The following is a 225,594-nucleotide window of genomic DNA, read 5'->3' as shown; positions in this document are numbered from 1 at the left end:
GTAGTTACTGTCATAAAGTGCAGCTCTAACAGAAGGTGTGCCTGAGACGCCCCTTCCAGTAATACACAGAATTTTGATTGAGGGCCCAGCCGATGGGTTGGTGGATTTCTCCTCACATGCCACAGCAGCTTCCAAAGATAGTGGTGTGAGGAGCTGGCTCTGCAAGCAGAGCAAGATTTAAGGGAAGAAAATACACCTGTCAGAAGAGGGATTTGAACCCACGCCTCCATGAAGAGACCAGAAGGCTCAGCTTCACTGAAGATCAAGCTCTCTAAAGTCTGGCGCCTTAGACCACTTGGCCATCCTGACAGCCAAAACAGTGTGCAGGTCGGACTCTTCAGTCTGCACTTGTTGATTTTGCCGCTTGCAATGTTCCTATCAAAGTCACAGCTTTAAAGGCCCCACAATATAACATGGCCAAGAAAAAAAAAAAAAACAGAACAAGAAACAATGCACATGCACGACCACCGAGGGATGCAGATAACTTTTTAGCGTCCTGCAATAGTAAAGCACGTTTTACACAGGTCACAAGTTTTTAAAGGTCATTTCTGTCTAAGTGTGCATTGAGAGAGACTGAGGTTTTAGGGAGCAAACACAAAAGCTGCTGCTGCCAAGTGTTTCTGCCCGGTCTCGAACTGGGGACCTTTCGCGTGTGAGGCGAACGTGATAACCACTACAATACAGAAACAAGCTTGCAGGTTTGACTGAAGGAGCACAGTTCCCCTCATATGTTTGCACGATTTCCTGTATACTTTATCAGCAGTTGCTTGGAATGCGAGGGGTAAGTGTGAAAATTGCAGCGGTGTCAGCCAGCATGCATACACTCAGACGTCCTGAACAATCCCACAGCTGCGGGCAGAGACAGACAAATATCTGATGCCTAAATGCCAGGAAGGAGAGCCTGTGAAATCATCACACAGGGCGCACTGAGAGCAAGCAGGAAGGAAGCCAAGGCATTGTAATCCATTTTTCGCCTGAGGCAAAAAATATGTTTTGCGCAACAATGCTTCGAGTGGAATGAGAAATGTTGAGGGGTTGTGTATTTTGAGCAGGATTTGATTGTTTTCCGCTAAAATGGGCTCGTCCGAGATTTGAACTTGGGACCTCTCGCACCCTAAGCGAGAATCATACCCCTAGACCAACGAGCCTGGGAACAGAAATGCAACGGCTCCGACCCTGATCGGAGGGTTGGTGACAGAGAGTGGGAGACTACATCCCAAAGCAAGAAACTGCACATGGTGCTCTCTTCTGCAGTATGACTAGAGTCATTTGCATGGTCTTCATCGAACATGACATAAAAAGCCTCTATCCTTTAGACATTTTGGCCCAGATTTACAAGAAAATGACTAAGCGCGACGCTGTGCCAAATTTGCAAGCCCCACGCGCCATAATTTTCAAAATTCAGGGAAGCGCCGTATTTAGTAGAATACAGCGCACCCCTGTGCTTCCCCCTGCGCCAGCTCTAAATTAGCTGCTGAGCGCCAACGCAGCCGTTCTTGCACCATGGTACAAGGATGACTGCGTTGAGGGGGAAATTGTTTTTGTGCAGGAAGGGACACCTTCCTGCCCAAAAAAAAAATCTTCAATGGTGATTTGCTCTTACTTCTATGTGTGCTGCAGAATGCATCACACATAGAAAGAGCAAAAACAAGGAGAAATGAAAACATTTCTCCTCAGTGCGCCACTCTAACGACACCCCTGGGATGGCGTTGGATTTTGGTGCTGACGCAGATTTACGCCAACTCCTAAATCTGGAGCAGCATCAAAATGCTATGGTGTTGCTGTGGCACACTCCCAACAACACCCATTGCACGCCCCTTCCAGGGAACGCGCTGCGTGCTAAGGGGCCGTATTTACAAGGTGGTGTTAAGCCACAAAAAGTGGCTGAACGCCATCTTGTAAATACCGCGCAGTGCATAGTGCCACCGGGGCGTCACTAAAAGTGATGCTCCGGTGGCGATAGGGCCTTGTAAGTCTGGCACTTTATTTGCTCAAGGTGTGTGTTCTTGGTGAGGGCAGGAAAGCTATTTTCGCTCTCGTACCTTGCTTCCTTGGCTGGCTTGAATGCTGTAGGCTCAGGCTTCATTGCAAAGGTCAAACAGTGAGCAACTGACTGCCGTAAGCTGGCGCAACTCCTCTTGGTGAGCTGTGACAGATGCCCCAGGAGCGTAGTACCTCACGATGGTGAGGGATAGACAAAGTCTCTTTTATCTCAGCTTGCCTGTCAGGTGAGGCAGGAAATGCAAATACTGTGAAAAAGCCCAGCAACTCGAACCAGGGACCTTTCGCATGTGAGGTGCGCATGATAACCAGTACACTACACAAACAGACACACTTGCCGGCTTGCTTCATGTGGCTATGCATTGTACTGGAACCACCACACTATGGAAACAGACACACCTGCTTGCTTTATGTGGCTATGCATTGGACTGGGATGCAAGGATGAGGGCCAATGTTCATGACGCTCAAAGCTGAGCCTTCCGGAACACGATCTCTTCCCTTGGAAGAAAGGAACTGGGATCACTTTCATTCCAAGAGGTGATTTCAGAACTGGACCCGAAATTACCATGGAGAAGCACTGTGCATTTAATGTTCCTACGAGCACTGCTGCTCCAGCACAGAAAAGCAGTTGCAAAGAAATCTCGCATACCTTCATGATGCTGAACCGTCTCGACGCCAGTATAAAGCATGTATTGAATTGCAACATGACATCTTACAAGAGTGAAAAGCATAAATACTCCTGTTTAAAACACAGACTGAACCTATAAAGGTAGGGGTTTGTCTGGGATTTGAACCGAGGTCCTCTCACACCCGAAGCGAGAATCATACCCCTATACCAACTAGACTGCCGCTGCATAGTCATTTGAAACATCTTCTGAAGCGTCTTTCCGAAAAGCAGGGCCATTTGGAGGCTCTCTCTCTCTAAGCGTGCCATAGCAATTGATGTTTTCTGTCAAGGATTTTTTGTTTGTCTCTAGCAAGGCAAGAGGTAGTCAAAATGCCCTGTGCCAGTGAGCTGAACTAGGGCACTGATGTGAAAAGCAGACCCTTTCTGGTAGTTGTAACCTGCTGCAAGTCATGGACCCTTGCACCTTAGACTTCCCAACCAGAAGCACTGAAGGGCCTGCTAGCTCTTGAGCCAGAGGAGCATGCCTCTTGGATTCAAGCACACTTGCTCGATCAGCGCTTGATCAGGCGAGATTTATATTAGTGGCTCATAGGCCTGAAACACTCACCTGGGAGACGCAGGGTGGCTGATTTCCCGGAATGGCCCTTGATGGGGAAATCACCTCCTTTCCCCCGCCTCATTTCAGAATTGTGTGCTAGTCGCAAGACAGTGTTCAGGGGTTCATGGGTACTGCCTACTCCCAGCTGCCTCTCTGTCTTCTTCATGTAAATTGCAAGTCACGAGGAGGCACCATTGCCAATATGCTCCGCCCACCTAACCAAGAAACCTAGTTTGAGCTTGTCTGCCTGTGTTGTTGCAGGGGCAGTGTCTTCTTTGCCCAAAAGGTGGCAGGAGAGCCTCACTTCAAACGATAGAATCAACTGCTTAAGTAGAAACCAGCATGGTAGTTACTGTCATAAAGTGCAGCTCTAACAGAAGGTGTGCCTGAGACGCCCCTTCCAGTAATACACAGAATTTTGATTGAGGGCCCAGCCGATGGGTTGGTGGATTTCTCCTCACATGCCACAGCAGCTTCCAAAGATAGTGGTGTGAGGAGCTGGCTCTGCAAGCAGAGCAAGATTTAAGGGAAGAAAATACACCTGTCAGAAGAGGGATTTGAACCCACGCCTCCATGAAGAGACCAGAAGGCTCAGCTTCACTGAAGATCAAGCTCTCTAAAGTCTGGCGCCTTAGACCACTCGGCCATCCTGACAGCCAAAACAGTGTGCAGGTCGGACTCTTCAGTCTGCACTTGTTGATTTTGCCGCTTGCAATGTTCCTATCAAAGTCACAGCTTTAAAGGCCCCACAATATAACATGGCCAAGAAAAAAAAAAAAAACAGAACAAGAAACAATGCACATGCACGACCACCGAGGGATGCAGATAACTTTTTAGCGTCCTGCAATAGTAAAGCACGTTTTACACAGGTCACAAGTTTTTAAAGGTCATTTCTGTCTAAGTGTGCATTGAGAGAGACTGAGGTTTTAGGGAGCAAACACAAAAGCTGCTGCTGCCAAGTGTTTCTGCCCGGTCTCGAACTGGGGACCTTTCGCGTGTGAGGCGAACGTGATAACCACTACAATACAGAAACAAGCTTGCAGGTTTGACTGAAGGAGCACAGTTCCCCTCATATGTTTGCACGATTTCCTGTATACTTTATCAGCAGTTGCTTGGAATGCGAGGGGTAAGTGTGAAAATTGCAGCGGTGTCAGCCAGCATGCATACACTCAGACGTCCTGAACAATCCCACAGCTGCGGGCAGAGACAGACAAATATCTGATGCCTAAATGCCAGGAAGGAGAGCCTGTGAAATCATCACACAGGGCGCACTGAGAGCAAGCAGGAAGGAAGCCAAGGCATTGTAATCCATTTTTCGCCTGAGGCAAAAAATATGTTTTGCGCAACAATGCTTCGAGTGGAATGAGAAATGTTGAGGGGTTGTGTATTTTGAGCAGGATTTGATTGTTTTCCGCTAAAATGGGCTCGTCCGAGATTTGAACTTGGGACCTCTCGCACCCTAAGCGAGAATCATACCCCTAGACCAACGAGCCTGGGAACAGAAATGCAACGGCTCCGACCCTGATCGGAGGGTTGGTGACAGAGAGTGGGAGACTACATCCCAAAGCAAGAAACTGCACATGGTGCTCTCTTCTGCAGTATGACTAGAGTCATTTGCATGGTCTTCATCGAACATGACATAAAAAGCCTCTATCCTTTAGACATTTTGGCCCAGATTTACAAGAAAATGACTAAGCGCGACGCTGTGCCAAATTTGCAAGCCCCACGCGCCATAATTTTCAAAATTCAGGGAAGCGCCGTATTTAGTAGAATACAGCGCACCCCTGTGCTTCCCCCTGCGCCAGCTCTAAATTAGCTGCTGAGCGCCAACGCAGCCGTTCTTGCACCATGGTACAAGGATGACTGCGTTGAGGGGGAAATTGTTTTTGTGCAGGAAGGGACACCTTCCTGCCCAAAAAAAAAATCTTCAATGGTGATTTGCTCTTACTTCTATGTGTGCTGCAGAATGCATCACACATAGAAAGAGCAAAAACAAGGAGAAATGAAAACATTTCTCCTCAGTGCGCCACTCTAACGACACCCCTGGGATGGCGTTGGATTTTGGTGCTGACGCAGATTTACGCCAACTCCTAAATCTGGAGCAGCATCAAAATGCTATGGTGTTGCTGTGGCACACTCCCAACAACACCCATTGCACGCCCCTTCCAGGGAACGCGCTGCGTGCTAAGGGGCCGTATTTACAAGGTGGTGTTAAGCCACAAAAAGTGGCTGAACGCCATCTTGTAAATACCGCGCAGTGCATAGTGCCACCGGGGCGTCACTAAAAGTGATGCTCCGGTGGCGATAGGGCCTTGTAAGTCTGGCACTTTATTTGCTCAAGGTGTGTGTTCTTGGTGAGGGCAGGAAAGCTATTTTCGCTCTCGTACCTTGCTTCCTTGGCTGGCTTGAATGCTGTAGGCTCAGGCTTCATTGCAAAGGTCAAACAGTGAGCAACTGACTGCCGTAAGCTGGCGCAACTCCTCTTGGTGAGCTGTGACAGATGCCCCAGGAGCGTAGTACCTCACGATGGTGAGGGATAGACAAAGTCTCTTTTATCTCAGCTTGCCTGTCAGGTGAGGCAGGAAATGCAAATACTGTGAAAAAGCCCAGCAACTCGAACCAGGGACCTTTCGCATGTGAGGTGCGCATGATAACCACTACACTACACAAACAGACACACTTGCCGGCTTGCTTCATGTGGCTATGCATTGTACTGGAACCACCACACTATGGAAACAGACACACCTGCTTGCTTTATGTGGCTATGCATTGGACTGGGATGCAAGGATTAGGGCCAATGTTCATGACGCTCAAAGCTGAGCCTTCCGGAACACGATCTCTTCCCTTGGAAGAAAGGAACTGGGATCACTTTCATTCCAAGAGGTGATTTCAGAACTGGACCCGAAATTACCATGGAGAAGCACTGTGCATTTAATGTTCCTACGAGCACTGCTGCTCCAGCACAGAAAAGCAGTTGCAAAGAAATCTCGCATACCTTCATGATGCTGAACCGTCTCGACGCCAGTATAAAGCATGTATTGCATTGCAACATGACATCTTACAAGAGTGAAAAGCATAAATACTCCTGTTTAAAACACAGACTGAACCTATAAAGGTAGGGGTTTGTCTGGGATTTGAACCGAGGTCCTCTCACACCCGAAGCGAGAATCATACCCCTATGCCAACTAGACTGCCGCTGCATTGTCATTTGAAACATCTTCTGAAGCGTCTTTCCGAAAAGCAGAGCCATTTGGAGGCTCTCTCTCTCTAAGCGTGACATAGCAATTGATGTTTTCTGTCAAGGATTTTTTGTTTGTCTCTAGCAAGGCAAGAGGTAGTCAAAATGCCCTGTGCCAGTGAGCTGAACTAGGGCACTGATGTGAAAAGCAGACCCTTTCTGGTAGTTGTAACCCGCTGCAAGTCATGGACCCTTGCACCTTAGACTTCCCAACCAGAAGCACTGAAGGGCCTGCTAGCTCTTGAGCCAGAGGAGCATGCCTCTTGGATTCAAGCACACTTGCTCGATCAGCGCTCAATCAGGCGAGATTTATATTAGTGGCTCATAGGCCTGAAACACTCACCTGGGAGACGCAGGGTGGCTGATTTCCCGGAATGGCCCTTGATGGGGAAATCACCTCCTTTCCCCCGCCTCATTTCAGAATTGTGTGCTAGTCGCAAGACAGTGTTCAGGGGTTCATGGGTACTGCCTACTCCCAGCTGCCTCTCTGTCTTCTTCATGTAAATTGCAAGTCACGAGGAGGCACCATTGCCAATATGCTCCGCCCACCTAACCAAGAAACCTAGTTTGAGCTTGTCTGCCGGTGTTGTTGCAGGGGCAGTGTCTTCTTTGCCCAAAAGGTGGCAGGAGAGCCTCACTTCAAACGATAGAATCAACTGCTTAAGTAGAAACCAGCATGGTAGTTACCGTCATAAAGTGCAGCTCTAACAGAAGGTGTGCCTGAGACGCCCCTTCCAGTAATACACAGAATTTTGATTGAGGGCCCAGCCGATGGGTTGGTGGATTTCTCCTCACATGCCACAGCAGCTTCCAAAGATAGTGGTGTGAGGAGCTGGCTCTGCAAGCAGAGCAAGATTTAAGGGAAGAAAATACACCTGTCAGAAGAGGGATTTGAACCCACGCCTCCATGAAGAGACCAGAAGGCTCAGCTTCACTGAAGATCAAGCTCTCTAAAGTCTGGCGCCTTAGACCACTCGGCCATCCTGACAGCCAAAACAGTGTGCAGGTCGGACTCTTCAGTCTGCACTTGTTGATTTTGCCGCTTGCAATGTTCCTATCAAAGTCACAGCTTTAAAGGCCCCACAATATAACATGGCCAAGAAAAAAAAAAAAAAACAGAACAAGAAACAATGCACATGCACGACCACCGAGGGATGCAGATAACTTTTTAGCGTCCTGCAATAGTAAAGCACGTTTTACACAGGTCACAAGTTTTTAAAGGTCATTTCTGTCTAAGTGTGCATTGAGAGAGACTGAGGTTTTAGGGAGCAAACACAAAAGCTGCTGCTGCCAAGTGTTTCTGCCCGGTCTCGAACTGGGGACCTTTCGCGTGTGAGGCGAACGTGATAACCACTACAATACAGAAACAAGCTTGCAGGTTTGACTGAAGGAGCACAGTTCCCCTCATATGTTTGCACGATTTCCTGTATACTTTATCAGCAGTTGCTTGGAATGCGAGGGGTAAGTGTGAAAATTGCAGCGGTGTCAGCCAGCATGCATACACTCAGACGTCCTGAAAAATCCCACAGCTGCGGGCAGAGACAGAAAAATATCTGATGCCTAAATGCCAGGAAGGAGAGCCTGTGAAATCATCACACAGGGCGCACTGAGAGCAAGCAGGAAGGAAGCCAAGGCATTGTAATCCATTTTTCGCCTGAGGCAAAAAATATGTTTTGCGCAACAATGCTTCGAGTGGAATGAGAAATGTTGAGGGGTTGTGTATTTTGAGCAGGATTTGATCGTTTTCCGCTAAAATGGGCTCGTCCGAGATTTGAACTTGGGACCTCTCGCACCCTAAGCGAGAATCATACCCCTAGACCAACGAGCCTGGGAACAGAAATGCAACGGCTCCGACCCTGATCGGAGGGTTGGTGACAGAGAGTGGGAGACTACATCCCAAAGCAAGAAACTGCACATGGTGCTCTCTTCTGCAGTATGACTAGAGTCATTTGCATGGTCTTCATCGAACATGACATAAAAAGCCTCTATCCTTTAGACATTTTGGCCCAGATTTACAAGAAAATGACTAAGCGCGACGCTGTGCCAAATTTGCAAGCCCCACGCGCCATCATTTTCAAAATGCAGGGAAGCGCCGTATTTAGTAGAATACAGCGCACCCCTGTGCTTCCCCCTGCGCCAGCTCTAAATTTGCTGCTGAGCGCCAACGCAGCCGTTCTTGCACCATGGTACAAGGATGACTGCGTTGAGGGGGAAATTGTTTTTGTGCAGGAAGGGACACCTTCCTGCCCAAAAAAAAAATCTTCAATGGTGATTTGCTCTTACTTCTATGTGTGCTGCAGAATGCATCACACATAGAAAGAGCAAAAACAAGGAGAAATGAAAACATTTCTCCTCAGTGCGCCACTCTAACGACACCCCTGGGATGGCGTTGGATTTTGGTGCTGACGCAGATGTACGCCAACTCCTAAATCTGGAGCAGCATCAAAATGCTATGGTGTTGCTGTGGCACACTCCCAACAACACCCATTGCACGCCCCTTCCAGGGAACGCGCTGCGTGCTAAGGGGCCGTATTTACAAGGTGGTGTTAAGCCACAAAAAGTGGCTGAACGCCATCTTGTAAATACCGCGCAGTGCATAGTGCCACCGGGGCGTCACTAAAAGTGATGCTCCGGTGGCGATAGGGCCTTGTAAGTCTGGCACTTTATTTGCTCAAGGTGTGTGTTCTTGGTGAGGGCAGGAAAGCTATTTTCGCTCTCGTACCTTGCTTCCTTGGCTGGCTTGAATGCTGTAGGCTCAGGCTTCATTGCAAAGGTCAAACAGTGAGCAACTGACTGCCGTAAGCTGGCGCAACTCCTCTTGGTGAGCTGTGACAGATGCCCCAGGAGCGTAGTACCTCACGATGGTGAGGGATAGACAAAGTCTCTTTTATCTCAGCTTGCCTGTCAGGTGAGGCAGGAAATGCAAATACTGTGAAAAAGCCCAGCAACTCGAACCAGGGACCTTTCGCATGTGAGGTGCGCATGATAACCACTACACTACACAAACAGACACACTTGCCGGCTTGCTTCATGTGGCTATGCATTGTACTGGAACCACCACACTATGGAAACAGACACACCTGCTTGCTTTATGTGGCTATGCATTGGACTGGGATGCAAGGATTAGGGCCAATGTTCATGACGCTCAAAGCTGAGCCTTCCGGAACACGATCTCTTCCCTTGGAAGAAAGGAACTGGGATCACTTTCATTCCAAGAGGTGATTTCAGAACTGGACCCGAAATTACCATGGAGAAGCACTGTGCATTTAATGTTCCTACGAGCACTGCTGCTCCAGCACAGAAAAGCAGTTGCAAAGAAATCTCGCATACCTTCATGATGCTGAACCGTCTCGACGCCAGTATAAAGCATGTATTGCATTGCAACATGACATCTTACAAGAGTGAAAAGCATAAATACTCCTGTTTAAAACACAGACTGAACCTATAAAGGTAGGGGTTTGTCTGGGATTTGAACCGAGGTCCTCTCACACCCGAAGCGAGAATCATACCCCTATGCCAACTAGACTGCCGCTGCATTGTCATTTGAAACATCTTCTGAAGCGTCTTTCCGAAAAGCAGAGCCATTTGGAGGCTCTCTCTCTCTAAGCGTGACATAGCAATTGATGTTTTCTGTCAAGGATTTTTTGTTTGTCTCTAGCAAGGCAAGAGGTAGTCAAAATGCCCTGTGCCAGTGAGCTGAACTAGGGCACTGATGTGAAAAGCAGACCCTTTCTGGTAGTTGTAACCCGCTGCAAGTCATGGACCCTTGCACCTTAGACTTCCCAACCAGAAGCACTGAAGGGCCTGCTAGCTCTTGAGCCAGAGGAGCATGCCTCTTGGATTCAAGCACACTTGCTCGATCAGCGCTCAATCAGGCGAGATTTATATTAGTGGCTCATAGGCCTGAAACACTCACCTGGGAGACGCAGGGTGGCTGATTTCCCGGAATGGCCCTTGATGGGGAAATCACCTCCTTTCCCCCGCCTCATTTCAGAATTGTGTGCTAGTCGCAAGACAGTGTTCAGGGGTTCATGGGTACTGCCTACTCCCAGCTGCCTCTCTGTCTTCTTCATGTAAATTGCAAGTCACGAGGAGGCACCATTGCCAATATGCTCCGCCCACCTAACCAAGAAACCTAGTTTGAGCTTGTCTGCCGGTGTTGTTGCAGGGGCAGTGTCTTCTTTGCCCAAAAGGTGGCAGGAGAGCCTCACTTCAAACGATAGAATCAACTGCTTAAGTAGAAACCAGCATGGCAGTTACTGTCATAAAGTGCAGCTCTAACAGAAGGTGTGCCTGAGACGCCCCTTCCAGTAATACACAGAATTTTGATTGAGGGCCCAGCCGATGGGTTGGTGGATTTCTCCTCACATGCCACAGCAGCTTCCAAAGATAGTGGTGTGAGGAGCTGGCTCTGCAAGCAGAGCAAGATTTAAGGGAAGAAAATACACCTGTCAGAAGTGGGATTTGAACCCACTCCTCCATGAAGAGACCAGAAGGCTCAGCTTCACTGAAGATCAAGCTCTCTTGAGTCTGGTGCCTTAGAACACTCGGCCATCCTGACAGCCAAAACAGTGTGCAGGTCGGACTCTTCAGTCTGCACTTGTTGATTTTGCCGCTTGCAATGTTCCTATCAAAGTCACAGCTTTAAAGGCACCACAATATAACATGGCCAAGAAAAAAAAAAAAAAACAGAACAAGAAACAATGCATATGCACGACCAGCGAGGGATTAAGATTACTTTTTAGCGTCCTGCAATAGTAAAGCACGTTTTACACAGGTCACAAGTTTTTAAAGGTCATTTCTGTCTAAGTGTGCATTGAGAGAGACTGAGGTTTTAGGGAGCAAACACAAAAGCTGCTGCTGCCAAGTGTTTCTGCCCGGTCTCGAACCGGGGACCTTTCGCATGTGAGGCGAACGTGATAACCACTACACTACAGAAACAAGCTTGCTGGTTTGACTGAAGGAGCACGGTTCCCCTCATATGTTTGCACGATTTCCTCTATACTTTATCAGCAGTTGCTCGGAATGCGAGGGGTAAGTGTGAAAATTGCAGCGGTGTCAGCCAGCATGCATACACTCAGACGTCCTGAAAAATCCCACAGCTGCGGGCAGAGACAGACAAATATCTGATGCCTAAATGCCAGGAAGGAGAGCCTGTGAAATCATCACACAGGGCGCACTGAGAGCAAGCAGGAAGGAAGCCAAGGCATTGTAATCCATTTTTCGCCTGAGGCAAAAAATATGTTTTGCGCAACAATGCTTCGAGTGGAATGAGAAATGTTGAGGGGTTGTGTATTTTGAGCAGGATTTGATTGTTTTCCGCTAAAATGGGCTCGTCCGGGATTTGAACCTGGGACCTCTCGCACACTAAGCGAGAATCATACCCCTAGACCAACGAGCCTAGGCACAGAAATGCAACGGCTCCGACCCTGCTCGGAGGGTTGGTGACAGAGAGTGGGAGACTACATCCCAAAGCAAGAAACTGCACATGGTGCTCTCTTCTGCAGTACGACTAGAGTCATTTGCATGGTCTTCATCGAACATGACATAAAAAGCCTCTATCCTTTAGACATTTTGGCCCAGATTTACAAGAAAATTACTAAGCGCGACGCTGTGCCAAATTTGCAAGCCCCACGCGCCGTCATTTTCAAAATGCAGGGAAGCGCCGTATTTAGTAGAATACAGCGCACCCCTGTGCTTCCCCCTGCGCCAGCTCTAAATTAGCTGCTGAGCGCCAACGCAGCCGTTCTTGCACCATGGTACAAGGATGACTGCGTTGAGGGGGAAATTGTTTTTGTGCAGGAAGGGACACCTTCCTGCCCAAAAAAAAAATCTTCAATGTTGATTTGCTCTTACTTCTATGTGTGCTGCAGAATGCATCACACATAGAAAGAGCAAAAACAAGGAGAAATGAAAACATTTCTCCTCAGTGCGCCACTCTAACGACACCCCTGGGATGGCGTTGGATTTTGGTGCTGACGCAGATTTACGCCAACTCCTAAATCTGGAGCAGCATCAAAATGCTATGGTGTTGCTGTGGCACACTCCCAACAACACCCATTGCACGCCCCTTCCAGGGAACGCGCTGCGTGCTAAGGGGCTGTATTTACAAGGTGGTGTTAAGCCACAAAAAGTGGCTGAACGCCATCTTGTAAATACCGCGCAGTGCATAGTGCCACCGGGGCGTCACTAAAAGTGATGCTCCGGTGGCGATAGGGCCTTGTAAGTCTGGCACTTTATTTGCTCAAGGTGTGTGTTCTTGGTGAGGGCAGGAAAGCTATTTTCGCTCTCGTACCTTCCTTCCTTGGCTGGCTTGAATGCTGTAGGCTCAGGCTTCATTGCAAAGGTCAAACAGTGAGCAACTGACTGCCGTAAGCTGGCGCAACTCCTCTTGGTGAGCTGTGACAGATGCCCCAGGAGCGTAGTACCTCACGATGGTGAGGGATAGACACAGTCTCTTTTATCTCAGCTTGCCTGTCAGGTGAGGCAGGAAATGCAAATACTGTGAAAAAGCCCAGCGACTCGAACCAGGGACCTTTCGCATGTGAGGTGCGCATGATAACCACTACACTAGACAAACAGACACACTTGCCGGTTTGCTTCATGTGGCTATGCATTGTACTGGAACCACCACACTATGGAAACAGACACACCTGCTTGCTTTATGTGGCTATGCATTGGACTGGGATGCAAGGATGAGGGCCAATGTTCATGACGCTCAAAGCTGAGCCTTCCGGAACACGATCTCTTCCCTTGGAAGAAAGGAACTGGGATCACTTTCATTCCAAGAGGTGATTTCAGAACTGGACCCGAAATTACCATGGAGAAGCACTGTGCATTTAATGTTCCTACGAGCACTGCTGCTCCAGCACAGAAAAGCAGTTGCAAAGAAATCTCGCATACCTTCATGATGCTGAACCGTCTCGACGCTAGTATAAAGCATGTAATGCATTGCAACATGACATCTTACAAGAGTGAAAAGCAGAAATACTCCTGTTTAAAACACAGACTGAACCTATAGAGGTAGGGGTTTGTCTGGGATTTGAACCGAGGTCCTCTCACACCCGAAGCGAGAATCATACCCCTATACCAACTAGACTGCCGCTGCATAGTCATTTGAAACATCTTCTGAAGCGTCTTTCCGAAAAGCAGGGCCATTTGGAGGCTCTCTCTCTCTAAGCGTGCCATAGCAATTCATGTTTTCTGTCAAGGATTTTTTGTTTGTCTCTAGCAAGGCAAGAGGTAGTCAAAATGCCCTGTGCCAGTGAGCTGAACTAGGGCACTGATGTGAAAAGCAGACCCTTTCTGGTAGTTGTAATCCGCTGCAAGTCATGGACCCTTGCACCTTAGACTTCCCAACCAGAAGCACTGAAGGGCCTGCTAGCTCTTGAGCCAGAGGAGCATGCCTCTTGGATTCAAGCACACTTGCTCGATCAGCGCTCGATCAGGCGAGATTTATATTAGTGGCTCATAGGCCTGAAACACTCACCTGGGAGACGCAGGGTGGCTGATTTCCCGGAATGGCCCTTGATGGGGAAATCACCTCCTTTCCCCCGCCTCATTTCAGAATTGTGTGCTAGTCGCAAGACAGTGTTCAGGGGTTCATGGGTACTGCCTACTCCCAGCTGCCTCTCTGTCTTCTTCATGTAAATTGCAAGTCACGAGGAGGCACCATTGCCAATATGCTCCGCCCACCTAACCAAGAAACCTAGTTTGAGCTTGTCTGCCTGTGTTGTTGCAGGGGCAGTGTCTTCTTTGCCCAAAAGGTGGCAGGAGAGCCTCACTTCAAACGATAGAATCAACTGCTTAAGTAGAAACCAGCATGGTAGTTACTGTCTAAAAGTGCAGCTCTAACAGAAGGTGTGCCTGAGACGCCCCTTCCAGTAATACACAGAATTTAGATTGAGGGCCCAGCCGATGGGTTGGTGGATTTCTCCTCACATGCCACAGCAGCTTCCAAAGATAGTGGTGTGAGGAGCTGGCTCTGCAAGCAGAGCAAGATTTAAGGGATGAAAATACACCTGTCAGAAGAGGGATTTGAACCCACGCCTCCATGAAGAGACCAGAAGGCTCAGCTTCACTGAAGATCAAGCTCTCTTGAGTCTGGCGCCTTAGACCACTCGGCCATCCTGACAGCCGAAACAGTGTGCAGGTCGGACTCTTCAGTCTGCACTTGTTGATTTTGCCGCTTGCAATGTTCCTATCAAAGTCACAGCTTTAAAGGCCCCACAATATAACATGGCCAAGAAAAAAAAAAAAAAACAGAACAAGAAACAATGCATATGCACGACCACCGAGGGATTAAGATTACTTTTTAGCGTCCTGCAATAGTAAAGCACGTTTTACACAGGTCACAAGTTTTTAAAGGTCATTTCTGTCTAAGTGTGCATTGAGAGAGACTGAGGTTTTAGGGAGCAAACACAAAAGCTGCTGCTGCCAAGTGTTTCTGCCCGGTCTCGAACCGGGGACCTTTCGCATGTGAGGCGAACGTGATAACCACTACACTACAGAAACAAGCTTGCTGGTTTGACTGAAGGAGCACGGTTCCCCTCATATGTTTGCACGATTTCCTCTATACTTTATCAGCAGTTGCTCGGAATGCGAGGGGTAAGTGTGAAAATTGCAGCGGTGTCAGCCAGCATGCATACACTCAGACGTCCTGAAAAATCCCACAGCTGCGGGCAGAGACAGACAAATATCTGATGCCTAAATGCCAGGAAGGAGAGCCTGTGAAATCATCACACAGGGCGCACTGAGAGCAAGCAGGAAGGAAGCCAAGGCATTGAAATCCATTTTTCGCCTGAGGCAAAAAATATGTTTTGCGCAACAATGCTTCGAGTGGAATGAGAAATGTTGAGGGGTTGTGTATTTTGAGCAGGATTTGATTGTTTTCCGCTAAAATGGGCTCGTCCGGGATTTGAACCTGGGACCTCTCGCACACTAAGCGAGAATCATACCCCTAGACCAACGAGCCTAGGCACAGAAATGCAACGGCTCCGACCCTGCTCGGAGGGTTGGTGACAGAGAGTGGGAGACTACATCCCAAAGCAAGAAACTGCACATGGTGCTCTCTTCTGCAGTACGACTAGAGTCATTTGCATGGTCTTCATTGAACATGACATAAAAAGCCTCTATCCTTTAGACATTTTGGCCCAGATTTACAAGAAAATGACTAAGCGCGACGCTGTGCCAAATTTGCAAGCCCCACGCGCCGTCATTTTCAAAATGCAGGGAAGCGCCGTATTTAGTAGAATACAGCGCACCCCTGTGCTTCCCCCTGCGCCAGCTCTAAATTAGCTGCTGAGCGCCAACGCAGCCGTTCTTGCACCATGGTACAAGGATGACTGCGTTGAGGGGGAAATTGTTTTTGTGCAGGAAGGGACACCTTCCTGCCCAAAAAAAAAATCTTCAATGTTGATTTGCTCTTACTTCTATGTGTGCTGCAGAATGCATCACACATAGAAAGAGCAAAAACAAGGAGAAATGAAAACATTTCTCCTCAGTGCGCCACTCTAACGACACCCCTGGGATGGCGTTGGATTTTGGTGCTGACGCAGATTTACGCCAACTCCTAAATCTGGAGCAGCATCAAAATGCTATGGTGTTGCTGTGGCACACTCCCAACAACACCCATTGCACGCCCCTTCCAGGGAACGCGCTGCGTGCTAAGGGGCTGTATTTACAAGGTGGTGTTAAGCCACAAAAAGTGGCTGAACGCCATCTTGTAAATACCGCGCAGTGCATAGTGCCACCGGGGCGTCACTAAAAGTGATGCTCCGGTGGCGATAGGGCCTTGTAAGTCTGGCACTTTATTTGCTCAAGGTGTGTGTTCTTGGTGAGGGCAGGAAAGCTATTTTCGCTCTCGTACCTTCCTTCCTTGGCTGGCTTGAATGCTGTAGGCTCAGGCTTCATTGCAAAGGTCAAACAGTGAGCAACTGACTGCCGTAAGCTGGCGCAACTCCTCTTGGTGAGCTGTGACAGATGCCCCAGGAGCGTAGTACCTCACGATGGTGAGGGATAGACACAGTCTCTTTTATCTCAGCTTGCCTGTCAGGTGAGGCAGGAAATGCAAATACTGTGAAAAAGCCCAGCGACTCGAACCAGGGACGTTTCGCATGTGAGGTGCGCATGATAACCACTACACTACACAAACAGACACACTTGCCGGTTTGCTTCATGTGGCTATGCATTGTACTGGAACCACCACACTATGGAAACAGACACACCTGCTTGCTTTATGTGGCTATGCATTGGACTGGGATGCAAGGATGAGGGCCAATGTTCATGACGCTCAAAGCTGAGCCTTCCGGAACACGATCTCTTCCCTTGGAAGAAAGGAACTGGGATCACTTTCATTCCAAGAGGTGATTTCAGAACTGGACCCGAAATTACCATGGAGAAGCACTGTGCATTTAATGTTCCTACGAGCACTGCTGCTCCAGCACAGAAAAGCAGTTGCAAAGAAATCTCGCATACCTTCATGATGCTGAACCGTCTCGACGCCAGTATAAAGCATGTAATGCATTGCAACATGACATCTTACAAGAGTGAAAAGCAGAAATACTCATGTTTAAAACACAGACTGAACCTATAGAGGTAGGGGTTTGTCTGGGATTTGAACCGAGGTCCTCTCACACCTGAAGCGAGAATCATACCCCTATACCAACTAGACTGCCGCTGCATAGTCATTTGAAACATCTTCTGAAGCGTCTTTCCGAAAAGCAGGGCCATTTGGAGGCTCTCTCTCTCTAAGCGTGCCATAGCAATTCATGTTATCTGTCAAGGATTTTTTGTTTGTCTCTAGCAAGGCAAGAGGTAGTCAAAATGCCCTGTGCCAGTGAGCTGAACTAGGGCACTGATGTGAAAAGCAGACCCTTTCTGGTAGTTGTAATCCGCTGCAAGTCATGGACCCTTGCACGTTAGACTTCCCAACCAGAAGCACTGAAGGGCCTGCTAGCTCTTGAGCCAGAGGAGCATGCCTCTTGGATTCAAGCACACTTGCTCGATCAGCGCTCGATCAGGCGAGATTTATATTAGTGGCTCATAGGCCTGAAACACTCACCTGGGAGACGCAGGGTGGCTGATTTCCCGGAATGGCCCTTGATGGGGAAATCACCTCCTTTCCCCCGCCTCATTTCAGAATTGTGTGCTAGTCGCAAGACAGTGTTCAGGGGTTCATGGGTACTGCCTACTCCCAGCTGCCTCTCTGTCTTCTTCATGTAAATTGCAAGTCACGAGGAGGCACCATTGCCAATATGCTCCGCCCACCTAACCAAGAAACCTAGTTTGAGCTTGTCTGCCTGTGTTGTTGCAGGGGCAGTGTCTTCTTTGCCCAAAAGGTGGCAGGAGAGCCTCACTTCAAACGATAGAATCAACTGCTTAAGTAGAAACCAGTATGGTAGTTACTGTCTAAAAGTGCAGCTCTAACAGAAGGTGTGCCTGAGACGCCCCTTCCAGTAATACACAGAATTTTGATTGAGGGCCCAGCCGATGGGTTGGTGGATTTCTCCTCACATGCCACAGCAGCTTCCAAAGATAGTGGTGTGAGGAGCTGGCTCTGCAAGCAGAGCAAGATTTAAGGGAAGAAAATACACCTGTCAGAAGTGGGATTTGGACACACGCCTCCATGAAGAGACCAGAAGGCTCAGCTTCACTGAAGATCAAGCTCTCTTAAGTCTGGCGCCTTAGACCACTCAGCCATCCTGACAGCCAAAACAGTGTGCAGGTCGGACTCTTCAGTCTGCACTTGTTGATTTTGCCGCTTGCAATGTTCCTATCAAAGTCACAGCTTTAAAGGCCCCACAATATAACATGGCCAAGAAAAAAAAAAAAAAACAGAACAAGAAACAATGCACATGCACGACCACCGAGGGATGCAGATAACTTTTTAGCGTCCTGCAATAGTAAAGCACGTTTTACACAGGTCACAAGTTTTTAAAGGTCATTTCGGTCTAAGTGTGCATTGAGAGAGACTGAGGTTTTAGAGAGCAAACACAAAAGCTGCTGCTGCCAAGTGTTTCTGCCCGGTCTCGAACTGGGGACCTTTCGCGTGTGAGGCAAACGTGATAACCACTACACTACAGAAACAAGCTTGCTGGTTTGACTGAAGGAGCACAGTTCCCCTCATATGTTTGCACGATTTCCTCTATACTTTATCAGCAGTTGCTCGGAATGCGAGGGGTAAGTGTGAAAATTGCAGCGGTGTCAGCCAGCATGCATACACTCAGACGTCCTGAAAAATCCCACAGCTGCGGGCAGAGACAGACAAATATCTGATGCCTAAATGCCAGGAAGGAGAGCCTGTGAAATCATCACACAGGGCGCACTGAGAGCAAGCAGGAAGGAAGCCAAGGCATTGTAATCCATTTTTCGCCTGAGGCAAAAAATATGTTTTGCGCAACAATGCTTCGAGTGGAATGAGAAATGTTGAGGGGTTGTGTATTTTGAGCAGGATTTGATTGTTTTCCGCTAAAATGGGCTCGTCCGGGATTTGAACCTGGGACCTCTCGCACCCTAAGCGAGAATCATACCCCTAGACCAACGAGCCTGGGCACAGAAATGCAATGGCTCCGACCCTGCTCGGAGGGTTGGTGACAGAGAGTGGGAGACTACATCCCAAAGCAAGAAACTGCACATGGTGCTCTCTTCTGCAGTATGACTAGAGTCATTTGCATGGTCTTCATCGAACATGACATAAAAAGCCTCTATCCTTTAGACATTTTGGCCCAGATTTACAAGAAAAAGACTAAGCGCGACGCTGTGCCAAATTTGCAAGCCCCACGCGCCGTCATTTTCAAAATGCAGGGAAGCGCCGTATTTAGTAGAATACAGCGCACCCCTGTGCTTCCCCCTGCGCCAGCTCTAAATTAGCTGCTGAGCGCCAACGCAGCCGTTCTTGCACCATGGTACAAGGATGACTGCGTTGAGGGGGAAATTGTTTTTGTGCAGGAAGGGACACCTTCCTGCCCAAAAAAAAAATCTTCAATGGTGATTTGCTCTTACTTCTATGTGTGCTGCAGAATGCATCACACATAGAAAGAGCAAAAACAAGGAGAAATGAAAACATTTCTCCTCAGTGCGCCACTCTAACGACACCCCTGGGATGGCGTTGGATTTTGGTGCTGACGCAGATTTACGCCAACTCCTAAATCTGGAGCAGCATCAAAATGTTATGGTGTTGCTGTGGCACACTCCCAACAACACCCATTGCACGCTTCTTCCAGGGAACGCGCTGCGTGCTAAGGGGCCGTATTTACAAGGTGGTGTTAAGCCACAAAAAGTGGCTGAACGCCATCTTGTAAATACCGCGCAGTGCATAGTGCCACCGGGGCGTCACTAAAAGTGATGCTCCGGTGGCGATAGGGCCTTGTAAGTCTGGCACTTTATTTGCTCAAGGTGTGTGTTCTTGGTGAGGGCAGGAAAGCTATTTTCGCTCTCGTACCTTCCTTCCTTGGCTGGCTTGAATGCTGTAGGCTCAGGCTTCATTGCAAAGGTCAAACAGTGAGCAACTGACTGCCGTAAGCTGGCGCAACTCCTCTTGGTGAGCTGTGACAGATGCCCCAGGAGCGTAGTACCTCACAATGGTGAGGGATAGACACAGTCTCTTTTATCTCAGGATGCCTGTCAGGTGAGGCAGGAAATGCAAATACTGTGAAAAAGCCCAGCGACTCGAACCAGGGACCTTTCGCATGTGAGGTGCGCATGATAACCACTACACTACACAAACAGACACACTTGCCGGCTTGCTTCATGTGGCTATGCATTGTACTGGAACCACCACACTATGGAAAAAGACACACCTGCTTGCTTTATGTGGCTATGCATTGGACTGGGATGCAAGGATGAGGGCCAATGTTCATGACGCTCAAAGCTGAGCCTTCCGGAACACAATCTCTTCCCTTGGAAGAAAGGAACTGGGATCACTTTCATTCCAAGAGGTGATTTCAGAAGTGGACCCGAAATTACCATGGAGAAGCATTGTGCATTTAATGTTCCTATGAGCACTGCTGCTCCAGCACAGAAAAGCAGTTGCAAAGAAATCTCGCATACCTTCATGATGCTGAACCGTCTCGACGCCAGTATAAAGCATGTATTGCATTGCAACATGACATCTTACAAGAGTGAAAAGCATAAATACTGCTGTTTAAAACACAGACTGAACCTATAAAGGTAGGGGTTTGTCTGGGATTTGAACCGAGGTCCTCTCACACCCGAAGCGAGAATCATACCCCTATACCAACTAGACTGCCGCTGCATAGTCATTTGAAACATCTTCTGAAGCGTCTTTCTGAAAAGCAGGGCCATTTGGAGGCTCTCTCTCTCTAAGCGTGCCATAGCAATTGATGTTTTCTGTCAAGGATTTTTTGTTTGTCTCTAGCAAGGCAAGAGGTAGTCAAAATGCCCTGTGCCAGTGAGCTGAACTAGGGCACTGATGTGAAAAGCAGACCCTTTCTGGTAGTTGTAACCCGCTGCAAGTCATGGACCCTTGCACCTTAGACTTCCCAACCAGAAGCACTGAAGGGCCTGCTAGCTCTTGAGCCAGAGGAGCATGCCTCTTGGATTCAAGCACACTTGCTCGATCAGCGCTCAATCAGGCGAGATTTATATTAGTGGCTCATAGGCCTGAAACACTCACCTGGGAGACGCAGGGTGGCTGATTTCCCGGAATGGCCCTTGATGGGGAAATCACCTCCTTTCCCCCGCCTCATTTCAGAATTGTGTGCTAGTCGCAAGACAGTGTTCAGGGGTTCATGGGTACTGCCTACTCCCAGCTGCCTCTCTGTCTTCTTCATGTAAATTGCAAGTCACGAGGAGGCACCATTGCCAATATGCTCCGCCCACCTAACCAAGAAACCTAGTTTGAGCTTGTGTGCCGGTGTTGTTGCAGGGGCAGTGTCTTCTTTGCCCAAAAGGTGGCAGGAGAGCCTCACTTCAAACGATAGAATCAACTGCTTAAGTAGAAACCAGCATGGTAGTTACTGTCATAAAGTGCAGCTCTAACAGAAGGTGTGCCTGAGACGCCCCTTCCAGTAATACACAGAATTTTGATTGAGGGCCCAGCCGATGGGTTGGTGGATTTCTCCTCACATGCCACAGCAGCTTCCAAAGATAGTGGTTTGAGGAGCTGGCTCTGCAAGCAGAGCAAGATTTAAGGGAAGAAAATACACCTGTCAGAAGTGGGATTTGAACCCACGCCTCCATGAAGAGACCAGAAGGCTCAGCTTCACTGAAGATCAAGCTCTCTTGAGCCTGGCGCCTTAGACCACTTGGCCATAGTGACAGCCAAAACAGTGTGCAGGTCGGACTCTTCAGTCTGCACTTGTTGATTTTGCCGCTTGCAATGTTCCTATCAAAGTCACAGCTTTAAAGGCCCCACAATATAACATGGCCAAGAAAAAAAAAAAAAAACAGAACAAGAAACAATGCACATGCACGACCACCGAGGGATGCAGATAACTTTTTAGCGTCCTGCAATAGTAAAGCACGTTTTACACAGGTCACAAGTTTTTAAAGGTCATTTCTGTCTAAGTGTGCATTGAGAGAGACTGAGGTTTTAGGGAGCAAACACAAAAGCTGCTGCTGCCAAGTGTTTCTGCCCGGTCTCGAACCGGGGACCTTTCGCGTGTGAGGCGAACGTGATAACCACTACACTACAGAAACAAGCTTGCTGGTTTGACTGAAGGAGCACAGTTCCCCTCATATGTTTGCACAATTTCCTCTATACTTTATCAGCAGTTGCTCGGAATGCGAGGGGTAAGTGTGAAAATTGCAGCGGTGTCAGCCAGCATGCATACACTCAGACGTCCTGAAAAATCCCACAGCTGCGGGCAGAGACAGACAAATATCTGATGCCTAAATGCCAGGAAGGAGAGCCTGTGAAATCATCACACAGGGCGCACTGAGAGCAAGCAGGAAGGAAGCCAAGGCATTGCAATCCATTTTTCGCCTGAGGCAAAAAATATGTTTTGCGCAACAATGCTTCGAGTGGAATGAGAAATGTTGAGGGGTTGTGTATTTTGAGCAGGATTTGATTGTTTTCCGCTAAAATGGGCTCGTCCGGGATTTGAACCTGGGACCTCTCGCACCCTAAGCGAGAATCATACCCCTAGACCAACGAGCCTGGGCACAGAAATGCAATGGCTCCGACCCTGCTCGGAGGGTTGGTGACAGAGAGTGGGAGACTACATCCCAAAGCAAGAAACTGCACATGGTGCTCTCTTCTGCAGTATGACTAGAGTCATTTGCATGGTCTTCATCGAACATGACATAAAAAGCCTCTATCCTTTAGACATTTTGGCCCAGATTTACAAGAAAATGACTAAGCGCGACGCTGTGCCAAATTTGCAAGCCCCACGTGCCGTCATTTTCAAAATGCAGGGAAGCGCCGTATTTAGTAGAATACAGCGCACCCCTGTGCTTCCCCCTGCGCCAGCTCTAAATTAGCTGCTGAGCGCCAACGCAGCCGTTCTTGCACCATGGTACAAGGATGACTGCGTTGAGGGGGAAATTGTTTTTGTGCAGGAAGGGACACCTTCCTGCCCAAAAAAAAAATCTTCAATGGTGATTTGCTCTTACTTCCATGTGTGCTGCAGAATGCACCACACATAGAAAGAGCAAAAACAAGGAGAAATGAAAACATTTCTCCTCAGTGCGCCACTCTAACGACACCCCTGGGATGGCGTTGGATTTTGGTGCTGACGCAGATTTACGCCAACTCCTAAATCTGGAGCAGCATCAAAATGCTATGGTGTTGCTGTGGCACACTCCCAACAACACCCATTGCACGCCCCTTCCAGGGAACGCGCTGCGTGCTAAGGGGCCGTATTTACAAGGTGGTGTTAAGCCACAAAAAGTGGCTGAACGCCATCTTGTAAATACCGCGCAGTGCATAGTGCCACCGGGGCGTCACTAAAAGTGATGCTCCGGTGGCGATAGGGCCTTGTAAGTCTGGCACTTTATTTGCTCAAGGTGTGTGTTCTTGGTGAGGGCAGGAAAGCTATTTTCGCTCTCGTACCTTCCTTCCTTGGCTGGCTTGAATGCTGTAGGCTCAGGCTTCATTGCAAAGGTCAAACAGTGAGCAACTGACTGCCGTAAGCTGGCGCAACTCCTCTTGGTGAGCTGTGACAGATGCCCCAGGAGCGTAGTACCTCACGATGGTGAGGGATAGACACAGTCTCTTTTATCTCAGCTTGCCTGTCAGGTGAGGCAGGAAATGCAAATACTGTGAAAAAGCCCAGCGACTCGAACCAGGGACCTTTCGCATGTGAGGTGCGCATGATAACCAGTACACTACACAAACAGACACACTTGCCGGCTTGCTTCATGTGGCTATGCATTGTACTGGAACCACCACACTATGGAAACAGACACACCTGCTTGCTTTATGTGGCTATGCATTGGACTGGGATGCAAGGATGAGGGCCAATGTTCATGACGCTCAAAGCTGAGCCTTCCGGAACACGATCTCTTCCCTTGGAAGAAAGGAACTGGGATCACTTTCATTCCAAGAGGTGATTTCAGAACTGGACCCGAAATTACCATGGAGAAGCACTGTGCATTTAATGTTCCTACGAGCACTGCTGCTCCAGCACAGAAAAGCAGTTGCAAAGAAATCTCGCATACCTTCATGATGCTGAACCGTCTCGACGCCAGTATAAAGCATGTATTGCATTGCAACATGACATCTTACAAGAGTGAAAAGCATAAATACTCCTGTTTAAAACACAGACTGAACCTATAAAGGTAGGGGTTTGTCTGGGATTTGAACCGAGGTCCTCTCATACCCGAAGCAAGAATCATACCCCTATACCAACTAGACTGCTGCTGCATAGTCATTTGAAACATCTTCTGAAGCGTCTTTCCGAAAAGCAGGGCCATTTGGAGGCTCTCTCTCTCTAAGCGTGCCATAGCAATTGATGTTTTCTGTCAAGGATTTTTTGTTTGTCTCTAGCAAGGCAAGAGGTAGTCAAAATGCCCTGTGCCAGTGAGCTGAACTAGGGCACTGATGTGAAAAGCAGACCCTTTCTGGAAGTTGTAACCCGCTGTAAGTCATGGACCCTTGCACCTTAGACTTCCCAACCAGAAGCACTGAAGGGCCTGCTAGCTCTTGAGCCAGAGGAGCATGCCTCTTGGATTCAAGCACACTTGCTCGATCAGCGCTCGATCAGGCGAGATTTATATTAGTGGCTCATAGGCCTGAAACACTCACCTGGGAGACGCAGGGTGGCTGATTTCCCGGAATGGCCCTTGATGGGGAAATCACCTCCTTTCCCCCGCCTCATTTCAGAATTGTGTGCTAGTCGCAAGACAGTGTTCAGGGGTTCATGGGTACTGCCTACTCCCAGCTGCCTCTCTGTCTTCTTCATGTAAATTGCAAGTCACGAGGAGGCACCATTGCCAATATGCTCCGCCCACCTAACCAAGAAACCTAGTTTGAGCTTGTCTGCCTGTGTTGTTGCAGGGGCAGTGTCTTCTTTGCCCAAAAGGTGGCAGGAGAGCCTCACTTCAAACGATAGAATCAACTGCTTAAGTAGAAACCAGCATGGTAGTTACTGTCATAAAGTGCAGTTCTAACAGAAGGTGTGCCTGAGACGCCCCTTCCAGTAATACACAGAATTTTGATTGAGGGCCCAGCCGATGGGTTGGTGGATTTCTCCTCACATGCCACAGCAGCTTCCAAAGATAGTGGTTTGAGGAGCTGGCTCTGCAAGCAGAGCAAGATTTAAGGGAAGAAAATACACCTGTCAGAAGTGGGATTTGAACCCACGCCTCCATGAAGAGACCAGAAGGCTCAGCTTCACTGAAGATCAAGCTCTCTTGAGCCTGGCGCCTTAGACCACTCGGCCATAGTGACAGCCAAAACAGTGTGCAGGTCGGACTCTTCAGTCTGCACTTGTTGATTTTGCCGCTTGCAATGTTCCTATCAAAGTCACAGCTTTAAAGGCCCCACAATATAACATGGCCAAGAAAAAAAAAAAAAAACAGAACAAGAAACAATGCACATGCACGACCACCGAGGGATGCAGATAACTTTTTAGCGTCCTGCAATAGTAAAGCACGTTTTACACAGGTCACAAGTTTTTAAAGGTCATTTCTGTCTAAGTGTGCATTGAGAGAGACTGAGGTTTTAGGGAGCAAACACAAAAGCTGCTGCTGCCAAGTGTTTCTGCCCGGTCTCGAACCGGGGACCTTTCGCGTGTGAGGCGAACGTGATAACCACTACACTACAGAAACAAGCTTGCTGGTTTGACTGAAGGAGCACAGTTCCCCTCATATGTTTGCACAATTTCCTCTATACTTTATCAGCAGTTGCTCGGAATGCGAGGGGTAAGTGTGAAAATTGCAGCGGTGTCAGCCAGCATGCATACACTCAGACGTCCTGAAAAATCCCACAGCTGCGGGCAGAGACAGACAAATATCTGATGCCTAAATGCCAGGAAGGAGAGCCTGTGAAATCATCACACAGGGCGCACTGAGAGCAAGCAGGAAGGAAGCCAAGGCATTGCAATCCATTTTTCGCCTGAGGCAAAAAATATGTTTTGCGCAACAATGCTTCGAGTGGAATGAGAAATGTTGAGGGGTTGTGTATTTTGAGCAGGATTTGATTGTTTTCCGCTAAAATGGTCTCGTCCGGGATTTGAACCCGGGACCTCTCGCACCCTAAGCGAGAATCATACCCCTAGACCAACGAGCCTGGGCACAGAAACGCAACGGCTCCGACCCTGCTCGGAGGGTTGGTGACAGAGAGTGGGAGACTACATCCCAAAGCAAGAAACTGCACATGGTGCTCTCTTCTGCAGTACGACTAGAGTCATTTGCATGGTCTTCATCGAACATGACATAAAAAGCCTCTATCCTTTAGACATTTTGGCCCAGATTTACAAGAAAATGACTAAGCGCGACGCTGTGCCAAATTTGCAAGCCCCACGCGCCGTCATTTTCAAAATGCAGGGAAGCGCCGTATTTAGTAGAATACAGCGCACCCCTGTGCTTCCCCCTGCGCCAGCTCTAAATTAGCTGCTGAGCGCCAACGCAGCCGTTCTTGCACCATGGTACAAGGATGACTGCGTTGAGGGGGAAATTGTTTTTGTGCAGGAAGGGACACCTTCCTGCCCAAAAAAAAAATCTTCAATGGTGATTTGCTCTTACTTCTATGTGTGCTGCAGAATGCATCACACATAGAAAGAGCAAAAACAAGGAGAAATGAAAACATTTCTCCTCAGTGTGCCACTCTAACGACACCCCTGGGATGGCGTTGGATTTTGGCGCTGACGCAGATTTACGCCAACTCCTAAATCTGGAGCAGCATCAAAATGCTATGGTGTTGCTGTGGCACACTCCCAACAACACCCATTGCACGCCCCTTCCAGGGAACGCGCTGCGTGCTAAGGGGCCGTATTTACAAGGTGGTGTTAAGCCACAAAAAGTGGCTGAACGCCATCTTGTAAATACCGCGCAGTGCATAGTGCCACCGGGGCGTCACTAAAAGTGATGCTCCGGTGGCGATAGGGCCTTGTAAGTCTGGCACTTTATTTGCTCAAGGTGTGTGTTCTTGGTGAGGGCAGGAAAGCTATTTTCGCTCTCGTACCTTCCTTCCTTGGCTGGTTTGAATGCTGTAGGCTCAGGCTTCATTGCAAAGGTCAAACAGTGAGCAACTGACTGCCGTAAGCTGGCGCAACTCCTCTTGGTGAGCTGTGACAGATGCCCCAGGAGCGTAGTACCTCACGATGGTGAGGGATAGACACAGTCTCTTTTATCTCAGCTTGCCTGTCAGGTGAGGCAGGAAATGCAAATACAGTGAAAAAGCCCAGCGACTCGAACCAGGGACCTTTCGCATGTGAGGTGCGCATGATAACCACTACACTAGACAAACAGACACACTTGCCGGCTTGCTTCATGTGGCTATGCATTGTACTGGAACCACCACACTATGGAAACAGACACACCTGTTTGCTTTATGTGGCTATGCATTGGACTGGGATGCAAGGATGAGGGCCAATGTTCATGACGCTCAAAGCTGAGCCTTCCGGAACACGATCTCTTCCCTTGGAAGAAAGGAACTGGGATCACTTTCATTCCAAGAGGTGATTTCAGAATTGGACCCGAAATTACCATGGAGAAGCACTGTGCATTTAATGTTCCTACGAGCACTGCTGCTCCAGCACAGAAAAGCAGTTGCAAAGAAATCTCGCATACCTTCATGATGCTGAACCGTCTCGACGCCAGTATAAAGCATGTATTGCATTGCAACATGACATCTTACAAGAGTGAAAAGCATAAATACTCCTGTTTAAAACACAGACTGAACCTATAAAGGTAGGGGTTTGTCTGGGATTTGAACCGAGGTCCTCTCACACCCGAAGCGAGAATCATACCCCTATACCAACTAGACTGCCGCTGCATAGTAATTTGAAACATCTTCTGAAGCGTCTTTCCGAAAAGCAGGGCCATTTGGAGGCTCTCTCTCTCTAAGCGTGCCATAGCAATTGATGTTTTCTGTCAAGGATTTTTTGTTTGTCTCTAGCAAGGCAAGAGGTAGTCAAAATGCCCTGTGCCAGTGAGCTGAACTAGGGCACTGTTGTGAAAAGCAGACCCTTTCTGGTAGTTGTAACCCGCTGCAAGTCATGGACCCTTGCACCTTAGACTTCCCAACCAGAAGCACTGAAGGGCCTGCTAACTCTTGAGCCAGAGGAACATGCCTCTTGGATTCAAGCACACTTGCTCGATCAGCGCTCGATCAGGCGAGATTTATATTAGTGGCTCATAGGCCTGAAACAGTCACCTGGGAGACGCAGGGTGGCTGATTTCCCGGAATGGCGCTTGATGGGGAAATCACCTCCTTTCCCCCGCCTCATTTCAGAATTGTGTGCTAGTCGCAAGACAGTGTTCAGGGGTTCATGGGTACTTCCTACTCCCAGCTGCCTCTCTGTCTTCTTCATGTAAATTGCAAGTCACGAGGAGGCACCATTGCCAATATGCTCCGCCCACCTAACCAAGAAACCTAGTTTGAGCTTGTCTGCCTGTGTTGTTGCAGGGGCAGTGTCTTCTTTGCCCAAAAGGTGGCAGGAGAGCCTCACTTCAAACGATAGAATCAACTGCTTAAGTAGAAACCAGCATGGTAGTTACTGTCATAAAGTGCAGCTCTAACAGAAGGTGTGCCTGAGACGCCCCTTCCAGTAATACACAGAATTTTGATTGAGGGCCCAGCCAATGGGTTGGTGGATTTCTCCTCACATGCCACAGCAGCTTCCAAAGATAGTGGTGTGAGGTGCTGGCTCTGCAAGCAGAGCAAGATTTAAGGGAAGAAAATACACCTGTCAGAAGTGGGATTTGAACCTACGCCTCCATGAAGAGACCAGAAGGCTCAGCTTCACTGAAGATCAAGCTCTCTTGAGTCTGGCGCCTTAGACCACTCGGCCATCCTGACAGCCAAAACAGTGTGCAGGTCGGACTCTTCAGTCTGCACTTGTTGATTTTGCCGCTTGCAATGTTCCTATCACAGTCACAGCTTTAAAGGCCCCACAATATAACATGGCCAAGAAAAAAAAAAAAAAACAGAACAAGAAACAATGCACATGCACGACCACCGAGGGATGCAGATAACTTTTTAGCGTCCTGCAATAGTAAAGCACGTTTTACACAGGTCACAAGTTTTTAAAGGTCATTTCTGTCTAAGTGTGCATTGAGAGAGACTGAGGTTTTAGGGAGCAAACACAAAAGCTGCTGCTGCCAAGTGTTTCTGCCCGGTCTCGAAACGGGGACCTTGCGCGTGTGAGGCGAACGTGATAACCACTACACTACAGAAACAAGCTTGCTGGTTTGACTGAAGGAGCACAGTTCCCCTCATATGTTTGCACGATTTCCTCTATACTTTATCAGCAGTTGCTCGGAATGCGAGGGGTAAGTGTGAAAATTGCAGCGGTGTCAGCCAGCATGCATACACTCAGACGTCATGAAAAATCCCACAGCTGCGGGCAGAGACAGACAAATATCTGATGCCTAAATGCCAGGAAGGAGAGCCTGTGAAATCATCACACAGGGCGCACTGAGAGCAAGCAGGAAGGAAGCCAAGGCATTGTAATCCATTTTTCGCCTGAGGCAAAAAATATGTTTTGCGCAACAATGCTTCGAGTGGAATGAGAAATGTTGAGGGGTTGTGTATTTTTAGCAGGATTTGATTGTTTTCCGCTAAAATGGGCTCGTCCGGGATTTGAACCTGGGACCTCTCGCACCCTAAGCGAGAATCATACCCCTAGACCAACGAGCCTGGGCACAGAAATGCAACGGCTCCGACCCTGCTCGGAGGGTTGGTGACAGAGAGTGGGAGACTACATCCCAAAGCAAGAAACTGCACATGGTGCTCTCTTCTGCAGTACGACTAGAGTCATTTGCATGGTCTTCATCGAACATGACGTAAAAAGCCTCTATCCTTTAGACATTTTGGCCCAGATTTACAAGAAAATGACTAAGCGCGACGCTGTGCCAAATTTGCAAGCCCCACGTGCCGTCATTTTCAAAATGCAGGGAAGCGCCGTATTTAGTAGAATACAGCGCACCCCTGTGCTTCCCCCTGCGCCAGCTCTAAATTAGCTGCTGAGCGCCAACGCAGCCGTTCTTGCACCATGGTAGAAGGATGACTGCGTTGAGGGGGAAATTGTTTTTGTGCAGGAAGGGACACCTTCCTGCCCAAAAAAAAAATCTTCAATGGTGATTTGCTCTTACTTCTATGTGTGCTGCAGAATGCATCACACATAGAAAGAGCAAAAACAAGGAGAAATGAAAACATTTCTCCTCAGTGCGCCACTCTAACGACACCCCTGGGATGGCGTTGGATTTTGGTGCTGACGCAGATTTACGCCAACTCCTAAATCTGGAGCAGCATCAAAATGCTATGGTGTTGCTGTGGCACACTCCCAACAACACCCATTGCACGCCCCTTCCAGGGAACGCGCTGCGTGCTAAGGGGCCGTATTTACAAGGTGGTGTTAAGCCACAAAAAGTGGCTGAACGCCATCTTGTAAATACCGCGCAGTGCATAGTGCCACCGGGGCGTCACTAAAAGTGATGCTCCGGTGGCGATAGGGCCTTGTAAGTCTGGCACTTTATTTGCTCAAGGTGTGTGTTCTTGGTGAGGGCAGGAAAGCTATTTTCGCTCTCGTACCTTCCTTCCTTGGCTGGCTTGAATGCTGTAGGCTCAGGCTTCATTGCAAAGGTCAAACAGTGAGCAACTGACTGCCGTAAGCTGGGGCAACTCCTCTTGGTGAGCTGTGACAGATGCCCCAGGAGCGTAGTACCTCACGATGGTGAGGGATAGACACAGTCTCTTTTATCTCAGCTTGCCTGTCAGGTGAGGCAGGAAATGCAAATACTGTGAAAAAGCCCAGCGACTCGAACCAGGGACCTTTCGCATGTGAGGTGCGCATGATAACCACTACACTACACAAACAGACACACTTGCCGGCTTGCTTCATGTGGCTATGCATTGTACTGGAACCACCACACTATGGAAACAGACACACCTGCTTGCTTTATGTGGCTATGCATTGGACTGGGATGCAAGGATGAGGGCCAATGTTCATGACGCTCAAAGCTGAGCCTTCCGGAACACGATCTCTTCCCTTGGAAGAAAGGAACTGGGATCACTTTCATTCCAAGAGGTGATTTCAGAACTGGACCCGAAATTACCATGGAGAAGCACTGTGCATTTAATGTTCCTACGAGCACTGCTGCTCCAGCACAGAAAAGCAGTTGCAAAGAAATCTCGCATACCTTCATGATGCTGAACCGTCTCGACGCCAGTATAAAGCATGTATTGCATTGCAACATGACATCTTACAAGAGTGAAAAGCAGAAATACTCCTGTTTAAAACACAGACTGAACCTATAAAGGTAGGGGTTTGTCTGGGATTTGAACCGAGGTCCTCTCACACTCGAAGCGAGAATCATACCCCTATACCAACTAGACTGCCGCTGCATAGTCATTTGAAACATCTTCTGAAGCGTCTTTCCGAAAAGCAGGGCCATTTGGAGTCTCTCTCTCTCTAAGCGTGACATAGCAATTGATGTTTTCTGTCAAGGATTTTTTGTTTGTCTCTAGCAAGGCAAGAGGTAGTCAAAATGCCCTGTGCCAGTGAGCTGAACTAGGGCACTGATGTGAAAAGCAGACCCTTTCTGGTAGTTGTAACCCGCTGCAAGTCATGGACCCTTGCACCTTAGACTTCCCAACCAGAAGCACTGAAGGGCCTGCTAGCTCTTGAACCAGAGGAGCATGCCTCTTGGATTCAAGCACACTTGCTCGATCAGCGCTCGATCAGGCGAGATTTATATTAGTGGCTCTTAGGCCTGAAACACTCACCTGGGAGATGCAGGGTGGCTGATTTCCCGGAATGGCCCTTGATGGTGAAATCACCTCCTTTCCCCCGCCTCATTTCAGAATTGTGTGCTAGTCGCAAGACAGTGTTCAGGGGTTCATGGGTACTGCCTACTCCCAGCTGCCTCTCTGTCTTGTTCATGTAAATTGCAAGTCACGAGGAGGCACCATTGCCAATATCCTCCGCCCACCTAACCAAGAAACCCAGTTTGAGCTTGTCTGCCTGTGTTGTTGCAGGGGCAGTGTCTTCTTTGCCCAAAAGGTGGCAGGAGAGCCTCACTTCAAACGATAGAATCAACTGCTTAAGTAGAAACCAGCATGGTAGTTACTGTCATAAAGGGCAGCTCTAACAGAAGGTGTGCCTGAGACGCCCCTTCCAGTAATATACAGAATTTTTATTGAGGGCCCAGCCGATGGGTTGGTGAATTTCTCCTCACATGCCACAGCAGCTTCCAAAGATAGTGGTGTGAGGAGCTGGCTCTGCAAGCAGAGCAACATTTAAGGGAAGAAAATACACCTGTCAGAAGTGGGATTTGAACCCACGCCTCCATGAATAGACCAGAAGGCTCAGCTTCACTGAAGATCAAGCTCTCTTGAGTCTGGCGCCTTAGACCACACAGCCATCCTGACAGCCAAAACAGTGTGTTTTGTCGGACTCTTCAGTCTGCACTTGTTGATTTTGCCGCTTGCAATGTTCCTATCAAAGTCACAGCTTTAAAGCCCCACAATATAACATGGCCAAGAAAAAAAAAAAAAAACAGAACAAGAAACAATGCACATGCACCACCACCGAGGGATGCAGATAACTTTTTAGCGTCCTGCAATAGTAAAGCAAGTTTTACACGGGTCACAAGTTTTTAAAGGTCATTTCTGTCTAAGTGTGCATTGAGAGAGACTGAGGTTTTAGGGAGCAAACACAAAAGCTGCTGCTGCAAAGTGTTTCTGCCCGGTCTCGAACCGGGGACCTTTCGCGTGTGAGGCAAACGTGATAACCACTACACTACAGAAACAAGCTTGCTGGTCTGACTGAAGGAGCACAGTTCCCCTCATATGTTTGCACGATTTCCTCTATACTTTATCAGCAGTTGCTCGGAATGCGAGGGGTAAGTGTGAAAATTGCAGCGGTGTCAGCCAGCATGCATACACTCAGACGTCCTGAAAAATCCCACAGCTGCGGGCAGAGACAGACAAATATCTGATGCCTAAATGCCAGGAAGGAGAGCCTATGAAATCATCACACAGGGCGCACTGAGAGCAAGCAGGAAGGAAGCCAAGGCATTGTAATCCATTTTTCGCCTGAGGCAAAAAATATGTTTTGCGCAACAATGCTTCGAGTGGAATGAGAAATGTTGAGGGGTTTTGTATTTTGAGCAGGATTTGATTGTTTTCCGCTAAAATGGGCTCGTTCGAGATTTGAACCCGGGACCTCTCGCACCCTAAGCGAGAATCATACCCCTAGACCAACAAGCCTGGGCACAGAAATGTAACGGCTCCGACCCTGCTCAGAGGGTTGGTGACAGAGAGTGGGAGACTACATCCCAAAGCAAGAAACTGCACATGGTGCTCTCTTCTGCAGTACGACTAGAGTCATTTGCATGGTCTTCATCGAACATGACATAAAAAGCCTCTATCCTTTAGACATTTTGGCCCAGATTTACAAGAAAATGACTAAGCGTGACGCTGTGCCAAATTTGCAAGCCCCACGCGCCGTCATTTCCAAAATGCAGGGATGCGCCGTATTTAGTAGAATACAGCGCACCCCTGTGCTTCCCCCTGCGCCAGCTCTAAATTAGCTGCTGAGCGCCAACGCAGCCGTTCTTGCACCATGGTACAAGGATGACTGCGTTGAGGGGGAAATTGTTTTTGTGCAGGAAGGGACACCTTCCTGCCCAAAAAAAAAATCTTCAATGGTGATTTGCTCTTACTTCTATGTGTGCTGCAGAATGCATCACACATAGAAAGAGCAAAAACAAGGAGAAATGAAAACATTTCTCCTCAGTGCGCCACTCTAACGACACCCCTGGGATGGCGTTGGATTTTGGTGCTGACGCAGATTTACGCCAACTCCTAAATCTGGAGCAGCATCAAAATGCTATGGTGTTGCTGTGGCACACTCCCAACAACACCCATTGCACGCCCCTTCCAGGGAACGCGCTGCGTGCTAAGGGGCCGTATTTACAAGGTGGTGTTAAGCCACAAAAAGTGGCTGAACGCCATCTTGTAAATACCGCGCAGTGCATAGTGCCACCGGGGCGTCACTAAAAGTGATGCTCCGGTGGCGATAGGGCCTTGTAAGTCTGGCACTTTATTTGCTCAAGGTGTGTGTTCTTGGTGAGGGCAGGAAAGCTATTTTCGCTCTCGTACCTTCCTTCCTTGGCTGGCTTGAATGCTGTAGGCTCAGGCTTCATTGCAAAGGTCAAACAGTGAGCAACTGACTGCCGTAAGCTGGCGCAACTCCTCTTGGTGAGCTGTGACAGATGCCCCAGGAGCGTAGTACCTCACGATGGTGAGGGATAGACACAGTCTCTTTTATCTCAGCTTGCCTGTCAGGTGAGGCAGGAAATGCAAATACTGTGAAAAAGCCCAGCGACTCGAACCAGGGACCTTTCGCATGTGAGGTGCGCATGATAACCACTACACTACACAAACAGACACACTTGCCGGCTTGCTTCATGTGGCTATGCATTGTACTGGAACCACCACACTATGGAAACAGACACACCTGCTTGCTTTATGTGGCTATGCATTGGACTGGGATGCAAGGATGAGGGCCAATGTTCATGACGCTCAAAGCTGAGCCTTCCGGAACACGATCTCTTCCCTTGGAAGAAAGGAACTGGGATCACTTTCATTCCAAGAGGTGATTTCAGAACTGGACCCGAAATTACCATGGAGAAGCACTGTGCATTTAATGTTCCTACGAGCACTGCTGCTCCAGCACAGAAAAGCAGTTGCAAAGAAATCTCGCATACCTTCATGATGCTGAACCGTCTCGACGCCAGTATAAAGCATGTATTGCATTGCAACATGACATCTTACAAGAGTGAAAAGCAGAAATACTCCTGTTTAAAACACAGACTGAACCTATAAAGGTAGGGGTTTGTCTGGGATTTGAACCGAGGTCCTCTCACACCCGAAGCGAGAATCATACCCCTATACCAACTAGACTGCCGCTGCATAGTCATTTGAAACATCTTCTGAAGCGTATTTCCGAAAAGCAGGGCCATTTGGAGTCTCTCTCTCTCTAAGCGTGACATAGCAATTGATGTTTTCTGTCAAGGATTTTTTGTTTGTCTCTAGCAAGGCAAGAGGTAGTCAAAATGCCCTGTGCCAGTGAGCTGAACTAGGGCACTGATGTGAAAAGCAGACCCTTTCTGGTAGTTGTAACCCGCTGCAAGTCATGGACCCTTGCACCTTAGACTTCCCAACCAGAAGCACTGAAGGGCCTTCTAGCTCTTGAACCAGAGGAGCATGCCTCTTGGATTCAAGCACACTTGCTCGATCAGCGCTCGATCAGGCGAGATTTATATTAGTGGCTCTTAGGCCTGAAACACTCACCTGGGAGATGCAGGGTGGCTGATTTCCCGGAATGGCCCTTGATGGTGAAATCACCTCCTTTCCCCCGCCTCATTTCAGAATTGTGTGCTAGTCGCAAGACAGTGTTCAGGGGTTCATGGGTACTGCCTACTCCCAGCTGCCTCTCTGTCTTCTTCATGTAAATTGCAAGTCACGAGGAGGCACCATTGCCAATATGCTCCGCCCACCTAACCAAGAAACCCAGTTTGAGCTTGTCTGCCTGTGTTGTTGCAGGGGCAGTGTCTTCTTTGCCCAAAAGGTGGCAGGAGAGCCTCACTTCAAACGATAGAATCAACTGCTTAAGTAGAAACCAGCATGGTAGTTACTGTCATAAAGTGCAGCTCTAACAGAAGGTGTGCCTGAGACGCCCCTTCCAGTAATATACAGAATTTTTATTGAGGGCCCAGCCGATGGGTTGGTGAATTTCTCCTCACATGCCACAGCAGCTTCCAAAGATAGTGGTGTGAGGAGCTGGCTCTGCAAGCAGAGCAACATTTAAGGGAAGAAAATACACCTGTCAGAAGTGGGATTTGAACCCACGCCTCCATGAATAGACCAGAAGGCTCAGCTTCACTGAAGATCAAGCTCTCTTGAGTCTGGCGCCTTAGACCACACAGCCATCCTGACAGCCAAAACAGTGTGTTTTGTCGGACTCTTCAGTCTGCACTTGTTGATTTTGCCGCTTGCAATGTTCCTATCAAAGTCACAGCTTTAAAGCCCCACAATATAACATGGCCAAGAAAAAAAAAAAAAAACAGAACAAGAAACAATGCACATGCACCACCACCGAGGGATGCAGATAACTTTTTAGCGTCCTGCAATAGTAAAGCAAGTTTTACACGGGTCACAAGTTTTTAAAGGTCATTTCTGTCTAAGTGTGCATTGAGAGAGACTGAGGTTTTAGGGAGCAAACACAAAAGCTGCTGCTGCAAAGTGTTTCTGCCCGGTCTCGAACCGGGGACCTGTCGCGTGTGAGGCAAACGTGATAATCACTACACTACAGAAACAAGCTTGCTGGTCTGACTGAAGGAGCACAGTTCCCCTCATATGTTTGCACGATTTCCTCTATACTTTATCAGCAGTTGCTCGGAATGCGAGGGGTAAGTGTGAAAATTGCAGCGGTGTCAGCCAGCATGCATACACTCAGACGTCCTGAAAAATCCCACAGCTGCGGGCAGAGACAGACAAATATCTGATGCCTAAATGCCAGGAAGGAGAGCCTATGAAATCATCACACAGGGCGCACTGAGAGCAAGCAGGAAGGAAGCCAAGGCATTGTAATCCATTTTTCGCCTGAGGCAAAAAATATGTTTTCCGCAACAATGCTTCGAGTGGAATGAGAAATGTTGAGGGGTTTTGTATTTTGAGCAGGATTTGATTGTTTTCCGCTAAAATGGGCTCGTCCGAGATTTGAACCCGGGACCTCTCGCACCCTAAGCGAGAATCATACCCCTAGACCAACAAGCCTGGGCACAGAAATGTAACGGCTCCGACCCTGCTCAGAGGGTTGGTGACAGAGAGTGGGAGACTACATCCCAAAGCAAGAAACTGCACATGGTGCTCTCTTCTGCAGTACGACTAGAGTCATTTGCATGGTCTTCATCGAACATGACATAAAAAGCCTCTATCCTTTAGACATTTTGGCCCAGATTTACAAGAAAATGACTAAGCGCGACGCTGTGCCAAATTTGCAAGCCCCACGCGCCGTCATTTCCAAAATGCAGGGATGCGCCGTATTTAGTAGAATACAGCGCACCCCTGTGCTTCCCCCTGCGCCAGCTCTAAATTAGCTGCTGAGCGCCAACGCAGCCGTTCTTGCACCATGGTACAAGGATGACTGCGTTGAGGGGGAAATTGTTTTTGTGCAGGAAGGGACACCTTCCTGCCCAAAAAAAAAATCTTCAATGGTGATTTGCTCTTACTTCTATGTGTGCTGCAGAATGCATCACACATAGAAAGAGCAAAAACAAGGAGAAATGAAAACATTTCTCCTCAGTGCGCCACTCTAACGACACCCCTGGGATGGCGTTGGATTTTGGTGCTGACGCAGATTTACGCCAACTCCTAAATCTGGAGCAGCATCAAAATGCTATGGTGTTGCTGTGGCACACTCCCAACAACACCCATTGCACGCCCCTTCCAGGGAACGCGCTGCGTGCTAAGGGGCCGTATTTACAAGGTGGTGTTAAGCCACAAAAAGTGGCTGAACGCCATCTTGTAAATACCGCGCAGTGCATAGTGCCACCGGGGCGTCACTAAAAGTGATGCTCCGGTGGCGATAGGGCCTTGTAAGTCTGGCACTTTATTTGCTCAAGGTGTGTGTTCTTGGTGAGGGCAGAAAGCTATTTTCGCTCTCGTACCTTCCTTCCTTGGCTGGCTTGAATGCTGTAGGCTCAGGCTTCATTGCAAAGGTCAAACAGTGAGCAACTGACTGCCGTAAGCTGGCGCAACTCCTCTTGGTGAGCTGTGACAGATGCCCCAGGAGCGTAGTACCTCACGATGGTGAGGGATAGACACAGTCTCTTTTATCTCAGCTTGCCTGTCAGGTGAGGCAGGAAATGCAAATACTGTGAAAAAGCCCAGCGACTCGAACCAGGGACTTTTCGCATGTGAGGTGCGCATGATAACCACTACACTACACAAACAGACACACTTGCCGGCTTGCTTCATGTGGCTATGCATTGTACTGGAACCACCACACTATGGAAACAGACACACCTGCTTGCTTTATGTGGCTATGCATTGGACTGGGATGCAAGGATGAGGGCCAATGTTCATGACGCTCAAAGCTGAGCCTTCCGGAACAAGATCTCTTCCCTTGGAAGAAAGGAACTGGGATCACTTTCATTCCAAGAGGTGATTTCAGAACTGGACCCGAAATTACCATGGAGAAGCACTGTGCATTTAATGTTCCTACGAGCACTGCTGCTCCAGCACAGAAAAGCAGTTGCAAAGAAATCTCGCATACCTTCATGATGCTGAACCGTCTCGACGCCAGTATAAAGCATGTATTGCATTGCAACATGACATCTTACAAGAGTGAAAAGCAGAAATACTCCTGTTTAAAACACAGACTGAACCTATAAAGGTAGGGGTTTGTCTGGGATTTGAACCGAGGTCCTCTCACACCCGAAGCGAGAATCATACCCCTATACCAACTAGACTGCCGCTGCATAGTCATTTGAAACATCTTCTGAAGCGTCTTTCCGAAAAGCAGGGCCATTTGGAGGCTCTCTCTCTCTAAGCGTGCCATAGCAATTGATGTTTTCTGTCAAGGATTTTTTGTTTGTCTCTAGCAAGGCAACAGGTAGTCAAAATGCCCTGTGCCAGTGAGCTGAACTAGGGCACTGATGTGAAAAGCAGACCCTTTCTGGTAGTTGTAACCCGCTGCAAGTCATGGACCCTTGCACCTTAGACTTCCCAACCAGAAGCACTGAAGGGCCTGCTAGCTCTTGAGCCAGAGGAGCATGCCTCTTGGATTCAAGCACACTTGCTCGATCAGCGCTCGATCAGGCGAGATTTATATTAGTGGCTCATAGGCCTGAAACACTCACCTGGGAGACGCAGGGTGGCTGATTTCCCGGAATGGCCCTTGATGGGGAAATCACCTCCTTTCCCCCGCCTCATTTCAGAATTGTGTGCTAGTCGCATGACAGTGTTCAGGGGTTCATGGGTACTGCCTACTCCCAGCTGCCTCTCTGTCTTCTTCATGTAAATTGCAAGTCACGAGGAGGCACCATTGCCAATATGCTCCGCCCACCTAACCAAGAAACCCAGTTTGAGCTTGTCTGCCTGTGTTGTTGCAGGGGCAGTGTCTTCTTTTCCCAAAAGGTGGCAGGAGAACCTCACTTCAAACGATAGAATCAACTGCTTAAGTAGAAACCAGCATGGTAGTTACTGTCATAAAGTGCAGCTCTAACAGAAGGTGTGCCTGAGACGCCCCTTCCAGTAATACACGGAATTTTGATTGAGGGCCCAGCCGATGGGTTGGTGGATTTCTCCTCACATGCCACAGCAGCTTCCAAAGATAGTGGTGTGAGGAGCTGGCTCTGCAAGCAGAGCAAGATTTAAGGGAAGAAAATACACCTGTCAGAATTGGGATTTGAACCCACGCCTCCATGAAGAGACCAGAAGGCTCAGCTTCACTGAAGATCAATCTCTCTTGAGTCTGGCGCCTTAGACCACTCGGCCATCCTGACAGCCAAAACAGTGTGCAGGTCGGACTCTTCAGTCTGCACTTGTTGATTTTGCCGCTTGCAATGTTCCTATCAAAGTCACAGCTTTAAAGGCCCCACAATATAACATGGCCAAGAAAAAAAAAAAAAAACAGAACAAGAAACAATGCACATGCACGACCACCGAGGGATGCAGATAACTTTTTAGCGTCCTGCAATAGTAAAGCACGTTTTACACAGGTCACAAGTTTTTAAAGGTAATTTCTGTCTAAGTGTGCATTGAGAGAGACTGAGGTTTTAGGGAGCAAACACAAAAGCTGCTGCTGCCAAGTGTTTCCGCCCGGTCTCGAACCGGGGACCTTTCGCGTGTGAGGCGAACGTGATAACCACTACACTACAGAAACAAGCTTGCTGGTTTGACTGAAGGAGCACAGTTCCCCTCATATGTTTGCACGATTTCCTCTATACTTTATCAACAGTTGCTCGGAATGCGAGGGGTAAGTGTGAAAATTGCAGCGGTGTCAGCCAGCATGCATACACTCAGACGTCCTGAAAAATCCCACAGCTGCGGGCAGAGACAGACAAATATCTGATGCCTAAATGCCAGGAAGGAGAGCCTGTGAAATCATCACACAGGGCGCACTGAGAGCAAGCAGGAAGGAAGCCAAGGCATTGTAATCCATTTTTCGCCTGAGGCAAAAAATATGTTTTGCGCAACAATGCTTCGAGTGGAATGAGAAATGTTGAGGGGTTGTGTATTTTGAGCAGGATTTGATTGTTTTCCGCTAAAATGGGCTCGTCCGGGATTTGAACCCGGGACCTCTCGCACCCTAAGCGAGAATCATACCCCTAGACCAACGAGCCTGGGCACAGAAATGCAACGGCTCCGACCCTGCTCGGAGGGTTGTGACAGAGAGTGGGAGACTACATCCCAAAGCAAGAAACTGCACATGGTGCTCTCTTCTGCAGTACGACTAGAGTCATTTGCATGGTCTTCATCGAACATGACATAAAAAGCCTCTATCCTTTAGACATTTTGGCCCAGATTTACAAGAAAATGACTAAGCGCGACGCTGTGCCAAATTTGCAAGCCCCACGCGCCGTCATTTTCAAAATGCAGGGAAGCGCCGTATTTAGTAGAATACAGCGCACCCCTGTGCTTCCCCCTGCGCCAGCTCTAAATTAGCTGCTGAGCGCCAACGCAGCCGTTCTTGCACCATGGTACAAGGATGACTGCGTTGAGGAGGAAATTGTTTTTGTGCAGGAAGGGACACCTTCCTGCCCAAAAAAAAAATCTTCAATGGTGATTTGCTCTTACTTCTATGTGTGCTGCAGAATGCATCACACATAGAAAGAGCAAAAACAAGGAGAAATGAAAACATTTCTCCTCAGTGCGCCACTCTAACGACACCCCTGGGATGGCGTTGGATTTTGGTGCTGACGCAGATTTACGCCAACTCCTAAATCTGGAGCAGCATCAAAATGCTATGGTGTTGCTGTGGCACACTCCCAACAACACCCATTGCACGCCCCTTCCAGGGAACGCGCTGCGTGCTAAGGGGCCGTATTTACAAGGTGGTGTTAAGCCACAAAAAGTGGCTGAACCCCATCTTGTAAATACCGCGCAGTGCATAGTGCCACCGGGGCGTCACTAAAAGTGATGCTCCGGTGGCGATAGGGCCTTGTAAGTCTGGCACTTTATTTGCTCAAGGTGTGTGTTCTTGGTGAGGGCAGGAAAGCTATTTTCGCTCTCGTACCTTCCTTCCTTGGCTGGCTTGAATGCTGTAGGCTCAGGCTTCATTGCAAAGGTCAAACAGTGAGCAACTGACTGCCGTAAGCTGGCGCAACTCCTCTTGGTGAGCTGTGACAGATGCCCCAGGAGCGTAGTACCTCACGATGGTGAGGGATAGACACAGTCTCTTTTATCTCAGCTTGCCTGTCAGGTGAGGCAGGAAATGCAAATACTGTGAAAAAGCCCAGCGACTCGAACCAGGGACTTTTCGCATGTGAGGTGCGCATGATAACCACTACACTACACAAACATACACACTTGTCAGCTTGCTTCATGTGGCTATGCATTTTACTGGAACCACCACACTATGGAAACAGACACACCTGCTTGCTTTATGTGGCTATGCATTGGACTGGGATGCAAGGATGAGGGCCAATGTTCATGACGCTCAAAGCTGAGCCTTCCGGAACACGATCTCTTCCCTTGGAAGAAAGGAACTGGGATCACTTTCATTCCAAGAGGTGATTTCAGAACTGGACCCGAAATTACCATGGAGAAGCACTGTGCATTTAATGTTCCTACGAGCACTGCTGCTCCAGCACAGAAAAGCAGTTGCAAAGAAATCTCGCATACCTTCATGATGCTGAACCGTCTCGACGCCAGTATAAAGCATGTATTGCATTGCAACATGACATCTTACAAGAGTGAAAAGCAGAAATACTCCTGTTTAAAACACAGACTGAACCTATAAAGGTAGGGGTTTGTCTGGGATTTGAACCGAGGTCCTCTCACACCCGAAGCGAGAATCATACCCCTATACCAACTAGACTGCCGCTGCATAGTCATTTGAAACATCTTCTGAAGCGTCTTTCCGAAAAGCAGGGCCATTTGGAGGCTCTCTCTCTCTAAGCGTGCCATAGCAATTGATGTTTTCTGTCAAGGATTTTTTGTTTGTCTCTAGCAAGGCAAGAGGTAGTCAAAATGCCCTGTGCCAGTGAGCTGAACTAGGGCACTGATGTGAAAAGCAGACCCTTTCTGGTAGTTTTAACCCGCTGCAAGTCATGGACCCTTGCACCTTAGACTTCCCAACCAGAAGCACTGAAGGGCCTGCTAGCTCTTGAGCCAGAGGAGCATGCCTCTTGGATTCAAGCACACTTGCTCGATCAGCGCTCGATCAGGCGAGATTTATATTAGTGGCTCATAGGCCTGAAACACTCACCTGGGAGACGCAGGGTGGCTGATTTCCCGGAATGGCCCTTGATGGGGAAATCACCTCCTTTCCCCCGCCTCATTTCAGAATTGTGTGCTAGTCGCAAGACAGTGTTCAGGGGTTCATGGGTACTGCCTACTCCCAGCTGCCTCTCTGTCTTCTTCATGTAAATTGCAAGTCACGAGGAGGCACCATTGCCAATATGCTCCGCCCACCTAACCAAGAAACCTAGTTTGAGCTTGTCTGCCTGTGTTGTTGCAGGGGCAGTGTCTTCTTTGCCCAAAAGGTGGCAGGAGAGCCTCACTTCAAACGATAGAATCAACTGCTTAAGTAGAAACCAGCATGGTAGTTACTGTCATAAAGTGCAGTTCTAACAGAAGGTGTGCCTGAGACGCCCCTTCCAGTAATACACAGAATTTTGATTGAGGGCCCAGCCGATGGGTTGGTGGATTTCTCCTCACATGCCACAGCAGCTTCCAAAGATAGTGGTGTGAGGAACTGGCTCTGCAAGCAGAGCAAGATTTAAGGGAAGAAAATACACCTGTCAGAAGTGGGATTTGAACCCACGCCTCCATGAAGAGACCAGAAGGCTCAGCTTCATTGAAGATCAAGCTCTCTTGAGTCTGGCGCCTTAGACCACTCGGCCATCCTGACAGCCAAAACAGTGTGCAGGTCGGACTCTTCAGTCTGCACTTGTTGATTTTGCCGCTTGCAATGTTCCTATCAAAGTCACAGCTTTAAAGGCCCCACAATATAACATGGCCAAGAAAAAAAAAAGAAAACAGAACAAGAAACAATGCACATGCACGACCACCGAGGGATGCAGATAACTTTTTAGCGTCCTGCAATAGTAAAGCACGTTTTACACAGGTCACAAGTTTTTAAAGGTCATTTCTGTCTAAGTGTGCATTGAGAGAGACTGAGGTATTAGGGAGCAAACACAAAAGCTGCTGCTGCCAAATGTTTCTGCCCGGTCTCGAACCAGGGACCTTTCGCGTGTGAGGCGAACGTGATAACCACTACACTACAGAAACAAGCTTGCTGGTTTGACTGAAGGAGCACAGTTCCCCTCATATGTTTGCACAATTTCCTCTATACTTTATCAGCAGTTGCTCGGAATGCGAGGGGTAAGTGTGAAAATTGCAGCGGTGTCAGCCAGCATGCATACACTCAGACGTCCTGAAAAATCCCACAGCTGCGGGCAGAGACAGACAAATATCTGATGCCTAATTGCCAGGAAGGAGAGCCTGTGAAATCATCACACAGGGCGCACTGAGAGCAAGCAGGAAGGAAGCCAAGGCATTGTAATCCATTTTTCGCCTGAGGCAAAAAATATGTTTTGCGCAACAATGCTTCGAGTGGAATGAGAAATGTTGAGGGGTTTTGTATTTTGAGCAGGATTTTATTGTTTTCCGCTAAAATGGGCTCGTCCGGGATTTGAACCCGGGACCTCTCGCACCCTAAGCGAGAATCATACCCCTAAACCAACGAGCCTGGGCACAGAAATGCAACGGCTCCGACCCTGCTCGGAGGGTTGGTGACAGAGAGTGGGAGACTACATCCCAAAGCAAGAAACTGCACATGGTGCTCTCTTCTGCAGTACGACTAGAGTCATTTGCATGGTCTTCATCGAACATGACATAAAAAGCCTCTATCCTTTAGACATTTTGGCCCAGATTTACAAGAAAATGACTAAGCGCGACGCTGTGCCAAATTTGCAAGCCCCACGCGCCGTCATTTCCAAAATGCAGGGATGCGCCGTATTTAGTAGAATACAGCGCACCCCTGTGCTTCCCCCTGCGCCAGCTCTAAATTAGCTGCTGAGCGCCAACGCAGCCATTCTTGCACCATGGTACAAGGATGACTGCGTTGAGGGGGAAATTGTTTTTGTGCAGGAAGGGACACCTTCCTGCCCAAAAAAAAAATCTTCAATGGTGATTTGCTCTTACTTCTATGTGTGCTGCAGAATGCATCACACATAGAAAGAGCAAAAACAAGGAGAAATGGAAACATTTCTCCTCAGTGCGCCACTCTAACGACACCCCTGGGATGGCGTTGGATTTTGGCGCTGACGCAGATTTACGCCAACTCCTAAATCTGGAGCAGCATCAAAATGCTATGGTGTTGCTGTGGCACACTCCCAACAACACCCATTGCACGCCCCTTCCAGGGAATGCGCTGCGTGCTAAGGGGCCGTATTTACAAGGTGGTGTTAAGCCACAAAAAGTGGCTGGACGCCATCTTGTAAATACCGCGCAGTGCATAGTGCCACCGGGGCGTCACTAAAAGTGATGCTCCGGTGGCGATAGGGCCTTGTAAGTCTGGCACTTTATTTGCTCAAGGTGTGTGTTCTTGGTGAGGGCTGGAAAGCTATTTTCGCTCTCGTACCTTCCTTCCTTGGCTGGCATGAATGCTGTAGGCTCAGGCTTCATTGCAAAGGTCAAACAGTGAGCAACTGACTGCCGTAAGCTGGCGCAACTCCTCTTGGTGAGCTGTGACAGATGCCCCAGGAGCGTAGTACCTCACGATGGTGAGGGATAGACACAGTCTCTTTTATCTCAGCTTGCCTGTCAGGTGAGGCAGGAAATGCAAATACTGTGAAAAAGCCCAGCGACTCGAACCATGGACCTTTCGCATGTGAGGTGCGCATGATAACCACTACACTACACAAACAGACACACTTGCCGGCTTGCTTCATGTGGCTATGCATTGTACTGGAACCACCACACTATGGAAACAGACACACCTGCTTGCTTTATGTGGCTATGCATTGGACTGGGATGCAAGGATGAGGGCCAATGTTCATGACGCTCAAAGCTGAGCCTTCCGGAACACGATCCCTTCCCTTGGAAGAAAGGAACTGGGATCACTTTCATTCCAAGAGGTGATTTCAGAACTGGACCCGAAATTACCATGGAGAAGCACTGTGCATTTAATGTTCCTACGAGCACTGCTGCTCCAGCACAGAAAAGCAGTTGCAAAGAAATCTCGCATACCTTCATGATGCTGAACCGTCTCGACGCCAGTATAAAGCATGCATTGCATTGCAACATGACATCTTACAAGAGTGAAAAGCAGAAATACTCCTGTTTAAAACACAGACTGAACCTATAAAGGTAGGGGTTTGTCTGGGATTTGAACCGAGGTCCTCTCACACCCGAAGCGAGAATCATACCCCTATACCAACTAGACTGCCGCTGCATAGTCATTTGAAACATCTTCTGAAGCGTCTTTCCGAAAAGCAGGGCCATTTGGAGGCTCTCTCTCTCTAAGCGTGCCATAGCAATTGATGTTTTCTGTCAAGGATTTTTTGTTTGTCTCTAGCAAGGCAAGAGGTAGTCAAAATGCCCTGTGCCAGTGAGCTGAACTAGGGCACTGATGTGAAAAGCAGACTCTTTCTGGTAGTTGTAACCCGCTGCAAGTCATGGACCCTTGCACCTTAGACTTCCCAACCAGAAGCACTGAAGGGCCTGCTAGCTCTTGAGCCAGAGGAGCATGCCTCTTGGATTCAAGCACACTTGCTCGATCAGCGCTCGATCAGGCGAGATTTATATTAGTGGCTCATAGGCCTGAAACACTCACCTGGGAGACGCAGGGTGGCTGATTTCCCGGAATGGCCCTTGATGGGGAAATCACCTCCTTTCCCCCGCCTCATTTCAGAATTGTGTGCTAGTCGCAAGACAGTGTTCAGGGGTTCATGGGTACTGCCTACTCCCAGCTGCCTCTCTGTCTTCTTCATGTAAATTGCAAGTCACGAGGAGGCACCATTGCCAATATGCTCCGCCCACCTAACCAAGAAACCTAGTTTGAGCTTGTCTGCCTGTGTTGTTGCAGGGGCAGTGTCTTCTTTGCCCAAAAGGTGGCAGGAGAGCCTCACTTCAAACGATAGAATCAACTGCTTAAGTAGAAACCAGCATGGTAGTTACTGTCATAAAGTGCAGCTCTAACAGAAGGTGTGCCTGAGACGCCCCTTCCAGTAATACACAGAATTTTGATTGAGGGCCCAGCCGATGGGTTGGTGGATTTCTCCTCACATGCCACAGCAGCTTCCAAAGATAGTGGTGTGAGGAGCTGGCTCTGCAAGCAGAGCAATATTTAAGGGAAGAAAATACACCTGTCAGAAGTGGGATTTGAACCCACGCCTCCATGAAGAGACCAGAAGGCTCAGCTTCACTGAAGATCAAGCTCTCTTGAGTCAGGCGCCTTAGACCACTCGGCCATCCTGACAGCCAAAAGAGTGTGCAGGTCGGACTCTTCAGTCTGCACTTGTTGATTTTGCCGCTTGCAATGTTCCTATCAAAGTCACAGCTTTAAAGGCCCCACAATATAACATGGCCAAGAAAAAAAAAAAAAAACAGAACAAGAAACAATGCACATGCACGACCACCGAGGGATGCAGATAACTTTTTAGCGTCCTGCAATAGTAAAGCACGTTTTACACAGGTCACAAGTTTTTAAAGGTCATTTCTGTCTAAGTGTGCATTGAGAGAGACTGAGGTTTTAGGGAGCAAACACAAAAGCTGCTGCTGCCAAGTGTTTCTGCCCGGTCTCGAACCGGGGATCTTTCGCGTGTGAGGCGAATGTGATAACCACTACACTACAGAAACAAGCTTGCTGGTTTGACTGAAGGAGCACAGTTCCCCTCATATGTTTGCACGATTTCCTCTATACTTTATCAGCAGTTGCTCGGAATGCGAGGGGTAAGTGTGAAAATTGCAGCGGTGTCAGCCAGCATGCATACACTCAGACGTCCTGAAAAATCCCACAGCTGCGGGCAGAGACAGACAAATATCTGATGCCTAAATGCCAGGAAGGAGAGCCTGTGAAATCATCACACAGGGCGCACTGAGAGCAAGCAGGAAGGAAGCCAAGGCATTGTAATCCATTTTTCGCCTGAGGCAAAAAATATGTTTTGCGCAACAATGCTTCGAGTGGAATGAGAAATGTTGAGGGGTTGTGTATTTTGAGCAGGATTTGATTGTTTTCCGCTAAAATGGGCTCGTCCAGGATTTGAACCCGGGACCTCTCGCACCCTAAGCTAGAATCATACCCCTAGACCAACGAGCCTGGGCACAGAAAAGCAACGGCTCCGACCCTGCTCGGAGGGTTGGTGACAGAGAGTGGGAGACTACATCCCAAAGCAAGAAACTGCACATGGTGCTCTCTTCTGCAGTACGACTAGAGTCATTTGCATGGTCTTCATCGAACATGACATAAAAAGCCTCTATCCTTTAGACATTTTGGCCCAGATTTACAAGAAAATGACTAAGCGCGACGCTGTGCCAAATTTGCAAGCCCCACGCGCCGTCATTTTCAAAATGCAGGGAAGCGCCGTATTTATTAGAATACAGCGCACCCCTGTACTTCCCCCTGCATCAGCTCTAAATTAGCTGCTGAGCGCCAACGCAGCCGTTCTTGCACCATGGTACAAGGATGACTGCGTTGAGGGGGAAATTGTTTTTGTGCAGGAAGGGACACCTTCCTGCCCAAAAAAAAAATCTTCAATGGTGATTTGCTCTTACTTTTATGTGTGCTGCAGAATGCATCACACATAGAAAGAGCAAAAACAAGGAGAAATGAAAACATTTCTCCTCAGTGCGCCACTCTAACGACACCCCTGGGATGGCGTTGGATTTTGGTGCTGACGCAGATTTACGCCAACTCCTAAATCTGGAGCAGCATCAAAATGCTATGGTGTTGCTGTGGCACACTCCCAACAACACCCATTGCACGCCCCTTCCAGGGAACGCGCTGCGTGCTAAGGGGCCGTATTTACAAGGTGGTGTTAAGCCACAAAAAGTGGCTGAACGCCATCTTGTAAATACCGCGCAGTGCATAGTGCCACCGGGGCGTCACTAAAAGTGATGCTCCGGTGGCGATAGGGCCTTGTAAGTCTGGCACTTTATTTGCTCAAGGTGTGTGTTCTTGGTGAGGGCAGGAAAGCTATTTTCGCTCTCGTACCTTCCTTCCTTGGCTGGCTTGAATGCTGTAGGCTCAGGCTTCATTGCAAAGGTCAAACAGTGAGCAACTGACTGCCGTAAGCTGGCGCAACTCCTCTTGGTGAGCTGTGACAGATGCCCCAGGAGCGTAGTACCTCACGATGGTGAGGGATAGACACAGTCTCTTTTATCTCAGCTTGCCTGTCAGGTGAGGCAGGAAATGCAAATACTGTGAAAAAGCCCAGCGACTCGAACCAGGGACCTTTCGCATGTGAGGTGCGCATGATAACCACTACACTACACAAACAGACACACTTGCCGGCTTGCTTCATGTGGCTATGCATTGTACTGGAACCACCACACTATGGAAACAGACACACCTGCTTGCTTTATGTGGCTATGCATTGGACTGGGATGCAAGGATGAGGGCCAATGTTCATGACGCTCAAAGCTGAGCCTTCTGGAACACGATCTCTTCCCTTGGAAGAAAGGAACTGGGATCACTTTCATTCCAAGAGGTGATTTCAGAACTGGACCCGAAATTACCATGGAGAAGCACTGTGCATTTAATGTTCCTACGAGCACTGCTGCTCCAGCACAGAAAAGCAGTTGCAAAGAAATCTCGCATACCTTCATGATGCTGAACCGTCTCGACGCCAGTATAAAGCATGTATTGCATTGCAACATGACATCTTACAAGAGTGAAAAGCAGAAATACTCCTGTTTAAAACACAGACTGAACCTATAAAGGTAGGGGTTTGTCTGGGATTTGAACCGAGGTCCTCTCACACCCGAAGCGAGAATCATACCCCTATACCAACTAGACTGCCGCTGCATATTCATTTGAAACATCTTCTGAAGCGTCTTTCCGAAAAGCAGGGCCATTTGGAGGCTCTCTCTCTCTAAGCGTGCCATAGCAATTGATATTTTCTGTCAAGGATTTTTTGTTTGTCTCTAGCAAGGCAAGAGGTAGTCAAAATGCCCTGTGCCAGTGAGCTGAACTAGGTCACTGATGTGAAAAGCAGACCCTTTCTGGTAGTTGTAACCCGCTTCAAGTCATGGACCCTTGCACCTTAGACTTCCCAACCAGAAGCACTGAGGGGCCTGCTAGCTCTTGAGCCAGAGGAGCATGCCTCTTGGATTCAAGAACACTTGCTCGATCAGCGCTCGATCAGGCTTGATCAGGCGAGATTTATATTAGTGGCTCATAGGCCTGAAACACTCACCTGGGAGACGCAGGGTGGCTGATTTCCCGGAATGGCCCTTGATGGGGAAATCACCTCCTTTCCCCCGCCTCATTTCAGAATTGTGTGCTAGTCGCAAGACAGTGTTCAGGGGTTCATGGGTACTGCCTACTCCCAGCTGCCTCTCTGTCTTCTTCATGTAAATTGCAAGTCACGAGGAGGCACCATTGCCAATATGCTCCGCCCACCTAACCAAGAAACCTAGTTTGAGCTTGTCTGCCTGTGTTGTTGCAGGGGCAGTGTCTTCTTTGCCCAAAAGGTGGCAGGAGAGCCTCACTTCAAACGATAGAATCAACTGCTTAAGTAGAAACCAGCATGGTAGTTACTGTCATAAAGTGCAGCTCTAACAGAAGGTGTGCCTGAGACGCCCCTTCCAGTAATACACAGAATTTTGATTGAGGGCCCAGCCGATGGGTTGGTGGATTTCTCCTCAAATGCCACAGCAGCTTCCAAAGATAGTGGTGTGAGGAGCTGGCTCTGCAAGCAGAGCAAGATTTAAGGGAAGAAAATACACCTGTCAGAAGTGGGATTTGAACCCACGCCTCCATGAAGAGACCAGAAGGCTCAGCTTCACTGAAGATCAAGCTCTCTTGAGTCTGGCGCCTTAGACCACTCGGCCATCCTGACAGCCAAAACAGTGTGCAGGTCGGACTCTTCAGTCTGCACTTGTTGATTTTGCCGCTTGCAATGTTCCTATCAAAGTCACAGCTTTAAAGGCCCCACAATATAACATGGCCAAGAAAAAAAAAAAAAAACAGAACAAGAAACAATGCACATGCACGACCACCGAGGGATGCAGATAACTTTTTAGCGTCCTGCAATAGTAAAGCACGTTTTACACAGGTCACAAGTTTTTAAAGGTCATTTCTGTCTAAGTGTGCATTGAGAGAGACTGAGGTTTTAGGGAGCAAACACAAAAGCTGCAGCTGCCAAGTGTTTCTGCCCGGTCTCGAACCTGGGACCTTTCGCGTGTGAGGCAAACGTGATAACCACTACACTACAGTTGCTCGGAATGCGAGGGGTAAGTGTGAAAATTGCAGCGGTGTCAGCCAGCATGCATACACTCAGACGTCCTGAAAAATCCCACAGCTGCGGGCAGAGACAGACAAATATCTGATGCCTAATTGCCAGGAAGGAGAGCCTGTGAAATCATCACACAGGGCGCACTGAGAGCAAGCAGGAAGGAAGCCAAGGCATTGTAATCCATTTTTCGCCTGAGGCAAAAAATATGTTTTGCGCAACAATGCTTCGAGTGGAATGAGAAATGCTGAGGGGTTTTGAATTTTGAGCAGGATTTGATTGTTTTCCGCTAAAATGGGCTCGTCCGGAATTTGAACCCGGGACCTCTCGCACCCTAAGCAAGAATCATACCCCTAAACCAACGAGCCTGGGCACAGAAATGCAACGGCTCCGACCCTGCTCGGAGGGTTGGTGACAGAGAGTGGGAGACTACATCCCAAAGCAAGAAACTGCACATGGTGCTCTCTTCTGCAGTACGACTAGAGTCATTTGCATGGTCTTCATCGAACATGACATAAAAAGCCTCTATCCTTTAGACATTTTGGCCCAGATTTACAAGAAAATGACTAAGCGCGACGCTGTGCCAAATTTGCAAGCCCCACGCGCCGTCATTTTCAAAATGCAGGGAAGCGCCGTATTTAGTAGAATACAGCGCACCCCTGTGCTTCCCCCTGCGCCAGCTCTAAATTAGCTGCTGAGCGCCAACGCAGCCGTTCTTGCACCATGGTACAAGGATGACTGCGTTGAGGGGGAAATTGTTTTTGTGCAGGAAGGGACACCTTCCTGCCCAAAAAAAAAATCTTCAATGGTGATTTGCTCTTACTTCTATGTGTGCTGCAGAATGCATCACACATAGAAAGAGCAAAAACAAGGAGAAATGAAAACATTTCTCCTCAGTGCGCCACTCTAACGACACCCCTGGGATGGCGTTGGATTTTGGTGCTGACGCAGATTTACGCCAACTCCTAAATCTGGAGCAGCATCAAAATGCTATGGTGTTGCTGTGGCACACTCCCAACAACACCCATTGCACGCCCCTTCCAGGGAACGCGCTGCGTGCTAAGAGGCCGTATTTACAAGGTGGTGTTAAGCCACAAAAAGTGGCTGAACGCCATCTTGTAAATACCGCGCAGTGCATAGTGCCACCGGGGCGTCACTAAAAGTGATGCTCTGGTGGCGATAGGGCCTTGTAAGTCTGGCACTTTATTTGCTCAAGGTGTGTGTTCTTGGTGAGGGCAGGAAAGCTATTTTCGCTCTCGTACCTTCCTTCCTTGGCTGGCTTGAATGCTGTAGGCTCAGGCTTCATTGCAAAGGTCAAACAGTGAGCAACTGACTGCCGTAAGCTGGCACAACTCCTCTTGGTGAGCTGTGACAGATGCCCCAGGAGCGTAGTACCTCACGATGGTGAGGGATAGACACAGTCTCTTTTATCTCAGCTTGCCTGTCAGGTGAGGCAGGAAATGCAAATACTGTGAAAAAGCCCAGCGACTCGAACCAGGGACTTTTCGCATGTGAGGTGCGCATGATAACCACTACACTACACAAACAGACACACTTGCCGGCTTGCTTCATGTGGCTATGCATTGTACTGGAACCACCACACTATGGAAACAGACACACCTGCTTGCTTTATGTGGCTATGCATTGGACTGGGATGCAAGGATGAGGGCCAATGTTCATGACGCTCAAAGCTGAGCCTTCCGGAACACGATCTCTTCCCTTGGAAGAAAGGAACTGGGATCACTTTCATTCCAAGAGGTGATTTCAGAACTGGACCCGAAATTACCATGGAGAAGCACTGTGCATTTAATGTTCCTACGAGCACTGCTGCTCCAGCACAGAAAAGCAGTTGCAAAGAAATCTCGCATACCTTCATGATGCTGAACCGTCTCGACGCCAGTATAAAGCATGTATTGCATTGCAACATGACATCTTACAAGAGTGAAAAGCAGAAATACTCCTGTTTAAAACACAGACTTAACCTTTAAAGGTAGGGGTTTGTCTGGGATTTGAACCGAGGTCCTCTCACACCCGAAGCGAGAATCATACCCCTATACCAACTAGACTGCCGCTGCAGAGTCATTTGAAACATCTTCTGAAGCGTCTTTCCGAAAAGCAGGGCCATTTGGAGGCTCTCTCTCTCTAAGCGTGCCATAGCAATTGATGTTTTCTGTCAAGGATTTTTTGTTTGTCTCTAGCAAGGCAAGAGGTAGTCAAACTGCCCTGTGCCAGTGAGCTGAACTAGGGCACTGATGTGAAAAGCAGACCCTTTCTGGTAGTTGTAACCCGCTGCAAGTCATGGACCCTTGCACCTTAGACTTCCCAACCAGAAGCACTGAAGGGCCTGCTAGCTCTTGAGCCAGAGGAGCATGCCTCTTGGATTCAAGCACACTTGCTCGATCAGCGCTCGATCAGGCGAGATTTATATTAGTGGCTCATAGGCCTGAAACACTCACCTGGGAGACGCAGGGTGGCTGATTTCCCGGAATGACCCTTGATGGGGAAATCACCTCCTTTCCCCCGCCTCATTTCAGAATTGTGTGCTAGTCGCAAGACAGTGTTCAGGGGTTCATGGGTACTGCCTACTCCCAGCTGCCTCTCTGTCTTCTTCATGTAAATTGCAAGTCACGAGGAGGCACCATTGCCAATATGCTCCGCCCACCTAACCAAGAAACCTAGTTTGAGCTTGTCTGCCTGTGTTGTTGCAGGGGCAGTGTCTTCTTTGCCCAAAAGGTGGCAGGAGAGCCTCACTTCAAACGATAGAATCAACTGCTTAAGTAGAAACCAGCATGGTAGTTACTGTCATAAAGTCCAGCTCTAACAGAAGGTCTGCCTGAGACGCCCCTTCCAGTAATACACAGAATTTTGATTGAGGGCCCAGCCGATGGGTTGGTGGATTTCTCCTCACATGCCACAGCAGCTTCCAAAGATAGTGGTGTGAGGAGCTGGCTCTGCAAGCAGAGCAAGATTTAAGGGAAGAAAATACACCTGTCAGAAGTGGGATTTGAACCCACGCCTCCATGAAGAGACCAGAAGGCTCAGCTTCACTGAAGATCAAGCTCTCTTGAGTCTGGCGCCTTAGACCACTCGGCCATCCTGACAGCCAAAACAGTGTGCAGGTCGGACTCTTCAGTCTGCACTTGTTGATTTTGCCGCTTGCAATGTTCCTATCAAAGTCACAGCTTTAAAGGCCCCACAATATAACATGGCCAAGAAAAAAAAAAAAAAACAGAACAAGAAACAATGCACATGCACGACCACCGAGGGATGCAGATAACTTTTTAGCGTCCTGCAATAGTAAAGCACGTTTTACACAGGTCACAAGTTTTTAAAGGTCATTTCTGTCTAAGTGTGCATTGAGAGAGACTGAGGTTTTAGGGAGCAAACACAAAAGCTGCTGCTGCCAAGTGTTTCTGCCCGGTCTCGAACCGGGGACCTTTCGCGTGTGAGGCAAACATGATAACCACTACACTACAGAAACAAGCTTGCTGGTTTGACTGAAGGAGCACAGTTCCCCTCATATGTTTGCACGATTTCCTCTATACTTTATCAGCAGTTGCTCGGAATGCGAGGGGTAAGTGTGAAAATTGCAGCGGTGTCAGCCAGCATGCATACACTCAGACGTCCTGAAAAATCCCACAGCTGCGGGCAGAGACAGACAAATATCTGATGCCTAATTGCCAGGAAGGAAAGCCTGTGAAATCATCACACAGGGCGCACTGAGAGCAAGCAGGAAGGAAGCCAAGGCATTGTAATCCATTTTTCGCCTGAGGCAAAAAATATGTTTTGCGCAACAATGCTTCGAGTAGAATGAGAAATGTTGAGGGGTTTTGTATTTTGAGCAGGATTTGATTGTTTTCCGCTAAAATGGGCTCGTCCGGGATTTGAACATGGGACCTCTCGCACCCTAAGCGAGAATCATACCCCTAGACCAACAAGCCTGGGCACAGAAATGCAACGGCTCCGACCCTGCTCGGAGGGTTGGTGACAGAGAGTGGGAGACTACATCCCAAAGCAAGAAACTGCACATGGTGCTCTCTTCTGCAGTACGACTAGAGTCATTTGCATGGCCTTCATCGAACATGACATAAAAAGCCTCTATCCTTTAGACATTTTGGCCCAGATTTACAAGAAAATGACTAAGCGCGACGCTGTGCCAAATTTGCAAGCCCCACGCGCCGTCATTTTCAAAATGCAGGGAAGCGCCGTATTTAGTAGAATACAGCGCACCCCTGTGCTTCCCCCTGCGCCAGCTCTAAATTAGCTGCTGAGCGCCAACGCAGCCGTTCTTGCACCATGGTACAAGGATGACTGCATTGAGGGGGAAATTGTTTTTGTGCAGGAAGGGACACCTTCCTGCCCAAAAAAAAAATCTTCAATGGTGATTTGCTCTTACTTCTATGTGTGCTGCAGAATGCATCACACATAGAAAGAGCAAAAACAAGGAGAAATTAAAACATTTCTCCTCAGTGCGCCACTCTAACGACACCCCTGGGATGGCGTTGGATTTTGGTGCTGACGCAGATTTACGCCAACTCCTAAATCTGGAGCAGCATCAAAATGCTATGGTGTTGCTGTGGCACACTCCCAACAACACCCATTGCACGCACCCTTCCAGGGAACGCGCTGCGTGCTAAGAGGCCGTATTTACAAGGTGGTGTTAAGCCACAAAAAGTGGCTGAACGCCATCTTGTAAATACCGCGCAGTGCATAGTGCCACCGGGGCGTCACTAAAAGTGATGCTCCGGTGGCGATAGGGCCTTGTAAGTCTGGCACTTTATTTGCTCAAGGTGTGTGTTCTTGGTGAGGGCAGGAAAGCTATTTTCGCTCTCGTACCTTCCTTCCTTGGCTGGCTTGAATGCTGTAGGCTCAGGCTTCATTGCAAAGGTCAAACAGTGAGCAACTGACTGCCGTAAGCTGGCACAACTCCTCTTGGTGAGCTGTGACAGATGCCCCAGGAGCGTAGTACCTCACGATGGTGAGGGATAGACACAGTCTCTTTTATCTCAGCTTGCCTGTCAGGTGAGGCAGGAAATGCAAATACTGTGAAAAAGCCCAGCGACTCGAACCAGGGACTTTTCGCATGTGAGGTGCGCATGATAACCACTACACTACACAAACAGACACACTTGCCGGCTTGCTTCATGTGGCTATGCATTGTACTGGAACCACCACACTATGGAAACAGACACACCTGCTTGCTTTATGTGGCTATGCATTGGACTGGGATGCAAGGATGAGGGCCAATGTTCATGACGCTCAAAGCTGAGCCTTCCGGAACACGATCTCTTCCCTTGGAAGAAAGGAACTGGGATCACTTTCATTCCAAGAGGTGATTTCAGAACTGGACCCGAAATTACCATGGAGAAGCACTGTGCATTTAATGTTCCTACGAGCACTGCTGCTCCAGCACAGAAAAGCAGTTGCAAAGAAATCTCGCATACCTTCATGATGCTGAACCGTCTCGACGCCAGTATAAAGCATGTATTGCATTGCAACATGACATCTTACAAGAGTGAAAAGCAGAAATACTCCTGTTTAAAACACAGACTGAACCTATAAAGGTAGGGGTTTGTCTGGGATTTGAACCGAGGTCCTCTCACACCCGAAGCTAGAATCATACCCCTATACCAACTAGACTGCCGCTGCATAGTCATTTGAAACATCTTCTGAAGCGTCTTTCCGAAAAACAGGGCCATTTGGAGGCTCTCTCTCTCTAAGCGTGCCATAGCAATTGATGTTTTCTGTCAAGGATTTTTTGTTTGTCTCTAGCAAGGCAAGAGGTAGTCAAAATGCCCTGTGCCAGTGAGCTGAACTAGAGCACTGATGTGAAAAGCAGACCCTTTCTGGTAGTTGTAACCCGCTGCAAGTCATGGACCCTTGCACCTTAGACTTCCCAACCAGAAGCACGGAAGGGCCTGCTAGCTCTTGAGCCAGAGGAGCATGCCTCTTGGATTCAAGCACACTTGCTCGATCAGCGCTCGATCAGGCGAGATTTATATTAGTGGCTCATAGGCCTGAAACACTCACCTGGGAGACGCAGGGTGGCTGATTTCCCGGAATGGCCCTTGATGGGGAAATCACCTCCTTTCCCCCGCCTCATTTCAGAATTGTGTGCTAGTCGCAAGACAGTGTTCAGGGGTTCATGGGTACTGCCTACTCCCAGCTGCCTCTCTGTCTTCTCCATGTAAATTGCAAGTCACGAGGAGGCACCATTGCCAATATGCTCCGCCCACCTAACCAAGAAACCTAGTTTGAGCTTGTCTGCCTGTGTTGTTGCAGGGGCAGTGCCTTCTTTGCCCAAAAGGTGGCAGGAGAGCCTCACTTCAAACGATAGAATCAACTGCTTAAGTAGAAACCAGCATGGTAGTTACTGTCATAAAGTGCAGCTCTAACAGAAGGTGTGCCTGAGACGCCCCTTCCAGTAATACACAGAATTTTGATTGAGGGCCCAGCCGATGGGTTGGTGGATTTCTCCTCACATGCCACAGCAGCTTCCAAAGATAGTGGTGTGAGGAGCTGGCTCTGCAAGCAGAGCAAGATTTAAGGGAAGAAAATACACCTGTCAGAAGTGGGATTTGAACCCACGCCTCCATGAAGAGACCAGAAGGCTCAGCTTCACTGAAGATCAAGCTCTCTTGAGTCTGGCGCCTTAGACCACTCGGCCATCCTGACAGCCAAAACAGTGTGCAGGTCGGACTCTTCAGTCTGCACTTGTTGATTTTGCCGCTTGCAATGTTCCTATCAAAGTCACAGCTTTAAAGGCCCCACAATATAACATGGCCAAGAAAAAAAAAAAAAAACAGAACAAGAAACAATGCACATGCACGACCACCGAGGAATGCAGATAACTTTTTAGCGTCCTGCAATAGTAAAGCACGTTTTACACAGGTCACAAGTTTTTAAAGGTCATTTCTGTCTAAGTGTGCATTGAGAGAGACTGAGGTTTTAGGGAGCAAACACAAAAGCTGCTGCTGCCAAGTGTTTCTGCCCGGTCTCGAACCTGGGACCTTTCGCGTGTGAGGCGAACGTGATAACCACTACACTACAGAAACAAGCTTGCTGGTTTGACTGAAGGAGCACAGTTCCCCTCATATGTTTGCACGATTTCCTCTATACTTTATCAGCAGTTGCTCGGAATGCGAGGGGTAAGTGTGAAAATTGCAGCGGTGTCAGCCAGCATGCATACACTCAGACGTCCTGAAAAATCCCACAGCTGCGGGCAGAGACAGACAAATATCTGATGCCTAATTGCCAGGAAGGAGAGCCTGTGAAATCATCACACAGGGCGCACTGAGAGCAAGCAGGAAGGAAGCCAAGGCATTGTAATCCATTTTTCGCCTGAGGCAAAAAATATGTTTTGCGCAACAATGCTTCGAGTGGAATGAGAAATGTTGAGGGGTTTTGTATTTTGAGCAGGATTTGATTGTTTTCCGCTAAAATGGGCTCGTCCGGGATTTGAACCTGGGACCTCTCGCACCCTAAGCGAGAATCATACCCCTAGACCAACGAGCCTGGGCACAGAAATGCAACGACTCCGACCCTGCTCGGAGGGTTGGTGACAGAGAGTGGGAGACTACATCCCAAAGCAAGAAACTGCACATGGTGCTCTCTTCTGCAGTACGACTAGAGTCATTTGCATGGTCTTCATCGAACATGACATAAAAAGCCTCTATCCTTTAGACATTTTGGCCCAGATTTACAAGAAAATGACTAAGCGCGACGCTGTGCCAAATTTGCAAGCCCCACGCGCCGTCATTTTCAAAATGCAGGGAAGCGCCGTATTTAGTAGAATACAGCGCACCCCTGTGCTTCCCCCTGCGCCAGCTCTAAATTAGCTGCTGAGCGCCAACGCAGCCGTTCTTGCACCATGGTACAAGGATGACTGCGTTGAGGGGGAAATTGTTTTTGTGCAGGAAGGGACACCTTCCTGCCCAAAAAAAAAATCTTCAATGGTGATTTGCTCTTACTTCTATGTGTGCTGCAGAATGCATCACACATAGAAAGAGCAAAAACAAGGAGAAATGAAAACATTTCTCCTCAGTGCGCCACTCTAACGACACCCCTGGGATGGCGTTGGATTTTGGTGCTGATGCAGATTTACGCCAACTCCTAAATCTGGAGCAGCATCAAAATGCTATGGTGTTGCTGTGGCACACTCCCAACAACACCCATTGCACGCACCCTTCCAGGGAACGCGCTGCGTGCTAAGAGGCCGTATTTACAAGGTGGTGTTAAGCCACAAAAAGTGGCTGAACGCCATCTTGTAAATACCGCGCAGTGCATAGTGCCACCGGGGCGTCACTAAAAGTGATGCTCCGGTGGCGATAGGGCCTTGTAAGTCTGGCACTTTATTTGCTCAAGGTGTGTGTTCTTGGTGAGGGCAGGAAAGCTATTTTCGCTCTCGTACCTTCCTTCCTTGGCTGGCTTGAATGCTGTAGGCTCAGGCTTCATTGCAAAGGTCAAACAGTGAGCAACTGACTGCCGTAAGCTGGCACAACTCCTCTTGGTGAGCTGTGACAGATGCCCCAGGAGCGTAGTACCTCACGATGGTGAGGGATAGACACAGTCTCTTTTATCTCAGCTTGCCTGTCAGGTGAGGCAGGAAATGCAAATACTGTGAAAAAGCCCAGCGACTCGAACCAGGGACTTTTCGCATGTGAGGTGCGCATGATAACCACTACACTACACAAACAGACACACTTGCCGGCTTGCTTCATGTGGCTATGCATTGTACTGGAACCACCACACTATGGAAACAGACACACCTGCTTGCTTTATGTGGCTATGCATTGGACTGGGATGCAAGGATGAGGGCCAATGTTCATGACGCTCAAAGCTGAGCCTTCCGGAACACGATCTCTTCCCTTGGAAGAAAGGAACTGGGATCACTTTCATTCCAAGAGGTGATTTCAGAACTGGACCCGAAATTACCATGGAGAAGCACTGTGCATTTAATGTTCCTACGAGCACTGCTGCTCCAGCACAGAAAAGCAGTTGCAAAGAAATCTCGCATACCTTCATGATGCTGAACCGTCTCGACGCCAGTATAAAGCATGTATTGCATTGCAACATGACATCTTACAAGAGTGAAAAGCAGAAATACTCCTGTTTAAAACACAGACTGAACCTTTAAAGGTAGGGGTTTGTCTGGGATTTGAACCGAGGTCCTCTCACACCCGAAGCGAGAATCATACCCCTATACCAACTAGACTGCCGCTGCAGAGTCATTTGAAACATCTTCTGAAGCGTCTTTCCGAAAAGCAGGGCCATTTGGAGGCTCTCTCTCTCTAAGCGTGCCATAGCAATTGATGTTTTCTGTCAAGGATTTTTTGTTTGTCTCTAGCAAGGCAAGAGGTAGTCAAACTGCCCTGTGCCAGTGAGCTGAACTAGGGCACTGATGTGAAAAGCAGACCCTTTCTGGTAGTTGTAACCCGCTGCAAGTCATGGACCCTTGCACCTTAGACTTCCCAACCAGAAGCACTGAAGGGCCTGCTAGCTCTTGAGCCAGAGGAGCATGCCTCTTGGATTCAAGCACACTTGCTCGATCAGCGCTCGATCAGGCGAGATTTATATTAGTGGCTCATAGGCCTGAAACACTCACCTGGGAGACGCAGGGTGGCTGATTTCCCGGAATGACCCTTGATGGGGAAATCACCTCCTTTCCCCCGTCTCATTTCAGAATTGTGTGCTAGGCGCAAGACAGTGTTCAGGGGTTCATGGGTACTGCCTACTCCCAGCTGCCTCTCTGTCTTCTTCATGTAAATTGCAAGTCACGAGGAGGCACCATTGCCAATATGCTCCGCCCACCTAACCAAGAAACCTAGTTTGAGCTTGTCTGCCTGTGTTGTTGCAGGGGCAGTGTCTTCTTTGCCCAAAAGGTGGCAGGAGAGCCTCACTTCAAACGATAGAATCAACTGCTTAAGTAGAAACCAGCATGGTAGTTACTGTCATAAAGTCCAGCTCTAACAGAAGGTGTGCCTGAGACGCCCCTTCCAGTAATACACAGAATTTTGATTGAGGGCCCAGCCGATGGGTTGGTGGATTTCTCCTCACATGCCACAGCAGCTTCCAAAGATAGTGGTGTGAGGAGCTGGCTCTGCAAGCAGAGCAAGATCTAAGGGAAGAAAATACACCTGTCAGAAGGGGGATTTGAACCCACGCCTCCATGAAGAGACCAGAAGGCTCAACTTCACTGAAGATCAAGCTCTCTTGAGTCAGGCGCCTTAGACCACTCGGCCATCCTGACAGCCAAAACAGTGTGCAGGTCGGACTCTTCAGTCTGCACTTGTTGATTTTGCCGCTTGCAATGTTCCTATCAAAGTCACAGCTTTAAAGGCCCCACAATATAACATGGCCAAGAAAAAAAAAAAAAAACAGAACAAGAAACAATGCACATGCACGACCACCGAGGGATGCAGATAACTTTTTAGCGTCCTGCAATAGTAAAGCACGTTTTACACAGGTCACAAGTTTTTAAAGGTCATTTCTGTCTAAGTGTGCATTGAGAGAGACTGAGGTTTTAGGGAACAAACACAAAAGCTGCTGCTGCCAAGTGTTTCTGCCCGGTCTCGAACCGGGGACCTTTCGCGTGTGAGGCTAACGTGATAACCACTACACTACAGAAACAAGCTTGCTGGTTTGACTGAAGGAGCACAGTTCCCCTCATATGTTTGCACAATTTCCTCTATACTTTATCAGCAGTTGCTCGGAATGCGAGGGGTAAGTGTGAAAATTGCAGCGGTGTCAGCCAGCATGCATACACTCAGACGTCCTGAAAAATCCCACAGCTGCGGGCAGAGACAGACAAATATCTGATGCCTAATTGCCAGGAAGGAAAGCCTGTGAAATCATCACACAGGGCGCACTGAGAGCAAGCAGGAAGGAAGCCAAGGCATTGTAATCCATTTTTCGCCCGAGGCAAAAAATATGTTTTGCGCAACAATGCTTCGAGTAGAATGAGAAATGTTGAGGGGTTTTGTATTTTGAGCAGGATTTGATTGTTTTCCGCTAAAATGGGCTCGTCCGGGATTTGAACCCGGGACCTCTCGCACCCTAAGCGAGAATCATACCCCTAGACCAACAAGCCTGGGCACAGAAATGCAACGGCTCCAACCCTGCTCGGAGGGTTGGTGACAGAGAGTGGGAGACTACATCCCAAAGCAAGAAACTGCACATGGTGCTCTCTTCTGCAGTACGACTAGAGTCATTTGCATGGTCTTCATCGAACATGACATAAAAAGCCTCTATCCTTTAGACATTTTGGCCCAGATTTACAAGAAAATGAGTAAGCGCGACGCTGTGCCAAATTTGCAAGCCCCACGCGCCGTCATTTTCAAAATGCAGGGAAGCGCCGTATTTAGTAGAATACAGCGCACCCCTGTGCTTCCCCCTGCGCCAGCTCTAAATTAGCTGCTGAGCGCCAACGCAGCCGTTCTTGCACCATGGTACAAGGATGACTGCGTTGAGGGGGAAATTGTTTTTGTGCAGGAAGGGACACCTTCCTGCCCCAAAAAAAAATCTTCAATGGTGATTTGCTCTTACTTCTATGTGTGCTGCAGAATGCATCACACATAGAAAGAGCAAAAACAAGGAGAAATGAAAACATTTCTCCTCAGTGTGCCACTCTAACGACACCCCTGGGATGGCGTTGGATTTTGGCGCTGACGCAGATTTACGCCAACTCCTAAATCTGGAGCAGCATCAAAATGCTATGGTGTTGCTGTGGCACACTCCCAACAACACCCATTGCACGCCCCTTCCAGGGAACGCGCTGCGTGCTAAGGGGCCGTATTTACAAGGTGGTGTTAAGCCACAAAAAGTGGCTGAACGCCATCTTGTAAATACCGCGCAGTGCATAGTGCCACCGGGGCGTCACTAAAAGTGATGCTCCGGTGGCGATAGGGCCTTGTAAGTCTGGCACTTTATTTGCTCAAGGTGTGTGTTCTTGGTGAGGGCAGGAAAGCTATTTTCGCTCTCGTACCTTCCTTCCTTGGCTGGTTTGAATGCTGTAGGCTCAGGCTTCATTGCAAAGGTCAAACAGTGAGCAACTGACTGCCGTAAGCTGGCGCAACTCCTCTTGGTGAGCTGTGACAGATGCCCCAGGAGCGTAGTACCTCACGATGGTGAGGGATAGACACAGTCTCTTTTATCTCAGCTTGCCTGTCAGGTGAGGCAGGAAATGCAAATACTGTGAAAAAGCCCAGCGACTCGAACCAGGGACCTTTCGCATGTGAGGTGCGCATGATAACCACTACACTACACAAACAGACACACTTGCCGGCTTGCTTCATGTGGCTATGCATTGTACTGGAACCACCACACTATGGAAACAGACACACCTGCTTGCTTTATGTGGCTATGCATTGGACTGGGATGCAAGGATGAGGGCCAATGTTCATGACGCTCAAAGCTGAGCCTTCCGGAACACGATCTCTTCCCTTGGAAGAAAGGAACTGGGATCACTTTCATTCCAAGAGGTGATTTCAGAACTGGACCCGAAATTACCATGGAGAAGCACTGTGCATTTAATGTTCCTACGAGCACTGCTGCTCCAGCACAGAAAAGCAGTTGCAAAGAAATCTCGCATACCTTCATGATGCTGAACCGTCTCGACGCCAGTATAAAGCATGTATTGCATTGCAACATGACATCTTACAAGAGTGAAAAGCATAAATACTCCTGTTTAAAACACAGACTGAACCTATAAAGGTAGGGGTTTGTCTGGGATTTGAACCGAGGTCCTCTCACACCCGAAGCGAGAATCATACCCCTATACCAACTAGACTGCCGCTGCATAGTCATTTGAAACATCTTCTGAAGCGTCTTTCCGAAAAGCAGGGCCATTTGGAGGCTCTCTCTCTCTAAGCGTGCCATAGCAATTGATGTTTTCTGTCAAGGATTTTTTGTTTGTCTCTAGCAAGGCAAGAGGTAGTCAAAATGCCCTGTGCCAGTGAGCTGAACTAGGGCACTGATGTGAAAAGCAGACCCTTTCTGGTAGTTGTAACCCGCTGCAAGTCATGGACCCTTGCACCTTAGACTTCCCAACCAGAAGCACTGAAGGGCCTGCTAGCTCTTGAGCCAGAGGAGCATGCCTCTTGGATTCAAGCACACTTGCTCGATCAGCGCTCGATCAGGCGAGATTTATATTAGTGGCTCATAGGCCTGAAACACTCACCTGGGAGACGCAGGGTGGCTGATTTCCCGGAATGGCCCTTGATGGGGAAATCACCTCCTTTCCCCCGCCTCATTTCAGAATTGTGTGCTAGTCGCAAGACAGTGTTCAGGGGTTCATGGGTACTGCCTACTCCCAGCTGCCTCTCTGTCTTCTTCATGTAAATTGCAAGTCACGAGGAGGCAGCATTGCCAATATGCTCCGCCCACCTAACCAAGAAACCTAGTTTGAGCTTGTCTGCCTGTGTTGTTGCAGGGGCAGTGTCTTCTTTGCCCAAAAGGTGGCAGGAGAGCCTCACTTCAAACGATAGAATCAACTGCTTAAGTAGAAACCAGCATGGTAGTTACTGTCTAAAAGTGCAGCTCTAACAGAAGGTGTGCCTGAGACGCCCCTTCCAGTAATACACAGAATTTTGATTGAGGGCCCAGCCGATGGGTTGGTGGATTTCTCCTCACATGCCACAGCAGCTTCCAAAGATAGTGGTGTGAGGAGCTGGCTCTGCAAGCAGAGGAAGATTTAAGGGAAGAAAATACACCTGTCAGAAGTGGGATTTGAACCCACGCCTCCATGAAGAGACCAGAAGGCTCAGCTTCACTAAAGACCAAGCTCTCTTGAGTCTGGCGCCTTAGACCACTCGGCCATCCTGACAGCCAAAACAGTGTGCAGGTCAGACTCTTCAGTCTGCACTTGTTGATTTTGCCGCTTGCAATGTTCCTATCAAAGTCACAGCTTTAAAGGCCCCACAATATAACATGGCCAAGAAAAAGAAAAAAAAAACAGAACAAGAAACAATGCACATGCACGACCACCGAGGGATGCAGATAACTTTTTAGCGTCCTGCAATAGTAAAGCACGTTTTACACAGGTCACAAGTTTTTAAAGGTCATTTCTGTCTAAGTGTGCATTGAGAGAGACTGAGGTTTTAGGGAGCAAACACAAAAGCTGCTGCTGCCAAGTGTTTCTGCCCGGTCTCGAACCGAGGACCTTTCGCGTGTGAGGCGAACGTGATAACCACTACACTACAGAAACAAGCTTGCTGGTTTGACTGAAGGAGCACAGTTCCCCTCATATGTTTGCACGATTTCCTCTATACTTTATCAGCAGTTGCTCGGAATGCGAGGGGTAAGTGTGAAAATTGCAGCGGTGTCAGCCAGCATGCATACACTCAGACGTCCTGAAAAATCCCACAGCTGCGGGCAGAGACAGACAAATATCTGATGCCTAAATGCCAGGAAGGAGAGCCTGTGAAATCATCACACAGGGCGCACTGAGAGCAAGCAGGAAGGAAGCCAAGGCATTGTAATCCATTTTTCGCCTGAGGCAAAAAATATGTTTTGCGCAACAATGCTTCGAGTGGAATGAGAAATGTTGAGGGGTTGTGTATTTTGAGCAGGATTTGATTGTTTTCCGCTAAAATGGGCTCGTCCGGGATTTGAACCCTGGACCTCTCGCACCCTAAGCGAGAATCATACCCCAAGACCAACGAGCCTGGGCACAGAAACGCAACGGCTCCGACCCTGCTCGGAGGGTTGGTGACAGAGAGTGGGAGACTACATCCCAAAGCAAGAAACTGCACATGGTGCTCTCTTCTGCAGTACGACTAGAGTCATTTGCATGGTCTTCATCGAACATGACATAAAAAGCCTCTATCCTTTAGACATTTTGGCCCAGATTTACAAGAAAATGACTAAGCGCGACGCTGTGCCAAATTTGCAAGCCCCACGCGCCGTCATTTTCAAAATGCAGGGAAGCGCCGTATTTAGTAGAATACAGCGCACCCCTGTGCTTCCCCCTGCGCCAGCTCTAAATTAGCTGCTGAGCGCCAACGCAGCTGTTCTTGCACCATGGTACAAGGATGACTGCGTTGAGGGGGAAATTGTTTTTGTGCAGGAAGGGACACCTTCCTGCCCAAAAAAAAAATCTTCAATGGTGATTTGCTCTTACTTCTATGTGTGCTGCAGAATGCATCACACATAGAAAGAGCAAAAACAAGGAGAAATGAAAACATTTCTCCTCAGTGTGCCACTCTAACGACACCCCTGGGATGGCGTTGGATTTTAGCGCTGACGCAGATTTACGCCAACTCCTAAATCTGGAGCAGCATCAAAATGCTATGGTGTTGCTGTGGCACACTCCCAACAACACCCATTGCACGCCCCTTCCAGGGAACGCGCTGCGTGCTAAGGGGCCGTATTTACAAGGTGGTGTTAAGCCACAAAAAGTGGCTGAACGCCATCTTGTAAATACCGCGCAGTGCATAGTGCCACCGGGGCGTCACTAAAAGTGATGCTCCGGTGGCGATAGGGCCTTGTAAGTCTGGCACTTTATTTGCTCAAGGTGTGTGTTCTTGGTGAGGGCAGGAAAGCTATTTTCGCTCTCGTACCTTCCTTCCTTGGCTGGTTTGAATGCTGTAGGCTCAGGCTTCATTGCAAAGGTCAAACAGTGAGCAACTGACTGCCGTAAGCTGGCGCAACTCCTCTTGGTGAGCTGTGACAGATGCCCCAGGAGCGTAGTACCTCACGATGGTGAGGGATAGACACAGTCTCTTTTATCTCAGCTTGCCTGTCAGGTGAGGCAGGAAATGCAAATACTGTGAAAAAGCCCAGCGACTCGAACCAGGGACCTTTCGCATGTGAGGTGCACATGATAACCACTACACTAGACAAACAGACACACTTGCCGGCTTGCTTCATGTGGCTATGCATTGTACTGGAACCACCACTATGGAAACAGACACACCTGCTTGCTTTATGTGGCTATGCATTGGACTGGGATGCAAGGATGAGGGCCAATGTTCATGACGCTCAAAGCTGAGCCTTCCGGAACACGATCTCTTCCCTTGGAAGAAAGGAACTGGGATCACTTTCATTCCAAGAGGTGATTTCAGAACTGGACCCGAAATTACCATGGAGAAGCACTGTGAATTTAATGTTCCTACGAGCACTGCTGCTCCAGCACAGAAAAGCAGTTGCAAAGAAATCTCGCATACCTTCATGATGCTGAACCGTCTCGACGCCAGTATAAAGCATGTATTGCATTGCAACATGACATCTTACAAGAGTGAAAAGCATAAATACTCCTGTTTAAAACACAGACTGAACCTATAAACGTAGGGGTTTGTCTGGGATTTGAACCGAGGTCCTCTCACACCCGAAGCGAGAATCATACCCCTATACCAACTAGACTGCCGCTGCATAGTCATTTGAAACATCTTCTGAAGCGTCTTTCCGAAAAGCAGGGCCATTTGGAGGCTCTCTCTCTCTAAGCGTGCCATAGCAATTGATGTTTTCTGTCAAGGATTTTTTGTTTGTCTCTAGCAAGGCAAGAGGTAGTCAAAATGCCCTGTGCCAGTGAGCTGAACTAGGGCACTAATGTGAAAAGCAGACCCTTTCTGGTAGTTGTAACCCGCTGCAAGTCATGGACCCTTGCACCTTAGACTTCCCAACCAGAAGCACTGAAGGGCCTGCTAGCTCTTGAGCCAGAGGAGCATGCCTCTTGGATTCAAGCACACTTGCTCGATCAGCGCTCGATCAGGCGAGATTTATATTAGTGGCTCATAGGCCTGAAACACTCACCTGGGAGACGCAGGGTGGCTGATTTCCCGGAATGGCCCTTGATGGGGAAATCACCTCCTTTCCCCCGCCTCATTTCAGAATTGTGTGCTAGTCGCAAGACAGTGTTCAGGGGTTCATGGGTACTGCCTACTCCCAGCTGCCTCTCTGTCTTCTTCATGTAAATTGCAAGTCACGAGGATGCACCATTGCCAATATGCTCCGCCCACCTAACCAAGAAACCTAGTTTGAGCTTGTCTGCCTGTGTTGTTGCAGGGGCAGTGTCTTCTTTGCCCAAAAGGTGGCAGGAGAGCCTCACTTCAAACGATAGAATCAACTGCTTAAGTAGAAACCAGCATGGTAGTTACTGTCATAAAGTGCAGCTCTAACAGAAGGTGTGTCTGAGACGCCCCTTCCAGTAATACACAGAATTTTGATTGAGGGCCCAGCCGATGGGTTGGTGGATTTCTCCTCACATGCCACAGCAGCTTCCAAAGATAGTGGTGTGAGGAGCTGGCTCTGCAAGCAGAGCAAGATTTAAGGGAAGAAAATACACCTGTCAGAAGTGGGATTTGAACCCACGCCTCCATGAAGAGACCAGAAGGCTCAGCTTCACTGAAGATCAAGCTCTCTTGAGTCTGGCGCCTTAGACCACTCGGCCATCCTGACAGCCAAAACAGTGTGCAGGTCAGACTCTTCAGTCTGCACTTGTTGATTTTGCCGCTTGCAATGTTCCTATCAAAGTCACAGCTTTAAAGGCCCCACAATATAACATGGCCAAGAAAAAAAAAAAAAAACAGAACAAGAAACAATGCACATGCACGACCACCGAGGGATGCAGATAACTTTTTAGCGTCCTGCAATAGTAAAGCACGTTTTACACAGGTCACAAGTTTTTAAAGGTCATTTCTGTCTAAGTGTGCATTGAGAGAGACTGAGGTTTTAGGGAGCAAACACAAAAGCTGCTGCTGCCAAGTGTTTCTGCCCGGTCTCGAACCAGGGACCTTTCGCGTGTGAGGCGAACGTGATAACCACTACACTACAGAAACAAGCTTGCTGGTTTGACTGAAGGAGCACAGTTCCCCTCATATGTTTGCACGATTTCCTCTATACTTTATCAGCAGATGCTCGGAATGCGAGGGGTAAGTGTGAAAATTGCAGCGGTGTCAGCCAGCATGCATACACTCAGACGTCCTGAAAAATCCCACAGCTGCGGGCAGAGACAGACAAATATCTGATGCCTAAATGCCAGGAAGGAGAGCCTGTGAAATCATCACACAGGGCGCACTGAGAGCAAGCAGGAAGGAAGCCAAGGCATTGTAATCCATTTTTCGCCTGAGGCAAAAAATATGTTTTGCGCAACAATGCTTCGAGTGGAATGAGAAATGTTGAGGGGTTGTGTATTTTGAGCAGGATTTGATTGTTTTCCGCTAAAATGGGCTCGTCCGGGATTTGAACCCGGGACCTCTCGCACCCTAAGCGAGAATCATACCCCTAGACCAACGACCCTGGGCACAGAAACGCAACGGCTCCGACCCTGCTCGGAGGGTTGGTGACAGAGAGTGGGAGACTACACCCCAAAGCAAGAAACTGCACATGGTGCTCTCTTCTGCAGTACGACTAGAGTCATTTGCATGTTCTTCATCGAACATGACATAAAAAGCCTCTATCCTTTAGACATTTTGGCCCAGATTTACAAGAAAATGACTAAGCGCGACGCTGTGCCAAATTTGCAAGCCCCACGCGCCGTCATTTTCAAAATGCAGGGAAGCGCCGTATTTAGTAGAATACAGTGCACCCCTGTGCTTCCGCCTGCGCCAGCTCTAAATTAGCTGCTGAGCGCCAACGCAGCCGTTCTTGCACCATGGTACAAGGATGACTGCGTTGAGGGGGAAATTGTTTTTGTGCAGGAAGGGACACCTTCCTGCCCAAAAAAAAAATTTTCAATGGTGATTTGCTCTTACTTCTATGTGTGCTGCAGAATGCATCACACATAGAAAGAGCAAAAACAAGGAGAAATGAAAACATTTCTCCTCAGTGTGCCACTCTAACGACACCCCTGGGATGGCGTTGGATTTTGGCGCTGACGCAGATTTACGCCAACTCCTAAATCTGGAGCAGCATCAAAATGCTATGGTGTTGCTGTGGCACACTCCCAACAACACCCATTGCACGCCCCTTCCAGGGAACGCGCTGCGTGCTAAGGGGCCGTATTTACAAGGTGGTGTTAAGCCACAAAAAGTGGCTGAACGCCATCTTGTAAATACCACGCAGTGCATAGTGCCACCGGGGCGTCACTAAAAGTGATGCTCCGGTGGCGATAGGGCCTTGTAAGTCTGGCACTTTATTTGCTCAAGGTGTGTGTTCTTGGTGAGGGCAGGAAAGCTATTTTCGCTCTCGTATCTTCCTTCCTTGGCTGGTTTGAATGCTGTAGGCTCAGGCTTCATTGCAAAGGTCAAACAGTGAGCAACTGACTGCCGTAAGCTGGCGCAACTCCTCTTGGTGAACTGTGACAGATGCCCCAGGAGCGTAGTACCTCACGATGGTGAGGGATAGACACAGTCTCTTTTATCTCAGCTTGCCTGTCAGGTGAGGCAGGAAACGCAAATACTGTGAAAAAGACCAGCGACTCGAACCAGGGACCTTTCGCATGTGAGGTGCGCATGATAACCACTACACTACACAAACAGACACACTTGCCGGCTTGCTTCATGTGGCTATGCATTGTACTGGAACCACCACACTATGGAAACAGACACACCTGCTTGCTTTATGTGGCTATGCATTGGACTGGGATGCAAGGATGAGGGCCAATGTTCATGACGCTCAAAGCTGAGCCTTCCGGAACACGATCTCTTCCCTTGGAAGAAAGGAACTGGGATCACTTTCATTCCAAGAGGTGATTTCAGAACTGGACCCGAAATTACCATGGAGAAGCACTGTGCATTTAATGTTCCTACGAGCACTGCTGCTCCAGCACAGAAAAGCAGTTGCAAAGAAATCTTGCATACCTTCATGATGCTGAACCGTCTCGACGCCAGTATAAAGCATGTATTGCATTGCAACATGACATCTTACAAGAGTGAAAAGCAGAAATACTCCTGTTTAAAACACAGACTGAACCTATAAAGGTAGGGGTTTGTCTGGGATTTGAACCGAGGTCCTCTCACACCCGAAGCGAGAATCATACCCCTATACCAACTAGACTGCCGCTGCACAGTCATTTGAAACATCTTCTGAAGCGTCTTTCCGAAAAGCAGGACCATTTGGAGGCTCTCTCTCTCTAAGCGTGCCATAGCAATTGATGTTTTCTGTCAAGGATTTTTTGTTTGTCTCTAGCAAGGCAAGAGGTAGTCAAAATGCCCTGTGCCAGTGAGCTGAACTAGGGGACTGATGTGAAAAGCAGACCCTTTCTGGTAGTTGTAACCCGCTGCTAGTCATGGACCCTTGCACCTTAGATTTCCCAACCAGAAGCACTGAAGGGCCTGCTAGCTCTTGAGCCAGAGGAGCATGCCTCTTGGATTCAAGCACACTTGCTCGGTCAGCGCTCGATCAGGCTCGATCAGGCGAGATTTATATTAGTGGCTCATAGGCCTGAAACACTCACCTGGGAGACGCAGGGTGGCTGATTTCCCGGAATAGCCCTTGATGGGGAAATCACCTCCTTTCCCCCGCCTCATTTCAGAATTGTGTGCTAGTCGCAAGACAGTGTTCAGGGGTTCATGGGTACTGCCTACTCCCAGCTGCCTCTCTGTCTTCTTCATGTAAATTGCAAGTCACGAGGAGGCACCATTGCCAATATGCTCCGCCCACCTAACCAAGAAACCTAGTTTGAGCTTGTCTGCCTGTGTTGTTGCAGGGGCAGAGTCTTCTTTGCCCAAAAGGTGGCAGGAGAGCCTCACTTCAAACGATAGAATCAACTGCTTAAGTAGAAACCAGCATGGTAGTTACTGTCATAAAGTGCAGCTCTAACAGAAGGTGTGCCTGAGACGCCCCTTCCAGTAATACACAGAATTTTGATTGAGGGCCCAGCCGATGGGTTGGTGGATTTCTCCTCACATGCCACAGCAGCTTCCAAAGATAGTGGTGTGAGGAGCTGGCTCTGCAAGCAGAGCAAGATTTAAGGGAAGAAAATACACCTGTCAGAAGTGGGATTTGAACCCACGCCTCCATGAAGAGACCAGAAGGCTCAGCTTCACTGAAGATCAAGCTCTCTTGAGTCTGGCGCCTTAGACCACTCGGCCATCCTGACAGCCAAAACAGTGTGCAGGTCGGACTCTTCAGTCTGCACTTGTTGATTTTGCCGCTTGCAATGTTCCTATCAAAGTCACAGCTTTAAAGGCCCCACAATATAACATGGCCAAGAAAAAAAAAAAACAGAACAAGAAACAATGCACATGCACGACCACCGAGGGATGCAGATAACTTTTTAGCGTCCTGCAATAGTAAAGCACGTTTTACACAGGTCACATGTTTTTAAAGGTCATTTCTGTCTAAGTGTGCATTGAGAGAGACTGAGGTTTTAGGGAGCAAACACAAAAGCTGCTGCTGCCAAGTGTTTCTGCCCGGTCTCGAACCGGGGACCTTTCGCGTGTGAGGCAAACGTGATAACCACTACACTACAGAAACAAGCTTGCTGGTTTGACTGAAGGAGCACAGTTCCCCTCATATGTTTGCACGATTTCCTCTATACTTTATCAGCAGTTGCTCGGAATGCGAGGGGTAAGTGTGAAAATTGCAGCGGTGTCAGCCAGCATGCATACACTCAGACGTCCTGAAAAATCCCACAGCTGCGGGCAGAGACAGACAAATATCTGATGCCTAAATGCCAGGAAGGAGAGCCTGTGAAATCATCACACAGGGCGCACTGAGAGCAAGCAGGAAGGAAGCCAAGGCATTGTAATCCATTTTTCGCCTGAGGCAAAAAATATGTTTTGCGCAACAATGCTTCGAGTGGAATGAGAAATGTTGAGGGGTTGTGTATTTTGAGCAGGATTTGATTGTTTTCCGCTAAAATGGGCTCGTCCGGGATTTGAACCTGGGACCTCTCGCACCCTAAGGGAGAATCATACCCCTAGACCAACGAGCCTGGGCACAGAAATGCAACGGCTCCGACCCTGCTCGGAGGGTTGGTGACAGAGAGTGGGAGACTACATCCCAAAGCAAGAAACTGCACATGGTGCTCTCTTCTGCAGTACGACTATAGTCATTTGCATGGTCTTCATCGAACATGACATAAAAAGCCTCTATCCTTTAGACATTTTGGCCCAGATTTACAAGAAAATGACTAAGCGCGACGCTGTGCCAAATTTGCAAGCCCCACGCGCCGTCATTTTCAAAATGCAGGGAAGCGCCGTATTTAGTAGAATACAGCGCACCCCTGTGCTTCCCCCTGCGCCAGCTCTAAATTAGCTGCTGAGCGCCAACGCAGCCGTTCTTGCACCATGGTACAAGGATGACTGCGTTGAGGGGGAAATTGTTTTTGTGCAGGAAGGGACACCTTCCTGCCCAAAAAAAAAATCTTCAATGGTGATTTGCTTTTACTTCTATGTGTGCTGCAGAATGCATCACACATAGAAAGAGCAAAAACAAGGAGAAATGAAAACATTTCTCCTCAGTGCGCCACTCTAACGACACCCCTGGGATGGCGTTGGATTTTGGTGCTGACGCAGATTTACGCCAACTCCTAAATCTGGAGCAGCATCAAAATGCTATGGTGTTGCTGTGGCACACTCCCAACAACACCCATTGCACGCCCCTTCCAGGGAACGCGCTGCGTGCTAAGGGGCTGTATTTACAAGGTGGTGTTAAGCCACAAAAAGTGGCTGAACGCCATCTTGTAAATACCGCGCAGTGCATAGTGCCACCGGGGCGTCACTAAAAGTGATGCTCCGGTGGCGATAGGGCCTTGTAAGTCTGGCACTTTATTTGCTCAAGGTGTGTGTTCTTGGTGAGGGCAGGAAAGCTATTTTCGCTCTCGTACCTTCCTTCCTTGGCTGGCTTGAATGCTGTAGGCTCAGGCTTCATTGCAAAGGTCAAACAGTGAGCAACTGACTGCCGTAAGCTGGCGCAACTCCTCTTGGTGAGCTGTGACAGATGCCCCAGGAGCGTAGTACCTCACGATGGTGAGGGATAGACACAGTCTCTTTTATCTCAGCTTGCCTGTCAGGTGAGGCAGGAAATGCAAATACTGTGAAAAAGCCCAGCGACTCGAACCAGGGACCTTTCGCATGTGAGGTGCGCATGATAACCACTACACTACACAAACAGACACACTTGCCGGCTTGCTTCATGTGGCTATGCATTGTACTGGAACCACCACACTATGGAAACAGACACACCTGCTTGCTTTATGTGGCTATGCATTGGACTGGGATGCAAGGATGAGGGCCAATGTTCATGACGCTCAAAGCTGAGCCTTCCGGAACACGATCTCTTCCCTTGGAAGAAAGGAACTGGGATCACTTTCATTCCAAGAGGTGATTTCAGAACTGGACCCGAAATTACCATGGAGAAGCACTGTGCATTTAATGTTCCTACAAGCACTGCTGCTCCAGCACAGAAAAGCAGTTGCAAAGAAATCTCGCATACCTTCATGATGCTGAACCGTCTCGACGCCAGTATAAAGCATGTATTGCATTGCAACATGACATCTTACAAGAGTGAAAAGCAGAAATACTCCTGTTTAAAACACAGACTGAACCTATAAAGGTAGGGGTTTGTCTGGGATTTGAACCGAGGTTCTCTCACACCCGAAGCGAGAATCATACCCCTATACCAACTAGACTGCCGCTGCATAGTCATTTGAAACATCTTCTGAAGCGTCTTTCCGAAAAGCAGGGCCATTTGGAGGCTCTCTCTCTCTCTAAGCGTGCCATAGCAATTGATGTTTTCTGTCAAGGATTTTTTGTTTGTCTCTAGCAAGGCAAGAGGTAGTCAAAATGCCCTGTGCCAGTGAGCTGAACTAGGGCACTGATGTGAAAAGCAGACCCTTTCTGGTAGTTGTAACCCGCTGCAAGTCATGGACCCTTGCACCTTAGACTTCCCAACCAGAAGCACTGAAGGGGCTGCTAGCTCTTGAGCCAGAGGAGCATGCCTCTTGGATTCAAGCACACTTGCTCGATCAGCGCTCGATCAGGCTTGATCAGGCGAGATTTATATTAGTGGCTCATAGGCCTGAAACACTCACCTGGGAGACGCAGGGTGGCTGATTTCCCGGAATGGCCCTTGATGGGGAAATCACCTCCTTTCCCCCGCCTCATTTCAGAATTGTGTGCTAGTCGCAAGACAGTGTTCAGGGGTTCATGGGTACTGCCTACTCCCAGCTGCCTCTCTGTCTTCTTCATGTAAATTGCAAGTCACGAGGAGGCACCATTGCCAATATGCTCCGCCCACCTAACCAAGAAACCTAGTTTGAGCTTGTCTGCCTATGTTGTTGCTGGGGCAGTGTCTTCTTTGCCCAAAAGGTGGCAGGAGAGCCTCACTTCAAACGATAGAATCAACTGCTTAAGTAGAAACCAGCATGGTAGTTACTGTCATAAAGTGCAGCTCTAACAGAAGGTGTGCCTGAGACGCCCCTTCCAGTAATACACAGAATTTTGATTGAGGGCCCAGCCGATGGGTTGGTGGATTTCTCCTCACATGCCACAGCAGCTTCCAAAGATAGTGGTGTGAGGAGCTGGCTCTGCAAGCAGAGCAAGATTTAAGGGAAGAAAATACACCTGTCAGAAGTGGGATTTGAACCCACGCCTCCATGAAGAGACCAGAAGGCTCAGCTTCACTGAAGATCAAGCTCTCTTGAGTCTGGCGCCTTAGACCACTCGGCCATCCTGACAGCCAAAACAGTGTGCAGGTCGGACTCTTCAGTCTGCACTTGTTGATTTTGCCGCTTGCAATGTTCCTATCAAAGTCACAGCTTTAAAGGCCCCACAATATAACATGGCCAAGAAAAAAAAAAAACAGAACAAGAAACAATGCACATGCACGACCACCGAGGGATGCAGATAACTTTTTAGCGTCCTGCAATAGTAAAGCACGTTTTACACAGGTCACAAGTTTTTAAAGGTCATTTCTGTCTAAGTGTGCATTGAGAGAGACTGAGGTTTTAGGGAGCAAACACAAAAGCTGCTCCTGCCAAGTGTTTCTGCCCGGTCTCGAACCGGGGACCTTTCGCGTGTGAGGCAAACGTGATAACCACTACACTACAGAAACAAGCTTGCTGGTTTGACTGAAGGAGCACAGTTCCCCTCATATGTTTGCCCGATTTCCTCTATACTTTATCAGCAGTTGCTCGGAATGCGAGGGGTAAGTGTGAAAATTGCAGCGGTGTCAGCCAGCATGCATACACTCAGACGTCCTGAAAAATCCCACAGCTGCGGGCAGAGACAGACAAATATCTGATGCCTAAATGCCAGGAAGGAGAGCCTGTGAAATCATCACACAGGGCGCACTGAGAGCAAGCAGGAAGGAAGCCAAGGCATTGTAATCCATTTTTCGCATGAGGCACAAAATATGTTTTGCGCAACAATGCTTCGAGTGGAATGAGAAATGTTGAGGGGTTGTGTATTTTGAGCAGGATTTGATTGTTTTCCGCTAAAATGGGCTCGTCCGGGATTTGAACCTGGGACCTCTCGCACCCTAAGCGAGAATCATACCCCTAGACCAACGAGCCTGGGCACAGAAATGCAACGGCTCCGACCCTGCTCGGAGGGTTGGTGACAGAGAGTGGGAGACTACATCCCAAAGCAAGAAACTGCACATGGTGCTCTCTTCTGCAGTACGACTAGAGTCATTTGCATGGTCTTCATCGAACATGACATAAAAAGCCTCTATCCTTTAGACATTTTGGCCCAGATTTACAAGAAAATGACTAAGCGCGACGCTGTGCCAAATTTGCAAGCCCCACGCGCCGTCATTTTCAAAATGCAGGGAAGCGCCGTATTTAGTAGAATACAGCGCACCCCTGTGCTTCCCCCTGCGCCAGCTCTAAATTAGCTGCTGAGCGCCAACGCAGCCGTTCTTGCACCATGGTACAAGGATGACTGCGTTGAGGGGGAAATTGTTTTTGTGCAGGAAGGGACACCTTCCTGCCCAAAAAAAAAATCTTCAATGGTGATTTGCTCATACTTCTATGTGTGCTGCAGAATGCATCACACATAGAAAGAGCAAAAACAAGGAGAAATGAAAACATTTCTCCTCAGTGCGCCACTCTAACGACACCCCTGGGATGGCGTTGGATTTTGGTGCTGACGCAGATTTACGCCAACTCCTAAATCTGGAGCAGCATCAAAATGCTATGGTGTTGCTGTGGCACACTCCCAACAACACCCATTGCACGCCCCTTCCAGGGAACGCGCTGCGTGCTAAGGGGCCGTATTTACAAGGTGGTGTTAAGCCACAAAAAGTGGCTGAACGCCATCTTGTAAATACCGCGCAGTGCATAGTGCCACCGGGGCGTCACTAAAAGTGATGCTCCGGTGGCGATAGGGCCTTGTAAGTCTGGCACTTTATTTGCTCAAGGTGTGTGTTCTTGGTGAGGGCAGGAAAGCTATTTTCGCTCTCGTACCTTCCTTCCTTGGCTGGCTTGAATGCTGTAGGCTCAGGCTTCATTGCAAAGGTCAAACAGTGAGCAACTGACTGCCGTAAGCTGGCGCAACTCCTCTTGGTGAGCTGTGACAGATGCCCCAGGAGCGTAGTACCTCACGATGGTGAGGGATAGATACAGACTCTTTTATCTCAGCTTGCCTGTCAGGTGAGGCAGGAAATGCAAATACTGTGAAAAAGCCCAGCGACTCGAACCAGGGACCTTTCGCATGTGAGGTGCGCATGATAACCACTACACTACACAAACAGACACACTTGCCGGCTTGCTTCATGTGGCTATGCATTGTACTGGAACCACCACACTATGGAAACAGACACTCCTGCTTGCTTTATGTGGCTATGCATTGGACTGGGATGCAAGGATGAGGGCCAATGTTCATGACGCTCAAAGCTGAGCCTTCCGGAACACGATCTCTTCCCTTGGAAGAAAGGAACTGGGATCACTTTCATTCCAAGAGGTGATTTCAGAACTGGACCCGAAATTACCATGGAGAAGCACTGTGCATTTAATGTTCCTACGAGCACTGCTGCTCCAGCACAGAAAAGCAGTTGCAAAGAAATCTCGCATACCTTCATGATGCTGAACCGTCTCGACGCCAGTATAAAGCATGTATTGCATTGCAACATGACATCTTACAAGAGTGAAAAGCATAAATACTCCTGTTTAAAACACAGACTGAACCTATAAAGGTAGGGGTTTATCTGGGATTTGAACCGAGGTCCTCTCACACCCAAAGCGAGAATCATACCCCTATACCAACTAGACTGCCGCTGCATAGTCATTTGAAACATCTTCTGAAGCGTCTTTCCGAAAAGCAGAGCCATTTGGAGGCTCTCTCTCTCTAAGCGTGCCATAGCAATTGATGTTTTCTGTCAAGGATTTTTTGTTTGTCTCTAGCAAGGCAAGAGGTAGTCAAAATGCCCTGTGCCAGTGAGCTGAACTAGGGCACTGATGTGAAAAGCAGACCCTTTCTGGTAGTTGTAACCCGCTGCAAGTCATGGACTCTTGCACCTTAGACTTCCCAACCAGAAGCACTGAAGGGCCTGCTAGCTCTTGAACCAGAGGAGCATGCCTCTTGGATTCAAGCACACTTGCTCGATCAGCGCTCGATCAGGCGAGATTTATATTAGTGGCTCATAGGCTTGAAACACTCACCTGGGAGACGCAGGGTGGCTGATTTCCCGGAATGGCCCTTGATGGTGAAATCACCTCCTTTCCCCCGCCTCATTTCAGAATTGTGTGCTAGTCGCAAGACAGTGTTCAGGGGTTCATGGGTACTGCCTACTCCCAGCTGCCTCTCTGTCTTCTTCATGTAAATTGCAAGTCACGAGGAGGCACCATTGCCAATATGCTCCGCCCACCTAACCAAGAAACCTAGTTTGAGCTTGTCTGCCTGTGTTGTTGCAGGGGCAGTGTCTTCTTTGCCCAAAAGGTGGCAGGAGAGCCTCACTTCAAACGATAGAATCAACTGCTTAAGTAGAAACCAGCATGGTAGTTACTGTCATAAAGTGCAGCTCTAACAGAAGGTGTGCCTGAGACGCCCCTTCCTGTAATACACAGAATTTTGATTGAGGGTCCAGCCGATGGGTTGGTGGATTTCTCCTCACATGCCACAGCAGCTTCCAAAGATAGTGGTGTGAGGAGCTGGCTCTGCAAGCAGAGCAAGATTTAAGGGAAGAAAATACACCTGTCAGAAGTGGGATTTGAACCCACACCTCCATGAAGAGACCAGAAGGCTCAGCTTCACTGAAGATCAAGCTCTCTTGAGTCTGGGGCCTTAGACCACTCGGCCATCCTGACAGCCAAAACAGGGTGCAGGTCGGACTCTTCAGTCTGCACTTGTTGATTTTGCCGCTTGCAATGTTCCTATCAAAGTCACAGCTTTAAAGGCCCCACAATATAACATGGCCAAGAAAAAAAAAAAAAAACAGAACAAGAAACAATGCACATGCACGACCACCGAGGGATGCAGATAACTTTTTAGCGTCCTGCAATAGTAAAGCACGTTTTACACAGGTCACAAGTTTTTAAAGGTCATTTCTGTCTAAGTGTGCATTGAGAGAGACTGAGGTTTTAGGGAGCAAACACAAAAGCTGCTGCTGCCAAGTGTTTCTGCCCGGTCTCAAACCGGGGACCTTTCGCGTGTGAGGCGAACGTGATAACCACTACACTACAGAAACAAGCTTGCTGGTTTGACTGAAGGAGCACAGTTCCCCTCATATGTTTGCATGATTTCCTCTATACTTTACCAGCAGTTGCTCGGAATGCGAGGGGTAAGTGTGAAAATTGCAGCGGTGTCAGCCAGCATGCATACACTCAGACGTCCTGAAAAATCCCACAGCTGCGGGCAGAGACAGACAAATATCTGATGCCTAAATGCCAGGAAGGAGAGCCTGTGAAATCATCACACAGGGCGCACTGAGAGCAAGCAGGAAGGAAGCCAAGGCATTGTAATCCATTTTTCGCCTGAGGCAAAAAATATGTTTTGCGCAACAATGCTTCGAGTGGAATGAGAAATGTTGAGGGGTTGTGTATTTTGAGCAGGATTTGATTGTTTTCCGCTAAAATGGGCTCGTTCGGGATTTGAACCCGGAACCTCTCGCACCCTAAGCGAGAATCATACCCCTAGACCAACGAGCCTGGGCACAGAAATGCAACGGCTCCGACCCTGCTCGGAGGGTTGGTGACAGAGAGTGGGAGACTACATCCCAAAGCAAGAAACTGCACATGGTGCTCTCTTCTGCAGTACGACTAGAGTCATTTGCATGGTCTTCATCGAACATGACATAAAAAGCCTCTATCCTTTAGACATTTTGGCCCAGATTTACAAGAAAATGACTAAACGCGACGCTGTGCCAAATTTGCAAGCCCCAAGCGCCGTCATTTTCAAAATGCAGGGAAGCGCCGTATTTAGTAGAATACAGCGCACCCCTGTGCTTCCCCCTGCGCCAGCTCTAAATTAGCTGCTGAGCGCCAACTCAGCCGTTCTTGCACCATGGTACAAGGATGACTGCGTTGAGGGGGAAATTGTTTTTGTGCAGGAAGGGACAACTTCCTGCCCAAAAAAAAAATCTTCAATGGTGATTTGCTCTTACTTCTATGTGTGCTGCAGAATGCATCACACATAGAAAGAGCAAAAACAAGGAGAAATGAAAACATTTCTCCTCAGTGCGCCACTCTAACGACACCCCTGGGATGGCGTTGGATTTTGGCGCTGACGCAGATTTACGCCAACTCCTAAATCTGGAGCAGCATCAAAATGCTATGGTGTTGCTGTGGCACACTCCCAACAACACCCATTGCACGCCCCTTCCAGGGAACGCGCTGCGTGCTAAGGGGCCGTATTTACAAGGTGGTGTTAAGCCACAAAAAGTGGCTGAACGCCATCTTGTAAATACCGCGCAGTGCATAGTGCCACCGGGGCGTCACTAAAAGTGATGCTCCGGTGGCGATAGGGCCTTGTAAGTCTGGCACTTTATTTGCTCAAGGTGTGTGTTCTTGGTGAGGGCAGGAAATCTATTTTCGCTCTCGTACCTTCCTTCCTTGGCTGGCTTGAATGCTGTAGGCTCAGGCTTCATTGCAAAGGTCAAACAGTGAGCAACTGACTGCCGTAAGCTGGCGCAACTCCTCTTGGTGAGCTGTGACAGATGCCCCAGGAGCGTAGTACCTCACGATGGTGAGGGATAGACACAGTCTCTTTTATCTCAGCTTGCCTGTCAGGTGAGGCAGGAAATGCAAATAATGTGAAAAAGCCCAGCGACTCGAACCAGGGACCTTTCGCATGTGAGGTGCGCATGATAACCACTACACTACACAAACAGACACACTTGCCGGCTTGCTTCATGTGGCTATGCATTGTACTGGAACCACCACACTATGGAAACAGACACACCTGCTTGCTTTATGTGGCTATGCATTGTACAGGAAACCACCACACTATGGAAACAGACACACCTGCTTGCTTTATGTGGCTATGCATTGGACTGGGATGCAAGGATGAGGGCCAATGTTCATGACGCTCAAAGCTGAGCCTTCCGGAACACGATCTCTTCCCTTGGAAGAAAGGAACTGGGATCACTTTCATTCCAAGAGGTGATTTCAGAACTGGACACGAAATTACCATGGAGAAGCACTGTGCATTTAATGTTCCTATGAGCACTGCTGCTCCAGCACAGAAAAGCAGTTGCAAAGAAATCTCGCATACCTTCATGATGCTGAACCGTCTCGACGCCAGTATAAAGCATGTATTGCATTGCAACATGACATCTTACAAGAGTGAAAAGCATAAATACTCCTGTTTAAAACACAGACTGAACCTATAAAGGTAGGGGTTTGTCTGGGATTTGAACCGAGGTCCTCTCACACCCGAAGCAAGAATCATACCCCTATACCAACTAGACTGCCGCTGCATAGTCATTTGAAACATCTTCTGAAGCGTCTTTCCGAAAAGCAGGGCCATTTGGAGGCTCTCTCTCTCTAAGCGTGCCATAGCAATTGATGTTTTCTGTCAAGGATTTTTTGTTTGTCTCTAGCAAGGCAAGAGGTAGTCAAAATGCCCTGTGCCAGTGAGCTGAACTAGGGCACTGATGTGAAAAGCAGACCCTTTCTGGTAGTTGTAACCCGCTGCAAGTCATGGACCCTTGCACCTTAGACTTCCCAACCAGAAGCACTGAAGGGCCTGCTAGCTCTTGAACCAGAGGAGCATGCCTCTTGGATTCAAGCACACTTGCTCGATCAGCGCTCGATCAGGCGAGATTTATATTAGTGGCTCATAGGCCTGAAACACTCACCTGGGAGACGCAGGGTGGCTGATTTCCCGGAATGGCCCTTGATGGTGAAATCACCTCCTTTCCCCCACCTCATTTCAGAATTGTGTGCTAGTCGCAAGACAGTGTTCAGGGGTTCATGGGTACTGCCTACTCCCAGCTGCCTCTCTGTCTTCTTCATGTAAATTGCAAGTCACGAGGAGGCACCATTGCCAATATGCTCCGCCCACCTAACCAAGAAACCCAGTTTGAGCTTGTCTGCCTGAGTTGTTGCAGGGGCAGTGTCTTCTTTGCCCAAAAGGTGGCAGGAGAGCCTCACTTCAAACGATAGAATCAACTGCTTAAGTAGAAACCAGCATCGTAGTTACTGTCATAAAGTGCAGCTCTAACAGAAGGTGTGCCTGAGACGCCCCTTCCAGTAATATACAGAATTTTGATTGAGGGCCCAGCCGATGGGTTGGTGAATTTCTCCTCACATGCCACAGCAGCTTCCAAAGATAGTGGTGTGAGGAGCTGGCTCTGCAAGCAGAGCAAGATTTAAGGGAAGAAAATACACCTGTCAGAAGTGGGATTTGAACCCACGCCTCCATGAAGAGACCAGAAGGCTCAGCTTCACTGAAGATCAAGCTCTCTTGAGTCTGGCACCTTAGACCACACGGCCATCCTGACAGCCAAAACAGTGTGCAGGTCGGACTCTTCAGTCTGCACTTGTTGATTTTGCCGCTTGCAATGTTCCTATCAAAGTCACAGCTTTAAAGGCCCCACAATATAACATGGCCAAGAAAAAAAAAAAAATACAGAACAAGAAACAATGCACATGCACGACCACCGAGGGATGCAGGTAACTTTTTAGCGTCCTGCAATAGTAAAGCAAGTTTTACACAGGTCACAAGTTTTTAAAGGTCATTTCTGTCTAAGTGTGCATTGAGAGAGACTGAGGTTTTAGGGAGCAAACACAAAAGCTGCTGCTGCAAAGTGTTTCTGCCCGGTCTCGAACCGGGGACCTTTCGCGTGTGAGGCAAACATGATAACCACTACACTACAGAAACAAGCTTGCTGGTTTGACTGAAGGAGCACAGTTCCCCTCATATGTTTGCACGATTTCCTCTATACTTTATCAGCAGTTGCTCGGAATGCGAGGGGTAAGTGTGAAAATTGCAGCGGTGTCAGCCAGCATGCATACACTCAGACGTCCTGAAAAATCCCACAGCTGCGGGCAGAGACAGACAAATATCTGATGCCTAAATGCCAGGAAGGAGAGCCTGTGAAATCATCACACAGGGCGCACTGAGAGCAAGCAGGAAGGAAGCCAAGGCATTGTAATCCATTTTTCGCCTGAGGCAAAAAATATGTTTTGCGCAACAATGCTTCGAGTGGAATGAGAAATGTTGAGGGGTTGTGTATTTTGAGCAGGATTTGATTGTTTTCCGCTAAAATGGGCTCGTCCGGGATTTGAACCTGGGACCTCTCGCACCCTAAGCGAGAATCATACCCCTAGACCAACGAGCCTGGGCACAGAAATGCAACGGCTCCGACCCTGCTCGGAGGGTTGGTGACAGAGAGTGGGAGACTACATCCCAAAGCAAGAAACTGCACATGGTGCTCTCTTCTGCAGTACGACTAGAGTCATTTGCATGGTCTTCATCGAACATGACATAAAAAGCCTCTATCCTTTAGACATTTTGGCCCAGATTTACAAGAAAATGACTAAGCGCGACGCTGTGCCAAATTTGCAAGCCCCACGCGCCGTCATTTTCAAAATGCAGGAAAGCGCCGTATTTAGTAGAATACAGCGCACCCCTGTGCTTCCCCCTGCGCCATCTCTAAATTAGCTGCTGAGCGCCAACGCAGCCGTTCTTGCACCATGGTACAAGGATGACTGCGTTGAGGGGGAAATTGTTTTTGTGCAGGAAGGGACACCTTCCTGCCCAAAAAAAAAATCTTCAATGGTGATTTGCTCTTACTTCTATGTGTGCTGCAGAATGCATCACACATAGAAAGAGCAAAAACAAGGAGAAATGAAAACATTTCTCCTCAGTGCGCCACTCTAACGACACCCCTGGGATGGCGTTGGATTTTGGCGCTGACGCAGATTTACGCCAACTCCTAAATCTGGAGCAGCATCAAAATGCTATGGTGTTGCTGTGGCACAATCCCAACAACACCCATTCACGCCCCTTCCAGGGAACGCGCTGCGTGCTAAGGGGCCGTATTTACAAGGTGGTGTTAAGCCACAAAAAGTGGCAGAACGCCATCTTGTAAATACCGCGCAGTGCATAGTGCCACCGGGGCGTCACTAAAAGTGATGCTCCGGTGGCGATAGGGCCTTGTAAGTCTGGCACTTTATTTTCTCAAGGTGTGTGTTCTTGGTGAGGGCAGGAAAGCTATTTTCGCTCTCGTACCTTCCTTCCTTGGCTGCCTTGAATGCTGTAGGCTCAGGCTTCATTGCAAAGGTCAAACAGTGAGCAACTGACTGCCGTAAGCTGGCGCAACTCCTCTTGGTGAGCTGTGACAGATGCCCCAGGAGCGTAGTACCTCACGATGGTGAGGGATAGACACAGTCTCTTTTATCTCAGCTTGTCTGTCAGGTGAGGCAGGAAATGCAAATACTGTGAAAAAGCCCAGCGACTCGAACCAGGGACCTTTCGCATGTGAGGTGCGCATGATAACCACTACACTACACAAACAGACACACTTGCCGGCTTGCTTCATGTGGCTATGCATTGTACTGGAACCACCACACTATGGAAACAGACACACCTGCTTGCTTTATGTGGCTATGCATTGGACTGGGATGCAAGGATGAGGGCCAATGTTCATGACGCTCAAAGCTGAGCCTTCCGGAACACGATCTCTTCCCTTGGAAGAAAGGAACTGGGATCACTTTCATTCCAAGAGGTGATTTCAGAACTGGACCCGAAATTACCATGGAGAAGCACTGTGCATTTAATGTTCCTACGAGCACTGCTGCTCCAGCACAGAAAAGCAGTTGCAAAGAAATCTCGCATACCTTCATGATGCTGAACCGTCTCGACGCCAGTATAAAGCATGTATTGCATTGCAACATGACATCTTACAAGAGTGAAAAGCAGAAATACTCCTGTTTAAAACACAGACTGAACCTATAAAGGTAGGGGTTTGTCTGGGATTTGAACCGAGGTCCTCTCACACCCGAAGCGAGAATCATACCCCTATACCAACTACGCTGCCGCTGCATAGTCATTTGAAACATCTTCTGAAGCGTCTTTCCGAAAAGCAGGGCCATTTGGAGGCTCTCTCTCTCTAAGCGTGCCATAGCAATTGATGTTTTCAATCAAGAATTTTTTGTTTGTCTCTAGCAAGGCAAGAGGTAGTCAAAATGCCCTGTGCCAGTGAGCTGAACTAGGGCACTGATGTGAAAAGCAGACCCTTTCTGGTAGTTGTAACCCGCTGCAAGTCATGGACCCTTGCACCTTAGACTTCCCAACCAGAAGCACTGAAGGGCCTGCTAGCTCTTGAGCCAGAGGAGCATGCCTCTTGGATTCAAGCACACTTGCTCGATCAGCGCTCGATCAGGCGAGATTTATATTAGTGCCTCATAGGCCTGAAACACTCACCTGGGAGACGCAGGGTGGCTGATTTCCCGGAATGGCCCTTGATGGGGAAATCACCTCCTTTCCCCCGCCTCATTTCAGAATTGTGTGCTAGTCGCAAGACAGTGTTCAGGGGTTCATGGGTACTGCCTACTCCCAGCTGCCTCTCTGTCTTCTTCATGTAAATTGCAAGTCACGAGGAGGCACCATTGCCAATATGCTCCGCCCACCTAACCAAGAAACCTAGTTTGAGCTTGTCTGCCTATGTTGTTGCTGGGGCAGTGTCTTCTTTGCCCAAAAGGTGGCAGGAGAGCCTCACTTCAAACGATAGAATCAACTGCTTAAGTAGAAACCAGCATGGTAGTTACTGTCATAAAGTGCAGCTCTAACAGAAGGTGTGCCTGAGACGCCCCTTCCAGTAATACACAGAATTTTGATTGAGGGCCCAGCCGATGGGTTGGTGGATTTCTCCTCACATGACACAGCAGCTTCCAAAGATAGTGGTGTGAGGAGCTGGCTCTGCAAGCAGAGCAAGATTTAAGGGAAGAAAATACACCTGACAGAAGTGGGATTTGAACCCACGCCTCCATGAAGAGACCAGAAGGCTCAGCTTCACTGAAAATCAAGCTCTCTTGAGTCTGGCGCCTTAGACCACTCGGCCATCCTGACAGCCAAAACAGTGTGCAGGTCGGACTCTTCAGTCTGCACTTGTTGATTTTGCCGCTTGCAATGTTCCTATCAAAGTCACAGCTTTAAAGGCCCCACAATATAACATGGCCAAGAAAAAAAAAAAACAGAACAAGAAACAATGCACATGCACGACCACCGAGGGATGCAGATAACTTTTAAGCGTCCTGCAATAGTAAAGCACGTTTTACACAGGTCACAAGTTTTTAAAGGTCATTTCTGTCTAAGTGTGCATTGAGAGAGACTGAGGTTTTAGGGAGCAAACACAAAAGCTGCTGCTGCCAAGTGTTTCTGCCCGGTCTCAAACCGGGGACCTTTCGCGTGTGAGGCAAACGTGATAACCACTACACTACAGAAACAAGCTTGCTGGTTTGACTGAAGGAGCACAGTTCCCCTCATATGTTTGCACGATTTCCTCTATACTTTATCAGCAGTTGCTCGGAATGCGAGGGGTAAGTGTGAAAATTGCAGCGGTGTCAGCCAGCATGCATACACTCAGACGTCCTGAAAAATCCCACAGCTGTGGGCAGAGACAGACAAATATCTGATGCCTAAATGCCAGGAAGGAGAGCCTGTGAAATCATCACACAGGGCGCACTGAGAGCAAGCAGGAAGGAAGCCAAGGCATTGTAATCCATTTTTCGTCTGAGGCAAAAAATATGTTTTGCGCAACAATGCTTCGAGTGGAATGAGAAATGTTGAGGGGTTGTGTATTTTGAGCAGGATTTGATTGTTTTCCGCTAAAATGGGCTCGTCCGGGATTTGAACCCGGAACCTCTCGCACCCTAAGCAAGAATCATACCCCTAGACCAACGAGCCTGGGCACAGAAATGCAACGGCTCCGACCCTGCTCGGAGGGTTGGTGACAGAGAGTGGGAGACTACATCCCAAAGCAAGAAACTGCACATGGTGCTCTCTTCTGCAGTACGACTAGAGTCATTTGCATGGTCTTCATCGAACATGACATAAAAAGCCTCTATCCTTTAGACATTTTGGCCCAGATTTACAAGAAAATGACTAAGCGCGACGCTGTGTCAAATTTGCAAGCCCCACGCGCCGTCATTTTCAAAATGCAGGGAAGCGCCGTATTTAGTAGAATACAGCGCACCCCTGTGCTTCCCCCTGCGCCAGCTCTAAATTAGCTGCTGAGCGCCAACGCAGCCGTTCTTGCACCATGGTACAAGGATGACTGCGTTGAGGGGGAAATTGTTTTTGTGCAGGAAGGGACAACTTCCTGCCCAAAAATAAAATCTTCAATGGTGATTTGCTCTTACTTCTATGTGTGCTGCAGAATGCATCACACATAGAAAGAGCAAAAACAAGGAGAAATGAAAACATTTCTCCTCAGTGCGCCACTCTAACGACACCCCTGGGATGGCGTTGGATTTTGGCGCTGACGCAGATTTACGCCAACTCCTAAATCTGGAGCAGCATCAAAATGCTATGGTGTTGCTGTGGCACACTCCCAACAATACCCATTGCACGCCCCTTCCAGGGAACGCGCTGCATGCTAAGGGGCCGTATTTACAAGGTGGTGTTAAGCCACAAAAAGTGGCTGAACGCCATCTTGTAAATACCGCGCAGTGCATAGTGCCACCGGGGCGTCACTAAAAGTGATGCTCCGGTGGCGATAGGGCCTTGTAAGTCTGGCACTTTATTTGCTCAAGGTGTGTGTTCTTGGTGAGGGCAGGAAATCTATTTTCGCTCTCGTACCTTCCTTCCTTGGCTGGCTTGAATGCTGTAGGCTCAGGCTTCATTGCAAAGGTCAAACAGTGAGCAACTGACTGCCGTAAGCTGGCGCAACTCCTCTTGGTGAGCTGTGACAGATGCCCCAGGAGCGTAGTACCTCACGATGGTGAGGGATAGACACAGTCTCTTTTATCTCAGCTTGCCTGTCAGGTGAGGCAGGAAATGCAAATAATGTGAAAAAGCCCAGCGACTTGAACCAGGGACCTTTCGCATGTGAGGTGCGCATGATAACCACTACACTACACAAACAGACACACTTGCGGGCTTGCTTCATGTGGCTATGCATTGTACTGGAACCACCACACTATGGAAACAGACACACCTGCTTGCTTTATGTGGCTATGCATTGTACTGGAACCACCACACTATGGAAACAGACACACCTGCTTGCTTTATGTGGCTATGCATTGGACTGGGATGCAAGGATGAGGGCCAATGTTCATGACGCTCAAAGCTGAGCCTTCCGGAACACGATCTCTTCCCTTGGAAGAAAGGAACTGGGATCACTTTCATTCCAAGATGTGATTTCAGAACTGGACCCGAAATTACCATGGAGAAGCACTGTGCATTTAATGTTCCTACGAGCACTGCTGCTCCAGCACAGAAAAGCAGTTGCAAAGAAATCTCGCATACCTTCATGATGCTGAACCGTCTCGACGCCAGTATAAAGCATGTATTGCATTGCAACATGACATCTTACAAGAGTGAAAAGCAGAAATACTCCTGTTTAAAACACAGACTGAACCTATAAAGGTAGGGGTTTGTCTGGGATTTGAACCGAGGTCCTCTCACACCCGAAGCGAGAATCATACCCCTATACCAACTAGACTGCCGCTGCATAGTCATTTGAAACATCTTCTGAAGCGTCTTTCCGAAAAGCAGGGCCATTTGGAGGCTCTCTCTCTCTAAGCGTGCCATAGCAATTGATGTTTTCAATCAAGAATTTTTTGTTTGTCTCTAGCAAGGCAAGAGGTAGTCAAAATGCCCTGTGCCAGTGAGCTGAACTAGGGCACTGATGTGAAAAGCAGACCCTTTCTGGTAGTTGTAACCCGCTGCAAGTCATGGACCCTTGCACCTTAGACTTCCCAACCAGAAGCACTGAAGGGCCTGCTAGCTCTTGAGCCAGAGGAGCATGCCTCTTGGATTCAAGCACACTTGCTCGATCAGCGCTCGATCAGGCGAGATTTATATTAGTGCCTCATAGGCCTGAAACACTCACCTGGGAGACGCAGGGTGGCTGATTTCCCGGAATGGCCCTTGATGGGGAAATCACCTCCTTTCCCCCGCCTCATTTCAGAATTGTGTGCTAGTCGCAAGACAGTGTTCAGGGGTTCATGGGTACTGCCTACTCCCAGCTGCCTCTCTGTCTTCTTCATGTAAATTGCAAGTCACGAGGAGGCACCATTGCCAATATGCTCCGCCCACCTAACCAAGAAACCTAGTTTGAGCTTGTCTGCCTATGTTGTTGCTGGGGCAGTGTCTTCTTTGCCCAAAAGGTGGCAGGAGAGCCTCACTTCAAACGATAGAATCAACTGCTTAAGTAGAAACCAGCATGGTAGTTACTGTCATAAAGTGCAGCTCTAACAGAAGGTGTGCCTGAGACGCCCCTTCCAGTAATACACAGAATTTTGATTGAGGGCCCAGCCGATGGGTTGGTGGATTTCTCCTCACATGACACAGCAGCTTCCAAAGATAGTGGTGTGAGGAGCTGGCTCTGCAAGCAGAGCAAGATTTAAGGGAAGAAAATACACCTGACAGAAGTGGGATTTGAACCCACGCCTCCATGAAGAGACCAGAAGGCTCAGCTTCACTGAAGATCAAGCTCTCTTGAGTCTGGCGCCTTAGACCACTCGGCCATCCTGACAGCCAAAACAGTGTGCAGGTCGGACTCTTCAGTCTGCACTTGTTGATTTTGCCGCTTGCAATGTTCCTATCAAAGTCACAGCTTTAAAGGCCCCACAATATAACATGGCCAAGAAAAAAAAAAAACAGAACAAGAAACAATGCACATGCACGACCACCGAGGGATGCAGATAACTTTTAAGCGTCCTGCAATAGTAAAGCACGTTTTACACAGGTCACAAGTTTTTAAAGGTCATTTCTGTCTAAGTGTGCATTGAGAGAGACTGAGGTTTTAGGGAGCAAACACAAAAGCTGCTGCTGCCAAGTGTTTCTGCCCGGTCTCAAACCGGGGACCTTTCGCGTGTGAGGCAAACATGATAACCACTACACTACAGAAACAAGCTTGCTGGTTTGACTGAAGGAGCACAGTTCCCCTCATATGTTTGCACGATTTCCTCTATACTTTATCAGCAGTTGCTCGGAATGCGAGGGGTAAGTGTGAAAATTGCAGCGGTGTCAGCCAGCATGCATACACTCAGACGTCCTGAAAAATCCCACAGCTGTGGGCAGAGACAGACAAATATCTGATGCCTAAATGCCAGGAAGGAGAGCCTGTGAAATCATCACACAGGGCGCACTGAGAGCAAGCAGGAAGGAAGCCAAGGCATTGTAATCCATTTTTCGTCTGAGGCAAAAAATATGTTTTGCGCAACAATGCTTCGAGTGGAATGAGAAATGTTGAGGGGTTGTGTATTTTGAGCAGGATTTGATTGTTTTCCGCTAAAATGGGCTCGTCCGGGATTTGAACCCGGAACCTCTCGCACCCTAAGCGAGAATCATACCCCTAGACCAACGAGCCTGGGCACAGAAATGCAACGGCTCCGACCCTGCTCGGAGGGTTGGTGACAGAGAGTGGGAGACTACATCCCAAAGCAAGAAACTGCACATGGTGCTCTCTTCTGCAGTACGACTAGAGTCATTTGCATGGTCTTCATCGAACATGACATAAAAAGCCTCTATCCTTTAGACATTTTGGCCCAGATTTACAAGAAAATGACTAAGCGCGACGCTGTGTCAAATTTGCAAGCCCCACGCGCCGTCATTTTCAAAATGCAGGGAAGCGCCGTATTTAGTAGAATACAGCGCACCCCTGTGCTTCCCCCTGCGCCAGCTCTAAATTAGCTGCTGAGCGCCAACGCAGCCGTTCTTGCACCATGGTACAAGGATGACTGCGTTGAGGGGGAAATTGTTTTTGTGCAGGAAGGGACAACTTCCTGCCCAAAAATAAAATCTTCAATGGTGATTTGCTCTTACTTCTATGTGTGCTGCAGAATGCATCACACATAGAAAGAGCAAAAACAAGGAGAAATGAAAACATTTCTCCTCAGTGCGCCACTCTAACGACACCCCTGGGATGGCGTTGGATTTTGGCGCTGACGCAGATTTACGCCAACTCCTAAATCTGGAGCAGCATCAAAATGCTATGGTGTTGCTGTGGCACACTCCCAACAATACCCATTGCACGCCCCTTCCAGGGAACGCGCTGCATGCTAAGGGGCCGTATTTACAAGGTGGTGTTAAGCCACAAAAAGTGGCTGAACGCCATCTTGTAAATACCGCGCAGTGCATAGTGCCACCGGGGCGTCACTAAAAGTGATGCTCCGGTGGCGATAGGGCCTTGTAAGTCTGGCACTTTATTTGCTCAAGGTGTGTGTTCTTGGTGAGGGCAGGAAATCTATTTTCGCTCTCGTACCTTCCTTCCTTGGCTGGCTTGAATGCTGTAGGCTCAGGCTTCATTGCAAAGGTCAAACAGTGAGCAACTGACTGCCGTAAGCTGGCGCAACTCCTCTTGGTGAGCTGTGACAGATGCCCCAGGAGCGTAGTACCTCACGATGGTGAGGGATAGACACAGTCTCTTTTATCTCAGCTTGCCTGTCAGGTGAGGCAGGAAATGCAAATAATGTGAAAAAGCCCAGCGACTTGAACCAGGGACCTTTCGCATGTGAGGTGCGCATGATAACCACTACACTACACAAACAGACACACTTGCGGGCTTGCTTCATGTGGCTATGCATTGTACTGGAACCACCACACTATGGAAACAGACACACCTGCTTGCTTTATGTGGCTATGCATTGTACTGGAACCACCACACTATGGAAACAGACACACCTGCTTGCTTTATGTGGCTATGCATTGGACTGGGATGCAAGGATGAGGGCCAATGTTCATGACGCTCAAAGCTGAGCCTTCCGGAACACGATCTCTTCCCTTGGAAGAAAGGAACTGGGATCACTTTCATTCCAAGAGGTGATTTCAGAACTGGACCCGAAATTACCATGGAGAAGCACTGTGCATTTAATGTTCCTACGAGCACTGCTGCTCCAGCACAGAAAAGCAGTTGCAAAGAAATCTCGCATACCTTCATGATGCTGAACCGTCTCGACGCCAGTATAAAGCATGTATTGCATTGCAACATGACATCTTACAAGAGTGAAAAGCATAAATACTCCTGTTTAAAACACAGACTGAACCTATAAAGGTAGGGGTTTGTCTGGGATTTGAACCGAGGTCCTCTCACACCCGAAGCGAGAATCATACCCCTATACCAACTAGACTGCCGCTGCATAGTCAGTTGAAACATCTTCTGAAGCGTCTTTCCGAAAAGCAGGGCCATTTGGAGGCTCTCTCTCTCTAAGCGTGCCATAGCAATTGATGTTTTCTGTCAAGGATTTTTTGTTTGTCTCTAGCAAGGCAAGAGGTAGTCAAAATGCCCTGTGCCAGTGAGCTGAACTAGGGCACTGATGTGAAAAGCAGACCCTTTCTGGTAGTTGTAACCCGCTGCAAGTCATGGACCCTTGCACCTTAGACTTCCCAACCAGAAGCACTGAAGGGCCTGCTAGCTCTTGAACCAGAGGAGCATGCCTCTTGGATTCAAGCACACTTGCTCGATCAGCGCTCGATCAGGCGAGATTTATATTAGTGGCTCATAGGCCTGAAACACTCACCTGGGAGACGCAGGGTGGCTGATTTCCCGGAATGGCCCTTGATGGTGAAATCACCTCCTTTCCCCCACCTCATTTCAGAATTGTGTGCTAGTCGCAAGACAGTGTTCAGGGGTTCATGGGTACTGCCTACTCCCAGCTGCCTCTCTGTCTTCTTCATGTAAATTGCAAGTCACGAGGAGGCACCATTGCCAATATGCTCCGCCCACCTAACCAAGAAACCCAGTTTGAGCTTGTCTGCCTGTGTTGTTGCAGGGGCAGTGTCTTCTTTGCCCAAAAGGTGGCAGGAGAGCCTCACTTCAAACGATAGAATCAACTGCTTAAGTAGAAACCAGCATGGTAGTTACTGTCATAAAGTGCAGCTCTAACAGAAGGTGTGCCTGAGACGCCCCTTCCAGTAATATACAGAATTTTGATTGAGGGCCCAGCCGATGGGTTGGTGAATTTCTCCTCACATGCCACAGCAGCTTCCAAAGATAGTGGTGTGAGGAGCTGGCTCTGCAAGCAGAGCAAGATTTAAGGGAAGAAAATACACCTGTCAGAAGTGGGATTTGAACCCACGCCTCCATGAAGAGACCAGAAGGCTCAGCTTCACTGAAGATCAAGCTCTCTTGAGTCTGGCACCTTAGACCACACGGCCATCCTGACAGCCAAAACAGTGTGCAGGTCGGACTCTTCAGTCTGCACTTGTTGATTTTGCCGCTTGCAATGTTCCTATCAAAGTCACACCTTTAAAGGCCCCACAATATAACATGGCCAAGAAAAAAAAAAAAAAACAGAACAAGAAACAATGCACATGCACGACCACCGAGGGATGCAGATAACTTTTTAGCGTCCTGCAATAGTAAAGCAAGTTTTACACAGGTCACAAGTTTTTAAAGGTAATTTCTGTCTAAGTGTGCATTGAGAGAGACTGAGGTTTTAGGGAGCAAACACAAAAGCTGCTGCTGCAAAGTGTTTCTGCCCGGTCTCGAACCAGGGACCTTTCGCGTGTGAGGCAAACATGATAACCACTACACTACAGAAACAAGCTTGCTGGTTTGACTGAAGGAGCACAGTTCCCCTCATATGTTTGCACGATTTCCTCTATACTTTATCAGCAGTTGCTCGGAATGCGAGGGGTAAGTGTGAAAATTGCAGCGGTGTCAGCCAGCATGCATACACTCAGACGTCCTGAAAAATCCCACAGCTGCGGGCAGAGACAGACAAATATCTGATGCCTAAATGCCAGGAAGGAGAGCCTGTGAAATCATCACACAGGGCGCACTGAGAGCAAGCAGGAAGGAAGCCAAGGCATTGTAATCCATTTTTCGCCTGAGGCAAAAAATATTTTTTGCGCAACAATGCTTCGAGTGGAATGAGAAATGTTGAGGGGTTGTGTATTTTGAGCAGGATTTGATTGTTTTCCGCTAAAATGGGCTCGTCCGGGATTTGAACCTGGGACCTCTCGCACCCTAAGCGAGAATCATACCCCTAGACCAACGAGCCTGGGCACAGAAATGCAACGGCTCCGACCCTGCTCGGAGGGTTGGTGACAGAGAGTGGGAGACTACATCCCAAAGCAAGAAACTGCACATGGTGCTCTCTTCTGCAGTACGACTAGAGTCATTTGCATGGTCTTCATCGAACATGACATAAAAAGCCTCTATCCTTTAGACATTTTGGCCCAGATTTACAAGAAAATGACTAAGCGCGACGCTGTGCCAAATTTGCAAGCCCCACGCGCCGTCATTTTCAAAATGCAGGAAAGCGCCGTATTTAGTAGAATACAGCGCACCCCTGTGCTTCCCCCTGCGCCAGCTCTAAATTAGCTGCTGAGCGCCAACGCAGCCGTTCTTGCACCATGGTACAAGGATGACTGCGTTGAGGGGGAAATTGTTTTTGTGCAGGAAGGGACACCTTCCTGCCCAAAAAAAAAATCTTCAATGGTGATTTGCTCTTACTTCTATGTGTGCTGCAGAATGCATCACACATAGAAAGAGCAAAAACAAGGAGAAATGAAAACATTTCTCCTCAGTGCGCCACTCTAACGACACCCCTGGGATGGCGTTGGATTTTGGCGCTGACGCAGATTTACGCCAACTCCTAAATCTGGAGCAGCATCAAAATGCTATGGTGTTGCTGTGGCACACTCCCAACAACACCCATTCACGCCCCTTCCAGGGAACGCGCTGCGTGCTAAGGGGCCGTATTTACAAGGTGGTGTTAAGCCACAAAAAGTGGCTGAACGCCATCTTGTAAATACCGCACAGTGCATAGTGCCACAGGGGCGTCACTAAAAGTGATGCTCCGGTGGCGATAGGGCCTTGTAAGTCTGGCACTTTATTTGCTAAAGGTGTGAGTTCTTGGTGAGGGCAGGAAAGCTATTTTCGCTCTCGTACCTTCCTTCCTTGACTGGCTTGAATGCTGTAGGCTCAGGCTTCATTGCAAAGGTCAAACAGTGAGCAACTGACTGCCGTAAGCTGGCGCAACTCCTCTTGGTGAGCTGTGACAGATGCCCCAGGAGCGTAGTACCTCACGATGGTGAGGGATAGACACAGTCTCTTTTATCTCAGCTTGCCTGTCAGGTGAGGCAGGAAATGCAAATACTGTGAAAAAGCCCAGCGACTCGAACCAGGGACCTTTCGCATGTGAGGTGCGCATGATAACCACTACACTACACAAACAGACACACTTGCCGGCTTGCTTCATGTGGCTATGCATTGTACTGGAACCACCACACTATGGAAACAGACACACCTGCTTGCTTTATGTGGCTATGCATTGGACTGGGATGCAAGGATGAGGGCCAATGTTCATGACGCTCAAAGCTGAGCCTTCCGGAACACGATCTCTTCCCTTGGAAGAAAGGAACTGGGATCACTTTCATTCCAAGAGGTGATTTCAGAACTGGACCCGAAATTACCATGGAGAAGCACTGTGCATTTAATGTTCCTACGAGCACTGCTGCTCCAGCACAGAAAAGCAGTTGCAAAGAAATCTCGCATACCTTCATGATGCTGAACCGTCTCGACGCCAGTATAAAGCATGTATTGCATTGCAACATGACATCTTACAAGAGTGAAAAGCAGAAATACTCCTGTTTAAAACACAGACTGAACCTATAAAGGTAGGGGTTTGTCTGGGATTTGAACCGAGGTCCTCTCACACCCGAAGCGAGAATCATACCCCTATACCAACTAGACTGCCGCTGCATAGTCATTTGAAACATCTTCTGAAGCGTCTTTCCGAAAAGCAGGGCCATTTGGAGGCTCTCTCTCTCTAAGCGTGCCATAGCAATTGATGTTTTCTGTCAAGGATTTTTTGTTTGTCTCTAGCAAGGCAAGAGGTAGTCAAAATGCCCTGTGCCAGTGAGCTGAACTAGGGCACTGATGTGAAAAGCAGACCTTTTCTGGTAGTTGTAACCCGCTGCAAGTCATGGACCCTTGCACCTTAGACTTACCAACCAGAAGCACTGAAGGGCCTGCTAGCTCTTGAGCCAGAGGAGCATGCCTCTTGGATTCAAGCACACTTGCTCGATCAGCGCTCGATCAGGCGAGATTTATATTAGTGGCTCATAGGCCTGAAACACTCACCTGGGAGACGCAGGGTGGCTTATTTCCCGGAATGGCCCTTGATGGGGAAATCACCTCCTTTCCCCCGCCTCATTTCAGAATTGTGTGCTAGTCGCAAGACAGTGTTCAGGGGTTCATGGGTACTGCCTACTCCCAGCTGCCTCTCTGTCTTCTTCATGTAAATTGCAAGTCACGAGGAGGCACCATTGCCAATATGCTCCGCCCACCTAACCAAGAAACCTAGTTTGAGCTTGTCTGCCTGTGTTGTTGCAGGGGCAGTGTCTTCTTTGCCCAAAAGGTGGCAGGAGAGCCTCACTTCAAACGATAGAATCAACTGCTTAAGTAGAAACCAGCATGGTAGTTACTGTCTAAAAGTGCAGCTCTAACAGAAGGTGTGCCTGAGACGCCCCTTCCAGTAATACACAGAATTTTGATTGAGGGCCCAGCCGATGGGTTGGTGGATTTCTCCTCACATGCCACAGCAGCTTCCAAAGATAGTGGTGTGAGGAGCTGGCTCTGCAAGCAGAGCAAGATTTAAGGGAAGAAAATACACCTGTCAGAAGTGGGATTTGAACCCACGCCTCCATGAAGAGACCAGAAGGCTCAGCTTCACTGAAGATCAAGCTCTCTTGAGTCTGGCGCCTTAGACCACTCGGCCATCCTGACAGCCAAAACAGTGTGCAGGTCAGACTCTTCAGTCTGCACTTGTTGATTTTGCCGCTTGCAATGTTCCTATCAAAGTCACAGCTTTAAAGGCCCCACAATATAACATGGCCAAGAAAATAAAAAAAAACAGAACAAGAAACAATGCACATGCACGACCACCGAGGGATGCAGATAACTTTTTAGCGTCCTGCAATAGTAAAGCACGTTTTACACAGGTCACAAGTTTTTAAAGGTCATTTCTGTCTAAGTGTGCATTGAGAGAGACTGAGGTTTTAGGGAGCAAACACAAAAGCTGCTGCTGCCAAGTGTTTCTGCCCGGTCTCGAACCGGGGACCTTTCGCGTGTGAGGCGAACGTGATAACCACTACACTACAGAAACAAGCTTGCTGGTTTGACTGAAGGAGCACAGTTCCCCTCATATGTTTGCACGATTTCCTCTATACTTTATCAGCAGTTGCTCGGAATGCGAGGGGTAAGTGTGAAAATTGCAGCGGTGTCAGCCAGCATGCATACACTCAGACGTCCTGAAAAATCCCACAGCTGCGGGCAGAGATAGACAAATATCTGATGCCTAAATGCCAGGAAGGAGAGCCTGTGAAATCATCACACAGGGCGCACTGAGAGCAAGCAGGAAGGAAGCCAAGGCATTGTAATCCATTTTTCGCCTGAGGCAAAAAATATGTTTTGCGCAACAATGCTTCGAGTGGAATGAGAAATGTTGAGGGGTTGTGTATTTTGAGCAGGATTTGATTGTTTTCCGCTAAAATGGGCTCGTCCGGGATTTGAACCAAGGACTTCTCGCACCCTAAGCGAGAATCATACCCCTAGACCAACGAGCCTGGGCACAGAAATGCAACGGCTCCGACCCTGCTCGGAGGGTTGGTGACAGAGAGTGGGAGACTACATCCCAAAGCAAGAAACTGCACATGGTGCTCTCTTCTGCAGTACGACTAGAGTCATTTGCATGGTCTTCATCGAACATGACATAAAAAGCCTCTATCCTTTAGACATTTTGGCCCAGATTTACAAGAAAATGACTAAGCGCGATGCTGTGCCAAATTTGCAAGCCCCACGCGCCGTCATTTTCAAAATGCAGGGAAGCGCCGTATTTAGTAGAATACAGCGCACCCCTGTGCTTCCCCCTGCGCCAGCTCTAAATTAGCTGCTGAGCGCCAACGCAGCCGTTCTTGCACCATGGTACAAGGATGACTGCGTTGAGGGGGAAATTGTTTTTGTGCAGGAAGGGACACCTTCCTGCCCAAAAAAAAAATCTTCAATGGTGATTTGCTCTTACTTCTATGTGTGCTGCAGAATGCATCACACATAGAAAGAGCAAAAACAAGGGGAAATTAAAACATTTCTCCTCAGTGCGCCACTCTAACGACACCCCTGGGATGGCGTTGGATTTTGGCGCTGACGCAGATTTACGCCAACTCCTAAATCTGGAGCAGCATCAAAATGCTATGGTGTTGCTGTGGCACACTCCCAACAACACCCATTGCACGCCCCTTCCAGGGAACGCGCTTCGCGCTAAGGGGCCGTATTTACAAGGTGGTGTTAAGCCACAAAAAGTGGCTGAACGCCATCTTGTAAATACCGCGCAGTGCATAGTGCCACCGGGGCGTCACTAAAAGTGATGCTCCGGTGGCGATAGGGCCTTGTAAGTCTGGCACTTTATTTGCTCAAGGTGTGTGTTCTTGGTGAGGGCAGGAAAGCTATTTTCGCTTTCGTACCTTCCTTCCTTGGCTGGCTTGAATGCTGTAGGCTCAGGCTTCATTGCAAAGGTCAAACAGTGAGCAACTGACTGCCGTAAGCTGGCGCGACTCCTCTTGGTGAGCTGTGACAGATGCCCCAGGAGCGTAGTACCTCACGATGGTGAGGGATAGACACAGTCTCTTTTATCTCAGCTTGCCTGTCAGGTGAGGCAGGAAATGCAAATACTGTGAAAAAGCCCAGCGACTCGAACCAGGGACCTTTCGCATGTGAAGTGCGCATGATAACCACTACACTACACAAACAGACACACTTGCCGGCTTGCTTCATGTGGCTATGCATTGTACTGGAACCACCACACTATGGAAACAGACACACCTGCTTGCTTTATGTGGCTATGCATTGGACTGGGATGCAAGGATGAGGGCCAATGTTCATGACGCTCAAAGCTGAGCCTTCCGGAACACGATATCTTCCCTTGGAAGAAAGGAACTGGGATCACTTTCATTCCAAGAGGTGATTTCAGAACTGGACCCGAAATTACCATGGAGAAGCACTGTGCATTTAATGTTCCTACGAGCACTGCTGCTCCAGCACAGAAAAGCAGTTGCAAAGAAATCTCGCATACCTTCATGATGCTGAACCGTCTCGACGCCAGTATAAAGCATGTATTGCATTGCAACATGACATCTTACAAGAGTGAAAAGCATAAATGCTCCTGTTTAAAACACAGACTGAACCTATAAAGGTAGGGGTTTGTCTGGCATTTGAACCGAGGTCCTCTCACACCCGAAGCAAGAATCATACCCCTATACCAACTAGACTGCCGCTGCATAGTCATTTGAAACATCTTCTGAAGCGTCTTTCCGAAAAGCAGGGCCATTTGGAGGCTCTCTCTCTCTAAGCGTGCCATAGCAATTGATGTTTTCTGTCAAGGATTTTTTGTTTGTCTCTAGCAAGGCAAGAGGTAGTCAAAATGCCCTGTGCCAGTGAGCTGAACTAGGGCACTGATGTGAAAAGCAGACCCTTTCTGGTAGTTGTAACCCGCTGCAAGTCATGGACCCTTGCACCTTAGACTTCCCAACCAGAAGCACTGAAGGGCCTGCTAGCGCTTGAACCAGAGGAGCATGCCTCTTGGATTCAAGCACACTTGCTCGATCAGCGCTCGATCAGGCGAGATTTATATTAGTGGCTCATAGGCCTGAAACACTCACCTGGGAGACGCAGGGTGGCTGATTTCCCGGAATGGCCCTTGATGATGAAATCACCTCCTTTCCCCCGCCTCATTTCAGAATTGTGTGCTAGTCACAAGACAGTGTTCAGGGGTTCATGGGTACTGCCTACTCCCAGCTGCCTCTCTGTCTTCTTCATGTAAATTGCAAGTCACGAGGAGGCACCATTGCCATTATGCTCCGCCCACCTAACCAAGAAACCCAGTTTGAGCTTGTCTGCCTGTGTTGTTGCAGGGGCAGTGTCTTCTTTGCCCAAAAGGTGGCAGGAGAGCATCACTTCAAACAATAGAATCAACTGCTTAAGTAGAAACCAGCATGGTAGTTAGTCATAAAGTGCAGCTCTAACAGAAGGTGTGCCTGAGACGCCCCTTCCAGTAATACACAGAATTTTGATTGAGGGCCCAGCCGATGGGTTGGTGGATTTCTCCTCACATGCCACAGCAGCTTCCAAAGATAGTGGTGTGAGGAGCTGGCTCTGCAAGCAGAGCAAGATTTAAGGGAAGAAAATACACCTGTCAGAAGTGGGATTTGAACCCACGCCTCCATGAAGAGACCAGAAGGCTCAGCTTCACTGAAGATCAAGCTCTCTTGAGTCTGGCGCCTTAGACCACACGGCCATCCTGACAGCCAAAACAGTGTGCAGGTTGGACTCTTCAGTCTGCACTTGTTGATTTTGCCGCTTGCATTGTTCCTATCAAAGTCACAGCTTTAAAGGCCCCACAATATAACATGGCCAAGAAAAAAAAAAAAAAACAGAACAAGAAACAATGCACATGCACGACCACCGAGGGATGCAGATAACTTTTTAGCGTCCTGCAATAGTAAAGCACGTTTTACACAGGTCACAAGTTTTTAAAGGTCATTTCTGTCTAAGTGTGCATTGAGAGAGACTGAGGTTTTAGGGAGCAAACACAAAAGCTGCTGCTGCCAAGTGTTTCTGCCCGGTCTCGAACCGGGGACCTTTCGCGTGTGAGGCGAACGTGATAACCACTACACTACAGAAACAAGCTTGCTGGTTTGACTGAAGGAGCACAGTTCCCCTCATATGTTTGCACGATTTCCTCTATACTTTATCAGCAGTTGCTCGGAATGCGAGGGGTAAGTGTGAAAATTGCAGCGGTGTCAGCCAGCATGCATACACTCAGACGTCCTGAAAAATCCCACAGCTGCGGGCAGAGATAGACAAATATCTGATGCCTAAATGCCAGGAAGGAGAGCCTGTGAAATCATCACACAGGGCGCACTGAGAGCAAGCAGGAAGGAAGCCAAGGCATTGTAATCCATTTTTCGCCTGAGGCAAAAAATATGTTTTGCGCAACAATGCTTCGAGTGGAATGAGAAATGTTGAGGGGTTGCGTATTTTCAGCAGGATTTGATTGTTTTCCGCTAAAATGGGCTCGTCCGGGATTTGAACCCAGGACTTCTCGCACCCTAAGCGAGAATCATACCCCTAGACCAACGAGCCTGGGCACAGAAATGCAACGGCTCCGACCCTGCTCGGAGGGTTGGTGACAGAGAGTGGGAGACTACATCCCAAAGCAAGAAACTGCACATGGTGCTCTCTTCTGCAGTACGACTAGAGTCATTTGCATGGTCTTCATCGAACATGACATAAAAAGCCTCTATCCTTTAGACATTTTGGCCCAGATTTACAAGAAAATGACTAAGCGCGACGCTGTGTCAAATTTGCAAGCCCCACGCGCCGTCATTTTCAAAATGCAGGGAAGCGCCGTATTTAGTAGAATACAGCGCACCCCTGTGCTTCCCCCTGCGCCAGCTCTAAATTAGCTGCTGAGCGCCAACGCAGCCGTTCTTGCACCATGGTACAAGGATGACTGCGTTGAGGGGGAAATTGTTTTTGTGCAGGAAGGGACACCTTCCTGCCCAAAAAAAAAATCTTCAATGGTGATTTGCTCTTACTTCTATGTGTGCTGCAGAATGCATCACACATAGAAAGAGCAAAAACAAGGAGAAATGAAAACATTTCTCCTCAGTGCGCCACTCTAACGACACCCCTGGGATGGCGTTGGATTTTGGCGCTGACGCAGATTTACGCCAACTCCTAAATCTGGAGCAGCATCAAAATGCTATGGTGTTGCTGTGGCACACTCCCAACAACACCCATTGCACGCCCCTTCCAGGGAACGCGCTGCGTGCTAAGGGGCCGTATTTACAAGGTGGTGTTAAGCCACAAAAAGTGGCTGAACGCCATCTTGTAAATACCGCGCAGTGCATAGTGCCACCGGGGCGTCACTAAAAGTGATGCTCCAGTGGCGATAGGGCCTTGTAAGTCTGCCACTTTATTTGCTCAAGGTGTGTGTTCTTGGTGAGGGCAGGAAAGCTATTTTCGCTCTCGTACCTTCCTTCCTTGGCTGGCTTGAATGCTGTAGGCTCAGGCTTCATTGCAAAGGTCAAACAGTGAGCAACTGACTGCCGTAAGCTGGCGCAACTCCTCTTGGTGAGCTGTGACAGATGCCCCAGGAGCGTAGTACCTCACGATGGTGAGGGATAGACACAGTCTCTTTTATCTCAGCTTGCCTATCAGGTGAGGCAGGAAATGCAAATACTGTGAAAAAGCCCAGCGACTCGAACCAGGGACCTTTCGCATGTGAGGTGCGCATGATAACCACTACACTACACAAACAGACACACTTGCCGGCTTGCTTCATGTGGCTATGCATTGTACTGGAACCACCACACTATGGAAACAGACACACCTGCTTGCTTTATGTGGCTATGCATTGGACTGGGATGCAAGGATGAGGGCCAATGTTCATGACGCTCAAAGCTGAGCCTTCCGGAACACGATCTCTTCCCTTGGAAGAAAGGAACTGGGATCACTTTCATTCCAAGAGGTGATTTCAGAACTGGACCCGAAATTACCATGGAGAAGCACTGTGCATTTAATGTTCCTACGAGCACTGCTGCTCCAGCACAGAAAAGCAGTTGCAAAGAAATCTCGCATACCTTCATGATGCTGAACCGTCTCGACGCCAGTATAAAGCATGTATTGCATTGCAACATGACATCTTACAAGAGTGAAAAGCAGAAATACTCCTGTTTAAAACACAGACTGAACCTATAAAGGTAGGGGTTTGTCTGGGATTTGAATCGAGGTCCTCTCACACCCGAAGCGAGAATCATACCCCTATACCAACTAGACTGCCGCTGCATAGTCATTTGAAACATCTTCTGAAGCGTCTTTCCTAAAAAGCAGGGCCATTTGGAGGCTCTCTCTCTCTAAGCGTGCCATAGCAATTGATGTTTTCTGTCAAGGATTTTTTGTTTGTCTCTAGCAAGGCAAGAGGTAGTCAAAATGCCCTGTGCCAGTGAGCTGAACTAGGGCACTGATGTGAAAAGCAGACCCTTTCTGGTAGTTGTAACCCGCTGCAAGTCATGGACCCTTGCACCTTAGACTTCCCAACCAGAAGCACTGAAGGGCCTGCTAGCTCTTGAGCCAGAGGAGCATGCCTCTTGGATTCAAGCACACTTGCTCGATCAGTGCTCGATCAGGCTTGATCAGGCGAGATTTATATTAGTGGCTCATAGGCCTGAAACACTCACCTGGGAGACGCAGGGTGGCTGATTTCCCAGAATGGCCCTTGATGGGGAAATCACGTCCTTTCCCCCGCCTCATTTCAGAATTGTGTGCTAGTCGCAAGACAGTGTTCAGGGGTTCATGGGTACTGCCTACTCCCAGCTGCCTCTCTGTCTTCTTCATGTAAATTGCAAGTCACAAGGAGGCACCATTGCCAATATGCTCCGCCCACCTAACCAAGAAACCTATTTTGAGCTTGTCTGCCTGTGTTGTTGCAGGGGCAGTGTCTTCTTTGCCCAAAAGGTGGCAGGAGAGCCTCACTTCAAACGATAGAATCAACTGCTTAAGTAGAAACCAGCATGGTAGTTACTGTCATAAAGTGCAGCTCTAACAGAAGGTGTGCCTGAGACGCCCCTTCCAGTAATACACAGAATTTTGATTGAGGGCCCAGCCGATGGGTTGGTGGATTTCTCCTCACATGCCACAGCAGCTTCCAAAGATAGTGGTGTGAGGAGCTGGCTCTGCAAGCAGAGCAAGATTTAAGGGAAGAAAATACACCTGTCAGAAGTGGGATTTGAACCCACGCCTCCATGAAGAGACCAGAAGGCTCAGCTTCACTGAAGATCAAGCTCTCTTGAGTCTGGCGCCTTAGACCACTCGGCCATCCTGACAGCCAAAACAGTGTGCAGGTCGGACTCTTCAGTCTGCACTTGTTGATTTTGCCGCTTGCAATGTTCCTATCAAAGTCACAGCTTTAAAGGCCCCACAATATAACATGGCCAAGAAAAAAAAAAAAAAACAGAACAAGAAACAATGCACATGCACGACCACCGAGGGATGCAGATAACTTTTTAGCGTCCTGCAATAGTAAAGCACGTTTTACACAGGTCACAAGTTTTTAAAGGTCATTTCTGTCTAAGTGTGCATTGAGAGAGACTGAGGTTTTAGGGAGCAAACACAAAAGCTGCTGCTGCCAAGTGTTTCTGCCCGGTCTCGAACCGGGGACCTTTCGCGTGTGAGGCGAACGTGATAACCACTACACTACAGAAACAAGCTTGCTGGTTTGACTGAAGGAGCACAGTTCCCCTCATATGTTTGCACGATTTCCTCTATACTTTATCAGCAGTTGCTCGGAATGCGAGGGGTAAGTGTGAAAATTGCAGCGGTGTCAGCCAGCATGCATACACTCAGACGTCCTGAAAAATCCCACAGCTGCGGGCAGAGACAGACAAATATCTGATGCCTAAATGCCAGGAAGGAGAGCCTGTGAAATCATCACACAGGGCGCACTGAGAGCAAGCAGGAAGGAAGCCAAGGCATTGTAATCCATTTTTCGCCTGAGGCAAAAAATATGTTTTGCGCAACAATGCTTCGAGTGGAATGAGAAATGTTGAGGGGTTGTGTATTTTGAGCAGGATTTGATTGTTTTCCGCTAAAATGGGCTCGTCCAGGATTGGAACCCGGGACCTCTCGCACCCTAAGCGAGAATCATACCCCTAGACCAACGAGCCTGGGCACAGAAATGCAACGGCTCCGACCCTGCTCGGAGGGTTGGTGACAGAGAGTGGGAGACTACATCCCAAAGCAAGAAACTGCACATGGTGCTCTCTTCTGCAGTACGACTAGAGTCATTTGCATGGTCTTCATCGAACATGACATAAAAAGCCTCTATCCTTTAGACATTTTGGCCCGGATTTACAAGAAAATGACTAAGCGCGACGCTGTGCCAAATTTGCAAGCCCCACGCGCCGTCATTTTCAAAATGCAGGGAAGCGCCGTATTTAGTAGAATACAGCGCACCCCTGTGCTTCCCCCTGCGCCAGCTCTAAATTAGCTGCTGAGCGCCAACGCAGCCGTTCTTGCACCATGGTACAAGGATGACTGCGTTGAGGGGGAAATTGTTTTTGTGCAGGAAGGGACAACTTCCTGCCCAAAAAAAAAATCTTCAATGGTGATTTGCTCTTACTTCTATGTGTGCTGCAGAATGCATCACACATAGAAAGAGCAAAAACAAGGAGAAATGAAAACATTTCTCCTCAGTGCGCCACTCTAACGACACCCCTGGGATGGCGTTGGATTTTGGCTCTGACGCAGATTTACGCCAACTCCTAAATCTGGAGCAGCATCAAAATGCTATGGTGTTGCTGTGGCACACTCCCAACAACACCCATTGCACGCCCCTTCCAGGGAACGCGCTGCGTGCTAAGGGGCCGTATTTACAAGGTGGTGTTAAGCCACAAAAAGTGGCTGAACGCCATCTTGTAAATACCGCGCAGTGCATAGTGCCACCGGGGCGTCACTAAAAGTGATGCTAAAGTGGCGATAGGGCCTTGTAAGTCTGGCACTTTATTTGCTCAAGGTGTGTGTTCTTGGTGAGGGCAGGAAAGCTATTTTCGCTCTCGTACCTTCCTTCCTTGGCTGGCTTGAATGCTGTAGGCTCAGGCTTCATTGCAAAGGTCAAACAGTGAGCAACTGACTGCCGTAAGCTGGCGCAACTCCTCTTGGTGAGCTGTGACAGATGCCCCAGGAGCGTAGTACCTCACGATGGTGAGGGATAGACACAGTCTCTTTTATCTCAGCTGGCCTGTCAGGTGAGGCAGGAAATGCAAATACTGTGAAAAAGCCCAGCGACTCGAACCAGGGACCTTTCGCATGTGAGGTGCACATGATAACCACTACACTACACAAACAGACACACTTGCCGGCTTGCTTCATGTGGCTATGCATTGTACTGGAACCACCACACTATGGAAACAGACACACCTGCTTGCTTTATGTGGCTATGCATTGTACTGGAACCACCACACTATGGAAACAGACACACCTGCTTGCTTTATGTGGCTATGCATTGGACTGGGATGCAAGGATGAGGGCCAATGTTCATGACGCTCAAAGCTGAGCCTTCCGGAACACGATCTCTTCCCTTGGAAGAAAGGAACTGGGATCACTTTCATTCCAAGAGGTGATTTCAGAACTGGACCCGAAATTACCATGGAGAAGCACTGTGCATTTAATGTTCCTACGAGCACTGCTGCTCCAGCACAGAAAAGCAGTTGCAAAGAAATCTCGCATACCTTCATGATGCTGAACCGTCTCGACGCCAGTATAAAGCATGTATTGCATTGCAACATGACATCTTACAAGAGTGAAAAGCATAAATACTCCTGTTTAAAACACAGACTGAACCTATAAAGGTAGGGGTTTGTCTGGCATTTGAACAGAGGTCCTCTCACACCCGAAGCAAGAATCATACCCCTATACCAACTAGACTGCCGCTGCATAGTCATTTGAAACATCTTCTGAAGCGTCTTTCCGAAAAGCAGGGCCATTTGGAGGCTCTCTCTCTCTAAGCGTGCCATAGCAATTGATGTTTTCTGTCAAGGATTTTTTGTTTGTCTCTAGCAAGGCAAGAGGTAGTCAAAATGCCCTGTGCCAGTGAGCTGAACTAGGGCACTGATGTGAAAAGCAGACCCTTTCTGGTAGTTGTAACCCGCTGCAAGTCATGGACCCTTGCACCTTAGACTTCCCAACCAGAAGCACTGAAGGGCCTGCTAGCTCTTGAGCCAGAGGAGCATGCCTCTTGGATTCAAGCACACTTGCTCGATCAGCGCTCGATCAGGCTTGATCAGGCGAGATTTATATTAGTGGCTCATAGGCCTGAAACACTCACCTGGGAGACGCAGGGTGGCTGATTTCCCGGAATGGCCCTTGATGGGGAAATAACCTCCTTTCCCCCGCCTCATTTCAGAATTGTGTGCTAGTCACAAGACAGTGTTCAAGGGTTCATGGGTACTGCCTACTCCCAGCTGCCTCTCTGTCTTCTTCATGTAAATTGCAAGTCACGAGGAGGCACCATTGCCAATATGCTCCGCCCACCTAACCAAGAAACCTAGTTTGAGCTTGTCTGCCTGTGTTGTTGCAGGGGCAGTGTCTTCTTTGCCCAAAAGGTGGCAGAAGAGCCTCACTTCAAACGATAGAATCAACTGCTTAAGTAGAAACCAGCATGGTAGTTACTGTCATAAAGTGCAGCTCTAACAGAAGGTGTGCCTGAGACGCCCCTTCCAGTAATACACAGAATTTTGATTGAGGGCCCAGCCGATGGGTTGGTGGATTTCTCCTCACATGCCACAGCAGCTTCCAAAGATAGTGGTGTGAGGAGCTGGCTCTGCAAGCAGAGCAAGATTTAAGGGAAGAAAATACACCTGTCAGAAGTGGGATTTGAACCCACGCCTCCATGAAGAGACCAGAAGGCTCAGCTTCACTGAAGATCAAGCTCTCTTGAGTCTGGCGCCTTAGACCACTCGGCCATCCTGACAGCTAAAACAGTGTGCAGGTCGGACTCTTCAATCTGCACTTGTTGATTTTGCCGCTTGCAATGTTCCTATCAAAGTCACACCTTTAAAGGCCCCACAATATAACATGGGCAAGAAAATAAAAAAAAACAGAACAAGAAACAATGCACATGCACGACCACCAAGGGATGCAGATAACTTTTTAGCGTCCTGCAATAGTAAAGCACGTTTTACACAGGTCACAAGTTTTTAAAGGTCATTTCTGTCTAAGTGTGCATTGAGAGAGACTGAGGTTTTAGGGAGCAAACACAAAAGCTGCTGCTGCCAAGTGTTTCTGCCCAGTCTCGAACTGGGGACCTTTCGCGTGTGAGGCAAACGTGATAACCACTACACTACAGAAACAATCTTGCTGGTTTGACTGAAGGAGCACAGTTCTCCTCATATGTTTGCTCGATTTCCTCTATACTTTATCAGCAGTTGCTCGGAATGCGAGGGGTAAGTGTGAAAATTGCAGCGGTGTCAGCCAGCATGCATACACTCTGACGTCCTGAAAAATCCCACAGCTGCGGGCAGAGACAGACAAATATCTGATGCCTAAATGCCAGGAAGGAGAGCCTGTGAAATCATCACACAGGGCGCACTGAGAGCAAGCAGGAAGGAAGCCAAGGCATTGTAATCCATTTTTCGCCTGAGGCAAAAAATATGTTTTGCGCAACAATGCTTCGAGTGGAATGAGAAATGTTGAGGGGTTGTGTATTTTGAGCAGGATTTGATTGTTTTCCGCTAAAATGGGCTCGTCGGAGATTTGAACCCGGGACCTCTCGCACCCTAAGCGAGAATCATACCCCTAGACCAACGAGCCTGGGCACAGAAATGCAACGGCTCCGACCCTGCTCGGAGGGTTGGTGACAGAGAGTGGGAGACTACATCCCAAAGCAAGAAACTGCACATGGTGCTCTCTTCTGCAGTACGACTAGAGTCATTTGCATGGTCTTCATCGAACATGACATAAAAAGCCTCTATCCTTTAGACATTTTGGCCCAGATTTACAAGAAAATGACTAAGCGCGACGCTGTGCCAAATTTGCAAGCCCCACGCGCCGTCATTTCCAAAATGCAGGGAAGCGCCGTATTCAGTAGAATACAGCGCACCCCTGTGCTTCCCCCTGCGCCAGCTCTAAATTAGCTGCTGAGCGCCAACGCAGCCGTTCTTGCACCATGGTACAAGGATGACTGCGTTGAGGGGGAAATTGTTTTTGTGCAGGAAGGGACACCTTCCTGCCCAAAAAAAAAATCTTCAATGGTGATTTGCTCTTACTTCTATGTGTGCTGCAGAATGCATCACACATAGAAAGAGCAAAAACAAGGAGAAATGAAAACATTTCTCCTCAGTGTGCCACTCTAACGACACCCCTGGGATGGCGTTGGATTTTGGCGCTGACGCAGATTTACGCCAACTCCTAAATCTGGAGCAGCATCAAAATGCTATGGTGTTGCTGTGGCACACTCCCAACAACACCCATTGCACGCCCCTTCCAGGGAACGCGCTGCGTGCTAAGGGGCCGTATTTACAAGGTGGTGTTAAGCCACAAAAAGTGGCTGAACGCCATCTTGTAAATACCGCGCAGTGCATAGTGCCACCGGGGCGTCACTAAAAGTGATGCTCCGGTGGCGATAGGGCCTTGTAAGTCTGGCACTTTATTTGCTCAAGGTGTGTGTTCTTGGTGAGGGCAGGAAAGCTATTTTCGCTCTCGTACCTTCCTTCCTTGGCTGGCTTGAATGCTGTAGGCTCAGGCTTCATTGCAAAGGTCAAACAGTGAGCAACTGACTGCCGTAAGCTGGCGCAACTCCTCTTGGTGAGCTGTGACAGATGCCCCAGGAGCGTAGTACCTCACGATGGTGAGGGATAGACACAGTCTCTTTTATCTCAGCTTGCCTGTCAGGTGAGGCAGGAAATGCAAATACTGTGAAAAAGCCCAGCGACTCGAACCAGGGACCTTTCGCATGTGAGGTGCCCATGATAACCACTACACTACACAAACAGACACACTTGCCGACTTGCTTCATGTGGCTATGCATTGTACTGTAACCACCACACTATGGAAACAGACACACCTGCTTGCTTTATGTGGCTATGCATTGGACTGGGATGCAAGGATGAGGGCCAATGTTCATGACGCTCAAAGCTGAGCCTTCCGGAACACGATCTCTTCCCTTGGAAGAAAGGAACTGGGATCACTTTCATTCCAAGAGGTGATTTCAGAACTGGACCCGAAATTACCATGGAGAAGCACTGTGCATTTAATGTTCCTACGAGCACTGCTGCTCCAGCACAGAAAAGCAGTTGCAAAGAAATCTCGCATACCTTCATGATGCTGAACCGTCTCGACGCCAGTATAAAGCATGTATTGCATTGCAACATGACATCTTACAAGAGTGAAAAGCATAAATACTCCTGTTTAAAACACAGACTGAACCTATAAAGGTAGGGGTTTGTCTGGCATTTGAACCGAGGTCCTCTCACACCTGAAGCAAGAATCATACCCCTATACCAACTAGACTGCCGCTGTATAGTCATTTGAAACATCTTCTGAAGCGTCTTTCCGAAAAGCAGGGCCATTTGGAGGCTCTCTCTCTCTAAGCGTGCCATAGCAATTGATGTTTTCTGTCAAGGATTTTTTGTTTGTCTCTAGCAAGGAAAGAGGTAGTCAAAATGCCCTGTGCCAGTGAGCTAACCTAGGGCACTGATGTGAAAAGCAGACCCTTTCTGGTAGTTGTAACCCGCTGCAAGTCATGGACCCTTGCACCTTAGACTTCCCAACTAGAAGCACTGAAGGGCCTGCTAGCTCTTGAGCCAGAGGAGCATGCCTCTTGGATTCAAGCACACTTGCTCGATCAGCGCTCGATAGGCTCGATCAGGCGAGATTTATATTAGTGGCTCATAGGCCTGAAACACTCACCTGGGAGACGCAGGGTGGCTGATTTCCCGGAATGGCCCTTGATGGGGAAATCACCTCCTTTCCGCCGCCTCATTTCAGAATTGTGTGCTAGTCGCAAGACAGTGTTCAGGGGTTCATGGGTACTGCCTACTCCCAGCTGCCTCTCTGTCTTCTTCATCTAAATTGCAAGTCACGAGGAGGCACCATTGCCAATATGCTCCGCCCACCTAACCAAGAAACCTAGTTTGAGCTTGTCTGCCTGTGTTGTTGCAGGGGCAGTGTCTTCTTTGCCCAAAAGGTGGCAGGAGAGCCTCACTTCAAACGATAGAATCAACTGCTTAAGTAGAAACCAGCATGGTAGTTACTATCATAAAGTGCAGCTCTAACAGAAGGTGTGCCTGAGACGCCCCTTCCAGTAATACACAGAATTTTGATTGAGGGCCCAGCCGATGGGTTGGTGGATTTCTCCTCACATGCCACAGCAGCTTCCAAAGATAGTGGTGTGAGGAGCTGGCTCTGCAAGCAGAGCAAGATTTAAGGGAAGAAAATACACCTGTCAGAAGTGGGATTTGAACCCACGCCTGCATGAAGAGACCAGAAGGCTCAGCTTCACTGAAGATCAAGCTCTCTTGAGTCTGGCGCCTTAGACCACTCGGCCATCCTGACAGCCAAAACAGTGTGCAGGTCGGACTCTTCAGTCTGCACTTGTTGATTTTGCCGCTTGCAATGTTCCTATCAAAGTCACAGCTTTAAAGGCCCCACAATATAACATGGCCAAGAAAAAAAAAAAAAACAGAACAAGAAACAATGCACATGCACGACCACCGAGGGATGCAGATAACTTTTTAGCGTCCTGCAATAGTAAAGCACGTTTTACACAGGTCACAAGTTTTTAAAGGTCATTTCTGTCTAAGTGTGCATTGAGAGAGACTGAGGTTTTAGGGAGCAAACACAAAAGCTGCTGCTGTCAAGTGTTTCTGCCCGGTCTCGAACCGGGGACCTTTCACATGTGAGGCGAACGTGATAACCACTACACTACAGAAACAAGCTTCTTTGCTTGACTGAAGGAGCACAGTTCCCCTCATATGTTTGCACGATTTCCTCTATACTTTATCAGCAGTTGCTCGGAATGCGAGGGGTAAGTGTGAAAATTGCAGCGGTGTCAGCCAGCATGCATACACTCAGACGTCCTGAAAAATCCCACAGCTGCGGGCAGAGACAGACAAATATCTGATGCCTAAATGCCAGGAAGGAGAGCCTGTGAAATCATCACACAGGGCGCACTGAGAGCAAGCAGGAAGGAAGCCAAGGCATTGTAATCCATTTTTCGCCTGAGGCAAAAAATATGTTTTGCGCAACAATGCTTCGAGTGGAATGAGAAATGTTGAGGGGTTGTGTATTTTGAGCAGGATTTGATTGTTTTCGGCTAAAATGGGCTCATCCGGGATTTGAACCCGGGACCTCTTGCACCCTAAGCGAGAATCATACCCCTAGACCAACGAGCCTGGGCACAGAAACGCAAGGGCTCCGACCCTGCTCGGAGGGTTGGTGACAGAGAGTGGGAGACTACATCCCAAAGCAAGAAACTGCACATGGTGCTCTCTTCTGCAGTACGACTAGAGTCATTTGCATGGTCTTCATCGAACATGACATAAAAAGCCTCTATCCTTTAGACATTTTGGCCCAGATTTACAAGAAAATGACTAAGCGCGATGCTGTGCCAAATTTGCAAGCCCCACGCGCCGTCATTTTCAAAATGCAGGGAAGCGCCGTATTTAGTAGAATACAGCGCACCCCTGTGCTTCCCCCTGCGCCAGCTCTAAATTAGCTGCTGAGCGCCAACGCAGCCGTTCTTGCACCATGGTACAATGATGACTGCGTTGAGGGGGAAATTGTTTTTGTGCAGGAAGGGACACCTTCCTGCCCAAAAAAAAAATCTTCAATGGTGATTTGCTCTTACTTCTATGTGTGCTGCAGAATGCATCACACATAGAAAGAGCAAAAACAAGGAGAAATTAAAACATTTCTCCTCAGTGTGCCACTCTAACGACACCCCTGGGATGGCGTTGGATTTTGGCGCTGACGCAGATTTACGCCAACTCCTAAATCTGGAGCAGCATCAAAATGCTATGGTGTTGCTGTGGTACACTCCCAACAACACCCATTGCACGCCCCTTCCAGGGAACGCGCTGCGTGCTAAGGGGCCGTATTTACAAGGTGGTGTTAAGCCACAAAAAGTGGCTGAACGCCATCTTGTAAATACCGCGCAGTGCATAGTGCCACCGGGGCGTCACTAAAAGTGATGCTCCGGTGGCGATAGGGCCTTGTAAGTATGGCACTTTATTTGCTCAAGGTGTGTGTTCTTGGTGAGGGCAGGAAAGCTATTTTCGCTCTCGTACCTTCCTTCATTGGCTGGCTTGAATGCTGTAGGCTCAGGCTTCATTGCAAAGGTCAAACAGTGAGCAACTGACTGCCGTAAGCTGGCGCAACTCCTCTTGGTGAGCTGTGACAGATGCCCCAGGAGCGTAGTACCTCACGATGGTGAGGGATAGACACAGTCTCTTTTATCTCAGCTTGCCTGTCAGGTGAGGCAGGAAATGCAAATACTGTGAAAAAGCCCAGCGACTCGAACCAGGGACCTTTCGCATGTGAGGTGCGCATGATAACCACTACACTACACAAACAGACACACTTGCCGGCTTGCTTCATGTGGCTATGCATTGTACTGGAACCACCACACTATGGAAACAGACACACCTGCTTGCTTTATGTGGCTATGCATTGTACTGGAACCACCACACTATGGAAACAGACACACCTGCTTGCTTTATGTGGCTATGCATTGGACTGGGATGCAAGGATGAGGGCCAATGTTCATGACGCTCAAAGCTGAGCCTTCCGGAACACGATCTCTTCCCTTGGAAGAAAGGAACTGGGATCACTTTCATTCCAAGAGGTGATTTCAGAACTGGACCCGAAATTACCATGGAGAAGCACTGTGCATTTAATGTTCCTACGAGCACTGCTGCTCCAGCACAGAAAAGCAGTTGCAAAGAAATCTCGCATACCTTCATGATGCTGAACCGTCTCGACGCCAGTATAAAGCATGTATTGCATTGCAACATGACATCTTACAAGAGTGAAAAGCATAAATACTCCTGTTTAAAACACAGACTGAACCTATAAAGGTAGGAGTTTGTCTGGGATTTGAACCGAGGTCCTCTCACACCCGAATCGAGAATCATACCCCTATACCAACTAGACTGCCGCTGCATAGTCATTTGAAACATCTTCTGAAGCGTCTTTCCGAAAAGCAGGGCCATTTGGAGGCTCTCTCTCTCTAAGCGTGCCATAGCAATTGATGTTTTCTGTCAAGGATTTTTTGTTTGTCTCTAGCAAGGCAAGAGGTAGTCAAAATGCCCTGTGCCAGTGAGCTGAACTAGGGCACTGATGTGAAAAGCAGACCCTTTCTGGTAGTTGTAACCCACTGCAAGTCATGGACCCTTGCACCTTAGACTTCCCAACCAGAAGCACTGAAGGGCCTGCTATCTCTTGAGCCAGAGGAGCATGCCTCTTGGATTCAAGCACACTTGCTCGATCAGGCTCGATCAGGCGAGATTTATATTAGTGGCTCATAGGCCTGAAACACTCACCTGGGAGACGCAGGGTGGCTGATTTCCCGGAATGGCCCTTGATGGGGAAATCACCTCCTTTCCGCCGCCTCATTTCAGAATTGTGTGCTAGTCGCAAGACAGTGTTCAGGGGTTCATGGGTACTGCCTACTCCCAGCTGCCTCTCTGTCTTCTTCATGTAAATTGCAAGTCACGAGGAGGCACCATTGCCAATATGCTCCGCCCACCTAACCAAGAAACCTAGTTTGAGCTTGTCTGCCTGTGTTGTTGCAGGGGCAGTGTCTTCTTTGCCCAAAAGGTGGCAGGAGAGCCTCACTTCAAACGATAGAATCAACTGCTTAAGTAGAAACCAGCATGGTAGTTACTGTCATAAAGTGCAGCTCTAACAGAAGGTGTGCCTGAGACGCCCCTTCCAGTAATACACAGAATTTTGATTGAGGGCCCAGCCGATGGGTTGGTGGATTTCTCCTCACATGACACAGCAGCTTCCAAAGATAGTGGTGTGAGGAGCTGGCTCTGCAAGCAGAGCAAGATTTAAGGGAAGAAAATACACCTGTCAGAAGTGGGATTTGAACCCACGCCTCCATGAAGAGACCAGAAGGCTCAGCTTCACTGAAGATCAAGCTCTCTTGAGTCTGGCGCCTTAGACCACTCGGCCATCCTGACAGCCAAAACAGTGTGCAGGTCGGACTCTTCAGTCTGCACTTGTTGATTTTGCCACTTGCAATGTTCCTATCAAAGTCACAGCTTTAAAGGCCCCACAATATAACATGGCCAAGAAAAAAAAAAAAAAACAGAACAAGAAACAATGCACATGCACGACCACCGAGGGATGCAGATAACGTTTTAGCGTCCTGCAATAGTAAAGCACGTTTTACACAGGTCACAAGTTTTTAAAGGTCATTTCTGTCTAAGTGTGCATTGAGAGAGACTGAGGTTTTAGGGAGCAAACACAAAAGCTGCTGCTGCCAAGTGTTTTTGCCCAGTCTCGAACCGGGGACTTTTCGCGTGTGAGGCGCATGTGATAACCACTACACTACAGAAACAAGCTTGCTGATTTGACTGAAGGAGCACAGTTCCCCTCATATGTTTGCACGATTTCCTCCATACTTTATCAGCAGTTGCTCGGAATGCGAGGGGTAAGTGTGAAAATTGCAGCGGTGTCGGCCAGCATGCATACACTCAGACGTCCTGAAAAATCCCACAGCTGCGGGCAGAGACAGACAAATATCTGATGCCTAAATGCCAGGAAGGAGAGCCTGTGAAATCATCACACAGGGCGCACTGAGAGCAAGCAGGAAGGAAGCCAAGGCATTGTAATCCATTTTTCGCCTGAGGCAAAAAATATGTTTTGCGCAACAATGCTTCGAGTGGAATGAGAAATGTTGAGGGGTTGTGTATTTTGAGCAGGATTTGATTGTTTTCCGCTAAAATGGGCTCGTCTGGGATTTGAACCCGGGACCTCTCGCACCCTAAGCGAGAATCATACCCCTAGACCAACGAGCCTGGGCACAGAAATGCAACGGCTCCGACCCTGCTCGGAGGGTTGGTGACAGAGAGTGGGAGACTACATCCCAAAGCAAGAAACTGCACATGGTGCTCTCTTCTGCAGTACGACTAGAGTCATTTGCATGGTCTTCATCGAACATGACATAAAAAGCCTCTATCCTTTAGACATTTTGGCCCAGATTTACAAGAAAATGACTAAGCGCGACGCTGTGCCAAATTTGCAAGCCCCACGCGCCGTCATTTTCAAAATGCAGGAAAGCGCCGTATTTAGTAGAATACAGCGCACCCCTGTGCTTCCCCCTGCGCCAGCTCTAAATTAGCTGCTGAGCGCCAACGCAGCCGTTCTTGCACCATGGTACAAGGATGACTGCGTTGAGGGGGAAATTGTTTTTGTGCAGGAAGGGACACCTTCCTGCCCAAAAAAAAAATCTTCAATGGTGATTTGCTCTTACTTCTATGTGTGCTGCAGAATGCATCACACATAGAAAGAGCAAAAACAAGGAGAAATGAAAACATTTCTCCTCAGTGCGCCACTCTAACGACACCCCTGGGATGGCGTTGGATTTTGGCGCTGACGCAGATTTACGCCAACTCCTAAATCTGGAGCAGCATCAAAATGCTATGGTGTTGCTGTGGCACACTCCCAACAACACCCATTGCACGCCCCTTCCAGGGAACGCGCTGCGTGCTAAGGGGCCGTATTTACAAGGTGGTGTTAAGCCACAAAAAGTGGCTGAACGCCATCTTGTAAATACCGCGCAGTGCATAGTGCCACCGTGGGTCACTAAAAGTGATGCTCCGGTGGCTATAGGGCCTTGTAAGTCTGGCACTTTATTTGCTCAAGGTGTGTGTTCTTGGTGAGGGCAGGAAAGCTATTTTCGCTCTCGTACCTTCCTTCCTTGGCTGGCTTGAATGCTGTAGGCTCAGGCTTCATTGCAAAGGTCAAACAGTGAGCAACTGACTGCCGTAAGCTGGCGCAACTCCTCTTGGTGAGCTGTGACAGATGCCCCAGGAGCGTAGTACCTCACGATGGTGAGGGATAGACACAGTCTCTTTTATCTCAGCTTGCCTGTCAGGTGAGGCAGGAAATGCAAATACTGTGAAAAAGCCCAGCGACTCGAACCAGGGACCTTTCGCATGTGAGGTGCGCATGATAACCACTACACTACACAAACAGACACACTTGCCGGCTTGCTTCATGTGGCTATGCATTGTACTGGAACCACCACACTATGGAAACAGACACACCTGCTTGCTTTATGTGGCTATGCATTGTACTGGAACCACCACACTATGGAAACAGACACACCTGCTTGCTTTATGTGGCTATGCATTGGACTGGGATGCAAGGATGAGGGCCAATGTTCATGACGCTCAAAGCTGAGCCTTCCGGAACACGATCTCTTCCCTTGGAAGAAAGGAACTGGGATCACTTTCATTCCAAGAGGTGATTTCAGAACTGGACCCGAAATTACCATGGAGAAGCACTGTGCATTTAATGTTCCTACGAGCACTGCTGCTCCAGCACAGAAAAGCAGTTGCAAAGAAATCTCGCATACCTTCATGATGCTGAACCGTCTCGACGCCAGTATAAAGCATGTATTGCATTGCAACATGACATCTTACAAGAGTGAAAAGCATAAATACTCCTGTTTAAAACACAGACTGAACCTATAAAGGTAGGAGTTTGTCTGGGATTTGAACCGAGGTCCTCTCACACCCGAATCGAGAATCATACCCCTATACCAACTAGACTGCCGCTGCATAGTCATTTGAAACATCTTCTGAAGCGTCTTTCCGAAAAGCAGGGCCATTTGGAGGCTCTCTCTCTCTAAGCGTGCCATAGCAATTGATGTTTTCTGTCAAGGATTTTTTGTTTGTCTCTAGCAAGGCAAGAGGTAGTCAAAATGCCCTGTGCCAGTGAGCTGAACTAGGGCACTGATGTGAAAAGCAGACCCTTTCTGGTAGTTGTAACCCGCTGCAAGTCATGGACCCTTGCACCTTAGACTTCCCAACCAGAAGCACTGAAGGGCCTGCTATCTCTTGAGCCAGAGGAGCATGCCTCTTGGATTCAAGCACACTTGCTCGATCAGGCTCGATCAGGCGAGATTTATATTAGTGGCTCATAGGCCTGAAACACTCACCTGGGAGACGCAGGGTGGCTGATTTCCCGGAATGGCCCTTGATGGGGAAATCACCTCCTTTCCGCCGCCTCATTTCAGAATTGTGTGCTAGTCGCAAGACAGTGTTCAGGGGTTCATGGGTACTGCCTACTCCCAGCTGCCTCTCTGTCTTCTTCATGTAAATTGCAAGTCACGAGGAGGCACCATTGCCAATATGCTCCACCCACCTAACCAAGAAACCTAGTTTGAGCTTGTCTGCCTGTGTTGTTGCAGGGGCAGTGTCTTCTTTGCCCAAAAGGTGGCAGGAGAGCCTCACTTCAAACGATAGAATCAACTGCTTAAGTAGAAACCAGCATGGTAGTTACTGTCATAAAGTGCAGCTCTAACAGAAGGTGTGCCTGAGACGCCCCTTCCAGTAATACACAGAATTTTGATTGAGGGCCCAGCCGATGGGTTGGTGGATTTCTCCTCACATGACACAGCAGCTTCCAAAGATAGTGGTGTGAGGAGCTGGCTCTGCAAGCAGAGCAAGATTTAAGGGAAGAAAATACACCTGTCAGAAGTGGGATTTGAACCCACGCCTCCATGAAGAGACCAGAAGGCTCAGCTTCACTGAAGATCAAGCTCTCTTGAGTCTGGCGCCTTAGACCACTCGGCCATCCTGACAGCCAAAACAGTGTGCAGGTCGGACTCTTCAGTCTGCACTTGTTGATTTTGCCACTTGCAATGTTCCTATCAAAGTCACAGCTTTAAAGGCCCCACAATATAACATGGCCAAGAAAAAAAAAAAAAAACAGAACAAGAAACAATGCACATGCACGACCACCGAGGGATGCAGATAACGTTTTAGCGTCCTGCAATAGTAAAGCACGTTTTACACAGGTCACAAGTTTTTAAAGGTCATTTCTGTCTAAGTGTGCATTGAGAGAGACTGAGGTTTTAGGGAGCAAACACAAAAGCTGCTGCTGCCAAGTGTTTTTGCCCAGTCTCGAACCGGGGACTTTTCGCGTGTGAGGCGCACGTGATAACCACTACACTACAGAAACAAGCTTGCTGATTTGACTGAAGGAGCACAGTTCCCCTCATATGTTTGCACGATTTCCTCCATACTTTATCAGCAGTTGCTCGGAATGCGAGGGGTAAGTGTGAAAATTGCAGCGGTGTCGGCCAGCATGCATACACTCAGACGTCCTGAAAAATCCCACAGCTGCGGGCAGAGACAGACAAATATCTGATGCCTAAATGCCAGGAAGGAGAGCCTGTGAAATCATCACACAGGGCGCACTGAGAGCAAGCAGGAAGGAAGCCAAGGCATTGTAATCCATTTTTCGCCTGAGGCAAAAAATATGTTTTGCGCAACAATGCTTCGAGTGGAATGAGAAATGTTGAGGGGTTGTGTATTTTGAGCAGGATTTGATTGTTTTCCGCTAAAATGGGCTCGTCTGGGATTTGAACCCGGGACCTCTCGCACCCTAAGCGAGAATCATACCCCTAGACCAACGAGCCTGGGCACAGAAATGCAACGGCTCCGACCCTGCTCGGAGGGTTGGTGACAGAGAGTGGGAGACTACATCCCAAAGCAAGAAACTGCACATGGTGCTCTCTTCTGCAGTACGACTAGAGTCATTTGCATGGTCTTCATCGAACATGACATAAAAAGCCTCTATCCTTTAGACATTTTGGCCCAGATTTACAAGAAAATGACTAAGCGCGACGCTGTGCCAAATTTGCAAGCCCCACGCGCCGTCATTTTCAAAATGCAGGAAAGCGCCGTATTTAGTAGAATACAGCGCACCCCTGTGCTTCCCCCTGCGCCAGCTCTAAATTAGCTGCTGAGCGCCAACGCAGCCGTTCTTGCACCATGGTACAAGGATGACTGCGTTGAGGGGGAAATTGTTTTTGTGCAGGAAGGGACACCTTCCTGCCCAAAAAAAAAATCTTCAATGGTGATTTGCTCTTACTTCTATGTGTGCTGCAGAATGCATCACACATAGAAAGAGCAAAAACAAGGAGAAATGAAAACATTTCTCCTCAGTGTGCCACTCTAACGACACCCCTGGGATGGCGTTGGATTTTGGCGCTGACGCAGATTTACGCCAACTCCTAAATCTGGAGCAGCATCAAAATGCTATGGTGTTGCTGTGGCACACTCCCAACAACACCCATTGCACGCCCCTTCCAGGGAACGCGCTGCGTGCTAAGGGGCCGTATTTACAAGGTGGTGTTAAGCCACAAAAAGTGGCTGAACGCCATCTTGTAATTACCGCGCAGTGCATAGTGCCACCGGGGCGTCACTAAAAGTGATGCTCCGGTGGCGATAGGGCCTTGTAAGTCTGGCACTTTATTTGCTCAAGGTGTGTGTTCTTGGTGAGGGCAGGAAAGCTATTTTCGCTCTCGTACCTTCCTTCATTGGCTGGCTTGAATGCTGTAGGCTCAGGCTTCATTGCAAAGGTCAAACAGTGAGCAACTGACTGCCGTAAGCTGGCGCAACTCCTCTTGGTGAGCTGTGACAGATGCCCCAGGAGCGTAGTACCTCACGATGGTGAGGGATAGACACAGTCTCTTTTATCTCAGCTTGCCTGTCAGGTGAGGCAGGAAATGCAAATACTGTGAAAAAGCCCAGCGACTCGAACCAGGGACCTTTCGCATGTGAGGTGCGCATGATAACCACTACACTACACAAACAGACACACTTGCCGGCTTGCTTCATGTGGCTATGCATTGTACTGGAACCACCACACTATGGAAACAGACACACCTGCTTGCTTTATGTGGCTATGCATTGGACTGGGATGCAAGGATGAGGGCCAATGTTCATGACGCTCAAAGCTGAGCCTTCCGGAACACGATCTCTTCCCTTGGAAGAAAGGAACTGGGATCACTTTCATTCCAAGAGGTGATTTCAGAACTGGACCCGAAATTACCATGGAGAAGCACTGTGCATTTAATGTTCCTACGAGCACTGCTGCTCCAGCACAGAAAAGCAGTTGCAAAGAAATCTCGCATACCTTCATGATGCTGAACCGTCTCGACGCCAGTATAAAGCATGTATTGCATTGCAACATGACATCTTAAAAGAGTGAAAAGCAGAAATACTCCTGTTTAAAACACAGACTGAACCTATAAAGGTAGGAGTTTGTCTGGGATTTGAACCGAGGTCCTCTCACACCCGAAGCGAGAATCATACCCCTATACCAACTAGACTGCTGCTGCATAGTCATTTGAAACATCTTCTGAAGCGTCTTTCCGAAAAGCAGGGCCATTTGGAGGCTCTCTCTCTCTAAGCGTGCCATAGCAATTGATGTTTTCTGTCAAGGATTTTTTGTTTGTCTCTAGCAAGGCAAGAGGTAGTCAAAATGCCCTGTGCCAGTGAGCTGAACTAGGGCACTGATGTGAAAAGCAGACCCTTTCTGGTAGTTGTAACCCGCTGCAAGTCATGGACCCTTGCACCTTAGACTTCCCAACCAGAAGCACTGAAGGGCCTGCTAGCTCTTGAGCCAGAGGAGCATGCCTCTTGGATTCAAGCACACTTGCTCGATCAGCGCTTGATCAGGCGAGATTTATATTAGTGGCTCATAGGCCTGAAACACTCACCTGGGAGACGCAGGGTGGCTGATTTCCCGGAATGGCCCTTGATGGGGAAATCACCTCCTTTCCGCCGCCTCATTTCAGAATTGTGTTCTAGTCGCAAGACAGTGTTCAGGGGTTCATGGGTACTGTCTACTCCCAGCTGCCTCTCTGTCTTCTTCATGTAAATTGCAAGTCACGAGGAGGCACCATTGCCAATATGCTCCGCCCACCTAACCAAGAAACCTAGTTTGAGCTTGTCTGCCTGTGTTGTTGCAGGGGCAGTGTCTTCTTTGCCCAAAAGGTGGCAGGAGAGCCTCACTTCAAACGATAGAATCAACTGCTTAAGTAGAAACCAGCATGGTAGTTACTGTCATAAAGTGCAGCTCTAACAGAAGGTGTGCCTGAGACGCCCCTTCCAGTAATACACAGAATTTTGATTGAGGGCCCAGCCGATGGGTTGGTGGATTTCTCCTCACATGCCACAGCAGCTTCCAAAGATAGTGGTGTGAGGAGCTGGCTCTGCAAGCAGAGCAAGATTTAAGGGAAGAAAATACACCTGTCAGAAGTGGGATTTGAACCCACGCCTCCATGAAGAGACCAGAAGGCTCAGCTTCACTGAAGATCAAGCTCTCTTGAGTCTGGCGCCTTAGACCACTCGGCCATCCTGACAGCCAAAACAGTGTGCAGGTCGGACTCTTCAGTCTGCACTTGTTGATTTTGCCGCTTGCAATGTTCCTATCAAAGTCACAGCTTTAAAGGCCCCACAATATAACATGGCCAAGAAAAAAAAAAAAAAACAGAACAAGAAACAATGCACATGCACGACCACCGAGGGATGCAGATAACTTTTTAGCGTCCTGCAATAGTAAAGCACGTTTTACACAGGTCACAAGTTTTTAAAGGTCATTTCTGTCTAAGTGTGCATTGAGAGAGACTGAGGTTTTAGGGAGCAAACACAAAAGCTGCTGCTGCCAAGTGTTTCTGCCCGGTCTCGAACCGGGGACCTTTCGCGTGTGAGGCAAACGTGATAACCACTACACTACAGAAACAAGCTTGCTGGTTTGACTGAAGGAGCACAGTTCCCCTCATATGTTTGCACGATTTCCTCTATACTTTATCAGCAGTTGCTCGGAATGCGAGGGGTAAGTGTGAAAATTGCAGCGGTGTCAGCCAGCATGCATACACTCAGACGTCCTGAAAAATCCCACAGCTGCGGCCAGAGACAGACAAATATCTGATGCCTAAATGCCAGGAAGGAGAGCCTGTGAAATCATCACACAGGGCGCACTGAGAGCAAGCAGGAAGGAAGCCAAGGCATTGTAATCCATTTTTCGCCTGAGGCAAAAAATATGTTTTGCGCAACAATGCTTCGAGTGGAATGAGAAATGTTGAGGGGTTGTGTATTTTGAGCAGGATTTGATTGTTTTCCGCTAAAATGGGCTCATCCGGGATTTGAACCCGGGACCTCTCGCACCCTAAGCGAGAATCATACCCCTAGACCAACGAGCCTGGGCACAGAAACGCAACGGCTCCGACCCTGCTCGGAGGGTTGGTGACAGAGAGTGGGAGACTACATCCCAAAGCAAGAAACTGCACATGGTGCTCTCTTCTGCAGTACGACTAGAGTCATTTGCATGGTCTTCATCGAACATGACATAAAAAGCCTCTATCCTTTAGACATTTTGGCCCAGATTTACAAGAAAATGACTAAGCGCGACGCTGTGCCAAATTTGCAAGCCCCACGCGCCGTCATTTTCAAAATGCAGGGAAGCGCCGTATTTAGTAGAATACAGCGCACCCCTGTGCTTCCCCCTGCGCCAGCTCTAAATTAGCTGCTGAGCGCCAACGCAGCCGTTCTTGCACCATGGTACAATGATAACTGCGTTGAGGGGGAAATTGTTTTTGTGCAGGAAGGGACACCTTCCTGCCCAAAAAAAAAATCTTCAATGGTGATTTGCTCTTACTTCTATGTGTGCTGCAGAATGCATCACACATAGAAAGAGCAAAAACAAGGAGAAATGAAAACATTTCTCCTCAGTGTGCCACTCTAACGACACCCCTGGGATGGCGTTGGATTTTGGCGCTGACGCAGATTTACGCCAACTCCTAAATCTGGAGCAGCATCAAAATGCTATGGTGTTGCTGTGGCACACTCCCAACAACACCCATTGCACGCCCCTTCCAGGGAACGCGCTGCGTGCTAAGGGGCCGTATTTACAAGGTGGTGTTAAGCCACAAAAAGTGGCTGAACGCCATCTTGTAATTACCGCGCAGTGCATAGTGCCACCGGGGCGTCACTAAAAGTGATGCTCCGGTGGCGATAGGGCCTTGTAAGTCTGGCACTTTATTTGCTCAAGGTGTGTGTTCTTGGTGAGGGCAGGAAAGCTATTTTCGCTCTCGTACCTTCCTTCATTGGCTGGCTTGAATGCTGTAGGCTCAGGCTTCATTGCAAAGGTCAAACAGTGAGCAACTGACTGCCGTAAGCTGGCGCAACTCCTCTTGGTGAGCTGTGACAGATGCCCCAGGAGCGTAGTACCTCACGATGGTGAGGGATAGACACAGTCTCTTTTATCTCAGCTTGCCTGTCAGGTGAGGCAGGAAATGCAAATACTGTGAAAAAGCCCAGCGACTCGAACCAGGGACCTTTCGCATGTGAGGTGCGCATGATAACCACTACACTACACAAACAGACACACTTGCCGGCTTGCTTCATGTGGCTATGCATTGTACTGGAACCACCACACTATGGAAACAGACACACCTGCTTGCTTTATGTGGCTATGCATTGTACTGGAACCACCACACTATGGAAACAGACACACCTGCTTGCTTTATGTGGCTATGCATTGGACTGGGATGCAAGGATGAGGGCCAATGTTCATGACGCTCAAAGCTGAGCCTTCCGGAACACGATCTCTTCCCTTGGAAGAAAGGAACTGGGATCACTTTCATTCCAAGAGGTGATTTCAGAACTGGACCCGAAATTACCATGGAGAAGCACTGTGCATTTAATGTTCCTACGAGCACTGCTGCTCCAGCACAGAAAAGCAGTTGCAAAGAAATCTCGCATACCTTCATGATGCTGAACCGTCTCGACGCCAGTATAAAGCATGTATTGCATTGCAACATGACATCTTACAAGAGTGAAAAGCAGAAATACTCCTGTTTAAAACACAGACTGAACCTATAAAGGTAGGAGTTTGTCTGGGATTTGAACCGAGGTCCTCTCACACCCGAAGCGAGAATCATACCCCTATACCAACTAGACTGCCGCTGCATAGTCATTTGAAACATCTTCTGAAGCGTCTTTCCGAAAAGCAGGGCCATTTGGAGGCTCTCTCTCTCTAAGCGTGCCATAGCAATTGATGTTTTCTGTCAAGGATTTTTTGTTTGTCTCTAGCAAGGCAAGAGGTAGTCAAAATGCCCTGTGCCAGTGAGCTGAACTAGGGCACTGATGTGAAAAGCAGACCCTTTCTGGTAGTTGTAACCCGCTGCAAGTCATGGACCCTTGCACCTTAGACTTCCCAACCAGAAGCACTGAAGGACCTGCTAGCTCTTCAGCCAGAGGAGCATGCCTCTTGGATTCAAGCACACTTGCTCGATCAGCGCTCGATCAGGCGAGATTTATATTAGTGGCTCATAGGCCTGAAACACTCACCTGGGAGACGCAGGGTGGCTGATTTCCCAGAATGGCCCTTGATGGGGAAATCACCTCCTTTCCCCCGCCTCATTTCAGAATTGTGTGCTAGTCGCAAGACAGTGTTCAGGGGTTCATGGGTACTGCCTACTCCCAGCTGCCTCTCTGTCTTCTTCATGTAAATTGCAAGTCACGAGGAGGCACCATTGCCAATATGCTCCGCCCACTTAACCAAGAAACCTAGTTTGAGCTTGTCTGCCTGTGTTGTTGCAGGGGCAGTGTCTTCTTTGCCCAAAAGGTGGCAGGAGAGCCTCACTTCAAACGATAGAATCAACTGCTTAAGTAGAAACCAGCATGGTAGTTACTGTCATAAAGTGCAGCTCTAACAGAAGGTGTGCCTGAGACGCCCCTTCCAGTAATACACAGAATTTTGATTGAGGGCCCAGCCGATGGGTTGGTGGATTTCTCCTCACATGCCACAGCAGCTTCCAAAGATAGTGGTGTGAGGAGCTGGCTCTGCAAGCAGAGCAAGATTTAAGGGAAGAAAATACACCTGTCAGAAGTGGGATTTGAACCCACGCCTCCATGAAGAGACCAGAAGGCTCAGCTTCACTGAAGATCAAGCTCTCTTGAGTCTGGCGCCTTAGACCACTCGGCCATCCTGACAGCCAAAACAGTGTGCAGGTCGGACTCTTCAGTCTGCACTTGTTGATTTTGCCGCTTGCAATGTTCCTATCAAAGTCACAGCTTTAAAGGCCCCACAATATAACATGGCCAAGAACAAAAAAAAAAAAACAGAACAAGAAACAATGCACATGCACGACCACCGAGGGATGCAGATTACTTTTTAGCGTCCTGCAATAGTAAAGCACGTTTTACACAGGTCACAAGTTTTTAAAGGTCATTTCTGTCTAAGTGTGCATTGAGAGAGACTGAGGTTTTAGGAAGCAAACACAAAAGCTGCTGCAGCCAAGTGTTTCTGCCCGGTCTCAAACCGGGGACTTTTCGCGTGTGAGGCGAACGTGATAACCACTACACTACAGAAACAAGCTTGCTGATTTGACTGAAGGAGCACAGTTCCCCTCATATGTTTGCACGATTTCCTCTATACTTTATCAGCAGTTGCTCGGAATGCGAGGGGTAAGTGTGAAAATTGCAGCGGTGTCGGCCAGCATGCATACACTCAGACGTCCTGAAAAATCCCACAGCTGCGGGCAGAGACAGACAAATATCTGATGCCTAAATGCCAGGAAGGAGAGCCTGTGAAATCATCACACAGGGCGCACTGAGAGCAAGCAGGAAGGAAGCCAAGGCATTGTAATCCATTTTTCGCCTGAGGCAAAAAATATGTTTTGCGCAACAATGCTTCGAGTGGAATGAGAAATGTTGAGGGGTTGTGTATTTTGAGCAGGATTTGATTGTTTTCCGCTAAAATGGGCTCGTCCGGGATTTGAACCCGGGACCTCTCGCACCCTAAGCGAGAATCATACCCCTAGACCAACGAGCCTGGGCACAGGAATGCAACGGCTCCGACCCTGCTCGGAGGATTGGTGACAGAGAGTGGGAGACTACATCCCAAAGCAAGAAACTGCACATGGTGCTCTCTTCTGCAGTACGACTAGAGTCATTTGCATGGTCTTCATCGAACATGACATAAAAAGCCTCTATCCTTTAGACATTTTGGCCCAGATTTACAAGAAAATGACTAAGCGCGACGCTGTGCCAAATTTGCAAGCCCCACGTGCCGTCATTTTCAAAATGCAGGAAAGCGCCGTATTTAGTAGTATACAGCGCACCCCTGTGCTTCCCCCTGCGCCAGCTCTAAATTAGCTGCTGAGCGCCAACGCAGCCGTTCTTGCACCATGGTACAAGGATGACTGCGTTGAGGGGGACATTGTTTTTGTGCAGGAAGGGACACCTTCCTGCCCAAAAAAAAAATCTTCAATGGTGATTTCCTCTTACTTCTATGTGTGCTGCAGAATGCATCACACATAGAAAGAGCAAAAACAAGGAGAAATTAAAACATTTCTCCTCAGTGCGCCACTCTAACGACACCCCTGGGATGGCGTTGGATTTTGGCGCTGACGCAGATTTACGCCAACTCCTAAATCTGGAGCAGCATCAAAATGCTATGGTGTTGCTGTGGCACACTCCCAACAACACCCATTGCACGCCCCTTCCAGGGAACGCGCTGCGTGCTAAGGGGCCGTATTTACAAGGTGGTGTTAAGCCACAAAAAGTGGCTGAACGCCATCTTGTAAATACCGCGCAGTGCATAGTGCCACCGGGGCGTCACTAAAAGTGATGCTCCGGTGGCGACAGGGCCTTGTAAGTCTGGCACTTTATTTGCTCAAGGTGTGTGTTCTTGGTGAGGGCAGGAAAGCTATTTTCGCTCTCGTACCTTCCTTCCTTGGCTGGCTTGAATGCTGTAGGCTCAGGCTTCATTGCAAAGGTCAAACAGTGAGCAACTGACTGCCGTAAGCTGGCGCAACTCCTCTTGGTGAGCTGTGACAGATGCCCCAGGAGCGTAGTACCTCACGATGGTGAGGGATAGACACAGTCTCTTTTATCTCAGCTTGCCTGTCAGGTGAGGCAGGAAATGCAAATACTGTGAAAAAGCCCAGCGACTCGAACCAGGAACCTTTCGCATGTGAGGTGCGCATGATAACCACTACACTACACAAGCAGACACACTTGCCGGCTTGCTTCATGTGGCTATGCATTGTACTGGAACCACCACACTATGGAAACAGACACACCTGCTTGCTTTATGTGGCTATGCATTGGACTGGGATGCAAGGATGAGGGCCAATGTTCATGACGCTCAAAGCTGAGCCTTCCGGAACACGATCTCTTCCCTTGGAAGAAAGGAACTGGGATCACTTTCATTCCAAGAGGTGATTTCAGAACTGGACCCGAAATTACCATGGAGAAGCACTGTGCATTTAATGTTCCTACGAGCACTGCTGCTCCAGCACAGAAAAGCAGTTGCAAAGAAATCTCGCATACCTTCATGATGCTAAACCGTCTCGACGCCAGTATAAAGCATGTATTGCATTGCAACATGACATCTTACAAGAGTGAAAAGCAGAAATACTCCTGTTTAAAACACAGACTGAACCTATAAAGGTAGGGGTTTGTCTGGGATTTGAACCGAGGTCCTCTCACACCCGAAGCGAGAATCATACCCCTATACCAACTAGACTGCCACTGCATAGTCATTTGAAACATCTTCTGAAGCGTCTTTCAGAAAAGCAGGGCCATTTGGAGGCTCTCTCTCTCTAAGCGTGCCATAGCAATTGATGTTTTCTGTCAAGGATTTTTTGTTTGTCTCTAGCAAGGCAAGAGGTAGTCAAAATGCCCTGTGCCAGTGAGCTGAACTAGGGCACTGATGTGAAAAGCAGACCCTTTCTGGTAGTTGTAACCCGCTGCAAGTCATGGACCCTTGCACCTTAGACTTCCCAACCAGAAGCACTGAAGGGCCTGCTAGCTCTTGAGCCAGAGGAGCATGCCTCTTGGATTCAAGCACACTTGCTCGATCAGCGCTCGATCAGGCTTGATCAGGCAAGATTTATATTAATGGCTCATAGGCCTGAAACACTCACCTGGGAGACGCAGGGTGGCTGATTTCCCGGAATGGCCCTTGATGGGGAAATCACCTCCTTTCCCCCGCCTCATTTCAGAATTGTGTGCTAGTCGCAAGACAGTGTTCAGGGGTTCATGGGTACTGCCTACTCCCAGCTGCCTCTCTGTCTTCTTCATGTAAATTGCAAGTCACGAGGAGGCACCATTGGCAATATGCTCCACCCACTTAACCAAGAAACCTAGTTTGAGCTTGTCTGCCTGTGTTGTTGCAGGGGCAGTGTCTTCTTTGCCCAAAAGGTGGCAGGAGAGCCTCACTTCAAACGATAGAATCAACTGCTTAAGTAGAAACCAGCATGGTAGTTACTGTCATAAAGTGCAGCTCTAACAGAAGGTGTGCCTGAGACGCCCCTTCCAGTAATACACAGAATTTTGATTGAGGGCCCAGCCGATGGGTTGGTGTATTTCTCCTCACATGCCACAGCAGCTTCCAAAGATAGTGGTGTGAGGAGCTGGCTCTGCAAGCAGAGCAAGATTTAAGGGAAGAAAATACACCTGTCAGAAGTGGGATTTGAACCCACGCCTCCATGAAGAGACCAGAAGGCTCAGCTTCACTGAAGATCAAGCTCTCTTGAGTCTGGCGCCTTAGACCACTCGGCCATCCTGACAGCCAAAACTGTGTGCAGGTCGGACTCTTCAGTCTGCACTTGTTGATTTTGCCGCTTGCAATGTTCCTATCAAAGTCACAGCTTTAAAGGCCCCACAATATAACATGGCCAAGAAAAAAAAAAAAAAACAGAACAAGAAACAATGCACATGCACGACCACCGAGGGATGCAGATAACTTTTTAGCGTCCTGCAATAGTAAAGCACGTTTTACACAGGTCACAAGTTTTTAAAGGTCATTTCTGTCTAAGTGTGCATTGAGAGAGACTGAGGTTTTAGGGAGCAAACACAAAAGCTGCTGCTGCCAAGTGTTTCTGCCCGGTCTCAAACCGGGGACTTTTCGCGTGTGAGGCGAACGTGATAACCACTACACTACAGAAACAAGCTTGCTGATTTGACTGAAGGAGCACAGTTCCCCTCATATGTTTGCACGATTTCCTCTATACTTTATCAGCAGTTGCTCGGAATGCGAGGGGTAAGTGTGAAAATTGCAGCGGTGTCGGCCAGCATGCATACACTCAGACGTCCTGAAAAATCCCACAGCTGCGGGCAGAGACAGACAAATATCTGATGCCTAAATGCCAGGAAGGAGAGCCTGTGAAATCATCACACAGGGCGCACTGAGAGCAAGCAGGAAGGAAGCCAAGGCATTGTAATCCATTTTTCGCCTGAGGCAAAAAATATGTTTTGCGCAACAATGCTTCGAGTGGAATGAGAAATGTTGAGGGGTTGTGTATTTTGAGCAGGATTTGATTGTTTTCCGCTAAAATGGGCTCGTACGGGATTTGAACCCGGGACCTCTCGCACCCTAAGCGAGAATCATACCCCTCGACCAACGAGCCTGGGCACAGAAATGCAACGGCTCCGACCCTGCTCGGAGGGTTGGTGACAGAGAGTGGGAGACTACATCCCAAAGCAAGAAACTGCACATGGTGCTCTCTTCTGCAGTACGACTAGAGTCATTTGCATGGTCTTCTTCGAACATGACATAAAAAGCCTCTATCCTTTAGACATTTTGGCCCAGATTTACAAGAAAATGACTAAGAGCGACGCTGTGCCAAATTTGCAAGCCCCACGCGCCGTCATTTTCAAAATGCAGGAAAGCGCCGTATTTAGTAGAATACAGCGCACCCCTGTGCTTCCCCCTGCGCTAGCTCTAAATTAGCTGCTGAGCGCCAACGCAGCCGTTCTTGCACCATGGTACAAGGATGACTGCGTTGAGGGGGAAATTGATTTTGTGCAGGAAGGGACACCTTCCTGCCCAAAAAAAAAATCTTCAATGGTGATTTGCTCTTACTTCTATGTGTGCTGCAGAATGCATCACACATAGAAAGAGCAAAAACAAGGAGAAATTAAAACATTTCTCCTCAGTGCGCCACTCTAACGACACCCCTGGGATGGAGTTGGATTTTGGCGCAGACGCAGATTTACGCCAACTCCTAAATCTGGAGCAGCATCAAAATGCTATGGTGTTGCTGTGGCACACTCCCAACAACACCCATTGCACGCCCCTTCCAGGGAACGCGCTGCGTGCTAAGGGGCCGTATTTACAAGGTGGTGTTAAGCCACAAAAAGTGGCTGAACGCCATCTTGTAAATACCGCGCAGTGCATAGTGCCACCGGGGCGTCAATAAAAGTGATGCTCCGGTGGCGATAGGGCCTTGTAAGTCTGGCACTTTATTTGCTCAAGGTGTGTGTTCTTGGTGAGGGCAGGAAAGCTATTTTCGCTCTCGTACCTTCCTTCCTTGGCTGGCTTGAATGCTGTAGGCTCAGGCTTCATTGCAAAGGTCAAACAGTGAGCAACTGACTGCCGTAAGCTGGCGCAACTCCTCTTGGTGAGCTGTGACAGATGCCCCAGGAGCGTAGTACCTCACGATGGTGAGGGATAGACACAGTCTCTTTTATCTCAGCTTGCCTGTCAGGTGAGGCAGGAAATGCAAATACTGTGAAAAAGCCCAGCGACTCGAATCAGGGACCTTTCGCATGTGAGGTGCGCATGATAACCACTACACTACACAAGCAGACACACTTGCCGGCTTGCTTCATGTGGCTATGCATTGTACTGGAACCACCACACTATGGAAACAGACACACCTGCTTGCTTTATGTGGCTATGCATTGGACTGGGATGCAAGGATGAGGGCCAATGTTCATGACGCTCAAAGCTGAGCCTTCCGGAACACGATCTCTTCCCTTGGAAGAAAGGAACTGGGATCACTTTCATTCCAAGAGGTGATTTCAGAACTGGACCCGAAATTACCATGGAGAAGCACTGTGCATTTAATGTTCCTACGAGCACTGCTGCTCCAGCACAGAAAAGCAGTTGCAAAGAAATCTCGCATACCTTGATGATGCTGAACCGTCTCGACGCCAGTATAAAGCATGTATTGCATTGCAACATGACATCTTACAAGAGTGAAAAGCAGAAATACTCCTGTTTAAAACACAGACTGAACCTATAAAGGTAGGGGTTTGTCTGGGATTTGAACCGAGGTCCTCTCACACCCGAAGCGAGAATCATACCCCTATACCAACTAGACTGCCGCTGCATAGTCATTTGAAACATCTTCTGAAGCGTCTTTCAGAAAAGCAGGGCCATTTGGAGGCTCTCTCTCTCTAAGCGTGCCATAGCAATTGATGTTTTCTGTCAAGGATTTTTTGTTTGTCTCTAGCAAGGCAAGAGGTAGTCAAAATGCCCTGTGCCAGTGAGCTGAACTAGGGGACTGATGTGAAAAGCAGACCCTTTCTGGTAGTTGTAACCCGCTGCAAGTCATGGACCCTTGCACCTTAGACTTCCCAACCAGAAGCACTGAAGGGCCTGCTAGCTCTTGAGCCAGAGGAGCATGCCTCTTGGATTCAAGCACACTTGCTCGATCAGCGCTCGATCAGGCTTGATCAGGCAAGATTTATATTAATGGCTCATAGGCCTGAAACACTCACCTGGGAGACGCAGGGTGGCTGATTTCCCGGAATGGCCCTTGATGGGGAAATCACCTCCTTTCCCCCGCCTCATTTCAGAATTGTGTGCTAGTCGCAAGACAGTGTTCAGGGGTTCATGGGTACTGCCTACTCCCAGCTGCCTCTCTGTCTTCTTCATGTAAATTGCAAGTCACGAGGAGGCACCATTGCCAATATGCTCCGCCCACTTAACCAAGAAACCTAGTTTGAGCTTGTCTGCCTGTGTTGTTGCAGGGGCAGTGTCTTCTTTGCCCAAAAGGTGGCAGGAGAGCCTCACTTCAAACGATAGAATCAACTGCTTAAGTAGAAACCAGCTTGGTAGTTACTGTCATAAAGTGCAGCTCTAACAGAAGGTGTGCCTGAGACTCCCCTTCCAGTAATACACAGAATTTTGATTGAGGGCCCAGCCGATGGGTTGGTGGATTTCTCCTCACATGCCACAGCAGCTTCCAAAGATAGTGGTGTGAGGAGCTGGCTCTGCAAGCAGAGCAAGATTTAAGGGAAGAAAATACACCTGTCAGAAGTGGGATTTGAACCCACGCCTCCATGAAGAGACCAGAAGGCTCAGCTTCACTGAAGATCAAGCTCTCTTGAGTCTGGTGCCTTAGACCACTCGGCCATCCTGACAGCCAAAACAGTGTGCAGGTCGGACTCTTCAGTCTGCACTTGTTGATTTTGCCGCTTGCAATGTTCCTATCAAAGTCACAGCTTTAAAGGCCCCACAATATAACATGGCCAAGAAAAAAAAAAAAAAACAGAACAAGAAACAATGCACATGCACGACCACCGAGGGATGCAGATAACTTTTTAGCGTCCTGCAATAGTAAAGCACGTTTTACACAGGTCACAAGTTTTTAAAGGTCATTTCTGTCTAAGTGTGCATTGAGAGAGACTGAGGTTTTAGGGAGCAAACACAAAAGCTGCTGCTGCCAAGTGTTGCTGCCCGGTCTCAAACCGGGGACTTTTCGCATGTGAGGCGAACGTGATAACCACTACACTACAGATACAAGCTTGCTGATTTGACTGAAGGAGCACAGTTCCCCTCATATGTTTGCCCGATTTCCTCTATACTTTATCAGCAGTTGCTCGGAATGCGAGGGGTAAGTGTGAAATTTGCAGCGGTGTCGGCCAGCATGCATACACTCAGACGTCCTGAAAAATCCCACAGCTGCGGGCAGAGACAGACAAATATCTGATGCCTAAATGCCAGGAAGGAGAGCCTGTGAAATCATCACACAGGGCGCACTGAGAGCAAGCAGGAAGGAAGCCAAGGCATTGTAATCCATTTTTCGCCTGAGGCAAAAAATATGTTTTGCGCAACAATGCTTCGAGTGGAATGAGAAATGTTGAGGGGTTGAGTATTTTGAGCAGGATTTGATTGTTTTCCGCTAAAATGGGCTCGTCCGGGATTTGAACCCGGGACCTCTCGCACCCTAAGCGAGAATCATACCCCTAGACCAACGAGCCTGGGCACAGGAATGCAACGGCTCCGACCCTGCTCGGAGGATTGGTGACAGAGAGTGGGAGACTACATCCCAAAGCAAGAAACTGCACATGGTGCTCTCTTCTGCAGTGCGACTAGAGTCATTTGCATGGTCGTCATCGAACATGACATAAAAAGCCTCTATCCTTTAGACATTTTGGCCCAGATTTACAAGAAAATGACTAAGCGCGACGCTGTGCCAAATTTGCAAGCCCCACGTGCCGTCATTTTCAAAATGCAGGAAAGCGCCGTATTTAGTAGAATACAGCGCACCCCTGTGCTTCCCCCTGCGCCAGCTCTAAATTAGCTGCTGAGCGCCAACGCAGCCGTTCTTGCACCATGGTACAAGGATGACTGCGTTGAGGGGGAAATTGTTTTTGTGCAGGAAGGGACACCTTCCTGCCCAAAAAAAAAATCTTCAATGGTGATTTGCTCTTACTTCTATGTGTGCTGCAGAATGCATCACACATAGAAAGAGCAAAAACAAGGAGAAATGAAAACATTTCTCCTCAGTGCGCCACTCTAACGACACCCCTGGGATGGCGTTGGATTTTGGCGCTGACGCAGATTTACGCCAACTCCTAAATCTGGAGCAGCATCAAAATGCTATGGTGTTGCTGTGGCACACTCCCAACAACACCCATTGCACGCCCCTTCCAGGGAACGCGCTGCGTGCTAAGGGGCCGTATTTACAAGGTGGTGTTAAGCCACAAAAAGTGGCTGAACGCCATCTTGTAAATACCGCGCAGTGCATAGTGCCACCGGGGCGTCACTAAAAGTGATGCTCCGGTGGCGATAGGGCCTTGTAAGTCTGGCACTTTATTTGCTCAAGGTGTGTGTTCTTGGTGAGGGCAGGAAAGCTATTTTCGCTCTCGTACCTTCCTTCCTTGGCTGGCTTGAATGCTGTAGGCTCAGGCTTCATTGCAAAGGTCAAACAGTGAGCAACTGACTGCCGTAAGCTGGCGCAACTCCTCTTGGTGAGCTGTGACAGATGCCCCAGGAGCGTAGTACCTCACGATGGTGAGGGATAGACACAGTCTCTTTTATCTCAGCTTGCCTGTCAGGTGAGGCAGGAAATGCAAATACTGTGAAAAAGCCCAGCGACTCGAACCAGGGACCTTTCGCATGTGAGGTGCGCATGATAACCACTACACTACACAAGCAGACACACTTGGCGGCTTGCTTCATGTGGCTATGCATTGTACTGGAACCACCACACTATGGAAACAGACACACCTGCTTGCTTTATGTGGCTATGCATTGGACTGGGATGCAAGGATGAGGGCCAATGTTCATGACGCTCAAAGCTGAGCCTTCCGGAACACGATCTCTTCCCTTGGAAGAAAGGAACTGGGATCACTTTCATTCCAAGAGGTGATTTCAGAACTGGACCCGAAATTACCATGGAGAAGCACTGTGCATTTAATGTTCCTACGAGCACTGCTGCTCCAGCACAGAAAAGCAGTTGCAAAGAAATCTTGCATACCTTCATGATGCTGAACCGTCTTGACGCCAGTATAAAGCATGTATTGCATTGCAACATGACATCTTACAAGAGTGAAAAGCAGAAATACTCCTGTTTAAAACACAGACTGAACCTATAAAGGTAGGGGTTTGTCTGGGATTTGAACCGAGGTCCTCTCACCCGAAGCGAGAATCATACCCCTATACCAACTAGACTGCCGCTGCATAGTCATTTGAAACATCTTCTGAAGCGTCTTTCAGAAAAGCAGGGCCATTTGGAGGCTCTCTCTCTCTAAGCGTGCCATAGCAATTGATGTTTTCTGTCAAGGATTTTTTGTTTGTCTCTAGCAAGGCAAGAGGTAGTCAAAATGCCCTGTGCCAGTGAGCTGAACTAGGGGACTGATGTGAAAAGCAGACCCTTTCTGGTAGTTGTAACCCGCTGCTAGTCATGGACCCTTGCACCTTAGACTTCCCAACCAGAAGCACTGAAGGGCCTGCTAGCTCTTGAGCCAGAGGAGCATGCCTCTTGGATTCAAGCACACTTGCTCGATCAGCGCTCGATCAGGCGAGATTTATATTAGTGGCTCATAGGCCTGAAACACTCACCTGGGAGACGCAGGGTGGCTGATTTCCCGGAATGGCCCTTGATGGGGAAATCACCTCCTTTCCCCCGCCTCATTTCAGAATTGTGTGCTAGTCGCAAGACAGTGTTCAGGGGTTCATGGGTACTGCCTACTCCCAGCTGCCTCTCTGTCTTCTTCATGTAAATTGCAAGTCACGAGGAGGCACCATTGGCAATATGCTCCACCCACTTAACCAAGAAACCTAGTTTGAGCTTGTCTGCCTGTGTTGTTGCAGGGGCAGTGTCTTCTTTGCCCAAAAGGTGGCAGGAGAGCCTCACTTCAAACGATAGAATCAACTGCTTAAGTAGAAACCGGCATGGTAGTTACTGTCATAAAGTGCAGCTCTAACAGAAGGTGTGCCTGAGACGCCCCTTCCAGTAATACACAGAATTTTGATTGAGGGCCCAGCCGATGGGTTGGTGGATTTCTCCTCACATGCCACAGCAGCTTCCAAAGATAGTGGTGTGAGGAGCTGGCTCTGCAAGCAGAGCAAGATTTAAGGGAAGAAAATACACCTGTCAGAAGTGGGATTTGAACCCACGCCTCCATGAAGACACCAGAAGGCTCAGCTTCACTGAAGATCAAGCTCTCTTGAGTCTGGCGCCTTAGACCACTCGGCCATCCTGACAGCCAAAACAGTGTGCAGGTCGGACTCTTCAGTCTGCACTTGTTGATTTTGCCGCTTGCAATGTTCCTATCAAAGTCACAGCTTTAAAGGCCCCACAATATAACATGGCCAAGAAAAAAAAAAAAAAACAGAACAAGAAACAATGCACATGCACGACCACCGAAGGATGCAGATAACTTTTTAGCGTCCTGCAATAGTAAAGCACGTTTTACACAGGTCACAAGTTTTTAAAGGTCATTTCTGTCTAAGTGTGCATTGAGAGAGACTGAGGTTTTAGGGAGCAAACACAAAAGCTGCTGCTGCCAAGTGTTTCTGCCCGGTCTCAAACCGGGGACTTTTCGCGTGTGAGGCGAACGTGATAACCACTACACTACAGAAACAAGCTTGCTGATTTGACTGAAGGAGCACAGTTCCCCTCATATGTTTGCACGATTTCCTCTATACTTTATCAGCAGTTGCTCGGAATGCGAGGGGTAAGTGTGAAAATTGCAGCGGTGTCGGCCAGCATGCATACACTCAGACGTCCTGAAAAATCCCACAGCTGCGGGCAGAGACAGACAAATATCTGATGCCTAAATGCCAGGAAGGAGAGCCTGTGAAATCATCACACAGGGCGCACTGAGAGCAAGCAGGAAGGAAGCCAAGGCATTGTAATCCATTTTTCGCCTGAGGCAAAAAATATGTTTTGCGCAACAATGCTTCGAGTGGAATGAGAAATGTTGAGGGGTTGTGTATTTTGAGCAGAATTTGATTGTTTTCCGCTAAAATGGGCTCGTCCGGGACTTGAACCCGGGACCTCTCGCACCCTAAGCGAGAATCATACCCCTAGACCAACGAGCCTGGGCACAGAAATGCAACGGCTCCAACCCTGCTCGGAGGGTTGGTGACAGAGAGTGGGAGACTACATCCCAAAGCAAGAAACTGCACATGGTGCTCTCTTCTGCAGTACGACTAGAGTCATTTGCATGGTCTTCATCGAACATGACATAAAAAGCCTCTATCCTTTAGACATTTTGGCCCAGATTTACAAGAAAATGACTAAGCGCGATGCTGTGCTAAATTTGCAAGCCCCACGCGCCGTCATTTTCAAAATGCAGGAAAGCGCCGTATTTAGTAGAATACAGCGCACCCCTGTGCTTCCCCCTGCGCCAGCTCTAAATTAGCTGCTGAGCGCCAACGCAGCCGTTCTTGCACCATGGTACAAGGATGACTGCGTTGAGGGGGAAATTGTTTTTGTGCAGGAAGGGACACCTTCCTGCCCAAAAAAAAAATCTTCAATGGTGATTTGCTCTTACTTCTATGTGTGCTGCAGAATGCATCACACATAGAAAGAGCAAAAACAAGGAGAAATTAAAACATTTCTCCTCAGTGCGCCACTCTAACGACACCCCTGGGATGGCGTTGGATTTTGGCGCTGACGCAGATTTACGCCAACTCCTAAATCTGGAGCAGCATCAAAATGCTATGGTGTTGCTGTGGCACACTCCCAACAACACCCATTGCACGCCCCTTCCAGGGAACGCGCTGGGTGCTAAGGGGCCGTATTTACAAGGTGGTGTTAAGCCACAAAAAGTGGCTGAACGCCATCTTGTAAATACCGCGCAGTGCATAGTGCCACCGGGGCGTCACTAAAAGTGATGCTCCGGTGGCGATAGGGCCTTGTAAGTCTGGCACTTTATTTGCTCAAGGTGTGTGTTCTTGGTGAGGGCAGGAAAGCTATTTTCGCTCTCGTACCTTCCTTCCTTGGCTGGCTTGAATGCTGTAGGCTCAGGCTTCATTGCAAAGGTCAAACAGTGAGCAACTGACTGCCGTAAGCTGGCGCAACTCCTCTTGGTGAGCTGTGACAGATGCCCCAGGAGCGTAGTACCTCACGATGGTGAGGGATAGACACAGTCTCTTTTATCTCAGCTTGCCTGTCAGGTGAGGCAGGAAATGCAAATACTGTGAAAAAGCCCAGCGACTCGAACCAGGAACCTTTCGCATGTGAGGTGCGCATGATAACCACTACACTACACAAGCAGACACACTTGCCGGCTTGCTTCATGTGGCTATGCATTGTACTGGAACCACCACACTATGGAAACAGACACACCTGCTTGCTTTATGTGGCTATGCATTGGACTGGGATGCAAGGATGAGGGCCAATGTTCATGACGCTCAAAGCTGAGCCTTCCGGAACACGATCTCTTCCCTTGGAAGAAAGGAACTGGGATCACTTTCATTCCAAGAGGTGATTTCAGAACTGGACCCGAAATTACCATGGAGAAGCACTGTGCATTTAATGTTCCTACGAGCACTGCTGCTCCAGCACAGAAAAGCAGTTGCAAAGAAATCTCGCATACCTTCATGATGCTGAACCGTCTCGACGCCAGTATAAAGCATGTATTGCATTGCAACATGACATCTTACAAGAGTGAAAAGTAGAAATACTCCTGTTTAAAACACAGACTGAACCTATAAAGGTAGGGGTTTGTCTGGGATTTGAACCGAGGTCCTCTCACACGCGAAGCGAGAATCATACCCCTATACCAACTAGACTGCCGCTGCATAGTCATTTGAAACATCTTCTGAAGCGTCTTTCAGAAAAGCAGGGCCATTTGGAGGCTCTCTCTCTCTAAGCGTGCCATAGCAATTGATGTTTTCTGTCAAGGATTTTTTGTTTGTCTCTAGCAAGGCAAGAGGTAGTCAAAATGCCCTGTGCCAGTGAGCTGAACTAGGGCACTGATGTGAAAAGCAGACCCTTTCTGGTAGTTGTAACCCGCTGCAAGTCATGGACCCTTGCACCTTAGACTTCCCAACCAGAAGCACTGAAGGGCCTGCTAGCTCTTGAGCCAGAGGAGCATGCTTCTTGGATTCAAGCACACTTGCTCGATCAGCGCTCGATCAGGCGAGATTTATATTAGTGGCTCATAGGCCTGAAACACTCACCTGGGAGACGCAGGGTGGCTGATTTCCCGGAATGGCCCTTGATGGGGAAATCACCTCCTTTCCCCCGCCTCATTTCAGAATTGTGTGCTAGTCGCAAGACAGTGTTCAGGGGTTCATGGGTACTGCCTTCTCCCAGCTGCCTCTCTGTCTTCTTCATGTAAATTGCAAGTCACGAGGAGGCACCATTGGCAATATGCTCCACCCACTTAACCAAGAAACCTAGTTTGAGCTTGTCTGCCTGTGTTGTTGCAGGGGCAGTGTCTTCTTTGCCCAAAAGGTGGCAGGAGAGCCTCACTTCAAACGATAGAATCAACTGCTTAAGTAGAAACCAGCATGGTAGTTACTTTCATAAAGTGCAGCTCTAACAGAAGGTGTGCCTGAGACGCCCCTTCCAGTAATACACAGAATTTTGATTGAGGGCCCAGCTGATGGGTTGGTGGATTTCTCCTCACATGCCACAGCAGCTTCCAAAGATAGTGGTGTGAGGAGCTGGCTCTGCAAGCAGAGCAAGATTTAAGGGAAGAAAATACACCTGTCAGAAGTGGGATTTGAACCCACGCCTCCATGAAGAGACCAGAAGGCTCAGCTTCACTGAAGATCAAGCTCTCTTGAGTCTGGCGCCTTAGACCACTCGGCCATCCTGACAGCCAAAACTGTGTGCAGGTCGGACTCTTCAGTCTGCACTTGTTGATTTTGCCGCTTGCAATGTTCCTATCAAAGTCACAGCTTTAAAGGCCCCACAATATAACATGGCCAAGAAAAAAAAAAAAAAACAGAACAAGAAACAATGCACATGCACGACCACCGAGGGATGCAGATAACTTTTTAGCGTCCTGCAATAGTAAAGCACGTTTTACACAGGTCACAAGTTTTTAAAGGTCATTTCTGTCTAAGTGTGCATTGAGAGAGACTGAGGTTTTAGGGAGCAAACACAAAAGCTGCTGCTGCCAAGTGTTTCTGCCCGGTCTCAAACCGGGGACTTTTCGCGTGTGAGGCGAACGTGATAACCACTACACTACAGAAACAAGCTTGCTGATTTGACTGAAGGAGCACAGTTCCCCTCATATGTTTGCACGATTTCCTCTATACTTTATCAGCAGTTGCTCGGAATGCGAGGGGTAAGTGTGAAAATTGCAGCGGTGTCGGCCAGCATGCATACACTCAGACGTCCTGAAAAATCCCACAGCTGCGGGCAGAGACAGACAAATATCTGATGCCTAAATGCCAGGAAGGAGAGCCTGTGAAATCATCACACAGGGCGCACTGAGAGCAAGCAGGAAGGAAGCCAAGGCATTGTAATCCATTTTTCGCCTGAGGCAAAAAATATGTTTTGCGCAACAATGCTTCGAGTGGAATGAGAAATGTTGAGGGGTTGTGTATTTTGAGCAGGATTTGATTGTTTTCCGCTAAAATGGGCTCGTACGGGATTTGAACCCGGGACATCTTGCACCCTAAGCGAGAATCATACCCCTAGACCAACGAGCCTGGGCACAGAAATGCAACGGCTCCGACCCTGCTCGGAGGGTTGGTGACAGAGAGTGGGAGACTACATCCCAAAGCAAGAAACTGCACATGGTGCTCTCTTCTGCAGTACGACTAGAGTCATTTGCATGGTCTTCATCGAACATGACATAAAAAGCCTCTATCCTTTAGACATTTTGGCCCAGATTTACAAGAAAATGACTAAGCGCGACGCTGTGCCAAATTTGCAAGCCCCACGCGCCGTCATTTTCAAAATGCAGGAAAGCGCCGTATTTAGTAGAATACAGCGCACCCCTGTGCTTCCCCCTGCGCCAGCTCTAAATTAGCTGCTGAGCGCCAACGCAGCCGTTCTTGCACCATGGTACAAGGATGACTGCGTTGAGGGGGAAATTGTTTTTGTGCAGGAAGGGACACCTTCCTGCCCAAAAAAAAAAATCTTCAATGGTGATTTGCTCTTACTTCTATGTGTGCTGCAGAATGCATCACACATAGAAAGAGCAAAAACAAGGAGAAATTAAAACATTTCTCCTCAGTGCGCCACTCTAACGACACCCCTGGGATGGCGTTGGATTTTGGCGCTGACGCAGATTTACGCCAACTCCTAAATCTGGAGCAGCATCAAAATGCTATGGTGTTGCTGTGGCACACTCCCAACAACACCCATTGCACGCCCCTTCCAGGGAACGCGCTGCGTGCTAAGGGGCCGTATTTACAAGGTGGTGTTAAGCCACAAAAAGTGGCTGAACGCCATCTTGTAAATACCGCGCAGTGCATAGTGCCACCGGGGCGTCAATAAAAGTGATGCTCCGGTGGCGATAGGGCCTTGTAAGTCTGGCACTTTATTTGCTCAAGGTGTGTGTTCTTGGTGAGGGCAGGAAAGCTATTTTCGCTCTCGTACCTTCCTTCCTTGGCTGGCTTGAATGCTGTAGGCTCAGACTTCATTGCAAAGGTCAAACAGTGAGCAACTGACTGCCGTAAGCTGGCGCAACTCCTCTTGGTGAGCTGTGACAGATGCCCCAGGAGCGTAGTACCTCACGATGGTGAGGGATAGACACAGTCTCTTTTATCTCAGCTTGCCTGTCAGGTGAGGCAGGAAATGCAAATACTGTGAAAAAGCCCAGCGACTCGAATCAGGGACCTTTCGCATGTGAGGTGCGCATGATAACCACTACACCACACAAGCAGACATACTTGCCGGCTTGCTTCATGTGGCTATGCATTGTACTGGAACCACCACACTATGGAAACAGACACACCTGCTTGCTTTATGTGGCTATGCATTGGACTGGGATGCAAGGATGAGGGCCAATGTTCATGACGCTCAAAGCTGAGCCTTCCGGAACACGATCTCTTCCCTTGGAAGAAAGGAACTGGGATCACTTTCATTCCAAGAGGTGATTTCAGAACTGGACCCGAAATTACCATGGAGAAGCACTGTGCATTTAATGTTCCTACGAGCACTGCTGCTCCAGCACAGAAAAGCAGTTGCAAAGAAATCTCGCATACCTTGATGATGCTGAACCGTCTCGATGCCAGTATAAAGCATGTATTGCATTGCAACATGACATCTTACAAGAGTGAAAAGCAGAAATATTCCTGTTTAAAACACAGACTGAACCTATAAAGGTAGGGGTTTGTCTGGGATTTGAACCGAGGTCCTCTCACACCCGAAGCGAGAATCATACCCCTATACCAACTAGACTGCCGCTGCATAGTCATTTGAAACATCTTCTGAAGCGTCTTTCAGAAAAGCAGGGCCATTTGGAGGCTCTCTCTCTCTAAGCGTGCCATAGCAATTGATGTTTTCTGTCAAGGATTTTTTGTTTGTCTCTAGCAAGGCAAGAGGTAGTCAAAATGCCCTGTGCCAGTGAGCTGAACTAGGGGACTGATGTGAAAAGCAGACCCTTTCTGGTAGTTGTAACCCGCTGCAAGTCATGGACCCTTGCACCTTAGACTTCCCAACCAGAAGCACTGAAGGGCCTGCTAGCTCTTGAGCCAGAGGAGCATGCCTCTTGGATTCAAGCACACTTGCTCGATCAGCACTCGATCAGGCTTGATCAGGCGAGATTTATATTAATGGCTCATAGGCCTGAAACACTCACCTGGGAGACGCAGGGTGGCTGATTTCCCGGAATGGCCCTTGATGGGGAAATCACCTCCTTTCCCCCGCCTCATTTCAGAATTGTGTGCTAGTCGCAAGACAGTGTTCAGGGGTTCATGGGTACTGCCTACTCCCAGCTGCCTCTCTGTCTTCTTCATGTAAATTGCAAGTCACGAGGAGGCACCATTGCCAATATGCTCCGCCCACTTAACCAAGAAACCTAGTTTGAGCTTGTCTGCCTGTGTTGTTGCAGGGGCAGTGTCTTCTTTGCCCAAAAGGTGGCAGGAGAGCCTCACTTCAAACGATAGAATCAACTGCTTAAGTAGAAACCAGCATGGTAGTTACTGTCATAAAGTGCAGCTCTAACAGAAGGTGTGCCTGAGACGCCCCTTCCAGTAATACACAGAATTTTGATTGAGGGCCCAGCCGATGGGTTGGTGGATTTCTCCTCACATGCCACAGCAGCTTCCAAAGATAGTGGTGTGAGGAGCTGGCTCTGCAAGCAGAGCAAGATTTAAGGGAAGAAAATACACCTGTCAGAAGTGGGATTTGAACCCACGCCTCCATGAAGAGACCAGAAGGCTCAGCTTCACTGAAGATCAAGCTCTCTTGAGTCTGGCGCCTTAGACCACTCGGCCATCCTGACAGCCAAAACAGTGTGCAGGTCGGACTCTTCAGTCTGCACTTGTTGATTTTGCCGCTTGCAATGTTCCTATCAAAGTCACAGCTTTAAAGGCCCCACAATATAACATGGCCAAGAAAAAAAAAAAAAAAACAGAACAAGATACAATGCACATGCACGACCACCGAGGGATGCAGATAACTTTTTAGCGTCCTGCAATAGTAAAGCACGTTTTACACAGGTCACAAGTTTTTAAAGGTCATTTCTGTCTAAGTGTGCATTGAGAGAGACTGAGGTTTTAGGGAGCAAACACAAAAGCTGCTGCTGCCAAGTGTTTCTGCCCGGTCTCAAACCGGGGACTTTTCGCGTGTGAGGCGAACGTGATAACCACTACACTACAGAAACAAGCTTGCTGATTTGACTGAAGGAGCACAGTTCCCCTCATATGTTTGCACGATTTCCTCTATACTTTATCAGCAGTTGCTCGGAATGCGAGGGGTAAGTGTGAAAATTGCAGCGGTGTCGGCCAGCATGCATACACTCAGACGTCCTGAAAAATCCCACAGCTGCGGGCAGAGACAGACAAATATCTGATGCCTACATGCCAGGAAGGAGAGCCTGTGAAATCATCACACAGGGCGCACTGAGAGCAAGCAGGAAGGAAGCCAAGGCATTGTAATCCATTTTTCGCCTGAGGCAAAAAATATGTTTTGCGCAACAATGCTTCGAGTGGAATGAGAAATGTTGAGGGGTTGTGTATTTTGAGCAGGATTTGATTGTTTTCCGCTAAAATGGGCTCGTCCGGGATTTGAACCCGGGACCTCTCGCACCCTAAGCGAGAATCATACCCCTAGACCAACGAGCCTGGGCACAGGAATGCAACGGCTCCGACCCTGCTCGGAGGATTGGTGACAGAGAGTGGGAGACTACATCCCAAAGCAAGAAACTGCACATGGTGCTCTCTTCTGCAGTACGACTAGAGTCATTTGCATGGTCTTCATCGAACATGACATAAAAAGCCTCTATCCTTTAGACATTTTGGCCCAGATTTACAAGAAAATGACTAAGCGCGACGCTGTGCCAAATTTGCAAGCCCCACGCGCCGTCATTTTCAAAATGCAGGAAAGCGCCGTATTTAGTAGAATACAGCGCACCCCTGTGCTTCCCCCTGCGCCAGCTCTAAATTAGCTGCTGAGCGCCAACGCAGCCGTTCTTGCACCATGGTACAAGGATGACTGCGTTGAGGGGGAAATTGTTTTTGTGCAGGAAGGGACACCTTCCTGCCCAAAAAAAAAATCTTCAATGGTGATTTGCTCTTACTTCTATGTGTGCTGCAGAATGCATCACACATAGAAAGAGCAAAAATAAGGAGAAATTAAAACATTTCTCCTCAGTGCGCCACTCTAACGACACCCCTGGGATGGCGTTGGATTTTGGCGCTGACGCAGATTTACACCAACTCCTAAATCTGGAGCAGCATCAAAATGCTATGGTGTTGCTGTGGCACACTCCCAACAACACCCATTGCACGCCCCTTCCAGGGAACGCGCTGCGTGCTAAGGGGCCGTATTTACAAGGTGGTGTTAAGCCACAAAAAGTGGCTGAACGCCATCTTGTAAATACCGCGCAGTGCATAGTGCCACCGGGGCGTCAATAAAAGTGATGCTCCGGTGGCGATAGGGCCTTGTAAGTCTGGCACTTTATTTGCTCAAGGTGTGTGTTCTTGGTGAGGGCAGGAAAGCTATTTTCGCTCTCGTACCTTCCTTCCTTGGCTGGCTTGAATGCTGTAGGCTCAGACTTCATTGCAAAGGTCAAACAGTGAGCAACTGACTGCCGTAAGCTGGCGCAACTCCTCTTGGTGAGCTGTGACAGATGCCCCAGGAGCGTAGTACCTCACGATGGTGAGGGATAGACACAGTCTCTTTTATCTCAGCTTGCCTGTCAGGTGAGGCAGGAAATGCAAATACTGTGAAAAAGCCCAGCGACTCGAACCAGGAACCTTTCGCATGTGAGGTGCGCATGATAACCACTACACCACACAAGCAGACACACTTGCCGGCTTGCTTCATGTGGCTATGCATTGTACTGGAACCACCACACTATGGAAACAGACACACCTGCTTGCTTTATGTGGCTATGCATTGGACTGGGATGCAAGGATGAGGGCCAATGTTCATGACGCTCAAAGCTGAGCCTTCCGGAACACGATCTCTTCCCTTGGAAGAAAGGAACTGGGATCACTTTCATTCCAAGAGGTGATTTCAGAACTGGACCCGAAATTACCATGGAGAAGCACTGTGCATTTAATGTTCCTACGAGCACTGCTGCTCCAGCACAGAAAAGCAGTTGCAAAGAAATCTCGCATACCTTGATGATGCTGAACCGTCTCGATGCCAGTATAAAGCATGTATTGCATTGCAACATGACATCTTACAAGAGTGAAAAGCAGAAATATTCCTGTTTAAAACACAGACTGAACCTATAAAGGTAGGGGTTTGTCTGGGATTTGAACCGAGGTCCTCTCACACCCGAAGCGAGAATCATACCCCTATACCAACTAGACTGCCGCTGCATAGTCATTTGAAACATCTTCTGAAGCGTCTTTCAGAAAAGCAGGGCCATTTGGAGGCTCTCTCTCTCTAAGCGTGCCATAGCAATTGATGTTTTCTGTCAAGGATTTTTTGTTTGTCTCTAGCAAGGCAAGAGGTAGTCAAAATGCCCTGTGCCAGTGAGCTGAACTAGGGGACTGATGTGAAAAGCAGACCCTTTCTGGTAGTTGTAACCCGCTGCAAGTCATGGACCCTTGCACCTTAGACTTCCCAACCAGAAGCACTGAAGGGCCTGCTAGCTCTTGAGCCAGAGGAGCATGCCTCTTGGATCCAAGCACACTTGCTCGATCAGCGCTCGATCAGGCTTGATCAGGCGAGATTTATATTAATGGCTCATAGGCCTGAAACACTCACCTGGGAGACGCAGGGTGGCTGATTTCCCGGAATGGCCCTTGATGGGGAAATCACCTCCTTTCCCCCGCCTCATTTCAGAATTGTGTGCTAGTCGCAAGACAGTGTTCAGGGGTTCATGGGTACTGCCTACTCCCAGCTGCCTCTCTGTCTTCTTCATGTAAATTGCAAGTCACGAGGAGGCACCATTGCCAATATGCTCCGCCCACTTAACCAAGAAACCTAGTTTGAGCTTGTCTGCCTGTGTTGTTGCAGGGGCAGTGTCTTCTTTGCCCAAAAGGTGGCAGGAGAGCCTCACTTCAAACGATAGAATCAACTGCTTAAGTAGAAACCAGCATGGTAGTTACTGTCATAAAGTGCAGCTCTAACAGAAGGTGTGCCTGAGACGCCCCTTCCAGTAATACACAGAATTTTGATTGAGGGCCCAGCCGATGGGTTGGTGGATTTCTCCTCACATGCCACAGCAGCTTCCAAAGATAGTGGTGTGAGGAGCTGGCTCTGCAAGCAGAGCAAGATTTAAGGGAAGAAAATACACCTGTCAGAAGTGGGATTTGAACCCACGCCTCCATGAAGAGACCAGAAGGCTCAGCTTCACTGAAGATCAAGCTCTCTTGAGTCTGGCGCCTTAGACCACTCGGCCATCCTGACAGCCAAAACAGTGTGCAGGTCGGACTCTTCAGTCTGCACTTGTTGATTTTGCCGCTTGCAATGTTCCTATCAAAGTCACAGCTTTAAAGGCCCCACAATATAACATGGCCAAGAAAAAAAAAAAAAAACAGAACAAGATACAATGCACATGCACGACCACCGAGGGATGCAGATAACTTTTTAGCGTCCTGCAATAGTAAAGCACGTTTTACACAGGTCACAAGTTTTTAAAGGTCATTTCTGTCTAAGTGTGCATTGAGAGAGACTGAGGTTTTAGGGAGCAAACACAAAAGCTGCTGCTGCCAAGTGTTTCTGCCCGGTCTCAAACCGGGGACTTTTCGCGTGTGAGGCAAACGTGATAACCACTACACTACAGAAACAAGCTTGCTCATTTGACTGAAGGAGCACAGTTCCCCTCATATGTTTGCACGATTTCCTCTATACTTTATCAGCAGTTGCTCGGAATGCGAGGGGTAAGTGTGAAAATTGCAGCGGTGTCGGCCAGCATGCATACACTCAGACGTCCTGAAAAATCCCACAGCTGCGGGCAGAGACAGACAAATATCTGATGCCTACATGCCAGGAAGGAGAGCCTGTGAAATCATCACACAGGGCGCACTGAGAGCAAGCAGGAAGGAAGCCAAGGCATTGTAATCCATTTTTCGCCTGAGGCAAAAAATATGTTTTGCGCAACAATGCTTCGAGTGGAATGAGAAATGTTGAGGGGTTGTGTATTTTGAGCAGGATTTGATTGTTTTCCGCTAAAATGGGCTCGTCCGGGATTTGAACCCGGGACCTCTCGCACCCTAAGCGAGAATCATACCCCTAGACCAACGAGCCTGGACACAGAAATGCAACGGCTCCGACCCTGCTCGGAGGGTTGGTGACAGAGAGTGGGAGACTACATCCCAAAGCAAGAAACTGCACATTGTGCTCTCTTCTGCAGTACGACTAGTCATTTGCATGGTCTTCATCGAACATGACATAAAAAGCCTCTATCCTTTAGACATTTTGGCCCAGATTTACAAGAAAATGACTAAGCGCGACGCTGTGCCAAATTTGCAAGCCCCACGCGCCGTCATTTTCAAAATGCAGGAAAGCGCCGTATTTAGTAGAATACAGCGCACCCCTGTGCTTCCCCCTGCGCCAGCTCTAAATTAGCTGCTGAGCGCCAACGCAGCCGTTCTTGCACCATGGTACAAGGATGACTGCGTTGAGGGGGAAATTGTTTTTGTGCAGGAAGGGACACCTTCCTGCCCAAAAAAAAAATCTTCAATGGTGATTTGCTCTTACTTCTATGTGTGCTGCAGAATGCATCACACATAGAAAGAGCAAAAACAAGGAGAAATTAAAACATTTCTCCTCAGTGCGCCACTCTAACGACACCCCTGGGATGGCGTTGGATTTTGGCGCTGACGCAGATTTACACCAACTCCTAAATCTGGAGCAGCATCAAAATGCTATGGTGTTGCTGTGGCACACTGCCAACAACACCCATTGCACGCCCCTTCCAGGGAACGCGCTTCGTGCTAAGGGGCCGTATTTACAAGGTGGTGTTAAGCCACAAAAAGTGGCTGAACGCCATCTTGTAAATACCGCGCAGTGCATAGTGCCACCGGGGCGTCACTAAAAGTGATGCTCCGGTGGCGATAGGGCCTTGTAAGTCTGGCACTTTATTTGCTCAAGGTGTGTGTTCTTGGTGAGGGCAGGAAAGCTATTTTCGCTCTCGTACCTTCCTTCCTTGGCTGGCTTGAATGCTGTAGGCTCAGGCTTCATAGCAAAGGTCAAACAGTGAGCAACTGACTGCCGTAAGCTGGCGCAAATCCTCTTGGTGAGCTGTGACAGATGCCCCAGGTGTGTAGTACCTCACGATGGTGAGGGATAGACACAGTCTCTTTTATCTCAGCTTGCCTGTCAGGTGAGGCAGGAAATGCAAATACTGTGAAAAAGCCCAGCGACTCGAACCAGGAACCTTTCGCATGTGAGGTGCGCATGATAACCACTACACTACACAAGCAGACACACTTGCCGGCTTGCTTCATGTGGCTATGCATTGTACTGGAACCACCACACTATGGAAACAGACACACCTGCTTGCTTTATGTGGCTATGCATTGGACTGGGATGCAAGGATGAGGGCCAATGTTCATGACGCTCAAAGCTGAGCCTTCCGGAACACGATCTCTTCCCTTGGAAGAAAGGAACTGGGATCACTTTCATTCCAAGAGGTGATTTCAGAACTGGACCCGAAATTACCATGGAGAAGCACTGTGCATTTAATGTTCCTACGAGCACTGCTGCTCCAGCACAGAAAAGCAGTTGCAAAGAAATCTCGCATACCTTCATGATGCTGAACCGTCTCGACGCCAGTATAAAGCATGTATTGCATTGCAACATGACATCTTACAAGAGTGAAAAGCAGAAATACTCCTGTTTAAAACACAGACTGAACCTATAAAGGTAGGGGTTTGTCTGGGATTTGAACAGAGGTCCTCTCACACCCGAAGCGAGAATCATACCCCTATACCAACTAGACTGCCGCTGCATAGTCATTTGAAACATCTTCTGAAGCGTCTTTCAGAAAAGCAGGGCCATTTGGATGCTCTCTCTCTCTAAGCGTGCCATAGCAATTGATGTTTTCTGTCAAGGATTTTTTGTTTGTCTCTAGCAAGGCAAGAGGTAGTCAAAATGCCCTGTGCCAGTGAGCTGAACTAGGGCACTTATGTGAAAAGCAGACCCTTTCTGGTAGTTGTAACCCGCTGCAAGTCATGGACCCTTGCACCATAGACTTCCCAACAAGAAGCACTGAAGGGCCTGCTAGCTCTTGAGCCAGAGGAGCATGCCTCTTGGATTCAAGCACACTTGCTCGATCAGCGCTCGATCAGGCGAGATTTATATTAGTGGCTCATAGGCCTGAAACACTCACCTGGGAGACGCAGGGTGGCTGATTTCCCGGAATGGCCCTTGATGGGGAAATCACCTCCTTTCCCCCGCCTCATTTCAGAATTGTGTGCTAGTCGCAAGACAGTGTTCAGGGGTTCATGGGTACTGCCTACTCCCAGCTGCCTCTCTGTCTTCTTCATGTAAATTGCAAGTCACGAGGAGGCACCATTGCCAATATGCTCCGCCCACTTAACCAAGAAACCTAGTTTGAGCTTGTCTGCCTGTGTTGTTGCAGGGGCAGTGTCTTCTTTGCCCAAAAGGTGGCAGGAGAGCCTCACTTCAAACGATAGAATCAACTGCTTAAGTAGAAACCAGCATGGTAGTTACTGTCATAAAGTGCAGCTCTAACAGAAGGTGTGCCTGAGACGCCCCTTCCAGTAATACACAGAATTTTGATTGAGGGCCCAGCCGATGGGTTGGTGGATTTCTCCTCACATGCCACAGCAGCTTCCAAAGATAGTGGTGTGAGGAGCTGGCTCTGCAAGCAGAGCAAGATTTAAGGGAAGAAAATACACCTGTCAGAAGTGGGATTTGAACCCACGCCTCCATGAAGAGACCAGAAGGCTCAGCTTCACTGAAGATCAAGCTCTCTTGAGTCTGGCGCCTTAGACCACTCGGCCATCCTGACAGCCAAAACAGTGTGCAGGTCGGACTCTTCAGTCTGCACTTGTTGATTTTGCCGCTTGCAATGTTCCTATCAAAGTCACACCTTTAAAGGCCCCACAATATAACATGGCCAAGAAAAAAAAAAAAAAACAGAACAAGAAACAATGCACATGCACCACCACCGAGGGATGCAGATAACTTTTTAGCGTCCTGCAATAGTAAAGCACGTTTTACACAGGTCACAAGTTTTTAAAGGTCATTTCTGTCTAAGTGTGCATTGAGAGAGACTGAGGTTTTAGGGAGCAAACACAAAAGCTGCTGCTGCCAAGTGTTTCTGCCCGGTCTCAAACCGGGGACTTTTCGCTTGTGAGGCAAACGTGATAACCACTACACTACAGAAACAAGCTTGTTGATTTGACTGAAGGAGCACAGTTCCCCTCATATGTTTGCACGATTTCCTCTATACTTTATCAGCAGTTGCTCGGAATGCGAGGGGTAAGTGTGAAAATTGCAGCGGTGTCGGCCAGCATGCATACACTCAGACGTCCTGAAAAATCCCACAGCTGCGGGCAGAGACAGACAAATATCTGATGCCTAAATGCCAGGAAGGAGAGCCTGTGAAATCATCACACAGGGCGCACTGAGAGCAAGCAGGAAGGAAGCCAAGGCATTGTAATCCATTTTTCGCCTGAGGCAAAAAATATGTTTTGCGCAACAATGCTTCGAGTGGAATGAGAAATGTTGAGGGGTTGTGTATTCTGAGCAGGATTTGATTGTTTTCCGCTAAAATGGGCTCGTCCGGGATTTGAACCCGGGACCTCTCGCACCCTAAGCGAGAATCATACCCCTAGACCAACGAGCCTGGGCACAGAAATGCAACGGCTCCAACCCTGCTCGGAGGGTTGGTGACAGAGAGTGGGAGACTACATCCCAAAGCAAGAAACTGCACATGGTGCTCTCTTCTGCAGTACGACTAGAGTCATTTGCATGGTCTTCATCGAACATGACATAAAAAGCCTCTATCCTTTAGACATTTTGGCCCAGATTTACAAGAAAATGACTAAGCGCGATGCTGTGCCAAATTTGCAAGCCCCACGCGCCGTCATTTTCAAAATGCAGGAAAGCGCCGTATTTAGTAGAATACAGCGCACCCCTGTGCTTCCCCCTGCACCAGCTCTAAATTAGCTGCTGAGCGCCAACGCAGCCGTTCTTGCACCATGGTACAAGGATGACTGCGTTGAGGGGGAAATTGTTTTTGTGCAGGAAGGGACACCTTCCTGCCCAAAAAAAAAATCTTCAATGGTGATTTGCTCTTACTTCTATGTGTGCTGCAGAATGCATCACACATAGAAAGAGCAAAAACAAGGAGAAATTAAAACATTTCTCCTCAGTGCGCCACTCTAACGACACCCCTGGGATGGCGTTGGATTTTGGCGCTGACGCAGATTTACGCCAACTCCTAAATCTGGAGCAGCATCAAAATGCTATGGTGTTGCTGTGGCACACTCCCAACAACACCCATTGCACGCCCCTTCCAGGGAACGCGCTGCGTGCTAAGGGGCCGTATTTACAAGGTGGTGTTAAGCCACAAAAAGTGGCTGAACGCCATCTTGTAAATACCGCGCAGTGCATAGTGCCACCGGGGCGTCACTAAAAGTGATGCTCCGGTGGCGATAGGGCCTTGTAAGTCTGGCACTTTATTTGCTCAAGGTGTGTGTTCTTGGTAAGGGCAGGAAAGCTATTTTCGCTCTCGTACCTTCCTTCCTTGGCTGGCTTGAATGCTGTAGGCTCAGGCTTCATTGCAAAGGTCAAACAGTGAGCAACTGACTGCCGTAAGCTGGCGCAACTCCTCTTGGTGAGCTGTGACAGATGCCCCAGAAGCGTAGTACCTCACGATGGTGAGGGATAGACACAGTCTCTTTTATCTCAGCTTGCCTGTCAGGTGAGGCAGGAAATGCAAATACTGTGAAAAAGCCCAGCGACTCGAACCAGGAACCTTTCGCATGTGAGGTGCGCATGATAACCACTACACTACACAAGCAGACACACTTGCCGGCTTGCTTCATGTGGCTATGCATTGTACTGGAACCACCACACTATGGAAACAGACACACCTGCTTGCTTTATGTGGCTATGCATTGGACTGGGATGCAAGGATGAGGGCCAATGTTCATGACGCTCAAAGCTGAGCCTTCCGGAACACGATCTCTTCCCTTGGAAGAAAGGAACTGGGATCACTTTCATTCCAAGAGGTGATTTCAGAACTGGACCCGAAATTACCATGGAGAAGCACTGTGCATTTAATGTTCCTACGAGCACTGCTGCTCCAGCACAGAAAAGCAGTTGCAAAGAAATCTCGCATACCTTCATGATGCTGAACCGTCTCGACGCCAGTATAAAGCATGTATTGCATTGCAACATGACATCTTACAAGAGTGAAAAGCAGAAATACTCCTGTTTAAAACACAGACTGAACCTATAAAGGTAGGGGTTTGTCTGGGATTTGAACCGAGGTCCTCTCACACCCGAAGCGAGAATCATACCCCTATACCAACTAGACTGCCGCTGCATAGTCATTTGAAACATCTTCTGAAGCGTCTTTCAGAAAAGCAGGGCCATTTGGAGGCTCTCTCTCTCTAAGCGTGCCATAGCAATTGATGTTTTCTGTCAAGGATTTTTTGTTTGTCTCTAGCAAGGCAAGAGGTAGTCAAAATGCCCTGTGCCAGTGAGCTGAACTAGGGCACTGATGTGAAAAGCAGACCCTTTCTGGTAGTTGTAACCCACTGCAAGTCATGGACCCTTGCACCATAGACTTCCCAACCAGAAGCACTGAAGGGCCTGCTAGCTCTTGAGCCAGAGGAGCATGCCTCTTGGATTCAAGCACACTTGCTCGATCAGCGCTCGATCAGGCGAGATTTATATTAGTGGCTCATAGGCCTGAAACACTCACCTGGGAGACGCAGGGTGGCTGATTTCCCGGAATGGCCCTTGATGGGGAAATCACCTCCTTTCCCCCGCCTCATTTCAGAATTGTGTGCTAGTCGCAAGACAGTGTTCAGGGGTTCATGGGTACTGCCTACTCCCAGCTGCCTCTCTGTCTTCTTCATGTAAATTGCAAGTCACGAGGAGGCACCATTGCCAATATGCTCCACCCACTTAACCAAGAAACCTAGTTTGAGCTTGTCTGCCTGTGTTGTTGCAGGGGCAGTGTCTTCTTTGCCCAAAAGGTGGCAGGAGAGCCTCACTTCAAACGATAGAATCAACTGCTTAAGTAGAAACCAGCATGGTAGTTACTGTCATAAAGTGCAGCTCTAACAGAAGGTGTGCCTGAGACGCCCCTTCCAGTAATACACAGAATTTTGATTGAGGGCACAGCCGATGGGTTGGTGGATTTCTCCTCACATGCCACAGCAGCTTCCAAAGATAGTGGTGTGAGGAGCTGGCTCTGCAAGCAGAGCAAGATTTAAGGGAAGAAAATACACCTGTCAGAAGTGGGATTTGAACCCACGCCTCCATGAAGAGACCAGAAGGCTCAGCTTCACTGAAGATCAAGCTCTCTTGAGTCTGGCGCCTTAGACCACTCGGCCATCCTGACAGCCAAAACAATGTGCAGGTCGGACTCTTCAGTCTGCACTTGTTGATTTTGCCGCTTGCAATGTTCCTATCAAAGTCACAGCTTTAAAGGCCCCACAATATAACATGGCCAAGAAAAAAAAAAAAAAACAGAACAAGAAACAATGCACATGCACGACCACCGAGGGATGCAGATAACTTTTTAGCGTCCTGCAATAGTAAAGCACGTTTTACACAGGTCACAAGTTTTTAAAGGTCATTTCTGTCTAAGTGTGCATTGAGAGAGACTGAGGTTTTAGGGAGCAAACACAAAAGCTGCTGCTGCCAAGTGTTTCTGCCCGGTCTCAAACCGGGGACTTTTCGCGTGTGAGGCGAACGTGATAACCACTACACTACAGAAACAAGCTTGCTGATTTGACTGAAGGAGCACAGTTCCCCTCATATGTTTGCACGATTTCCTCTATACTTTATCAGCAGTTGCTCGGAATGCGAGGGGTAAGTGTGAAAATTGCAGCGGTGTCGGCCAGCATGCATACACTCAGACGTCCTGAAAAATCCCACAGCTGCGGGCAGAGACAGACACATATCTGATGCCTACATGCCAGGAAGGAGAGCCTGTGAAATCATCACACAGGGCGCACTGAGAGCAAGCAGGAAGGAAGCCAAGGCATTGTAATCCATTTTTCGCCTGAGGCAAAAAATATGTTTTGCGCAACAATGCTTCGAGTGGAATGAGAAATGTTGAGGGGTTGTGTATTTTGAGCAGGATTTGATTGTTTTCCGCTAAAATGGGCTCGTCCGGGATTTGAACCCGGGACCTCTTGCACCCTAAGCGAGAATCATACCCCTAGACCAACGAGCCTGGGCACAGAAATGCAACGGCTCCGACCCTGCTCGGAGGGTTGGTGACAGAGAGTGGGAGACTACATCCCAAAGCAAGAAACTGCACATGGTGCTCTCTTCTGCAGTACGACTAGAGTCATTTGCATGGTCTTCATCGAACATGACATAAAAAGCCTCTATCCTTTAGACATTTTGGCCCAGATTTACAAGAAAATGACTAAGCGCGATGCTGTGCCAAATTTGCAAGCCCCACGCGCCGTCATTTTCAAAATGCAGGAAAGCGCCGTATTTAGTAGAATACAGCGCACCCCTGTGCTTCCCCCTGCGCCAGCTCTAAATTAGCTGCTGAGCGCCAACGCAGCCGTTCTTGCACCATGGTACAAGGATGACTGCGTTGAGGGGGAAATTGTTTTTGTGCAGGAAGGGACACCTTCCTGCCCAAAAAAAAAATCTTCAATGGTGATTTGCTCTTACTTCTATGTGTGCTGCAGAATGCATCACACATAGAAAGAGAAAAAACAAGGAGAAATGAACACATTTCTCCTCAGTGCGCCACTCTAACGACACCCCTGGGATGGCGTTGGATTTTGGCGCTGACGCAGATTTACGCCAACTCCTAAATCTGGAGCAGCATCAAAATGCTATGGTGTTGCTGTGGCACACTCCCAACAACACCCATTGCACGCCCCTTCCAGGGAACGCGCTGCGTGCTAAGGGGCCGTATTTACAAGGTGGTGTTAAGCCACAAAAAGTGGCTGAACGCCATCTTGTAAATACCGCGCAGTGCATAGTGCCACCGGGGCGTCACTAAAAGTGATGCTCCGGTGGCGATAGGGCCTTGTAAGTCTGGCACTTTATTTGCTCAAGGTGTGTGTTCTTGGTGAGGGCAGGAAAGCTATTTTCGCTCTCGTACCTTCCTTCCTTGGCTGGCTTGAATGCTGTAGGCTCAGGCTTCATTGCAAAGGTCAAACAGTGAGCAACTGACTGCCGTAAGCTGGCGCAACTCCTCTTGGTGAGCTGTGACAGATGCCCCAGGAGCGTAGTACCTCACGATGGTGAGGGATAGACACAGTCTCTTTTATCTCAGCTTGCCTGTCAGGTGAGGCAGGAAATGCAAATACTGTGAAAAAGCCCAGCGACTCGAACCAGGAACCTTTCGCATGTGAGATGCGCATGATAACCACTACACTACACAAGCAGACACACTTGCCGGCTTGCTTCATGTGGCTATGCATTGTACTGGAACCACCACACTATGGAAACAGACACACCTGCTTGCTTTATGTGGCTATGCATTGGACTGGGATGCAAGGATGAGGGCCAATGTTCATGACGCTCAAAGCTGAGCCTTCCGGAACACGATCTCTTCTCTTGGAAGAAAGGAACTGGGATCACTTTCATTCCAAGAGGTGATTTCAGAACTGGACCCGAAATTACCATGGAGAAGCACTGTGCATTTAATGTTCCTACGAGCACTGCTGCTCCAGCACAGAAAAGCAGTTGCAAAGAAATCTCGCATACCTTCATGATGCTGAACCGTCTCGACGCCAGTATAAAGCATGTATTGCATTGCAACATGACATCTTACAAGAGTGAAAAGCAGAAATACTCCTGTTTAAAACACAGACTGAACCTATAAAGGTAGGGGTTTGTCTGGGATTTGAACCGAGGTCCTCTCACACCCGAAGCGAGAATCATACCCCTATACCAACTAGACTGCAGCTGCATAGTCATTTGAAACATCTTCTGAAGCGTCTTTCAGAAAAGCAGGGCCATTTGGAGGCTCTCTCTCTCTAAGCGTGCCATAGCAATTGATGTTTTCTGTCAAGGATTTTTTGTTTGTCTCTAGCAAGGCAAGAGGTAATCAAAATGCCCTGTGTCAGTGAGCTGAACTAGGGGACTGATGTGAAAAGCAGACCCTTTCTGGTAGTTGTAACCCGCTGCAAGTCATGGACCCTTGCACCTTAGACTTCCCAACCAGAAGCACTGAAGGGCCTGCTAGCTCTTGAGCCAGAGGAGCATGCCTCTTGGATTCAAGCACATTTGCTCGATCAGCGCTCGATCAGGCTTGATCAGGCGAGATTTATATTAATGGCTCATAGGCCTGAAACACTCACCTGGGAGACGCAGGGTGGCTGATTTCCCGGAATGGCCCTTGATGGGGAAATCACCTCCTTTCCCCCGCCTCATTTCAGAATTGTGTGCTAGTCGCAAGAAAGTGTTCAGGGGTTCATGGGTACTGCCTACTCCCAGCTGCCTCTCTGTCTTCTTCATGTAAATTGCAAGTCACGAGGAGGCACCATTGCCAATATGCTCCGCCCACTTAACCAAGAAACCTAGTTTGAGCTTGTCTGCCTGTGTTGTTGCAGGGGCAGTGTCTTCTTTGCCCAAAAGGTGGCAGGAGAGCCTCACTTCAAACGATAGAATCAACTGCTTAAGTAGAAACCAGCATGGTAGTTACTGTCATAAAGTGCAGCTCTAACAGAAGGTGTGCCTGAGACGCCCCTTCCAGTAATACACAGAATTTTGATTGAGGGCCCAGCCGATGGGTTGGTGGATTTCTCCTCACATGCCACAGCAGCTTCCAAAGATAGTGGTGTGAGGAGCTGGCTCTGCAAGCAGAGCAAGATTTAAGGGAAGAAAATACACCTGACAGAAGTGGGATTTGAACCCTCGCCTCCATGAAGAGACCAGAGGGCTCAGCTTCACTGAAGATCAAGCTCTCTTGAGTCTGGCGCCTTAGACCACTCGGCCATCCTGACAGCCAAAACAGTGTGCAGGTCGGACTCTTCAGTCTGCACTTGTTGATTTTGCCGCTTGCAATGTTCCTATCAAAGTCACAGCTTTAAAGGCCCCACAATATAACATGGCCAAGAAAAAAAAAAAAAAACAGAACAAGAAACAATGCACATGAACGACCACCGAGGGATGCAGATAACTTTTTAGCGTCCTGCAATAGTAAAGCACGTTTTACACAGGTCACAAGTTTTTAAAGGTCATTTCTGTCTAAGTGTGCATTGAGAGAGACTGAGGTTTTAGGGAGCAAACACAAAAGCTGCTGCCAAGTGTTTCTGCCCGGTCTCAAACCGGGGACTTTTCGCGTGTGAGGCGAACGTGATAACCACTACACTACAGAAACAAGCTTGCTGATTTGACTGAAGGAGCACAGTTCCCCTCATATGTTTGCACGATTTCCTCTATACTTTATCAGCAGTTGCTCGGAATGCGAGGGGTAAGTGTGAAAATTGCAGCGGTGTCGGCCAGCATGCATACACTCAGACGTCCTGAAAAATCCCACAGCTGCGGGCAGAGACAGACAAATATCTGATGCCTACATGCCAGGAAGGAGAGCCTGTGAAATCATCACACAGGGCGCACTGAGAGCAAGCAGGAAGGAAGCCAAGGCATTGTAATCCATTTTTCGCCTGAGGCTAAAAATATGTTTTGCGCAACAATGCTTCGAGTGGAATGAGAAATGTTGAGGGGTTGTGTATTTTGAGCAGGATTTGATTGTTTTCCGCTAAAATGGGCTCGTCCGGGATTTGAACCCGGGACCTCTCGCACCCTAAGCGAGAATCATACCCCTAGACCAACGAGCCTGGGCACAGAAATGCAACGGCTCCGACCCTGCTCGGAGGGTTGGTGACAGAGAGTGGGAGACTACATCCCAAAGCAAGAAACTGCACATGGTGCTCTCTTCTGCAGTACGACTAGAGTCATTTGCATGCTTCATCGAACATGACATAAAAAGCCTCTATCCTTTAGACATTTTGGCCCAGATTTACAAGAAAATGACTAAGCGCGACGCTGTGCCAAATTTGCAAGCCCCACGCGCCGTCATTTTCAAAATGCAGGAAAGCGCCGTATTTAGTAGAATACAGCGCACCCCTGTGCTTCCCCCTGCGCCAGCTCTAAATTAGCTGCTGAGCGCCAACGCAGCCGTTCTTGCACCATGGTACAAGGATGACTGCGTTGAGGGGGAAATTGTTTTTGTGCAGGAAGGGACACCTTCCTGCCCAAAAAAAAAATCTTCAATGGTGATTTGCTCTTACTTCTATGTGTGCTGCAGAATGCATCACACATAGAAAGAGCAAAAACAAGGAGAAATTAAAACATTTCTCCTCAGTGCGCCACTCTAACGACACCCCTGGGATGGCGTTGGATTTTGGCGCTGACGCAGATTTACGCCAACTCCTAAATCTGGAGCAGCATCAAAATGCTATGGTGTTGCTGTGGCACACTCCCAACAACACCCATTGCACGCCCCTTCCAGGGAACGCGCTTCGTGCTAAGGGGCCATATTTACAAGGTGGTGTTAAGCCACAAAAAGTGGCTGAACGCCATCTTGTAAATACCGCGCAGTGCATAGTGCCACCGGGGCGTCACTAAAAGTGATGCTCCGGTGGCGATAGGGCCTTGTAAGTCTGGCACTTTATTTGCTCAAGGTGTGTGTTCTTGGTGAGGGCAGGAAAGCTATTTTCGCTCTCGTACCTTCCTTCCTTGGCTGGCTTGAATGCTGTAGGCTCAGGCTTCATTGCAAAGGTCAAACAGTGAGCAACTGACTACCGTAAGCTGCCGCAACTCCTCTTGGTGAGCTGTGACAGATGCCCCAGGAGCGTAGTACCTCACGATGGTGAGGGATAGACACAGTCTCTTTTATCTCAGCTTGCCTGTCAGGTGCGGCAGGAAATGCAAATACTGTGAAAAAGCCCAGCGACTCGAACCAGGAACCTTTCGCATGTGAGGTGCGCATGATAACCACTACACTACACAAGCAGACACACTTGCCGGCTTGCTTCATGTGGCTATGCATTGTACTGGAACCACCACACTATGGAAACAGACACACCTGCTTGCTTTATGTGGCTATGCATTGGACTGGGATGCAAGGATGAGGGCCAATGTTCATGACGCTCAAAGCTGAGCCTTCCGGAACACGATCTCTTCCCTTGGAAGAAAGGAACTGGGATCACTTTCATTCCAAGAGGTGATTTCAGAACTGGACCCGAAATTACCATGGAGAAGCACTGTGCATTTAATGTTCCTACGAGCACTGCTGCTCCAGCACAGAAAAGCAGTTGCAAAGAAATCTCGCATACCTTCATGATGCTGAACCGTCTCGACGCCAGTATAAAGCATGAATTGCATTGCAACATGACATCTTACAAGAGTGAAAAGCAGAAAAACTCCTGTTTAAAACACAGACTGAACCTATAAAGGTAGGGGTTTGTCTGGGATTTGAACCGAGGTCCTCTCACACCCGAAGCGAGAATCATACCTCTATACCAACTAGACTGCCGCTGCATAGTCATTTGAAACATCTTCTGAAGCGTCTTTCAGAAAAGCAGGGCCATTTGGATGCTCTCTCTCTCTAATCGTGCCATAGCAATTGATGTTTTCTGTCAAGGATTTTTTGTTTGTCTCTAGCAAGGCAAGAGGAAGTCAAAATGCCCTGTGCCAGTGAGCTGAACTAGGGCACTGATGTGAAAAGCAGACCCTTTCTGGTAGTTGTAACCCGCTGCAAGTCATGGACCCTTGCACCATATACTTCCCAACCAGAAGCACTGAAGGGCCTGCTAGCTCTTGAGCCAGAGGAGCATGCCTCTTGGATTCAAGCACACTTGCTCGATCAGGGCTCGATCAGGTGAGATTTATATTAGTGGCTCATAGGCCTGAAACACTCACCTGGGAGACGCAGGGTGGCTGATTTCCCGGAATGGCCCTTGATGGGGAAATCACCTCCTTTCCCCCGCCTCATTTCAGAATTGTGTGCTAGTCGCAAGACAGTGTTCAGGGGTTCATGGGTACTGCCTACTCCCAGCTGCCTCTCTGTCTTCTTCATGTAAATTGCAAGTCACGAGGAGGCACCATTGCCAATATGCTCCGCCCACCTAACCAAGAAACCTAGTTTGAGCTTGTCTGCCTGTGTTGTTGCAGGGGCAGAGTCTTCTTTGCCCAAAAGGTGGCAGGAGAGCCTCACTTCAAACGATAGAATCAACTGCTTAAGTAGAAACCAGCATGGTAGTTACTGTCATAAAGTGCAGCTCTAACAGAAGGTGTGCCTGAGACGCCCCTTCCAGTAATACACAGAATTTTGATTGAGGGCCCAGCCGATGGGTTGGTGGATTTCTCCTCACATGCCACAGCAGCTTCCAAAGATAGTGGTGTGAGGAGCTGGCTCTGCAAGCAGAGCAAGATTTAAGGGAAGAAAATACACCTGTCAGAAGTGGGATTTGAACCCACGCCTCCATGAAGAGACCAGAAGGCTCAGCTTCACTGAAGATCAAGCTCTCTTGAGTCTGGCGCCTTAGACCACTCGGCCATCCTGACAGCCAAAACAGTGTGCAGGTCGGACTCTTCAGTCTGCACTTGTTGATTTTGCCGCTTGCAATGTTCCTATCAAAGTCACAGCTTTAAAGGCCCCACAATATAACATGGCCAAGAAAAAAAAAAAAAAACAGAACAAGAAACAATGCACATGCACGACCACCGAGGGATGCAGATAACTTTTTAGCGTCCTGCAATAGTAAAGCACGTTTTACACAGGTCACAAGTTTTTAAAGGTCATTTCTGTCTAAGTGTGCATTGAGAGAGACTGAGGTTTTAGGGAGCAAACACAAAAGCTGCTGCTGCCAAGTGTTTCTGCCCGGTCTCAAACCGGGGACTTTTCGCGTGTGAGGCGAACGTGATAACCACTACACTACAGAAACAAGCTTGCTGATTTGACTGAAGGAGCACAGTTCCCCTCATATGTTTGCACGATTTCCTCTATACTTTATCAGCAGTTGCTCGGAATGCGAGGGGTAAGTGTGCAAATTGCAGCGGTGTCGGCCAGCATGCATACACTCAGACGTCCTGAAAAATCCCACAGCTGCGGGCAGAGACAGACAAATATCTGATGCCTAAATGCCAGGAAGGAGAGCCTGTGAAATCATCACACAGGGCGCACTGAGAGCAAGCAGGAAGGAAGCCAAGGCATTGTAATCCATTTTTCGCCTGAGGCAAAAAATATGTTTTGCGCAACAATGCTTCGAGTGGAATGAGAAATGTTGAGGGGTTGTGTATTTTGAGCAGGATTTGATTGTTTTCCGCTAAAATGGGCACGTCCGGGATTTGAACCCGGTACCTCTCGCACCCTAAGCAAGAATCATACCCCTAGAGCAACGAGCCTGAGCACAGAAATGCAACGGCTCTGACCCTGCTCGGAGGATTGGTGACACAGAGTGGGAGACTAGATCCCAAAGCAAGAAACTGCACATGGTGCTCTCTTCTGCAGTACGACTAGAGTCATTTGCATGGTCTTCATCGAACATGACATAAAAAGCCTCTATCCTTTAGACATTTTGGCCCAGATTTACAAGAAAATGACTAAGCGCGACGCTGTGCCAAATTTGCAAGCCCCACGTGCCGTCATTTTCAAAATGCAGGAAAGCGCCGTATTTAGTAGAATACAGCGCACCCCTGTGCTTCCCCCTGCACCAGCTCTAAATTAGCTGCTGAGCGCCAACGCAGCCGTTCTTGCACCATGGTACAAGGATGACTGCGTTGAGGGGGAAATTGTTTTTGTGCAGGAAGGGACACCTTCCTGCCCAAAAAAAAAATCTTCAATGGTGATTTGCTCTTACTTCTATGTGTGCTGCAGAATGCATCACACATAGAAAGAGCAAAAACAAGGAGAAATGAAAACATTTCTCCTCAGTGCGCCACTCTAACGTCACCCCTGGGATGGCGTTGGATTTTGGCGCTGACGCAGATTTACGCCAACTCCTAAATCTGGAGCAGCATGAAAATGCTATGGTGTTGCTGTGGCACACTCCCAACAACACCCATTGCACGCCCCTTCCAGGGAACGCGCTGCGTGCTAAGGGGCCGTATTTACAAGGTGGTGTTAAGCCACAAAAAGTGGCTGAACGCCATCTTGTAAATACCGCGCAGTGCATAGTGCCACCGGGGCGTCACTAAAAGTGATGCTCCGGTGGCGATAGGGCCTTGTAAGTCTGGCACTTTATTTGCTCAAGGTGTGTGTTCTTGGTGAGGGCAGGAAAGCTATTTTCGCTCTCGTACCTTCCTTCCTTGGCTGGCTTGAATGCTGTAGGCTCAGGCTTCATTGCAAAGGTCAAACAGTGAGCAACTGACTGCCGTAAGCTGGCGCAACTCCTCTTGGTGAGCTGTGACAGATGCCCCAGGAGCGTAGTACCTCACGATGGTGAGGGATAGACACAGTCTCTTTTATCTCAGCTTACCTGTCAGGTGAGGCAGGAAATGCAAATACTGTGAAAAAGCCCAGCAACTCGAACCAGGGACCTTTCGCATGTGAGGTGCGCATGATAACCACTACACTACACAAACAGACACACTTGCCGGCTTGCTTCATGTGGCTATGCATTGTACTGGAACCACCACACTATGGAAACAGACACACCTGCTTGCTTTATGTGGCTATGCATTGGACTGGGATGCAAGGATGAGGGCCAATGTTCATGACGCTCAAAGCTGAGCCTTCCGGAACACGATCTCTTCCCTTGGAAGAAAGGAACTGGGATCACTTTCATTCCAAGAGGTGATTTCAGAACTGGACCCGAAATTACCATGGAGAAGCACTGTGCATTTAATGTTCCTACGAGCACTGCTGCTCCAGCACAGAAAAGCAGTTGCAAAGAAATCTCGCATACCTTCATGATGCTGAACCGTCTCGACGCCAGTATAAAGCATGTATTGCATTGCAACATGACATCTTACAAGAGTGAAAAGCAGAAATACTCCTGTTTAAAACACAGACTGAACCTATAAAGGTAGGGGCTTGTCTGGGATTTGAACCGAGGTCCTCTCACACCCGAAGCGAGAATCATACCCCTATACCAACTAGACTGCCGCTGCATAGTCATTTGAAACATCTTCTGAAGCGTCTTTCAGAAAAGCAGGGCCATTTGGAGGCTCTCTCTCTCTAAGCGTGCCATAGCAATTGATGTTTTCTGTCAAGGATTTTTTGTTTGTCTCTAGCAAGGCAAGAGGTAGTCAAAATGCCCTGTGCCAGTGAGCTGAACTAGGGGACTGATGTGAAAAGCAGACCCTTTCTGGTAGTTGTAACCCGCTGCTAGTCATGGACCCTTGCACCTTAGACTTCCCAACCAGAAGCACTGAAGGGCCTGCTAGCTCTTGAGCCAGAGGAGCATGCCTCTTGGATTCAAGCACACTTGCTCGATCAGCGCTCGATCAGGCTTGATCAGGCGAGATTGATATTAGTGGCTCATAGGCCTGAAACACTCACCTGGGAGACGCAGGGTGGCTGATTTCCCGGAATGGCCCTTGATGGGGAAATCACCTCCTTTCCCCCGCCTCATTTCAGAATTGTGTGCTAGTCGCAAGACAGTGTTCAGGGGTTCATGGGTACTGCCTACTCCCAGCTGCCTCTCTGTCTTCTTCATGTAAATTGCAAGTCACGAGGAGGCACCATTGCCAATATGCTCCGCCCACCTAACCAAGAAACCTAGTTTGAGCTTGTCTGCCTGTGTTGTTGCAGGGGCAGAGTCTTCTTTGCCCAAAAGGTGGCAGGAGAGCCTCACTTCAAACGATAGAATCAACTGCTTAAGTAGAAACCAGCATGGTAGTTACTGTCATAAAGTGCAGCTCTAACAGAAGGTGTGCCTGAGACGCCCCTTCCAGTAATACACAGAATTTTGATTGAGGGCCCAGCCGGTGGGTTGGTGGATTTCTCCTCACATGCCACAGCAGCTTCCAAAGATAGTGGTGTGAGGAGCTGGCTCTGCAAGCAGAGCAAGATTTAAGGGAAGAAAATACACCTGTCAGAAGTGGGATTTGAACCCACGCCTCCATGAAGAGACCAGAAGGCTCAGCTTCACTGAAAATCAAGCTCTCTTGAGTCTGGCGCCTTAGACCACTCGGCCATCCTGACAGCCAAAACAGTGTGCAGGTCGGACTCTTCAGTCTGCACTTGTTGATTTTGCCGCTTGCAATGTTCCTTTCAAAGTCACAGCTTTAAAGGCCCCACAATATAACATAGCCAAGAAAAAAAAAAAAAAACAGAACAAGAAACAATGCACATGCACGACCACCGAGGGATGCAGATAACTTTTTAGCGTCCTGCAATAGTAAAGCACGTTTTACACAGGTCACAAGTTTTTAAAGGTCATTTCTGTCTAAGTGTGCATTGAGAGAGACTGAGGTTTTAGGGAGCAAACACAAAAGCTGCTGCTGCCAAGTGTTTCTGCCCGGTCTCAAACCAGGGATTTTTCGCGTGTGAGGCGAACGTGATAACCACTATTCTACAGAAACAAGCTTGCTGATTTGACTGAAGGAGCACAGTTCCCCTCATATGTTTGCACGATTTCCTCTATACTTTATCAGCAGTTGCTCGGAATGCGAGGGGTATGTGTGAAAATTGCAGCGGTGTCGGCCAGCATGCATACACTCAGACGTCCTGAAAAATCCCACAGCTGCGGGCAGAGACAGACAAATATCTGATGCCTAAATGCCAGGAAGGAGAGCCTGTGAAATCATCACACAGGGCGCACTGAGAGCAAGCAGGAAGGAAGCCAAGGCATTGTAATCCATTTTTCGCCTGAGGCAAAAAATATGTTTTGCGCAACAATGCTTCGAGTGGAATGAGAAATGTTGAGGGGTTGTGTATTTTGAGCAGGATTTGATTGTTTTCCGCTAAAATGGGCTCGTCCGGGATTTGAACCCGGGACCTCTCGCACCCTAAGCGAGAATCATACCCCTAGAACAACGAGCCTGGGCACAGAAATGCAACGGCTCCGACCCTGCTCGGAGGATTGGTGACACAGAGTGGGAGACTACATCCCAAAGCAAGAAACTGCACATGGTGCTCTCTTTTGCAGTACGACTAGAGTCATTTGCATGGTCTTCATCGAACATGACATAAAAAGCCTCTATCCTTTAGACATTTTGGCCCAGATTTACAAGAAAATGACTAAGCGCGACGCTGTGCCAAATTTGCGAGCCCCACGTGCCGTCATTTTCAAAATGCAGGAAAGCGCCGTATTTAGTAGAATACAGCGCACCCCTGTGCTTCCCCCTGCGCCAGCTCTAAATTAGCTGCTGAGCGCCAACGCAGCCGTTCTTGCACCATGGTACAAGGATGACTGCGTTGAGGGGGAAATTGTTTTTGTGCAGGAAGGGACACCTTCCTGCCCAAAAAAAAAATCTTCAATGGTGATTTGCTCTTACTTCTATGTGTGCTGCAGAATGCATCACACATAGAAAGAGCAAAAACAAGGAGAAATGAAAACATTTCTCCTCAGTGCGCCACTCTAACGACACCCCTGGGATGGCGTTGGATTTTGGCACTGACGCAGATTTACGCCAACTCCTAAATCTGGAGCAGCATCAAAATGCTATGGTGTTGCTGTGGCACACTCCCAACAACACCCATTGCACGCCCCTTCCAGGGAACGCGCTGCGTGCTAAGGGGCCGTATTTACAAGGTGGTGTTAAGCCACAAAAAGTGGCTGAACGCCATCTTGTAAATACCGCGCAGTGCATAGTGCCACCGGGGCGTCACTAAAAGTGATGCTCCGGTGGCGATAGGGCCTTGTAAGTCTGGCACTTTATTTGCTCAAGGTGTGTGTTCTTGGTGAGGGCAGGAAAGCTATTTTCGCTCTCGTACCTTCCTTCCTTGGCTGGCTTGAATGCTGTAGGCTCAGGCTTCATTGCAAAGGTCAAACAGTGAGCAACTGACTGCCGTAAGCTGGCGCAACTCCTCTTGGTGAGCTGTGACAGATGCCCCAGGAGCGTAGTACCTCACGATGGTGAGGGATAGACACAGTCTCTTTTATCTCAGCTTGCCTGTCAGGTGAGGCAGGAAATGCAAATACTGTGAAAATGCCCAGCGACTCGAACCAGGGACCTTTCGCATGTGAGGTGCGCATGATAACCACTACACTACACAAGCAGACACACTTGCCGGCTTGCTTCATGTGGCTATGCATTGTACTGGAACCACCACACTATGGAAACAGACACACCTGCTTGCTTTATGTGGCTATGCATTGGACTGGGATGCAAGGATGAGGGCCAATGTTCATGACGCTCAAAGCTGAGCCTTCCGGAACACGATCTCTTCCATTGGAAGAAAGGAACTGGGATCACTTTCATTCCAAGAGGTGATTTCAGAACTGGACCCGAAATTACCATGGAGAAGCACTGTGCATTTAATGTTCCTACGAGCACTGCTGCTCCAGCACAGAAAAGCAGTTGCAAAGAAATCTCGCATACCTTCATGATGCTGAACCGTCTCGACGCCAGTATAAAGCATGTATTGCATTGCAACATGACATCTTACAAGAGTGAAAAGCAGAAATACTCCTGTTTAAAACACAGACTGAACCTATAAAGGTAGGGGTTTGTCTGGGATTTGAACCGAGGTCCTCTCACACCCGAAGCGAGAATCATACCCCTATACCAACTAGACTGCCGCTGCATAGTCATTTGAAACATCTTCTGAAGCGTCTTTCAGAAAAGCAGGGCCATTTGGAGGCTCTCTCTCTCTAAGCGTGCCATAGCAATTGATGTTTTCTGTCAAGGATTTTTTGTTTGTCTCTAGCAAGGCAAGAGGAAGTCAAAATGCCCTGTGCCAGTGAGCTGAACTAGGGGACTGATGTGAAAAGCAGACCCTTTCTGGTAGTTGTAACCCGCTGCTAGTCATGGACCCTTGCACCTTAGACTTCCCAACCAGAAGCACTGAAGGGCCTGCTAGCTCTTGAGCCAGAGGAGCATGCCTCTTGGATTCAAGCACACTTGCTCGATCGATCAGCGCTCGATCAGGCTTGATCAGGCGAGATTTATATTAGTGGCTCATAGGCCTGAAACACTCACCTGGGAGACGCAAGGTGGCTGATTTCCCGGAATGGCCCTTGATGGGGAAATCACCTCCTTTCCCCCGCCTCATTTCAGAATTGTGTGCTAGTCGCAAGACAGTGTTCAGGGGTTCATGGGTACTGCCAACTCCCAGCTGCCTCTCTGTCTTCTTCATGTAAATTGCAAGTCACGAGGAGGCACCATTGCCAATATGCTCCGCCCACCTAACCAAGAAACCTAGTTTGAGCTTGTCTGCCTGTGTTGTTGCAGGGGCAGAGTCTTCTTTGCCAAAAAGGTGGCAGGAGAGCCTCACTTCAAACGATAGAATCAACTGCTTAAGTAGAAACCAGCATGGTTGTTACTGTCATAAAGTGCAGCTCTAACAGAAGGTGTGCCTGAGACGCCCCTTCCAGTAATACACAGAATTTTGATTGAGGGCCCAGCCGGTGGGTTGGTGGATTTCTCCTCACATGCCACAGCAGCTTCCAAAGATAGTGGTGTGAGGAGCTGGCTCTGCAAGCAGAGCAAGATTTAAGGGAAGAAAATACACCTGTCAGAAGTGGGATTTGAACCCACGCCTCCATGAAGAGACCAGAAGGCTCAGCTTCACTGAAGATCAAGCTCTCTTGAGTCTGGCGCCTTAGACCACTCGCCATCCTGACAGCCAAAACAGTGTGCAGGTCGGACTCTTCAGTCTGCACTTGTTGATTTTGCCGCTTGCAATGTTCCTATCAAAGTCACAGCTTTAAAGGCCCCACAATATAACATGGCCAAGAAAAAAAAAAAAAAACAGAACAAGAAACAATGCACATGCACGACCACCGAGGGATGCAGATAACTTTTTAGCGTCCTGCAATAGTAAAGCACGTTTTACACAGGTCACAAGTTTTTAAAGGTCATTTCTGTCTAAGTGTGCATTGAGAGAGACTGAGGTTTTAGGGAGCAAACACAAAAGCTGCTGCTGCCAAGTGTTTCTGCCCGGTCTCAAACCGGGGACTTTTTGCGTGTGAGGCGAACGTGATAACCACTACACTACAGAAACAAGCTTGCTGATTTGACTGAAGGAGCACAGTTCCCCTCATATGTTTGCACGATTTCCTCTATACTTTATCAGCAGTTGCTCGGAATGCGAGGGGTAAGTGTGAAAATTGCAGCGGTGTCGGCCAGCATGCATACACTCAGACGTCCTGAAAAATCCCACAGCTGCGGGCAGAGACAGACAAATATCTGATGCCTAAATGCCAGGAAGGAGAGCCTGTGAAATCATCACACAGGGCGCACTGAGAGCAAGCAGGAAGGAAGCCAAGGCATTGTAATCCATTTTTCGCCTGAGGCAAAAAATATGTTTTGCGCAACAATGCTTCGAGTAAAATGAGAAATGTTGAGGGGTTGTGTATTTTGAGCAGGATTTGATTGTTTTCCGCTAAAATGGGCTCGTCCGGGATTTGAACCCGGGACCTCTCGCACCCTAAGCGAGAATCATACCCCTAGAACAACGAGCCGGGGCACAGAAATGCAACGGCTCCGACCCTGCTCGGAGGATTGGTGACACAGAGTGGGAGACTACATCCCAAAGCAAGAAACTGCACATGGTGCTCTCTTCTGCAGTACGACTAGAGTCATTTGCATGGTCTTCATCGAACATGACATAAAAAGCCTCTATCCTTTAGACATTTTGGCCCAGATTTACAAGAAAATGACTAAGCGCGACGCTGTGCCAAATTTGCAAGCCCCACGTGCCGTCATTTTCAAAATGCAGGAAAGCGCCGTATTTAGTAGAATACAGCGCACCCCTGTGCTTCCCCCTGCGCCAGCTCTAAATTAGCTGCTGAGCGCCAACGCAGCCGTTCTTGCACCATGGTACAAGGATGACTGCGTTGAGGGGGAAATTGTTTTTGTGCAGGAAGGGACACCTTCCTGCCCAAAAAAAAAATGTTCAATGGTGATTTGCTCTTACTTCTATGTGTGCTGCAGAATGCATCACACATAGAAAGAGCAAAAACAAGGAGAAATGAAAACATTTCTCCTCAGTGCGCCACTCTAACGACACCCCTGGGATGGCGTTGGATTTTGGCGCTGACGCAGATTTACGCCAACTCCTAAATCTGGAGCAGCATCAAAATGCTATGGTGTTGCTGTGGCACACTCCCAACAACACCCATTGCACGCCCCTTCCAGGGAACGCGCTGCGTGCTAAGGGGCCGTATTTACAAGGTGGTGTTAAGCCACAAAAAGTGGCTGAACGCCATCTTGTAAATACCGCGCAGTGCATAGTGCCACCGGGGCGTCACTAAAAGTGATGCTCCGGTGGCGATAGGGCCTTGTAAGTCTGGCACTTTATTTGCTCAAGGTGTGTGTTCTTGGTGAGGGCAGGAAAGCTATTTTCGCTCTCGTACCTTCCTTCCTTGGCTGGCTTGAATGCTGTAGGCTCAGGCTTCATTGCAAAGGTCAAACAGTGAGCAACTGACTGCCGTAAGCTGGCGCAACTCCTCTTGGTGAGCTGTGACAGATGCCCCAGGAGCGTAGTACCTCACGATGGTGAGGGATAGACACAGTCTCTTTTATCTCAGCTTGCCTGTCAGGTGAGGCAGGAAATGCAAATACTGTGAAAAAGCCCAGCAACTCGAACCAGGGACCTTTCGCATGTGAGGTGCGCATGATAACAACTACACTACACAAACAGACACACTTGCCGGCTTGCTTCATGTGGCTATGCATTGTACTGGAACCACCACACTATGGAAACAGACACACCTGCTTGCTTTATGTGGCTATGCATTGGACTGGGATGCAAGGATGAGGGCCAATGTTCATGACGCTCAAAGCTGAGCCTTCCGGAACACGATCTCTTCCCTTGGAAGAAAGGAACTGGGATCACTTTCATTCCAAGAGGTGATTTCAGAACTGGACCCGAAATTACCATGGAGAAGCACTGTGCATTTAATGTTCCTACGAGCACTGCTGCTCCAGCACAGAAAAGCAGTTGCAAAGAAATCTCGCATACCTTCATGATGCTGAACCGTCTCAACGCCAGTATAAAGCATGTATTGCATTGCAACATGACATCTTACAAGAGTGAAAAGCAGAAATACTCCTGTTTAAAACACAGACTGAACCTATAAAGGTAGGGGTTTGTCTGGGATTTGAACCGAGGTCCTCTCACACCTGAAGCGAGAATCATACCCCTATACCAACTAGACTGCCGCTGCATAGTCATTTGAAACATCTTCTGAAGCGTCTTTCAGAAAAGCAGGGCCATTTGGAGGCTCTCTCTCTCTAAGCGTGCCATAGCAATTGATGTTTTCTGTCAAGGATTTTTTGTTTGTCTCTAGCAAGGCAAGAGGTAGTCAAAATGCCCTGTGCCAGTGAGCTGAACTAGGGGACTGATGTGAAAAGCAGACCCTTTCTGGTAGTTGTAACCCGCTGCTAGTCATGGACCCTTGCACCTTAGACTTCCCAACCAGAAGCACTGAAGGGCCTGCTAGCTCTTGAGCCAGAGGAGCATGCCTCTTGGATTCAAGCACACTTGCTCGATCAGCGCTCGATCAGGCTTGATCAGGCGAGATTTATATTAGTGGCTCATAGGCCTGAAACACTCACCTGGGAGACGCAAGGTGGCTGATTTCCCGGAATGGCCCTTGATGGGGAAATCACCTCCTTTCCCCCGCCTCATTTCAGAATTGTGTGCTAGTCGCAAGACAGTGTTCAGGGGTTCATGGGTACTGCCAACTCCCAGCTGCCTATCTGTCTTCTTCATGTAAATTGCAAGTCACGAGGAGGCACCATTGCCAATATGCTCCGCCCACCTAACCAAGAAACCTAGTTTGAGCTTGTCTGCCTGTGTTGTTGCAGGGGCAGAGTCTTCTTTGCCCAAAAGGTGGCAGGAGAGCCTCACTTCAAACGATAGAATCAACTGCTTAAGTAGAAACCAGCATGGTAGTTACTGTCATAAAGTGCAGCTCTAACAGAAGGTGTGCCTGAGACGCCCCTTCCAGTAATACACAGAATTTTGATTGAGGGCCCAGCCGATGGGTTGGTGGATTTCTCCTCACATGCCACAGCAGCTTCCAAAGATAGTGGTGTGAGGAGCTGGCTCTGCAAGCAGAGCAAGATTTAAGGGAAGAAAATACACCTGTCAGAAGTGGGATTTGAACCCACACCTCCATGAAGAGACCAGAAGGCTCAGCTTCACTGAAGATCAAGCTCTCTTGAGTCTGGCGCCTTAGACCACTCGGCCATCCTGACAGCCAAAACAGTGTGCAGGTCGGACTCTTCAGTCTGCACTTGTTGATTTTGCCGCTTGCAATGTTCCTATCAAAGTCACAGCTTTAAAGGCCCCACAATATAACATGGCCAAGAAAAAAAAAAAAAAACAGAACAAGATACAATGCACATGCACGACCACAGAGGGATGCAGATAACTTTTTAGCGTCCTGCAATAGTAAAGCACGTTTTACACAGGTCACAAGTTTTTAAAGGTCATTTCTGTCTAAGTGTGCATTGAGAGAGACTGAGGTTTTAGGGAGCAAACACAAAAGCTGCTGCTGCCAAGTGTTTCTGCCCGGTCTCAAACCGGGGACTTTTCGCGTGTGAGGCGAACGTGATAACCACTACACTACAGAAACAAGCTTGCTGATTTGACTGAAGGAGCACAGTTCCCCTCATATGTTTGCACGATTTCCTCTATACTTTATCAGCAGTTGCTCGGAATGCGAGGGGTAAGTGTGAAAATTGCAGTGGTGTCGGCCAGCATGCATACACTCAGACGTCCTGAAAAATCCCACAGCTGCGGGCAGAGACAGACAAATATCTGATGCCTAAATGCCAGGAAGGAGAGCCTGTGAAATCATCACACAGGGCGCACTGAGAGCAAGCAGGAAGGAAGCCAAGGCTTTGTAATCCATTTTTCGCCTGAGGCAAAAAATATGTTTTGCGCAACAATGCTTCGAGTAAAATGAGAAATGTTGAGGGGTTGTGTATTTTGAGCAGGATTTGATTGTTTTCCGCTAAAATGGGCTCGTCCGGGATTTGAACCCGGGACCTCTCGCACCCTAAGCGAGAATCATACCCCTAGACCAACGAGCCTGGGCACAGAAATGCAACGGCTCCGACCCTGCTCGGAGGATTGGTGACACAGAGTGGGAGACTACATCCCAAAGCAAGAAACTGCACATGGTGCTCTCTTCTGCAGTACGACTAGAGTCATTTGCATGGTCTTCATCGAACATGACATAAAAAGCCTCTATCCTTTAGACATTTTGGCCCAGATTTACAAGAAAATTACTAAGCGCGACGCTGTGCCAAATTTGCAAGCCCCACGTGCCGTCATTTTCAAAATGCAGGAAAGCGCCGTATTTAGTAGAATACAGCGCACCCCTGTGTTTCCCCCTACGCCAGCTCTAAATTAGCTGCTGAGCGCCAACGCAGCCGTTCTTGCACCATGGTACAAGGATGACTGCGTTGAGGGGGAAATAGTTTTTGTGCAGGAAGGGACACCTTCCTGCCCCCAAAAAAAATCTTCAATGGTGATTTGCTCTTACTTCTATGTGTGCTGCAGAATGCATCACACATAGAAAGAGCAAAAACAAGGAGAAATGAAAACATTTCTCCTCAGTGCGCCACTCTAACGACACCCCTGGGATGGCGTTGGATTTTGGCGCTGACGCAGATTTACGCCAACTCCTAAATCTGGAGCAGCATCAAAATGCTATGGTGTTGCTGTGGCACACTCCCAACAACACCCATTGCACGCCCCTTCCAGGGAACGCGCTGCGTGCTTAGGGGCCGTATTTACAAGGTGGTGTTAAGCCACAAAAAGTGGCTGAACGCCATCTTGTAAATACCGCGCAGTGCATAGTGCCACCGGGGCGTCACTAAAAGTGATGCTCCGGTGGCGATAGGGCCTTGTAAGTCTGGCACTTTATTTGCTCAAGGTGTGTGTTCTTGGTGAGGGCAGGAAAGCTATTTTCGCTCTCGTACCTTCTTTCCTTGGCTGGCTTGAATGCTGTAGGCTCAGGCTTCATTGCAAAGGTCAAACAGTGAGCAACTGACTGCCGTAAGCTGGCGCAACTCCTCTTGGTGAGCTGTGACAGATGCCCCAGGAGCGTAGTACCTCACGATGGTGAGGGATAGACACAGTCTCTTTTATCTCAGCTTGCCTGTCAGGTGAGGCAGGAAATGCAAATACTGTGAAAAAGCCCAGCGACTCGAACCAGGGACCTTTCGCATGTGAGGTGCGCATGATAACCACTACACTACACAAACAGACACACTTGCCGGCTTGCTTCATGTGGCTATGCATTGTACTGGAACCACCACACTATGGAAACAGACACACCTGCTTGCTTTATGTGGCTATGCATTGGACTGGGATGCAAGGATGAGGGCCAATGTTCATGACGCTCAAAGCTGAGCCTTCCGGAACACGATCTCTTCCCTTGGAAGAAAGGAACTGGGATCACTTTCATTCCAAGAGGTGATTTCAGAACTGGACCCGAAATTACCATGGAGAAGCACTGTGCATTTACGTAATGTTCCTACGAGCACTACTGCTCCAGCACAGAAAAGCAGTTGCAAAGAAATCTCGCATACCTTCATGATGCTGAACCGTCTCGACGCCAGTATAAAGCATGTATTGCATTGCAACATGACATCTTACAAGAGTGAAAAGCAGAAACACTCCTGTTTAAAACACAGACTGAACCTATAAAGGTAGGGGTTTGTCTGGGATTTGAACCGAGGTCCTCTCACACCCGAAGCGAGAATCATACCCCTATACCAACTAGACTGCCGCTGCATAGTCATTTGAAACATCTTCTGAAGCGTCTTTCAGAAAAGCAGGGCCATTTGGAGGCTCTCTCTCTCTAAGCGTGCCATAGCAATTGATGTTTTCTGTCAAGGATTTTTTGTTTGTCTCTAGCAAGGCAAGAGGTAGTCAAAATGCCCTGTGCCAGTGAGCTGAACTAGGGGACTGATGTGAAAAGCAGACCCTTTCTGGTAGTTGTAACCCGCTGCTAGTCATGGACCCTTGCACCTTAGACTTCCCAACCAGAAGCACTGAAGGGCCTGCTAGCTCTTGAGCCAGAGGAGCATGCCTCTTGGATTCAAGCACACTTGCTCGATCAGCGCTCGATCAGGCGAGATTTATATTAGTGGCTCATAGGCCTGAAACACTCACCTGGGAGACGCAGGGTGGCTGATTTCCCGGAATGGCCCTTGATGGGGAAATCACCTCCTTTCCCCCGCCTCATTTCAGAATTGTGTGCTAGTCGCAAGACAGTGTTCAGGGGTTCATGGGTACTGCCTACTCCCAGCTGCCTCTCTGTCTTCTTCATGTAAATTGCAAGTCACGAGGAGGCACCATTGCCAATATGCTCCGCCCACCTAACCAAGAAACCTAGTTTGAGCTTGTCTGCCTGTGTTGTTGCAGGGGCAGAGTCTTCTTTGCCCAAAAGGTGGCAGGAGAGCCTCACTTCAAACGATAGAATCAACTGCTTAAGTAGAAACCAGCATGGTAGTTACTGTCATAAAGTGCAGCTCTAACAGAAGGTGTGCCTGAGACGCCCCTTCCAGTAATACACAGAATTTTGATTGAGGGCCCAGCCGATGGGTTGGTGGATTTCTCCTCACATGCCACAGCAGCTTCCAAAGATAGTGGTGTGAGGAGCTGGCTCTGCAAGCAGAGCAAGATTTAAGGGAAGAAAATACACCTGTCAGAAGTGGGATTTGAACCCACGCCTCCATGAAGAGACCAGAAGGCTCAGCTTCACTGAAGATCAAGCTCTCTTGAGTCTGGCGCCTTAGACCACTCGGCCATCCTGACAGCCAAAACAGTGTGCAGGTCGGACTCTTCAGTCTGCACTTGTTGATTTTGCCGCTTGCAATGTTCCTATCAAAGTCACAGCTTTAAAGGCCCCACAATATAACATGGTCAAGAAAAAAAAAAAAAAACAGAACAAGAAACAATGCACATGCACGACCACCGAGGGATGCAGATAACTTTTTAGCGTCCTGCAATAGTAAAGCACGTTTTACACAGGTCACAAGTTTTTAAAGGTCATTTCTGTCTAAGTGTGCATTGAGAGAGACTGAGGTTTTAGGGAGCAAACACAAAAGCTGCTGCTGCCAAGTGTTTCTGCCCGGTCTCAAACCGGGGACTTTTCGCGTGTGAGGCGAACGTGATAACCACTACACTACAGAAACAAGCTTGCTGATATGACTGAAGGAGCACAGTTCCCCTCATATGTTTTCACGATTTCCTCTATACTTTATCAGCAGTTGCTCGGAATGCGAGGGGTAAGTGTGAAAATTGCAGCGGTGTCGGCCAGCATGCATACACTCAGACGTCCTGAAAAATCCCACAGCTGCGGGCAGAGACAGACAAATATCTGATGCCTAAATGCCAGGAAGGAGAGCCTGTGAAATCATCACACAGGGCGCACTGAGAGCAAGCAGGAAGGAAGCCAAGGCATTGTAATCCATTTTTCGCCTGAGGCAAAAAATATGTTTTGCGCAACAATGCTTCAAGTGGAATGAGAAATGTTGAGGGGTTGTGTATTTTGAGCAGGATTTGATTGTTTTCCGCTAAAATGGGCTCGTCCGGGATTTGAACCCGGGACCTCTCGCCCTAAGTGAGAATCATACCCCTAGACCAACGAGCCTGGGCACAGAAATGCAACGGCTCCGACCCTGCTCGGTGGATTGGTGACAGGGAGTGGGAGACTACATCCCAAAGCAAGAAACTGCACATGGTGCTCTCTTCTGCAGTACGACTAGAGTCATTTGCATGGTCTTCATCGAACATGACATAAAAAGCCTCTATCCTTTAGACATTTTGGCCCAGATTTACAAGAAAATGACTAAGCGCGACGCTGTGCCAAATTTGCAAGCCCCACGCGCCGTCATTTTCAAAATGCAGGAAAGCGCCGTATTTAGTAGAATACAGCGCACCCCTGTGCTTCCCCCTGCGCCAGCTCTAAATTAGCTGCTGAGCGCCAACGCAGCCGTTCTTGCACCATGGTACAAGGATGACTGCGTTGAGGGGGAAATTGTTTTTGTGCAGGAAGGGACACCTTCCTGCCCAAAAAAAAAATCTTCAATGGTGATTTGCTCTTACTTCTATGTGTGCTGCAGAATGCATCACACATAGAAAGAGCAAAAACAAGGAGAAATGAAAACATTTCTCCTCAGTGCGCCACTCTAACGACACCCCTGGGATGGCGTTGGATTTTGGCGCTGACGCAGATTTACGCCAACTCCTAAATCTGGAGCAGCATCAAAATGCTATGGTGTTGCTGTGGCACACTCCCAACAACACCCATTGCACGCCCCTTCCAGGGAACGCGCTGCGTGCTAAGGGGCCGTATTTACAAGGTGGTGTTAAGCCACAAAAAGTGGCTGAACGCCATCTTGTAAATACCGCGCAGTGCATAGTGCCACCGGGGCGTCACTAAAAGTGATGCTCCGGTGGCGATAGGGCCTTGTAAGTCTGGCACTTTATTTGCTCAAGGTGTGTGTTCTTGGTGAGGGCAGGAAAGCTATTTTCGCTCTCGTACCTTCCTTCCTTGGCTGGCTTGAATGCTGTAGGCTCAGGCTTCATTGCAAAGGTCAAACAGTGAGCAACTGACTGCCGTAAGCTGGCGCAACTCCTCTTGGTGAGCTGTGACAGATGCCCCAGGAGCGTAGTACCTCACGATGGTGAGGGATAGACACAGTCTCTTTTATCTCAGCTTGCCTGTCAGGTGAGGCAGGAAATGCAAATACTGTGAAAAAGCCCAGCGACTCGAACCAGGGACCTTTCGCATGTGAGGTGCGCATGATAACCACTACACTACACAAGCAGACACACTTGGCGGCTTGCTTCATGTGGCTATGCATTGTACTGGAACCACCACACTATGGAAACAGACACACCTGCTTGCTTTATGTGGCTATGCATTGGACTGGGATGCAAGGATGAGGGCCAATGTTCATGACGCTCAAAGCTGAGCCTTCCGGAACACGATCTCTTCCCTTGGAAGAAAGGAACTGGGATCACTTTCATTCCAAAAGGTGATTTCAGAACTGGACCCGAAATTACCATGGAGAAGCACTGTGCATTTAATGTTCCTACGAGCACTGCTGCTCCAGCACAGAAAAGCAGTTGCAAAGAAATCTCGCATACCTTGATGATGCTGAACCGTCTCGACGCCAGTATAAAGCATGTATTGCATTGCAACATGACATCTTACAAGAGTGAAAAGCAGAAATACTCCTGTTTAAAACACAGACTGAACCTATAAAGGTAGGGGTTTGTCTGGGATTTGAACCGAGGTCCTCTCACACCCGAAGCGAGAATCATACCCCTATACCAACTAGACTGCCGCTGCATAGTAATTTGAAACATCTTCTGAAGCGTCTTTCAGAAAAGCAGGGACATTTGGAGGCTCTCTCTCTCTAAGCGTGCCATAGCAATTGATGTTTTCTGTCAAGGATTTTTTGTTTGTCTCTAGCAAGGCAAGAGGTAGTCAAAATGCCCTGTGCCAGTGAGCTGAACTAGGGGACTGATGTGAAAAGCAGACCCTTTCTGGTAGTTGTAACCCGCTGCTAGTCATGGACCCTTGCACCTTAGACTTCCCAACCAGAAGCACTGAAGGGCCTGCTAGCTCTTGAGCCAGAGGAGCATGCCTCTTGGATTCAAGCACACTTGCTCGATCAGCGCTCGATCAGGCGAGATTTATATTAGTGGCTCATAGGCCTGAAACACTCACCTGGGAGACGCAGGGTGGCTGATTTCCCGGAATGGCCCTTGATGGGGAAATCACCTCCTTTCCCCTGCCTCATTTCAGAATTGTGTGCTAGTCGCAAGACAGTGTTCAGGGGTTCATGGGTACTGCCTACTCCCAGCTGCCTCTCTGTCTTCTTCATGTAAATTGCAAGTCACGAGGAGGCACCATTGCCAATATGCTCCGCCCACCTAACCAAGAAACCTAGTTTGAGCTTGTCTGCCTGTGTTGTTGCAGGGGCAGAGTCTTCTTTGCCCAAAAGGTGGCAGGAGAGCCTCACTTCAAACGATAGAATCAACTGCTTAAGTAGAAACCATCATGGTAGTTACTGTCATAAAGTGCAGCTCTAACAGAAGGTGTGCCTGAGACGCCCCTTCCAGTAATACACAGAATTTTGATTGAGGGCCCAGCCGATGGGTTGGTGGATTTCTCCTCACATGCCACAGCAGCTTCCAAAGATAGTGGTGTGAGGAGCTGGCTCTGCAAGCAGAGCAAGATTTAAGGGAAGAAAATACACCTGTCAGAAGTGGGATTTGAACCCACGCCTCCATGAAGAGACCAGAAGGCTCATGTTAACTGAAGATCAAGCTCTCTTGAGTCTGGCGCCTTAGACCACTCGGCCATCCTGACAGCCAAAACAGTGTGCAGGTCGGACTCTTCAGTCTGCACTTGTTGATTTTGCCGCTTGCAATGTTCCTATCAAAGTCACAGCTTTAAAGGCCCCACAATATAACATGGTCAAGAAAAAAAAAAAAAAACAGAACAAGAAACAATGCACATGCACGACCACCGAGGGATGCAGATAACTTTTTAGCGTCCTGCAATAGTAAAGCACGTTTTACACAGGTCACAAGTTTTTAAAGGTCATTTCTGTCTAAGTGTGCATTGAGAGAGACTGAGGTTTTAGGGAGCAAACACAAAAGCTGCTGCTGCCAAGTGTTTCTGCCCGGTCTCAAACCGGGGACTTTTCGCGTGTGAGGCGAACGTGATAACCACTACACTACAGAAACAAGCTTGCTGATTTGACTGAAGGAGCACAGTTCCCCTCATATGTTTGCACGATTTCCTCTATACTTTATCAGCAGTTGCTCGGAATGCGAGGGGTAAGTGTGAAAATTGCAGCGGTGTCGGCCAGCATGCATACACTCAGACGTCCTGAAAAATCCCACAGCTGCGGGCAGAGACAGACAAATATCTGATGCCTAAATGCCAGGAAGGAGAGCCTGTGAAATCATCACACAGGGTGCACTGAGAGCAAGCAGGAAGGAAGCCAAGGCATTGTAATCCATTTTTCGCCTGAGGCAAAAAATATGTTTTGCGCAACAATGCTTCAAGTGGAATGAGAAATGTTGAGGGGTTGTGTATTTTGAGCAGGATTTGATTGTTTTCCGCTAAAATGGGCTCGTCCGGGATTTGAACCCGGGACCTCTCGCACCCTAAGCGAGAATCATACCCCTAGACCAACGAGCCTGGGCACAGAAATGCAACGGCTCCGACCCTGCTCGGAGGATTGGTGACAGAGAGTGGGAGACTACATCCCAAAGCAAGAAACTGCACATGGTGCTCTCTTCTGCAGTACGACTAGAGTCATTTGCATGGTCTTCATCGAACATGACATAAAAAGCCTCTATCCTTTAGACATTTTGGCCCAGATTTACAAGAAAATGACTAAGCGCGACGCTGTGCCAAATTTGCAAGCCCCACGCGCCGTCATTTTCAAAATGCAGGAAAGCGCCGTATTTAGTAGAATACAGCGCACCCCTGTGCTTCCCCCTGCGCCAGCTCTAAATTAGCTGCTGAGCGCCAACGCAGCCGTTCTTGCACCATGGTACAAGGATGACTGCGTTGAGGGGGAAATTGTTTTTGTGCAGGAAGGGACACCTTCCTGCCCAAAAAAAAAATCTTCAATGGTGATTTGCTCTTACTTCTATGTGTGCTGCAGAATGCATCACACATAGAAAGAGCAAAAACAAGGAGAAATGAAAACATTTCTCCTCAGTGCGCCACTCTAACGACACCCCTGGGATGGCGTTGGATTTTGGCGCTGACGCAGATTTACGCCAACTCCTAAATCTGGAGCAGCATCAAAATGCTATGGTGTTGCTGTGGCACACTCCCAACAACACCCATTGCACGCCCCTTCCAGGGAACGCGCTGCGTGCTAAGGGGCCGTATTTACAAGGTGGTGTTAAGCCACAAAAATGGCTGAACGCCATCTTGTAAATACCGCGCAGTGCATAGTGCCACCGGGGCGTCACTAAAAGTGATGCTCCGGTGGCGATAGGGCCTTGTAAGTCTGGCACTTTATTTGCTCAAGGTGTGTGTTCTTGGTGAGGGCAGGAAAGCTATTTTCGCTCTCGTACCTTCCTTCCTTGGCTGGCTTGAATGCTGTAGGCTCAGGCTTCATTGCAAAGGTCAAACAGTGAGCAACTGACTGCCGTAAGCTGGCGCAACTCCTCTTGGTGAGCTGTGACAGATGCCTCAGGAGCGTAGTACCTCACGATGGTGAGGGATAGACACAGTCTCTTTTATCTCAGCTTGCCTGTCAGGTGAGGCAGGAAATGCAAATACTGTGAAAAAGCCCAGCGACTCGAACCAGGGACCTTTCGCATGTGAGGTGCGCATGATAATCACTACACTACACAAGCAGACACACTTGGCGGCTTGCTTCATGTGGCTATGCATTGTACTGGAACCACCACACTATGGAAACAGACACACCTGCTTGCTTTATGTGGCTATGCATTGGACTGGGATGCAAGGATGAGGGCCAATGTTCATGACGCTCAAAGCTGAGCCTTCCGGAACACGATCTCTTCCCTTGGAAGAAAGGAACTGGGATCACTTTCATTCCAAGAGGTGATTTCAGAACTGGACCCGAAATTACCATGGAGAAGCACTGTGCATTTAATGTTCCTACGAGCACTGCTGCTCCAGCACAGAAAAGCAGTTGCAAAGAAATCTCGCATACCTTGATGATGCTGAACCGTCTCGACGCCAGTATAAAGCATGTATTGCATTGCAACATGACATCTTACAAGAGTGAAAAGCAGAAATACTCCTGTTTAAAACACAGACTGAACCTATAAAGGTAGGGGTTTGTCTGGGATTTGAACCGAGGTCCTCTCACACCCGAAGCGAGAATCATACCCCTATACCAACTAGACTGCCGCTGCATAGTCATTTGAAACATCTTCTGAAGCGTCTTTCAGAAAAGCAGGGCCATTTGGAGGCTCTCTCTCTCTAAGCGTGCCATAGCAATTGATGTTTTCTGTCAAGGATTTTTTGTTTGTCTCTAGCAAGGCAAGAGGTAGTCAAAATGCCCTGTGCCAGTGAGCTGAACTAGGGGACTGATGTGAAAAGCAGACCCTTTCTGGTAGTTGTAACCCGCTGCTAGTCATGGACCCTTGCACCTTAGACTTCCCAACCAGAAGCACTGAAGGGCCTGCTAGCTCTTGAGCCAGAGGAGCATGCCTCTTGGATTCAAGCACACTTGCTCGATCAGCGCTCGATCAGGCGAGATTTATATTAGTGGCTCATAGGCCTGAAACACTCACCTGGGAGACGCAGGGTGGCTGATTTCCCGGAATGGCCCTTGATGGGGAAATCACCTCCTTTCCCCCGCCTCATTTCAGAATTGTGTGCTAGTCGCAAGACAGTGTTCAGGGGTTCATGGGTACTGCCTACTCCCAGCTGCCTCTCTGTCTTCTTCATGTAAATTGCAAGTCACGAGGAGGCACCATTGCCAATATGCTCCGCCCACCTAACCAAGAAACCTAGTTTGAGCTTGTCTGCCTGTGTTGTTGCAGGGGCAGAGTCTTCTTTGCCCAAAAGGTGGCAGGAGAGCCTCACTTCAAACGATAGAATCAACTGCTTAAGTAGAAACCATCATGGTAGTTACTGTCATAAAGTGCAGCTCTAACAGAAGGTGTGCCTGAGACGCCCCTTCCAGTAATACACAGAATTTTGATTGAGGGCCCAGCCGATGGGTTGGTGGATTTCTCCTCACATGCCACAGCAGCTTCCAAAGATAGTGGTGTGAGGAGCTGGCTCTGCAAGCAGAGCAAGATTTAAGGGAAGAAAATACACCTGTCAGAATTGGGATTTGAACCCACGCCTCCATGAAGAGACCAGAAGGCTCAGCTTCACTGAAGATCAAGCTCTCTTGAGTCTGGCGCCTTAGACCACTCGGCCATCCTGACAGCCAAAACAGTGTGCAGGTCGGACTCTTCAGTCTGCACTTGTTGATTTTGCCGCTTGCAATGTTCCTATCAAAGTCACAGCTTTAAAGGCCCCACAATATAACATGGTCAAGAAAAAAAAAAAAAAACAGAACAAGAAACAATGCACATGCACGACCACCGAGGGATGCAGATAACTTTTTAGCGTCCTGCAATAGTAAAGCACGTTTTACACAGGTCACAAGTTTTTAAAGGTCATTTCTGTCTAAGTGTGCATTGAGAGAGACTGAGGTTTTAGGGAGCAAACACAAAAGCTGCTGCTGCCAAGTGTTTCTGCCCGGTCTCAAACCGGGGACTTTTCGCGTGTGAGGCGTACGTGATAACCACTACACTACAGAAACAAGCTTGCTGATTTGACTGAAGGAGCACAGTTCCCCTCATATGTTTGCACGATTTCCTCTATACTTTATCAGCAGTTGCTCGGAATGCGAGGGGTAAGTGTGAAAATTGCAGCGGTGTCGGCCAGCATGCATACACTCAGACGTCCTGAAAAATCCCACAGCTGCGGGCAGAGACAGACAAATATCTGATGCCTAAATGCCAGGAAGGAGAGCCTGTGAAATCATCACACAGGGCGCACTGAGAGCAAGCAGGAAGGAAGCCAAGGCATTGTAATCCATTTTTCGCCTGAGGCAAAAAATATGTTTTGCGCAACAATGCTTCAAGTGGAATGAGAAATGTTGAGGGGTTGTGTATTTTGAGCAGGATTTGATTGTTTTCCGCTAAAATGGGCTCGTCCGGGATTTGAACCCGGGACCTCTCGCACCCTAAGCGAGAATCATACCCCTAGACCAACGAGCCTGGGCACAGAAATGCAACGGCTCCGACCCTGCTCGGAGGATTGGTGACAGAGAGTGGGAGACTACATCCCAAAGCAAGAAACTGCACATGGTGCTCTCTTCTGCAGTACGACTAGAGTCATTTGCATGGTCTTCATCGAACATGACATAAAAAGCCTCTATCCTTTAGACATTTTGGCCCAGATTTACAAGAAAATGACTAAGCGCGACGCTGTGCCAAATTTGCAAGCCCCACGCGCCGTCATTTTCAAAATGCAGGAAAGCGCCGTATTTAGTAGCATACAGCGCACCCCTGTGCTTCCCCCTGCGCCAGCTCTAAATTAGCTGCTGAGCGCCAACGCAGCCGTTCTTGCACCATGGTACAAGGATGACTGCGTTGAGGGGGAAATTGTTTTTGTGCAGGAAGGGACACCTTCCTGCCCAAAAAAAAAATCTTCAATGGTGATTTGCTCTTACTTCTATGTGTGCTGCAGAATGCATCACACATAGAAAGAGCAAAAACAAGGAGAAATGAAAACATTTCTCCTCAGTGCGCCACTCTAACGACACCCCTGGGATGGCGTTGGATTTTGGCGCTGACGCAGATTTACGCCAACTCCTAAATCTGGAGCAGCATCAAAATGCTATGGTGTTGCTGTGGCACACTCCCAACAACACCCATTGCACGCCCCTTCCAGGGAACGCGCTGCGTGCTAAGGGGCCGTATTTACAAGGTGGTGTTAAGCCACAAAAATGGCTGAACGCCATCTTGTAAATACCGCGCAGTGCATAGTGCCACCGGGGCGTCACTAAAAGTGATGCTCCGGTGGCGATAGGGCCTTGTAAGTCTGGCACTTTATTTGCTCAAGGTGTGTGTTCTTGGTGAGGGCAGGAAAGCTATTTTCGCTCTCGTACCTTCCTTCCTTGGCTGGCTTGAATGCTGTAGGCTCAGGCTTCATTGCAAAGGTCAAACAGTGAGCAACTGACTGCCGTAAGCTGGCGCAACTCCTCTTGGTGAGCTGTGACAGATGCCCCAGGAGCGTAGTACCTCACGATGGTGAGGGATAGACACAGTCTCTTTTATCTCAGCTTGCCTGTCAGGTGAGGCAGGAAATGCAAATACTGTGAAAAAGCCCAGCGACTCGAACCAGGGACCTTTCGCATGTGAGGTGCGCATGATAACCACTACACTACACAAGCAGACACACTTGGCGGCTTGCTTCATGTGGCTATGCATTGTACTGGAACCACCACACTATGGAAACAGACACACCTGCTTGCTTTATGTGGCTATGCATTGGACTGGGATGCAAGGATGAGGGCCAATGTTCATGACGCTCAAAGCTGAGCCTTCCGGAACACGATCTCTTCCCTTGGAAGAAAGGAACTGGGATCACTTTCATTCCAAGAGGTGATTTCAGAACTGGACCCGAAATTACCATGGAGAAGCACTGTGCATTTAATGTTCCTACGAGCACTGCTGCTCCAGCACAGAAAAGCAGTTGCAAAGAAATCTCGCATACCTTGATGATGCTGAACCGTCTCGACGCCAGTATAAAGCATGTATTGCATTGCAACATGACATCTTACAAGAGTGAAAAGCAGAAATACTCCTGTTTAAAACACAGACTGAACCTATAAAGGTAGGGGTTTGTCTGGGATTTGAACCGAGGTCCTCTCACACCCGAAGCGAGAATCATACCCCTATACCAACTAGACTGCCGCTGCATAGTCATTTGAAACATCTTCTGAAGCGTCTTTCAGAAAAGCAGGGCCATTTGGAGGCTCTCTCTCTCTAAGCGTGCCATAGCAATTGATGTTTTCTGTCAAGGATTTTTTGTTTGTCTCTAGCAAGGCAAGAGGTAGTCAAAATGCCCTGTGCCAGTGAGCTGAACTAGGGGACTGATGTGAAAAGCAGACCCTTTCTGGTAGTTGTAACCCGCTGCTAGTCATGGACCCTTCCTCCTTAGATTTCCCAATCAGAAGCACTGAAGGGCCTGCTAGCTCTTGAGCCAGAGGAGCATGCCTCTTGGATTCAAGCACACTTGCTCGGTCAGCGCTCGATGAGGCTCGATCAGGCGAGATTTATATTAGTGGCTCATAGGCCTGAAACACTCACCTGGGAGACGCAGGGTGGCTGATTTCCCGGAATGGCCCTTGATGAGGAAATCACCTCCTTTCCCCCACCTCATTTCAGAATTGTGTGCTAGTCGCAAGACAGTGTTCAGGGGTTCATGGGTACTGCCTACTCCCAGCTGCCTCTCTGTCTTCTTCATGTAAATTGCAAGTCACGAGGAGGCACCATTGCCAATATGCTCCGCCCACCTAACCAAGAAACCTAGTTTGAGCTTGTCTGCCTGTGTTGTTGCAGGGGCAGAGTCTTCTTTGCCCAAAAGGTGGCAGGAGAGCCTCACTTCAAACGATAGAATCAACTGCTTAAGTAGAAACCAGCATGGTAGTTACTGTCATAAAGTGCAGCTCTAACAGAAGGTGTGCCTGAGACGCCCCTTCCAGTAATACACAGAATTTTGATTGAGGGCCCAGCCGATGGGTTGGTGGATTTCTCCTCACATGCCACAGCAGCTTCCAAAGATAGTGGTTTGAGGAGCTGGCTCTGCAAGCAGAGCAAGATTTAAGGGAAGAAAATACACCTGTCAGAAGTGGGATTTGAACCCACGCCTCCATGAAGAGACCAGAAGGCTCAGCTTCACTGAAGATCAAGCTCTCTTGAGTCTGGCGCCTTAGACCACTCGGCCATCCTGACAGCCAAAACAGTGTGCAGGTCGGACTCTTCAGTCTGCACTTGTTGATTTTGCCGCTTGCAATGTTCCTATCAAAGTCACAGCTTTAAAGGCTCCACAATATAACATGGCCAAGAAAAAAAAAAAAAAACAGAACAAGAAACAATGCACATGCACGACCACCGAGGGATGCAGATAACTTTTTAGCGTCCTGCAATAGTAAAGCACGTTTTACACAGGTCACAAGTTTTTAAAGGTCATTTCTGTCTAAGTGTGCATTGAGAGAGACTGAGGTTTTAGGGAGCAAACACAAAAGCTGCTGCTGCCAAGTGTTTCTGCCCAGTCTCAAACCGGGGACTTTTCGCGTGTGAGGCGAACGTGATAACCACTACACTACAGAAACAAGCTTGCTGATTTGACTGAAGGAGCACAGTTCCCCTCATATGTTTGCACGATTTCCTCTATACTTTATCAGCAGTTGCTCGGAATGCGAGGGGTAAGTGTGAAAATTGCAGCGGTGTCGGCCAGCATGCATACACTCAGACGTCCTGAAAAATCCCACAGCTGCGGGCAGAGACAGACAAATATCTGATGCCTAAATGCCAGGAAGGAGAGCCTGTGAAATCATCACACAGGGCGCACTGAGAGCAAGCAGGAAGGAAGCCAAGGCATTGTAATCCATTTTTCGCCTGAGGCAAAAAATATGTTTTGCGCAACAATGCTTCGAGTAAAATGAGAAATGTTGAGGGGTTGTGTATTTTGAGCAGGATTTGATTGTTTTCCGCTAAAATGGGCTCGTTCGGGATTTGAACCCGGGACCTCTCGCACCCTAAGCGAGAATCATACCCCTAGACCAACGAGCCTGGGCACAGAAATGCAACGGCTCCGACCCTGCTCGGAGGATTGGTGACAGAGAGTGGGAGACTACATCCCAAAGCAAGAAACTGCACATGGTGCTCTCTTTTGCAGTACGACTAGAGTCATTTGCATGGTCTTCATCGAACATGACATAAAAAGCCTCTATCCTTTAGACATTTTGGCCCAGATTTACAAGAAAATGACTAAGCGCGACGCTGTGCTAAATTTGCAAGCCCCACGTGCCGTCATTTTTCAAAATGCAGGAAAGCGCCGTATTTAGTAGAATACAGCGCACCCCTGTGCTTCCCCCTGCGCCAGCTCTAAATTAGCTGCTGAGCGCCAACGCAGCCGTTCTTGCACCATGGTACAAGGATGACTGCGTTGAGGGGGAAATTGTTTTTGTGCAGGAAGGGACACCTTCCTGCCCAAAAAAAAAATCTTCAATGGTGATTTGCTCTTACTTCTATGTGTGCTGCAGAATGCATCACACATAGAAAGAGCAAAAACAAGGAGAAATGAAAACATTTCTCCTCAGTGCGCCACTCTAACGACACCCCTGGGATGGCGTTGGATTTTGGCGCTGACGCAGATTTACGCCAACTCCTAAATCTGGAGCAGCATCAAAATGCTATGGTGTTGCTGTGGCACACTCCCAACAACACCCATTGCACGCCCCTTCCAGGGAACGCGCTGCGTGCTAAGGGGCCGTATTTACAAGGTGGTGTTAAGCCACAAAAAGTGGCTGAACGCCATCTTGTAAATACCGCGCAGTGCATAGTGCCACCGGGGCGTCACTAAAAGTGATGCTCCGGTGGCGATAGGGCCTTGTAAGTCTGGCACTTTATTTGCTCAAGGTGTGTGTTCTTGGTGAGGGCAGGAAAGCTATTTTCGCTCTCGTACCTTCCTTCCTTGGCTGGCTTGAATGCTGTAGGCTCAGGCTTCATTGCAAAGGTCAAACAGTGAGCAACTGACTGCCGTAAGCTGGCGCAACTCCTCTTGGTGAGCTGTGACAGATGCCCCAGGAGCGTAGTACCTCACGATGGTGAGGGATAGACACAGTCTCTTTTATCTCAGCTTGCCTGTCAGGTGAGGCAGGAAATGCAAATACTGTGAAAAAGCCCAGCAACTCGAACCAGGGACCTTTCGCATGTGAGGTGCGCATGATAACCACTACACTACACAAGCAGACACACTTGCCGGCTTGCTTCATGTGGCTATGCATTGTACTGGAACCACCACACTATGGAAACAGACACACCTGCTTGCTTTATGTGGCTATGCATTGGACTGGGATGCAAGGATGAGGGCCAATGTTCATGACGCTCAAAGCTGAGCCTTCCGGAACACAATCTCTTCCCTTGGAAGAAAGGAACTGGGATCACTTTCATTCCAAGAGGTGATTTCAGAACTGGACCCGAAATTACCATGGAGAAGCACTGTGCATTTACAGGGAGTGCAGAATTATTAGGCAAATGAGTATTTTGACCACATCATCCTCTTTATGCATGTTGTCTTACTCCAAGCTGTATAGGCTCGAAAGCCTACTACCAATTAAGCATATTAGGTGATGTGCATCTCTGTAATGAGAAGGGGTGTGGTCTAATGACATCAACACCCTATATCAGGTGTGCATAATTATTAGGCAACTTCCTTTCCTTTGGCAAAATGGGTCAAAAGAAGGACTTGACAGGCTCAGAAAAGTCAAAAATAGTGAGATATCTTGCAGAGGGATGCAGCACTCTTAAAATTGCAAAGCTTCTGAAGCGTGATCATCGAACAATCAAGCGTTTCATTCAAAATAGTCAACAGGGTCGCAAGAAGTGTGTGGAAAAACCAAGGCGCAAAATAACTGCCCATGAACTGAGAAAAGTCAAGCGTGCAGCTGCCACGATGCCACTTGCCACCAGTTTGGCCATATTTCAGAGCTGCAACATCACTGGAATGCCCAAAACCACAAGGTGTGCAATACTCAGAGACATGGCCAAGGTAAGAAATGCTGAAAGACGACCAACACTGAACAAGACACACAAGCTGAAACGTCAAGACTGGGCCAAGAAATATCTCAAGACTGATTTTTCTAAGGTTTTATGGACTGATGAAATGAGAGTGAGTCTTGATGGGCCAGATGGATGGGCCCGTGGCTGGATTGGTAAAGGGCAGAGAGCTCCAGTCCGACTCAGACGCCAGCAAGGTGGAGGTGGAGTACTGGTTTGGGCTGGTATCATCAAAGATGAGCTTGTGGGGCCTTTTCGGGTTGAGGATGGAGTCAAGCTCAACTCCCAGTCCTACTGCCAGTTCCTGGAAGACACCTTCTTCAAGCAGTGGTACAGGAAGAAGTCTGCATCCTTCAAGAAAAACATGGTTTTCATGCAGGACAATGCTCCATCACACGCGTCCAAGTACTCCACAGCGTGGCTGGCAAGAAAGGGTATAAAAGAAGGAAATCTAATGACATGGCCTCCTTGTTCACCTGATCTGAACCCCATTGAGAACCTGTGGTCCATCATCAAATGTGAGATTTACAAGGAGGGAAAACAGTACACCTCTCTGAACAGTGTCTGGGAGGCTGTGGTTGCTGCTGCACGCAATGTTGATGGTGAACAGATCAAAACACTGACAGAATCCATGGATGGCAGGCTTTTGAGTGTCCTTGCAAAGAAAGGTGGCTATATTGGTCACTGATTTGTTTTTGTTTTGTTTTTGAATGTCAGAAATGTATATTTGTGAATGTTGAGATGTTATATTGGTTTCACTGGTAATAATAAATAATTGAAATGGGTATATATTTTTTTTTGTTAAGTTGCCTTATAATTTTGCACAGTAATAGTCACCTGCACACACAGATATCCCCCTAACATAGCTAAAACTAAAAACAAACTAAAAACTACTTCCAAGAATATTCAGCTTTGATATTAATGAGTTTTTTGGGTTCATTGAGAACATGGTTGTTGTTCAATAATAAAATTAATCCTCAAAAATACAACTTGCCTAATAATTCTGCACTCCCTGTAATGTTCCTACGAGCACTGCTGCTCCAGCACAGAAAAGCAGTTGCAAAGAAATCTCGCATACCTTCATGATGCTGAACCGTCTCGACGCCAGTATAAAGCATGTATTGCATTGCAACATGACATCTTACAAGAGTGAAAAGCAGAAACACTCCTGTTTAAAACACAGACTGAACCTATAAAGGTAGGGGTTTGTCTGGGATTTGAACCGAGGTCCTCTCACACCCGAAGCGAGAATCATACCCCTATACCAACTAGACTGCCGCTGCATAGTCATTTGAAACATCTTCTGAAGCGTCTTTCAGAAAAGCAGGGCCATTTGGAGGCTCTCTCTCTCTAAGCGTGCCATAGCAATTGATGTTTTCTGTCAACGATTTTTTGTTTGTCTCTAGCAAGGCAAGAGGTAGTCAAAATGCCCTGTGCCAGTGAGCTGAACTAGGGGACTGATGTGAAAAGCAGACCCTTTCTGGTAGTTGTAACCCGCTGCTAGTCATGGACCCTTGCACCTTAGACTTCCCAACCAGAAGCACTGAAGGGCCTGCTAGCTCTTGAGCCAGAGGAGCATGCCTCTTGGATTCAAACACACTTGCTCGATCAGCGCTCGATCAGGTGAGATTTATTTTAGTGGCTCATAGGCCTGAAACACTCACCTGGGAGACGCAGGGTGGCTGATTTCCCGGAATGGCCCTTGATGGGGAAATCACCTCCTTTCCCCCGCCTCATTTCAGAATTGTGTGCTAGTCGCAAGACAGTGTTCAGGGGTTCATGGGTACTGCCTACTCCCAGCTGCCTCTCTGTCTTCTTCATGTAAATTGCAAGTCACGAGGAGGCACCATTGCCAATATGCTCCGCCCACCTAACCAAGAAACCTAGTTTGAGCTTGTCTGCCTGTGTTGTTGCAGGGGCAGAGTCTTCTTTGCCCAAAAGGTGGCAGGAGAGCCTCACTTCAAACGATAGAATCAACTGCTTAAGTAGAAACCAGCATGGTAGTTACTGTCATAAAGTGCAGCTCTAACAGAAGGTGTGCCTGAGACGCCCCTTCCAGTAATACACAGAATTTTGATTGAGGGCCCAGCCGATGGGTTGGTGGATTTCTCCTCACATGCCACAGCAGCTTCCAAAGATAGTGGTGTGAGGAGCTGGCTCTGCAAGCAGAGCAAGATTTAAGGGAAGAAAATACACCTGTCAGAAGTGGGATTTGAACCCACGCCTCCATGAAGAGACCAGAAGGCTCAGCTTCACTGAAGATCAAGCTCTCTTGAGTCTGGCGCCTTAGACCACTCGGCCATCCTGACAGCCAAAACAGTGTGCAGGTCGGACTCTTCAGTCTGCACTTGTTGATTTTGCCACTTGCAATGTTCCTATCAAAGTCACAGCTTTAAAGGCCCCACAATATAACATGGTCAAGAAAAAAAAAAAAAAACAGAACAAGAAACAATGCACATGCACGACCACCGAGGGATGCAGATAACTTTTTAGCGTCCTGCAATAGTAAAGCACGTTTTACATAGGTCACAAGTTTTTAAAGGTCATTTCTGTCTAAGTGTGCATTGAGAGAGACTGAGGTTTTAGGGAGCAAACACAAAAGCTGCTGCTGCCAAGTGTTTCTGCCCGGTCTCAAACCGGGGACTTTTCGCGTGTGAGGCGAACGTGATAACCACTACACTACAGAAACAAGCTTGCTGATTTGACTGAAGGAGCACAGTTCCCCTCATATGTTTGCACAATTTCCTCTATACTTTATCCGCAGTTGCTCGGAATGCGAGGGGTAAGTGTGAAAATTGCAGCGGTGTCGGCCAGCATGCATACACTCAGACGTCCTGAAAAATCCCACAGCTGCGGGCAGAGACAGACAAATATCTGATGCCTAAATGCCAGGAAGGAGAGCCTGTGAAATCATCACACAGGGCGCACTGAGAGCAAGCAGGAAGGAAGCCAAGGCATTGTAATCCATTTTTCGCCTGAGGCAAAAAATATGTTTTGCGCAACAATGCTTCGAGTGGAATGAGAAATGTTGAGGGGTTGTGTATTTTGAGCAGGATTTGATTGTTTTCCGCTAAAATGGGCTCGTCCGGGATTTGAACCCGGGACCTCTCGCACCCTAAGCGAGAATCATACCCCTAGACCAACGAGTCTGGGCACAGAAATGCAACGGCTCCGACCCTGCTCGGAGGATTGGTGACACAGAGTGGGAGACTACATCCCAAAGCAAGAAACTGCGCATGGTGCTCTCTTCTGCAGTACGACTAGAGTCATTTGCATGGTCTTCATCGAACATGACATAAAAAGCCTCTATCCTTTAGACATTTTGGCCCAGATTTACAAGAAAATGACTAAGCGCGACACTGTGGCAAATTTGCAAGCCCCACATGCCGTCATTTTAAAAATGCAGGAAAGCGCCGTATTTAGTAGAATACAGCGCACCCCTGTGTTTCCCCCTGCGCCAGCTCTAAATTAGCTGCTGAGCGCCAACGCAGCCGTTCTTGCACCATGGTACAAGGATGACTGCGTTGAGGGGGAAATTGTTTTTGTGCAGGAAGGGACACCTTCCTGCCCAAAAAAAAAATCTTCAATGGTGATTTGCTCTTACTTCTATGTGTGCTGCAGAATGCATCACACATAGAAAGAGCAAAAACAAGGAGAAATGAAAACATTTCTCCTCAGTGCGCCACTCTAACCACACCCCTGGGATGGCGTTGGATTTTGGCGCTGACGCAGATTTACGCCAACTCCTAAATCTGGAGCAGCATCAAAATGCTATGGTGTTGCTGTGGCACACTCCCAACAACACCCATTGCACGCCCCTTCCAGGGAACGCGCTGCGTGCTAAGGGGCCGTATTTACAAGGTGGTGTTAAGCCACAAAAAGTGGCTGAACGCCATCTTGTAAATACCGCGCAGTGCATAGTGCCACCGGGGCGTCACTAAAAGTGATGCTCCGGTGGCGATAGGGCCTTGTAAGTCTGGCACTTTATTTGCTCAAGGTGTGTGTTCTTGGTGAGGGCAGGAAATCTATTTTCGCTCTCGTACCTTCCTTCCTTGGCTGGCTTGAATGCTGTAGGCTCAGGCTTCATTGCAAAGGTCAAACAGTGAGCAACTGACTGCCGTAAGCTGGCGCAACTCCTCTTGGTGAGCTGTGACAGATGCCCCAGGAGCGTAGTACCTCACGATGGTGAGGGATAGACACAGTCTCTTTTATCTCAGCTTGCCTGTCAGGTGAGGCAGGAAATGCAAATACTGTGAAAAAGCCCAGCAACTCGAACCAGGGACCTTTCGCATGTGAGGTGCGCATGATAACCACTACACTACACAAACAGACACACTTGCCGGCTTGCTTCATGTGGCTATGCATTGTACTGGAACCACCACACTATGGAAACAGACACACCTGCTTGCTTTATGTGGCTATGCATTGGACTGGGATGCAAGGATGAGGGCCAATGTTCATGACGCTCAAAGCTGAGCCTTCCGGAACACGATCTTTTCCCTTGGAAGAAAGGAACTGGGATCACTTTCATTCCAAGAGGTGATTTCAGAACTGGACCCGAAATTACCATGGAGAAGCACTGTGCATTTAATGTTCCTACGAGCACTGCTGCTCCAGCACAGAAAAGCAGTTGCAAAGAAATCTCGCATACCTTCATGATGCTGAACCGTCTCGACGCCAGTATAAAGCATGTATTGCATTGCAACATGACATCTTACAAGAGTGAAAAGCAGAAACACTCCTGTTTAAAACACAGACTGAACCTATAAAGGTAGGGGTTTGTCTGGGATTTGAACCGAGGTCCTCTCACACCCGAAGCGAGAATCATACCCCTATACCAACTAGACTGCCGCTGCATAGTCATTTGAAACATCTTCTGCAGCGTCTTTCAGAAAAGCAGGGCCATTTGGAGGCTCTCTCTCTCTAAGCGTGCCATAGCAATTGATGTTTTCTGTCAAGGATTTTTTGTTTGTCTCTAGCAAGGCAAGAGGTAGTCAAAATGCCCTGTGCCAGTGAGCTGAACTAGGGGACTGATGTGAAAAGCAGACCCTTTCTGGTAGTTGTAACCCGCTGCTAGTCATGGACCCTTGCACCTTAGACTTCCCAACCAGAAGCACTGAAGGGCCTGCTAGCTCTTGAGCCAGAGGAGCATGCCTCTTGGATTCAAGCACACTTGCTCGATCAGCGCTCGATCAGGCGAGATTTATATTAGTGGCTCATAGGCCTGAAACACTCACCTGGGAGCCGCAGGGTGGCTGATTTCCCGGAATGGCCCTTGATGGGGAAATCACCTCCTTTCCCCCGCCTCATTTCAGAATTGTGTGCTAGTCGCAAGACAGTGTTCAGGGGTTCATGGGTACTGCCTACTCCCAGCTGCCTCTCTGTCTTCTTCATGTAAATTGCAAGTCACGAGGAGGCACCATTGCCAATATGCTCCGCCCACTTAACCAAGAAACCTAGTTTGAGCTTGTCTGCCTGTGTTGTTGCAGGGGCAGTGTCTTCTTTGCCCAAAAGGTGGCAGGAGAGCCTCACTTCAAACGATAGAATCAACTGCTTAAGTAGAAACCAGCATGGTAGTTACTGTCATAAAGTGCAGCTCTAACAGAAGGTGTGCCTGAGACGCCCCTTCCAGTAATACACAGAATTTTGATTGAGGGCCCAGCCGATGGGTTGGTGGATTTCTCCTCACATGCCACAGCAGCTTCCAAAGATAGTGGTGTGAGGAGCTGGCTCTGCAAGCAGAGCAAGATTTAAGGGAAGAAAATACACCTGTCAGAAGTGGGATTTGAACCCACACTTCCATGAAGAGACCAGAAGGCTCAGCTTCACTGAAGATCAAGCTCTCTTGAGTCTGGCGCCTTAGACCACTCGGCCATCCTGACAGCCAAAACAGTGTGCAGGTCGGACTCTTCAGTCTGCACTTGTTGATTTTGCCGCTTGCAATGTTCCTATCAAAGTCACAGCTTTAAAGGCCCCACAATATAACATGGCCAAGAAAAAAAAAAAAAAACAGAACAAGAAACAATGCACATGCACGACCACCGAGGGATGCAGATAACTTTTTAGCGTCCTGCAATAGTAAAGAACGTTTTACACAGGTCACAAGTTTTTAAAGGTCATTTCTGTCTAAGTGTGCATTGAGAGAGACTGAGGTTTTAGGGAGCAAACACAAAAGCTGCTGCTGCCAAGTGTTTCTGCCCGGTCTCAAACCGGGGACTTTTCGCGTGTGAGGCGAACGTGATAACCACTACACTACAGAAACAAGCTTGCTGATTTGACTGAAGGAGCACAGTTCCCCTCATATGTTTGCACGATTTCCTCTATACTTTATCAGCAGTTGCTCGGAATGCGAGGGGTAAGTGTGAAAATTGCAGCGGTGTCGGCCAGCATGCATACACTCAGACGTCCTGAAAAATCCCACAGCTGCGGGCAGAGACAGACAAATATCTGATGCCTAAATGCCAGGAAGGAGAGCCTGTGAAATCATCACACAGGGCGCACTGAGAGCAAGCAGGAAGGAAGCCAAGGCATTGTAATCCATTTTTCGCCTGAGGCAAAAAATATGTTTTGCGCAACAATGCTTCGAGTGGAATGAGAAATGTTGAGGGGTTGTGTATTTTGAGCAGGATTTGATTGTTTTCCGCTAAAATGGGCTTGTCCGGGATTTGAACCCGGGACCTCTCGCACCATAAGCGAGAATCATACCCCTAGACCAACGAGCCTGGGCACAGAAATGCAACGGCTCCGACCCTGCTCGGAGGATTGGTGACAGAGAGTGGGAGACTACATCCCAAAGTATGAAACTGCACATGGTGCTCTCTTCTGCAGTACGACTAGAGTCATTTGCATGGTCTTCATCGAACATGACATAAAAAGCCTCTATCCTTTAGACATTTTGGCCCAGATTTACAAGAAAATGACTAAGCGCGACGCTGTGCCAAATTTGCAAGCCCCACGTGCCGTCATTTTAAAAATGCAGGAAAGCGCCGTATTTAGTAGAATACAGCGCACCCCTGTGCTTCCCCCTGCGCCAGCTCTAAATTAGCTGCTGAGCGCCAACGCAGCCGTTCTTGCACCATGGTACAAGGATGACTGCGTTGAGGGGGAAATTGTTTTTGTGCAGGAAGGGACACCTTCCTGCCCAAAAAAAAAATCTTCAATGGTGATTTGCTCTTACTTCTATGTGTGCTGCAGAATGCATCACACATAGAAAGAGCAAAAACAAGGAGAAATGAAAACATTTCTCCTCAGTGCGCCACTCTAACGACACCCCTGGGATGGCGTTGGAGTTTGGCGCTGACGCAGATTTACGCCAACTCCTAAATCTGGAGCAGCATCAAAATGCTATGGTGTTGCTGTGGCACACTCCCAACAACACCCATTGCACGCCCCTTCCAGGGAATGCGCTGCGTGCTAAGGGGCCGTATTTACAAGGTGGTGTTAAGCCACAAAAAGTGGCTGAACGCCATCTTGTAAATACCGCGCAGTGCATAGTGCCACCGGGGCGTCACTAAAAGTGATGCTCCGGTGGCGATAGGGCCTTGTAAGTCTGGCACTTTATTTGCTCAAGGTGTGTGTTCTTGGTGAGGGCAGGAAAGCTATTTTCGCTCTCGTACCTTCCTTCCTTGGCTGGCTTGAATGCTGTAGGCTCAGGCTTCATTGCAAAGGTCAAACAGTGAGCAACTGACTGCCGTAAGCTGGCGCAACTCCTCTTGGTGAGCTGTGACAGATGCCCCAGGAGCGTAGTACCTCACGATGGTGAGGGATAGACACAGTCTCTTTTATCTCAGCTTGCCTGTCAGGTGAGGCAGGAAATGCAAATACTGTGAAAAAGCCCAGCGACTCGAACCAGGGACCTTTCGCATGTGAGGTGCGCATGATAACCACTACACTACACAAACAGACACACTTGCCGGCTTGCTTCATGTGGCTATGCATTGTACTGGAACCACCACACTATGGAAACAGACACACCTGCTTGCTTTATGTGGCTATGCATTGGACTGGGATGCAAGGATGAGGGCCAATGTTCATGACGCTCAAAGCTGAGCCTTCCGGAACACGATCTTTTCCCTTGGAAGAAAGGAACTGGGATCACTTTCATTCCAAGAGGTGATTTCAGAACTGGACCCGAAATTACCATGGAGAAGCACTGTGCATTTAATGTTCCTACGAGCACTGCTGCTCCAGCACAGAAAAGCAGTTGCAAAGAAATCTCGCATACCTTCATGATGCTGAACCGTCTCGACGCCAGTATAAAGCATGTATTGCATTGCAACATGACATCTTACAAGAGTGAAAAGCAGAAACACTCCTGTTTAAAACACAGACTGAACCTTTAAAGGTAGGGGTTTGTCTGGGATTTGAACCGAGGTCCTCTCACACCCGAAGCGAGAATCATACCCCTATACCAACTAGACTGCCGCTGCATAGTCATTTGAAACATCTTCTGCAGCGTCTTTCAGAAAAGCAGGGCCATTTGGAGGCTCTCTCTCTCTAAGCGTGCCATAGCAATTGATGTTTTCTGTCAAGGATTTTTTGTTTGTCTCTAGCAAGGCAAGAGGTAGTCAAAATGCCCTGTGCCAGTGAGCTGAACTAGGGGACTGATGTGAAAAGCAGACCCTTTCTGGTAGTTGTAACCCGCTGCTAGTCATGGACCCTTGCACCTTAGACTTCCCAACCAGAAGCACTGAAGGGCCTGCTAGCTCTTGAGCCAGAGGAGCATGCCTCTTGGATTCAAGCACACTTGCTCGATCACCGCTCGATCAGGCGAGATTTATATTAGTGGCTCATAGGCCTGAAACACTCACCTGGGAGCCGCAGGGTGGCTGATTTCCCGGAATGGCCCTTGATGGGGAAATCACCTCCTTTCCCCCGCCTCATTTCAGAATTGTGTGCTAGTCGCAAGACAGTGTTCAGGGGTTCATGGGTACTGCCTACTCCCAGCTGCCTCTCTGTCTTCTTCATGTAAATTGCAAGTCACGAGGAGGCACCATTGCCAATATGCTCCGCCCACTTAACCAAGAAACCTAGTTTGAGCTTGTCTGCCTGTGTTGTTGCAGGGGCAGTGTCTTCTTTGCCCAAAAGGTGGCAGGAGAGCCTCACTTCAAACGATAGAATCAACTGCTTAAGTAGAAACCAGCATGGTAGTTACTGTCATAAAGTGCAGCTCTAACAGAAGGTGTGCCTGAGACGCCCCTTCCAGTAATACACAGAATTTTGATTGAGGGCCCAGCCGATGGGTTGGTGGATTTCTCCTCACATGCCACAGCAGCTTCCAAAGATAGTGGTGTGAGGAGCTGGCTCTGCAAGCAGAGCAAGATTTAAGGGAAGAAAATACACCTGTCAGAAGTGGGATTTGAACCCACACTTCCATGAAGAGACCAGAAGGCTCAGCTTCACTGAAGATCAAGCTCTCTTGAGTCTGGCGCCTTAGACCACTCGGCCATCCTGACAGCCAAAACAGTGTGCAGGTCGGACTCTTCAGTCTGCACTTGTTGATTTTGCCGCTTGCAATGTTCCTATCAAAGTCACAGCTTTAAAGGCCCCACAATATAACATGGCCAAGAAAAAAAAAAAAAAAAAGAACAAGAAACAATGCACATGCACGACCACCGAGGGATGCAGATAACTTTTTAGCGTCCTGCAATAGTAAAGAACGTTTTACACAGGTCACAAGTTTTTAAATGTCATTTCTGTCTAAGTGTGCATTGAGAGAGACTGAGGTTTTAGGGAGCAAACACAAAAGCTGCTGCTGCCAAGTGTTTCTGCCCGGTCTCAAACCGGGGACTTTTCGCGTGTGAGGCGAACGTGATAACCACTACACTACAGAAACAAGCTTGCTGATTTGACTGAAGGAGCACAGTTCCCCTCATATGTTTGCACGATTTCCTCTATACTTTATCAGCAGTTGCTCGGAATGCGAGGGGTAAGTGTGAAAATTGCAGCGGTGTCGGCCAGCATGCATACACTCAGACGTCCTGAAAAATCCCACAGCTGCGGGCAGAGACAGACAAATATCTGATGCCTAAATGCCAGGAAGGAGAGCCTGTGAAATCATCACACAGGGCGCACTGAGAGCAAGCAGGAAGGAAGCCAAGGCATTGTAATCCATTTTTCGCCTGAGGCAAAAAATATGTTTTGCGCAACAATGCTTCGAGTGGAATGAGAAATGTTGAGGGGTTGTGTATTTTGAGCAGGATTTGATTGTTTTCCGCTAAAATGGGCTTGTCCGGGATTTGAACCCGGGACCTCTCGCACCATAAGCGAGAATCATACCCCTAGACCAACGAGCCTGGCCACAGAAATGCAACGGCTCCGACCCTGCTCGGAGGATTGGTGACAGAGAGTGGGAGACTACATCCCAAAGTATGAAACTGCACATGGTGCTCTCTTCTGCAGTACGACTAGAGTCATTTGCATGGTCTTCATCGAACATGACATAAAAAGCCTCTATCCTTTAGACATTTTGGCCCAGATTTACAAGAAAATGACTAAGCGCGACGCTGTGCCAAATTTGCAAGCCCCACGTGCCGTCATTTTAAAAATGCAGGAAAGCGCCGTATTTAGTAGAATACAGCGCACCCCTGTGCTTCCCCCTGCGCCAGCTCTAAATTAGCTGCTGAGCGCCAACGCAGCTGTTCTTGCACCATGGTACAAGGATGACTGCGTTGAGGGGGAAATTGTTTTTGTGCAGGAAGGGACACCTTCCTGCCCAAAAAAAAAATCTTCAATGGTGATTTGCTCTTACTTCTATGTGTGCTGCAGAATGCATCACACATAGAAAGAGCAAAAACAAGGAGAAATGAAAACATTTCTCCTCAGTGCGCCACTCTAACGACACCCCTGGGATGGCGTTGGATTTTGGCGCTGACGCAGATTTACGCCAACTCCTAAATCTGGAGCAGCATCAAAATGCTATGGTGTTGCTGTGGCACACTCCCAACAACACCCATTGCACGCCCCTTCCAGGGAATGCGCTGCGTGCTAAGGGGCCGTATTTACAAGGTGGTGTTAAGCCACAAAAAGTGGCTGAACGCCATCTTGTAAATACCGCGCAGTGCATAGTGCCACCGGGGCGTCACTAAAAGTGATGCTCCGGTGGCGATAGGGCCTTGTAAGTCTGGCACTTTATTTGCTCAAGGTGTGTGTTCTTGGTGAGGGCAGGAAAGCTATTTTCGCTCTCGTACCTTCCTTCCTTGGCTGGCTTGAATGCTGTAGGCTCAGGCTTCATTGCAAAGGTCAAACAGTGAGCAACTGACTGCCGTAAGCTGGCGCAACTCCTCTTGGTGAGCTGTGACAGATGCCCCAGGAGCGTAGTACCTCACGATGGTGAGGGATAGACACAGTCTCTTTTATCTCAGCTTGCCTGTCAGGTGAGGCAGGAAATGCAAATACTGTGAAAAAGCCCAGCGACTCGAACAAGGGACCTTTCGCATGTGAGGTGCGCATGATAACCACTACACTACACAAACAGACACACTTGCCGGCTTGCTTCATGTGGCTATGCATTGTACTGGAACCACCACACTATGGAAACAGACACACCTGCTTGCTTTATGTGGCTATGCATTGGACTGGGATGCAAGGATGAGGGCCAATGTTCATGATGCTCAAAGCTGAGCCTTCCGGAACACGATCTCTTTCCTTGGAAGAAAGGAACTGGGATCACTTTCATTCCAAGAGGTGATTTCAGAACTGGACCCGAAATTACCATGGAGAAGCACTGTGCATTTAATGTTCCTACGAGCACTACTGCTCCAGCACAGAAAAGCAGTTGCAAAGAAATCTCGCATACCTTCATGATGCTGAACCGTCTCGACGCCAGTATAAAGCATGTATTGCATTGCAACATGACATCTTACAAGAGTGAAAAGCAGAAACACTCCTGTTTAAAACACAGACTGAACCTATAAAGGTAAGGGTTTGTCTGGGATTTGAACCGAGGTCCTTTCACACCCGAAGCGAGTATCATACCCCTATACCAACTAAACTGCCGCTGCATAGTCATTTGAAACATCTTCTGAAGCGTCTTTCAGAAAAGCAGGGCCATTTGGAGGCTCTTTCTCTCTAAGCGTGCCATAGCAATTGATGTTTTCTGTCAAGGATTTTTTGTTTGTCTCTAGCAAGGCAAGAGGTAGTCAAAATGCCCTGTGCCAGTGAGCTGAACTAGGGGACTGATGTGAAAAGCAGACCCTTTCTGGTAGTTGTAACCCGCTGCTAGTCATGGACCCTTGCACCTTAGACTTCCCAACCAGAAGCACTGAAGGGCCTGCTAGCTCTTGAGCCAGAGGAGCATGCCTCTTGGATTCAAGCACACTTGCTTGATCAGGCTCGATCAGGCGAGATTTATATTAGTGGCTCATAGGCCTGAAACACTCACCTGGGAGACGCAGGGTGGCTGATTTCCCGGAATGGCCCTTGATGGGGAAATCACCTCCTTTCCCCCGCCTCATTTCAGAATTGTGTGCTAGTCGCAAGACAGTGTTCAGGGGTTCATGGGTACTGCCTACTCCCAGCTGCCTCTCTGTCTTCTTCATGTAAATTGCAAGTCACGAGGAGGCACCATTGCCAATATGCTCCGCCCACCTAACCAAGAAACCTAGTTTGAGCTTGTCTGCCTGTGTTGTTGCAGGGGCAGAGTCTTCTTTGCCCAAAAGGTGGCAGGAGAGCCTCACTTCAAACGATAGAATCAACTGCTTAAGTAGAAATCAGCATGGTAGTTACTGTCATAAAGTGCAGCTCAAACAGAAGGTGTGCCTGAGACGCCCCTTCCAGTAATACACAGAATTTTGATTGAGGGCCCAGCCGATGGGTTGGTGGATTTCTCCTCACATGCCACAGCAGCTTCCAAAGATAGTGGTGTGAGGAGCTGGCTCTGCAAGCAGAGCAAGATTTAAGGGAAGAAAATACACCTGTCAGAAGTGGGATTTGAACCCACGCCTCCATGAAGAGACCAGAAGGCTCAGCTTCACTGAAGATCAAGCTCTCTTGAGTCTGGCGCCTTAGACCACACGGCCATCCTGACAGCCAAAACAGTGTGCAGGTTGGACTCTTCAGTCTGCACTTGTTGATTTTGCCGCTTGCAATGTTCCTATCAAAGTCGCAGCTTTAAAGGCCCCACAATATAACATGGCCAAGAAAAAGAAAAAAAAACAGAACAAGAAACAATGCACATGCACGACCACCGAGGGATGCAGATAACTTTTTAGCGTCCTGCAATAGTAAAGCACGTTTTACACAGGTCACAAGTTTTTAAAGGTCATTTCTGTCTAAGTGTGCATTGAGAGAGACTGAGGTTTTAGGGAGCAAACACAAAAGCTGCAGCTGCCAAGTGTTTCTGCCCGGTCTCGAACCGGGGACTTTTCGCGTGTGAGGCGAACGTGATAACCACTACACTACAGAAACAAGCTTGCTGACTTGACTGAAGGAGCACAGTTCCCCTCATATGTTTGCACGATTTCCTCTATACTTTATCAGCAGTTGCTCGGAATGCGAGGGGTAAGTGTGAAAATTGCAGCGGTGTCGGCCAGCATGCATACACTCAAACGTCCTGAAAAATCCAACAGCTGCGGGCAGAGACAGACAAATATCTGATGCCTAAATGCCAGGAAGGAGAGCCTGTGAAATCATCACACAGGGCGCACTGAGAGCAAGCAGGAAGGAAGCCAAGGCATTGTAATCCATTTTTCGCCTGAGGCAAAAAATATGTTTTGCGCAACAATGCTTCGAGTGGAATGAGAAATGTTGAGGGGTTGTGTATTTTGAGCAGGATTTGATTGTTTTCCGCTAAAATGGGCTCGTCTGGGATTTGAACCCGGGACCTCTCGCACCCTAAGCGAGAATCATACCCCTAGACCAACGAGCCTGGGCACAGAAATGCAACGGCTCCGACCCTGCTCGGAGGGTTGGTGACAGAGAGTGGGAGACTACATCCCAAAGCAAGAAACTGCACATGGTGCTCTCTTCTGCAGTACGACTAGAGTCATTTGCATGGTCTTCATCGAACATGACATAAAAAGCCTCTATCCTTTAGACATTTTGGCCCAGATTTACAAGAAAATGACTAAGCGCGACGCTGTGCCAAATTTGCAAGCCCCACGCGCCGTCATTTTCAAAATGCAGGAAAGCGCTGTATTTAGTAGAATACAGCGCACCCCTGTGCTTCCCCCTGCGCCAGCTCTAAATTAGCTGCTGAGCGCCAACGCAGCCGTTCTTGCACCATGGTACAAGGATGACTGCGTTGAGGGGGAAATTGTTTTTGTGCAGGAAGGGACACCTTCCTGCCCAAAAAAAAAATCTTCAATGGTGATTTGCTCTTACTTCTATGTGTGCTGCAGAATGCATCACACATAGAAAGAGCAAAAACAAGGAGAAATGAAAACATTTCTCCTCAGTGCGCCACTCTAACGATACCCCTGGGATGGCGTTGGATTTTGGCGCTGACGCAGATTTACGCCAACTCTTAAATCTGGAGCAGCATCAAAATGCTATGGTGTTGCTGTGGCACACTCCCAACAACACCCATTGCACGCCCCTTCCAGGGAACGCGCTGCGTGCTAAGGGGCCGTATTTACAAGGTGGTGTTAAGCCACAAAAAGTGGCTGAACGCCATCTTGTAAATACCGCGCAGTGCATAGTGCCACCGGGGCGTCACTAAAAGTGATGCTCCGGTGGCGATAGGGCCTTGTAAGTCTGGCACTTTATTTGCTCAAGTTGTGTGTTCTTGGTGAGGGCAGGAAAGCTATTTTCGCTCTCGTTCCTTCCTTCCTTGGCTGGCTTGAATGCTGTAGGCTCAGGCTTCATTGCAAAGGTCAAACAGTGAGCAACTGACTGCCGTAAGCTAGCGCAACTCCTCTTGGTGAGCTGTGACAGATGCCCCAGGAGCGTAGTACCTCACGATGGTGAGGGATAGACACAGTCTCTTTTATCTCAGCTTGCCTGTCAGGTGAGGCAGGAAATGCAAATACTGTGAAAAAGCCCAGCGACTCGAACCAGGGACCTTTCGCATGTGAGGTGCGCATGATAACCACTAAACTACACAAACAGACACACTTGCCGGCTTGCTTCATGTGGCTATGCATTGTACTGGAACCACCACACTATGGAAACAGACACACCTGCTTGCTTTATGTGGCTATGCATTGGACTGGGATGCAAGGATGAGGGCCAATGTTCATGACGCTCAAAGCTGAGCCTTCCAGAACACGATCTCTTCCCTTGGAAGAAAGGAACTGGGATCACTTTCATTCCAAGAGGTGATTTCAGAACTGGACCCGAAATTACCATGGAGAAGCACTGTGCATTTAATGTTCCTACGAGCACTGCTGCTCCAGCACAGAAAAGCAGTTGCAAAGAAATCTCGCATACCTTCATGATGCTGAACCGTCTCGACGCCAGTATAAAGCATGTATTGCATTGCAACATGACATCTTACAAGAGTGAAAAGCAGAAACACTCCTGTTTAAAACACAGACTGAACCTATAAAGGTAGGGGTTGGTCTGGGATTTGAACCGAGGTCCTCTCACACCCGAAGCGAGAATCATACCCCTATACCAACTAGACTGCCGCTGCATAGTCATTTGAAACATCTTCTGAAGCGTCTTTCAGAAAAGCAGGGCCATTTGGAGGTTCTCTCTCTCTAAGCGTGCCATAGCAATTGATGTTTTCTGTCAAGGATTTTTTGTTTGTCTCTAGCAAGGCAAGAGGTAGTCAAAATGCCCTGTGCCAGTGAGCTGAACTAGGGCACTGATGTGAAAAGCAGACCCTTTCTGGTAGTTGTAACCCGCTGCAAGTCATGGACCCTTGCACCTTAGACTTCCCAACCACAAGCACTGAAGGGCCTGCTAGCTCTTGAGCCAGAGGAGCATGCCTCTTGGATTCAAGCACACTTGCTCGATCAGCACTCGATCAGGCGAGATTTATATTAGTGGCTCATAGGCCTGAAACACTCACCTGGGAGACGCAGGGTGGCTGATTTCCCGGAATGGCCCTTGATGGGGAAATCACCTCCTTTCCCCGCCTCATTTCAGAATTGTGTGCTAGTCGCAAGACAGTGTTCAGGGGTTCATGGGTACTGCCTACTCCCAGCTGCCTCTCTGTCTTCTTCATGTAAATTGCAAGTCACGAGGAGGCACCATTGCCAATATGCTCCGCCCACCTAACCAAGAAACCTAGTTTGAGCTTGTCTGCCTGTGTTGTTGCAGGGGCAGAGTCTTCTTTGCCCAAAAGGTGGCAGGAGAGCCTCACTTCAAACGATAGAATCAACTGCTTAAGTAGAAACCAGCATGGTAGTTACTGTCATAAAGTGCAGCTCTAACAGAAGGTGTGCCTGAGACGCCCCTTCCAGTAATACACAGAATTTTGATTGAGGGCCCAGCCGATGGGTTGGTGGATTTCTCCTCACATGCCACAGCAGCTTCCAAAGATAGTGGTGTGAGGAGCTGGCTCTGCAAGCAGAGCAAGATTTAAGGGAAGAAAATACACCTGTCAGAAGTGGGATTTGAACCCACACCTCCATGAAGAGACCAGAAGGCTCAGCTTCACTGAAGATCAAGCTCTCTTGAGTCTGGCGCCTTAGACCACTCGGCCATCCTGACTGCTAAAACAGTGTGCAGGTCGGACTCTTCAGTCTGCACTTGTTGATTTTGCCGCTTGCAATGTTCCTATCAAAGTCACAGCTTTAAAGGCCCAACAATATAACATGGCCAAGAAAAAAAAAAAAAACAGAACAAGAAACAATGCACATGCACGACCACCGAGGGATGCAGATAACTTTTTAGCGTCCTGCAATAGTAAAGCACGTTTTACACAGGTCACAAGTTTTTAAAGGTCATTTCTGTCTAAGTGTGCATTGAGAGAGACTGAGGTTTTAGGGAGCAAACACAAAAGCTGCTGCTGCCAAGTGCTTCTGCCCGGTCTCAAACCGGGGACTTTTCGCGTGTGAGGCGAACGTGATAACCACTACACTACAGAAACAAGCTTGCTGATTTGACTGAAGGAGCACAGTTCCCCTCATATGTTTGCACGATTTCCTCTATACTTTATCAGCAGTTGCTCGGAATGCGAGGGGTAAGTGTGAAAATTGCAGCGGTGTCGGCCAGCATGCATACACTCAGACGTCCTGAAAAATCCCACAGCTGCGTGCAGAGACAGACAAATATCTGATGCCTAAATGCCAGGAAGGAGAGCCTGTGAAATCATCACACAGGGCGCACTGAGAGCAAGCAGGAGGGAAGCCAAGGCATTGTAATCCATTTTTCGCCTGAGGCAAAAAATATGTTTTGCGGAACAATGCTTCGAGTGGAATGAGAAATGTTGAGGGGTTGTGTATTTTGAGCAGGATTTGATTGTTTTCCGCTAAAATGGGCTCGTCCGGGATTTGAACCCGGGACCTATCGCACCCTAAGCGAGAATCATACCCCTAGACCAACGAGCCTGGGCACAGAAATGCAACGGCTCCGACCCTGCTCGGAGGGTTGGTGACAGAGAGTGGGAGACTATATCCCAAAGCAAGAAACTGCACATGGTGCTCTCTTCTGCAGTACGACTAGAGTCATTTGCATGGTCTTCATCGAACATGACATAAAAAGCCTCTATCCTTTAGACATTTTGGCCCAGATTTACAAGAAAATGACTAAGCGCGACGCTGTGCCAAATTTGCAAGCCCCACGCGCCGTCATTTTCAAAATGCAGGAAAGCGCCGTATTTAGTAGAATACAGCGCACCCCTGTGCTTCCCCCTGTGCCAGCTCTAAATTAGCTGCTGAGCGCCAACGCAGCCGTTCTTGCACCATGGTACAAGGATGACTGCGTTGAGGGGGAAATTGTTTTTGTGCAGGAAGGGACACCTTCCTGCCCAAAAAAAAAATCTTCAATGGTGATTTGCTCTTACTTCTATGTGTGCTGCAGAATGCATCACACATAGAAAGAGCAAAAACAAGGAGAAATTAAAACATTTCTCCTCAGTGCGCCACTCTAACGACACCCCTGGGATGGCGTTGGATTTTGGCGCTGACGCAGATTTACGCCAACTCCTAAATCTGGAGCAGCATCAAAATGCTATGGTGTTGCTGTGGCACACTCCCAACAACACCCATTGCACGCCCCTTCCAGGGAACGCGCTGCGTGCTAAGGGGCCGTATTTACAAGGTGGTGTTAAGCCACAAAAAGTGGCTGAACGCCATCTTGTAAATACCGCGCAGTGCATAGTGCCACCGGGGCGTCACTAAAAGTGATGCTCCGGTGGCGATAGGGCCTTGTAAGTCTGGCACTTTATTTGCTCAAGGTGTGTGTTCTTGGTGAGGGCAGGAAAGCTATTTTCGCTCTCGTACCTTCCTTCCTTGGCTGGCTTGAATGCTGTAGGCTCAGGCTACATTGCAAAGGTCAAACAGTGAGCAACTGACTGCCGTAAGCTGGCGCAACTCCTCTTGGTGAGCTGTGACAGATGCCCCAGGAGCGTAGTACCTCACGATGGTGAGGGATAGACACAGTCTCTTTTATCTCAGCTTGCCTGTCAGGTGAGGCAGGAAATGCAAATACTGTGAAAAAGCCCAGCAACTCGAACCAGGGACCTTTCGCATGTGAGGTGCGCTTGATAACCACTACACTACACAAACAGACACACTTGCCGGCTTGCTTCATGTGGCTATGCATTGTACTGGAACCACCACACTATGGAAACAGACACACCTGCTTGCTTTATGTGGCTATGCATTGGACTGGGATGCAAGGATGAGGGCCAATGTTCATGACGCTCAAAGCTGAGCCTTCCGGAACACGATCTCTTCCCTTGGAAGAAAGGAACTGGGATCACTTTCATTCCAAGAGGTGATTTCAGAACTGGACCCGAAATTACCATGGAGAAGCACTGTGCATTTAATGTTCCTACGAGCACTGCTGCTCCAGCACAGAAAAGCAGTTGTAAAGAAATCTCGCATACCTTCATGATGCTGAACCGTCTCGACGCCAGTATAAAGCATGTATTGCATTGCAACATGACATCTTACAAGAGTGAAAAGCAGAAACACTCCTGTTTAAAACACAGACTGAACCTATAAAGGTAGGGGTTTGTCGGGGATTTGAACCGAGGTCCTCTCACACCCAAAGCAAGAATCATACCCCTATACCAACTAGACTGCCGATGCATAGTCATTTGAAACATCTTCTGAAGCGTCTTTCAGAAAAGCAGGGCCATTTGGAGGCTCTCTCTCTCTAAGCGTGCCATAGCAATTGATGTTTTCTGTCAAGGATTTTTTGTTTGTCTCTAGCAAGGCAAGAGGTGGTCAAAATGCCCTGTGCCAGTGAGCTGAACTAGGGCACTGATGTGAAAAGCAGACCCTTTCTGGTAGTTGTAACCCGCTGCAAGTCATGGACCCTTGCACCTTAGACTTCCCAACCAGAAGCACTGAAGGGCCTGCTAGCTCTTGAGCCAGAGGAGCATGCCTCTTGGATTCAAGCACACTTGCTCGATCAGGGCTCGATCAGGCGAGATTTATATTAGTGGCTCATAGGCCTGAAACACTCACCTGGGAGACGCAGGGTGGCTGATTTCCCGGAATGGCCCTTGATGGGGAAATCACCTCCTTTCCCCCGCCTCATTTTAGAATTGTGTGCTAGTCGCAAGACAGTGTTCAGGGGTTCATGGGTACTGCCTACTCCCAGCTGCCTCTCTGTCTTCTTCATGTAAATTGCAAGTCACGAGGAGGCACCATTGCCAATATGCTCCGCCCACCTAACCAAGAAACCTAGTTTGAGCTTGTCTGCCTGTGTTGTTGCAGGGGCAGAGTCTTCTTTGCCCAAAAGGTGGCAGGAGAGCCTCACTTCAAACGATAGAATCAACTGCTTAAGTAGAAATCAGCATGGTAGTTACTGTCATAAAGTGCAGCTCTAACAGAAGGTGTGCCTGAGACGCCCCTTCCAGTAATACACAGAATTTTGATTGAGGGCCCAGCCGATGGGTTGGTGGATTTCTCCTCACATGCCACAGCAGCTTCCAAAGATAGTGGTGTGAGGAGCTGGCTCTGCAAGCAGAGCAAGATTTAAGGGAAGAAAATACACCTGTCAGAAGTGGGATTTGAACCCACGCCTCCATGAAGAGACCAGAAGGCTCAGCTTCACTGAAGATCAAGCTCTCTTGAGTCTGGCGCCTTAGACCACACGGCCATCCTGACAGCCAAAACAGTGTGCAGGTTGGACTCTTCAGTCTGCACTTGTTGATTTTGCCGCTTGCAATGTTCCTATCAAAGTCGCAGCTTTAAAGGCCCCACAATATAACATGGCCAAGAAAAAGAAAAAAAAACAGAACAAGAAACAATGCACATGCACGACCACCGAGGGATGCAGATAACTTTTTAGCGTCCTGCAATAGTAAAGCACGTTTTACACAGGTCACAAGTTTTTAAAGGTCATTTCTGTCTAAGTGTGCATTGAGAGAGACTGAGGTTTTAGGGAGCAAACACAAAAGCTGCAGCTGCCAAGTGTTTCTGCCCGGTCTCGAACCGGGGACTTTTCGCGTGTGAGGCGAACGTGATAACCACTACACTACAGAAACAAGCTTGCTGACTTGACTGAAGGAGCACAGTTCCCCTCATATGTTTGCCCGATTTCCTCTATACTTTATCAGCAGTTGCTCGGAATGCGAGGGGTAAGTGTGAAAATTGCAGCGGTGTCGGCCAGCATGCATACACTCAAACGTCCTGAAAAATCCAACAGCTGCGGGCAGAGACAGACAAATATCTGATGCCTAAATGCCAGGAAGGAGAGCCTGTGAAATCATCACACAGGGCGCACTGAGAGCAAGCAGGAAGGAAGCCAAGGCATTGTAATCCATTTTTCGCCTGAGGCAAAAAATATGTTTTGCGCAACAATGCTTCGAGTGGAATGAGAAATGTTGAGGGGTTGTGTATTTTGAGCAGGATTTGATTGTTTTCCGCTAAAATGGGCTCGTCTGGGATTTGAACCCGGGACCTCTCGCACCCTAAGCGAGAATCATACCCCTAGACCAACGAGCCTGGGCACAGAAATGCAACGGCTCCGACCCTGCTCGGAGGGTTGGTGACAGAGAGTGGGAGACTACATCCCAAAGCAAGAAACTTCACATGGTGCTCTCTTCTGCAGTACGACTAGAGTCATTTGCATGGTCTTCATCGAACATGACATAAAAAGCCTCTATCCTTTAGACATTTTGGCCCAGATTTACAAGAAAATGACTAAGCGCGACGCTGTGCCAAATTTGCAAGCCCCACGCGCCGTCATTTTCAAAATGCAGGAAAGCGCTGTATTTAGTAGAATACAGCGCACCCCTGTGCTTCCCCCTGCGCCAGCTCTAAATTAGCTGCTGAGCGCCAACGCAGCCGTTCTTGCACCATGGTACAAGGATGACTGCGTTGAGGGGGAAATTGTTTTTGTGCAGGAAGGGACACCTTCCTGCCCAAAAAAAAAATCTTCAATGGTGATTTGCTCTTACTTCTATGTGTGCTGCAGAATGCATCACACATAGAAAGAGCAAAAACAAGGAGAAATGAAAACATTTCTCCTCAGTGCGCCACTCTAACGATACCCCTGGGATGGCGTTGGATTTTGGCGCTGACGCAGATTTACGCCAACTCTTAAATATGGAGCAGCATCAAAATGCTATGGTGTTGCTGTGGCACACTCCCAACAACACCCATTGCACGCCCCTTCCAGGGAACGCGCTGCGTGCTAAGGGGCCGTATTTACAAGGTGGTGTTAAGCCACAAAAAGTGGCTGAACGCCATCTTGTAAATACCGCGCAGTGCATAGTGCCACCGGGGCGTCACTAAAAGTGATGCTCCGGTGGCGATAGGGCCTTGTAAGTCTGGCACTTTATTTGCTCAAGTTGTGTGTTCTTGGTGAGCGCAGGAAAGCTATTTTCGCTCTCGTTCCTTCCTTCCTTGAATGCTGTAGGCTCAGGCTTCATTGCAAAGGTCAAACAGTGAGCAACTGACTGCCGTAAGCTAGCGCAACTCCTCTTGGTGAGCTGTGACAGATGCCCCAGGAGCGTAGTACCTCACGATGGTGAGGGATAGACACAGTCTCTTTTATCTCAGCTTGCCTGTCAGGTGAGGCAGGAAATGCAAATACTGTGAAAAAGCCCAGCGACTCGAACCAGGGACCTTTCGCATGTGAGGTGCGCATGATAACCACTACACTACACAAACAGACACACTTGCCGGCTTGCTTCATGTGGCTATGCATTGTACTGGAACCACCACACTATGGAAACAGACACACCTGCTTGCTTTATGTGGCTATGCATTGGACTGGGATGCAAGGATGAGGGCCAATGTTCATGACGCTCAAAGCTGAGCCTTCCAGAACACGATCTCTTCCCTTGGAAGAAAGGAACTGGGATCACTTTCATTCCAAGAGGTGATTTCAGAACTGGACCCGAAATTACCATGGAGAAGCACTGTGCATTTAATGTTCCTACGAGCACTGCTGCTCCAGCACAGAAAAGCAGTTGCAAAGAAATCTCGCATACCTTCATGATGCTGAACCGTCTCGACGCCAGTATAAAGCATGTATTGCATTGCAACATGACATCTTACAAGAGTGAAAAGCAGAAACACTCCTGTTTAAAACACAGACTGAACCTATAAAGGTAGGGGTTGGTCTGGGATTTGAACCGAGGTCCTCTCACACCCGAAGCGAGAATCATACCCCTATACCAACTAGACTGCCGCTGCATAGTCATTTGAAACATCTTCTGAAGCGTCTTTCAGAAAAGCAGGGCCATTTGGAGGTTCTCTCTCTCTAAGCGTGCCATAGCAATTGATGTTTTCTGTCAAGGATTTTTTGTTTGTCTCTAGCAAGGCAAGAGGTAGTCAAAATGCCCTGTGCCAGTGAGCTGAACTAGGGCACTGATGTGAAAAGCAGACCCTTTCTGGTAGTTGTAACCCGCTGCAAGTCATGGACCCTTGCACCTTAGACTTCCCAACCAGAAGCACTGAAGGGCCTGCTAGCTCTTGAGCCAGAGGAGCATGCCTCTTGGATTCAAGCACACTTGCTCGATCAGCACTCGATCAGGCGAGATTTATATTAGTGGCTCATAGGCCTGAAACACTCACCTGGGAGACGCAGGGTGGCTGATTTCCCGGAATGGCCCTTGATGGGGAAATCACCTCCTTTCCCCCGCCTCATTTCAGAATTGTGTGCTAGTCGCAAGACAGTGTTCAGGGGTTCATGGGTACTGCCTACTCCCAGCTGCCTCTCTGTCTTCTTCATGTAAATTGCAAGTCACGAGGAGGCACCATTGCCAATATGCTCCGCCCACCTAACCAAGAAACCTAGTTTGAGCTTGTCTGCCTGTGTTGTTGCAGGGGCAGAGTCTTCTTTGCCCAAAAGGTGGCAGGAGAGCCTCACTTCAAACGATAGAATCAACTGCTTAAGTAGAAACCAGCATGGTAGTTACTGTCATAAAGTGCAGCTCTAACAGAAGGTGTGCCTGAGACGCCCCTTCCAGTAATACACAGAATTTTGATTGAGGGCCCAGCCGATGGGTTGGTGGATTTCTCCTCACATGCCACAGCAGCTTCCAAAGATAGTGGTGTGAGGAGCTGGCTCTGCAAGCAGAGCAAGATTTAAGGGAAGAAAATACACCTGTCAGAAGTGGGATTTGAACCCACGCCTCCATGAAGAGACCAGAAGGCTCAGCTTCACTGAAGATCAAGCTCTCTTGAGTCTGGCGCCTTAGACCACTCGGCCATCCTGACAGCCAAAACAGTGTGCAGGTCGGACTCTTCAGTCTGCACTTGTTGATTTTGCCGCTTGCAATGTTCCTATCAAAGTCACAGCTTTAAAGGCCCAACAATATAACATGGCCAAGAAAAAAAAAAAAAAACAGAACAAGAAACAATGCACATGCACGACCACCGAGGGATGCAGATAACTTTTTAGCGTCCTGCAATAGTAAAGCACGTTTTACACAGGTCACAAGTTTTTAAAGGTCATTTCTGTCTAAGTGTGCATTGAGAGAGACTGAGGTTTTAGGGAGCAAACACAAAAGATGCTGCTGCCAAGTCTCAAACCGGGGACTTTTCGCGTGTGAGGCGAACGTGATAACCACTACACTACAGAAACAAACTTGCTGATTTGACTGAAGGAGCACAGTTCCCCTCATATGTTTGCACGATTTCCTCTATACTTTATCAGCAGTTGCTCGGAATGCGAGGGGTAAGTGTGAAAATTGCAGCGGTGTCGGCCAGCATGCATACACTCAGACGTCCTGAAAAATCCCACAGCTGCGTGCAGAGACAGACAAATATCTGATGCCTAAATGCCAGGAAGGAGAGCCTGTGAAATCATCACACAGGGCGCACTGAGAGCAAGCAGGAGGGAAGCCAAGGCATTGTAATCCATTTTTCGCCTGAGGCAAAAAATATGTTTTGCGGAACAATGCTTCGAGTGGAATGAGAAATGTTGAGGGGTTGTGTATTTTGAGCAGGATTTGATTGTTTTCCGCTAAAATGGGCTCGTCCGGGATTTGAACCCGGGACCTCTCGCACCCTAAGCGAGAATCATACCCCTAGACCAACGAGCCTGGGCACAGAAACGCAACGGCTCCGACCCTGCTCGGAGGGTTGGTGACAGAGAGTGGGAGACTATATCCCAAAGCAAGAAACTGCACATGGTGCTCTCTTCTGCAGTACGACTAGAGTCATTTGCATGGTCTTCATCGAACATGACATAAAAAGCCTCTATCCTTTAGACATTTTGGCCCAGATTTACAAGAAAATGACTAAGCGCGACGCTGTGCCAAATTTGCAAGCCCCACGCGCCGTCATTTTCAAAATGCAGGAAAGCGCCGTATTTAGTAGAATGCTTCCCCCTGTGCCAGCTCTAAATTAGCTGCTGAGCGCCAACGCAGCCGTTCTTGCACCATGGTACAAGGATGACTGCGTTGAGGGGGAAATTGTTTTTGTGCAGGAAGGGACACCTTCCTGCCCAAAAAAAAAATCTTCAATGGTGATTTGCTCTTACTTCTATGTGTGCTGCAGAATGCATCACACATAGAAAGAGCAAAAACAAGGAGAAATTAAAACATTTCTCGTCAGTGCGCCACTCTAACGACACCCCTGGGATGGCGTTGGATTTTGGCGCTGACGCAGATTTACGCCAACTCCTAAATCTGGAGCAGCATCAAAATGCTATGGTGTTGCTGTGGCACACTCCCAACAACACCCATTGCACGCCCCTTCCAGGGAACGCGCTGCGTGCTAAGGGGCCGTATTTACAAGGTGGTGTTAAGCCACAAAAAGTGGCTGAACGCCATCTTGTAAATACCGCGCAGTGCATAGTGCCACCGGGGCGTCACTAAAAGTGATGCTCCGGTGGCGATAGGGCCTTGTAAGTCTGGCACTTTATTTGCTCAAGGTGTGTGTTCTTGGTGAGGGCAGGAAAGCTATTTTCGCTCTCGTACCTTCCTTCCTTGGCTGGCTTGAATGCTGTAGGCTCAGGCTACATTGCAAAGGTCAAACAGTGAGCAACTGACTGCCGTAAGCTGGCGCAACTCCTCTTGGTGACCTGTGACAGATGCCCCAGGAGCGTAGTACCTCACGATGGTGAGGGATAGACACAGTCTCTTTTATCTCAGCTTGCCTGTCAGGTGAGGCAGGAAATGCAAATACTGTGAAAAAGCCCAGTGACTCGAACCAGGAACCTTTCGCATGTGAGGTGCGCATGATAACCACTACACTACACAAGCATACACACTTGCCGGCTTGCTTCATGTGGCTATGCATTGTACTGGAACCACCACACTATGGAAACAGACACACCTGCTTGCTTTATGTGGCTATGCATTGGACTGGGATGCAAGGATGAGGGCCAATGTTCATGACGCTCAAAGCTGAGCCTTCCAGAACACGATCTCTTCCCTTGGAAGAAAGGAACTGGGATCACTTTCATTCCAAGAGGTGATTTCAGAACTGGACCCGAAATTACCATGGAGAAGCACTGTGCATTTAATGTTCCTACGAGCACTGCTGCTCCAGCACAGAAAAGCAGTTGCAAAGAAATCTCGCATACCTTCATGATGCTGAACCGTCTCGACGCCAGTATAAAGCATGTATTGCATTGCAACATGACATCTTACAAGAGTGAAAAGCAGAAACACTCCTGTTTAAAACACAGACTGAACCTATAAAGGTAGGGGTTGGTCTGGGATTTGAACCGAGGTCCTCTCACACCCGAAGCGAGAATCATACCCCTATACCAACTAGACTGCCGCTGCATAGTCATTTGAAACATCTTCTGAAGCGTCTTTCAGAAAAGCAGGGCCATTTGGAGGTTCTCTCTCTCTAAGCGTGCCATAGCAATTGATGTTTTCTGTCAAGGATTTTTTGTTTGCCTCTAGCAAGGCAAGAGGTAGTCAAAATGCCCTGTGCCAGTGAGCTGAACTAGGGCACTGATGTGAAAAGCAGACCCTTTCTGGTAGTTGTAACCCGCTGCAAGTCATGGACCCTTGCACCTTAGACTTCCCAACCACAAGCACTGAAGGGCCTGCTAGCTCTTGAGCCAGAGGAGCATGCCTCTTGGATTCAAGCACACTTGCTCGATCAGCACTCGATCAGGCGAGATTTATATTAGTGGCTCATAGGCCTGAAACACTCACCTGGGAGACGCAGGGTGGCTGATTTCCCGGAATGGCCCTTGATGGGGAAATCACCTCCTTTCCCCGCCTCATTTCAGAATTGTGTGCTAGTCGCAAGACAGTGTTCAGGGGTTCATGGGTACTGCCTACTCCCAGCTGCCTCTCTGTCTTCTTCATGTAAATTGCAAGTCACGAGGAGGCACCATTGCCAATATGCTCCGCCCACCTAACCAAGAAACCTAGTTTGAGCTTGTCTGCCTGTGTTGTTGCAGGGGCAGAGTCTTCTTTGCCCAAAAGGTGGCAGGAGAGCCTCACTTCAAACGATAGAATCAACTGCTTAAGTAGAAACCAGCATGGTAGTTACTATCATAAAGTGCAGCTCTAACAGAAGGTGTGCCTGAGACGCCCCTTCCAGTAATACACAGAATTTTGATTGAGGGCCCAGCCGATGGGTTGGTGGATTTCTCCTCACATGCCACAGCAGCTTCCAAAGATAGTGGTGTGAGGAGCTGGCTCTGCAAGCAGAGCAAGATTTAAGGGAAGAAAATACACCTGTCAGAAGTGGGATTTGGACCCACGCCTCCATGAAGAGACCAGAAGGCTCAGCTTCACTGAAGATCAAGCTCTCTTGAGTCTGGCGCCTTAGACCACTCGGCCATCCTGACTGCCAAAACAGTGTGCAGGTCGGACTCTTCAGTCTGCACTTGTTGATTTTGCCGCTTGCAATGTTCCTATCAAAGTCACAGCTTTAAAGGCCCAACAATATAACATGGCCAAGAAAAAAAAAAAAAACAGAACAAGAAACAATGCACATGCACGACCACCGAGGGATGCAGATAACTTTTTAGCGTCCTGCAATAGTAAAGCACGTTTTACACAGGTCACAAGTTTTTAAAGGTCATTTCTGTCTAAGTGTGCATTGAGAGAGACTGAGGTTTTAGGGAGCAAACACAAAAGCTGCTGCTGCCAAGTGCTTCTGCCCGGTCTCAAACCGGGGACTTTTCGCGTGTGAGGCGAACGTGATAACCACTACACTACAGAAACAAGCTTGCTGATTTGACTGAAGGAGCACAGTTCCCCTCATATGTTTGCACGATTTCCTCTATACTTTATCAGCAGTTGCTCGGAATGCGAGGGGTAAGTGTGAAAATTGCAGCGGTGTCGGCCAGCATGCATACACTCAGACGTCCTGAAAAATCCCACAGCTGCGTGCAGAGACAGACAAATATCTGATGCCTAAATGCCAGGAAGGAGAGCCTGTGAAATCATCACACAGGGCGCACTGAGAGCAAGCAGGAGGGAAGCCAAGGCATTGTAATCCATTTTTCGCCTGAGGCAAAAAATATGTTTTGCGGAACAATGCTTCGAGTGGAATGAGAAATGTTGAGGGGTTGTGTATTTTGAGCAGGATTTGATTGTTTTCCGCTAAAATGGGCTCGTCCGGGATTTGAACCCGGGACCTATCGCACCCTAAGCGAGAATCATACCCCTAGACCAACGAGCCTGGGCACAGAAATGCAACGGCTCCGACCCTGCTCGGAGGGTTGGTGACAGAGAGTGGGAGACTATATCCCAAAGCAAGAAACTGCACATGGTGCTCTCTTCTGCAGTACGACTAGAGTCATTTGCATGGTCTTCATCGAACATGACATAAAAAGCCTCTATCCTTTAGACATTTTGGCCCAGATTTACAAGAAAATGACTAAGCGCGACGCTGTGCCAAATTTGCAAGCCCCACGCGCCGTCATTTTCAAAATGCAGGAAAGCGCCGTATTTAGTAGAATACAGCGCACCCCTGTGCTTCCCCCTGTGCCAGCTCTAAATTAGCTGCTGAGCGCCAACGCAGCCGTTCTTGCACCATGGTACAAGGATGACTGCGTTGAGGGGGAAATTGTTTTTGTGCAGGAAGGGACACCTTCCTGCCCAAAAAAAAAATCTTCAATGGTGATTTGCTCTTACTTCTATGTGTGCTGCAGAATGCATCACACATAGAAAGAGCAAAAACAAGGAGAAATTAAAACATTTCTCCTCAGTGCACCACTCTAACGACACCCCTGGGATGGCGTTGGATTTTGGCGCTGACGCAGATTTACGCCAACTCCTAAATCTGGAGCAGCATCAAAATGCTATGGTGTTGCTGTGGCACACTCCCAACAACACCCATTGCACGCCCCTTCCAGGGAACGCGCTGCGTGCTAAGGGGCCGTATTTACAAGGTGGTGTTAAGCCACAAAAAGTGGCTGAACGCCATCTTGTAAATACCGCGCAGTGCATAGTGCCACCGGGGCGTCACTAAAAGTGATGCTCCGGTGGCGATAGGGCCTTGTAAGTCTGGCACTTTATTTGCTCAAGGTGTGTGTTCTTGGTGAGGGCAGGAAAGCTATTTTCGCTCTCGTACCTTCCTTCCTTGGCTGGCTTGAATGCTGTAGGCTCAGGCTACATTGCAAAGGTCAAACAGTGAGCAACTGACTGCCGTAAGCTGGCGCAACTCCTCTTGGTGAGCTGTGACAGATGCCCCAGGAGCGTAGTACCTCACGATGGTGAGGGATAGACACAGTCTCTTTTATCTCAGCTTGCCTGTCAGGTGAGGCAGGAAATGCAAATACTGTGAAAAAGCCCAGCAACTCGAACCAGGGACCTTTCGCATGTGAGGTGCGCTTGATAACCACTACACTACACAAACAGACACACTTGCCGGCTTGCTTCATGTGGCTATGCATTGTACTGGAACCACCACACTATGGAAACAGACACACCTGCTTGCTTTATGTGGCTATGCATTGGACTGGGATGCAAGGATGAGGGCCAATGTTCATGACGCTCAAAGCTGAGCCTTCCGGAACACGATCTCTTCCCTTGGAAGAAAGGAACTGGGATCACTTTCATTCCAAGAGGTGATTTCAGAACTGGACCCGAAATTACCATGGAGAAGCACTGTGCATTTAATGTTCCTACGAGCACTGCTGCTCCAGCACAGAAAAGCAGTTGTAAAGAAATCTCGCATACCTTCATGATGCTGAACCGTCTCGACGCCAGTATAAAGCATGTATTGCATTGCAACATGACATCTTACAAGAGTGAAAAGCAGAAACACTCCTGTTTAAAACACAGACTGAACCTATAAAGGTAGGGGTTTGTCGGGGATTTGAACCGAGGTCCTCTCACACCCAAAGCAAGAATCATACCCCTATACCAACTAGACTGCCGATGCATAGTCATTTGAAACATCTTCTGAAGCGTCTTTCAGAAAAGCAGGGCCATTTGGAGGCTCTCTCTCTCTAAGCGTGCCATAGCAATTGATGTTTTCTGTCAAGGATTTTTTGTTTGTCTCTAGCAAGGCAAGAGGTGGTCAAAATGCCCTGTGCCAGTGAGCTGAACTAGGGCACTGATGTGAAAAGCAGACCCTTTCTGGTAGTTGTAACCCGCTGCAAGTCATGGACCCTTGCACCTTAGACTTCCCAACCAGAAGCACTGAAGGGCCTGCTAGCTCTTGAGCCAGAGGAGCATGCCTCTTGGATTCAAGCACACTTGCTCGATCAGGGCTCGATCAGGCGAGATTTATATTAGTGGCTCATAGGCCTGAAACACTCACCTGGGAGACGCAGGGTGGCTGATTTCCCGGAATGGCCCTTGATGGGGAAATCACCTCCTTTCCCCCGCCTCATTTTAGAATTGTGTGCTAGTCGCAAGACAGTGTTCAGGGGTTCATGGGTACTGCCTACTCCCAGCTGCCTCTCTGTCTTCTTCATGTAAATTGCATGTCACGAGGAGGCACCATTGCCAATATGCTCCGCCCACCTAACCAAGAAACCTAGTTTGAGCTTGTCTGCCTGTGTTGTTGCAGGGGCAGAGTCTTCTTTGCCCAAAAGGTGGCAGGAGAGCCTCACTTCAAACGATAGAATCAACTGCTTAAGTAGAAATCAGCATGGTAGTTACTGTCATAAAGTGCAGCTCTAACAGAAGGTGTGCCTGAGACGCCCCTTCCAGTAATACACAGAATTTTGATTGAGGGCCCAGCCGATGGGTTGGTGGATTTCTCCTCACATGCCACAGCAGCTTCCAAAGATAGTGGTGTGAGGAGCTGGCTCTGCAAGCAGAGCAAGATTTAAGGGAAGAAAATACACCTGTCAGAAGTGGGATTTGAACCCACGCCTCCATGAAGAGACCAGAAGGCTCAGCTTCACTGAAGATCAAGCTCTCTTGAGTCTGGCGCCTTAGACCACACGGCCATCCTGACAGCCAAAACAGTGTGCAGGTTGGACTCTTCAGTCTGCACTTGTTGATTTTGCCGCTTGCAATGTTCCTATCAAAGTCGCAGCTTTAAAGGCCCCACAATATAACATGGCCAAGAAAAAGAAAAAAAAACAGAACAAGAAACAATGCACATGCACGACCACCGAGGGATGCAGATAACTTTTTAGCGTCCTGCAATAGTAAAGCACGTTTTACACAGGTCACAAGTTTTTAAAGGTCATTTCTGTCTAAGTGTGCATTGAGAGAGACTGAGGTTTTAGGGAGCAAACACAAAAGCTGCAGCTGCCAAGTGTTTCTGCCCGGTCTCGAACCGGGGACTTTTCGCGTGTGAGGCGAACGTGATAACCACTACACTACAGAAACAAGCTTGCTGACTTGACTGAAGGAGCACAGTTCCCCTCATATGTTTGCCCGATTTCCTCTATACTTTATCAGCAGTTGCTCGGAATGCGAGGGGTAAGTGTGAAAATTGCAGCGGTGTCGGCCAGCATGCATACACTCAAACGTCCTGAAAAATCCAACAGCTGCGGGCAGAGACAGACAAATATCTGATGCCTAAATGCCAGGAAGGAGAGCCTGTGAAATCATCACACAGGGCGCACTGAGAGCAAGCAGGAAGGAAGCCAAGGCATTGTAATCCATTTTTCGCCTGAGGCAAAAAATATGTTTTGCGCAACAATGCTTCGAGTGGAATGAGAAATGTTGAGGGGTTGTGTATTTTGAGCAGGATTTGATTGTTTTCCGCTAAAATGGGCTCGTCTGGGATTTGAACCCGGGACCTCTCGCACCCTAAGCGAGAATCATACCCCTAGACCAACGAGCCTGGGCACAGAAATGCAACGGCTCCGACCCTGCTCGGAGGGTTGGTGACAGAGAGTGGGAGACTACATCCCAAAGCAAGAAACTGCACATGGTGCTCTCTTCTGCAGTACGACTAGAGTCATTTGCATGGTCTTCATCGAACATGACATAAAAAGCCTCTATCCTTTAGACATTTTGGCCCAGATTTACAAGAAAATGACTAAGCGCGACGCTGTGCCAAATTTGCAAGCCCCACGCGCCGTCATTTTCAAAATGCAGGAAAGCGCTGTATTTAGTAGAATACAGCGCACCCCTGTGCTTCCCCCTGCGCCAGCTCTAAATTAGCTGCTGAGCGCCAACGCAGCCGTTCTTGCACCATGGTACAAGGATGACTGCGTTGAGGGGGAAATTGTTTTTGTGCAGGAAGGGACACCTTCCTGCCCAAAAAAAAAATCTTCAATGGTGATTTGCTCTTACTTCTATGTGTGCTGCAGAATGCATCACACATAGAAAGAGCAAAAACAAGGAGAAATGAAAACATTTCTCCTCAGTGCGCCACTCTAACGATACCCCTGGGATGGCGTTGGATTTTGGCGCTGACGCAGATTTACGCCAACTCTTAAATCTGGAGCAGCATCAAAATGCTATGGTGTTGCTGTGGCACACTCCCAACAACACCCATTGCACGCCCCTTCCAGGGAACGCGCTGCGTGCTAAGGGGCCGTATTTACAAGGTGGTGTTAAGCCACAAAAAGTGGCTGAACGCCATCTTGTAAATACCGCGCAGTGCATAGTGCCACCGGGGCGTCACTAAAAGTGATGCTCCGGTGGCGATAGGGCCTTGTAAGTCTGGCACTTTATTTGCTCAAGTTGTGTGTTCTTGGTGAGCGCAGGAAAGCTATTTTCGCTCTCGTTCCTTCCTTCCTTGGCTGGCTTGAATGCTGTAGGCTCAGGCTTCATTGCAAAGGTCAAACAGTGAGCAACTGACTGCCGTAAGCTAGCGCAACTCCTCTTGGTGAGCTGTGACAGATGCCCCAGGAGCGTAGTACCTCACGATGGTGAGGGATAGACACAGTCTCTTTTATCTCAGCTTGCCTGTCAGGTGAGGCAGGAAATGCAAATACTGTGAAAAAGCCCAGCGACTCGAACCAGGGACCTTTCGCATGTGAGGTGCGCATGATAACCACTACACTACACAAACAGACACACTTGCCGGCTTGCTTCATGTGGCTATGCATTGTACTGGAACCACCACACTATGGAAACAGACACACCTGCTTGCTTTATGTGGCTATGCATTGGACTGGGATGCAAGGATGAGGGCCAATGTTCATGACGCTCAAAGCTGAGCCTTCCAGAACACGATCTCTTCCCTTGGAAGAAAGGAACTGGGATCACTTTCATTCCAAGAGGTGATTTCAGAACTGGACCCGAAATTACCATGGAGAAGCACTGTGCATTTAATGTTCCTACGAGCACTGCTGCTCCAGCACAGAAAAGCAGTTGCAAAGAAATCTCGCATACCTTCATGATGCTGAACCGTCTCGACGCCAGTATAAAGCATGTATTGCATTGCAACATGACATCTTACAAGAGTGAAAAGCAGAAACACTCCTGTTTAAAACACAGACTGAACCTATAAAGGTAGGGGTTGGTCTGGGATTTGAACTGAGGTCCTCTCACACCCGAAGCGAGAATCATACCCCTATACCAACTAGACTGCCGCTGCATAGTCATTTGAAACATCTTCTGAAGCGTCTTTCAGAAAAGCAGGGCCATTTGGAGGGTCTCTCTCTCTAAGAGTGCCATAGCAATTGATGTTTTCTGTCAAGGATTTTTTGTTTGTCTCTAGCAAGGCAAGAGGTAGTCAAAATGCCCTGTGCCAGTGAGCTGAACTAGGGGACTGATGTGAAAAGCAGACCCTTTCTGGTAGTTGTAACCCGCTGCAAGTCATGGACCCTTGCACCTTAGACTTCCCAACCAGAAGCACTGAAGGGCCTGCTAGCTCTTGAGCCAGAGGAGCATGCCTCTTGGATTCAAGCACACTTGCTCGATCAGCACTCGATCTGGCTCAATCAGGCGAGATTTATATTAGTGGCTCATAGGCCTGAAACACTCACCTGGGAGACGCAGGGTGGCTGATTTCCCGGAATGGCCCTTGAGGGGGAAATCACCTCCTTTCCCCCGCCTCATTTCAGAATTGTGTGCTAGTCGCAAGACAGTGTTCAGGGGTTCATGGGTACTGCCTACTCCCAGCTGCCTCTCTGTCTTCTTCATGTAAATTGCAAGTCACGAGGAGGCACCATTGCCAATATGCTCCGCCCACCTAACCAAGAAACCTAGTTTGAGCTTGTCTGCCTGTGTTGTTGCAGGGGCAGAGTCTTCTTTGCCCAAAAGGTGGCAGGAGAGCCTCACTTCAAACGATAGAATCAACTGCTTAAGTAGAAACCAGCATGGTAGTTACTGTCATAAAGTGCAGCTCTAACAGAAGGTGTGCCTGAGACGCCCCTTCCAGTAATACACAGAATTTTGATTGAGGGCCCAGCCGATGGGTTGGTGGATTTCTCCTCACATGCCACAGCAGCTTCCAAAGATAGTGGTGGAGGAGCTGGCTCTGCAAGCAGAGCAAGATTTAAGGGAAGAAAATACACCTGTCAGAAGTGGGATTTGAACCCACGCCTCCATGAAGAGACCAGAAGGCTCAGCTTCACTGAAGATCAAGCTCTCTTGAGTCTGGCGCCTTAGACCACTCGTCCATCCTGACTGCCAAAACAGTGTGCAGGTCGGACTCTTCAGTCTGCACTTGTTGATTTTGCCGCTTGCAATGTTCCTATCAAAGTCACAGCTTTAAAGGCCCCACAATATAACATGGCCAAGAAAAAAAATAAATAAACAGAACAAGAAAAAATGCACATGCACGACCACCAAGGGGTGCAGATAACTTTTTAGCGTCCTGCAATAGTAAAGCACGTTTTACACAGGTCACAAGTTTTTAAAGGTCATTTCTGTCTAAGTGTGCATTGAGAGAGACTGAGGTTTTAGGGAGCAAACACAAAAACTGCTGCTGCCAAGTGTTTCTGCCCGGTCTCAAACCGGGGACTGTTCGCGTGTGAGGCGAACGTGATAACCACTACACTACAGAAACAAGCTTGCTGATTTGTCTGAAGGAGCACAGTTCCCCTCATATGTTTGCACGATTTCCTCTATACTTTATCAGCAGTTGCTCGGAATGCGAGGGGTAAGTGTGAAAATTGCAGCGGTGTCGGCCAGCATGCATACACTCAGACGTCCTGAAAAATCCCACAGCTGCGGGCAGAGACAGACAAATATCTGATGCCTAAATGCCAGGAAGGAGAGCCTGTGAAATCATCACACAGGGCGCACTGAGAGCAAGCAGGAAGGAAGCCAAGGCATTGTAATCCATTTTTCGCCTGAGGCAAAAAATATGTTTTGCGCAACAATGCTTCGAGTGGAATGAGAAATGTTGAGGGGTTGTGTATTTTGAGCAGGATTTGATTGTTTTCCGCTAAAATGGGCTCGTCCGGGATTTGAACCCGGGACCTCTCACACCCTAAGCGTGAATCATACCCCTAGACCAACGAGCCTGGGCACAGAAATGCAACGGCTCCGACCCTGCTCGGAGGATTGGTGACACAGAGTGGGAGACTACATCCCAAAGCAAGAAACTGCACATGGTACTCTCTTCTGCAGTACGACTAGAGTCATTTGCATGGTCTTTATCGAACATGACATAAAAAGCCTCTATCCTTTAGACATTTTGGCCCAGATTTACAAGAAAATGACTAAGCGCGACGCTGTGCCAAATTTGCAAGCCCCACGTGCCGTCATTTTCAAAATGCAGGAAAGCGCCGTATTTAGTAGAATACAGCGCACCCCTGTGCTTCCCCCTGCGCCAGCTCTAAATTAGCTGCTGAGCGCCAACGCAGCCGTTCTTGCACCATGGTACAAGGATGACTGCGTTGAGGGGGAAATTGTTTTTGTGCAGGAAGGGACACCTTCCTGCCCAAAAAAAAAATCTTCAATGGTGATTTGCTCTTACTTCTATGTGTGCTGCAGAATGCATCACACATAGAAAGAGCAAAAACAAGGAGAAATGAAAACATTTCTCCTCAGTGCGCCACTCTAACGACACCCCTGGGATGGCGTTGGATTTTGGCGCTGACGCAGATTTACGCCAACTCCTAAATGTGGAGCAGCATCAAAATGCTATGGGGTTGCTGTGGCATACTCCCAACAACACCCATTGCACGCCCCTTCCAGGGAACGCGCTGCGTGCTAAGGGGCCGTATTTACAAGGTGGTGTTAAGCCACAAAACGTGGCTGAACGCCATCTTGTAAATACCGCGCAGTGCATAGTGCCACCGGGGCGTCACTAAAAGTGATGCTCCGGTGGCGATAGGGCCTTGTAAGTCTGGCACTTTATTTGCTCAAGGTGTGTGTTCTTGGTGAGGGCAGGAAAGCTATTTTCGCTCTCGTACCTTCCTTCCTTGGCTGGCT

The 225,594-nt window shown here is 48.5% G+C and overlaps 102 non-coding genes across 102 annotated transcripts; all 102 read right to left on the bottom strand.

Annotated features, from left to right (window-relative positions):
- Positions 1-11,333: 11,333 nt before the first annotated feature.
- TRNAV-CAC (transfer RNA valine (anticodon CAC)) lies at positions 11,334-11,406 on the bottom strand. Its single transcript has one exon. It is a non-coding gene; the product is annotated as a tRNA-Val (tRNA).
- Positions 11,407-11,794: 388 nt separating this feature from the next.
- On the bottom strand, positions 11,795-11,866 carry TRNAT-AGU (transfer RNA threonine (anticodon AGU)). Its single transcript has one exon. It is a non-coding gene; the product is annotated as a tRNA-Thr (tRNA).
- Positions 11,867-14,906: 3,040 nt separating this feature from the next.
- Positions 14,907-14,979, bottom strand: TRNAV-CAC (transfer RNA valine (anticodon CAC)). Its single transcript has one exon. It is a non-coding gene; the product is annotated as a tRNA-Val (tRNA).
- Positions 14,980-15,367: 388 nt separating this feature from the next.
- TRNAT-AGU (transfer RNA threonine (anticodon AGU)) lies at positions 15,368-15,439 on the bottom strand. Its single transcript has one exon. It is a non-coding gene; the product is annotated as a tRNA-Thr (tRNA).
- A 6,613-nt stretch (positions 15,440-22,052) lies between these two features.
- On the bottom strand, positions 22,053-22,125 carry TRNAV-CAC (transfer RNA valine (anticodon CAC)). The gene has a single exon. It is a non-coding gene; the product is annotated as a tRNA-Val (tRNA).
- Positions 22,126-25,625: 3,500 nt separating this feature from the next.
- TRNAV-CAC (transfer RNA valine (anticodon CAC)) lies at positions 25,626-25,698 on the bottom strand. Its single transcript has one exon. It is a non-coding gene; the product is annotated as a tRNA-Val (tRNA).
- Positions 25,699-26,085: 387 nt separating this feature from the next.
- Positions 26,086-26,158, bottom strand: TRNAP-AGG (transfer RNA proline (anticodon AGG)). The gene has a single exon. It is a non-coding gene; the product is annotated as a tRNA-Pro (tRNA).
- Positions 26,159-32,771: 6,613 nt separating this feature from the next.
- On the bottom strand, positions 32,772-32,844 carry TRNAV-CAC (transfer RNA valine (anticodon CAC)). The gene has a single exon. It is a non-coding gene; the product is annotated as a tRNA-Val (tRNA).
- Positions 32,845-39,916: 7,072 nt separating this feature from the next.
- Positions 39,917-39,989, bottom strand: TRNAV-CAC (transfer RNA valine (anticodon CAC)). Its single transcript has one exon. It is a non-coding gene; the product is annotated as a tRNA-Val (tRNA).
- Positions 39,990-40,377: 388 nt separating this feature from the next.
- Positions 40,378-40,449, bottom strand: TRNAP-AGG (transfer RNA proline (anticodon AGG)). The gene has a single exon. It is a non-coding gene; the product is annotated as a tRNA-Pro (tRNA).
- Positions 40,450-43,069: 2,620 nt separating this feature from the next.
- Positions 43,070-43,181, bottom strand: TRNAL-CAA (transfer RNA leucine (anticodon CAA)). Its single transcript has 2 exons — positions 43,144-43,181; positions 43,070-43,115 (listed from the first exon to the last, which is right to left on the bottom strand). It is a non-coding gene; the product is annotated as a tRNA-Leu (tRNA).
- Positions 43,182-43,488: 307 nt separating this feature from the next.
- On the bottom strand, positions 43,489-43,561 carry TRNAV-CAC (transfer RNA valine (anticodon CAC)). Its single transcript has one exon. It is a non-coding gene; the product is annotated as a tRNA-Val (tRNA).
- Positions 43,562-43,949: 388 nt separating this feature from the next.
- TRNAP-AGG (transfer RNA proline (anticodon AGG)) lies at positions 43,950-44,021 on the bottom strand. The gene has a single exon. It is a non-coding gene; the product is annotated as a tRNA-Pro (tRNA).
- Positions 44,022-47,061: 3,040 nt separating this feature from the next.
- On the bottom strand, positions 47,062-47,134 carry TRNAV-CAC (transfer RNA valine (anticodon CAC)). The gene has a single exon. It is a non-coding gene; the product is annotated as a tRNA-Val (tRNA).
- Positions 47,135-50,225: 3,091 nt separating this feature from the next.
- TRNAL-CAA (transfer RNA leucine (anticodon CAA)) lies at positions 50,226-50,337 on the bottom strand. The gene is made up of 2 exons: positions 50,300-50,337; positions 50,226-50,271 (listed from the first exon to the last, which is right to left on the bottom strand). It is a non-coding gene; the product is annotated as a tRNA-Leu (tRNA).
- Positions 50,338-53,719: 3,382 nt separating this feature from the next.
- Positions 53,720-53,831, bottom strand: TRNAL-CAA (transfer RNA leucine (anticodon CAA)). The gene is made up of 2 exons: positions 53,794-53,831; positions 53,720-53,765 (listed from the first exon to the last, which is right to left on the bottom strand). It is a non-coding gene; the product is annotated as a tRNA-Leu (tRNA).
- Positions 53,832-54,138: 307 nt separating this feature from the next.
- On the bottom strand, positions 54,139-54,211 carry TRNAV-CAC (transfer RNA valine (anticodon CAC)). Its single transcript has one exon. It is a non-coding gene; the product is annotated as a tRNA-Val (tRNA).
- Positions 54,212-57,293: 3,082 nt separating this feature from the next.
- Positions 57,294-57,405, bottom strand: TRNAL-CAA (transfer RNA leucine (anticodon CAA)). Its single transcript has 2 exons — positions 57,368-57,405; positions 57,294-57,339 (listed from the first exon to the last, which is right to left on the bottom strand). It is a non-coding gene; the product is annotated as a tRNA-Leu (tRNA).
- A 307-nt stretch (positions 57,406-57,712) lies between these two features.
- On the bottom strand, positions 57,713-57,785 carry TRNAV-CAC (transfer RNA valine (anticodon CAC)). The gene has a single exon. It is a non-coding gene; the product is annotated as a tRNA-Val (tRNA).
- Positions 57,786-61,286: 3,501 nt separating this feature from the next.
- Positions 61,287-61,359, bottom strand: TRNAV-CAC (transfer RNA valine (anticodon CAC)). The gene has a single exon. It is a non-coding gene; the product is annotated as a tRNA-Val (tRNA).
- Positions 61,360-61,747: 388 nt separating this feature from the next.
- On the bottom strand, positions 61,748-61,819 carry TRNAP-AGG (transfer RNA proline (anticodon AGG)). The gene has a single exon. It is a non-coding gene; the product is annotated as a tRNA-Pro (tRNA).
- Positions 61,820-64,440: 2,621 nt separating this feature from the next.
- On the bottom strand, positions 64,441-64,552 carry TRNAL-CAA (transfer RNA leucine (anticodon CAA)). The gene is made up of 2 exons: positions 64,515-64,552; positions 64,441-64,486 (listed from the first exon to the last, which is right to left on the bottom strand). It is a non-coding gene; the product is annotated as a tRNA-Leu (tRNA).
- Positions 64,553-64,860: 308 nt separating this feature from the next.
- TRNAV-CAC (transfer RNA valine (anticodon CAC)) lies at positions 64,861-64,933 on the bottom strand. The gene has a single exon. It is a non-coding gene; the product is annotated as a tRNA-Val (tRNA).
- Positions 64,934-68,012: 3,079 nt separating this feature from the next.
- On the bottom strand, positions 68,013-68,124 carry TRNAL-CAA (transfer RNA leucine (anticodon CAA)). Its single transcript has 2 exons — positions 68,087-68,124; positions 68,013-68,058 (listed from the first exon to the last, which is right to left on the bottom strand). It is a non-coding gene; the product is annotated as a tRNA-Leu (tRNA).
- A 307-nt stretch (positions 68,125-68,431) lies between these two features.
- On the bottom strand, positions 68,432-68,504 carry TRNAV-CAC (transfer RNA valine (anticodon CAC)). The gene has a single exon. It is a non-coding gene; the product is annotated as a tRNA-Val (tRNA).
- Positions 68,505-68,891: 387 nt separating this feature from the next.
- TRNAP-AGG (transfer RNA proline (anticodon AGG)) lies at positions 68,892-68,964 on the bottom strand. Its single transcript has one exon. It is a non-coding gene; the product is annotated as a tRNA-Pro (tRNA).
- A 2,631-nt stretch (positions 68,965-71,595) lies between these two features.
- Positions 71,596-71,707, bottom strand: TRNAL-CAA (transfer RNA leucine (anticodon CAA)). The gene is made up of 2 exons: positions 71,670-71,707; positions 71,596-71,641 (listed from the first exon to the last, which is right to left on the bottom strand). It is a non-coding gene; the product is annotated as a tRNA-Leu (tRNA).
- A 304-nt stretch (positions 71,708-72,011) lies between these two features.
- On the bottom strand, positions 72,012-72,084 carry TRNAV-CAC (transfer RNA valine (anticodon CAC)). Its single transcript has one exon. It is a non-coding gene; the product is annotated as a tRNA-Val (tRNA).
- A 3,093-nt stretch (positions 72,085-75,177) lies between these two features.
- Positions 75,178-75,289, bottom strand: TRNAL-CAA (transfer RNA leucine (anticodon CAA)). Its single transcript has 2 exons — positions 75,252-75,289; positions 75,178-75,223 (listed from the first exon to the last, which is right to left on the bottom strand). It is a non-coding gene; the product is annotated as a tRNA-Leu (tRNA).
- A 304-nt stretch (positions 75,290-75,593) lies between these two features.
- On the bottom strand, positions 75,594-75,666 carry TRNAV-CAC (transfer RNA valine (anticodon CAC)). The gene has a single exon. It is a non-coding gene; the product is annotated as a tRNA-Val (tRNA).
- A 3,500-nt stretch (positions 75,667-79,166) lies between these two features.
- TRNAV-CAC (transfer RNA valine (anticodon CAC)) lies at positions 79,167-79,239 on the bottom strand. The gene has a single exon. It is a non-coding gene; the product is annotated as a tRNA-Val (tRNA).
- Positions 79,240-82,801: 3,562 nt separating this feature from the next.
- On the bottom strand, positions 82,802-82,874 carry TRNAV-CAC (transfer RNA valine (anticodon CAC)). The gene has a single exon. It is a non-coding gene; the product is annotated as a tRNA-Val (tRNA).
- Positions 82,875-86,370: 3,496 nt separating this feature from the next.
- Positions 86,371-86,443, bottom strand: TRNAV-CAC (transfer RNA valine (anticodon CAC)). The gene has a single exon. It is a non-coding gene; the product is annotated as a tRNA-Val (tRNA).
- A 388-nt stretch (positions 86,444-86,831) lies between these two features.
- On the bottom strand, positions 86,832-86,903 carry TRNAP-AGG (transfer RNA proline (anticodon AGG)). Its single transcript has one exon. It is a non-coding gene; the product is annotated as a tRNA-Pro (tRNA).
- A 3,559-nt stretch (positions 86,904-90,462) lies between these two features.
- TRNAP-AGG (transfer RNA proline (anticodon AGG)) lies at positions 90,463-90,534 on the bottom strand. Its single transcript has one exon. It is a non-coding gene; the product is annotated as a tRNA-Pro (tRNA).
- Positions 90,535-93,635: 3,101 nt separating this feature from the next.
- Positions 93,636-93,708, bottom strand: TRNAV-CAC (transfer RNA valine (anticodon CAC)). The gene has a single exon. It is a non-coding gene; the product is annotated as a tRNA-Val (tRNA).
- A 3,080-nt stretch (positions 93,709-96,788) lies between these two features.
- On the bottom strand, positions 96,789-96,900 carry TRNAL-CAA (transfer RNA leucine (anticodon CAA)). Its single transcript has 2 exons — positions 96,863-96,900; positions 96,789-96,834 (listed from the first exon to the last, which is right to left on the bottom strand). It is a non-coding gene; the product is annotated as a tRNA-Leu (tRNA).
- A 306-nt stretch (positions 96,901-97,206) lies between these two features.
- Positions 97,207-97,279, bottom strand: TRNAV-CAC (transfer RNA valine (anticodon CAC)). Its single transcript has one exon. It is a non-coding gene; the product is annotated as a tRNA-Val (tRNA).
- A 3,498-nt stretch (positions 97,280-100,777) lies between these two features.
- TRNAV-CAC (transfer RNA valine (anticodon CAC)) lies at positions 100,778-100,850 on the bottom strand. The gene has a single exon. It is a non-coding gene; the product is annotated as a tRNA-Val (tRNA).
- Positions 100,851-103,942: 3,092 nt separating this feature from the next.
- On the bottom strand, positions 103,943-104,054 carry TRNAL-CAA (transfer RNA leucine (anticodon CAA)). The gene is made up of 2 exons: positions 104,017-104,054; positions 103,943-103,988 (listed from the first exon to the last, which is right to left on the bottom strand). It is a non-coding gene; the product is annotated as a tRNA-Leu (tRNA).
- Positions 104,055-104,361: 307 nt separating this feature from the next.
- Positions 104,362-104,434, bottom strand: TRNAV-CAC (transfer RNA valine (anticodon CAC)). Its single transcript has one exon. It is a non-coding gene; the product is annotated as a tRNA-Val (tRNA).
- Positions 104,435-107,586: 3,152 nt separating this feature from the next.
- TRNAL-CAA (transfer RNA leucine (anticodon CAA)) lies at positions 107,587-107,698 on the bottom strand. Its single transcript has 2 exons — positions 107,661-107,698; positions 107,587-107,632 (listed from the first exon to the last, which is right to left on the bottom strand). It is a non-coding gene; the product is annotated as a tRNA-Leu (tRNA).
- Positions 107,699-108,004: 306 nt separating this feature from the next.
- Positions 108,005-108,077, bottom strand: TRNAV-CAC (transfer RNA valine (anticodon CAC)). The gene has a single exon. It is a non-coding gene; the product is annotated as a tRNA-Val (tRNA).
- Positions 108,078-111,585: 3,508 nt separating this feature from the next.
- On the bottom strand, positions 111,586-111,658 carry TRNAV-CAC (transfer RNA valine (anticodon CAC)). The gene has a single exon. It is a non-coding gene; the product is annotated as a tRNA-Val (tRNA).
- Positions 111,659-112,046: 388 nt separating this feature from the next.
- Positions 112,047-112,118, bottom strand: TRNAP-AGG (transfer RNA proline (anticodon AGG)). Its single transcript has one exon. It is a non-coding gene; the product is annotated as a tRNA-Pro (tRNA).
- A 2,681-nt stretch (positions 112,119-114,799) lies between these two features.
- TRNAL-CAA (transfer RNA leucine (anticodon CAA)) lies at positions 114,800-114,911 on the bottom strand. Its single transcript has 2 exons — positions 114,874-114,911; positions 114,800-114,845 (listed from the first exon to the last, which is right to left on the bottom strand). It is a non-coding gene; the product is annotated as a tRNA-Leu (tRNA).
- A 768-nt stretch (positions 114,912-115,679) lies between these two features.
- On the bottom strand, positions 115,680-115,751 carry TRNAP-AGG (transfer RNA proline (anticodon AGG)). The gene has a single exon. It is a non-coding gene; the product is annotated as a tRNA-Pro (tRNA).
- A 2,680-nt stretch (positions 115,752-118,431) lies between these two features.
- Positions 118,432-118,543, bottom strand: TRNAL-CAA (transfer RNA leucine (anticodon CAA)). Its single transcript has 2 exons — positions 118,506-118,543; positions 118,432-118,477 (listed from the first exon to the last, which is right to left on the bottom strand). It is a non-coding gene; the product is annotated as a tRNA-Leu (tRNA).
- A 768-nt stretch (positions 118,544-119,311) lies between these two features.
- On the bottom strand, positions 119,312-119,383 carry TRNAP-AGG (transfer RNA proline (anticodon AGG)). Its single transcript has one exon. It is a non-coding gene; the product is annotated as a tRNA-Pro (tRNA).
- Positions 119,384-122,004: 2,621 nt separating this feature from the next.
- On the bottom strand, positions 122,005-122,116 carry TRNAL-CAA (transfer RNA leucine (anticodon CAA)). The gene is made up of 2 exons: positions 122,079-122,116; positions 122,005-122,050 (listed from the first exon to the last, which is right to left on the bottom strand). It is a non-coding gene; the product is annotated as a tRNA-Leu (tRNA).
- A 307-nt stretch (positions 122,117-122,423) lies between these two features.
- Positions 122,424-122,496, bottom strand: TRNAV-CAC (transfer RNA valine (anticodon CAC)). Its single transcript has one exon. It is a non-coding gene; the product is annotated as a tRNA-Val (tRNA).
- Positions 122,497-122,884: 388 nt separating this feature from the next.
- TRNAP-AGG (transfer RNA proline (anticodon AGG)) lies at positions 122,885-122,956 on the bottom strand. Its single transcript has one exon. It is a non-coding gene; the product is annotated as a tRNA-Pro (tRNA).
- Positions 122,957-125,638: 2,682 nt separating this feature from the next.
- Positions 125,639-125,750, bottom strand: TRNAL-CAA (transfer RNA leucine (anticodon CAA)). Its single transcript has 2 exons — positions 125,713-125,750; positions 125,639-125,684 (listed from the first exon to the last, which is right to left on the bottom strand). It is a non-coding gene; the product is annotated as a tRNA-Leu (tRNA).
- A 308-nt stretch (positions 125,751-126,058) lies between these two features.
- On the bottom strand, positions 126,059-126,131 carry TRNAV-CAC (transfer RNA valine (anticodon CAC)). Its single transcript has one exon. It is a non-coding gene; the product is annotated as a tRNA-Val (tRNA).
- Positions 126,132-126,519: 388 nt separating this feature from the next.
- On the bottom strand, positions 126,520-126,591 carry TRNAP-AGG (transfer RNA proline (anticodon AGG)). The gene has a single exon. It is a non-coding gene; the product is annotated as a tRNA-Pro (tRNA).
- Positions 126,592-129,222: 2,631 nt separating this feature from the next.
- Positions 129,223-129,334, bottom strand: TRNAL-CAA (transfer RNA leucine (anticodon CAA)). The gene is made up of 2 exons: positions 129,297-129,334; positions 129,223-129,268 (listed from the first exon to the last, which is right to left on the bottom strand). It is a non-coding gene; the product is annotated as a tRNA-Leu (tRNA).
- Positions 129,335-129,641: 307 nt separating this feature from the next.
- Positions 129,642-129,714, bottom strand: TRNAV-CAC (transfer RNA valine (anticodon CAC)). Its single transcript has one exon. It is a non-coding gene; the product is annotated as a tRNA-Val (tRNA).
- Positions 129,715-133,685: 3,971 nt separating this feature from the next.
- On the bottom strand, positions 133,686-133,757 carry TRNAP-AGG (transfer RNA proline (anticodon AGG)). The gene has a single exon. It is a non-coding gene; the product is annotated as a tRNA-Pro (tRNA).
- A 3,038-nt stretch (positions 133,758-136,795) lies between these two features.
- TRNAV-CAC (transfer RNA valine (anticodon CAC)) lies at positions 136,796-136,868 on the bottom strand. Its single transcript has one exon. It is a non-coding gene; the product is annotated as a tRNA-Val (tRNA).
- Positions 136,869-137,256: 388 nt separating this feature from the next.
- On the bottom strand, positions 137,257-137,328 carry TRNAP-AGG (transfer RNA proline (anticodon AGG)). The gene has a single exon. It is a non-coding gene; the product is annotated as a tRNA-Pro (tRNA).
- Positions 137,329-139,949: 2,621 nt separating this feature from the next.
- TRNAL-CAA (transfer RNA leucine (anticodon CAA)) lies at positions 139,950-140,061 on the bottom strand. Its single transcript has 2 exons — positions 140,024-140,061; positions 139,950-139,995 (listed from the first exon to the last, which is right to left on the bottom strand). It is a non-coding gene; the product is annotated as a tRNA-Leu (tRNA).
- Positions 140,062-140,368: 307 nt separating this feature from the next.
- On the bottom strand, positions 140,369-140,441 carry TRNAV-CAC (transfer RNA valine (anticodon CAC)). Its single transcript has one exon. It is a non-coding gene; the product is annotated as a tRNA-Val (tRNA).
- Positions 140,442-143,533: 3,092 nt separating this feature from the next.
- TRNAL-CAA (transfer RNA leucine (anticodon CAA)) lies at positions 143,534-143,645 on the bottom strand. The gene is made up of 2 exons: positions 143,608-143,645; positions 143,534-143,579 (listed from the first exon to the last, which is right to left on the bottom strand). It is a non-coding gene; the product is annotated as a tRNA-Leu (tRNA).
- A 308-nt stretch (positions 143,646-143,953) lies between these two features.
- Positions 143,954-144,026, bottom strand: TRNAV-CAC (transfer RNA valine (anticodon CAC)). Its single transcript has one exon. It is a non-coding gene; the product is annotated as a tRNA-Val (tRNA).
- A 388-nt stretch (positions 144,027-144,414) lies between these two features.
- Positions 144,415-144,486, bottom strand: TRNAP-AGG (transfer RNA proline (anticodon AGG)). Its single transcript has one exon. It is a non-coding gene; the product is annotated as a tRNA-Pro (tRNA).
- Positions 144,487-147,117: 2,631 nt separating this feature from the next.
- Positions 147,118-147,229, bottom strand: TRNAL-CAA (transfer RNA leucine (anticodon CAA)). Its single transcript has 2 exons — positions 147,192-147,229; positions 147,118-147,163 (listed from the first exon to the last, which is right to left on the bottom strand). It is a non-coding gene; the product is annotated as a tRNA-Leu (tRNA).
- A 768-nt stretch (positions 147,230-147,997) lies between these two features.
- TRNAP-AGG (transfer RNA proline (anticodon AGG)) lies at positions 147,998-148,069 on the bottom strand. The gene has a single exon. It is a non-coding gene; the product is annotated as a tRNA-Pro (tRNA).
- Positions 148,070-150,688: 2,619 nt separating this feature from the next.
- Positions 150,689-150,800, bottom strand: TRNAL-CAA (transfer RNA leucine (anticodon CAA)). The gene is made up of 2 exons: positions 150,763-150,800; positions 150,689-150,734 (listed from the first exon to the last, which is right to left on the bottom strand). It is a non-coding gene; the product is annotated as a tRNA-Leu (tRNA).
- A 768-nt stretch (positions 150,801-151,568) lies between these two features.
- On the bottom strand, positions 151,569-151,640 carry TRNAP-AGG (transfer RNA proline (anticodon AGG)). Its single transcript has one exon. It is a non-coding gene; the product is annotated as a tRNA-Pro (tRNA).
- A 2,621-nt stretch (positions 151,641-154,261) lies between these two features.
- On the bottom strand, positions 154,262-154,373 carry TRNAL-CAA (transfer RNA leucine (anticodon CAA)). The gene is made up of 2 exons: positions 154,336-154,373; positions 154,262-154,307 (listed from the first exon to the last, which is right to left on the bottom strand). It is a non-coding gene; the product is annotated as a tRNA-Leu (tRNA).
- A 307-nt stretch (positions 154,374-154,680) lies between these two features.
- Positions 154,681-154,753, bottom strand: TRNAV-CAC (transfer RNA valine (anticodon CAC)). Its single transcript has one exon. It is a non-coding gene; the product is annotated as a tRNA-Val (tRNA).
- Positions 154,754-155,141: 388 nt separating this feature from the next.
- TRNAP-AGG (transfer RNA proline (anticodon AGG)) lies at positions 155,142-155,213 on the bottom strand. Its single transcript has one exon. It is a non-coding gene; the product is annotated as a tRNA-Pro (tRNA).
- A 3,047-nt stretch (positions 155,214-158,260) lies between these two features.
- On the bottom strand, positions 158,261-158,333 carry TRNAV-CAC (transfer RNA valine (anticodon CAC)). The gene has a single exon. It is a non-coding gene; the product is annotated as a tRNA-Val (tRNA).
- Positions 158,334-158,721: 388 nt separating this feature from the next.
- Positions 158,722-158,793, bottom strand: TRNAP-AGG (transfer RNA proline (anticodon AGG)). Its single transcript has one exon. It is a non-coding gene; the product is annotated as a tRNA-Pro (tRNA).
- A 2,619-nt stretch (positions 158,794-161,412) lies between these two features.
- Positions 161,413-161,524, bottom strand: TRNAL-CAA (transfer RNA leucine (anticodon CAA)). The gene is made up of 2 exons: positions 161,487-161,524; positions 161,413-161,458 (listed from the first exon to the last, which is right to left on the bottom strand). It is a non-coding gene; the product is annotated as a tRNA-Leu (tRNA).
- A 307-nt stretch (positions 161,525-161,831) lies between these two features.
- Positions 161,832-161,904, bottom strand: TRNAV-CAC (transfer RNA valine (anticodon CAC)). Its single transcript has one exon. It is a non-coding gene; the product is annotated as a tRNA-Val (tRNA).
- A 3,091-nt stretch (positions 161,905-164,995) lies between these two features.
- On the bottom strand, positions 164,996-165,107 carry TRNAL-CAA (transfer RNA leucine (anticodon CAA)). Its single transcript has 2 exons — positions 165,070-165,107; positions 164,996-165,041 (listed from the first exon to the last, which is right to left on the bottom strand). It is a non-coding gene; the product is annotated as a tRNA-Leu (tRNA).
- A 7,476-nt stretch (positions 165,108-172,583) lies between these two features.
- On the bottom strand, positions 172,584-172,656 carry TRNAV-CAC (transfer RNA valine (anticodon CAC)). Its single transcript has one exon. It is a non-coding gene; the product is annotated as a tRNA-Val (tRNA).
- Positions 172,657-173,044: 388 nt separating this feature from the next.
- On the bottom strand, positions 173,045-173,116 carry TRNAP-AGG (transfer RNA proline (anticodon AGG)). The gene has a single exon. It is a non-coding gene; the product is annotated as a tRNA-Pro (tRNA).
- A 2,625-nt stretch (positions 173,117-175,741) lies between these two features.
- TRNAL-CAA (transfer RNA leucine (anticodon CAA)) lies at positions 175,742-175,853 on the bottom strand. Its single transcript has 2 exons — positions 175,816-175,853; positions 175,742-175,787 (listed from the first exon to the last, which is right to left on the bottom strand). It is a non-coding gene; the product is annotated as a tRNA-Leu (tRNA).
- Positions 175,854-176,160: 307 nt separating this feature from the next.
- TRNAV-CAC (transfer RNA valine (anticodon CAC)) lies at positions 176,161-176,233 on the bottom strand. Its single transcript has one exon. It is a non-coding gene; the product is annotated as a tRNA-Val (tRNA).
- Positions 176,234-179,312: 3,079 nt separating this feature from the next.
- On the bottom strand, positions 179,313-179,424 carry TRNAL-CAA (transfer RNA leucine (anticodon CAA)). Its single transcript has 2 exons — positions 179,387-179,424; positions 179,313-179,358 (listed from the first exon to the last, which is right to left on the bottom strand). It is a non-coding gene; the product is annotated as a tRNA-Leu (tRNA).
- Positions 179,425-179,731: 307 nt separating this feature from the next.
- Positions 179,732-179,804, bottom strand: TRNAV-CAC (transfer RNA valine (anticodon CAC)). The gene has a single exon. It is a non-coding gene; the product is annotated as a tRNA-Val (tRNA).
- Positions 179,805-180,192: 388 nt separating this feature from the next.
- On the bottom strand, positions 180,193-180,264 carry TRNAP-AGG (transfer RNA proline (anticodon AGG)). The gene has a single exon. It is a non-coding gene; the product is annotated as a tRNA-Pro (tRNA).
- A 3,500-nt stretch (positions 180,265-183,764) lies between these two features.
- On the bottom strand, positions 183,765-183,836 carry TRNAP-AGG (transfer RNA proline (anticodon AGG)). Its single transcript has one exon. It is a non-coding gene; the product is annotated as a tRNA-Pro (tRNA).
- A 2,630-nt stretch (positions 183,837-186,466) lies between these two features.
- TRNAL-CAA (transfer RNA leucine (anticodon CAA)) lies at positions 186,467-186,578 on the bottom strand. The gene is made up of 2 exons: positions 186,541-186,578; positions 186,467-186,512 (listed from the first exon to the last, which is right to left on the bottom strand). It is a non-coding gene; the product is annotated as a tRNA-Leu (tRNA).
- Positions 186,579-187,346: 768 nt separating this feature from the next.
- TRNAP-AGG (transfer RNA proline (anticodon AGG)) lies at positions 187,347-187,418 on the bottom strand. The gene has a single exon. It is a non-coding gene; the product is annotated as a tRNA-Pro (tRNA).
- Positions 187,419-191,604: 4,186 nt separating this feature from the next.
- Positions 191,605-191,716, bottom strand: TRNAL-CAA (transfer RNA leucine (anticodon CAA)). Its single transcript has 2 exons — positions 191,679-191,716; positions 191,605-191,650 (listed from the first exon to the last, which is right to left on the bottom strand). It is a non-coding gene; the product is annotated as a tRNA-Leu (tRNA).
- Positions 191,717-192,023: 307 nt separating this feature from the next.
- On the bottom strand, positions 192,024-192,096 carry TRNAV-CAC (transfer RNA valine (anticodon CAC)). The gene has a single exon. It is a non-coding gene; the product is annotated as a tRNA-Val (tRNA).
- A 387-nt stretch (positions 192,097-192,483) lies between these two features.
- TRNAP-AGG (transfer RNA proline (anticodon AGG)) lies at positions 192,484-192,556 on the bottom strand. Its single transcript has one exon. It is a non-coding gene; the product is annotated as a tRNA-Pro (tRNA).
- Positions 192,557-195,596: 3,040 nt separating this feature from the next.
- On the bottom strand, positions 195,597-195,669 carry TRNAV-CAC (transfer RNA valine (anticodon CAC)). Its single transcript has one exon. It is a non-coding gene; the product is annotated as a tRNA-Val (tRNA).
- A 388-nt stretch (positions 195,670-196,057) lies between these two features.
- Positions 196,058-196,129, bottom strand: TRNAH-AUG (transfer RNA histidin (anticodon AUG)). Its single transcript has one exon. It is a non-coding gene; the product is annotated as a tRNA-His (tRNA).
- A 3,040-nt stretch (positions 196,130-199,169) lies between these two features.
- Positions 199,170-199,242, bottom strand: TRNAV-CAC (transfer RNA valine (anticodon CAC)). The gene has a single exon. It is a non-coding gene; the product is annotated as a tRNA-Val (tRNA).
- A 388-nt stretch (positions 199,243-199,630) lies between these two features.
- Positions 199,631-199,702, bottom strand: TRNAH-AUG (transfer RNA histidin (anticodon AUG)). Its single transcript has one exon. It is a non-coding gene; the product is annotated as a tRNA-His (tRNA).
- Positions 199,703-202,741: 3,039 nt separating this feature from the next.
- Positions 202,742-202,814, bottom strand: TRNAV-CAC (transfer RNA valine (anticodon CAC)). The gene has a single exon. It is a non-coding gene; the product is annotated as a tRNA-Val (tRNA).
- A 388-nt stretch (positions 202,815-203,202) lies between these two features.
- TRNAP-AGG (transfer RNA proline (anticodon AGG)) lies at positions 203,203-203,274 on the bottom strand. The gene has a single exon. It is a non-coding gene; the product is annotated as a tRNA-Pro (tRNA).
- Positions 203,275-209,885: 6,611 nt separating this feature from the next.
- Positions 209,886-209,958, bottom strand: TRNAV-CAC (transfer RNA valine (anticodon CAC)). The gene has a single exon. It is a non-coding gene; the product is annotated as a tRNA-Val (tRNA).
- A 388-nt stretch (positions 209,959-210,346) lies between these two features.
- On the bottom strand, positions 210,347-210,418 carry TRNAP-AGG (transfer RNA proline (anticodon AGG)). The gene has a single exon. It is a non-coding gene; the product is annotated as a tRNA-Pro (tRNA).
- Positions 210,419-213,030: 2,612 nt separating this feature from the next.
- Positions 213,031-213,142, bottom strand: TRNAL-CAA (transfer RNA leucine (anticodon CAA)). The gene is made up of 2 exons: positions 213,105-213,142; positions 213,031-213,076 (listed from the first exon to the last, which is right to left on the bottom strand). It is a non-coding gene; the product is annotated as a tRNA-Leu (tRNA).
- Positions 213,143-213,897: 755 nt separating this feature from the next.
- On the bottom strand, positions 213,898-213,969 carry TRNAP-AGG (transfer RNA proline (anticodon AGG)). The gene has a single exon. It is a non-coding gene; the product is annotated as a tRNA-Pro (tRNA).
- Positions 213,970-220,565: 6,596 nt separating this feature from the next.
- Positions 220,566-220,638, bottom strand: TRNAV-CAC (transfer RNA valine (anticodon CAC)). Its single transcript has one exon. It is a non-coding gene; the product is annotated as a tRNA-Val (tRNA).
- A 388-nt stretch (positions 220,639-221,026) lies between these two features.
- TRNAP-AGG (transfer RNA proline (anticodon AGG)) lies at positions 221,027-221,098 on the bottom strand. The gene has a single exon. It is a non-coding gene; the product is annotated as a tRNA-Pro (tRNA).
- Positions 221,099-225,594: the final 4,496 nt, after the last annotated feature.

The sequence above is a fragment of the Pleurodeles waltl genome, unplaced genomic scaffold (genome assembly GCF_031143425.1).
Source record: "Pleurodeles waltl isolate 20211129_DDA unplaced genomic scaffold, aPleWal1.hap1.20221129 scaffold_91, whole genome shotgun sequence".
NCBI classification, from domain to species: Eukaryota; Metazoa; Chordata; class Amphibia; order Caudata; family Salamandridae; genus Pleurodeles; species Pleurodeles waltl.
The sequence above is the reverse complement of the archived record's forward strand: the minus strand, read 5'-3'. Positions and strand labels throughout refer to the sequence as shown.